Source organism: Pongo pygmaeus, chromosome X, assembly GCF_028885625.2.
Source record: "Pongo pygmaeus isolate AG05252 chromosome X, NHGRI_mPonPyg2-v2.0_pri, whole genome shotgun sequence".
In the NCBI taxonomy this organism is placed as follows: Eukaryota; Metazoa; Chordata; class Mammalia; order Primates; family Hominidae; genus Pongo; species Pongo pygmaeus.
In genome coordinates this window covers 2482497-2770854 of record NC_072396.2, presented here as the reverse complement: position 1 = coordinate 2770854, position 288358 = coordinate 2482497, and the positions used below count along the sequence as shown (strand labels likewise).

Sequence of the window (288358 nt, the reverse complement as noted above, 5' to 3'; positions counted from 1 at the left end):
AAGGAATTCCAAGCCAGATTTGAGGTTTCACAGGGTGGCTTTCAGCAGCCAGGGGTGTGGAGTAGCTGGTAGCTCAGGCCATGTTACTCTTAGGATGGACATGAGACTGTATGCATTCAATCCTCTCTGTACAAAGAGCATCCCTAAGAGAAGGACCAGAGCTTGAAGAGTGAAGATTTATTAGATTACCTGTTGAAAAACAGTGATTGGGAATTTGAACTATTTTTTCTTTGAGACAGAGTCTCATTCTGGCTCCCAGGCTGGAGTGCAGTGGCACGATCTCCGCTCACTGCAACCTTCGCCTCCGGGGTTCAAGTGATTCTTCTGCCTCAGCCTCCTGAGTAGCCGGGATTACAGGCACGAGCCACCACACCTGACTAATTTTTTTTTTTTTTTTTTTTTTTTTTGAGATGGAGTCTTGCTCTGTCACCCAGGCTGGAGTGTAGTGGCGCGTGGTGCCATCTCGGCTCACTACAACCTCCGCCTCCCGGGTTCACGCCATTCTCCTGCCTCAGCCTCCCTAGTAGCTGGGACTACAGGTGCCTGCCACCACACTCAGCTAATTTTTTTGTATTTTTAGTAGAGACAGGGTTTCACTATGTTGGCCAGGCTGGTCTCGAAGTCCTGACCTCAGATGATCTGCTTGCCTCGGCCTCCCAAAGTGCTGAGATTACAGGAGTGAGCCACCGCATCTGGCCCTGGGAATTTAAACTTTGTCTACATGTATGTGTGTTATTTACCAATATTAAAGTGAAGTGTTTTTCCAAATGAAATAATAGTTGAAAAAGACCTCCACTAAGCTGAATTTCTTTTTTTTTTCTTTTTGTTTTTAGAGACAGGGTCTCACTCTGTCCCCTAAGCAGGAGTGCAGTGGTGTGATCACAGCTCAATGCAGCCTCAATCTCCCAGGCTTGGGAGCAATCCTCCTGCCTCAGCCTCCTGAGTAGCTGAGACTACAGGTGAGTGTCACCATGCCTAGTTAACTGTTTAATATTTAATTTTTCATAGAGATGAGGTCTCAGTTTGTTGCCCAGGCTAGTTACAAACTTCTGGCCTCAAGCAATCCCCCGACCCTGGCCTCCCAGAATACTAGGACCACAGGCATGAGTCACTGCACCCAGCCTGACTTTCTTATAAACACTATTTTGTTATCTTTCATTACCTTTTCTTTTTTAGGCACTCTCCATTCTTTTATACATCTCTGTAGTGAAATAAATATTGGCATAGACATCTTAACATCTGCTCTGCTAAGAATCCTCCTCAAAACTAATGTAAGTAATAAACAGATAATTGTATTTATGAGTATTTTCTTAAATGTCAACTTTGTTCCAGGGTGTATGTCCAAATGTAAAGTCAGCTTAGGAATATGGAATGATGCTTTGCTTTGTCTCGTAAGTTAAATCTCCAGGATTCTTCTGAACTCCAAAGATTATTATGTTGGCCAGCTGGGCATGATGGCTCATGCCTGTAATCCCATCACTTTGGGAGGCCAAGGCAGGTGGATCACTTGAGGCCAGGAGTTTGACACCAGCTTGGCCAACATGGGAAAACCCCATCTCTACTAAAAATACAAAAATTAGTCGGATGTGGTGGCACATGCCTGTGGTCCTAGCTACCCAGGGGGCTGAGGCAGGACAATTGCTTGAACCCAGGAGTTTGAGGCTGCAATGAACTATCATTACACCACTGCACTCTATCCTGGGCCACAGAACGAGACCCTGTCTCAAAAAACAAAACAAACAAACACCAAAGACTATGTTGCAAGTACTGACAGGTGAAAGAGATTCATGCCCATCTCTGATGCCTATCCTCCAAGAGCCTTTCTTGGTGCCAAACTTCTCCCACCATCCCACCTGGGCCCTTTACTGTTTCCTGAGACCCCCATTCCTGCCACGTGGTTGTGCACTGCTTCCCGCAGAGCTGAGAAAAATAGCTCTTCTCCAGGCTTAGGCCTGGACCGTGTCTGTTCTTCGACATTATCTTCAAAACTTGAAGTTCACGTGATTCTTTTTTGATTTAAAGAAAACATATATCCTGGCCGGGTGCAGTGGCTCAGGCATGTAATCTCAGCGTTTTGGGAAGCTGAGGCAGGTGGATCACTTGAGGTCAGGACTTTGAGACCAGCCTGGCCAATATGGTGAAATCCCATATCTACTAAAAATACAAAATTAGCTGGACATGGTGGTGCACACCTGTAATCCCAGGTACTTGGGAGGCTGAGGCAGGAGGATTGCTTGAACCTGGTAGGTGGAGGTTTCAGTGAGCCGAGATCACACCACTGCACCCCAGGCTGGCCAATAGACTGAGACTCCATCTGAAAAAAAAAAAAAAAAAAAAAAAAAAGACATTATATTCAGAGAGAGAGAAAAAAAAAAAAACTCAGTGTCTTCCTCCAAATTCAATCCTGTCCACCAGTTTAAAGCAGAACTGTGCACTTCAATTCAGCTCACGAAAATGGACTACGTACAGTAGGGGGTTGTGGAATTGTTAGAGGGGTAGGAGCATTTGCATGGTGAGACTCCAGGAGCAGTTCAGATGTGTTCCTGTTTTGTTTTGTTTTTTTTACCACCTACACCTCATGGCTAGCCTAGACAATGCATTTCCAGTATTAGAGGCAGGAATGCCTAGACATTGATAGAGGAACCGCCAGAACCACTAATGAGAATGTGTTACACTGATTTGGGAGATGCCCAGAAAAGCAACAGTGGAACATGTATGATTTGACCTCAGTAAGGAAAAGAAACTTTTCTTTTTTTTTTAAACAAGGTGTCTCTCTGTCACACAGGCTAGAGTGCAGTGGTACGATCACAGCTCACTGCAGCCTCGATCTCCTGGGCTCAAGGATCCTCCTGCCTCAGCCTCACAAATACTCACTACCATGCCTGGCTAATTATTTTAGTTTTTGCAGAGATGGGGTCTTGCTATGTTGCCCAGGCTGGTTTTGAACTCCTGGGCTCGAGTAATCCTCCTGTCTTTTCTTCCCAAGTAGCTAGGACCACAGGCATGTGCACCACCACGCTCAGTTAACTATTTTATTTATTATTTTTTTTTGCAGAGATGGTGTCTCCCTATGTTGCCCAGGCTGGTGGTCTTGAATTCCTGGACTCAAGCCATCCTCCCTCCTTAGCCTCCCAAAGTGTTAGAATTACAGATATGAGCTACTGTGTGCGACCAGAAGGAAACATTTCTAAAATAGGAAAGACTTGCTCACATAGTGCAGGCACTATGGGACATCTGACGTGGGCAGAGTGAGGCCAGAGGGTTGTGTTTTTGAGGAAGCCTGATTACTGAAAGAAACAGCTACCAGAGGCTCCCAAACGAGCTTCTACTACTCTCTACTCAGCATTTTTGCCAAGACCCCACTCTGTCAAGAAAGCTTGAGCCTGTTAATCAGCAAGTCATTCTTGAACTAGAGGCTAAAGTGGAACATTGCAAAGACCTGTTCTAATAAAACCAAGAATATGATCATCAGCACTCTTTGTCCTGTTCATAGACTGTTTCTCCTGGGCTGAGATGCCCATGTCTTAACATCTCAGTCACAGATTGCTTTTCCTGGATGGAGATGCTCATGACCCACCATTCGGTCATAGATTACTTTTCCCTGAAATCATAACATCACCACCCACCATCAGAGTCAGAGATTGTACTCTTCTTATTTATCATAAGAACATCCCTGACCTCTCCCCTTGATTTTAGATATATAGTTATGAATAAATAACCCAGTGGCCCCACAACATTGACATATTTCCATGTAGGAAAATCTTCCAAAAATCTTCAAATATGTGGTTGTCATTACTTAGAATAAGACAGAGCATTTATGTAGTTATTTGCTTTTTTTGAGACCACGGGCAGCCTACATGTATAACTTGAAAATGAGGAATTGCAAAAGGGAAAATGTAAACCAAAATATAATATATTCAGCATAGAAAGAGATAGTGATCGTTGCCTTAAGTAAAGACAGTGACTCATACAACAAATGCTGACTTGAATGGAGGTGTGAACATATCCAGATACGTGCAGTGTGTCACACAAGCATCTAATGAAATGAAACAAAGCAAATAAAAGACCCAAGTCCAAGCTGCCATACCTATTGGAGACACATAACCATGGTTAGAGGAGAAAACACCCTACTCATCTGAGAGAAGCCTATATTTCCAAGGACATGCACCTCTTTTCATAGAAATGAACTCTTTAATCCATTTGAGTCAGGAAACATTCAATTCACTTACGTTTTATGACTCTGTAAACTCAAAAATTCTCTCCCTAATTATAATGTAGCTTTGCATATATACTTCTTAATTGGAGAAGACTATTGCCTTAGGTTGATGCCTAACAGTTAAAATGTTTACTGAATTAACATTATAAATGAATTTGAATAAACATATAGCTGACATTTTGGTTGTCATTCAGAATCTTTTGCATGCAATCCAATGAATTCAGCATGAGGAAGTATCATGGAATTCAGCAAACTAAAAACATAATTTTGACCCTATTCAGTACAGGTAAATAGAATATGTACAGTTAACCTAAAATATAATTCTCTGGATTAAACAAAAACATAATCTAACAGTAAAAACATAATTTTCTGGATTAAAAAAATTTTAGGACATTTTCTCTAAGGTTCTGTATGAAGCTTATCCAGTGATAACTGATCCCATCTCACCGCTTTTCCAGGTGTTTGTAAGTCAGCTACAGGATTGGCCAGTGGTCTCATCTTCATTCATTCACCAAGGTCATGAGTTTGCCTGTAGTGGCTCAACTCAAGCTGTTGAAGATGTATAGGAGAAGATCCTATATACAAAAATGGACCTTTGTAAACTATATCTTCTCCAAAAGCCTGAAGGTATTATTGCATTGACATTCTGTGAATAACGACAACTTAGTTAAAAACAGATTTTGATTTCAGCTCCATGAAAAACTGTCCCCTAAAACAAGGGGTAGATTAGTTAAAATAAAGAAAGAAAAGAAAATCAGAACAATAACAGAGTAATTGGCAGGCATATACAATAGTCTTTTTTTCTTTCACATCTTTCCTCAATAATTACTTTGCCATGGAACAATGATCTGCTGATTAAGGTAACACAGATTGTTGTATTTCAGAGAAAAATTGTTGTATTTCAGGGGAAATACTGAGATCAGGCTACAGGGTAATTGGGGTAAAGACAAAGTCAGTGGAGTCAAAAACAATACCAGAAATGTGGAATCTGTTAGAAGATTTCTCATTCCTTCCGTTCATCACTGAGACCAGCACGATCTGAGGTCAGACCAGCGATGCAGCCATCATGCTGACTTATTTCTTTCTTTTATTGTGAGGAATTTTGGTTCTGGGAATGAGAAGCTTAAGTAACACATGTCTAAAATTCCTAATCCTTCACAGGTCAGCCTTCACTGTTCATTAAGCACTTTAGGATCTTGTGCTTTGAGTCAGTGGCTGGGAAAGTTCACTTCACTTCCCAAACTGGATTTCATAATTCCTTTAGCAGATCCCCTTGGCTGAATACAGTTACCACTGAAGGTTCCTTTCTCTCTCTCTCTCTCTTTTTAAATTCAATCATTTTTCTCTCTGGATATTCTCATTTCATGAAGTCTGGATTTCTTTTAAAACCCTCTAGCATGCCTTATTAAAGATTTACATGGAATAGGTAATATTCTGTATAAAAACACACTTTACTACTTATTCCTGACTTAAAAAGGAGCAGCAGCTCAGTCAGCTGACATTTCCCAAGAGTGAATCATTCCTTTTTTTTTAAATGCCTGAATGAAAATTCACCTTGAATGACCCGTAGAAGTCAACACCTCATTCTCAAAGATTGATTGAAAACAAAACATAAAGTTGTATTCTAAACAAAGAATAGAAAGGAAGAAAATCTCTCTATATTACAAAACAAAATAGGGGAAAATTATGTCGTTTTTTTCTCATACAGGACTCAGAGAATTTCATTAAGAACAGTCAAGATAACTCAGGTCCGACTTTTTGTTTTGAAGCTGAAAAAGCTGAAATCTAGAGATAAGGTGATCTGTTCAGAATCCTACAAAGAAGGTAATGCACCAAACTGAATGGCTTCTCATCAGAGTTTAATCTCTTTTCATCCTGCTTTGCTGTAGGTGGGAGTCTTGTGCAACTGATATGTTAAAAAATAAGAGGCCAGGCACAGTGGCTCATATCTGTAATCTCAGAGCCTTGGGAGGCCGAGGTGAAAGGATGGCTTGAGGCCAGGAGTTTGACCCAGCCTATGCAACATAATGAGACCTCCCCCCACCCAATCTCTACAAAAAATTAAAAACTTAGCTGGGCATGGTGATGCACAGCTGTAGTCCCAGCTACTGAAGAGGCTGAGGCAGGAGGATCACTCGAGCCCAGGATGTAGAGGCTGCAATGAGCTGTGATTGTACCACTGCACTCCAGCCTGGGTGGTAGACTAAGATCCTGTCTCTAAAAAAAAAAAAAAAAAAAAAAAAGAAAAGAAAAGAAAAGAGATTGAATATTGCTTAATCAGTTAATCCCTAACCTGTAATGATATACCGCTTTCGAGGTCCTCACATTTTCATTAATTTTCTCTATTTATCATACTTTTCCATCCCCCTTTTCTTTTTTCTTTTCTTTTTCTTTTTGAGAGAGAGTCTCACTCTGTCACCCAGGCTGGAGTGCAGTGGTATCATCTCAGCTCACTGCAACCTCCACCTCCCAGGTCCAAGCGATTCTCATGCATCAGCCACCGGAGCAGCTGAAATGACAGGCGTGAACCACCGCACCAGGCTAATTTTTGTATTTTTAGTAGAGACGGGGTCTCACCATGTGTGCCAGGTTAGTCTCGAACTTCTGGCCTCAAGTTATCCCCCTGCCTCGGCCTCCCAAAGTGCTGGGATTACAGGCGTGAGCCACAGCGCCCAGCTCAAATTTACTTTTACAGTATCTGCTTTTAAAATTGTGCACCAAAAATTCAGGCTGTTTCTATTTTCTTTGATATAGTAGATTCATATGTGTGTGTGTGTGTGTGTGTGTGTGTCCACGCGCGCGCGTGAGTTTGTGTGTGTGCTGTTTGGTTAGCCATTATTTTATCATCTTCTCCCTAAATTATGCATCCTAAATTCCAGCTCCCCTTTAAGCGAGGTGTGTCGGCTCTGTGTCTGTAGGGTGCATTCTATGTGCTTGTGTGAATCTGCCTGTCACTCTCACAAAAGACACCACTTCTGCAAGATCAAACACATTTCTCACGACTGCACCACTGTCCATATTTCTTTCCTGGAAGCTTTATGTCAGTGTCTTAGATTAGCTTATTTATTTCCCACCGACTCAGGCCTTCGCACCAACAATGTGCCCTTGCCATTTCTGCAATTGAAAATATGTCTTCCTCTTTGAAGTTATCCCATTAAAACCTTTCCTGAATCGCAATGAATGTGTCCTGTTATTCTCTGATATTTTCCAACGGAAGCAGGGATCTTCATCTTTGATCAAATATCTCATTCTCTTTTTCATAAATTCTTCCCAAATTTACATGTCCTTACCTATGGCCAAATAATGTAATTTTGAGTAATCAATTTTGGCTACTCTCATGTGATACTCAGTTAAAGGTCTTATAATTTCCAGGCAATAGTATCCACTATGTTTTTTAAATATTATTATTATTTTAATTATGTAATTATGTATTACTGAGGCAGGGTCTGAAATGCAGTGGTGAAGTCACAGCTCACTGCAGCCTTCACTTCCTGGGCTCAGGTGATTCTCCTACCTCAGCCTCCCAAATAGCTGGGTCTACAGGCACGTGCCACTACACCCAGCTAATTTTTGTATTTTTTTGTAGAGATGCGGTTTCTCCATGTTGCTCAGACTGGTCTCAAACTCCTGGTTTAAGCAGTCCTCCCACCTCAGCCTCCCAGTGTGTTGGGATTACCGGAGTGAGACACCGTGCCCAGCCCAAATATTATTTTTTTTATTGCTCAAAATGGTAAAATTACAGATATAATTAAAGAATATAGTATGACATATAGTATCCATGATCTCACAACGCAGAAAGTCAACGTTAACATTTTGGAAAATTCTTTAAAGAAATAGTGGTTTGGGGCTGAGTGCAGTGGCTCATGCCTGTATTCCCAACACTTTGGGAGATCAAGGTGGGAAAATCACCTGAACTCAGGAGTTTGAGACCAGCCCAGGCAACATGGCAAAACCCTATCTCTACCAAAAATACAAAAGTTAGCTGGGCATCACGGTGTGCGCCTGTAGTCCCAGGTACTTGGGAGGCTGAGATGGGAGAATCACTTGAGCCTGGGAGTTTGAGACAAGCCTGGACAACATAGTGAGACCCCCTCTCTACAAAAAAAAAAATACAAAAATTAGTTGGGTGGTGATGTGCACCTGTGGTCCCAGCTACTGGGGAGGCTGAGGCAGGAGAACTGCTTGAGCCTGGAAGGTAGAGGTTGCAGTGAGCTGAAATCGCACCACTACACTCCAGCCTGGGTGACAGAGTGAGACTCCATCTAAAAAAAATATATATATGTATATAGCTTTTGTAAAAGAGTGAATCAATCCTACTTTATTAAAGTCTATAAATGGCTGTTTTAAAAACAGGGAAATGATATTTTACACAATCCTATTTATCTTTTTTTTTTTTTTGAGATGGAATCTCTGTCTGTCACCCAGGCTGGAGTGCAGTGGCACAATCTCAGCTCACTGCAACCTCCACCTCCCGGGTTCAAGGAATTCTCCTGCCTCAGCCTCCCAAGTAATTGGGATTACAGGTACGTGCCACCACGCCTGGCTACTTTTTGTATTTTTAGTAGAGACAGGGTTTCACCATGTTGGCCAGGCTGGTCTTGAACTCCTGACCTCAGGTGATCCGCCTGCCTCAGCCTCCCAAAGTGCTGGGGTTACAGGCGTGAGCCCAGCCCCTATTTATCTTTTAAATGATCACTGTGGTTCCCTCCTAGTGACACAAGTGACTGAGCAAATGCACTCACGCTTGCTCTTACCATTGACACATGGAAATGCAGGTTAAAAAACAAAGTCACTTAAAAAATGCAACCTCAAAGTCCTAGACCTGAAGACAGAAACTGCAGCCAGAGTAATAAATGCGAACTAATTCCCTAGCAACTGCTTGACATCGCAGAAGACGGAGGGTTCACACAGGCTAGAAATGAAACCTCCCCAACAGAGAGACAAAAAAGCCAAAAAGCTGAAAATTAGTTCCCTCAAGAAGCCCAGGGTAACTGCTCAAAGGGTTCACCTTGCCTGCTACCTAGACAGAGTGGATTTATCAAGATAGGGGAATTGCAATAGAGAAACAGTAATTCACGCAGAGCAGGCTGTGCGGGAGGCTGGAGTTTTATTATTGCTCAAATTAGTCTCCCTGAGCATTCCGGGATCTGAGTTTTTAAGGACAACTTGGTGGGTCTGGGGAAGCCAGTGAGCCGGGAGTGCTGATTGATCAGGGATGAAATCATAGGTAATTGAAGCTGTCCTCTTGCTGAATCGGTTCCTGGATGGGGGCCAGTTTATTGATCTGAGTGGTGCCAGCTGATCCATCAAGTGCAGGGTCTGCAAAATCTCTCAAGCACTGATCTTAAGAGCAGTTTAGGGAGGGCCAGAATCTTGTAGCCTCCAGCTGCATGACTCCTAAACCACAATTTCTAATCTTGCACTAATGTTAGTCCTAAAAAGGCAGTCTAGTCCCCAGGCAAGAAGAAGGTCTGCTTTGGAAAGGGCCGTTATCATCTTTGTTTTAAACTATAAACTAAGTTTCTCCCAAAGTTAGTTCAGCCTACACCCAGGAATGAAAAAGGACAGCTTAGAGGTTAGAAGCAAGATGGACTTGGTTAGGTTAAACCTCTTTCACTGTCTCAGTCACAATTTTACAAAGGCGGTTTCACCAGGACGTCAACAAAACAGTTGCTTTATCGTGTTTGTGCAAACAAGGCAAGGCCTAGAGAAAATCCTGGGAAGCCTAAAATTTCTTAAAATAGAGATTAAACCCTTTCCTTTGCTTAACTGGTCAAACACTACTCTATGCAGTGAGAATTTGTGGTATCCTCTTTCTCCATCACCCCACAGGTAAAGTCCATTCTCAAAGCTGGGAAACAAAGTTTGTCAATTTGGAATTGCCTCTCATGGAAGTCAAAAATAGAGCTGCAGTCATAATTTGGTATTTTTTTTTTTAAAAAAAAAAAAAGCTTTTTTTCCTCCCTGAAGTTCGGTTTGCTCCATGACAATCCTCCAGCTTTTGGTGTTGCAGAACGATCTTGTCTTTGTTTTCTTAAACTGCATTATGCTCCCACGTATATTACAAACGTTTGGTGCTTATCAATGTATGTTCTTAATAGATGGCACACTCCCAGTAGGGACAGCATTTTTTCTTATTGCCTTCGTGTCTCTGACATTGCTTCCTTTACAGTGAGTGATACAGCTTGGATCTGTGTCCCTGCCCAAATCTCAAGTTTAATTGTAATCCCCAATGCTGGAGGTGGGGCCTGGCACGAGGTGATTGGATCATGGTGGCAGTTTCTAATGGTTTAGCGCTATCCTCCTAGTACTGCTCTCCTGATAGAGTTCTCGGGAAATCTGGATGTTTAAAAGTGTGTGGCACCTCTTCTTTCTCTGTCTTGCTCCTACTCTGGCTGTGTAAGACTCCTGCTTCTCCTTCACCTTCTGCCATGATTGTAAGTTTCCTGAGGCCTCCCCAGACATGCTTCCTGTACAGCCTGCAGAAACATGAGCCAATTAAACCTCTTTTCTTTATAAATTACCCAGTCTCAGGTAGTTCTTTATAGCAGTGTGAGAACGGACTAATACAGTGAGCAACAAGAAACCTTCAATTCTTTGTATTTTATTAGAACAGATAGATTTATTTCTTAATTGATGCAGAGCAATTGAATTGGGGGTTTAAAAAATACATAGTGGCCCAGCAAGGTGGCTCACACCTGTAATACCAGCACTTTGGGAGGCCGAGGCGGGCAGATCACCTGAGGTCAGGAGTTCAAGATCAGCCTGGGCAACATGGCAAAATCCTATCTCTACTAAAAATACAAAAGTTAGCCGAGGGTGGTGGTGCACACCTGTAGTCCCAGCTACTCAGGAGGCTGAGGCAAGAGAATCACTTGAATCTGGGAGGCGAAGGTGGCAGTGAGCCAATATTGCACCACTGCACTCCAGCCTGGGTGACAGAGCAAGACTCCATCTTAAAAAAAACCAACCAAACAAAAGCATACTATCACACAGTCTGGAATTCTAAATCAATTCTGCATAGATTCTCTGGATCACCTTACATCTGCAATGGTGTTATAATGATATAGTAACATATATGCACTTGTCAAAACCCAGAGAGTATACAATGAAAGTGGTAAACCTGATAGAAACCATGGACTTTAGTTAAAAAATAATGTAATATGAAAGGAAAATACATCTCATGATCCCAAAATTACTAACCCAAAGGGAAAAGTCAAGCTGGGAACTGTGTCGGGCAAACCTGCCTCCCATTCTGAGACTTGAAGCCGGTTGGGCTTCTGGGTGGGGTGGGGACTTGGAGAACTTTTCTGTCTAGCTAAAGGATTGTAAATGCACCAATCAGCACTCTGTGTCTAGCTAAAGGTTTGTAAACGCACCAATCAGCACTCTGTGTCTAGCTAATCGGGTGGGGACTTGGAGAACTTTTGTGTCTACCTAAAGGATTGTAAACGCACCAATAAGCACTCTGTGAAACAGACCAATTAGCACTCTGTAAAACAGACCAATCAGCACTCTGTAAAATGGACCAATCAGCAGGATGTGGGTATGGTCAAATAAGGGAATAAAAGCAGGTCACCCAAGCCAGCAGCGGCAACCTGCTTGGGTCCCCCTTCCATGGTGTGGAAGCTTTGTTCTTGCTCTTCACAATAAATCTTGTTGCTGCTCACTCTTTGGGTCTGCACCACCACACTCACCACAAACGTCTGCAGCTTCACTCCTGAAGCCTGCGAGATCACGAACCCACCGGGAGGGACAAACAACCCCGGAGGGGAGGAACGAACAACTCTGGATGCGCCACCTTTATGAACTGTAACACTCACTGTGAAGGTCTGCAGCTTCACTCCTGAGGCCATGGAGACCACGAACCCACCGGGAGGAGGGAACAACTCCAGATGCACCGCCTTTAGGAGGGTCCGCGGCTTCATTCTTGAAGTCAGCGAGACCAAGAACCCACCAATCCAGACACAATTCTATTCCTAAATAAGATAACTGTAAAGATAACAAAGATACATCCCTTCCTCACAATTTGCCCACACGGAAATTCCTTGTGGACAAAGGGCAGAAGGAACTCAAAGTCATCCCTTGGCTCCTGCGAGACCAATGTATATCAGATGGCTTCGTCTGCCCTATTGTTTCACTAAGCCAGACTGAGGCACAAGTGACTAATTCCTGTAAATTTTGCATTCAGTGAAAGGCTAATCAGAAACTCAAAAGAATGTAGCCATTTTTTCTGTTATCTACCTATGATCTGCAAGTCTGCTCCCCCTTAGAGTTGTCCCGCCTTTCCAGTTTAAACCAATGTACGTACATCTTACGTATATTGATTGATGTCTCATGTCTCCCTAAAATGTATAAAACCAAGTTCTGCCCTGACCACCTTGGACAAAAATCATCAGGACTTCTTGAGGTTGTGTCACCAGTGTGTGCTTAACCTTGGCAAAATAAACTTTCTAAATTGACTGAGACCTCTCTTAGATATTTTGGTTCAAAGTGTCAACATTGCTTTATCAATTGTGACAAACGTATTACACTAATTTGAGACTGGAAAATGGATAGAATGAGAGGGTGTAAATGAAAAATAAAATTCTAAGCGTCCTAGCCAGGCACAATGTCTCACACCTGTAATCCCAACATTTTGGAAGGCCGAGGCAGTGGATCACTTGAGGTCAGGAGGTCAAGACCAGCCTGGCCAACACGGGGAAAACCCGTATCTACCAAAAATAAAAAAAATTAGCCAGGTGTGGTGGTGCACACCTGTAATCCCAGCTACTCGGGAGGCTGAGGCAGGAGAATCGCTTGAACCTGGGAGGCAGAGGTTGCACTGAGCTGAGATCACGCCACTGCACTCCAGCCCAGGTGACAGAGCGAGAGACTGTCTCAAAAAAAAAAAAAAGAAAAAAGAAAAGAAAACATTCTAAGCCTCCCACCCCCAATCATCTGAATGGACCCCTCCTCTTGGACAAGGGCTTTCTAAGTTAACCTGAAAAACTGGTTCAGGCGATGGCGGGAAGGGAAGGTCAGACAAGCTTCATTATACCCTCCTCCTTTTTGGAATTCAGGAAAAACTGCCTAGCATTAACATCACCACACGCCTTAAGTTTGGTAAGAAATATTTACAATCTATTCTCTCTGAAGCCTGCCACCTGGAGGCTTCATCTACATGATATTAATAAAACCTTGGTGTTCACAACCTTTTATCATCATAATCCAGACATTCCTTTCTATTGATAACTCTTTCAATCAATTGCCAATCAGAAAATTTTTAAATCTACCTATGACCTGGAAGCCCCCCCAGCTTGGAGTTGCCCTGCCTTTCTGAATTGAACAAATGTACATCTTACATGTATTTGATTAATATCTCATATCTCCCTAAAATATAAAATTAGCCTGTGCCCCAGCCACCTTGGATGCATGTCCTCAGGATCTCCTGAAGGTTGTGTTATCAGAGGTGTTTGTACCGGAGCAACTCCATCTTGAACAGGGGCTGGGTAAAATAAGGTTGAGACCTACCGGGCTGCATTCCCAGGAAGTTAAGGTATTCTAAGTCACAGGAAGAGACAGGAGGTCGGCACAAGATATAGGTCACAAAGACCTTGCTGATAAAACAGCATACTGTAAAGAAGCCAGCCAAATCCCACCAAAACCAAGACGGCAATGAGAGTGACATCTGGTTGTCTTCAGTGCTCATTATACACTAATTATAACGCATTAGTGGCTAAAAGACACTCTCACCAGCACCCTGACAGCTTACACATGCCATGGCAACATCGGGAAGCTACCGTATATGGTCCCAAAAGGGGAGGAACCCAGGTCTGGGAAATGCCCACCCCTTTCCCAGAAAACTCATGAATAACTCACCCCTTGTTTAGCATATAACCAAGAAGTCTTAATAACAAGAAGTATAAGCAGTTAAGCAGCCCACACCGCTGCTCTGCCTATGCAGTAGCCATTCTTTTATTCCTTTAGTTTCTTAATAAACTTGCTTTCACCTTACTCTATGAACTCACCCTGAATTCTTTCTTGTATGAGGTCTAAAAACCTTCTCTTGGGGTCTGGATCAGGACCCCTTTTCTGTAACAGTGTCACGGGCCATTAATCACTCATATTTGACTCAGCATAAATTTCTTCAAATATTTTACAGAGTTTGCCTTTTTTTCATCAACAAGGCTATATAAGACCTCTCTGTATTTTCTGGTTATTTTTCTGTAAACCTAAAAATGCCCTAAAAATAAAGTCTATTATCTTAAAGCAAACCAAAACAAGAAAAACGAATGCCCTTTATTTGTGTACTTGTATTTTTACTAGAAAACTTAGCTTACAAATGAAGATACTGAGTTACTCTCACTCTTCATCTCTGGTACATGTAGATTCTCTGCAGCGAAACAGTTTAATGGTGCTCATGCCTCCCCATGTGCAAATAATAGCCCTCCTTCCCCAGCCCTTGCACTGATGTAGGATTTCATGCGTGATTAAGCCCCGTGGTTCTCTTCCTGCTCACCGTGGGGGCTGCCTGAAAAGTCCACGGGAGGTCAGCACACAAAAAAAGACCAGAATTCTGAAGTAACCCAACCCAAGGATTCAATACCTTTATGTGGCTTCATTTTCATCCTTAGGTGATAATCTACTTCAGTTAGGAACACTGCTTTCTAACTGAAGCTTGTTGACTCAGAGAGACGCTTGCAAACAATTTTTTTGCTCCCTACAAAGTGATGTGATGTGTCTCCTCTTTGCCTTATGAATATTCCTTATTCATAAAAGCAGACCGACTAAAATTTGACATCCAGTCCAGTCACCTTTCTTTCTGGGTCTGTATAACAAAAAGGAAACTATTCATTAAAAAAGAAAACAGAGAGTTTCGATGTATAAACAGAACCGTCTTTCTTCTAAGAGACTGTGACTAATCAGGAGGCTACATGAAAATGTAATCCATTTCCAGCTTGCAGACAAAACATTTGGCCATGCTGGGGCCACTTGTTCCCCTCTGTAAGCCTTCACCTTTTTACTGGCAAAATTAATTTGCGAATGAGGATACTAGTAATCACCAAGAATAATGATGAAGACCTTAACGAGCATCGGGTCATATTTGTAGCAGTATTTTTTGTAAAAGGGATGGCGTCCTGATTAACGGCTGGTAAACTTTCATTATTGATAGTAATTACTTTATCAAAATAATGTTCACCAGACAAAGCTTCTCTGCCTCCATCCAAATTCTTCCTTGTGTATGCTTGCTCTCACCTGTCCAACCTTTCCAGGGATCAGGAAGCCAAAAAGTAAAGGGCATTCTATCCCTGTTTCTCCTTTACACAGCCACTTCTTCCTCTAGTTGTAAGATACATAAGTTGCAAAATGTTATCATTGAATGCTATTCTCAGGAGGAAATGCTTCCTGTGTTAGCCAGAGTTCTCCAGAGAAACTACCAATAGGAACCAGGAGGAGATAGAGAGATATGTGATACAAAGTCACAAGTGTAACAAGCTATGTTAGTGCCTTTTGTTTGCCAGGGGAATGTCACAAAATCCCTGACTGAGTGACATAGCCCAGCCCTGTGGAAGAATGCCCTGAGGGTGATAAATGGTATAAATCGAGCACAGGTTCCCACATCTCTTGCCTGAATCGCTGCATTTTTAGAAAAGATGGTTTCAGTGCTCCTAGTCCCTGCCCCTTCCCACACATAGTGTCCGACAGGATTAATGACTATGCCTCTGTAATCTATAACCAGTTGTTCCCTGGCACCCAAACCTTGATGAGAACTGGCTCTAATGTAACATCTGAGCACATCTGAGGTGACTTCTGAGAACATGTGTTGTGACTTCTATGACTTCTGAGCACATTTGTTGTAACTTCCGAGCACCTGCAGAACCTCTACCACCTGTGTATAAGCTATGGGCTGAAACACTGTTTTGGAGCGGTCTAATAGAAACTCTGAAAGATTCCAGGATTGCAATCTTCAGTAAGATACTGAATAAAACTAATTATTTAAAAGCCTGATTTTTCCTTTTGTTAAGGTTTTTTTTTTAATTTTTTAAATAGAGACAGGGTCTCACCATCTTGCCCACACTGATCTTGAACATTTGGGCTCAAGCAATCCCCCTGCCTTGGCTTCCAAAAGTCCTGGGATTACAGGTATGAGTCTCCATGCCTAGTCCTGATTTTTTTGTTTAGTAGTTAGATACATAGATAGACGATTGATAGATAGGTACATAGATAGATAAGATACATAGATGATAGACCCAGGGCATATATATTATCATATATATGGTAGACTCCCCTTTCACCTGGAGGAATAGACCCAGGGCATATTTTACCTGATATATGGTAGACTCCTCTTCTACTTGGAAGAATAGACCCAGGGCATATTTTATCATATATATGGTAGACTCTCCTTCCACCTGGAGGACTGGAGCCAGGGCATATATTATCTTATATATGGTAAACTCTTCTTCCACCAGAAGGACTGAACCTATTGAGTGTCCTTGGGATGTATTGGTTAATTTTATATGTCACCTTCAGTGGGCTATGGTATCCAATTGTTTACTCAAACCAGCCTTGGTGTTGCTGTGAAGTTATTTTGTAGATGTGATTAATGTCTACAATCAGTTGACTTTAAATAAAGGACATGACTCTCCATCATGTAGAACCTCATCCAACCAGTTAAAAGCCTTAAGAATAAAGACTGGGGTCCAACCTGGGCAACATAGCAAAACTCCGTCTCTACTTAAAATACAAAAATTAGCCAGGCTTGATGGCCCACGCCTTTAATCCCAGGTACCGGGGAGGCTGAGGCATGAGAATTGCTTGAACCCGGGAAGCAGAGGTTGCAGTGAGCTGATATCACACCACTGTACTCCAGCCTGGGCAACAGAGTGAGACTCGGTCTCAACAACAACAAAATAAAACTGGGGTTTTCCAAAGACGAACAAATTCTGCCTCAAGACTAAGGTATAGAAATTATGCCTGAGTTTCCGGCCCAATGCCCTGCAGAATTAGGAGTCGAGGTTGCAACATCAATCTTACCTGAATCTCCAGCCTACCACCATGTCTTGAAGATTTTAGACTTTCCAGTTCCCACAGTCGTGTGCCAATTCCATAAAATAAATCCCTACGTACTTCTATATCCTATTGTTTCTGTTTCTCTGGAGAACCCTGACTACCACTGCAAAACAAAAACGACCGACCCATCATCTCAAATGCGGTAGCACTGGCAGTGTCCAAGGAAGAGGTAAGCTGTGCAGGCAAGGCATTCAAAACATGGTCCAAGGAAGTGCCTGAAAAGGAGGACACATTAAGAATTATGGAATTCTAGATGAGGAGCGGAGGGTCCATTTTTATATGAATCTATTTCACAACTTGAGAGTTTTCCAAGTCAGTGGGCTTTAGCATGGGAGGACATCCAGTAGATTTGGAGGTTATGGGGACTTTGCTGACCAAATCCTCATGCAGTCAACACTACAATAGAAAACCTCACTGGGTGGATTTAATGGTGTCACTGTGGACATGAGTCTACAGCTGTATGTAAGGTAATATATGTCCTGGCTGCAGGAGGGGAGTCTATCATGTATATAATAATATATGTCCTGGCTCTAGTCCTCCAGGTGAAAGGGGAGTCTACCACATATATGACAATATATGCCCTGGGTATATTAGGGTTCTCTAGAGGGACAGAACTAATGGAATATATATATATATATATATATATATATATATATATATATACACACATATATATGGAAGTTTATTAAGTATTAACTCACACGATCACAAAGTCCCACAATAGGCCGTCTGCAGGCTGAGGAGCAAGGACAGCCAGTCCCAGTCCCAAAACTGAAGAACTTGGAGTCCAATGTTCAAGGGCAGGAAGCATCCAGCACAGGAGAAAGATGTAGGCTGGGAGGCTAGGCCAATCTCTCTTTTCACATTTTTCTCCCTGCTTATATTCTAGCTGAGCTGGCAGCTGATTAGATTGTGCCCACCCAAATTAAGGGGAGGCCTGCTTTTCCCAGCCCACTGACTCAAATGTTAATCTCCTTTGGTAACATCCTCACAGACACACCAAGGATCAATACTTTGTATCCTTCAATCCAATCAAGTTGACATTCAGTATTACCCATCACACTGGGTCCTCCTGGTGGAAGGGGAGTCTACCATATATATGATAATATATACCCTGGCTTCAGTTCTTCTGGTGGAAGAGAAGTCTAACATATATAGATAATATATACCGTGGCCAGGCGCAGTGGCTCACAACTGTAATCCCAGCAGTTTGGGAGGCAGAGGCGGGTGGATCACAAGGTCAGGAGATGGAAACCATCCTGGCTAACACAGTGAAACCCCATCTCTACTAAAAATACAAACATTTAGCCAGGCGTGGTGGGGGGCACCTGTAGTCCCAGCTACTCGGGAGGCTGAGGCAGGAGAATGGCGTGAACCCGGGAAGCGGAGCTTGCAGTGAGCCAAGATCATGCCACTGCACTCTAGCCTGGGCTACAGAGTGAGACTCCTTCTCAAAAAAATATATATATAAAATATATATTTTAAAAAAATAAATCTACCACATAGATGATAATATAAACCCCCTGCCATCCTCCAGTTGGAATTGGAATTTACCATATATATAGTAGTATATGTACTGGGTCCAATACTTCGGGTGAAAATGAGGCCTACTGTGTATATGCTAGTATATGCCCTGGCTCCAGTCCTTCAGGTGAAAGTGAATTTTTTTTTTTTTTGAGACAGAGGCTCACTCTGTCACCAGGCTGGAGTGCAGTGGCACCATCTCAGCTCACTGCAACCTCCGCCTCCCAGGTTCAAACGATTCTCCTGCCTCAGCCTCTGAGTAGCTGGGACTACAAGGGTGCACCACCACGTCCGGCTAATTTTTTGTATTTTTAGTAGAGACGGGGTTTCACCATGTTGGCCAGGATGGTCTCAATCTCTTTACCTCATGATCCGCCCACCTCAGCCTCCCAAAGTGCTGGGATTACAGGCATGAGTTACCACACCCGGCCGAAAGTGGATTTTATTTTATATATAATAGTATATGTCCTGGTTACACTCCTCCAGGTGGACATGAAATCTACCATATGTATGATAATACCTGTCCCCTTTCCAGGCCTCCAAGTGGAAGTGCAGCCTACCGTATGTATGATAGTATATGTCCTGGGGCCAGTGGCCCAGGTGGACATAGAGTCTACCATATATATGATAGGTAGTTCCATCATTCCAGTTTTCCTGGACATGGTCATCATGTATACATGCAAAAAGAGGTGAGGTTTGGTAATTATCTGGTCAATTTGATCAATTCAAATTGCCAAAGCCATTATTCAGCCCTGAAAGCACTCTTCCTGTTCTTTTTCTAAGATATATCACCTTTGAGAATGTTAATATTTAAATAACACCAGCACATCTTTACAACGGAATAACATTTTGCAATTTTTTTCTGAATAATGCACATTCCCCAAATCTCAGTCAAATTTTATTTTCTTAAATCATTGATCTTCCTAATTCACTTTTTTTTTTTTCAGACAGAGCCTTACTCTGTTGACCAGGCTGGAGTACAGTGGTATGACCATGGTTCACTTCAGCCTCAACCTCCAGGGTTCAAGTGAATCTCACATCTCAGCCTCCCAAGTAGCTAAGATTACAGGCACATGCCTTCATGGTCAGCTAATTTTTGTATTTTTTTTTTTTTTTGTAGAGATGGGGTTTTGCCATGTTGCCCTCTCGAGCTCCTGGGCTCAAGTGAGCCTTTCGCCTCCCAAAGTGCTGGGGTTACAGATGTAAGACACAGCACCCAGCCCTAATTCACTTTTGAAAGACAAACGTTTCCCCCAGGTTAAAATGTTAAGTGTATTTTTAGAGCTCCAAGTATTTTTGGCTTTGATGTAGACATTGCAGCTTCTTTAACAAATTCCTTTTTCTTTTTGCTTTCCATTTAGTCGAAAAACAATTCTGGGAAAACCAAACATGATCTCATTATGTGTTGGAGTTTCCTGTTCTTCAAAAATTTTAGTTAGTCATGATTTGCTTGGTCTCACAGTGTCTGGCATTTTTTCTAGTGCAGGCAAGAAGTGGATGAGTTTCTAATTCATCAGATCTGATAATATGAATTGTAGAACTTAGGCATCCCCTATGGTAAAGAAGACATGAAATCATCATCAATTTCACTAATTAAGACCACTTTTCCTTGCTTATTCATCTTCATGGCCATCAATGCTTCTTGCTCACGATCCTATAAATCAATGGTGTTGAGAAAATCTGTAAAAATTGCAGAAAGAAGATATTAATAACTTGTGTGTGCATAGTAGTCTATGGTTTTCTTCTCATTTAATTCCTTGTGAAGAAGATATAGTTACTGTGGAGATGTGTTACAAAGGAGTATGCTCGTGTGTGGTGAGGGCATAGATCTACTTTCAGGACTCTACTTTTATTTTCTACCCTATTCTAAAATACCTCTACTGGTTTTTTTTCCCCAGAAAACAATATAACTGCCAAGCTTAAGGAGAAGTAAGTTATATATCCTCCCTAACACAAGCCACTCTTTATTCAAATCGAACTATATTTTGAACTAATATTATTTTTGAGGACCAATAATTCTTGATCACCAATTACACACACACACTCTTAAAATCAAGCATAGCCCCTAAATCCCTATTGCCAATGCTCTAATATCACCTCACATGTGTTCATTTGTAAATTGTTTTTCTCCTTTTTCTAGGTCTGACTTCTACCTGAACTGGTCATATAATTGTCATATGTTGGCCAGCTCCAGACAAATTTATACACTAAGTAAATTTCTATCCCCATCTCCAACTTCTGCTGCCTCTAAATTCAACCACTTTATGCTTTAAAATTCACCCTTGCCTCTCCCCTGCTCACAATGCAGGTCTTTGTTCTGTCACTCATGAAAGAAGTAACCTGAGATGCCAGTTCACAATGAGGTATTAAGGGCTTTGAGGCGTATAGAAAGCCTCCCAAAACACCCAGAGTTCCAAGCCTGTGGAAGAATAAAAACACATGCAATCATGACACATGTTTTTCATCTAAAGGACTAAAATAATTCAAAGGAGGTCAGCATTTTAAAAATTAATTAGCGCTTTGCCTTTTGGTGAAAACCAAGGATTCGTCTGTTTTGCAGAAAACTGAGGTCATGATTTCTTTTTACTTCTTTCTTTTTCTTGTTCTTTTTCTTTTTCATTGAAGCAGATGGTTTGCATTAAAAAATGATCTTTGCTAAGGGAATTCCAGTCTTTGGGGAGAGTCCTCAAATTGAAGTTTCGGGAGGTGCCAAGCCAATCTCAGCCAATTTGCAGAAAATAACCCTACACAGCAAGACACAAAGGCAGCTCACATTTCTGTCCTGCAAAATACTAGGAGGCAACGAGTCTCAAGGTCACCAAGAGGGGCAGCTTCTGTCTCTAGCCAGATCCTGGTAATTCCCCAGGAGCTTACTGGGGAACTTGGACATGCAGTCTCTTTCTGGAGCCAGAATGGCCATCACGGATTCAGCTGATTCGCTCCATTTCCAGAGCCCAGAAAGCCTGCTGAGGTACAAAGAGTGCAAATCTTGGTTAGCCTTGTGCTTCCCCAAAAACGCATACTCTCTGGGAGCAGTTCTCTAGATAAGCCATGCACCCAGTGACCTCATCACTTGCCTCTGATAGTCTATGCCCCTAGTCCCACCCACAATCACCAAGTCCGTTCTGCTCTGTCTGTCTCTGCCTCTGAGGCAATTCTTCAGAGGGCGTTCCATTCTTCGGGTCTCCTCCGTAGTCTTGTTGCACGGTTTATAAACTCCCTAACTCCTACACACTGTAGGAGAGAAAAAGTAAGATCTTTTCCTCACCCATCGCAAGGTTAATGGCTGAGACCCTGATAAGAAAAGAAAGATTAGCCAGATACAAGAAAGCATACATATTTATGTAGTATAAATTGTATGTGATACAGGAGCTTTTAGGATAAAAACCTGAAGACCCAGGGAAAACTATACAGAGAGAGATAGTGTCTGGCTCTGTCTCCCAGGTTGGAGTACAGTGGTGCAATCTCAGCTCACTGCAACCTCTGCCTCCAGGGATCAAATCATCCTCCCACCTCAGCCTCCCAAATAGTGGAGACTACAGGCATGCACCACCTCACCCGGCTAATTTATATATATATATTTTGTAGAGACAGGGTTTCACCATGTTGCCCAGGCTGGTCTCGAACTCCTGAACTCAGGCAATCCACCCTGCCTCAGCCTCCCAAGGTGTTGGGATTAGAGGCGTGAGCCACCATGACCAGCCAGAAAACTATATTTTTGTGGGTGATCACACAGAAGTGTGATTGAGGGACAACAGGGCTTGATCTAATGGAAATAAACTGGGGTGGAGGGAACTTAGCAAGGGCTGCATGTTAAGATTCTTCTCTGTGTCTGTGTCTTCAGAAATAAAGATGTTCTTTCTCTCTGGAGATAGAGAGGGCACTTCTTGAATGAAGGTCCTAGGACCTGCTTCAGGGAAAGATTAGAGAACTCTTCCCAGGTTTCTTGACTTGATTCAGGGAGCAGAGTGATCAGAGGAGGCTTCCTGATGCCTGTGCATCTGCTGAACTCTTGCTGATGAGTGGCAGGTGGAAAGGCTACCGTGAGCAAAAGAAGAAGGGAGTAGAGGTTCCTAGCAGGAAGGTGGGGTTCGAGACCAGCCTGGGCAACATGTTTCAGGGGAAAAGGGTGAGGGAAAGGTGAGAGTAGGTTTTCTCCTTCTGCTGTTGTTGTTTTTTTTTTTTTTTTTTTCAAATGCCAAAATGCTGTATTTTGGGGTAGTGTGTGCTGAACCCCATCAGAGTCTCCCCTTCTGCGTGCATAACGTGTTGGACACACTGGCCTCCCAGTTCCATGATTAACCTCCCCAGCCATCCCGATTCCATAAGGCACTTCCAGAACCACTATTTGCCTGTCCTCACTCAAAACGCGCAACACAAGTGGCTCTTCCTGCAATTCCAGCTCTCAGTGATCACCACAGGACCTGCCATCTGAACTCATGGAAATGCCAGTCATTGACTCTCCCACTTCCTCTCTGTGAATACACCCTCTTCAACTTTCGATTTAATTATTTTCTAAGTTGGAAAATTGTGTTTCTTGTTCAACAAGGCTATCTGACCATATGTGGAATTTGCATCTCCTCTGCACCTCTGTTATTTATTTTGCTTTATTCTTTCTTTCTTTCTTTCTTTTTTTTTGAGTCAGAATCTCACTCTGTCATCCAGGCTGGATTGAGGTGATGTGATCTCAGTTCACTGCAACCTTGAACTTCTGGATTCAAGCCATCCTTCCACCTCAGCTAAAAATAATTCTCACACCAAAGTGGCATATTTGGAGATGACATACTCTGACACCTTTCAGAGTATTTAGGGAGATATAACACACACACATACTTTATACAATTTTATTTAAAAAATTATGCGTTTGTATTTGTCATTATATTCACTGATTCAGGGACACATCTGTTGAGACTTAACTAAGTAACCTAGAAAAGAAGTCATAAAATTTTGTCCCAAAAGCCAAATCTGGCCCACAGCCTGTTTGTGTAAATAAAGTTTTATTTAAACACAGCCACACCTATACATTTATATATTGTGCATGACTGCTTTTGCAGTATAATGATAGAGTTGTGTAGTTAAAACAGAGACTGAATGGCTCACCAAGCCAAAAACATTTACTATTTGGCCCTTTGCTGAAAGCGTTTGCCAATCCCTGAACTAGAAGATTAAATGGAAGAAATATCTGAAACTCAGAGTAACAATACAGAAATAAAAACCATGGAGGGAAAGGCAAAAAACTTGAATGACATATTTGGGAGAGCAGCAATGCGATACTCACACATCACAGTGTGCAAAAAAATGGAACAGATGCAGGAGAAAGAATGACGAAACAAGTAATAGAATAAAAATTCCCTGAGGTCAAAACACTTAAATAACTATTGTTCCTAGCACATGTTCTCAAATCCTTATCATTTAGAGAAGTAATATACAAATGGACGGTGACTAGACTATATATAAAGACAGAGGTCTAGCCTATAAACTGTAGTAACTCATCCAGGAAGCCAATAGGAAGCCCTATAGCAACCAGCCCAAAATGTCCAGAACTTGATCAATAACTATGAGCTTCCCTAATTTTTCCCCTACTTCCAACTCAGGACCAAACAGAGAAACCCAAATTTTTCCCCTAACCAGTCACAAAGGATGCCTCACTTCTAGTGAACCACCAACTGCTTCCAATCAGAACACACCTAAGTTTTCCCTTTTTCTCCACTATAAAGATTCCCCATGGCTCTGCCGGCCTTTGAATCTCGGCCAGACGTGAGTGATGATGGCTGATTCCTTTGCTACAGCAAGCTCTGAATAAACACCTTGTTTGTTTTCATGTGGGTGGCCTTCACTTATTTCCACACCTTCATCTGTAAATTCATCATTACCTGACCACTGTTGCCTGCCTCTTCAGTACCTGCTGCACACCAGCCAATGCTAACCAATTTTAGTTCCCCAATATCTGCTATTTTTTCCCTATGAGCCAAGGCACTGGGGCATCTTTCTGCTAGAAACCCCAAGCAGGAACCCCACCTTCCTGCTAGGAACCCCTACTCCCTTCTTCTTTTGCTCAAGGTAGCCTTTCCACTTGTCATTCATCGGCAAGGGCTCAGAAGGTGCACAGGCATCAGGAAGCCTCCTCCGATCACTCCATTCCCACCTTAAGATTACATCTAGGTCATCTATCCCCATGCAACCTGTACCAGGGGCAGCCAATGCCCACTAACTTCTCAGCCCTTTCTTCTAGTATGTAGCTCATGAAAGTTCATGAATCCATCCTGCTCTTCACTGGATGGACAATGACAAGCACAATGCCAAGAATATCTTGATTTGTCAGAATGCACCTATAGATGAATTACTGTACAAATTGCAAGGTTCCTTTTGGTTACCAAAGTGATGATTCTGCCATGAATCTGTCTAAAGTGGAGTTTCACAAAGGGGTTTGCATAAACAGGAGAGGTTACCTATGATCTGCACACTTTCTGTTTATCCCTGTACAGACAGGAGCTTTGCTTATGTCAGTTGGATCTTTGTTTCTGGGTTGAAAATCTTTGATTTATGGGTTGGGATGATGTAGTCATCTTTGTCCATTTGTTTGTGTCTATTAAGGACAGAGGAGCAAGCTCACTTTGCTTGAAGCCAAAGTTTTTTTTCTTGTCCATTGAGTCTGCTATAACAAAATACCTAAGACTGGATGGCTTATAAGTAACACACTGATCCTGCACAGCTCTGGAGGCTGGAGACCCATGATCAAGGCATGGCAGATTCTATGTCTGGTAAGGACTCATTTCCTAGTTCATAGACAGCGCCTTCTCACTGTGTCCTCCCATGGTGGAAGGGGTGAGGGAACCCTCTGGGGTCTCTTTTATAAGGGCAATCTTCCCATTCATTAGGCTCCATCCTCATGACCTCATCACCTCCCAAAGGCCCCAGCTCATAACACCATCACTTTGAAGGGAGGATTTCAACACATGCATTTTGTGAAGACACAGACATTCAGTCTGTAACACAACACCTTGAGGAAGTTTTTTTTCCTTTTACATCTCAAAGAGGAATTGAATAGCTATCTGCTGTAAACTGATATACAAAGCATACAAACACACACACAGTTATTTCATCATTTAAAAAATGGTCTTATAGCAGATATATGTCTGATTGCCTGAAAACTATGTGTACACTTCTGGTTCTTAAGGTTTTTTATAAAATAGCAACAGACAGGACAGAAGTGACAGATGCTGTTCCCCAGTATTCCAAATATTATGTTTCTCTGTTTTCTTTTCTCACTATGTTTTAGATAAATGTGTTAAAAATGTTTATTATTTAAAAAATAGCTACGTGCAGTGGTGCACCTCTGTAATTCCAGCTACTCCGGAAGCTGAGGCTGGAGGATTGCTTGAGCCCAGGTGTTTGAATCCAGCTTGGGCAACATAGCAAGACTCGGTCTCTACATAGATAGGTAGATAGATAGATGGATAGATAGATAGATAGATAGATAGATAGATAGATAGATAGATAAAAATACAGACTGCATGAAAGGGTAAGAACAAACATAAGCCTTTCCATCTCTTTACATTCCTGTAACTTCAGTTATAGCAACATATACCGTTTCACTGGGAAAAGGTTTAGTGCATCTATTAACATGTAATTTTAACATAAAAGACATTAAATTACAGATACTCTTTGGAACTACTTTGCTACTCAGTTCTCTATCATCTTTTCATTTGACAATGTAAATAAATACCTTGTCCTTTTTCACAGCTATATAATATGCTGTTGCATATATTTATTCTAGGTGATTTGTCCAATCTCTCATTGACATATATTCACATTGTTTTTCTTTACTATAACGTTATCAACATTACAATAAATATAATTGCATCCACAACTGAAAGTATTTGCTTAGATTACATTCCTAAATGTGCAATGGGCTTAGTCCAAAGTTGCACATTCAGAATGCTGGCCTCAGTGTTGCCTGCAAGAGAACCCAATTTATACTATAGTGAGTGCCTGAAACTGCCTTAATTTTCATGTTCACATCAACATTGGCCATTGGGAAAACAAGGTGGAGAGGCTTTGTGGAATTCTTGGACTAGGTGATTCTTAGCCCTGCATGACATTGTACTTTCCCTCCTCCCCATGTGTGTCTGAAATACACAGATACATGGCTATAAATTAAATGAGCCCTACATTTTACAACTTAAGGTCTTCTGTTCATTTTAAGGTTGACCTTCCTAAGACATTGAGTTTGAGACTGCCTTTAAAATTTGTTTTTGAGCTGTAAAAACTTCTAAATAGACACCCAAAGTCTAGTATTTTATGAGTGGATATATCAGTGACTTCCCTAGGCATGAAAAAGAAGATGTAATTGCATATAATTGTGCCTCTCCATGGGGGAGGATGACGTCTGGCTTCTCACTGACTTCTGACACACTATTAACTTCCCCTTCTTGAGCAACTACTATTGAGTCCTATACAGCAGACTTCCCATTGAATAAGGATATCTGACACTTTATAAATGACTCCGTAGGTAAAGCCATGTTAAAAAAAAAAAAAAAACCTGTAAGTGAAACAAAATTATTATTCAAACAAAACATAAGCATGAATAAGAAAGAATAATGATTTGTTTTTCCAAGTGTCTCATCCACTGAGATCCTACCTTCCGGGTGGTTAGAATAGCAAGGGGCTCCATAAGCAATCTCTATAAAGTGTGTAAATTGATAGGGTTCTTCAGTTTTTTCCCACACAGTGAACCAGTGTTCAACTCACAGCTTTAAAATAAGGTCTATAATGAGAAAATTAGAAAAAAAAAAAAAGCAAAATAAATTTCTTTGATTCACACAGGGGGTAACTGCAGCATGATTTTTTCTCTGAGACCTCCCCTGCCCAAGGCCTTGGGAGCCCACCCCTTGCACTGGGGTGCCCTGGATGGGAGACATGGAGTCAAAAGAGATTATTTTGGAGTTTTAAGATTTGATGACTGCCCTACTGAGTTTCAGACTTGCGTGGGACCGGTAGCTCCTTTTCTGTTGGCAGATTTCTCCCTCTTGAAGTGGGAGTATTTACCCAATGCCTATATTCCCATTGTATCTTGGAAGTAACTAACTTGTTTTTTATTTTACAAACTCATAGGCAGAAGGAACTTGCCTTCTTTCATATGAGACAATGGACTGGACTTTTCAGTTAACGCTGGAATGAATTAAGACTTTGGGGGGTACTATTGGGAATACGTAATTGTATTTTGCAGTGTGAGAAGAACATGATATTTGGAGAGGCCAGGGGTGGAATTATATGGTTTGAATCTGTGTCCCCACACAAATCTTAAGTTGAATCTTAACCCTCAATTTTGGAAGTGAGGCCTGGTGGGAGGTGATTGAATCATGGGGACGGTTTCTAACGGTTTAGCACCATCCTTCTAGTGCTGTTCTCATGATAGAGTGCTCATGAAATCTGATTGTTTAAAAGTGTGTGGCATCTCCCTGCCTCTCTCTCCCTCTTGCTCCAGCCATGTAAGGCACCGGCTTCCCCTTCTGCCATGACTGTAAGTTTTCTGAGGCCTCCCCAGAAGCAAAAGCTGCCATGCATCCTGTACACCCTGCAGGACCATAAGCCAATTAAACCTCTTTTTTTAATAAGTTACCCAGTCTCAGATATTTCTTTATAACAGTGTGAGAATGGACTAATACATTCCGCTTGGATAAAACCTCCAGGGATAAGGCAGAAATACTTGGTTGCCTTCACTTTCAGGACAGTATAAATTGGCTGGTTAATTTTGTTTTTCTTAGTTGGGTCCCCAGTCTTTTTATTTTACAGTACAGTTAGAATAAATTAATTTTCTAAGGTAGAACCTTCCAATGTAAAGTATTGATTCAAGAGTTTAGACAGCAACGTACAAAATGAAAGATTTTATTATGCTGCACTTTGACAACCATTCATTTTATGTTTCAATTGTCCTCCCTATAATATTCAAGGACAAAACTATCTTCTGGAGAAAGTGACAGAAAAAGCCCCTGTCAAACGTGTCTTGCCTGAAGATTGTGCTTTTCGGGTTGTTTCATTCAGAAGTTGTTTTTCTGCAAAAACACTAGTAGGGAAATCATGTAATAGATGAGCATATTTGTGATCCTATGGACCATTTAATATGTATCAAAATGTCTTCTTTTATTTTTCCTTTTTAAAGAATATGGAATATTTCTTCATATTTTTTTAACTCCCAACTTTCATTTTAAGTTCAGGGGTACCTGTGCAGGATGTGCAGGTTTGTTACATAAGTAAACATGTGCCATGGTGGTTTGCTGCACAGATCATCCCATCACCCAAGTATTAGGCCCAGCATCTATTAGCTATTCTTCCTGATGTTCTCCCTCCTTCCATCCCCCACCCTCTGACAGGCCCCAGTGTGTATTGTTCACCCCTCCATGTGTCAATGTGTTCTCATCATTTACCTCCCGCTTATAGATGAGAACATGCAGTATTTGGTTTTCTGTTCCTGTGTTAGTCTGCTAAGGATAATGGACTCTAGCTACATCCATGTCCCTGCAAAGGACATCATCGCATTCCTTTTAATGACTGAATAGTATTCCATGGTGTATATGGATCACATTTTCTTTATCCAATCTGTCATTGATGGGCATTTAAGTTGATTTTATGTCTTTGTTATTGTGAATAGTGCTGCAATGAACATAAGAGAGCATGTGTCTTTATAATAGAATGATTTCTATTCCTTTGGGTATATACTTATAACAAGAAAGAGCAGAGAGGAATTATTTTTTCATTTTTCTTATAGACGTGAAATTCACATAAGAAAAACTAACCATGATAAGGAGAACAATTCAGTGACATTTCGCACATTCACAATGATATGCAACCATTACCTCTATCTAGTTCCAGAACATTTTCATCACCACAAAAGAAATCCCGTACCCATTAAAGAGACATTTCCATTCTTTCCTCCCCCAGCCCCTGAATGGTATTCTGCTGCCTGGATGGCCCACATTCTGTTTATCCATGGAACCACTGATGGAATTTGGGGTGATTTCCACCTTCCGTGTCTTGGGCACAGAACTGCTTTCAATATGCGCACACCAAGTTTTTGCTTCAGTGCTTGTTTTCAGTTCTCCTTAATATATACCTAGGAAATGGAGTGATTGGGTCATGTGGTTAAAGATGGTTTTAAAGACAAATTTTGGCGAGGCATGGTGGCTCATACTTGTAATCCCAGCACTTTGAGAGGCCAAGTGGGAGGATTGCTTGAGCCCAGGAGTTTGAGACTAGCCTGGCCAACATAGTGAACCCTGTCTCTACAAAAATTCAAATGTTAGCCAGGTATGGTGACACACGCCTGTGGTCCCAGCTATTCGGGAGGCTGAGGTGGGAGCATTGCTTGAGCCCAGGAGGTTGAGGCTACAGTGAGCCAGGATCACACCATTGCATTCCAGCCTGGATGACAGAGTGAGACCCTGTCTCAAAAAAAGAAAATGTTTGTTCTTCTAAGGTTTCTTGACTTGCTGAAGTCATCCTCAGACTGAATACTTCACAGATTGTGCTAGGAAATATTGTTGCTCATACCAATACCACTAAATGAGGATGTTGATAATCCTTTGAAAGGAGAGAGAAAAACACAACCATATTTGCAAAGGTAGACTCTCGAATTCATTGACTCTTTTGCCTAATCCTTCACTACTGCCGCTTCCTCCATTTTGCTATCCACCCAACTTAAATTCCATGGTCCAATACCTGAAGAATTCTCCACAATGTTTAATTATTTGCCCCATTGTCTATGCAAACATTTACCTAGAAAACTACCATAGTGATGGTAGTTCACTCAAAGGAGTGAGCCCAAATGCCAGAGATCCCCTTCCTACCCAGGGGCTCATCTCCACCAAAAATGCTGGTGCCATGGCACAGCTGGGTCCCTAATTCCAACCAGGTCTCCAAACTGCCTTGTCATCCTACTCTTTGCCATTGACAAAATCAATGTTTAACTCTCTGCTATCTTCTAACATTAGACCCTTCCACTGCCAATCCCACCAACCTCCCATCTCCCCAACACACAAACACACTCTTAATAGGTAACTGTAAAAGGGGGAAAAATAAAACCTTAGTTTTCTTATTTAGTTACTGGGAACAGCAAATTAAACTGACAAAAGGCAAATTTACAAAAGAAATGGTTTATTTTGTATGCACGTGGAGAGACACATGGAAAAGAAGTGAGAACCCCAAAGAGGTGCTTGGGCCTAGGGGATTATATACCATCTTAACACAGGGTGATAAAGTTTAGATAAGGAACTAGACAAAGGCAAATGGAATTTAAGCTTCTAGGATAGGGGTAAGTTTGTAGAAGGTGACTAGAAAATGCCTGGTAAGTATAGATTATTATATAGACTCAAGTCATCTCAGGTGATAGTCTCTATCTCTGGAATCATCCATGAGAGAACACCTTTATAAATGAAATTTTTCTTTACAAATGAATTTTCTTTTCAAATGGAAAACATATGCCCTGCTTTTAAGCAGAAAGTGGGAGGGTAGAAAGCTTGTCCTGTGCCTGCTTTTACTCAGTAGCCTTTAGCTCAAAATAATGCTTGCACCAAAGTGTCATATTTTGGGGTGGCATATTCTGATCCCCTTCATAATCTTACCACATACTTCCTGGAAATGGAAAAGTCACCCATAGGGAATTCACTCCATTTCTCAGTCTCAGCCCTTCCAATCTTTTTGAGTCGCTTTCCCTCCTCTGGTCACGGAAGATTACAGAAGGCGTATTCTTGCACTTTTGCAGGTTGTAGTGAGCTAAGTAGTATTCTCCACTGATAATTCATAATTCATGCCATCTGGAACTTCACAATGTGTCCTTATCTGGAAGTAGAATCTTTGCAGATTAAGTAGGCCTTAAATTTAATGACTGGCACCCTTATAAGTAGAGGAGAGGAGGACTGGGTGTGGTGGCTCATGCCTATAATCCAAGCACTTTGGGAGGCTGAGGCAGCTGGATAGCTTGAGCCCAGGAGTTTGAAACCAGTCTGGGCAACATGGTGAAACATCTTCTGTACAAAAAATACAGAATACAAAAATTAGCCAGTCTCATAACCGGGTCTTGAAAAAATAAATAAATAGAAGAGGAGAGGACACAGAGAGATATAAAGAAAAAGACCACGTGAAGATGGAGATGGAGATTGGAGTGATGCATCTACAAGTCAAGGAATGTCAACAATGACTGGCAACCACCAGAAGCAGGAGTGTCATAAACAGAGTGTTTCCTAGAGCATCCAGAAGGAATCCATCCTGCTGATCCCTTGATTTCAGATGCTTCTGGCCTCCAGAAGGCTGAGAGAATAAATCTCCATTAGTTTAAGCCATGCAGTGTGTGGTAATTTGTGATGGCAGCCTTCCAGGAAACCAATGCACACGCCTTGCTGGGGTGAATTCATTCACACGCACCTTCTCCATCATGGGTCCTGCTGTCTCTTTGGGTAGACCAAGTCTTATTAATCATTCCATTTCTTGCAGCTTTGACTGCTTACTGTTCATGTAGCCTTCCCTCAGCAACGCCATGAACTGGTATTTCTCATCGTAGAAACAAAACAAAACAAACAATAACAACAACGAATTTTTTTTTTACCTCAAGTAAAAGAGAGAATTTTTTTCTACTGATGGGAAGTAAAATACAATGGGTTGGTGCAAAGTATATGTAGAAGCTTTTTTTTATTTGTATAAATTTAAGGGATAGAAGTGCAGTTACATGGATATATTGCATAGTGGTAAAGTTTGGGCTTTTAGTGTATCTATCACCTGAATAGTGTACATTGTACCCATTAAATAATTTCTCATTCCTCACCCCCTCAGCCTCCTGCCCTTCTGAGTCTCCAATGTCTATTATTCCACACTGGATGTCCATGTGGACACACTATTTATCTCTCACTTATTAGTGAAAGCATGCAGTATTTGACTTTCTGTTCATGAGTTATTTCACTTAAGATAATGGCCTCCCGTTCTAGCCATGTTGCTGGAAAATACATGATTTTATTTTGTATGGCTGTGTAGTGTTCCATTGTGTATATATACCACATTCGCTTTATCCAATCATCCATTGATGGACACTGAGGTTGATTTCATATCTTTGCTCTTGTGAATGGTGCTGTGATAAACACATGTGTGCAGGGATCTTTTTTATATAATGATTTCTTTTCCTTTGGGCAAACACCTAGTAGTGAGGTTGCTGGATCATGTGATAATAGAGCTTTATGTACTATTTTGGTTCCCTGTTCCAAGGTGAAACATTGATACCTGCAAGACAGCCATAAAAACAGAATAGTTCACAAAGGTAAAAATATGTGGAAAGTATTTCCCTCTCCCCTTCTAGATATGGTCAAATGGGAGGTCATAGAAATCCCTTTTGCCTTTTCAGTTTTTAATTTTGTTTTGTTTTGTTTTGTTTTTGAGATGGAGTTTCACTCTTGTTACCCAGGCTGGAGTGCAATGGCGCAACCTTGGCTCACCACAACCTCCGTCTCCCAGGTTCAAGTGATTCTCCTGCCTCAGCCTCCTGAGTAGTTGGGATTACAGGCACCCACCACCACGCCCGGCTAATTTTTTTGTATTTTTAATAGAGACAGGGTTTCACCATGTTGGCCAGGCTGGTCTCGAACTCCTGACCTCAGGTGATCTGCCCACCTCAGCCTCCCAAAGTGCTGGGATTACAGGCGTGAGCCGCTGTACCCAGGCAGTTTTAAATTCTTGAATGATACTCTCTGAAATTTTACACAAGATAACCGTATTTATATGCCAATCTATTTTAAGCAGGATGTTTTGACTTCCAAAATCTGAAATATAAGAAATTCATTTCCCATTCATCTCCCTCTTCATCTTTCTTCTCCAAATAGTTGTTAATTGTGTATCTTGTTTTAAATTCTTCTAGTCACATCTACTGATTTTGAAAAAGGTACTTACGCTTATTTTTCATGTTCCACAAATTTTTACTGTTTTCAGCAGAACACCACTGAGTAGAATGGAAAATTTAAATAAATTTCAATCAAAGTGGAGTCTTCAGATGCCAATAATAATTTCATCAGCATAGTCTCTCACCTGGCCAACAAATGTTTCATATTATGTATTTTTCCTCTACTGGGTCTCATTTTTAATTTTATTTTGTGAAGCACCTAAATAATCTTAGCGTTTTAATGTCAAATGTCTTCAATTAGACTTCAAAGCTGGTTCCATTCAATCAGACCTGCTAATCACACCAAACATCTGTTCTCTTCCTGATTTATTAAATCTCTAACCCCACAAAACACTCACAGAAACTTCACCCTTCCCAGAAAAAAACTATTTCCTTTAACTCTTTTCAGGAAAATAAAATAATAAAATAAAAACCTACACCCTAACATCACAGGTTTTGATGAAAACTTTAGTTCTTCAACTTTTATTTTATACCCTTCTACATCCACTTTGGAAGATTGAAAGAAAAAGAAATGAATCAAATTTGCACCGTTCTCTATGCTTTGTTTTTGTTTTTTCAAGTGTTAACCTTATGGCTTTGAAGCCACTATTTCTGGTGGGAAAATAGAAGTAAAATAAAAAACAAGCAATAAAAAGAATAATAAAACAGAAAAGTGTCTCTTGCAGAAAAAAACATTATTTGTGGTATGTGTGTGACTGTGTGTGTGTATGTTTGTATGTGTGACTGTGTGTGTGAGAGAGTCTACGTGTGTGTGTTTACCAGGATCCGAAGGTCTGTAACCCCCGTGAGAGATGAAAACCAAATTTCGCCCACATCCTAATCCAGATGACAGTCTCCCAAGTTGCATTGGAAAGAGTAAAAAGTCCAGTGTCCTTGCAAACTCACAGACTTGTCTGTTCTTTTTTTATACCACAGTGACAAAAATATTAAATTATGTTTTGATACTGCAAGGCTCCAACGGAGAAGGGAGCAGTGAATTATGGAGTACATTTTTGGAAAATAAAATGGAGCTTTCAGAATGGAGCAGTAAGGGATGAAGACAGGTGCTCTTATTCTCCCTACAATCACTTCAGTCAACGCTGGCAACTATAGAGACTCACGAGGCTGTGACTCACCTTGTTCATGCTTCATGGAAGTTTTTACAATTTGTGAACACTCATCCTTAAAAAGAAGAAAAGGCAGTTTCAAAAACTAGTAGGGAAAAGGAGACATTCCTCCTACCTCACCACCCCACAGAAACGTGAAAAGGTGTAGCAACAAAACTAAAATCCTGAGACTAGCAAATTTTTTCTTACTTGGAAATCCCATTAGAGCTTACACCATGAAAAGTCCTAACATGCATATTCCCATATGGTTGGGAGAAAACAGCCTCACCCCTCACAAGGTGGAAACAATTAGTGCTAAGGACAGAAACATAAGTCGTGGGAAAAGGGACCTGTGGCAATTTGTGCCAGAGAACAAAAGAGATTTCTTCTTAGAGCTTGTCCACAGGCTCTTAGAATTCTAGACATCCTTGCCAGGTGTGCTGGCTCATGCCTGTAATCCCAGCACTTCGGGAGGCTGAGGCAGGAGGATCACTTAAGGCCAAGAGTTCAAGAACAGCCTGGGCAACATAGCAAGGTCTTATCTACACAAAAAAATAAAAAAATTAGCTGGGCGTAGTGGCATATACCTGTAGTCCCAGCTACTTGGGAGGCTGAGGTGGGAGGATTGCCTGAGCCCAGAAGGTTGAAGCTTCAGTGAGCTATGATTGTCCAGCCTGGGTGACAGAGTGAGACCCGGTCTTAAGAAGAAGAAGGATGAGGAAGAGGAGGAGAGAGAGGAGGAGGAGGAGAAGGGAGGAGAAGAAGAAGAAGAAGAAGAAGAAGAAGAAGGAGAAGGAGAAGGAGAAGGAGAAGGAGAAGGAGAAGGAGAAGGAGAAGGAGAAGGAGAAGAAAAATGAAGAGGGAGGAGGAGGAGAGAGGAAAAGGAGAGGGAGGAGAAGAGAAGAAGAAATGTGAACATTCTCATGCATGGTTACCAAAGGCAGAAGAATCCTTGTCTTTTTTTCTTTCTTTCTTTTTCTTTTGTGGAAAAACAAATGTAATTCAGGAGACAGCAGAGGGAAAAGGCACAGAAGTGAAGTGAAGCCAACAATTTCTGCTTAGAACTGTTTTCCACTGTCCCCTCTTCAAAGACTCAACACTCTCTGCTCCCTTTCTCCCCCATGAATGCTCATGACACCTGGGGCTGGGGTTGAGAGTCTTTGTTTTCCTTCCCTCCTGCTGGCCTCAGACTATCATAGATGCTGGGAAACTTTGATCTGCTGAATCCTGTTCCTCCTAGGAAGCCACACTGGGGTCTGCATAAACACCCCTATGACCTCCGAAGCTCCTGTCCCACTGAGCTGTCCATGAGTCGTCCAGGGGGTCAGTGGGTCAGCTCCCTTGTGTGCATGGCATGGGGGAGGGGGAACCAGAGGTCCCCTTCAACCTCCTTTAGCTCTTAGTGAGCTCTGTAGCTGCAACTAGAAACCAAGTTGATGCTAGGCAGATTAACAAAGGAAAACATACAGATTTTGTTAATTTTCCATGGACCATGGGGATCTTCCTAAGCTTGATGTCCAAAGAGGTGACCAAACCAAGATGCTTTTATACTTTTTAAACGAAGAATGACAAATTTGAGAAGAAATGAAAAACAAAGGGGATCTGGCTAGGGGCAGTGAATTTCTGGGAAAGTCACAAGGAGATATATAGGAGGGGTTAAACTAGTGGGAAGTGCATTTGTTGAGGTCCACTGCAGGTCCCAAAGCCCAGTCTCTGGTGATGAGAGCTATTTTCTCACCCTGGTATGGGGAGGAGTCCCCTCCCAAAGGAATCTTTATGGCTTGCTGCCTGCAGGAAGAAACAGGCTAGCACTTTCTGAAACTACAATTTCTCTAGTGTTTTCAACTCAAAATATGCAAGATACCAATCCAGCATATTTTGGGAAGGCATATCCTTCACTCCTTCAACAGCCCAAATAGGTAATCACACCCTAGGGTATATATGAGCCACCCTGGTGATGTCTAGAAATCCCAATGGCTAGAAGAAATGGAAACTCTTTGCAGACTTTAATGGAAAAGGAGAGGTGGGCGGGAGAGAGGAAGACAGAGAGAGACAGAGAGAGAATAAGAAAAATGAGAGACAGAGAGAAGAGAGAGGGAAAAGAAGAGAAGGAGAGAGGAAGAGAAGAGAGAAAAAGAAAAGGAGGAGAAAGAGAAGAAGAAAGAAGGAGAAGAAATGAGGAAGAGGAGGAGATGGGGAAGAAAAGGAGAAGGAGAGAGGGGAAAGAAAGAGTGAGGAAGTCAGAAAGGAGAGAAAAAGTGGAGAGAGAGAGAAGAGAATATGAGAAACAAAGTTAGAGACAGAGACAGAAGAGAGAGGATAGGAAGAAGAGAGGGAGAGAGAGAGAGAGAGACCAGGAAGAAAAGAGAAGCAGAGAGAGAGAAGAAAGAAAGTAAAGAGAGACAAGGGAGGAAGACAGGTAGAGAAAAGAGAGGAAAAAAGGAAGTGGGGAAGGAAAAGCGGGGAATGTGTATGAGAGAGAGAGAAAGAAAAGGAGAGAGAGAGAGAGAGCATGCACAAATACCTGGGGTAGCTACACTTAAAAAGCCAACGGGCCCAGGACGAGAGAGAAAACAAATCCTTGTGTTCCATCAGATACAGGTTTTTTCTCTCTTCCCAAAAACGTCATTATTTTTCTCACCCCTGACTCATAGGAACGTCAATGAAAAGAGTCAAAGTCTGTAAAATATTTGAAGAGATTTATTTTGAACAAATATTGTTACAGGAAAGGGGTCCAGGAAACAGACCCCAAGAGAGGGTTATTGGATCTGGCGCAAGAAAGAATTCAGGGTGAGTCTATAGAGTAAAGTGAAAGCAAGTTTATTAGGAAAGTAAAGGAACAAAAGAACGGCTACTCCATAGACAGAGTAGCCCTGAGGGCTGCTGGTTGCCCATTTTTATGGTTATTTCTTGATGATATGCTAAACAAGGGGTGGATTATTCCTGCCTCCTCTTTTTCCACATATAGGGTAACTACCTGACGTTGCCATGGCATTTGTAAACTGTCATGGCGCTGGTAGGAGTGTAGCAGTGAGGACGATCAGACATCACTCTACTCGCCATCTTGAGTATCTCAGTCCCACTCTGACCCAAGGCACGGTAGAAATTAGAAACCCTCCTCCTCAAGGCGAGTCCTAGAAACAAGACCCCCTTTTCCCCAAAGCCAAGCATAAAACCTAAAAATATAACTCTAATTCCCTCCACCTGCCTTTCCAAGTAAAAACTGGCCATAAAGAAATGATCTGAGGGTCAGGAATAGTGGCTTATGCCTGTAATTCCTGCACTTTGGGAGGCCAAGGCAGGAGGATCCCTTGAGTCAGGAGTTCGAGACCAACATGGGCCACTACCTTTTTCTCTCCTGTAAGGGACAAACTTTCTGTTCCTCCCCAGTGCAGGACACACTTCCTGTGTTTCCCCTGTGAAGGACACACTTCCTGTCATTCACCTAAGAGAGACACACTTCCTATTCCTCCCCTGTGCAGGACACACTTCCTGTGTCCCCCTGTGAAGGACACATTTTCTGTTCCTCCCCTGTGCAGAATGCACTTTCTGTTTCTCTTCTGTAAAAAACAAATTTCCTCTTTCTCCCCTGTGTGGCATACACTTCCTGTTTCTTTTCTGTGCAGCACACACTTCTTGTGACTCCCATGTGCAGGAGAAACTTCTTGTTTATCCTCTGTGCAAGACACACTTCCTGTTCCTGCCCTGTGCAGGACACACGTTCTGTGTCTCCCCTTGCAGGACACACTTCCTGTTCCTCCCCTGTGGAACATACACTTTCCGTTCCTTCCCTCTGCAGGACAGACTTCTTGTTACTCTCCTGAGACAGACACACTTTCTGTTCCTTCCCTCTGCAGGACAGACTTCTTGTTACTCTCCTGAGACAGACACACTTCCTGTACCTCCCCTGTGCAAGACACACTTCCTGTGTCTTTCCTGTGAAGGACTCACTTCCTGTTACTTTCCTGAGAGAGACACATTTCTTGGTCCCGCTCTGTGCAGGACACACTTCCTGTATCTCCCCTGTGAAGGATACACTTTCTGTTCCTCCTCTGTGCAAGACACACTTCCTGTGTCTCCCTTGTGAAGGACACACTTGCTTGTCTCCCCTGTGCGGGACACACTTCCTGTTACTCTCATGAGACTCACTCTTCCTGTTTCTCCCCTGTGTAGGATGCACTTTTTGTGTCTCTCCTGTGCGTGACAAATTTCCCGTTCCTCCCCTGTGCAGGACACACCTCCTGCACTTCCTTTTTGCAGGACACACTTCTTACTCCTAACAGTGAAGCACACACTTTCTGTTCCTCTCCTGTACAGGACACACTTTCTGTTCATCCTTTGTGCAGGACATACTTCCTGTACCTCCCCTTTTCAGGAAACACTTCCTGTGTCTCCCCTGCACCGGACACATTTCCTGTGTCGCCCTTGTGCAGGACACACTTCCTATTTCTCCCCTGTGCAGCACGCACTTTCTGTTTTTCTCTTGTTCAGGATACACCTCCTGTTGCTCCCCCGTGCAGCACACACTTTCTGTTCCTCTCTTGTGCAGGATACACTTCTTGTTTCTCCCTGTACAGAACACACTTCCTGTTCCTCCTCTTTGTGAGACATGCTTCCTGTGTCTCTTCTTTGCAGGACACACTTCCTGTTCCTACCCTGTGCAGCACACAATTTCTATTCTTGTCCTGTGCAGGACACACTTCCTGTTACTCTCCTGAGGAAGACACACTTCCTTTTTCACCCTTGTCTTTCTTTTTCTTTCTTTTCTCTGTCTGTCCTCTTTCCTTCTATTTTTTCTTTTTTCCTTTCTTTCTTTCTTTTCTTTCTTTCTTTTTCTTTCTTTCTCTCCTTTCTTTGTCTTTTTCCCTCCTTCCTCTTCCTCCTCCACCTCCTCCTCCTTCTTCTTTCTTCTCCTTTCTTCTTCTTTCTTCTTTCTTTCTTTGTCTCTCCTTTCTTTGTTTATTTTTGCTTGTTTCTTTCTTTCCTTTCTTTGTTTCTTTCCTTTCTTTTTTTTTTCTTTTTTTTTTTTTTTTTTTTTTGTAGAGACAGGGTCTCACTATATTGCCCTGGCTGATCTTGAACTCCTGGGCTCAAGTAATCCTCCTGCCTTGGCTTCCCAAAGTGCTGGGACTGTAGGTGTGAGCCACCGTGCCTGTCCCATGTTTGTTATCGATCTTTGTAGCCACAGATAATTATTTCAAAACAATTAAGTAATACTTCTCTTACAAAAAATCTTTGTCTTCCTTCCGCCACCAAATATGCACATAGTTTCCTATGGTATGCGAATTTCCACTGCAATGCTACATTCCCAAATAAATATCTTTTCTTTTACAGAGGCTTTCTCTGTTATTTAGGGTGACACCAGTTTATTTCAGCACACTTAAATATTAAAACTTTAGGCATTTTTTTTAATTGATGGCCTGATTCAAATCAGCATAACCTGTTTGTCAAGAAATCCTGGTTAACAACTCTAAAAATTGATAAAGATGGTGTTCAAAGTTATTAATAAAGTTAAGAAAATATCCAAGAATGATAGACTTTTGTACACTTTGGAAAAAGAGAACTCTGCAGAAAAAATAAGTTTTAAGACATTTTGTTCCCTATTTGACATGTGTGTCTCAACATTGGTTCATTTGCATAACAAAGTTTAATTCTTAACTAATAACAGTGGAGGGAATTATCGTGGGATTTATCAACATACTTACACTAGTTATAAAAATTGTGCTGGGATTTTTTTCTGTCTTTACAGCATTTAGATGAGGAGAGGCTCAAAGAAACTGACAAAAATAAATGTCTTTCTTTTGGAAGTGATTTAAAAAAACTACACCCACCATGATGATATGATTCAATGCATTTGGAATCTACAATTCATACTGGATAATTAATCTACTCGCAATGAATATGAACAATGTCATATGTTTTTATAGGATGAGCTTAATGAGCTGGAAAAGAAATGACTTTGAGGCACAGTACAATTCAATCAATCTAATTAGAAAAGTTTTGGAACAAGTCAACTTTTATTTCTAGTCTATGGAGACTAGCAGGATGACTTGCACGGATTTTCTGGCTAAATTTTTGGCAGTGCAGGAGATCTGGACAGCAGGGATGATGGAATCCAAAAGCACATTAGTTAACAGTCTTTACTAATGAAAACCCCAGTCTGTGTTGAGAATCCAAAACGGTAATCGTGTGCATTTTAGCACTGTTGTTTTCTACCCTCACTCTCAGCAATGCCTGGAGGTTACCCTCATGTCTTTGGATAGTTTCTTATTGCCATTTTTATTTTTCCCACCCACCCTTCATCTCCTATTGCCTATGGAAGCATTTGGTGACCAAGGTCTTGTTCAACATTAGACACCAGAAGTGGGGAATTGCAAAACAGGTAATGTAGTTGTTTTTTGTTGACCTTCACATCCACATTTCCATTATCATCACACAGCAACTTACCTTGATTGTCTGCATATTATAAGGACCACCCCCAAGCTAACAACTTTCTCTGCTTTATTTTAACCTGTCTTCACCATCTGTAATTTTTTTGGCATACTATGGCTATTTCAATTAAGTAGATGCTCCTTTTTGCTATCCTATACAAATATTTTTCTTCTGCATTTTTTCGTTTTGTTTTTTGTTTTGTTGAGAGTCTCCCTCTGTCACCCAGGCTGGAGAGCAGTGGTGCAATCTTGGCTCACTGCAGCATCAACTTCCCAAGCTCAGAAGATCCTCCCACCTCAGCCTCACAACTATCCAGGACCACAGGTATGTGTCACCATGCCCAGCTAATTTTTTTGCATTTTTTGTAGAGACAGTGCTTCACCATGTTGCCCAGGCTGGTCTCAAACTCCTGGGCTCAAGCAATCTTCTCGCCTTGGCCTCCCAAAGTGCTGGGATTACAGGCACGAGCCACCGTGCCAGGTCTGCATTTTTTCATTCTAGTCCTTGCTTTTATTGAAGTGTCCACCCTACTCCTGTTGTGTTTGTGTGAATGTATGTGTGTGTGTGTGTGTGTGTGTGTGTGTGTGTTGTACTTCCTGCATAAATGTCTTCTGTCTGAACTCCTCCTCCCTTCCTGTCTTTGGTACCTCATTCTCCCCCAAGAAACTAGAATTTCTCCATAGCAGTTAAATTTTCCACATAGAAACTAGAGTCTCTTTTTTTTCAAGGTGGATCATAGAATCCAGAACCTCTTTTCTTCATGCCAGCTGTAAAAACTAAAAATGTTACTGTAGCTCCCCCTGCCTTTCTGGGTAAAAACTGGCTCATCTCTGTGTTTCTTTTAAACCCAAATGAACTCAGTAGAAGTTGACTCAAGTACATAGTTACTGTAATATTAATTTGGTAAAATTACGCCTAAGCATTTTCATAGAAACACATCTATGAAATTTACATCTATGAAAATTACAGCAGCAATTATCCACCTTTCACTCTCTTTAATTACGGCTAGATGTTGCATTTCCATCTTTGTGTATTTGCATGCAAGGAGGTTATATGGATTCCAAATATAAGTGCAGGCTAGGAAGAGGTGTCACCAGTCATTGATTCTGAGAAAGGTCCCTACAGAGCCTGCCTGAAAAGCATTTCAACAAAAAGGATGCTGTATCTGGAATTCCAGTGTGAATTCATGCATGTAACACAATCCAAGGAAAGAGAGACCCAGTGAGCCCCTCGGAGCTTCTCGGTGGTATCTCAATACTTTCTGCTTTATGTTAAGTAGAGTTTCACAAGACCCACAACCTCTTATGGTTTTACTTTGATTTTCCCAATAAGAAAATTGCAATAAAATTCACATTAAGATGTCAAAGGGAAAGGAAAGAATTATTTACCAGTATTCTACCAAGTGAAAAACCAAAACTTCTCTAATATATCTAGGTAACCCAGGTAGACTTTCATTTCTAAATAAGGTCCTCTCTCTCGTTTGATTTCTCTAACTACTAACTCTGTCTACACGAGGCATTTCTCCAAAATTCTTTTGGTCTTCTTCTTCATTTGCCCATCAAATATGCAATAAAACAGAAGACCAGTGATAATAAAACATGAATTGTTTATAGGAATGGCCTTTCCCTTGTTCCTCAAAGAGATGATCACTCACAAGAACATTTATTTATTTATTTATTTATTTATTTATTTATTTATTTATTGAGACAGGGGCTCACTCTGTCACCCAGGCTGGAGTGCAGTGGTGCAATCTCGGCTCACTGCAACTTCCGCCTCCAGGGTTCAAGCAATTCTCTTGCTTCAGCCTCTCGAGTAGCTGGGATTACAGGTGCATGCCACCACGCCCAGCTAATTTTTGTACTTTCAGTAGAGACAGGGTTTTGCTATGTTGGCTAGGCTGGTCTTGAACTCCTGACCTCAAGTTATCTGCCCGCCTCGGCCTCCCAAAGTGCTGGGATTACAGGCGTGAGCCACCGTGCCCAGCCTGCTCATAAGAACATTTTGTGTGTAGGAAATCTCAACTTCGTGGTGGCTTCAACCTGTTTAACGGTACCTGGATAGAAATAAATGAAGCCTAAGGTCAAAGTCAAGATCAAGGTATTCTGATGGCCAATGGCAGACCTGGAGTTTCCAAAAACAAATGTAGAGTCAACAGCAAAGAGCTCAAAAGCAAAGAAGCTCACATGCATACCCTGCCTGAATTTGGGTTCTCTGAGCTGTAGTGTAAAATGAGGATGTGAACACTTTATTCACAAAGACGTTAACAACTAAATTAGGTAAGGTATATACAATGTCTGACACAGAGTAATTATTTAAACTTCATCTTGACTAAAAAATAATGTTTTCTTTCCAAAAGAAATAATTCAGAATGTTATTTTTTAAAGTTAACTCTCTGCTGCATGCTTTCAATTATATGACATTCTGGAAAAAACAAAACTACGGAGACAATAAAAAGATCGGTTGTTGATACAGGTTGGAGGAGGAGGGATATAAATAGGTGGAGCACAGAGGATTTTAGGAAAAGTGAAACTATGCTGTGTGATAGTATAGCGTGGGATGCATGTCATTATGGATTTGTCAAAACCCTCAGAATGCACAACACCAACCGTGAACTTAAACTATGGACTTTGGGTCATGATGATGTGTCAATATAGGCCCATGGATTGTAGCAAATGCGCCACTCTAGTGGGGGATGTTGACAGTGGAGGAGGCTGTGCGTGTCTGGGGGCACAGAGTATGTGGATAGTCTCTGTACTTTCCACTCGATTTTGCTGTAAACCTAAAACTGCTCTAAAAATAAAGGTCTATTAAAAATAATAATGTGGTGGCTCATGCCTGTAATCCCAGCACTTTAGGAGGCCAAGGTGGGCAGATCACCTGAGGTCAGGAGTTCAAGACCAGCCTGGCCAACACGGCGAAACCCTGTCTCTACTAAAAATACAAAAAATTAGTCAGGCGTGGTGATGCACGCCTGTAGTCCCAGCCACTTGAGAAGCTGAGGCACGAGAATCCCCTGAACCCAGGAGGCGGAGGTTGCAGTGAACTGAGATTGTGCCATTGCACTCCAGCCTGGGTGACAGAGTGAGACTCCGTCTCAAGATAGTAATAATAATAATAATAATAAGGCGGAAGGATTGCTTGAGGCTCATAGTTCAAGACCAGCCTTGGCAAGATGATGAGACCCTATCTCTACATAAAATAGAAAAATTTGCTGGGCATGGTGACGTGCACCTGTACTCCCAGCTACTCAGGAGGCTGAGGTGGATGGATTGCTTGACCCCAGGAGGTCAAGATTTCGGTGACCCATGATCACAACACTACACTCCATTCTGGGCAACAAAGCAAGATCTTGAAAAATAAATTACTACTACTACTACCAATAATAATAATAATAAACAACTTTATGATCTATGGACACTTTGATGTATATTAAAAACTCTTGGCCAGGTATGGTGGCTCACGCCTGTAATCCTAGCACTTTAGGAGGCTCAGGCAGACAGATTGCTTGAGCCCAGAAGTTCAAGACCAGCCTTGGCAACATGGCAAAACCCCATCTCTACCCAAAAAAACTACAAAAAACATTAGTGGGTTGTGGTGATGGCATGTGCCTGGAGTCCCAGCTACTCGGGAGGCTGAGGTGGGAGGATCACTTGAGCCTGGGAGGTGGAGGTTGCAGTGATCCAAGATCACGCCACTGCCCTCCAGCCTGGGCGACAGAGCCAGACCCTGTCTCAAGAAAAAAAAAAAAAAAATCTGTGTCTTATATCACATGGCAAACAACACCAGGTATTAACATCATTAATTTTAGATTCTTTGTTGACTCACTCAACAAATTCTTGATGTCTACTGTGTGATAAACCAACTCTAAGTGTAAAGAATACAAGAGAAAAAAAAAAACCTCAATATTTTCATCTGAAAAACAAAACTGTAAAGTAAGTCAACACCTTATTTAAAAAATCACTTAATTTTTGAAGTAAATTGCTATTTGTGTAAATTGAGCTCTGTCGGAGGCTTAATCCTGGCTCACTCAAAGTGATGTCTGTGTGAAACAAAGCCTTCCTGTATTTGAATGTGTGCACTGCAGTCTTACTGACATGCAAATGATGTTGCAAAGAACAACGCCCATCGTGTAACAGGATATCTCAGAGGTGCAGGGAGGTGGGAAGATCATATCTTGACTGAGCTTTAAAGCTAAGATTAAAATGCAGGTCTAACTGGCTTGCAAGTCCTGTTCTTTGTGCTGTCTCAGACATCATTAAACTGTTCTTTTCTCAAGGTTGGGTCAAGGTTGGACAGAGGCAAGCAGAAGCTTTAATCCTCTCTCGCCATCCCTGCATGCTCTTGTGAGCCAAAAAAGAACTGTGCAGAGCCCACAGGCAAGGGCTGCCTTGAGTAGGACTGAAGTCACACAGAGCATTGATGGAGCCAGCGGACTTGCAATGGTGGCTGTCACCTGCTCTCCCGCCTCATCCCATTCCACAGTGTTGACAGCTTTCACGTTCTTTCTTTAAGGTTGAGTGCTAACTTGCAGATGTCTCTTGCATTAGGAGCTGGGACAGTGACTCCTAGCGCTAAACAGAGTACCTCACTGCTGAGAACAAGGAGGTATCAGTGTGAGGAACAAGGGAATGAAAATCAAGGGACCCTCTCTTGTATCTGAGAAGGGCTTTGGCTAGCACTGTTTCAGACGCATATGGAGAATTTAGGTTCAATAAATTCTGTTATTTATCTTGCTGTCCAGACCGTTTATTCTTTCTATTTCTATCTATATATCTATGTATGTATTTATCTAACATCTATCATCTGTATGTATGTATGAATTAATGTTTCTATCTATCTATCTATCTATCTATGCATCTATCTGCATTAGTCTGTTTTCAGGCTGCTGATAAAGACATACCCAAGACTGGGTAATTTATATGGGAAAAGGAGCTTATTGGACTTACAGTTCCACGTGGCTGAGGAAGCCTCACAATCACGGTGGAAGGGGAGGAGGAGCAAATCACGTCTTACATGGATGGCAGCAGGCAAAGAGAAAGAGCTTGTGCAGGAAAACTCCCCTTTTTAAAACCATCAGATCTGGTGAGACTCATTCACTATCATGAGAACAGTGCAGGAAAGACCTGCCCCTGTAATTCAGTCACCTCCCACTAGGTTCATCCCACAACACATGGCAATTGTGGGAGTTATAATTCAAGATGAGATTTGGGTGGGGACACAGCCAAACTATATCACTATCCAGCTAGCTACCTAACTACTTAGCTACCTACCTATCCATCCATCCATCCATCCATCAATTTCATCTATGTATTCCATCCATCTAAATATTCACCCATATATTCTGTCTGTTTATCTATCATCTATTTATCTACATACCTAGCTACCACCTATCTATCCATCCATGTATTCTTTCTTTCCTTTCTCTTTCTTTCTTTCTTTTTCTTTTTTTCTTCCTTTCTTTCTTCTTTCTTTCTCCTTTCTTTCCTTTTTCTTTCTACCTAGCTACCTACCTATTTTATCTATCATCTATCTATCTATCTGTCTATCTCATCTATTATATTTATCTCATCTATTAATTATCCATCTCATCTGTCACCTATCTATCTTTGTCTAATTATCTATCTTATCTATCTAGTCTGTCACTTATTCCTCTATCTATGTCTATCACCTGTCTATCTATCTCTATTTGTCTATCTAATTAGGTATCTCAGCTATTTGTCATCTCTATCTATCTCATCTATCTGTCTAATGTATCCTCTCTGTCTCTCTCTCCCTGTCTGTCTGTCTGTAAAGTTTCACCACTTTTCTAAGCTACTGTGTGGAGGTGACCATGTGAAACCAAGTATCCACTACATTTTCAACAGAAGGCATTGTGTAGGTTGCATTTGCAATGAATCCCCCTCTCTCTCACTCCAGGAAGTGATCAGAGCCATTTGGCATTTAATTCAGCTAAACTGTGATTCCATTTGGACTTACTCAACATTTCCATGTAACTCTGCAAAAACAACAAGTGGGTCTAGATTTCATCCACAGTGTCAGAAAATCTGGGATATGCATTAACTAGAGGTGATGATTAACTTAACATTTGCATGGTATAAATAAAACTTGCCATAGGTCATTTTGTGTGTGTTTACTTGTGTGTATTCCAACTATAGTTGCATCATCAATTTTTAAAATGACTTTCTCATGCATTTGGGGAGGATCATTGATTCCATATGGTTATGTGGTAGCCATCTGTTCAAAATTTTTTCAACATTTAAGCAATTTCCCTTAATATTTTAACTCTACAACTGAAGATCAGAGAGCTAGAGAATTTTGATTCTGATTTGATTCAATTGTTTCAAAAGCACCCATTGGACTTATGCTATTTTAAGTGGAAGTATGTTTTTTCATATGAGTGGAATTTCCACATGCTTTGAAAAAATAAGCAGTGATTCATGAGTTTCCCCATAATATACTTCCCCACAATTGAAACTGGGTGTATACCAAGTATTTGCAAATCCAGGAAGACATGATAACCAATAATCTTCATTTAATTTTACAAATAACCAAAATCAGTATAGGTAGACATATTTCTTCGTACACCAAATCCTGCATAACATGAGTAAAAGCATGAGTCCCTATGCTCACATTAAATGCATGTAAATAAATCAGATTAACAAAGCATATGAAAGAGGGAGTTCCAAAGAATAATTTCAAAATCCCTTTCCACTTAGGTTACCTTCTATTTTCAGCTATTCGTTTACTGCTCATATCAATGTTTCACTTCAAATCTTAGAATTTTTACCTTTACAAAAAAAAGTGCTTCACTTTCTTTTATCTCTGAACCAGCAAGTTTTGTTTTTTAATGAAAAGAAATCTTGAAAATCACTCTCTATTCATTTTCCTAGTGTTTTCCACCCAGCTATTTTTTCCATTGGCATAGATGTGGACATGGAACGCTCCGCCTTCAAAAATTATATTTCGTGGCTGCTCCTGAAGCATTAAAGGTGTCTGGTGAGCTGGCAGGAGGTAGTAAGGTTTTAACAACTTTTAAGTTTTTCCCTTAATTCATCCAAGTCTCAAATCACACTCATGATACTTAATTCCCTGCTACTTATTGTAAAGATTCATTAAGCAAATCTGGGGAACTTTTATTTTGCTAAAATACCAAGGGTATTTCAGGAATGATAATTATTCCTTCCTTTTCAGCTCTTAAAACACACAGAAATCCAGTTTACATCACTGGATGCTGGGCAAATATGTCCCATGGAAGCTGTAGTAGGTTGAATGGGGACGTTTAAAATATGAGTTCACATCTTAACCACAGAACCTGGGAATAGGACCTTATCTGGAAATAAGGTCTTTGCAGATGGAATCAAGTTAAGGATCTCAAGATGGGATCATCTTGGATTATCTGGGTGGGCCCTAAATCCAATGACCAGTGTCTTTCTAAGAGGTGTCCTCTTTAGGTCATATGCAAAGCAGACCCCTTGTTCTTGGTGAACACAGCACACTTTTTTTTCTCCATCTTTTGGCTTCTTCTTGGGAGTATAACTTTTATAGCCAAGCATCAAAGTGCCCCACTGGGGGTCAGGCATGCTGGCTCATAACTGTAATCCCACCACTTTGAGATGCCAATGTGGGAGGATCACTTGAGGCCAGAAGTTCGAGACCAGACTGGACAACATAGCAAGACCCCATCTCTATTGTTTTAAAAAGTGCTCCACTGGGAAAATTCTCCTCTTTCACTTGCTACCACCATCTCCCTTTCAATGTCACCCCTACTGCTGAAGCAATGCTGTCAGACCTTTGCCATTCTCAGAGACAGACACAGAGGAGAAGGGCCATGTGGAGATGGGAACAGAGACTGGAGTGATGTGGCCACAAGCCCAGGGATGCCAGGAGCCCCCAGGAGCTGGAAGAGGCAGTAAGGATCCTCCCCTAGAGCCTCCGGAAGGAAGTGAATACAAATGTAGTGGACTAAACAGTGGCCCCCAGAAAGATCTGTCCATATCCTAAAGCCTAGAATCTGGAATGAGACCTTATTTGGAAATAGGGTCTTTGCAGATGTAATTAGTTAAGGATCTTGACATGAAATCATACTGGATTACAGTGATTTCTAAATCAAATGAGAGGTGTCCCTATAAGAGACAGAAGAGCAATGGATGATGTGATGCAGAAAATACATAAATAAATACAATAAAATAAGAGATAGAAGAGGTAACACAGACACAGACACAGAGGAGCAGGCCATGTGGAGATGGAGGCAGAGACTGGATTGGTGTGGCCACAAGCCCAGGGATGCCTGGAGCCCCCAGGAGCTGGGAGAGGCAGGACGGAGCCTCCCCTAGAGCCTCTGGAGAATCGTGGCCCTGAGATGCTTTGATCTCAGGCTGGGGTGTTCTGAACTGGGGGAGAATAAAGTCTTGTTATTTTTAGCCACCCAACATATGTTAATTTGTTAGGGGCCTCAGGACATTCCTCCAGAAGTTTTCCTGGAAGCTGCCAATTTTGCCTTTTTAGCAATACCCGTTTCCTTGGTCCCATAAGGCAGGAACCGTTCAGGGCAAAGAGAACGGCTAGGGTGCAGCATGCCTTCTTCAAAGTGTTTTCTGCTGGTCATGGGCTTCATCTCTATCTGGATCCTGCCTGTCCAAGATGGTCATTGGCATCAAACTCTGTCTTGATTTCATGGCATAATAAAATTGTCCCATGAAATTCCTCCCCTCTGCTTTACAGCTTGCCTGCCTTGTCCTCTTTTGCTCTGGGGAAAGCTATAAAATTACACACTGAAAAAAACAGATTTGGCACCCCAGTCTCCCAATTCCACGTGTCAGAGAGGCTGCATGTAAAAAATTAAACAGACAGGATAGATTGTCTTCCCTTTATCAGAAAGTAGGAAAAGTAGACACTTGTAGAGAAAGGGGTTTCTGTTTAGAAGGAGGAAGCATCACTTTTTTAGCATAAGAGTTTTGCAAAATGAGCATGGCTTTTGTGAACGTACAGATCTGAATCAAAATGAAAAAACTGGCTTTCAATTCGGGAGCAAATCAAACTTTGAAATCATGAATGCTGGTGTGTTCTTTTACTCTTGTGTCTTTACTCTTGAAGGACTTGGAACTTTCTGCAAATTCTTCTCCAAATATTTAGGAGGGGCCCCCAGGTGATCTCTCTTGGGGTTATATACAAAGCAGACACCTTGTTTTTGGTAAACACAACACACATTTTTTTCTTGGGAATATAACTTTTATAGCCAAGCACCAAGGTGCTCCACTGTGGGTCAGGCATGATGACTCATACCTGTAATCCCACCATTTTGAGAGGCCAATGTGGGAGGATCACTTGAGGCCGGAAGTTCAAGACCCGACTGAACAGCATAGCAAGACCCCTTCTCTATTAAAAAAAAAAAAAAAAAAAGTGCTCCACTGGGAAAATTCTCCTTTTTCACTTCCTACGACCATCTCCCTCTCAATGTCACCACTACTGCTGAAGCAATGCTGTCATATCTTTGCCACTCTCGGCAGCATGGAATATAAGCATGCCTCTCTCTCTCTTGCTGTTTCTCTCTGAGAAAACCCCAGAAACTTAGCTCACACCCAAAGCCTCACATAGATTGCAATGAAAGATCTCTTTCCTCTCCTCTTATACCTTCTTATTACTTCCTAAAAGGACTACAGATGTTGATCCAAACATTTACTAATAGTATAACCCCATTCATGGAATATCTTTACAATGTGGTTTTTTGTTTTGTTTTGTTTTGTTTTGTTTGTGTTTTGAGACGGAGTCTCACTCTGTCACCCAAGCTGGAGTACAATGGTGTGATCTCGGCTCACTGCAACCTCCGCCTCCCAGTTTCAAGCCATTCTCGTGCCTCAGCCTCCCAAGTAGCTGGAATTACAGGCGTGTGCCACCACGTCCAGCTAATTTTTGAATTTTTAGTAGAGACAGATTTTCCTCATGTTGGCCAGGCTGGTCTTGAACTCCTTACCTCAAGTGATCCTCCTGCCTTGGCCTCCCAAAGTGCTAGGATTACAGGCATGAGCCACTGTGCCTGGCCTGGAAGTTACAATTATTAACAAGACAAAATAACATATAGGTCAGAGGTACGAAAATCAAGATAGAACTCTTTTAGCATCCTCAGGTAGACATGTATTCAACTTTTGGTCAAGTGTAGATGCCTATTTTTAAAAAAATATTTGGTTGGAGAGGACATAGAGAAGGTAAAGGAGTTGGTGAATGCAAATGGGAAGAAAGAATGCCTAATGCAGCTTGAGAAAAGTAGAGGCAAGCCCTGCGATCTAGTCAAAAGTTTTATAAAAGCATCATTAAAAGATGGCATGAGAATCCTTATTCTCTGTCTCCATGATGTTCAAAGCTGAGAAGAGAAGAAGCTGTGCTGTCTTATTAAAATGGAGTCAACTACAGAGGCACGTGAGTGATTTCTTCTATCAAAACCAATCAGCAGTGGGATCTGTAGAGACCTGTCCAAGCTCCCTTCCAACCATATATTTCCATGAACATGACCCAGGTTATGAAATCAGTTCCAGGACCAGAGTTCACAGTCCCTCCGAGCCCACTTAGACTTGCATTACAGAAAACGGCAGGGGTCCTCAACTCTGTATTTGAAAAATAAATATGGTCCTAATTATACTAACTACCTTTCCAAGCCAGAAGTTTTATCCATTTCACCTTAAGGTCATGTATTTGGGAAAGGATAGCCTCACATGTGGAAGCCATTTCTCTACAATTTACTAGGTGATCACAGGCTTCATTTCATCAAACCATTTTTCTACAGTAGCCTCATAAAATTCCCAGAAATACCAAGGTGAGGAGTGGCCATTTGCTGCTATGTTCTTTCCTTGGTTGGTTCCATTATAGCCCTTCAAGGATAGAGCACAGGAGTGATAGCCCACACCTGTAATCTCAGCGTTGTGGGAGGCGGAGGTGGGTGGAGCACTTGAAGCCAGAAGTTTGAGACCAGCCTGGCCAACATGGCAAAACTCCATCTCTACGAAAAATACAAAAATTACCTGGGCGTGGTGGTGCACACCTGTAATACCAGCTACTCAGGAGGCCGAGACAGGAGAATTGCTTGAAACTGGGAGGTGGAAGTTGCAGCGAGCCAAGATCATGTCACTGCACTCCAGCCTGGGTGACAGTGAGACTTTGTCCCCACCCCCTGAAAAAGGAAAGAGCAAAAGATCAAAGAAGACTTCTCACAATAATCCTACTTCTTTCTCAGAGATGGTGGTCTGGAACAAGAAAACAAGGATGAATAATAATGAAGTCGATTTATTGGAGGCTGCGAATATCATTTAATCATGAATCATTTAATCTTCCTGTCCTGTGGCTTGACCCTAAATAGCTCCTGGACCAGCCCACATCGTGCCAGCTCTCATAATGCCAGGAGCCAGGTGGAAGATTTCATCATCTCTTCCTTTCTTGATTGCAACATCCCGCTAACTGGTACCACCTCAATTCCCAGCCTTCTTCTTCTCTAGTCCAAAACCCTCTTGACACAGTAGAAGATGAGATTATAGACCTGACCGTGCTGTGTTCTGTGTAGACCCATTTCATGGTTTTCCACTGTTCCTGGGATAAAGAAGAAGCTCCTCATCTTGGACCACGAGGTCTGAATTATCTGTACTTGTTGCTTCTTTCCTGCTACCTCTCCATCCTCAATGTTTGCCATCGTTTACCTCATTCTGTGTCTCCCAGCCACACTGTGGTTCTTACTACTCTTCAGGGTTGCATCACCCATTTTGTTACTGAGCAATGGGCTTGCTGCTTGACATATATATAAGCCAATACTAGGGCATTGCTTTGGGGGTTTTGTTGTTATTGTTTAAGACAGGGTCTCACTCTGTTGCCCGGGCTGGAGTGCAGTGGCACGATCTTGGCTCAGCGCAGCTTCTGCCTCCTAGGCTCAAGTAATCCTCCCATCTCAGCCTCCCGAGTAGCTGTGACCACAGGCACACGTCACCATGCCTAGTTAACTTTTGTATTTTGGGATAGAGACAGGGTTTTGCTGTTTCCCACGCTGGTCTCCAACTCCTGAGCAGAAGCAATCCACCTGCCTCAGCCTCCAAAGTGCTTGGATTACAAGTGTGAGACACCACGCCCTGCTGTAGGGTACTGTTTTTTTTTTTCTTTTTTCTTTCTTTTTAAGACTTTATTGTGAGGTCAACTGGCAAGGAGAGAGGAGGCAGGGCTCAAATCTGTCTCCCTGATCTGGGGAATTAGCTCAAATGTTTATGGGTTAAGAAGTATGTGGCTGGGCACAGTGGCTCATGCCTATAATGATGGCACTTTGAGAGGCCGAGGCAGGAGGATTGCTGGAGGACAGGAGTTCAAGACCAGTCTGGGCAACATAGCGAAAGCATATTTCTACAAAAAATACAAAAACTAGCCAGGTGTGATGGTGCATGCCTGTGGTCCCAGCTACCCACCCAGGAGGTTGATGTGGGAGGATCAGTTAAGCCCAGGAGGTCGAGGCTGCAGTGCACCATGATCACGCCACTGTACTCCAGCCTGGGTGAAAGAGCAAGACCCTGTCAAAAAAAAAAAAAAAAGAAAAGAAAAGAAAAAGAAGTATATGGAAGTGCTGGTGCGGCAAGTTTTAATCAAAGGGCTTTAACCTTGGCTATTTATAATAAGGTATGGAATAGTGGATTTCAGCACAATGTCTTCTGGGAGAGTAGACCTTTTCCTTCTGAATGGGTTTCTGCATCCTGGTTCCGGTCATGTCCAGCTGTTTTTGGTTCCATAGGGAAGCATCATCAGTTTCCGGTGTGATTGGAGGTCAAAGCTTTTTCCCTTTGCCTGTGCCCAGGCTACACAACATGCAATGTTGGTTCTGTTGCAACTGTATAACAGCTTAAACGATGGTTAAACAATTGAGTTGGACTGGTTCGACCTGATCTCACGGTTACAGTTTCCCTACTCCATTCCTTGCTAAACTCTACCGGAAAGGACCCAATGCTCCATATTACCACCCCTTACCCTACTCACCCATCAGATTTTCCTTCAAACATCACTTTCTCGGGGAATCCTTCCTTCCTTTCCAAACTTGGGGAATTTCCTCTAACGTTCCTTTATTTCTACTGCCAAACACTCCTCCTGGTACTAATGAAGTAGGAACTAGTACTGTTATTTCTTTCTCCACTAAAACATAAGAGAAAGACAAATATGGTATCCACATTGCTAGCATGTTCCCTTGGGATATCCTCCACTCATTACATGCTTTTTGAATATGTAATATGTAAATTTGCCGATATGTAAATATTCAATATGTAAATATGCCGATATATGAATATTCAATATGTAAATATTCAATATGAAACATATTGAAATCTACTTCAAAGTTCATGGGTTTTTTGGAGTTTTCTTTGTTTTTTTAATTGATGCGTAATGGATCTACGTAGTTTGGGGATGCATGTAATAATTGAATAGATTCATATAATTTGTAAAAATCCAATGAGTACTTGGGATCTTCATCACTGTAGATATTTGTCTTTTCCTTATACTAGAACCATTTGAATTCTTTTCTTCCAGCAATTTTGAATATGTAATAGGTTACTGTAAACTGTAGTCACCCTACTGACCTATCTAACATTAGGACTGTTTTCCTTCATGGAACTTTATATTTGTACCATTGAATCAACAAAACTGATGTTGATTCATGAGATTAAACATCTGAAGAGATATCATCAATTCTCACTTTGCTGGGGACACACTTCATCCCCTTGTGGGTAATAATTGTATCTACACTGATGACATGTGACTCTGAGGTACTCTGTTTTTTTAATTTTTATTTTTTAATATAAATAGAAATGGAGTCTCACTATGGTGTCCAGGCAGATCTCAAATTCCTGGGCTCAAGTGATTCTCCCACCTTTGCCTCCTAACATGCTGGGATTACAGGCTGAGCCACCAAACCTGGCTTACTCTGTTTTTGTTTGTTTTGTTTGTTTGCTTGTTGTTGTTGTTTTGTTTGTTTTCTCAAGACAGAGTCTTTCTCTGTCACCCAGTCTGGAGTGCAATGGCGCGATCTCGGCTCACTGCAACCTCCACATCCCAGGTTCAAGCGATTCTCCTGCCTCAGCCTCCCAAGTTGCTGGTATTACAGGCATGCGCCACCAGTCCCGGCTAATTTTTTGTATTTTTAGTAGAGATGAGGTTTCACCATGTTGGACAGGCTGGCCTCAAACTCCTGACCTTGTGATCCGCCTGTCTAGGCCTCCCAAAGTGCTGGGATTACAGGTGTGAGCCACCACGCTCAGCCTGTTTTTTGTTTTGTTTTTTTTTTTTTGAGATAGGGTCTCAGTCTGTTACCCAGCTTGGAGTGCTGTGGCACGATCTCAACTGACTGCAATCTCCACCTCCCAGGCTCAAGCTATTCTCCCACCTCAGCCTCTTGAGTAGCTGAGACAGCATGCACTACCACCATGCCCAGCTGATTTTTGTGTTTTTTGTAAAGACAAGGTTTCTGGACGGGCGCAGTACCTCACACAGGTAATCCCAACACTTTGGGAGGCCCAGGTGGGCAGAACACTTGAGGCCAGGAGTTCGAGACAGGATTTTGCCATGTTGCCCAGGCTGGTCTCTAACTCTTGGGCTCAAGCAATCCTCCTACCTTGGCCTCCCAAAGTGCTAGGATTATAGGCATGAGCCACCATGCCCATCCATTGAAAGTGTTTTCTATTCCGTTTTAAGAGAATGTTCTTTAATTGAAACGCACTATCTTGTTTACTTTTTTCTTTTCTTTTGAGATAGGGTCTCACTCTATCGCCCAGGCTGGAGTACAGTCGTGCGTTCATAGCTCACTGCAGCCTCGAACTCCCGGGCTCAAGCCATCTTCCTGCCTCAGCTTCCTGAGTGCCTGGGCCCACGGGCATGAGCCAGGGCACCTTAAAAGAAGTATACATTGGAGCTTTTGTAGCATCAGAGGAGTAAAACAAAAAACAACAACAAAAGAAACATGTTGGGACTGTGCCCCTAGAAGGCCAGATATGACTTGAAATAGTATGAGACATAAATTTAAAGAAAACAACCCAGTGTGGCTGAAACCAGGATCCCCTAGTACCTCTGTGTTACTTGCAGACCAACAGTCTCCTGTCATCCAGCCCTTCCACTCCTTCCTGGGCATTTCCGCTGAGGAGTCTCAGTGGCATCTCCAACCCAGGGTTTGCAATGCATAGGTTCTTCCATCAGATCTGCCGGTGGCACCAGGATTCCTTTAGCAGCTAAAGCCAAGAAAAAAAAAAAAATCGGCTTACACCTATGGTCCCAGCTACTCGGGTGGCTGAGGCAGGTGGGGGGCATCTGCAGTCTTAGCTATTTGGGAGGCTGAGGCGGGAGGCTGCAGTGAGCTATGATGCTGCCACTGCACTCCAGTTTGGGTGACAGAGTGAGAACCTGTCTCTAAAAAAAAAAATAAAAATAACAATATATAAGTAAAATAAATTTAACAGAGTTTAATTGAGCAGAGAACGATTCACAAATTGGATAGCCCATGGAACCAGAGTAGGTTCAGAGAGACCCCAGCAGTGTCTTATGTTGAGAGAAGATTTATGGACAGAAAAAGGAAAGTGATGTGCAGAAAACAGAAGTGAGGTACAGAAATAGCCAAATTCGTTCCAGCTCACCATTGGCCTTATTTGAGCATGGTTTGGACAGTTGACTTCCTTCGGACAAAACTTTGTGATTGGCACAAAAGTAGGTTTCAGCCTGTTTACACATCCAATTAGGTTTCAGTGCACTGCGTATGGAGAAACCTTTAGGCAAACCTTAAAATATGTTAGGGGGCAGCTTCAGGCTAAACTGAATTCAACACATCTTTTGGCGCTCAGCTTAAATATAGCTCTTTCCTTAAACATGAACAGTCTAAGAAGAGGGCCGTGCCTGTCTAGTGAGACCTGAAATTTCGGCTGGGTTTTGGAAAACCAGTGACACTTGCCCTAAGTTACCGTGAAGGCTCCAGGTGTGGTCTGGGTGATATCACCCATGTTCAGGGTGAACTTCATGATGAAGGACCTCCACTGTTGCACAAGGCCCTGTCATCAGAGAGACCAAAATAAATGCCCCTTTAGCAACTAAAACAGACCCTGAGGTTAAGGAAAGAAAAGTTCGCTACAAGCTGAGTTCACAGAGAGGCTAGTGTGGCAACTTCCTAAATTCCTACGGCTATAAGAAAAACCACACTCCTGCTAAACTCCCTAAGAAGACGAGCTACCAGGCAAATTATCAGACCCTTCCAACCTTTTTTTTTAAACAAGGTCTCACTGTGCAGCCCAAGCTGGAGTGCAGTGGTATGATCATGGCTCACTGCAGCCTTGACCTCCTGGGCTCAAGCAATCCTCTCACTTCAGCCTCCTAAGTAGCTGGGACCACAGGTTCATGCCACCATGCTCAGCTAATTTCTGTGTGTGTATTTTTTGTAGAGATGGAGTTTCACCATGTTGCCCAGGCTGTTCTCAAACTCCTGAGTACAAGCAATTTGCCTGCATCTGCTTCCCAAAGTGCTGGGATTACAGGCATGATCCACTGTGCCCAGCCCCTTCTAAGTCTTGACAACCCAGACTACTATTCAGACAGAGGAGCAGCTTTACACACATTCTTTTCTGATAAGCAACTGCAGACCTTACTCCAGTTTCACCAGCTCATAGAGGCTTCACACAAACTGTCTTTGTGTCCTATAGTTCACCTCTTCATATGAAGAGCCAAATCCCAACTCATTTTTTTTTTTTTTTTTGGATACACAGTCCCACTTTGTCACCCAGGCTGGAGTGCAGTGGTACAGTCATGGCTTACTGCAGCCTCAGTCTCCTGGGCTCAATCGATTCTCCCAACTCAGCCTCCCAAATAGTTGGGACCACAGGTGTGTGTCACCATGCCTGGCTCTTTTATTTTTATTTTTTGTAGAGATATGGTTTCACCCTGTTGCACAGGCTGAGCTCAAGTGATCCTCCTGCCTTGGCCTCCCAAAGTGCTAGGATTACAGGCATGAGCCACCACGCCCCACCTCATTTTAATGCTAAAACATAGCCCCAAAGTGAACATGGAACATATGTTACATATATGTTTACCATTGGGCATGCACTCAGCTCCCCTCATAAATATGCATAGCTTCTCCCCCAAATCTGCTGAATATGCATGACTCTATTGTGTAATATGATCCCTATGAGGCATGAGACCCAATCTCTTTTCCCTCTTCAGAGAGCACCTTCTGTTTATGCCAGGGACACTCACTCCCCAGTTTGCAAACTGACATCACCAATAAAACTCTACTTTCTATTACGCTATTTGGCCACTCGGGTGGTCTTCTGCAAGACAGCTCTAAACTTTGCTTAAGGCTCTTGTAGGAGAGAAGGATAGGTCACCCCAAAAGATATCACTTTGGCATAAGGGTTATTTTGAGCTGAAGACAAATGAGAGGCAAGAGCTGCTAAAAGAAAACAGAATAAACCTCTCATGGGGGTTTGTTATACAGATTAGTTCATCACCCAGGCATTAAGCTTAGAACCTGTGAAAGGATAATATATCTTGAGGTCTCCAAGTCACTAAGCTGGGAAAAGTCAAGCTGGGAACTGCTTAGGGCCTCTGCCTCCCATTCTAGTCAAAGTCCTCCCTCTGCTCGCTGAGAGATGCGTATCTGCTCGCCTCCTTTGGAAAGGCTCATCAGAAACTCAAAACAATGCAACTGTTTGTGTCTCACCTATCTGTGCCCTGGAAACCCCCTCCCTGCTTCCAGTCTTCCTGCCTTTGCTTCAAGCTGTCCAGCCTTTCTAGACCGAATCAATGTGCTTCTTACATATATTGATTGATGTCTCATGTCTCCCTGAATGTATAAAACGAAGCTGTGCCCCAACCACCTTGGGCACGTGTCGTCAGGACTTCCTGAGGCTGTGTCACGGCACGTCCTCAACCTTGGCAAAAGAAACTTTCTCAGTTAACTGAGACCTGTCTCAGACTTTCTGGGTTCACATATCCATTGGTTATTTTTCCTGATCCTCTCCCTCCTCCCACGCTCCACCTTCCAAAAGGCCCCAATGTGTGTTGTTCCCCTCTTTGTGTCCGTGTGTTGTTCCCCTCTTTGTGTCCGTGTGTTCTCATCATTCAGCTCCTATTTATAAGTGAGAACATGCGGTATTTGGTTTTCTGGTCCTGTGCTAGTTTGCTAAGGATAATGGCCTCCAGCTCCATCTGTGTTCCTGCAAAGGACATGATCTCGTTCTTTTTTCACTCAAACAATAAAAGCAAGTCAGCTAAGGGAGTGGAAAACAAACAAAAAAAAACCCTCTGCACTCTCCTATTTGCCTGAAAGTGGGCTTAGACTGTTAATTATCAGAGACACAGGCCTAGAGGAATCTACGTAACAAACCTTACTCAATTTGCCTTTATCTTCCATTTGTTTCCTCCTGTATTTGTCTTCCCAAAGTTTGTAGCTCCTAGGAGCTTAAAAGGCCTTTTTCCTTTGCCTTTTTCCTTCTTGACAAATGTATTGTTCTTGGCTGATTTGTTGTATGCGCCCCAAGTTCTAACCATGTTTTTGAGTTATTCATCACTGAGTTTCACCACATGTGGATATGCACTGCATGTCTTAATAAATTCTGCTTTTCTTTTGTTCTTTTGACAGTTTAATTTCCAGAGCGGTAGCTGGAGAACTGAGGAGGACAGAGGAAAAAGTTGTTATTGTCGTTGTTGTTTTTCCTTCTGCTCTGGGGGCACCCTATCAAAATTCTTAAACATTTTGGAACAGGGAGCTCTTAAAAGAAAACTTCAGATAAGTGAAATTTGATGGAGTTTAATTGAGCAAAGAAAAGATTTGATTGGATCAGGCAGCCTCCAGAATCACAGCAGATTCAGACAGACTGCAGGGGTGCCTCGTGGTCGGAACAAATTTATAGACAAAAAAAGTAAAGTGGGCCGGGCACAGTGGCTCACACCTGTAATCCCAGCACTTTGGGAGGCCGAGGCGGGCGGATCATGAGGTCAGGAGATCGAGACCATCCTGGCTAACACAGTGAAACCCCGTCTCTACTAAAAATACAAAAAAAAAAAAAAAAAATTACCCTGGCGTGATGGCTGGGGACTGTAGTCCCAGCTACTCAGGAGGCTGAGGCAGGAGAATGGCTTGAACCCGGGAGGCTGAGCTTGCGGTGAGCCAAGATCGCACCACTGCACTCCAGCCTGGGCGACAGAGTGAGACTCCATCTCAAAAATAATAACAATAATAAAAAAAAAAATGTAAAGAGAGGTACAGGAATCGGAAGTGCGGTACGGAAACATTGAAATGGATTACTGCTCGGCGTTTGCCTGATTTGAACGCAGTTTGAACACTCAGCAGTCTATGAGTGGTTGAAGTATGGCCGCTGAGATTGGCCAACACTCAGCTATTGTTACAGATGCATGCTATTAAGTTAGGTTTTCAATTTTGTTTGCCTATTAAGCTAGGATACCCTTCATCCACAAGGACTCAAATATGGAAGTACAGGGTACTTCTCGGGCCATGTTTAGTTTGCTTTAACAAACATAACCATTTTATTTTTACTTTTACCTGTTTCCCCAAGAGCTGAGCGTTTTCATTTTGCACTCGGCCTTGCAAACTATATACCTGGTTCTATCCACAAGGGAATGATGCCAAGAACTGAGGTTGCTTAAGTCGTTATTACTCATACTGATAGCAAGAGTGGGTTTCTTCAAAAGTTTGCTCTTAAATGTGCATATTTCCTAAGTCTATACCATTGATAGCATTTCTCTGGCAAGGACCTAAATTCAGCTCTTGGGGTTAAAGTTAGGGAATCTGGATTGCTGATCAAAATTCCGCTTAGAAGAAACAAAAATAGGCTGGGCATGGTGGCTCATGCCTGTAATTCCAGCACTTTGGGAGGCCAAGGAAGGCGGATGGCTTGAGCCCAGGAATTTGAGACCAGCCTGGGCAACATAGTGAGACCCATCTCTACAAAGTATACAAAAATTAGGAGGGAGTGGTGGCTCGTACCTGTGGTCCCAACTACTTGGGAGGCTGATGCAGGAGGACACTTGAGCCTGGGAGGTCGAGGCTGCAGTGAATGATGATTGCGGCACTACACTGCAGCCCAGGTGACAGAGCAAGACCCTGTCTCAGAGAAAAAAAAAGAAGGAAGGAAGGAAGGAAGTCTTTACTGTTTAAAGAATGGATACAGGCTGGAGATGTGGGTGGATATTTGGCATTTTCCAAGTGGGAGTTTCACTTGCACGTCATCTAAATGCAATGGAAAATCAAACAAGGCATACTTGAAGAGGCAGGATTTTTCTGAACCTGAATCCAAGCTTTCTATTCTGCAGAATCTGACTGTCATCCTGCCATCCGCAGCTGGAAAATGTCCATTGCTCAATTACCCTCACCAAGAGGTGGCTGGGCAACTAATCATCACCTCATAACATCACCCCAAGGTATCCACCCATACAAACTGTGCTTCCATGCAATGTGTACTTCCTGTATCTCCCGCTTTTTTTTACAACACTGCTAAGGAAACCCACTCCAGCCAGAGGCAGGGCTTCTGAGGCCATTTGCAGATCTGAATAAGGAAAACCCTATAACCCTAACCCTAGGAGTCTTTACCATTTGTGGGTCCATCCAATTTGGGATTTGCTCTTGAATCCCTGTACCACCCACGTCAAATTTCATAAAAGATTTGGATTTGAAAAAATCATTGCAAGTAGGCGCCTAAATACACTGCTTCCTTAGCTAAATTATATCCAAGATCTGAGGTGCGGGTGCTGCTTTCAGCCAAGCCTTTTGAGATTATTTATTGTTGGCCCATCTCAACTCTAATTCACGTTGCTTTACTCATCCTCCGAACACGGTCTTGAGACAGAAGAAACTACATATCTTTTCTCCAACTTTAGACCAGTGCCTGGATTATTCTAGGTTCTCCATTTATGTTCACCCTCTGGGGGATGAATGAGTAGCACGGATCGCATATACTAGTTGGGTAAATAAAATATATGTGCTTAGAAAAATCCAGATGACAAATGATGCACTTTGATACTTCCCTCTCTCTCTCTCCCCCGCTACCCTTCTGTCTCTTTCTTTCTCTAATTTTTGCTTTCTGTTATTCCTGTCTGAAACTTTAGGCAATGCATTCCATTCCTTCAAAGCTATTAAGGGTTTGAGGAGCTTATGTAAAATACTGACCACCTCAGATGGATAAAGTAGGTGGAGGTGAATTTATGGATGCAATCAAACAATATGGGTTGAAAAAGGTGTCTTTCCTTTTCAAATTCCTCTTCCGAGAATAAAGTTAAAATGTATGCTATCTTTACAAAAATGAAATAAATGTACACATTTATCGTATTAGGAATTTGGAGCTAGCTGTGCAGGCAGCTATATTAGCATGCCACCTAGTGTTTAAATTCATCTAATGATTAAAAACACGCAGTGCTCAATCAGGCTTGTATCCCTCGATGCGAAGGAAAGAATATAAATTATTTAAAGGGTAATTCAGAATGAGGAAATAATAGACATCCCTTAAGTAACTATATTTGTAGACTGAATTGTATAATTTATCTTTCTATTTAGGGAAAAAGGTTAATTAAGGGCTTAAGGGGCATATGGAAAATATTGACCACCTCGGATAGACAAGGCAGGTGAAGGTAATTTTCTCGATGCAATGGGTCATGATAGGTTAATTAAGCATTGAATTTGGAGTGTTTAGACCAATGGCAAAGGTTTGTATCATTTTGATAGATGACATTCTTTCAATTTTAATCTTAAGGTATTTTCAAAATAACCACTAGAAAAGGAAATATAATATTTATTAAGAGCTACCTATGGGCCTATGGGCTGTGTGCAAAGTCTTTTACAGATATTATCTCCATTAATCTTGTAAGTCCCGTAATATACTTTTTAGTTGCATTTCACAGATGGAACAATTGAAGTATAGATAGGTTAGGGAATATGCCCAAAGATATTTAGCTGGCAAGAAGAACAATTCCCATTCACCCCATTGTGTCAAACCCTAGAGAATATTCTTTCCACCTCTGAACAACACTGTGTGGAAAAGAACGTGTCCCCTTGGTTGTACATAGCTTGCTTTTATCTACTACCTTCTCCTTGCCGTGTGGTTAAAGAAAATGGAAGGACTGGAGCCAGGCAGGGAGAAGGACCTTGCATTTGGAGTTGACAACCTTGGGTCCAGACCTCATGGTCCTGCTCCCTTTACAGTGTAGACTCATCAAAGCCTCTTCATGTCTTCACACTCTGTGTTCTTCATCTGCAAAAATAAGAGCATTTGAGAAGATGATTTCAGAAGTTATTTCTCAGGCTAAAATCCTAAGATTCTGTTCTAGGGTATTCTAAATTCAAAATGAACCTCCTCCTAAGAGTGATGAGAAAACAAAGATGCTTTAGAGATCTTAGAATAAACAGTGGCAGAGAAATGCTCAGCCTTTGTAAGGAATTCTTTTGTGGACAAATAAGGTCTAATATGGTTGCCCCAAATCACTTAAGAAAAAGATATCCTTGTTTAGTAGTTAATATTAAGACAGTTATTTGTATTTCACTTGACACATTCATATTACATATTACATATTAGTAAAGACAAGGCAACAGTATCGGCCCATTGAAATAAGTCAAACACACATAATTTTCTAATTTTTTTTTATTTCCATAGGTTTTGGGGGAACGGGTGGTGTTTGGTTTCATGACTAAGTTCTTCAGTGGTGATATGTGAGATTTTGGTGCACCCATCACTGAGCAATATACACTGCACTCAATTTGTAGTCTTTTATCCCTCACCCCCTTCCCACCCTTTCCCCCAGTGTCCCCAGAGTTCACTGTGTCACTCTTAGGCCTTTGCATCCTCATAGCTTAGCTCCCACTTATGAGTGAGAACATACGATGTTTGGTTTTCCGTTTCTGAGTGACTTCGCTTAGTCTCCAAACCCATCCAGGTTGCTGCGAATGCCATTAATTCATTCATTTTCATGGCTGAGTAATATTCCATTGCACATATATATACCATAGTTTATCTACTCGTTGATTGATGGACACTTGGGCTGGTTCCACATTTTTGCAATTGCAAATTGGCGAACACACATGATTATGTTACTCCTGGGGTTGCACCTTTGAGAGACACTCCTGGAGGACAGGTGAGTCTCAAAGTGGGGCTTAGCCCACAAGTGTTCTTGGCTTAGCTCGGGAAAGAATTTAGGGGCAAACCAGAGGTAGAAGAAAACTGCTTTTTAAAGTGACAGTGTTACAGCTCCATGACTGCTCTTGCAGAACAGGGCTACCCTGCAGGCAGAGAGTAGCAGCTCAGGGCACATTTTTTTTTGAAGTCATATTTATACCCATTTATTTTTATTTGTATTTTTTTCCTTGTTGGAGACCGTGCCTCACTCTGTCTCCCAGGCTGGAGCACAGTGGCACGATCTTGGCTCACTGCAACCTCTGCCTCCCTGGTTCAAGCAATTCTCCTGCCTCAGCCTCCTGAGTAGCTGAGACTACAAGCATGCTCCACCACACCCAGCTAATTTTTTTTGTATTTGTAGTAGAGACAGGGTTTCACCATGTTGGTCAGGCTGGTCTCAAACTCCTGACTTCAAATGATCTGCCCGCCTCAACCTCCCAAAATATATACCCATTTTTAATTGCATGCAGATTAAGGTGCGGGTTATGCAGAAATTTCTAGGGAAAGGGTAGTAATCATTGAGTTATTGGGTCATTGCCATGGAAAGAGGTGGTAACTCCCGGCTGTTGCCATGGCAATGGTAAATTGACATGGCACACTGATGGGCGTGTCTGACTGAAAGCTGCTTTGGTCTGCCCTGTTTTAGCTAGCCCTCAATCCGGTCTGGTGTCCAACCTCCACCTCTGGAGTCAAGTCCCGCCTCCTACTTCAACACCATAGGGTTGATGTACATGGAGATTTGGGATTGGCATGGCTAGGGTGCCAGTCTCAGCCCAGTAACACCTAAGCTGTGTTCTCCTGAGCAAGTTACAGAGCATTTCCAAGTCCCAGGTACTCTTCTTGGTATATAAGGGTGCAAAGGGTTAAATTATGACCTCCTCAAAGGTTACATTAAAGTCCTAAACCCTGGTACCTGTGCATGAGACTTTATTTGGAAATAGGGTCTTTAAAGATGCCATCAAGAGAAAGTGAGGCCATACTAGATGAAGGTGGGTTCTAAATTCTGTATGACTATAATCTCTCTATATAATCTCTCTGTATATAATCTCTCTATATAAGGAGACAGAGATTTCAAGACACAGAGCGCAGACATTCATGTAATGAGAAAGGCAGAGATTGGAGTGATATGTCCACAAGCCAAGGAATTTCAAGGATTGGCAAGGACGGATTCTACCCGGGGCCTCGGAGGAAGCACCTTGATTTTTGAACTTCTAGCCTCCAGAATTGTGGAAGAATGAATGTCTGTTTTCTTAAACCACCAAGTTTATGGTGACTTTTATGGCAGCTCTGGGCAATCTCACACAAGTGTTTATACCTAAATCATGAGGCCGAATTAAGAAGGAAATAAGATACTTCATTAATGCTCTGGCACATTCTGGAGGCATCAAAGCAGTGCTCCTCCCAGGTTGTTGATGCCTACGTCTCTTTGCTTTCTAGAACATGGCTGCTCACCACGCTGTCTTATCAACTGTTGCTGAAATTTCCAGACTGCCAGGAGACCAATTGCTATGTCACACTCAGTGCTAGCATGTGTGAAGAAAAAATATCCTGGGCCCCCAAAATGACTCAGGAAAACTCAAGCTGGAAACTGCTCAGGGCAAACCTGCCTCCCATTCTATTCAAAGTCACCCCTCTGCTCACTGAGATAGATGTATATCTGATTGCCTCTTTTGGAAAGGCTAATCAGAAAGTCAAAAGAATGCAACTGTCTGTGTCTCACCGTCTGTGACCTGAAAGCCCCCTCCCACTTCAAGTCTTCCAGCCCTTGCTTCAAGTGGTCCCGCCTTTCCAAAGCGAACCAATGTACTTCTTACATATGTTGATTGATGTCTCATGTCTCCCTAAAATGTACAAAACGAAGCTGTGCCCCAGCCACCTAGGGCACATGTCGTCAGGACTTCCTGAGGCTGTGTCACAGGCGCGTCCTCGACCTTGGCAAAATAAACTTTCTAAGTTATCTGAGACCTGTCTCAGACTTTGTGGATTCACACACGTTTTACTGAATTATTGCACCACTCTTGATTCAATTTCTATCTATTGTTGACCAACATAAACCCTTTTGGTTGGTTAGTGGCCACGTTTAGACTTGTTCCTCTTAGTGCACTGTTTAAATGCCTCGTATGTTGCCTCCTGATGACACAGGGCCTTATATTTAGAGCAAAGCAACTGAGCAGATGGCACAAGTGTCTGTAGGTGCTTGTTTTCTGGCACGGAAAGACATGTTTAGAAAGTGGAAATTAGGCTTGATGCAGTGGCTCATGCCTATAATTCCAGCATTTTGGGATGGTGAGGCAGGAGAATCACTTGGGGACAGGAGTTTGAGATTGGCCTGGGCAACATAGCAAGACCCATTCTCTACAAAAGAATAAAAAGAGCTGGGTGTGGTGGTATGTGTCTGCAGTGCCACCTACTCCAGAGGCTGAACTGGGAGGATTGCTGTGGAGTCCAGGAGTTCAAGTCTGCAGTGAGTTATGACTGCCCCAGTGTACTCAGCTGTCAACATGAATGACATAGTAACTACCTACACAGGAAGGTCATGAGCTACTGACTTCTTCAGAGGCAACAAATGGTCATCGATGTCCTTCACCCCAGGAAGGCAACAGTACCTAAGACAGAAATTCAGGAAAAACTAGCCAAAATGGACAAGACCACAGAGGACGTCCTGGTTTTTTGGTTGTTTTTGAAATGGAGTCTTGCAATGTTGTCCAGGCTGGAGTGCAGTGGCGCAATCTTGGCTCACTACAACATCCGCCTCCCAGGTTCAAGCAATTATCCTGCCTCAGCCTCCCAAGTAGCTGGGATTACAGGCATGTGTCACCACGCCTGGCTAATTTTTGTATTTTTAGTAGAGACGGGGTTTCATGATGTTGGCCAGGCTGGTCTCAAACTCCTGGCCTCAAGTGATCCACCCACCCCAACCTCCCAAAGTGCTGGGATTATAGGAGTGAGCCCCCGTGCCCAGCCAGGATATCCTCTTTGTATTCATATTCAGAATTCGTTTTGGTGGTGGCAAGACAACTGGTTTTGGCACGATTTACAAATCTTCAGATTCTGCAAAGATAAATGAACCCAGAGATAGACTTGCAAGACACAGCCCATGTGAGAAGAAAAAGACCTCAAGGAAACAGCAAGTGGAATGAAAGAACAGAACAAAGAAAGTCAGGAAGACTGCAAAGGCCAGTGTTGGTGCTGGCAATAGGCAAGGTGGAGACTGAGTGAAAAACAGAAGAAGTAGCAATTCTGCAGTGACATTATCAGCAGCCATTGTGTGGATTTTTTACAAGAGAATTAGTAAATTATAAGCTTTCAGGAAATAAAACAAATTTCAATCAACATTTATCCACAGGAATCCAAAAAAAAAAGCAGCAAGTGGAATAACTAGTGGGCCTTTAATAATCTGGAATGGTAGATGAATTTATTGGCTATTAAATGCACTCCTTGCCAACTTGAAAGCACCAAAGTTAGTGGCTTTGGTAGCCTGATTGTAATTATCTCTTCTCATTAGGACCCTGAGGCTGAGAGAGTTCCTCTTCCTTGTCACACAGACAAAATGGGAACACCCCACAGCAAGGCTTCAGCCACGTCCTGCCCTGGTTCAGTTCTGAGAGTTGGTAGGTCACGGGCACGATGGTTTCCTGGTGTTCCTTCAGGGCATCAGCCACCTTTTTAATCACAAAATCATGGAGGGGCTCTGTGGCAGGTGTCAAGGGTGTGGACTCTGAGGGGTCCCTGGAGAGATCAAAGAGCAGAGGGGGGTTGTGGTAGGTAACCTGTTCTCCGAAACATCTGCAGAATGAGGTGACATAGCAGCCACCAGAAGCTGGTGGCTGGAATACCGGGGTCACGTAGTGAGCCTTCCAAACTGACCCACCTGGAGGAGAAAAGAGAGACTTGTCAAATGATGTGCACTTCAGTCAGATCAAAGGAAGAAGTCCTAGTGTTCTATAGCAGGGGTCCCCAGTCCCCAGGCCACAAACTGGTACCTGTTTGTGGCCTGTTAAGAACCTGGTCACACACACAGGAGGTGAGTGGTGGGGCGAGAGAGAGAAGCTTTATCTCTGTATTTACAGCCATTCCCTATCGTTGGCATTATTGCCTGAGCTCTGCCTCCTGTCAGATCAGTGGCTGCATTAGATTCTCATAAGAGCACGAACCCTGTTGTGAACTGCCCATGCGAGGGATCTAGGTTGCATGCTACTTATGAGAATCTAATGCCTGATGATCTGTCACTGTCTCCCATCACCCCCAGATGGGACCATCTAGTTGCAGGAAAGCAAGCTCAGGGCTCCCACTGACTCCACATGATGATGAGCTGTATAATTATTTCATTATATAATACAATGTAATAATGATAGAAATAAAGTGCACAATAAATGTCATGCACTTGAATCATCCCAAAACCATCCCCCACCCCAGTCTGCAGAAAAATTATCTTTTACAAAACCGGTCCCAGGTGCCAAAAAATTGGGGACCCCTGTTCTAAACACTGTAGAATAACTCCAGTTAACAATAATACGTTACATAGTTACAAATAGCTAGAAGGAGGATATTCAATGTCCCCAACACAAAGAAATTATGCATGTTTGAGATGATGGATGTGCCAATTAGTCTAATCTGATCACTATGCATTGCCTATCTCAAAATATCGCTAGATACCCCCAATTTTCATGTGCAATGTGTGCATATTATTATGTGTGTGTCACTTCCTAAAAATTTTAAAAACTTCCAATTTCTGGGTCATAAACTCATTTTCTTCTAACACTTTCAATCTTACATTTTATCTTTAGTCTGCCTAGAATTGATTTTTATAAATGAAAGTTTAGCCATGACCACTTATGCCTACAAAATAACCTGCCCATAGAAGATATTCAATAAATATTTTTTTATCTCCAAAAAAAAAAAAAAAGAAAGAAAGAAAGAAAGCATATCAGAGGCATGCACCCAAGGTGCTGGCTTCTCTTGTCTTCTTCCATCTTCTCAAGGCTGGTTCTTGGGCTTCTTTTTGCCCACAGGTCAATGCTAAATATTACGCAATCCTTACAACAAAACGAGAACATTAGAGTCTGCTGGTGAAATGACATGCACATTTTCCAGCAGATATCAGTCCTGTTTCTAAAAATGTATATATATTTTTTGGTTTTATTTTTGTTTGAGATGGAGTCTCACTCTGTCTTCCAGGCTGGAGTGCAATGGTGTGATCTCAGCTCACTGCAACCTCTGCCTCCTGGGTTCAAGTGATTCTCCCGCCTCAGCCTCCCGAGTAGCTGGGACTACAGGCGTGCACCCCCATGCCTGGCTAATTTTTGTATCTTTTAGTAGAGACAGGGTTTCGCCATGTTTGCCAGGCTGGTCTCAAATTCCTGACCTCAAGTGATCTGCCCACCTCGGCCTCCCAAAGTTCTGGGATTACAGGCGTGATCCACCACGCCTGGCTAAAAATGTATGTTTCGTAAAAGTGTCCCCCTGACTTTATAGGCAAATCTTATGTTCATACATCTATTTTCTTTATTAAAGTGTAATTGATAAGTCAAAATTGCATAGATTTTCCATGCACAATGTGATGTTTTAATGTATGTGCAACTGCTGAGATAATTAAGTGAAGCCAATTAGCATCTCCATTATCCCCGCCTGCCTTTCTGCAAAAGAGAAATTCTGAGAAACTTCTCCAAAAACATGTGTTCAGTGAGACCTGGAATGAAAGGACCGGTCTAGAGAGTAAAGGAAGAATGTGTTCAGGATACACCTGAGTGACCCTGCTCCTGGCAGGGAACAGGAAGCAACGGGTTGAGCACTCACTGTCGTCCTTGGGGATCCACCGCACGGCGTGCAGGTAGGAGCCACAGTAGTGGAACAGAAATTCATGCTCCGAGTGCCTGACGTTGCCCTGCAGCAAGGGCATGAGGTCTCGGCCGTCAATGACCCTGCAGAGACACAGACAGTGCAGATAAGGAGAATGGGGAGAAGGGACGTTGGGTCCCAAGCTACCTGAAGGGTACTTGCTGAAGACTGCGTCATGCCTCAGGGCCAGAGGACAGCGTACTGAGTCTTTAGGAAAACTCATGCATGCTCTCTGGGAGATTACACTCCAGTGGGCAAGAGAAGAAAGCTAAGTTCTGATCCTGAAATGATGAGGCCGAGGAATGTGACAATGCATGCCCCAAAGGTGAAAAGATCAGACAGCCTTGGCTGCGCCACAGAGCTCTCCACAGCTCAGCAATTTGTGGCAATTTCATAAATCTGAACTTCATTTGCAATTATATTGCTACCCTTTGAAAAAATTTTATGTAATCACTAAAAAGTCATATACTTCTAATTTTATATGAGAAATGGAGTAAATGAACGCACAAACAGAAAACCAATCACCATGTTCTCACTCACAAATGGGAGCTAAACTTTGGGTACACATGAACATAAAGATGGGAACATCAGACACTGGGGGGGCTCCAAAAAGCGGGAGGGAGGGAGGAGGGAAGGGTTGAAAAACTACCTGCTGGGTATTATGTTCACTACTTGGGTGACGAATTGTACAGAAACCTCAGCATCACATAATATATCCAAATAACAAACCTGCACATGGGCCCCTGAATCTAAACTAAAATGAATTTTTAAAATTTCTATTAGAAAATATATCTTATGCCTTATATTAGAAAGCAATAATAATAAAACCTGCTTTGTAATGGGACACATAATAATACATCCCAGATAAGGATTTTTCTCTTTTTTTTTTGAGATGGAGTTTCACCCTTGTTGCCCAGGCTGGGGGCAGTGGCGTGATCTCTGCTCATCGCAACCTCTGCTTCCCAGGTTCAAGGGATTCTCCTGTCTCAGCCTTCCGAGTAGCTGGGATTACAGGCATGCGCCATCACACCCAGCTAATTTTGTATTTTTAGTAGAGATGGGGTTTCTCCATGTTAGTCAGGCTGGTCTTGAACTCCCAACCTCAGGGGATCCACCCACCTTGGCCTCCCAAAGTGCTGGGATTATAAGCATGAGCCACCGCGCCCAGCCAGGATTCTTTTTCTTTCTTGGAGACAGAGTTTTGCTCTTGTTGCCCAGGCTGGAGTGCGATGGCACGATCTTGGCTCAATGCAACCTCCATCTCCCAGGTTCAAGCAATTCTCCTGCCTCAGCCTCCTGAGTAGCTGTGATTACAGGCATGTGCCACCACGCCTGGCTAATTTTGTATTTTCAGTAGAGACGGGGTTTCACCATGTTGGTCAGGCCGGTCTCAAACTCCTGACCTCAGGTGACCCATCTGCCTTGGCCTCCCAAAGTGCTGGGAATACAGGTGTGAGCCACCGTGCCATGCCTAAAAAGGATCTTAAAAGAAATAAAACTATATTTACTATCAGATACAATGATTTCCTATGTTAATTATCACTGAAAAACCTGCCGGAAATAATGAGTAAGATTAGCAAGATCACACAATACAACACCAACTTTTAAAAATGTCTATATCTTTGCAATGAATGGCTGGGAATGACATTATTTTTAAAGTATCATGTACTATAACATGACAAAGCATGAAGTATTTAGGGATAGCATTTTTATGTGAAAAATTTGTATGAGAAAAGCCACAAAGCACCAAATAAGAGAAATAAATGGAGAAATGAACTATATTTATTGATTGGAAAATTCAAAGTTTTTTAAGACATCAATTTTCTGCAAATTGATCTATAGATTTAAAGCAATCTCAATCACAATTTCAGAAAGGTTTATGTTGAAATGAAGAAACTTATTCTAAAATTTACATGGGAAAATGAAGATCCTAGAATGGTTTAAAATTTTTTGAAGAAGAAAATAGTTTGAAGACTCACTACATAACTCCCAGATTTACTATAAAGCTAGACTAATTGAGACAGTGTAGTGTTGAAATAAGGGTTTCAATGGATCAATGAAATAGGAGAGTCCAGGAATTGACCGATATGTATACTGCTTTTCAACAAATGCTCAAAATACTTCAGTAGAGATAGGACTGTCTTTCAATAAATGACAGTAGACAAATGGGATATCCAAATGCAAGGAAAATAAATCTCAGCCTATACCTCAAGCCACATTAAAAAATTAACTCAATATGGACCATAAGTCTAAATGTAAACCCAAAACTATAAAACTTCTAAGTGAAAACATAGGAGAAAATCACTGTGATTTTTTGATAAGAAATTTTTTTTAAGTTTTATCACAAAAATCACAAGTTATAAAAGAAAAAAAGATAAATTAGCCATTATCAAACTGTAAAACTTCTGCTTTTCAAATGGCAATGTCAAGAAAATAAACATGTGACCTCACTCCATTAGTGGGGAAAAAGAAGAAAAGAAAAAAATTAAAATATTAAATATTAATTTTAAAAACTTTAGAGCATTAGAACACCATCTTCATTACTCTTTTAAACTTGATTACTCAAGCTTTATAGTAAATTTTGGAATTATGTAGTGAGTCTTCAAATGATTTTCTTCTTCAAAAATTTTAGGCTATTCTAGATTCTTTATTCTAGAAAATCCTGCGAAATACTTTTGATCTGCAGTTGATTGAATTCACAGATGCAGAACCTCTGAGTTCAGAGGGATGACTATTTGCTTCTACTCCACGGCTTGTCTTTTTCTTTTCTTTTAAACTTTCTTTTAAGTTCGTATTTAATACTTTAATTTTTTCTTTCTTTTCTTTTTTTCTCCACTAATGGACTGAGGTCACATGTTTATTTACTTGATATTGACATTTGAAAAGCAGAAATTTTAAATTTTGATAATGACTAATCTATCACTTTTTTATTTTATAGCTTACGACTTTTTTGATAAATCTAAAAAAATTATTTTCTTATCTGAATATTACAATGATTTTCTCCTATGTTTTTATTTAGAAGTGTTATAATTTTGGGTTTACATTTAGGCTTATGGTCCTTTTAGGGATGGTCTTGTCTGTACTGAATATGTACAGACTTTTTCTCATCATCATTCCCTAAAGGATACAATATAACAACTATTTTACGTGGCATTTACATACATTGTATTAGGTATTATGAGTAATCTAGAGATGATTTAATATATACAAGAGGATGTGTGTAGGTAATATGTAAATATTACAGTATTTTATATCAGGGACGTGAGCATCTGGGTATTTTGGTATCCATGTGAGGTCTTGAGACCAGCCTCCATGGATACCGAGGGACAGCTGTATTGGTAAACCACATACCTGATAAGTCATTTTTTCCCAACACTTTGATAAACCATTGCATCCTCAGATTCCCGTGTTTCTACACATTAATGGTGTCCTCTGTTTTATCTTTACTCTTCTTTTTTGTTTATTCTACTTTCTTGTTCAGGATCTCTGGTTATAAATCTGTCCATCTCTATTTTTGGTTGTAATTTGCTTTATCTGTTTTGTGTGGTGAGGTGGTGAAACAAATTGTGTTAATTCTAAAAATAAATTACTATTTGGCTTTTACAGTATTAGCAGCCTTCATTTCTGTACAGGTGAGAGCCACTTTTGAGTTCTTCTTGTTGATTTCATTGTGTTGGGGATTGAAGGAGACAGAAGAGAGGTATCCACAGGCCCTCATGATGCTGGTGTCATAGACAGTGAGCCTGATACTGTGAATTTGCTGTTTGTTCCCTTCTACATAGTAGAGCTATTCTCTATTAGCAAGGACATATTTAACTGGTCAATGCACATGCCAAAGAAGTCATGAATTCAAATAAAGAGGCTTGGGAGAACCAAACATAGGAATAACCAAAAAATCAACCTGATGAGTAGTACCCAGCACGCCAACCTGTACATGAAGCTGAGGTTAGGTCTCCCACCACAATGCCTTAGTCATCTTCGTGATTTTCTTCCACTTCCCATTTAACTACAAAGATGGTGCATCCTCTGAGGACTTAGCCTATGGCTATTGGAGTCATGGTTGCAGGCAGGAAAGGACAGCTGTACTATACATCTTACGAAGGACACCAAACTCATAACCCTAAACCCCTGACCAAATGAGCATGTAATCTCATGGCACCTAATGCACTGGAGTGATGAGTGACTCCAATCAACTCGTTCTTCTTTTTAACGTGAGGACAACGGCTGGAACTTGGCAGCAATTGCCTTCCACCCTCATGCAACGTAACAATATTGTGCCTGGACATTTGCCTTCTCCTTAACAGGCTGTTGGGCTATGTGGAACGACAGACTTCTTAAAAGAACTATTTCTAAATGGTAGAACAGGGAAGCTGGGCTTCTCCATCGTTTTTTTGATAGGTTCTTTTTGCAATAACTTCACAGTGGTTTTTAAAATATTTTTTCTGGGCTGGACACGATGGCTCACACCAGTAAATCCCAACACTTTGGGAGGCTGAGGAGGGAGGATCACTTGAGGTCAGGAGTTCAAGACCAGCCTGGCCAACATGGCGAAAACCCATCTCTACAAGACATACAAAAATTACCCAGGCGTGGTCGTGGGTGCCTGTAGTCCCAGCTGCTCAAGAGGCTGAGGCATGAGAATTACTTGAACCCGGGAGGCAGAGGTTGCAGCGAGCTGAGATCGTGCCACTGCACTCCAGCCTAGGCAACAGAGCGAAACTCTGTCTCAAAAACAAAATAAATAAAAATAAAAAATAAAATATTTTTTCTTTCCTTTGTTAGCATCATCAATGCCTAACTTCTTTTCAGGCAGAAAATAAAAACGTCTTCATCTAAAGTTCATTCCAGAAATTATAAAATAAATTCCAGCCTTAGTGTGTTGATACAGATATCTGCTAGCATCAAACATATATTTTTAAATATTAGAAAGGCAAACTTGGGGGTGTGTGTTGATTAGTTCTTGATAGTTTGTTTTTCAGTAAGTTAACCATGACTTCTAAAATATTTTTCTTTTCTGTATTAGTGCCAACAGAACCTATTTCTTCAGAAATAGATTAGCTTTGTTACGTGAAGAAAGAAATATTACAAGAACTCTGTGGGCTTGGAGGAGAGACATAGTTGTGGTTCTAACCTATCTGGATTCCCTTGCAGAGCTGTGATCAATGAACTGTCAATCAATCAGCAGCAAACCTACCTAGGTTGGTTGCTGCCGGGGAATAGAGCAATGTAGTATGAACGATCTCCTCTTGAAGAAATTCAAAGTATTCATGATAGAGTTCAAAGCATCCTCAAACATCTTACCTTCTTCTCAGTCTTCCAGATCTTTCACACCAGAGACTAGGATTATTTTTCCCTTTCTTATAGAGATGAGTGAGTTTTACCTACCATGTCTTCATCTCCAAAGCTTCCTGTCTCCATCTTTCTCTCAATTGAAAATGTTAAAGTATCTAAGATGGTCCTCATTAGATTAGTATCTAAGACGGATCTCTGATATTTGTTCAGGACCTCTGGTTATAAATCTGTCCATCTCTATTTTTGGTTGTAATTTGCTTTATCTGTTTTGTGTGGTGAGGTGTTCCTCAGAAAACCAAAAATAGAGCTACCTTGTGATCCAGAAATCCAACTACTTGGTATATATCCAAAAGAAAAGAAATCAACAGATCAAAGGAATATCTGCATTTCCATGTTTACCGCAGCACTCTTCACAATAGCCAAGCTATGTAATCAACCTAACTGCCTATCGGCAGACAAATTAATTTTTTAAAAAGTGTTATATATGCACAAGGGAATACTATTCACCCCTTAAAAAGAAGGAATTCCTGTCATTTGCAGCAACATGAATGGAACTGGTGGCCATTATGTTAAGTGAAATAAGCCAAGCCCAGAGAAAGGCAAACATCACATCTTCTCACTCAGTGTGGGAGCTAAAAATAAATAATAGTGATTCTTAGGCAGATAGAAAGTAGAATAGTGATGACCAGAGGGGAGAGATGAGAGGAAAATGAAGGGGAAAAAAAGAAAATAAATATGTTTATTACCACTGAACTGTATACTGAAAAATGGTAAAGATGGTAAATTATATATGTATATTTTACCTCAATAGAAAAAAAGAAAAGACTGGTCTCTTCTGAAGAATGCTGAATAGACACAGTCATATAGGAAGGTAAAACTGTGTAGATACTAGGGAAAAAGTGGGTCTGCCAGGATAGAGTCAGTCTCCTTGTTCTGAATCTTCTGAGAAGGAAGAAGGGTGAAAATAAGCTCTTGTTAACAGTTTATATGACATCACCTGTCCTGAGGGAGACTTCCTCCTGACACTGATGTGACAGTTGGTAAAATATCCATTAAACTTGTAGGTTCCTTAATCAACCGTCCAGCTGGTACCTTTCCAGGCCATCGGACAATTCCTGGGACACGGATTCCACCTTCCCAGCCTCCCATGCCTTTTCCACCTATGAGACAATGCAATTAAGTTCAATTATTGTGCCTAGTTAAAATAGTCACTGTATTCAATGTATTTAAAAGGTAAGCTAGTATCAAAAGAGATCACATTTGTATAATGTCTACTCTATGTAGAGTCCTAGTGGGGTAAGTAGTGCACGTCTACAGAATTATATTTTCCCGTGCTGCTGGTAGGTTTTTGATTAAATAACTAAACATATGTAATATTGGACATTTACATTCTATTTGCATGGCTATTTTCTCTACTTAAAGTGTTCCTATCTCAAATATACACCTACTTCATTTCTAATCTCCCTCATACCTTTGCTCAAAGTAACTTCCTATATTTTTTTAAATTAATGTTTTTCTTGTATCCAGCCCCCAAGGTTATGGAACTCACAGTAACCTCAATGAGGCGTGCCTGAACATTTTATTTGAAATGGCAGTCCCACCCCAGAATTCTTTATTCTCGTGTTTTTTCATATTTACAGCCACCTTCTAATATGTCATATTATTTATTTATTTTATTTTATTTTCTGCTGTGCCTCCCTCCAGTAGGATATAAACTCCATGAAGATGAGGATTTCTGCCTATTTTGCTCACTGTTCATTCATGCACCCTGAAAACAAATGGAATACTATGGACATATGGTAACTTATTGTCCACATCAAGGTATTATTGAGAATAAAAGCAGAAAGTTGTCTTAATTATACCAAGATGACAGGTATACACCAGGATTTCCAGGAGGAAATTAGGAGAAGTGGCCACTTTCCTGTGTTAATTGACTCTTATTTTATTAAGTTAATCAGCGTAAAGTTTACATTATGTCATGGTATGCTGAAAAGTTAATTTTTTTTTTTTTTTTTTTGAGATGGAGTCTCGCTCTGTTGCCAGGCTGGAGTGCAGTTGGCGCTATCTTGGCTGACTGCAACCTCCGCCTCCCGGGTTCAAGCGATTCTCCTGCCTCAGCCTCCTGAGTAGCTGGGACTACAGGTGCCCGCCACTATGCCCAGCTAATTTTTGTATTTTTAGTAGAGATGGAGTTTCACCATGTTGGCCAGATGGTCTCGATCTCTTGACCTTGTGATCCACCTGCCTTGGACTCCCAAAGTGTTGGGATTACAGGCGTGAGCCAAAAATTTTTAAAAACAGTTCTCATAAGCAAACATACAATGGCTAACATGCACACGCATGCTTATAGCAGTGCAATTCTCAATTGCAAAGATATGGAACCAGCCTAAGTACCCATCAACCAACAGGTGGATAAAGAAAATGTGGTGTACATACACCATGGAATTCTACTCAGCCGTAAAAATAAATGAAATAATATCTTTTGCAGTAACTTGGATGGAGCTGGAGGCCATTATTCTAAGTGAAGTAACTCAGGAATGGAAAACCAAACAGCCTATGTTTTCACTTATAAGTGGGAGCTAAGCTACAAGAATGCAAAGGCATAAGAATCATATAATGGGCTCTGGTGACTTTGGGGAATGATTGGGAGTGGGCTGAGGAAAAAAATACTACATATTGGGAACAGAGTACATGCTCAGATGATGGTGCACTAAAATCTCAGAAATCACCACTAAAGAACTTATCTGTGTAACCAAAAACCACTTGTAGCCCCAAAACTACCGAATTTTTTTTTAAATAGAATGTCTATAATAACAATTTCCACTAAGGATTTGTTTTGGGTCCTAAATGCACACTTTAGTGCTACATGCTCTAAAGAGTACACATTCATACCCTCTGCAAGATGGAGGCAGAGCCTTTACCTCATTCATACAGAAATTATAATTTCCTACCGAATCCAAGACTGTAGAATCTGTAGTTGCATGAATAACAACGTATTTTCCTCTAGAAAATACTTTAAAATCTCTCTCAAGACATATGATAAAATATACTCGACATTTTCCAGATAATTATCTTTTTTTTTCTTTTTCTTTTTCTTTTGTTAATCCTCATTTCACAAATGAAGATAATATTCTACTAACATCAGGTTACACATTATAGACCTGGCCAATGTAGTAGCTTATGGACCTATTTTGTTGACTAAATGTTACAGCAGGACAGAAAATCAGTATATGTGAATTTAATCATGAAACCCAAGACAGGCTTGGCTACTTTCTATGCTATACTATATCCTTGGAAGAGAGCATCAAAGACTTCCTAATGATGAAGGATCCCTGGTTTCTGACCTCTGTTCTCTCACGTTCCCCCTCATTTAATCTCTCAATAATCTCATAAATGGAATGAATGAGTAGATATTTCTTTAAAGACCCCATAAAAGCATCTGCTCGTGATAACTCCCCATAATTTGATAGGGTTGTCAGAAAGGCATATTTCTAGATGCTCCCTGTACATACATGGCTTCCTTCCACAGAAATGTTAACAAATATAAGACCAATTTTCTGACCTTGGTCCGATACTTCATTTTACTAAGACTCAAATTAAACAAACTTGGTCAGTTTTTCAGGTCTCATTCCTTTGTGTCATGGGCTTTAATTATAAGAACCACAAAAAAGCTTATTCACCACCAGATCACTTGCGTGAGTTCCTCTCCTCACCTTTGTATATCCCATTCCATCCACCAAGTTGGGCATGCCCTCGCCTAGCTTCCAAATGCCCTCCGTGGTCTGATGTAAAGTAGACAAGGGTGTTGTTCCTTAGGCCAAAATCATCGATAGCATCAAGAATCTTGCCTAAAATAATATACAAGAGACAAGTAAAAATAATGACATTATGAGATATTTCACCCCTAAGTCAAATGGGCACGAGCTATCTAAAGGAAAACAAGGATGGTGTGACCCTTACTATGTCAAAAGCCACAAAAGAAAAGAAATGTGCATTAACAGTTTAAATTGACAAACCATTGAAAGAGAAAAAAACTGAGAGTCAGGCTGGACGCGGTGGCTCGTGCCTGTAATCTCAGCACTTTGGGAGGCTGAAGTGGGTGGATCACAAGGTCAGGAGTTCAAGACCAGCCTGGCCAAGATGATGAAACCCTGTCTCTACTAAAAATACAAAAATTAGCCGGGCATGGTGGCACAGGCCTGTAATCCCAGCTACTCGGGTGGCTGAGGCAGAGAATTGCTTACACCCGGGAGGCAGAGGTTGCAGAGAGCTCAGATGGTGCCACTGCACTCCAGCCTGGGCAACAGAGCGAGACTCATCTCAAAAAAACAAAAAACAAAAAAACAAAGAAACCGAGAGTCCAAAATTTTTAAGAAATAAAAGATGACCTGCTTTAAGAAAAAAATATTATGGCAATACAAATGAACATCAGTTGCTACTGATATCATTTAAAAGGGCAAATTCTCCTTGATAATTTCCTTCATGCAGAATGAAAACATTAAACAGAGAAATACAGTTTTTCCCACTGGATATGAAAAGAAGGACTGTGGTGGTATTCTGACTGATGTTGCACAGAATGGCAGTCACGGCTTACGCAACCTCTCTGCTCACGGAAGGCAGACATTGTTACAGAATTTGAGGAGACAGAGGCAAGAATAAGACACTCCCACTGTTGGGTTCACATAATTTACTTGATATATTCTTGCAGATGATTTAGATAAGTAATTCTTTAACCATTTTCCCTTCCCTTCTTATTTGATATTTTAAATGGAGAATAGGATGACTAGGTGGGGAGAATTAGACTCAATGGGCAAGTTAAAAGAGGAAGAATGTATTCAAAATAAACTACATTTCCAATCATTTTTATAGGAAAATAGCTAAATTCCTAGAGTTCCCAAACCCAGTCTTTATTATGCATAATTATGAAAAAACTTATTAGTCTCAAATGTGTCTAATTCTATGTGTTCTACTGTCGCTTATCTCAGATAACATTACACTAACATTCCTAAAGTACTATACCTTAGAAATTTTCTTCTAGAGCCAAGGCACACAAGTAAGGGCAAGTTAAGAAAGAATTTATATTTTAAAATACTTTTAAAAATTTACCACAATACTTTTAGCAAAAATCGCACTGAAAATTGATCCAAGAGAAAATGATCAATGGATGCTAAACCTGGCATTGAATGTTTGATAAGAACCAAAATATTGGCTTCATCTCAAAGTATCTCCCATAAAATAGTTAATAATTTCAAATTATTGAGTAATGACAAAATAAGTAACTTTACAGTGGAGAAAACTGGAAGACACCATTTAATCAAGTGATGAAGAATTTTATAACCATTGTTGGGGCTAATTGACTTCCTTGTCTACTGGGCTGAGAACACACCATCACTTCCACTTCCATTGAAGGAAATGTCAAACCAACCCAATTCAAGGAACATTCTAGATGATACCTGGTCTTTATTCTCAAAAAATGTCAAGGTCTTTGAATTCAAGAAAGAATAGAGATTGCTCAGTCTTTGTCCACATCAGAGGAGTTTAAACAGATACAACAAGAAAATCCATGGACCAGAAGAGAAAGAGGATAGAGGAAGTAGGGGTTTTGTTGGTTGGTTTTCGTTTGTCCATTGGTTTTGCTTGCTGTGTATAAATTTTCGTATGAGGACAGCTGGAGAAGTTTGGCTGGGATTTGTGAATTAAATCCTAAGAATCCACCCATGTTAATTTCCCGATTTTGGTGATTCGCAGTGATGATGTAGGAGAATGTCTTTGTTTTAGAAAATACACACTGAAGTTTCTAAATTTAATGAACATCCTATCTGCATCTTATTCCCAAATATTCAGAAGCATAGGAAACATGTGGAGGTGGAAGAGAGAAAGAGAGAGAGAGGAAGAAAGAGGACGATCAGGAGAAAGGAAGAGGGAGAGAGAAGATATATTTGATAAATTGCTAACAATTGGGAAAGATGGGTGAAGGGGACGTGGGAGTTGTTTTTACTCTTCTTGCTACTTTTCAGTAAATAGTGAAAAGTAGCAAGAAAAAACAACAAGGCTAATATTTTTCTGATTATAAAAATACAAAATAGCCTGGGAAATACAAAAAAATAAAGAAAATTATAAGGAGGAAAATAAAGACCACCAATTTCCTGCCCCATTGCCATTTGACTATTTAAAAAAAAATTGTTACATACCATATTAGTCTGTTTTCACGATGCTAATAAAGACATACCTGAGACTGGGTAACTTATAAAGAAAAAGAGGTTTAATGGAATCACAGTTCTACGTGGCTGGGGAGGACACACAATCATGATGGAAGGTGAAAGGCACATCTTACACGGTGACAGACAAGAGAGAATGAGAGCCAAGCAAAAGGAGTTTCCCCTTATAAAACCATCAGATCTCATGAGACTTATTCACTACCATGAGAACAATATAGGGGAAACTGCCCCCATGATTCAATTATCTCCCACCAGGTCCCCCCCCACAACATGTGGGAATTATGGGAGCTACAATTCAAGATGAGATTTGGGTGGGGACACAGCCAAACCATATCACATACTCTTTTAGATGCACCTCTCTCTCTCTCTTTGGGTTGATATTGTATGCACAGTTTTCAACTTGCTTTTTTCATCCAATATTATTTCTTGTAAAATCTTCATGTTAAAAAATTATTCAAGGCTGGGCATCATGGCTCACACCTGTAATCCCAGCAATTTGGGAGGGCAAGGAAGGAGGATCCCTTGAGCTCAGGTATTTGGGACCGCCCTTGTCAACACAGTGAGACCCTGTCTCAATTAAAAAAATAAATTAAAAAAATTACTTTTACAACTTAATGGCTGGAAAAGTGTCCATTGTGTGTGTGTGTGTGTGTGTGTGTGTGTGTGTGTGTGTATTTTTTTTTTTTGAGATGGAGTTTTGCATATGTTACCCAGGCTGGAGTGCAATGGCACGATCTCGGCTCACTGCAACCTCCGCCTCCCAGGTTCAAGCATTTCTCCTGCCTCAGCTACAGGCATGCGCCACCACACCCAGCTAATTTTGTATTTTTAGTAGAGACGGGATTTCTCCATGTTGGTCAGGCTGGTCTCGAACTCCTGACCTCAGGTGATCTGCCTGCCTCAGCATCCCAAAGTGCTGAGATTATAGGCGTGAGCCACCACACCCGGCCTAAACAATTTATGATACTTTAAGTACCATAAATTATTTAACCAATGTACTGTTTCACTATTCTGGTTAATTTGCATACTTTGCCATAATTTAAAATGCCATAATGAACAACTTTTGACATTAATAATAGTTCATTTTCTCAATTCCTCATCAGTATCTAATGTTTGATAGGTGATTATGGTACATTATGAATGATCATGGATTTCCTCCTGTGTCCTCTCTAATATTTATACTTTTAATCTGTAAAAGATATTTAAAATTTTGCTGATTTTTTGGAAGGAATTATGTGTTTCCATTATTGATTTATAAGAACTCTTTATTTGTTAAGGAGTTAAAACAGTGTCATGTTGTTGCTAATATTTCCTCAGTTTGCATAGGGCCTTTAGTCATGCTACTTATCAGATAACCTTTTGCTATTACTAACACTATACCTCATCCAGATGTAAATTTACCGTTTAACTATAGCTTCTTCCAATTTTTGTTTTGTTTCACTCAATGTCCTTAATGTGTATGGAAAAGCATGCTAATTGAATTGGTAATGGTTTTTCCTAAACTAACTCTGTGAATTTCCTTGGGCTGCTGAAACAAATTAGTACAAATGAGGTGGCTTAAAACAACAAACATTTATTCTTTCACAGTTCTGGGGGCCAGATGTTCAAAATCAATGTGTTGGCAGAGTCACTCTCTCTCTCTGAAGTTTCTAGGGGAGGACCTTTCCTTACCTCTTCCTCACTTCAGACAGTTGGCATCAGTCCTTAGCCTTCCTTGGCATGTAGCAGCCTCATCCTAATTCACCATATCGGATTAGGACCCACCCCCAATGACCTCATCTTAACTTGATTCCACCTGCAATGATCCTATTTCCAAATAAGATCCCATTCTCACATATCTTGGATTACGACTTGAACATATCTTTTTGGGGGGATGTAAGTCAACTCATAATATAAACTTTCCCCAACACCTTTCACCCCTGCCACCTTGATTTAAAAACTGTATTGTACCGAATGTAATGTCCTTCTCTTTCCCAGACCTGCTCTAAGGCTATTATTTTCTGCTTCATTGATCTAAAAGTCAAATCTTATATTTCTGTGTTTTAATTTTTGTAGTTATCTTTTTGATAGCATTTCTTATGATCACAGAAGTGTTTCTTGATGTTTTCTACCAAAGACTTTCTCATCAGATGTTTCTGGAAAATTTATTTCCTATCAGTTTGTTCAGTATGTATTTCATCATCACCTCTATAATGACCACTCCCCAGAGAATAGTAATTAATGCTCTAATCAGAGCTACCTTAGCCTTCAATATTAACTTTGAAATAACTAATACATTTATACAATCCACTCTTCCTTTCCATGTATTCAAGTTTTCTTTCATGAGTCAGCTTCAAGATACTCATTTACTGCTTGAAAAATTATTTCTAAATATTTTAGTTATTGACATTGGAGCTATAATGAATAGTAGCTGCTGATCCATTGTATCTTGAAATGCATTATTTTTAACAAAAAGAAAAGGTCTTAATTTTGGTGCATATACCCAACAGAGAAACACTGTAGACTTCATATATATGTATAACTAATATATTTTTATGTATAGCTAATATATTTATGTATAGCTAATATATAAATGTAACTAATTATACTATTGGACTAATACTATACTAACATATACTACACAAAAACAAATGTATTTATTATATTATATATCAATCTTTAGAACATATATACTACATAACATGTAGTATATATGTATTTATGTATATAATAAAAATGTTTTATAAGTTATATTGTTAAATATATATAAAATATAGATAATATTAACAGCATGATATATAACATGTATATAGTTAACTATATATAAATGTATATAGTTAGGTAATACTAGAAAGCATGCAAGAATTTTCCTGGCTACTATCTAATTAACGCATATCTTATAAGTCTGTCAAAATATTAAGAATTAAAATATTCAAAGCATCGGTCAACATTATGCTTAAAAGTAAAAATTGAAACTACTTCATTAATACCAGAAAAATAAGAATATTTTTGTCATTATGTAACTTATTTCTGTACATAACCTGACTAATACAATTAACATTAAAGTTAAATACATACTTTAACACATAAAATACAAACTTAACATTAAATGTAGTGAACATAACTATGTTGGAAACCCCAGAAAGCTTAATAAAACCTCTATGGTACTGATGTATACATGTACATAATACATAATATGCATAGCATAATTGTGATATATATATAAGATAGAACCATATAATATATTAAAATCTAATAAATGTATATTAATGATATGTTTATATTATATATGAATATATTATTATAGCAATATATATAAGTAATATAACTATAATATAAATTATATGTAATATAATTTTGTTATAATATCATATGTCATCTATGTGCTAATATGTGTTTTATTAAACTCTAGGGTTTTTAACATAGGCAATTCTGTTCTTTACAAATAATATTAAATTACTTTGAGTTGTTTGTATTCTTAATATTATTCAATTATATTCAATTATTCTATTTATATCTTAAAATTTAGAGAGATTACATAGTGGCCATGGAAATGATTATTTCTGAGACAGGATTTTGCTCTGTCACCCAGGCTAGAGTGCAGTGGTGCAATCATGGCTCACTGCAGCCTCAAACTCCTGGGCTTAAATGATCCTCCCACATCAGCCTCCTAAGTAGCCAGGATTACAACCATGGAAATGATTCTTACCTTTCTAACATCAACTGAAATAAATAAATAAATATAGAAATTATATGCTACAGAAATACATAATATATATTCATTATATATAAAACTTTCAAATAATTAATACTAATATGTATAACAAATAATATAAATATATATAATATAAAGGGTTAAGTTATATTTTATATATGTATCTCATATATTGCATATAAATTATATATATATATGACATAGAAATACATGTTTACAGCCTCCTTTGCAGTTCTGCCCTGTCCGGGGTTGCTGCCTAAGCTGTGTTGCTGTCCACAGACATGCCTGCCCTGGGATGCTGCCCAAGCTGTGTCACTGTCCACAGACATGCCTGCCCTGTCCGAGGTTCTGCCCAAGCTGTGTTGTTGTCCACAGAAAGGCCGGCCCTGGGATTCCACCACTCACAACTGTCTGTACAAGAGGCTCAGCCAAGACCCTCATCCTTGTCTCATCTCCTGCTGATGAGGCCATTTCTCCTACTCATTGTTGCACGTTTTACTTTCTTATCTGCATTCTTGAGAAACCTGCTCTTCAGATCCAAGCTGATGGACTCTTGCCCATGCAGAAATGCATGACTCATTCGGCATCAGAGATTTTCCCCCTGGGTGGGCCAAGGGTGGTACCTGCATTGAAAGCCTCTTACTGGGCTCGAAGGAAGCAGGAAGCCAGGTTGGGGGAAGTTTTCGGAGTTTTTCTGACTCCTGTGAAATGAGTCTGTAGGAGTCTAATGGGGCTACAGGAGGCTTCAGAGAAGAATCTAGCTCTCCTTCTTCATGCTTCAACATTACTTCTTTGCCCTGCATAAGAGGCAGCTGAGCTAGGGAGTAAGAGCTTTGGAGCCCAACCCTGGTTTATCTCCAGGAGCAGCCACCAAAGGCCACACACTTTTGCCTCCTTCTCCGTGAATGGGGATAAACATGATGATGAAGACGATACTCGTCTCCAGGGATGTTGTGGGGATTCATCCAGAATACACTGGTAACGGTGCATGGCCCATAGGAAGTATCACTTTTAAAAGTGTTTATTATACCAGCTGGAAAGGCTACTATTAGGTTGGTGCAAAAGTAATTGAGGTCTTTGTCATTACTTTCAATGTATCCATCTATAATCTATCAATCTATCATTACTTTCAATGACAAAGACCTCAGTTACTTTTGCATGAACCTAATAAGTCAAAAAAATAAAAGAGGAACAGATACTGGTGAGGCTGCAGAGAAGATGCAACACTTATATACTATTGTTGGGAATATAAATTGGCTCAGCCACTGTGGAAAGTAGTTTGGATATTTCTCAAATAACTTAAAACAGAACTACCCTCTGACCCAGGAATCCCATTACTGGGTATCCACCCAAAGGAAAATAAATCATTCTACCAAATAGACACAGGCACTTGAGTGATTATCACATTATTCACAATAGCAAAGACATAGAACCAATCTACATGGATAAAGAAAATGTGGTACAGATGCACCATGGAATACTATGCAGCCATAAAAAAGAACAAAATCACATGCTTTGCAGCAACATGGATACAGCTGGAGGCTATTGGCCTAAGCAAATCAACACAGAAAAAGAAAACCAACTACCACATGTTCTCACTTATAAGTGGGAGTTAAACATTGGGTACTCATGGACATAAAGATGGGAAAAATAGACACTGGGGACTCCAAAAGGGGAGAAGGAAGGTGGGGGACAAGGGCTGAAAATCTATCTATTGGGTGCCATGCTCACTGCCTGGGTGACAGAAACTATTGTACTTCAAACCTTGGCATCATGCAATATACCTAGGTAACAAACCTGCATGTGTACTCCCTGAATCTAAAATAAAAGGTGGAAATTATTAAAAATGAAAATAAGTGTTTATTCTATCAGTAGACTCCATTATTCCAGGGCACTGCTGTGGGAAACCCATGATAACTTTTTTTTTTTTTTTGAAACGGAGTCTCACTCTGTCGCCCAGGCTGGAGTGCAGGGACGCGATCTCCGCCACTGCAAGCTCTGCCTCCCAGGTTCACGCCATTCTCCTGCCTCAGCCTCCCGAGTAGCTGGGACTACAGGTGCCCGCCACCACGGATGTGTTTGTATTTTTAGTAGAGACGGGGTTTCACAGTGTTAACCAGAATGGTTTTGATTGCCTGAACTCGTTATCCGCCTGCCTTGGCCTCCCAAAGTGCTGGGATTACAGGCGTGAGCCACCGCGCCCAGCCACCTATGATAATTATAAAAGGCAGGAAGGTGATATCTCTACCAGGAATGGCCACAAATAAACTTTTCTAATAAGAAAAGCAACAATTCTTAGGACTTGGGGTATTGTTACAGCTTCTGGGATAAATAATTTCAGGGTAAATGTATGTTTGCTTGAGAATTGCTAAAATTATATATTAAAGCAAATGTTTATTCTTCCTGAAGGCTTGATTCTGGCTGTGTGGACAAAACATTAAAAAACTCTGGGCACCAGTATCATGTACATCTCAGTTGCACTTTTTCAAAATATAATTTTCAGATATCACAGCTTGTCCAACCAGATTCAACATACCCATCCATTTGTGTAATATTATCTGAATGTCACCAGAAAAATCCCATCGAAATTAAAGTCACACCCAAAGTGCCTTGTTTGAACACTATGACACATCATCAGTTTTATTAAATTAGATACTTTGGGAGCTTTGTTAATTTAAATTTTTAAAGCAAATAGTAATGTCTTTTAGTTATCACAGCCTGAGTTTGAATGACCTATTTCATTGATTTTCAAAGATCAAATCAAAAATAAGATCGCCACGATTTTTGAGATTGAGTGCAATATTAAGAATGTAAACTTTAAGGACTAGTGCTGGTGGAGGCAGAAAGTAAGAGGGGTATGCATAGCTATCTATCTATCTATGTATCTATGTATCTATCTATCTATCTATCTATCAACTATCTACCTACCGATCATCTACGTATCTGTCAATCTATCCTATCATCTATCTATCTTATCTATCAATCACCTATCTTATCTGTCATCTATCATCTTTCATATGTATCATGTACTTATCTATATATCTATCCATCTGTCTATCATCTATATATCTGTTTATTCATCTATCTATTCATGTATCCATCTATAATCTATCAATCTATCATCTGTCTCTCTGTCATCTATCATCTGTTTATCTATGTATCTATCTCTCAATCATCTATCTTTCTATCATCTATCATCTATTTATCATCTATCATCCATCTATCATCTATCTACCTATCATCTATCAACTATCTATCAGTCCATCATCTATCTATCCATCCATCATCTATTTACCTATCATCTATCTATCCATCATCTATCTCTGTCAATCATCTGTTTCTATACATATGTACACAAACACTACAGACACAGACACACACACTTATACCTACATAAACATCTATTCATGTGCATGTATTTGGTTTGAGTATTATTTATATTTTTAAATACTTTATATTTTTTATGTGTTTAAGACTATGCAAATTGGCTTTGCTTTTTCCAGGCTTAATTTTCCAAAGTGTCTTTCTATTTAGTGACATATATTTCACAATATCTGTGTCTGGAAAATATTATACTTTAAATTTGTGTCCTGCACATATGTGAGTTTCACTCATGGTTTTCTTTCATTAATGTTGGAAAATTGAAGCCATTTTGCTAATCAATATATTTACCATATAAGTCCAGTACATCCCATTTACATTGTTCTCTCTACAGGATGAGTTCTTGAGGGTACTGGATTCTGACTTACCAGTTAATTCCCAATCCCCAACTAAGATCTTGGTTCTCAACAGACCTGAAATAAAGGTTGGCTATGTCACTAAAGAGTCTGAAAATATGATTTCTCTTTCTATCAAAAAGATATGTGGGCTGGGTGCGGTGACTCACGCCTGTCATCTCAGCACTTTGAGAGGCTGAGGCAGGCATATTACCTGAGCTTGGGAGTTCAAGAGCAGCCTGGGCAACATGGAAAAACCTTGCCTCTACAAAAAATACAAAAATTAGCCGGGCGCAGTAGCATGTGCCTATAGCCCCAGCTACTCAGGAGGCTGAGGCAGGAGAATCGCATTACCTCAGGAGGCAGAGATTTCAGTGAGCTGAGATCACGTCATTGCACTTCAGCCTGAGTGACAGAGTGAGATCTTGTCTCAAAAAAAAAAAGACATGTGCACTCATATGTTCATCACAGCACTATTCACAAGAGCAAAGACATAAATCAACCTAGGCACCCATCAATGGTGGATTGGATAAAGAAAATGTGGTACATATATACCATGGGATACTACACAGCCATAAAAAAGAATAAGATCATGTCCTTTGCAGCAACATAGATGCAGGTGGTGGACATTATCCTATGCAAATTAATGCAGACGTAGAAAACCAAATACTGCATGTTCTCACTTATAAGTGGGAGCTACTATCACCCAGACTGGTGTGCATGGAGTGCAGTGGTGCGATCATGGCTCACTACAGCCTCAATTTATGGGCTCAAGCAATCCTCCCGCTTCAGTCTCCTAAGTAGCTGGGACTACAGGCGCATGCCACCACACTCAGCTAATTTTTGTATTTTTGTAGAGACAGGGTCTCACTATGTTGTCCAGGCTGGTCTCAAACTCCTAGGCTCAAGTGATCCTCCTGCCTCAGCCTCCCAAAGTGCTGGGATTACAGATGGGAGCCACTGTGCTCAGCTGGATTTTTGTTAAATAGATTTTAGCTGATCTTGTCGCAAAAAAGTAACAGTGTGAGATGATAGATACATTTGCTTACTACATTACTATTACTTAATATTACTATATTATGTTACTTAATGATTACTATTTGCTTCACTATAGTAATCATTTTACTATCTATACGTATCTTTTAACATCACGTTGTGAATCTTAAAATACACAATAAAATTTATTTTTAAAAACAAAACCAAATAAGTGGGAGCATAACATCAAGTATACGTGGACACACAGATCAGAACAATAGATACTAGGGACTACTAGAGGAGTGAAGGAAGAGTGGGGGAAGGGTTGAAAACTAACTATTGGGTGCTATGCTTAGTGTCTGGGTGGAGGGTTTGATCATATCCTAAACCTCAGCATCACGTAATTCACCCAGGTAACAAACCTGCACATGTACTCCCTGAATCTAAAACAAGAGTTGAAATTTTGTAAAAGAAGACTTGATTTGTTATCTGGCCAGCACTGGAGATGCAGTCAAGTAGACAAAGACCCCAGTTGATAAGTGGACAGCATGCAAAGAAAGGAGAGGAAATGCATATAGTTTTTTTGCTGACTTTCTCAGTTGCTAGCAACTATTACCTCATTTATGTCTCAGACCACTCTGTCCCATAGGCATAATTATCTTCACTCTACAGGTTGACCAAGAGCAGTTTTCAGGTGTCCTGTCCTATCAGAACACATTAGTTTCTGTAAACTTAGGTCCTGTGACTTACCCACCATGGAGTCCATCTCTTCCACATTATCCCCATACAAGCCGTGCTTGCTGGTGCCAATGAAATCGTCCGTGGTGGGGAGAGGTATGTGCACGTGAAGAAAGGAGAAAAAGAGAAGGAAAGGTTCCTTATGGTGCCTGAGAAGACATCAATGAAACTACTTGTGAGTTTTCAATATCTATGAATGTGAAAAATATTGTCTTGGCTTCTCATAGACATGACCTGCTTCCTTCTTCTCCAAGCTGCAGAAGATAGAGTGGGTCCACCCAAGGGCCCCATCCTGCATAGAATGGACTCTATGATCCTGCAGCACCTCAACTGCTCCCTAATCCCTTTGGTGATGCTACTGAAACCATCTCTATAAACTTCATAAAATCAATCAGAGAGGAAGGGAGGGGGAGAAGCAAAATGAACTAAGCTTGCAGCATACTCAGCTTTGATCCTGAGTTCAGCTTGCCCTCTAATCTATGTCTTCCTACTTGTTTGGTACCTATTTGTCCTAGAATCACATAGACCCTGTTACAGGATGATAACATAACATCATGAAATGTTAAGTTTTCCATTTGCAATAATCTTTCAGGTTGTGCATACCAGGTAAACTGCTGATGTCCGCTTCTCTGAAGGACCCTATGAGAAGCTGACTTACCAAAGCATACCTTTCCATATTCTGATGATTTCATTCTCTATTACCCCAACCCATCAATGACCCCAAGACTCTCCATGATTCCCCTAAAAAATTCAGCCCAGAACTCCTTGGAAGGATGGGTTTGAGGACAGGCACAGTGGCTCACGCCTATAATCACACCACTTTGGGAGGCTGAAGATGGTGAATCACCTGAGGTTAGGAGTTTGAGACCAGCCTGGCCAACAGGGTGAAATCCTGTCTCTACTAAAAATACAAAAATTAGCCAGACATGATGGGCTCCTGTAATCCCAGCTACTGGGGAAGCTGAGCTGGGAGAATCGCTGAACCCAGGAGGCAGAAGTTGCAGTGAGCTGAGATTGCACCACTGCACTCCAGCCTGGGCAACAGAGTGATACTCTGTCTCAAAAAAAAAAAAAAAAAAAAAAAAAAAAAGATGGATTTGAGGTCTCCTCTCATGTTCGCACTAATTGCCCTGCAATTATTAAACCTTTCTCTGCCATAAACACCGCTGCCTCAGTGTATTGGTATGTTACTGTGCAGCAGGCATATGAACCTGGTAGTCCTGTGACACCATCACAGTTCCTTTGATTCTCAAATGCCAGGACAACTGTAGAATATACTGCAAGCCAACACGGACCTCCCATATCATGCGAGTGCAAAAAGTCAAATCCAGCTCTGTTTGGTGGGTGTTCTCACTGCTCATGAAGCCTCAAACTAGAGTCACACCCTGAGATGCATCAAGAGACAGTGGTATGGAAGTCATTTCTTAGCCAGATCAAGAGTTTCACGAGCCATAAGCCAGTACAAACAGGAATGTCTTGGCGAGCCATTTGCACCCTGTGGGTTCTCACATGAGAATACAGGGAACTAGGCTGACCCACTTTTAATTTTGATAATCCATCTGCATGAATGATAAGTCCTCAGCTACCCAGGGAAACACACAGCACAAATGCCATTCGTTGGGAAATGTCTGCTCTGATGAGATATCAAAATATAAAGAAATAAAAATAAATGAATTTTAAAAACAAGACTTATGTCATGGTGTCTTGAACAGTGACCCCTCAAAATTCATGTTCACTTGAAACCTCAGAATGGGATCTTATTTGGAAATGGGGCCTCTGGAGATTTAATTACTTAAGGTGTGATCATTCTGGATTAGGATGAGTCCCAAATCCAATAACATTGTCCCTATAGGAGAAGAGGAGACACAAGCACAGAAGAAGAGGCCCTGTGGAAATGGAGTAATGCAACCACCAGCCAAGGGGTATCTGGAGCCACCAGGAGCTAGAGGAGGCAGAAGAGATCCTCCCCTAGAGCCTCCGGAAGAAACTGGATACAATTGTAGTAGATTGAATAGTAGCCCCCAGAAATATACGTCCATATATCTTAAAGCCCAGAACCTGGAATGAGACTTTATTTGGATATCAAGACCTTTGCAGAGGTAATTAGTTAAGGATCTGAAGATGAGCTCATCCTGGAATTAGAATGGGCACTAAATCCAATGACTATTGTCGTTATAAGAGACAGAAGATGAGACACAAATACAGAGGGGAAGGCCATATGCAGATGAAGCAGAGACGAGTGATGCGGCCACAAGCCCAGGGATGCCTGAAGCCACCAGGAGTGGGGAAGGGCAGGAAGAATCCCCACCTAGAGCCTACAAAGGAAGCACAGCTCTGAACATTAAATATTTAAAATTAAATAGTTTGCATCCCAAACTAAGCTGCCAAAATAAAGAGTCATGTCAAAGTGATCAGCTGAATAATGCCCCATTCCAAAGATATCCACATCCTAATTCTCAAAACCTGTGAACATGTGATATTACACGGTAAAATGTTTTCGCAGATGGGAATGAATTAAGGATCGTGAGAGGAAGTGATTATCCTGAGTTATCTGGGTAGGTCCAGTGGAATCAGAAATGTCCTTTTATAAGAGAGATGCAGAAGGGTCTGAGTCAGAAAACAAAACCCTACAAGCTAAAGAATGCAGGCAGCTTCAAGAAACTAGAAGAAAGAGAAAACAGATTCTCCCCTAGAACCCCTAGAAGTAAATAGCCCCGCCAGCATCTTGATTTTAGCCCACAAGTTTAATTTTGGATTTCTGACCTCAAGAACAGCAGAATAATAACTTTGTGTTGCATTAGGCCACTACATTTGTGGTAATTTTTTTTATTTTTTGAGACAGGGCCTCACTCTGTTGCGCAGACTGGAGTGCAGTGGTGCAATCAGGGCTCACTGCAGCCTCAACCTCCCAGGCTCAACCAATCCTCCCACCTCAGCCTCCTGAGTAGCTGTGACTACAGATGCATGACATCATATCCAGCAAATTTTTTTGTATTTTTTGTAGAAATATGGCCTCCATGTGTTGCCTTGGCTGGTCTCAATCTCCAGAACTTAAGTGATCACTTACCTCAGCCTCCCAAAGTGCTGGAATTACAGGCATGAGCCATTGGACTCAGCCTTATAGTGATTTGTTATAGCAACTGTAGGAGAGTCATACACTGAGAATCCAGATAAAAATAGTTTTGAGCATTCATGAACCTAAGCCATGAGCTTACTGTCACGACATCCAAGTCTTTATATTTCCTCTTCACCATTGTTTTTTCCATTCAATATTGTGTTATTGTGGATCATATGGAGCTTTTGAAACTCGACAGAGGTTTTGGTAAACAATGTACATCTCAACAATAGGATCTGTTCTTCAAGTACTAATGTAAATTCCTAAGGAGAACTGTGTGGGAATGTTTGAAGATGAACTGGCAGACAGAAGATAATAGGATTGCTTATCATATACTTTCAGAGTGGTTGGTGCTAATTTGCACATATTGATGCTCTTTCTGTAAAAATTCATAGAACTCTGCACATTTGGAAAGGTACCAGGGAACAGAAGGATTTGCTCTAAGTGACACCAAGCATTCAGTTGCATCTACAGAGCAAATATGGCTTTATTACTCTCAGACAACATTTTTTTTTAAGACAGAGTCTCCCTCTGTTGCTCAGGCTGGAGTGCAATGGCGTGATCTCAGCTCACTGCAACCTCCGCCTCCCGGATTCAAGCGATTCTCCTGCCTCAGCCTCCCAGCTAATACATGTATTTTTAGTAGAGATGGTGTTTCACCATGTTGGTCAGGCTGGTCTCAGATGATCCACCCGCCTCGGCCTCCCAGAGTGCTGGGATTACAGGCATGAGCCACCTTGCCCAGCCCCAGACTACGTATTTATCACCTTCACTTGGGCTACAGAGTAAGGACAAAGCTATGTATCAGAGTACACAAGACACCTTACATCCTGAAAATCCAGATCCTAGAATGGCTATTGATAAAGATTAAGCCTCAATCAATATGGAAAAAGCAAATGAAAAATGTGTTCACAGACTTTTTTTAAAGAAAGAAGGTCCAACAACAAGAGGATAGATACCCTTGAAAATTTCCAGTCATTGTGTTCCGGATGCATAAAGTTTTTATAACAATCACCTTTGACCATTTACCTCATCCAGTTCATGAAATAGCCCTTACATATCACATGCTCAAAGAGAAGCCTTCAGATTTTAATTTCCCCAAGTAGCTTTTTTTTGTTTTTTAACAACAGGGACATAATGCAATGGAAAACTTAATTTTTTCATCTGATTTCCTGATATATATATATTTATCTATATCTATATCTATATGTATCAGGGAACCAGACAAAATATTATAAAATATATTATGTATATACATATATACTGTATATGTATACGTGTATATACATATATACTGTATATGTATACGTGTATATACATATATACTGTATATGTATATGTGTATATACATATATACTGTATATGTATATGTGTATATACATATATACTGTATATGTATATGTGTATATACATATATACTGTTATGTATGTGTATATACATATATACTGTATATGTATATGTGTATATACATATATACTGTATATGTATATGTGTATATACATATATACTGTATATGTATATGTGTATATACATATATACTGTATATGTATATGTATATGTGTATATACATATATACTGTATATGTATATGTGTATATACATATATACTGTATATGTATATGTGTATATACATATATACTGTATATGTATATGTGTATATACATATATACTGTATATGTATATGTGTATATACATATATACTGTATATGTATATGTGTATATACATATATACTGTATATGTATATGTGTATATACATATATACTGTATATGTATATATTTCCTCTTGTAAGTTAACATGATGACAAGATGCATTGTAAATTAACGTAAACAATTTGTGAGTTTGAGTTACTAGGGTCTCCCTCCATGGTCTGACCACATATAAACTTCAGAGCCAATAGAGAGACCATGATTTTAACAACAGGAGCCCAAACAAGGTACCACCTCTTTAGGTACCAACCGAAGAGTCCAACTCATCTTCAATACACTTCACATTACCTTTCTAAAAAGGAAATCGCCTCCTTCACCATAATGGATCCAGCTCGTTCAGCCTTCATGGGCTGCTCCGTGATTTCGTGCCCCCGCATAAGGAGGCAGTCCCAGTATAAATCGGACGTGTAGCTGGAGAACCAAGCATAGCCCAAGAGGAAAATAAACAGAATCATGGAGAAGATCAGGAGCCAGGGAACGGAGATCCAGCCACTCAGCTTCCCAAAGGTTAGGGTGAGGACGGCAATGGCAACTAGCTGCACACAGAGCCAGAGCTGACTCTCAAAGGCTAATTCCGTGTTACGAGAGGGGTCCGGCCAGCAGCTATCAACAAGAGTGAACGGCATGCCATAGTAGTAGTCAAACCCATAATTATATGGATGGTGGCAATGGTCACTTCGGGAGTCGCAGTTCAAGCCTTGGTGCCATTTGCCTAAAACCAAACACACAAACACATCTATGCATCAATATGTCAACATATGCCAGCAATTTGCAAAGACCATGTGAGCATTCTTCAAGTGAAACAATCAGCTAATACACAAAAATAAAGTAGCAGAGATATTCTCCTTCCTGTAAAAAATCCGAGTGCCACTTAGCCACATTTTTTTTGTTCTTCTTTAGTTTACAGAGGAAGTTTGTATTCAGATCCAGTTGTGAGCAACAGGATAGGATAAAAAATAAGGGAGAAAAATAGAATTGTGAGTTTCTGTCAAGGATGTGAACTAGAAATTTTCTCATTGACTGAGAAGACAAAGTCATAGCCAAAAAGATAGATACACCACAGAGGCAAGGCAGGTTACAGATGATGGAAGAATAGATACATCACAGAGACAAGGCAGGTTACAGATGATGGAAGAATAGATACATCACAGAGACAAGGCAGGTTACAGTTGATGGAAGAATAGATGTATACATAGAGCTAGCTAGCTAGCTAGAGATGATAGGTAGGTAGATATATAGATAGATAATATGTAGACAGAAAGATAGGTAGATAGATAGATGAATGGATGCATATGTAGATATAGCTAGCTAGATAAATAGAGATGATAGAAAGAAAGATAGATGATAGATAATATGTAGACAGAAAGATAGGCAGATAGATGATAGAGATAGAGTCAGTGGTTGGATGGATGGATGGATAGATAGATAGATAGATAGATAGATAGATAGATAGATAGATAGAATAGAGGAGAGGAGAGGAGAGGACAGATTCAAATAAATGATGGAGGATAAATGGAGCATGTATAGATGTGTGTGTAGGTGGATGGATGGATCGATAGATGACTGGGTAATTAGATAGATGCACAAACAGATCTGTGTTGTGGGTGGATGAATAGACAGATGGGATATGATGGATAAAAATAAATTATGGTGTATACATCTATGTATACATATGTGTATGTATATATCAATAGAGAGATAGGTGTGATAAATATGATAGATACAAATAAATGATGGATGGATAGATGGGGCATGTAGGTAGTGTAAGTGGATGCATGGATAGATAGGTGGGTGGCTGAGCAGGTGAGTAGATAGATAGGTGGATGGAGATATATGGGTGGATAGACAGATGGATAGATAGATAGCATGGATAGATGAATGGATAGATAGATATGATGGATAGATGGATTGATAGGTAAATAGATGATAGATGAATGGATAGATAGATAGATAAATAGATGATAGAGATAGAGTGAGTAGTTGGATAGATGGATAGATAGATAAATAGATAAGATAGGATAGGACAAATTCAGATAAATGATGGAGGATAAATGGAGCATGTATATATGTGTGTGTAGGTGGATGGATGGATACATGGATGAGTGGGTGATTAGATAGAGAGATGCATGAATAGATCTGTGTTGTGGGTGGATGAATAGACAGATAAGATATGGACAAAAACAAATTATGGAGTATGCATCTATGTGTACATATGTGTATGTATATATCAATAGAGACATAGATGTAATAAATATGATACATACAAATAAATGATGGAGGACAGATGGAGCATATTTGTATGTATAGGTGGATGAAAGGATAGATGGGTGAGTAGATAGATAAATAGACAGGGATAGAGATATATGGGTGGATGGGTGAAAGGATAGAGAGATGTCTAAATAGACGAATGAATGGCTAGATAAATAGATTTAGATGATAGATGGATAGATAGATACATGATAGATGAATGAGTGGATGAATAGATTATAGATGATAGATGATGGGTAGATAGATTCATAGATGATAGATAAATGATAGATGATAGATCGATCAATAGACAAACAGGTGGATAGATAGGTAGATGGATGGATAGATGCATAGAGATATATGGGTTGATGGATGGATGGAGAAAGAGAGAGAGATGACTGATGATAGCTATAGATAAATCATGAAGGATGGACCCAGTGTGGATGGATGAATAGCTGGCTGGCTGCAAATCCTAGGGGCTCTCATTAAAACTGATTGAAGTAAGGGACTTATTCAGTAAAACGTACCACACCTTGAATGATCACCAAAGGATGCCTGTGAGTCCTGCTAGCATGTGGATGATCAGCAAACCTCCAGAGGCTGCAATAATGTATATCTACCAGGAATATTAACAGCTTCCTGTATGTGGTGAGGGCCCCATCAAGAATGCCTGTGCTTCCATCAACCTCTGAGTGCCTGTGGGGGTAGGTAGAGGAGAGGCAATGCTACTGGCTTAGGCTTCCTGTCCTGCAACCCCACGGAGATTGCCTTCTCTTATCAACAGCAGATGTATTACAAAAATTGAAGGGATTTAAAATAGCATGTTATTCTCACGCCAGCTGAAACCCAGGCTTCCCAAACAGGAATAGTAGTTGGAGTTCCAACTACTGGGTGGTTGAGGACTTCTATCATCCTTGGCAGTGAGAAGAAAATATGTGTGGTCCAGTTTTAGTGAAATAAAGAGGCAGGTGACAGGATACATGGTGAGAGGCTATGCAGGCAGGCAGAGCCAGAAAAATTTTATGTTCTTGTAATATATTCATTTTAAAATATCTCCTATCACTGAGCTGTGTGAAGAATCAGACTGGGTGTCGTGGCTCACACCCATAGTCCCAGCACTTTGGGAGGCCAAGGCAGGAGGATCACTGGAGGCCAGGAGTTGAAGACCAGCCTGGCCAACATGATGAAACCCCATCTCTACTAAAAATACAAAAATTAGCTGGTCGTGGTGGCACGCGCCTGTAGTCCCAGCTACTCGGGAGGCTGAGGCACGAGAATCCCTTGAACCCAGGAGGTGGAGGTTGCAGTGAGCCGATATCGTGCCCCTGCGCTCCAGCCTGGGCGACACAGTGAGACTCTGTCTTAAAAATAATAATAAAAAAAAGAAGTCCTGGCACAAGTAATCCTCCCACTTCAGCCTCTGGAGTAGCTGGGACCATAGGCACATGCCACAATGCCCAGCTAATTTTATATTTTTAGAAACAGGGTCTTTCTATGTTGCCCAGGCTGGTCTGAAACTCCTGGCTTCCAGCGATCCTCCCACCTTGGCCTCCCAAAGTACTGGGATTGTAGGCATGGGCCACTGCACCTTTACATAAGACATCGTAAAATACAGTGTTTCCAAGAAAGTCAGCAATCAAGGGTAGAACAAAGGACATGGTTACCTTATGATCAATGACTAACACCAGTTCTTGTGTCTTACCTATAAGCCCCGTGCTGTATCCTTGCTTCTTTAGCAAGGCTGCAAATGTTGTCTCATTAAGAGGGAGGCCTGCGGGGACTGCAAGATTTTTGATGACGCGTCTATTACCACTAGAAACCATACCTAGAAGTGGTGTGGAAAAAAGTACTATGAGTAGGTGTTGCTATGGAGGGAATATTTTTCTCACTCCAAAATTTGCACATAGAAACCCTCATCCGCAAGGTAATGTTTAGGAGGTAGGGCTTTTAGGAGGGGATGAGGTCAGGAGGGTGCAGCCTCAAGAATGGAATCAGTGCCCTTACAAGGGACCCTAGAGAGCTCTCTCACCCTTTCCACCATGTGAGGACATAGCAAGAGGGCGTTGTCTATGAACCAGGAAGCAGGTCCCCAGCAGACACTGAATCTGGCATGCCTTGATCTTGGACTTCCAGCCTCCAGAACTGTGAGCAGTAAATGTCTGTTGTAGATAAGCCTCCCAGTCTATGGTATTTTTGTCATAGCAGCCCAAACAGACTAAGAAAAGATCTTTTTTTTTTTTTTTGAGATGAAGTCTCGCTTTGTCACCAGGCTGGAGTGCAATGGTGCCATCTCAGCTCACTGCAACCTCCACCTCCCAGGTTCAAGTGATTCTCCTGCCTCAGCCTCCCAAGTAGCTGGGACTACAAGTGCACGCCACCACACCCAGCTAATTTTTGTATTTTTAGTACAGACGGAGTTTCATCATGTTGGCCAGGATGGTCTGCATCTCCGGACCTCATGATCTGCCCGCCTTGGCCTCCCAAAGTGCTGGGATTACAGGCATGAGCCACTGCACTCAGCCAAAAAAGACCTTTTCTTTCTTCTCGTCCAAAGTCAGTGTCAGCAGACTGGCAGTAGGGTTGATACATGCGATTTTATTCTGCCTCCAAGAACCGCTATCTGGAATCCACATAATTTGGCATTAAAGTGCGGCATCTGTACCCACAAGCGAAGACCACTTCCCTCAGCTTTTTTTTTCTTTTTTTCTCTCTCTCTCTCTCTTTTTTTTTTTTTTTTGTTGTTGTTGTTGTTGACATGAAGTCTCACTGTGCTGCCCAGGCTAGAGTGCAGTGGCGTGATCTGAGCTCACTGCAACCTCTGCCTCCTGGGTTCAAGCAATTCTCCTGTCTCAGCCTCCCAAGTAGGTGGGATTACAGGTATGTACCACCATGCCCAGCTAATTTTGTATTTTTAATAGAGACAGGGTTTCACCATGTCGGCCAGGCTGTTCTTGAATTCCTGACCTCAACTGATCTGCCCTCCTCAGCTTCCCAAAGTGCTGGGATTATAGGTGTGAGCCACTGTGCCCCCAGCCCACTTCCCTCACCTTTAAAAATAAAACCATATGACTGGATGTGGTGACTCACACCTGTAATCCCAGCACTTTGGGAGGACAAGGCAGCGGGATCACCTGAAGTCAGGAGTTTGAGACCAGCCTGACCAATATGGGGAGACCCCGTCTCTACTAAAAATACAAAATTAGCTGGGTGTGGTGGTGCATGCCTGTAATCCCAGCTACTCAGGAGGCTGAGGCAGGAGAATCGCTTGAACCCAGGGCAGAGGTTGCGGTGAGCCGAGATTGCGCCATTGCACTCCAGCCTGGGCAACAAGAGTGGAACTCCATCTCAAAAAAAAAAAAAAAAAAAAAAATAGAACCATGGAACCCAACAATTTCACTCCTGGGGAATGTCAAAAGAATTGAGGTTCCTGAGGAATCCAAAAGGATTGAAAACTGGTATTCAAAGAAAAACTTGTACATGTATGTTCATAGCTGTATTCCTCACAGTCACTAAACAGTAGAAACATCTTGACTGTCCGTCAATTGATGAGTGGATGGAGAAACTGTAGTGAATCCATGCGAGGGAATAGTATTCAACATAAAAATAAATGAAGCTCTGACCCAGGCTACCATAAAACATTATGCTTGGTGACAGAAGCCAGTCACAGACTGTCACATACTGTATGATTCCTTTTATGTGAAATGTCCAGGACAGACATGTTTGTAGAGACGGAAAGTGGATTCTTGGTGACCAGGTGCTGGGAGAAGGGGGAATGGGGAGTGATTGCTTCATGGGGACAAGATCTCCTTTGTGGGTGATGGAAATGTTCTAGAATTCAATAAAGGTGATGGTTGTACCATATTGGGAAAGAGCTACATGCTACTGAATTGCACATTTAAAAATAGCTAATTTTGGCCAGGCACGGTAGCTCATGCCTAAAATTCCAGCACTTTGGGAGGCCGAGGTAGGCCGATCACTTGAGCTCAGGAATTCGAGAGCAGCCTGGTTAACATGGTGAGACCCCATCTCTACCAAAATACAAAAATTAGCTGGGCATGGTGGCGGATGCCTGTAATCTCAGCTACTCAGGAGGCTGAGGAGGGAGAATCACTTGAGCCCTGGAGTTTGAGGCTGTGATGAGCTGAGATTGTGACACTGCATTTCAGCCTGGGCAACAAATGGAGAGCCTATCTCAAAAGCAAAAAACCAAACAAACAAAAAAAGTCACCAGGTTGGGTGCAGTTGCTCATGCCTGTACTCCCAGCACTTTTGGAGGCCAAAGAGGGAAGATGGCTTGAGTTCAAGAGTTTGAGACCAGCCTGGGAAACACAGCAAGACCCTAAGTAATTAAAAAATTAGCCAGGCATAGTGGTGCACACTTGTGGTTCCAGTTACTTAGGAAGCTGAGGTGGGAGGATCACCTGAGCCTGAAAGGTTGAGGTTGCAGTGAGCTGTGATCATACCACTGCACTCCATCCTGGGCAACAGAGCAAGAACCTTGTCTCAAAATAATAGTAATAGATTAAAAAGTAATGAGAACATGACAACTAGAGCTTACGATCATTTCCTTCTTCTCATTTCATTTTTGTTTTATCTAAAATTGATATATGTCCGGGTGCAGTGGCTCACACCTGTAATCCCAGCACTCTGGGAGACCGAGGTGGGTGGATCACCTAAGGTCAGGAGTTTGAGACCAGCCTGGCCAACATGGCGAAACTCCATCTCTACTAAAAATACAAAAATTAGACAGGGCTGGTGGCACGTGCCTATAATCCCAGTTACCCAGGAGGCTGAGGCAGGAGAATCACTTGAACCCAGGAGGCAGAGGTTGCAGTGAGCCGAGATTGCACCACTGCACTCCAGCCTGGGTAACAGAGTGAGACTCCATTTCAAAAATAATAATAATAATAATAATAATAAATAAAATAAAGTTGATATAAATTGAGCAAGGGGATAATACTACTGTCTCCATGGGTAAAATGCTGTGATGAAAGTTGTCCAAAAATCTGATAGCAATTTTTTGGTTTATGACTTTGTGGGTTTTTGGTTGTTGTTGTTGTTCGTTTGTTTTGAGACAGAGTCTCGCTCTGTCACCCAGGCTGGAATGCAGTGGCACAATCTTGGCTCACTGCAACCTCTGCCTCCCGGGTTCAAGCGATTCTCCTGCCTCAGCCTCCTGAGTAGCTGGGACTACAGGCGCATGCCACCATGTCCGGCTAATTTTTGCATTTTCAGCAGAGACGGGCTTTCACCATGTTGGCTAGGCTGGGCTGGAACTCCTGACCTCAAGTGATCCACCCGCCTTGGCCTCCCAAAGTGCTGGGATTACAGGCATGAGCCACCGCGCCCGGCCATGACTTTGTGGTTTGAAAGGAAAAAAAAGATATTTTTTGGTGACAGACTGAATGTGTAAACACATGTTGTATTAATTACTTCATTCCAAGAGATCTTATCTTTGTTGACCTGGGAAACTCAAATGTACACCTTGTTGGAATTCAGATAAAAAGCTGTCATTGCATCAAAAGACAACTGAACCACACAGGGTGATCTTGCATCTCTTAGAAGCGCAGCGATTTTGATGTGGCCGGTGGTAGCTGTGTGTGCCAGTGCATCTATGCACATGTGTGCTTTTTCTTTTCTTTCCTTTGTATCTTTTTTTTTCTTTCTAAGACATGCTCTATCAACGAAGCTAGAGTGTAATGCTGTGATCACGCTCACTGCAGCCTCAAACTCCTGTGCTCAAGCGATCCTCCCACTTCAGCCTCCCAAGTAGCTGGGACCACAGACACATGCCACCATGCTGAACTTATTTTAAAAACATTTTGTGGAGATGGGGTCTTGCTCTGTTGCCCAGGCTGGTTTGAAACTCCTGGGCTCAAGCAATCCTCCCACCTTGGCCTCCCGAAGTTCTGGGATTACAGGCGTGAGCCCTTTTTTACTTGTTAATGTAGTCAAGCCACATTTTTATTTCCTCACATCCTAACATGAGGCCAGAGTCCAGCAGAGCCCGCCAGTTTGCGCACCTGATCGGATGGGGTATCTTCCCGTCAAGAACGCGGCCCGGCTTGGGCTGCAGACAGAGGCGGCAGCGACGTGCTGAGTCAGTCGCACGCCTTCCCTGGCAAGGCGGTCAATGTGAGGCGTCCTGAAGGGGGAGAGGGAAGGTGTATTGGAGAGAAGGAAAAGGTGGGGGGCGGAGGAAGCAGAGAGGAAGAGCAAGAGAAAGACAGAGAAGGACAAACAGAAAGGCACAGGTGGAAAGAGAGAGGAGAGACAGACAGGGAGAGAGGGAGAGACCCAGAAAGCAAGGCAGAGAGACAGACAGACAGAAAGAAAGGATGAAAGAGAGAGAGACAGACGAGAAAGAGAGCAACAGAAAAGGATAGAAAGAGACAAACAGAAAGAGAGAGATGAAAAGAGAGAGAAAGAGACAAAAGGTAAGACACATGGAGAGAAACAGAGAGAGATGGAAAGAGAGAGACAAACAGAAAAAAGGAGAGAGAAAGAGAGAGAAAGACAGAAAGAGGGAGACAGAGAAAGACAGAGAGGGACAAACAGAGAGAGAAGACAAGAGAGAGAGAAAGACAGAGAGAGAAACAGAAAGAGAGAGATGGAAAGAGACATGTAGAGATTAAGAGACAGAAAGAAATGGAAAGAGAGATAAACAGAGGGAGGGAGACAGAGAGAAACAGAAAGAGAGGTGGAAAAAGAGAGACAGACGGAGGGAGACAGAAAGAAAAACAGAGAGAGACAAACATAAAAAGAGAGATGAAAAGAGAGAAAGAGACACAGAGAGAGATACAGAGAGAGAGATGGAGAGAGAGAAGAAGAGAGGAAGAGAGAGACAGAGAGAGATGGAAAGAGACAGACAGAGGGAGAGAGAAGGAAAGACAGAAAGACATAGAAAGAAATGGATAGAGTGAGATAGACAAAGAGAGAGATGGAGACAGAGACAGACAATCAGAGAGACATAGAAAGAGAGACAAGCAGACAGAGAAAGGGGGGAGACAGAGACAGACATAGAAAGACATGGAGAGACAGAGATGGAAACAGAAGGACAGAGAGAGGGAGAGAGAGAGGCAGAAAGAGATAGAAAGAAATGGATAGAATGAGATAGACAAAGAGAGGGAGACAGAGAGAGGCAATCAGAGAGAGAGACAGAGAGACAAGCAGACAGAGAGGGGTGACAGAGACAGGCACAGGCATAGAAAGAGATGTAGAGACAGAAAGAGGAGAGAGAGAGACCGAGAGAGAGAGAGAGGGAGATCTGAAGATAAACAACATCTCTGTTTATTATGATTTCCAGGTGCCCAGAGCAGGTAACTGCACACGGAATTCATTTTTCTTTTTTGCCCGTGTCAAGGTGAAGTATGACTGAGATTCCAGGCAGCTGTTGTTCTGCAGGGTTCGTATACATGGGTGCCGCTATATGGTGTCCATTCACTGTACTACAGCCTTACAAAATATAATGCTTAAGGGATTGGGGTCTGATTTATCGAGGCTAATTGCTTACAGACCTTACTTCTGCCTAACTACTCACAGACCACCCACTCACTGGTTTGATAGATACATTTCCCTGCAGTCTACATAGGTTGCAACACTGTCATATGATTAAATATTCAAAAGAAGGAAATCCCATCATTTTCGACAACACAGATGAACTGGAAGGGTATTAGATTAAATGAAACAAGCCAAGCACAGAGAGACAAATACCGCATGATCTCACTTATGTGTGGAATCTAAAATAGCAAACTCAGAAGTAGACAGTAGAATGGTGGGTATCGGGGCTGGGGCGAGGGTCGAGAACAGGTAGGTTAAAGGATACAACATTTCACGGAGCCAAACATGAATAAATCCTCTATTTGATTTATTCCTCACATAGAGGAATAAATTTAAGAGATCTGTTGCAGATTGTGGTGACTATAGTTAATAACAATGTATTCTATTCTTGAAATTGCTATAATTTTAACCATTTTCACCACATATAAATAATAAGTATGTGTGGTTGTGCATGTTAATTAGCTTGATTTAGCTATTCCACAATGGATCCATGAATCAGAACATCACGATGTACACCAGAAATACACAAAACTATAATTCGTCAATTAAAAAATAATTTAACAAGAGATTTCTGGAGGCTGGAGAGACTTCTGGAAAAAGAATCAGTCTCCTCTTGGATGAAAATAAAATATAATGAGTTCTACATTTATTCGTGAGGTAAATTATGACAGGTAACTGGTGCAAGGAGAATTTCCAGATTTACCAAGGTGTGCATCTGATTTTTTTTTTTTTTTGGATATGGAAGTCACCTACCAACTTTTAAAACATTATTTATTTTGCAAAGAAAAAAATTGTAAACTGCATTCCTGGGGCACATGTGCCTGGTTTCAGATTTCACATTATAATCTCACTTCTCAAATTGCTAGTATTTTCAGCAAAACACCGATACCCTATGCTAACATACTCTCTGTAAATGTCTGCTATTTATGAACACCGTGTTTCTGTGCTTTTGGGTGAGTCCTCTCTTCTTTTCTCATAAGCAATGGTTAATTTTCGGCGACTACTTTTTCGTGACTCCTAGCTCTGTTGTCGAAAACTGGGATGACTACCTTCGGCATCTATTAGTCACACAACGCAATGATCTTAAAAGTGTATGATGTATGTCTTATAACGATGTACTCCTAAGTTCAGTATAAGAACGGCTAATACAGATAGCTCCTATTATCCACCACAAAGCTCTGAGTTTGTTTCATATCTGTTTTTCTTCTTTCAGAATGCCCATTGTTAAAAATACAAGCTCATCACCTTAAAGAATCTATTGGCTCGCCAAATTAGGAAACAGAATGAATTCTGCTGAATATACATATTCACATTTATATATTTATGAATGTATATAATTGAATATATAAATATATATTCATAAATTCATACATATTTATTAATATATTTATATATTAGAAATATATATTTATAATGTATACTTTATATATTTATATATAAATAATATATACTTTATATATATAAATATATACTTCATATATAACTATATATACTTTATATATTTATATATATACTTTATATATTTATATATATACTTTATATATGTACTTTATATATTTATATATAAATATATATTTTTTATATATATAAATATATATTTTTTATATATATAAATATATATACTTTATATATTTATATATACTTTATATATTTATATATACTTTATATATTTATATATCAATACATATACTTTATATATTTATATATATACTTTATATATTTATATATAAATATATAAACTATATATATAAATATATATACTTTATATATTTATATATATACTTTATATATTTATATATAAATATATAAACTATATATATAAATATATATACTTTATATATTTATATATATATATACTTTATATATTTATATATAAATATATATACTTTATATATTTATATATAAATATATATACTTTATATATTTATATATAAATATATATACTTTATATATTTATATATATACTTTATATATATATACTTTATATATTTATATATACTTTATATATTTATATATAAATATATATACTTTATATATTTATATATACTTTATATATTTATATATAAATATATATACTTTATATATTTATATATAAATATATATACTTTATATATTTATATATAAATATATATACTTTATATATTTATATATAAATATATATACTTTATATAAACTCAGGGATATAAAGCCTTCTCTGCATTAGACAAATAAGAAAACTAAGGCCCAGAGAGGTTCAGCGACTTCTCCAAGACTTCAAAGCTAGCAAATGCAGAGCCAGGACTCGGGTCCAGATAGCCGTGCTCTTACAATGGCCATCCTGGTTAATGCTAGAGGCGCTGGATGTGCTGATTACCCTCATCTGATCTCTATACTTTGTATGTATCCAAACCTCACTATGTACACTGTGAAGATGGACAATTATTATTTCTTAAGTTTAAAAACTGAAAGATTCAAATTAAAATTATTAAAAATGTAATTGTAAAACTATTAAATAATCTAAATAATTTAAAACTATCAAAAAGTTTAAAGTAACTAAAAAAAAAAATCCCAACAAATACATTTGGTTTTGCATATAGATGCAGTCGTACAATCAGCCTGCCGAACCTGAATGACTGATGAACATGTGGCTGGCCATGAAACCGCCTTACCTGATGGTGTCATTGCCGTAGCAGCCCAGATCTCCAATACCCAGGTCATCAACCATGATCAGGACAATATTAGGCTTGTCGTCATGCACCCTGCATGCCTGGCATGTGTTCAAGAGTACACACACCAAAGACATGAAGACCAAGGGTCTCCTGGAAAGCAAGCAGGGATTTTATTGGTATCAGGCTTCTCTGGGTGGATTCAGGATTCACCTCCCAACACAACACAACAGGGATCTTTGGAGATGACGTGGATCTCCAAGACGTCTACCCAAGCTCAAGAGTGTCTCTCTCCAAGCACCGAGCACTGCTGCTGAATGGTAGCAGAAGTGCCCAACGTAATGCGCTCTTGGCTTCTCACTTTGCATAAAATAAAGGCTAAAACAACAGATGTTAACATGGATGCAGTGAAAAGGGAATCCTTTTATACTGTTAGTGGGAATGTACAAGCGCTGTGGAAAACAGTATGGAGATTCCTTAAAGAACTAAAAGTAGATCTACCATTTGATCCAGCAATCCCACTCCTGGGTATCTACCCAGAGGAAAAGAAGGCATTATATATAAAAGACACTTGCAGCCGGGTGTGGTGGCTCACACCTGTAATCTCAGCACTTTGGGAGGCCGAGGCAGGTGGATCACCTGAGGTCAGGAGTTCGAGACCAGCCTGGCCAACATGGTGAAACTCTGTGTCTACTAACAGTACAAAAATTAGCCGAGTATAGTGGCACACTCCTGTAATCCCAGCTACTAGGGAGGCTGAGGCAGGAGAATCACTTGAACCCAGGAGGCGGAGGTTGCAGTGAGCCAAGATTGTGCCACTGCACTCCAGCCTGGGTGACAGACTGAGGCTCCATCAAAAACAACAACAACAACAACAACAACAAAAGACACTTGCACATGCATGTTTATAGCAGCACAATTTGCAGTTGCAAAAATATGGAACCAGCCCAAATACCCGTCAATCAATGAGTGGATTAAGAAAATGTGATATATAGAGATAGATAGCTATAGATTGTATACAAAGTGAGAAGCCAAGAGAGCATTTCTTTGGGCACTTCTGCTGCCATTCAGCAGCAGTGCTTGGTGCTTGGAGCGAGACACTCTTGATATCTATAGATCTATAGATATCTATATATATCACATTTTCTTTATCTGTATAGATCTGTAGGTATCTATCTATCCATATCACATTTTCATATTCATACACACACACACCATGGAATACTACTCAGCCATAAAAAGGAACAAAATAATGTCATTTGCAGCAACCTGGATGGAGTTGGAGACAATTATTCTAAGTGAAGTAACTCAGGAATGGAAAACCAAACACTCTATGTTCTCACTCATAAGTGGGAGCTAAGCTATGAGGCTGCAAAGGCATAAGAATGACGCAATGGACTTTGGGGACTCAGGGAAAGGGTGGGAGGGGAGTGAGGGATCAAAGACCAGACATTGGGTGCAGTGTACACTGCTCACGGGATGGGTGCATCAAAATCTCACAAATCACCACTAAAGAACTTATCCATGTAATCAAACATCACCTGCTCCCCAAAAACTATTGAAATTTTTTTAAAAGGCTAAAGTAGATGCCCTTCCAGGAGGGAAGTCTGAAAACATGTACTCAGAGGCAAATCATTGCAGAGGATGGAGATGATAAGACTCCTGAGGTTAACTCCCTCTTCCAGGGACTTAACCTCATTTAAGGGACTTAAATGAGTCTCTACGGGTAAGAGATTTAACCTTAACTTAATCCTAAAATTAGAATTTTTATTCTAATTTAAGGGCGTGTGGGTGTGTGTGATCCTTACAGTACTATTCACAGTGGCCAAACTGTGAAATCAACCTCAGTGTCCATCATTGGATGAATGGATAAAGAAAATGTGGTACATATACACCGTGGAATACTATACAGCCTTAAAAAAGAATGAAATTCTGTCATTTACAACAACGTGGATGAACCTGGAGGTCATTATGCTAAGGAAAATAAGCCTGGCACAGAAACACCAGTACCACATGATCTCACTTCTATGTGAAATCTCAAAAGGTTGATCTCATAGAAGGAAAGGATAGAATGACGCCTGCTAGGAGCTGGGGGGCCAGTGGAGGGGTTGCGGAGATGTTGGTCGAAGGATACAAAATTTCAATTTGACAGGAGAAATAAGTTCAAAGAATCTATTGTACTTGTGGTGACTATAGTTAATAAGAATGTATTTTAGAGTTGAAAATTACTGATAAAATCTACTCAAAGTGTTCTCATCACAAATAGGTAAGTGGATGAGGTAACATGCATTAGCATAATTGAGCTATTCCAAAATGCTCAAAACATCAAGTTGTACACCATAAATCTATGCAATGTTTATATGTCAGTTTTTTTGACTCAAGGGACAATAAAAAAAGAAAAAGAAATTTAAAAAGGAAAAAAATTAAAAAGAAAAATGAATTTAAAAAAGAAAAAATAAAAATAAAATATTCATAATATAAAAAGAATAAATACATGCAATTTATCATTACTCCAAATTTTTAAAAAGTCAGGTTGCAGTGGCTTACACCTGTAATCCCAGCTCTTTGGGAGGCTGAGGCAGGAGAATCAGTTCGTCACCAGCCTGGGCAACATAGTGAGACCCCATCCCTACAAAAAATATAAAAATGAGCTGGGTGTGGTGGTGCATGCCTGTAGTCCCAGCTACTCTGGAGGCTGAGGTGGGAGGATCGCTTGAGCTCAGGAGTTCAAGGCTGCAGTGAGCTGAGATTGCGCCACTGCACTCTAGCCTGGGCTACAGGACGAGACCCTCAAAAGAAAAAAAAAATGTGAGAATAGCAGCTTTGGTTGGAGAAAAGAAAAACAAGCAAAAAAATAAACAAATAAAATAAAATAAGGAATTACCAAGTAAAGGAAAAGTGGAAGTTGGGGAAAGAACTGAATTGAGGAAAAGAAAGAAACGTGGAATCTGAGGACCACCTGAGTCCACTTCATAGTTTTGCTCAGTCCTGGCTGAGGTCATATTTTCTTAAGGAAACACATGACGCTCTTCTCAGCATATCCCTACTCAGTTATCAGGTAATGAATATTGGACATGTGGATTATTGATTCAATTCCTGTCTCATCTCTATACATATTTCAAAACCCACTTCAAATATCTCCTCTGAGAGGAAAAATACAAACAGGAGTTCATCCCTATTGGCTCTCAGAGTCCTTTGTAAATACTCTGAAACAATGATACCCACAGAAGATTACAATTTTTTTGCTGTATGCAAACATCTCCTTGAAGATTGAGAATGTCTTGCAGGCAAAAGCTACATGCTCAGGACTGTGGGCCAAATCCCCGAAGTGACAGAAATGCTTTTCATCTATGCAAAGTTAGTTGAATTTTTTTATCACCTCCTGTTTTTACAATACTTTAAAATCATGTATACGGCTGGGTACAATAGTGGCTCACACCTGTAATCCCAGCACTTTGAGAGGCTGAGGCGGGAGGATTCCTTGAGCCCAGGAGTTCAAGACCAACCTGGGCAACAAAATGAGAACCTGTCTCTACAAAAAATAAAAATAAAAAATTAGCTGGGCATGGTGATAAGCACCTGAGGTCCCAGCTGCTCTGGAGGCTGAGGCTGGAGGATCTCTTGAGCCCAGGAGTTGGAGGTTGCAGTGAGCTATGACTGCACCACTGTCATCTACCCTGGGTGACAGAGCAAAGCCCTGTGAAACCCTGTCTCTAAAATAAATAAAAATAAACATAAACTCATATGTATCTGTTGGAAATTTACAGTTTACATCTCTATCAATTGCCTAACTCCTACCTTTTTAAAAAACTTACACACTTACTAAGTCGAGAGAATGAACTTAGACATCTTATGGCCAGCCATATAAAGACAGCATGTTGACTCATAGTAGGTTACAAGAAAAGAAAAAGAAAAAAGAAAAAAAGGCAGATGATATTAAATGCCTCTACCTATAAGGCTGGATTCACAAATACACAGAATTATACATTAGATTCAATGTGCTCACAATGCAGTATGCGGCTTTACCTACCTGGGTCTCATTGTGCAGCTCGGAATACCTTCTTGTTGTCTTTGGCAGAAGACACAGACAAGATTAAAAAGACCAAAAAAAAAAAAAAAGTATCATTCATGTGTCAATTAAATTAGTTCCCAGCATGAAATTCTCACTAGATTTGGGAGCCATATCCCTAATTCCGACGTTTTTAAATCGATTTTCCAAGGCCACTACTGCACAAATCCTGGACTTTCCATGAGTTCATTCTTTTGATCTTTTTTTTTTTTTTTTTTGAGCCAGAGTCTCGCTGTCACCCAGGCTGGAGTGCAGTGGCGCCATCTCAGCTCACTGCAACCTCTGCCTCCCAGGTTGAAGCCATTCTCCTGGGGCTCTTGGATGAATTGTCTCAGTGGCAAAACCTGCCCTGAAACATGCTGGCCCCAGAGAATTGTCTCAATGTCCTGCCAAGCCTAAAAGTTTAAACTCAGAAAGCTTCTGTGTCCTGAATAAGGAAAGAGGCAATTAATCAAAATGAGCTGCCTCTTTTTTGACTGCAAAATGCAGAAACCACTGAATGACTAATGGTTATATTTAATTGGCAGTGGCAGAGGGGTTAGGACTAAGGGATATGACAGCCAAATGCATTACAATGAAAGAAAAGCCCATCTGTAGTCTGCAAGTTATTACCCATATTTGTACCTTAAAATAACACTAAGGACAAAATACAAACGCATTCCTCCTTAAATTCATTTTGCTCCAAAGCATGGATGCTCTGGTCACATACTACACACACTACACAGACACACACGCACGCACACTCACACACACACACACGTTCTTGGTTAAGAAAGAAAAAGGAAGAGAGGGAGGGAGGGAAGAAAGAAGAAAGGGTATGAGAGTAACAGAAAGGAGAGAAACTTACTCACGCTAAAATTGGTTTGGAATCAATTTCTCAGTGCCTAACCTGATCCATTGAGTTTCAGAATACAATAGGTCAATGGATCTTTGGACTCTGCCCATTTCAATCAGAGGTTAAAAAAAAAAAAAAAAAAGCTGAGAAAACGTATCCAAACAAGCCTTCCCCAACTCACCTATCAGCCGTATTATCTCTCTAATGTCTAGAAACAGAACAGACAGGCTGTTCTGCAAAGGCTTTGCCTCTTCTGGCAGCTGCCTCGAATCATTACGAAAGCATTAGCTGCTCCATCTCACCTCTCTCTCCCACGGGAGGGCTGGTCCATGCTAGGCTCACCCAGATGGTTCCTGTTGCTAATGTGCAAATGAGGCAATCTGCACCCCGCATTTGCAACTCCTACATGCACCCCGCATGTGCAACTCCTACATGCACCCCGCATGTGCAACTACACATCCAGGAAAAGAAAAAAAACAACAGCACACCAACAACAAAACATTACATTCAGCCAAATACCTACAGCCTTTCTTGCTGACGCTGAATGTTCTTATCTGTGACGACCACCAAAGCCATTCATCGCACCAGAATTAAGACTGGCTGTTTTGAGCCAGAGCAATCCTGTTTGATGTCCCTTGCCTTGCGGTGACCTCATGGTCTATAGCAGTGCCTCAGGGACATCTGTGCTCCCAATTAAAGGTGGTGGGTAGGTGGGAGGGAAATGGAAGGTCTTCCCTGTCTTTATATCTTAATAATATTCAACAAGACAAAGTGTGGGGTATAATTTGGAAGATGGCAGGTGTGCTGTTCATCAACACCCACCCCAAATGGATGGCTATTATATTAAACACTGATGCAAAGCCAGATAGCAACTCTCCCAGCATTTTAAATAAAGATTTGAGAATATCAGAGGGCATACATAACCCTCTCTAAACCGAACACCATCTTGTGAGATGGAACACTCCATTAAACATGCTATTGTATGATTCTATAAACTCTAGAAACCAGATTTTGTTTTGTTTTGTTTTTGAGACTGGTTGTCTCTCTATTACCCAGGCTGGAGTAAAATTATGGTGATCACAGCTCACTGCAGCCTCGACTTCCAGGCTCGAGTGATCCTCCTGCTTTAGCCTCCTGAATAGCTGGGACTACAGGCACCCACTAGTCCATGGATAATTTTTGTATTTTTACATAATCTCACTCTGTTGCCCAGGCTGGTCTCAAACTCCTGGGCTCAAGCAATCCTCCCATCTTGGCCTCCCAAAGTGCTGGGATTACAGGCGAGAGCCACTGCGCCCAGCCTGGAAACCAGATCTTGCATCAGACCAGAGATGCAGATTTCTTCAGGTAAATGTACCTGGAGAGGAATTTTGAACTGGAATTGTCTAAAAACACCAAAATAATATACGTTAAGAAGATGTGAACTTATTCCCTAAAATGAAAATTTACATATAAAGAGCATGTGCATTTTTTTTTTTTGAGATAGAGTCTCACTCTGTTGCCCAAGCTGGAGTGTAGCAGCACGATCTCAGCTCACTAAAATCTCTGCCTCCTGGTCTTAAACGATTTTCCTGCCTCAGCCTCCTGAGTAGCTGGAATTACAGGCACCTGCCACCATGCCTGGCCAATTTTTTTTTCTCCTGATTTTATTTTATTTATTTATTTATTTATTTTTCTTATACTTTAAGTTCTAGGGTACATGTGCACAACGTGCAGGCTCGTTACATAGGTATACATGTGCCATGCTGGCCTGCCACATCCATCAACCCGTCATTTACATTAGGTATCTCTCCCAATGCTATCCCTCCCCCTACCCCACCACAGGCCCAGTGTATGATGTCCCCCACCCTGTGTCCAAGTGTTCTCATTGTTCAATTACCACCTATGAGTGAGAACATGCAGTGTTTGGTTTTCTGTCCTTGTGATAGTTTGCTCAGAATGATGGTTTCCAGCTTCATCCATGTCCCTGCAAAAGACATGAACTCATCCTTTTTAATGGCTGCATAGTATTCCATGGTGTATATGTGCCATGTTTTCTTAATCCAGTCTATCATTGATGGACATTTGGGTTGGTTCCAAGTCTTTGCTATTGTGAATACTGTGCATGTGTCTTTACAGTAGCATGATTTATAATGCTTTGGGTATATACCCAGTAATGGGATTACTGGGTCAAATGGTATTGCTAGCTCTAGATCCTTGAGGAATTGCCACACTGTCTTCCACAATGGTTGAACTAGTTTACACTCCCACCAACAGTGTAAAAGTGTTCCTATTTCTCCACATCCTCTCCAGGATCTGTTGTTTCCTGACTTTTTAATGATCCCCATTCTAACTGGTGTGAGATGGTATCTCATTGTGGTTTTGATTTGCATTTCTCTGATGACTAGTGATGATGAGCATTTTTTCATGTGTCTGTTGGCTGCATAAACGTCTTCATTTGAGAAGTGTCTGTTCATATCCTTTGCCCACTTTTTGATGGGGTTTTTTGTTTTTTTCTTGTAAATTTGTTTATGTTCTTTGTAGATTTTGGATATTAGCCCTTTGTCAGATGGGTAGACTGCAAAAATGTTCTCCCATTCTGTAGGTTGCCTGTTCACTCTGATGGTAGTTTCTTTTGCTGTGCAGAAGCTCTTTAGTTTAATTAGATCCCATTTGTCTATTTTGGCTTTTGTTGCCATTGCTTTTGGTGTTTTAGACATGAAGTCCTTGCCCATGCCTATGTCCTGAATGGTATTGCCTAGGTTTTCTTCTAGGGTTTGTATGGTTTAGGTCTAACATTTAAGTCTTTAATCCATCTTGAATTAATTTTGTATAAAGTGTAAGGAAGGGATCCAGTTTCAACTTTCTACATATGACTAGCCAGTTTTCCCAGCACCATTTATTAAATAGGGAATCTTTCCCCCATTTCTGGTTTTTGTCAGGTTTGTCAAAGATCAGATGGTGGTAGATGTGTGGTGTTATTTCTGAGGCTTCTGTTCTGTTCCATTGGTCTATATCTCTGTTTTGGTATGAGTACCATGCTGTTTTGGTTACTGTAGCCTTGTAGTATAGTTTGAAGTCAGGTAGCATGGTGCCTCCGGCTTTGTTCTTTTTGCTTAGGATTGACCTGGCAATGTGGGCTCTTTTTTGGTTCCATATGAACTTTAAAGTCGTTTTTCCCAATTCTGTGAAGAAAGTCATTGGTAGCTTGATGGAGATGACATTGAATCTATAAATTACCTTGGGCAGTATGGCCATTTTCATGATATTGATTCTTCCTAACCATGAGCATGGAATGTTCTTCCATTTGTTTGTGTCCTTTCATTTCGTTGAGCAGTGGTTTGTAGTTCTCCTTGAAGAGGTCCTTCACATCCCTTGTAAGTTGGATTCCTAGGTATTTTATTCTCTTTGTAGCAATTGTGAATGGGAGTTCACTCATGATTTGGCTCTCTGTTTGTCTGTTATTGTTGTACAGGAATGCTTGTGATTTTTGCACATTGATTTTGTATCCTGAGACTTTGCTGAAGTTGCTTATCAGCTTAAGGAGATTTTGGGCTGAGACGATGGGGTTTTCTAAATATACAATCATGTCGTCTGCAAACAGGGACAATTTGACTTTCTCGTTTCCTAATTGAATACCCTTTATTTCTTTCTCTTGCCTGATTGCCCTGACCAGAACTTCCAACACTATGTTGAATAGGAGTGGTGAGAGAGAGCATCCCTGTCTTGTGCCAGTTTTCAAAGGGAATGCTTCCAGTTTTTGCCCATTCAGTATGATATTGGCTGTGAGTTTGTCATAAATAGCTCTTATTATTCTGAGATACGTCCCATCAATACCTAGTTTATTGAGAGTTTTTAGCATGAAGGACTGCTGAATTTTGTCAAAGGCCTTTTCTGCATCTATTGAGATAATCATGTGGTTTTTGTTGATGGTTCTGTTTATGTGATGGATTACGTTTACTGATTTGCGTATGTTGAACCAGCCTTGCATCCCAGGGATGAAGCCAACTTGACTGTGGTGGATAAGCTTTTTGATGTGCTGCTGGATTTGGTTTGCCAGTATTTTATTGAGGATTTTTGCACTGATGTTCATCAGGGATATTGATCTAAAATTCTCTTTTTTTGTTGTGTCTCTGCCAGGCTTTGGTATCAGGATGATGTTGGCCTCATAAAATGAGTTAGGGAGGATTCCCTCCTTTTCTATTGATTGGAATAGTTTCAGAAGTAATGGTACCAGCTCCTCTTTGTACCTCTGGTAGAATTTGGCTGTGAATCCATCTGGTCCTGGACTTTTTTTGGTTGGTAGGCTATTAATTATTGCCTCAATTTCAGAGCCTGTTATTGGTCTATTCAGAGATTCAATTTCTTCCTGGTTTAGTCTTGGGAGGGTGTATGTGTCGAGGAATTTATCCATTTCTTCTAGATTTTCTAGTTCATTTGCGTAGAGTATTCTCTGATGGTAGTCTGTATTTCTGTGGGATTGGTGGTGATATCCCCTTTATCATTTTTTATTGCGTCTATTTGATTCTTCTCTCTTTTCTTCTTTATTAGTGTTGTTAGCAGTCTATCAATTTTGTTGATCTTTTCGAAAAACCAGCTCCTGGATTCATTGATTTTTTTTGAAAGGTTTTCGTGTCTCTATCTCCTTCAGCTCTGCCCTGATCTTAGTTATTTCTTGCCTTCTGCTAGCTTTTGAATTTATTTGCTCTTGCTTCTCTAGTTCTTTTCATTGTGATGTTAGGGTGTCAATTTTGGATCTTTCCTGCTTTCTTTTGTGGGCATTTAGTGCTATAAATTTCCCTCTACACACTGCTTTAAATGTGTCCCAGAGATTCTGGTATGTTGTGTCTTTGTTCTCATTGGTTTCAAAGAACATCTTTATTTCTGCCTTCATTTCATTATGTACCCAGTAGTCATTCAGGAGCAGGTTGTTCAGTTTCCATGTAGTTGAGCAGTTTTGAGTGAGTTTCTTAATCCTGAGTTCTAATTTGATTGCACTGTGGTCTGAGAGACAGTTTGTTGTGATTTCTGTTCTTTTACATTTGCTGAGGAGTGCTTTACTTCCAACTATGTGGTCAGTTTTGGAATAAGTGCGATGTGGTGCTGAGAAGAATTTGGGGTGGAGAGTTCTGTAGATGTCTATTAGGTCCACTTGGTGCAGAGCTGAATTCAAGTCCTGGATATCCTTGTTAACCTTCTGTCTCTTTGATCTGTCTGTCTAATATTGACAGTGGAGTGTTAAAGTCTTCCATTATTATTGTGTGGAAGTCTAAGTCTCTTTGTAGGTTACTCAGGACTTGCTTTATGAATCTGGGTGTTCCTGTATTGGGTGCATATATATTTAGGATAGTTAGCTCTTCTTGTTGAATTGATCCCTTTACCATTATGTAATGTCCTTCTTTGTCTCTTTTGATCTTTGTTGGTTTAAAGTCTGTTTTATCAGAGACTAGGATTGTAACCTCTGCTTTTTTTTGCTTTCCATTTGCTTGGTAGATCTTCCTCCATCCCTTTATTTTGAGCCTACATGTGTCTCTGCACATGAGATGGGTCTCCTGAATACAACACACTGTTGGGTCTTGACTCTTTATCCAATTTGCCAGTCTGTGTCTTTTAATCAGGGCAGTTAGCCCATTTACATTTAAGGTTAATATTGTTATGTGTTAATTTGATCCTGTCATTATGATGTTAGCTGGTTATTTTGCTCGTTAGTTGATGCAGTTTCTTCCTAGCATCGATGGCCTTTACAATTTGGCATGTTTTTGCAGTGGCTGGTACTGGTTGTTCCTTTCCATGTTTAGTGCTTCCTTCAGGAGGTCTTGTAGGGCAGGCCTGGTGGTGACAAAATCTCTCAGCATTTGCTTGTCTGTAAAGGATTTTATTTCTCCTTCACTTGTGAAGCTTAGTTTGGCTGGATATGAAATTCTGGATTGAAAATTCTTTTCTTTAAGAATGTTGAATATTGGCTGCCACTCTCTTCTGACTTGTAGAGTTTCTGCTGAGAGATCCGCTGTTAGTCTGATGGGCTTCCCTTTGTGGGTAACCCGACCTTTCTCTCTGGCTGCCCTTAACATTTTTTCCTTCATTTCAACTTTGGTGAATCTGACAATTATGTGTCTTCTCGAGGAGTATCTTTGTGGCGTTCTCTGTATTTCCTGAATTTGAATGTTGGCCTGCCTTGCTAGGTTGGGGAAGTTCTCCTGGATAATATCCTGATGAGTGTTTTCCAACTTGGTTCCATTCTCCCTGTCACTTTCAGGTACACCAATCAGATGTAGATTTGTTCTTTTCACATAGTCCCATATTTCTTGGAGGCTTTGTTCTTTTCTTTTTACTCTTTTTTCTCTAAACTTCTCTTATCACTTTATTTCATTAATTTGATCTTCAATCACTGACACCCTTTCTTCCACTTGATCGAATCGGCTATTGAAGCTTGTGCATGCATCACATAGCTCTTGTGCCATGGTTTTCAGCTCCATCAGGTCATTTAAGGTCTTCTCTACACTATTTATTCTAGTTAGCTATTCGTCTAATCTTTTTTCAAGGTTTTTAGCTTCCTTATGATGGGTTCGATCATTTCCTTTAGCTCGGAGAAGTTTGTTATTACCGACTTTCTGAAGCCTACTTCTGTCAGCTCGTCAAAGTCATTCTCCATCCAGCTTTGTTCCGTTGCTGGTGAGGAGCTGCAATCCTTTGGAGGAGAAGAGGCACTCTGGTTTTTAGAATTTTCAGCTTTTCTGCTCTGGTTTCTCTCCATCTTTGTGGTTTTATCTACCTTTTGTCTTTGATGTTGGTGACCTACAGATGGAATTTTGGTGTGGATGTCCTTTTTGTTGATGTTGATGCTATTCCTTTCTGTTCGTTAGTTTTCCTTCTGACAGTCAGGTCCCTCAGCTGCAGGTCTGTTGGAGTTTGCTGGAGGTCCACTCCAGACCCTGTTTGCCTGGATATCACCAGTGGAGGCTGCAGAACAGCAAATATTGCAGAACAGCAAATATTGCTGCCTGATCCTTCCTCTGGAAGCTTTGTCCCAGAGGGGCACCACCTGTATGAGGTGTCAGTTGGCCCCTACTGGGAGGTGTCTCCCAGTTAGGCTACAACGGGGTCAGGGACCCACTTGAGGAGGCAGTCTGTCCATTCTCAGAGCTCAAACACCATGCTGGGAGAACCACTGCTCTCTTCAGAGCTGTCAGACAGGGATGTTTAAGTCTGCAGAAGTTTCTGCTGCCTTTTGTTCAGCTATACCCTGCCCCCAGAGGTGGAATCTACAGAGGCAATAGGCCTTGCTGAGCTGCAGTGGGCTCTGCCCAGTTCGAGCTTCCCTGGCCGCTTTGTTTACCTACTCAAGCCTCAGCAATGTTTGATGCCCCCCCGCCCCAGCCAGGCTGCCGCCTCACAGTTCGATCTCAGACTGCTGTGCTAGCAGTGAGCAAGGCTCTGTGGGCGTGGGACCTGCCAAGCCAGGTGCAAGATATAATCTCCTGGTGTGCTCTTTGCTAAGACCATTGGGAAAGTGCAGTATGTGGGCAAGAGTGTCCCAATTTTCCAGGTACAGTCTGTCCCGGCTTCCTTGGCTAAGAAAGGGAAATCCCCTGACACTTCCCAGGTGAGGCAATGCCCTGCCCTGTTTCGGCTTGCCCTCTGTGGGCTGCACCCACTGTCCAACCAGTCCCAATTAGATGAACCAGATACCTCAGTTGGAAATGCAGAAATCACCCGTTTTCTGTGTTGATCACGCTGGGAGCTGTAGACCAGAGCTGTTTCTATTTGGCCATCTTGGAATGGAATCCCAATTTTTGTATTTTTAGTAGAGACGGGGTTTCTCCATGTTGGTCAGGCTGGTCTCAAACTCCTGATCTCAGGTGATCCACCCACCCCAGCCTCCCAAAGTGCTGGGATTACAAGCATGAACCACCGTGCCTGGCTGCATTTTTAACACAAACAATAAAATACAAAGAATAAAAGTGTCTGTAATTCAGATTCCCATGGCAGGTCCATGACCATCGGTTTGCAGTCTCATTGGTGAATTAGTTAAGTGACTCTGCTTTCTACAGATTCCTCTCCTCCCAGCTTCCAGGACTCAGACCTACTTTAGGCATTCCGACCTATGCCCTGTCTAACTTGTTCTCTATGCTGCGGGGAGATTCTGATCTCCACAACCCTAGGACTTTGACCCCTGAGGCTTTACTAGAACTGGAATTTGTAGAGGAAAGAATCCAGACCGCCCAGTTATCTAGAGTACAGTCATTTCAGCCTCTTCAGCCTCTGGTTTTTGCTTCATTACACTCCCCTACTGGACTAACAGTTCAACATAATGATTTAGTGGAGTGGTGTTTTCTTCCTCATTCTGTGTCGAAAACTTTGTCTGTTTATCTAGACCAAATAGCCATATTCATTGGACAGGCTCGGTGCACAATACTTCAAATTTCTGGATTTGATCCAAATGTAATTGTAGTTCCTTTAAATTGGCTCGAAGTTCAAGCTGCCTTTCAACATTCTGTACTGTGGCAGATTCACTTGGCTGATTTTATTGGCGTTATTGACAATCATTATCCAAAAAACAAATTTTTTCATTTTATAAAAATGATGTCTTGGGCGGTTCCTCGATTAACCAAAAATCAACCCATTCCTGAGGCTGTTACAGTGTTCATTGATGGCTCCAGTAATGGCAATGCTGGCTATATAGGTCCTACAGACAAACTTATTTCTACCTCTTATACTTCTGCTCAAAAGGCAGAGTTAACTGCTGTCATTACTGCCTTACAGGATTTCCCCAAACCTTTAAATATTGTCTCTTATTCTACATAAGGTGGGGAAGAGGATATGCTTGTGTTTCACCAGGAGATCATCAATCCCCTGTCTGGGTATCCACCAGAAAACTCAAACTTCAGGTGAATACTGACAATCAAAACCACAGTGAAGAGACGTCTGTGTCAGAGACTGCCTTCAGACGTGGTGAGATCTGTGCCGACTCCTCAGAAACAGGCACACCAAATCACAATGGGTGTAAATCAATCCTCCCTGATGGCAATGGAGACCCATCTAACTAATCACACTTCTCCTGATTACCTTTCTTTTTCTCCTTACAAACCTAAAGATATCGGCGGACCTGCCCCGATAATCACGTAGGTTCTTTTCTATTTTCCTAAGCATCAGCTGGCTTGAGAAATAAAGGGACAGAGTACAAAAGAGAGAAATTTTAAAGCTGGGTGTCCGGGGGAGATATCACAAGTTGGTAGGATCCGTGATGCCCCACAAGCCACAAAAACCAGCAAGTTTTTATTAGGGAGTTTCAAAAGGGGAGGGAGTATACGAATAGGCGTGGGTGACAGACATCAAGTACTTAACAGGGTAATGGAATATCACAAGGCAAGTGGAGGCAGGGCGAGATCACAGGACCACAGGACCGAGGTGAAATTAAAATTGCTAATGAAGTTTCGGGCACCATTGTCATTGATAACATCTTATCAGGAGACAGGTTTTGAGATCAACCGGTCTGACCAAAATTTTTTAGGTGGGAATTTCCTCTTCCTAATAAGCCTGGGAGCGCTATGGGAGACTGGAGTTTATTTCACCCCTGCAGTCTCAACCATAAGAGACAGGTACGCCCCGGGGGGACCAGTTCAGAGACCTGCCCCTAGGTGCGCATTCTCTTTCTCAGGGATATCCCATGCTGAGAAAAAGAATTCAGTGATATTTCTCCCATTTGCTTTTGAAAGAAGAGAAATATGGCTCTGTTCTGCCCAGCTCACTGGCGGTCAGAGTTTAAGGTTATCTCTCTTATTCCCTGAACAATTGCTGTTATCCTGTTCTTTTTTCAGGGTGCCCACATTTCATATTGCTCAAACACACATGCTGTACAATTTTTGTAGTTAACGCAATTATTACAGGGTCCTGGAACGATATACATCCTCCTCAACTGACAGGATTAAGAGATTAAAGTAAAGACAGGCATAGGAAATCACAAGGGTATTGACTGGGGAAGTGATAAGTGTCCATGAAATCTTTACAATTTATGTTTAGAGATTGCAGTAAAGACAGGCATAAGAAATTACAAAAGTATTAATTTGGGGAACTAATAAATGTCCATAAAATCTTCATAATCCACTTTCTTCTGTCATGGCTTCAGCCGGTCCTTCCGTTTGGGGTCCTTGACTTCCCGCAACATGTTTCTCCATGGAATAAGTATTCACTTTGAGGACTTCTTTCAGAATCCCTACTTATAATCACAGAAAGGTTTTCCACCTTCGTGCAACTGCTTATGGTAAAATCTTGATTTCTAAAGAATTTACTAATCTCTTTTTTTCTTTTTCTTTTAGAGACAGGGTCTCATTCTGTCACCCAAGCTGGAGTGCACTGGTGTGATAAGAGCTCACTGCAGCCTCAGCCTCCTAAGCTTGAAAGATCCTCCAGTCTCAGCCTCTGGAGTGGCTGGAACTACAGGCATGCACCACTGCACCTGGGTAATTTCCTTATTTTCTATTTTTTTTGTAGAGACAACGTCTCTCTATATTGCTCAGGCTGGTTTTGAACTCCTGGCCTCAAAGAATCCTCCTGCTTTGGCCTCATGAAGCACCGTGATTATAGGTGTGAGCCATCATGCCCAGCCTAGATTTACTGATCTTGATATGTTCTGCCTTTTCTGACTCCCTTTTATGTTGACAAAAACAGCAAGTAGCCTGCCTGTGGTCCCAGCTACTCAGGAGACTTAGGTGGGGGATTGCTTGGGCCCAGAAGTTCTGGGCTATGGTGCACTAGGCTGATCAAGTGTCTGCACTAAGTTCAGCACCAACATGGTGACGTTCCAGGAGCAGAAGACCACCAGGCTGCCTAAGGCCTGGTGAACCACCCTAAGTCACAAATGCAGCAGGTCAAAACTCCCGTGCTGATCAGTGGTGGAATCACATGTCTGAATAGCCACTGTACTCCAGCCTGGGCAACACAGCAAGACCCTATCTCCTAAAAAAAGAAAAAGAAAAAACAAACAGTAGCATAGCCACACTTAGCCAAATTCTAAACTATGGTTCATGCTACCTAATCAGTCATGTCTGTTTAATGCAATAATGCCATTGAACACAACTGTCATAAGGGCAGGAAAAGAAAACACTAGAACACACAATGAGAAGGGACAAACCTTTGACCAAACCAAGTGTTGTTTCCTGAGCTGTGTAAGTCAAAGGCGGTCCTATTACAGGTCATGATTTGCAATGTTCTGGTGTCCACTGAGTGGTTGTCAGGGTAAGGTGCATGTGTCTGACTTTACCCAAATTGTTCAGAAATGGCACTTGCCTGCCATCTTTGAAAGACATAGATGAATCTTAATACAGTCCTTGTACATAGCTTTTCTATGTATTTTTTTCCAGTAGGACAAGAAATACATGGAAGACTTTATTGTCATGCTGGGTATAGTGACCCAGTGAAGATAAAGCTCCCTAAGTAAATTGATAGCATGTCTGTTTTATCAAAGTTTGCATTTCTTTCAAAGGGTAGCATCTGGCCAGGAAATATAATGTTCCCTCTTCTAGGAAATAGAGTGAAATTGTAATAAATGCAATGTTTATCATCGACACGTCTACATTCCTGAAATTATTGGAGTTCACTTTTCTCATGGGTGAAATCAAGATTGGCGTGTTACCTGTGCATAGCCTTTGATGTAAAGGTAACTACACTCCCTAGCCACATTCCCTAGACAATTTCAGCTGCCCCCTAATAAGACATTCTGACTGTTACTCTTCAGAATTATGGGATGAAGAGGGCTCCATAAACCATCTTACTGAAATAGAATCAGAACCACCCACTCTTCCAGGAGCTGAAGGGAGCTTTTAAGCAGATCACAGATGACTAATTGTCCTAGTAATGTCAGAGTTTCTGGGGAAAAAAACGCTAATAAAGAACAAAAGTGCTCCCTGCATTTCTGATGCAACAGATAATTCTTGCTGAAGCAAAGCAAAACAAACAAACTTTTTTTTGCTTCTCATTAATATAAATTTTGCTTAACAATATTCAGCTCCAGAGAAGATATGACACATGTCATTTTGCAATAAGCAACCTGCTAGGGTGTTTTTTATGAAAAAATATCCAAGGATCTATCAAATGATGGGCAACCGACTCTTTTACCCCAAAGCCAAAGTACATTTGTTCATGGAATATTTATAAAATCCCACCTGAGCATCTGACTTCCAGGGTCGACTTTGGAGTCACAATGAATGGAATCAGAATAGCTCCTCTCTCAGGAGAGAGGATCAGTGTCAGTCGTGGCTATTAAAAAGTTCAATAAAGTGTCACAGACAACAAGCTTAATGTATCCTGGGTTGAAATAGACACAGGTTAGAAAGTGAAAGGAATTCTACCTAGGGTGATCGGAAGAGAATCATAGAAAAAGGTCAATGTTCTCCCGTTTTCTAATAAAGCAGTCGGCCTGTCTACAAGAAAATTGAGTGAAGCAGATTTTGTTTAAGATTTGAGATGAAGTCAGCACTGCCTCCACCTATTTCAGGTTGGGTGGAGAGGGTCATTCTCTTCAACAAGATGTTGTTTTGATACGATCCAATGTGTTCAATTGTTTTAAATGTCTAGACTAGACATTGAAATTAAGAATGATGCTTCGTCCAGGAGTGGTGGCTCACGCCTGTAATCTCAGCACTTTGGGAGTTGAGGCAAGCAGATGGCTTGAGCCCAGGAGTTCGAGACCAGCCTGGCCAACAGGGCGAAACCCTGTCTCTACTAAAAATATAAAAATTAGCCGGGTGTGGTGGCACATGACTGTAATCCCAACTACTCAGGAGGCTGAGACAGGATAATCACTTGAACCCAGGAGGCAGAGGTTGCAGTGAGCCTAGGTAGTGCCACTGTGCTCCAGCCTGGGTGACAGAGGGAAACTTCATTTCCAAAAAAAAAAAAATGATGGTGCGACCCGGTGCAGTGGCTCACGCCTGTAATCCCAACACCTTGGGAGGTTGAGAAAGGCAGATTGATTGAGCCTGGGAGTTTGAGACCAGCCTGGGCAACTAGTGAGACCCTGTCTCTACAAAAAATATTTTACAAAAATTAGCCAGGCATGGTGGTACACACCTGTGGTCCCAGTTACTCAGGAGGCTGAGGTGGAAGGATTGCTTCAGCCAAAGGGTTTGAGGCTGCAATGAGCCGTAATTCCACCACTATTCTACAGCCTGGGCAACAGAGCAAGATCCCATCTCAAAAAAAAATTTTTCAATTAAAAATTTAAGACAAAAAGAATGATGCTGCATTTTTTTTTCAAACCTTAAATCCAAGTAGGTTATTAGGGAGGTAATTGAGGGAGCATTGATCAGGGAAAGAGGAAGAGAGACAGGGAAAGGCAGGAAGCCAGTAGAAGTTGTACTTATGAAGCAGCTTGCCACTGGGCTATTGAAGCTGAGTCCTGTGCAGAAACACTGAGATTCAACAACAGACCTTCAGAATTATCCAACCCAGCGACAATGAAGATGAGATATCTATCCTAGGATTCCTTTTCATCCTTCTGTCCCAGCACCTTTATTTGGTCTTCCATGCAGGGGCTGACAGCAGAGTCAATAGGACAACTTTGCCATGTGCTATGATGGCTAGTACCATGGGGCCATAAGCTGTGTGCAGACAGCATTCACCATATATACGTATTTCTGTATTAACTTGGAGGTTTCCTTGATCATTCTTTATATTTCCTGACTGGTTGACTTGAACAAGAGGGATAAGGGGAAGCAGAAACCAGGCAATCTTGTCCAGCAATAGTTTGAAATAGGCATAGTTTACTCCCAAAAGTAGGAATTGGGGACAATATTAGATTTTTTTTTTTTTTTTTTTTTTTTTTGAAACGCTGTTTTGCTTTTGTTGCCCAGGCTGGAGTGCAGTGGCGTGATCAGGGCTCACTGCAACCTCCGCCTCCCAGGTTCAAGTGATACTCTTGCCTCAGCCTTCCGAGTAGCTGGGATTACAGGCATGTGCCACCATGCTCGGCTAATTATGTATTTTTAGTAGAGACGAGTTTTCTCCATGTTGATCAGGCTGGTCTCAAACTCCCGACCTCAGGTGATCCGCCCGTCTTGGCCTCTCAAAGTGCTGGGATTACAGGCATGTGTCACTGCGCCCGGCCAAAGATTGGATTTTAAGTGCAGTTTTGGCTGGGTGTGGTGGCTCATGCCTGTAATCCCAGCACTTTTGGGAGGCTGAAGTGGGTAGATCGCCTGAGGTCAGGAGTTCAAGACTAGCCCGACCAACATGGTGAAACCCTGTCTCTACTAAATACAAAAAAAAAAATTAACCAGGCGTAGTGGCACATGCCTGTAATCCCAGCTACTCAGGAGGCTGAGGCAGGAGAATCGCTTGAACCTGGGAGGCGGAGAGTGCAGTGAGCCGAGATCCTGCCATTGCACTCCAGCCTGGGCAACAACAGCAAAACTCTATCAAAAAAAAAAAAAAAAAGAGAGCAGTTTCATGCGTTGATCCTAAAGGCTGGGTTTATTTCCAACTTATCTAAACTTTCATGAATACTAAGCGATTTGAATTCCATAGAGAAAAGTAGACAGCCCTAAAAGACTTCATGGGTTTTAAGAAGACACTTAGGTGCGGGGGCTCACACCTGTCATCCCAGTACTGTGGGAGGTCAAGGCAAGAGGATGGTTTGAGACAAGGAGTCTGAAACCAGTCTGGACCACATAGTGAGACTCTCCCCCTATTTCAAGTAATGATAATAACAATTAATAATAATAATAGAGGAGGCTGATTGTAGGCTGCAAATTTTTTAATAAAAAAAGTCACTGTGGAGCCACATTCCTGAGTAAAGGCATTTGTAAGAAGCTTGTGAGGAGACACCCTGAGAACCAGGGGTGATGTCCCTTCAGGAAGAAAAGAACAGATCATCAATGCTGGGACCTTAGAGGTAGTAACAGAGAATTTGGATTTTATCTGACAGTGAAGGAGATCTGCCCCATGATTTATGACCAAGGTCCATCCACTCTGGCTTGTGTTTCAATATCAATACACTTGACCAAGTACAGCACACACTGTAAAGTGAGTGTGCAGCTGGGACCAGGAACAGGCATTCTTTCTTGAGAAACTACAGTGTGTCTCAGAAAAAAAGTCCAGTAGGTAGGCTGGGTGCAGTGGCTCACGCCTGTAATCCCAGCACTTTGGAAGGTCGAGGCAGGCGGATCACCTGAGGTCAGGAGTTCGAGACCAGCCTGGCCAACATGGTGAAACCCTGTCTCTACTAAAAATACAAAAATTAGCTGGGTGTGGTGGTGGGCACCTGTAATCCCAGCTACTTGGGAGGCTGAGGCAGGAAAATCGCTTGAACCTGGGAGGTGGAGGTTGCAGTGAGCCAAGGTCGCACCATTGCACTCTAGCCTGAATGACAAGAACGAAACTCCATCTCAAAAAAAAAAAAAAAAAAAAATTACCCAGGCGTGGTGGCATGCACCTGTGGTCCGGAAGGCTGAGGCAAGAGAATCGCTTGAACTCAGGAGGTGGAGGCTGCAGTGAGCCGCGATCATGCCACTGCACCCCAGCCTGGGCAACAAGAATGAAACTGTCTCAAAAAATAAATAAATAAAATAAAAATACATTACAAGTAGTGACAAGCTTAGGGCTAAGGATGCTGCAGGGTAATAGCTTGATAGTTTTGTAAATCTGCCCAAATTTAAAAATTAAGTTGTAATTAGCCAGGCATGGTGGCACATGCCTGTAATCCCAGCTACTTGGGAGGCTGAGGCACTAGAATTGCTTGAATTCGGGAGGCAGAGGTTGCAGTGAGCTGAAATCACACCACTGTACTTCACCCTGGGCAACAGAGTGAGACTGTCTCAAAAAAAAAAAGTTGTGGATACAGCATTCACACCTGCTGAACATTTATTTTGACCAAGAAATGATCTCTCAATGTACAACTGCAAATCAAGGAAGTTCAAATTATCGGAGGACATGTCAGAAATTCTCCCTAAATAAAATGTCTGAAAAAGTGTATTTCCAAATGAGGTCCATCTCACCTACAGTGCCCTCCCCTGGAATTTAATATGCAACTCATTATGAATGTTGGGAGCTTTCTCACAATGTCAGGCTAGTTCCTGGGCATAGTTCCCAGGAAACCAATTTTCTGCAATTGCCTCACCCCATGCCAGAACTTGCTAATTTTCAGCCTGTTCACTACCTCCTGATTTGCATCTGCTAATTCTGGGGTAGCGACCTCACCCAGTCTTTCTCAGCAATAATAATCAAGAAAATAATTTCCTTGATAGACAAGTTAGATAAGCAGGATGAACTTCAGAGAGACACGTTCTTTAAAACATTCCTAGATGCCTTCTGTGTGCAATAACAATAATTATAAAACATTTTTAGTGTGTGATAGGTGTAAAAGGATTGCAGGCGTATGCATAAAAAAAGGTAGCTGCAATCAGGGAGATAGGTTTTATACTGTTTTATTTTGACTTCTTTGAATGTATCTTTTTTTTTCTTTTTGAGACAGGGTCTCACTGTCACCCATGCTAGAGTGCAGTGGTGTGATCACGGCTCACTGCAGCCTCAACTCCTGGACTCAAGTGATCCTCCTGCCTCAGCCTCCCAACATGTTGTGATTACAGATGTGACTGACCGTGCCCAGGCTGAATGTATCATTTTTACAGTAGAATATAATTTGAGCTGTTTCTTTTTAATCAGTGATTTCAAAAACTATAAAAGAACCTCTGTTGGTAATAGAAGAAAATTACACCCATGCTTAAGATAGGATATTTAGGCCTATACTTAAAGAATCAAAGCTTTTTGGCCAAAGTGGACTAGCAAAGCCAAAATATGAAGGACATGCAGAAAAAATAAATGAAGTATTGCAAGTGTTTGAATTTGACAAAATGTAGGTGAAAGTACTACATTGCTGAAAACTAAAATGAATGCTTAAATACAGCGAGGCATAGACCCTGTCATGGGATATAGGTTATACAGAGTTATGCATTTGTTTTTTCTTAGCAGAAGCTTGGTGTTATAACAAGTGCAGTTGACAAGGAAGCTTCATTTTATAAGGACGCCACTGGAATAGAAAATCTCAGAGGTGACTCAACAATAAGTGATTAAAATAAAACTAGTTAAAAATAATGTGATGGGTGACAACAGAATACAAGCTTTTTTGCTTTTTGTTGTTCTTGTTGTTGTTGTTGTTGTTGTTGTTGTTTTGAGACAGCATCTCGCTTGGTTGCCCAGGCTGGAGTGTAGTGGTATAATCTTGGCTCACTGCAACCTCCAGCTCCTGAGCTCAAGCAATCCTCCCACCTCAGCCCCCCAAGTAGATGTGATTACAGGTGTTCACCACCACACCCAGCTAATTTTTTTATTTTTTTGTAGAGACAAGGTCTCGCTATGCTGCCCAGGCTGGTCTTGAACTTCTCGGCTCAAGCTCTCCTTGGCCTTGGGCTCTCAAAATGCCATGATTACAGGAGTGAGCCACCATCCCTGGACAATTTTTTAACCTCAATCAAGCAATAAAGGAAAGTGTACACCGTCTCCAACTTTGCCACTTTTTTCCTAAGAGATAAAAATGAACACACTAATAACTTTGGAAGGCAAAAATCTTCTCTTCTTTGTGATCAGTGCTTAGAGGGAAACCTTCATGACCATCTCCTAGTGTTGTGGGAAGTCAGGGACCCCGAAGCCACGGCAGAAGAACATAAATTGTGAAGATTTCATGGACATTTATTAGTTCCCCAAATTAATACTTTTATAATTTCTTACGCCTGTCTTTACTGCAATCTCTGAACATAAATTGTGAAGATTTCATGGACATTTATCACTTCCCTAATCAATACTCTTGTGATTTCCTATGCCTGTCTTTAATCTCTTAATCCCATCATCTTTGTAAGCTGAGGATGTATGCCGCCTCAGGACCCTGTGATGATTGTGCTAACTGCACAAATTGTTTAAACAACATGAAATCTGGGTACCTTGGAAAAAGAACAGGATAACAGCAATATTCAGGGAACAAGGGAGATAACCATTAGGTCTGGCTGCCTGAGAGCCGGGTGGAACAGAGCCATATTTCTCTTCTTTCAAAAGCAAATAGGAGAAATATTGCTGAATTCTTTTTCTCAGCAAGGAACAGCCCTGAGAAAGAGAATGCGTTCCTAGGGAGAGGTCTCTGAAATGGCCACTCTGAGAATGTCTGTCTTTTACGGTTGTAGATAAGGGATGAAATAAGCCCCGGTCTCCCGTAGCACGCCCAGGTTTATTAGGACAAGGAAATTCCCACCTAATAAATTTTGGTCAGACCAGTTGTCTGCTCTCAAACCCCGTCTCCTGATAAGATGTTATCAATGACAATGCGTGCCTGAAACTTCATTAGCAATTTTAATTTCGCCTGGGTCCTGTGATCTTGCCCTGCCTCCATTTGCCTTGTAACATTTTATTACCTTGTGAAGCACGTGACCTCTGTGACCCACACCCTATTCGTACACTCCCTCCCCTTTGAAAATCACTAATCAAAACTTGCTTGTTTTGCAGCTTGGGGGGCATCACGGAACCTGCCAACATGTGATGTCTCCCCGGGTACCCAGCTTTAAAATTTCTCTCTTTTTTACTCTTTCCCTTTATTTCTCAGACCGGCTGACACTTAGGGAAGTAGAAAAGAACCTACGTGAAATAACGTTGAATTATTGGGGGCGGGTTCCCCTGATATCCCAGGCTGTCCCAACTCCTTGTTCAGTAAAAGTCATCAGGAAGGGTGACATGTGGAAATGGCTTCGAAAGACCACACCTGTTCCATTAGCCTTGAAGTTAGATCATCTATTTCTGCCTCTGCCAAAAATGTAACTCTATCTTTGGACAAGCTCCTTCCTGTCTCTTAGTCTCTGTTGCTACATATGCAAGACACAAGGAATGTTCTCCCCATCTAACTGGTGTATGTGCCTGCGTGAAAAGAAATAGAACGTGGAGCACAGTAGATGCTACACCTTAAAGATCAGTTTCTCCCTCAATCTCCTTGGCAACTACATCTTCCTCACAATCAAAACCCTGTAAATACTACATATGTTTTTCTCACTTTTAGAGTTGAAAGGTATAAAGTTAGGAAACCCAGCAGAAATTGCAGTGAGCTGAGATTGTGCCATTGCACTCCAGCCTGGGCCACACAGTGAGACTCTGTCTCAAAAAAAAGAAAAAAGAAATATATATACACATATATATGTGTATATATATATGTGTATATATATATATGTTTACACCTACAATATATATACTATATATAGCCAACATATACAAAATACATGTGCACCATATGTCTATACACCTCTGCACACTATATGTGTACATTTTACATATCCCATATACATAAGTCTATACCATATATACATACCATATATATGTATATACTCACACCATATATACACATACCATATATACACACCCTATATTTATATACGCACACACACCATAACCATCCATATATATCCATATAGTATATATGGGGTGTGTGTGTGTATGTTTCTGTGTATACATAATATACACTGCATATAAAATACTGGTCCACCATATACATCTATACATACTACATATACCACATAAATATATATTCCCTCTCTCTATAGATACATACCCACCATGTACACATATATCCAACATATATGTACATGACATATGTATACACACATATATACACACACCAATCTATACACCATGTTTTTACACCAGATAGATATATATGCACCATTTATACACCATATATGTACTCCATATATAATACACATCATATATATACATACACACATTATATATATCTACACTCCATATATAATATATACTCTCCATATATTATGTATAATACATAATTATATGTATAATAATGTATTTGAAGAGGTTTATCTAAGGAACATTACTCAAGAGGCTTCTTCCATAAATAAAACTGATTCAACTAATGAGATTCTGCTCGCTAACCTGATGCTATAATGGGACGAGACTTTTGGGGGCTTTGGAATGAGGTAACAATATTTTGCATGTGACAAGGGTATGAAGATTTGTGGCCAGATATCAGACTCTGGCACTTGAAGGGGTATGTCTACAAATTTCTGATAGGCAGCAATGGATAACTTTTTTTTTAGGCAACCATAAATAACTAATACAATGAGCAGACACACATTTGTAAAAAAAAAAATAATAATAGTAATGATTATTTTAATAAAAAGAATAATGAAAATATATGGCAGGAATTTAACAGTGTTATTTCTGGGTGATGGGAATATAGAGTCTTGTTACTTTCTTCTTACTATTTTTTCTGTATTCTTATTTATTTTATTTTATTTTTTGGAGACAAGGTATTACTCTGTCACCCAGGCTGGAGTGCAATGGCATAATCATGGCTCACTGTGTCCTGGACCTCTTGTACTAAAGTTGGGAGTACAGGCACATACCACCACACTCAACTAATTTTTTATATTTTTTGTAGAGTTGGGGTTTTGCCATGTTGCCCAGGCTGGCCTTGAACTCCTGGACTGAAGCAATCCACCTGCCTTGGCCTCCCAAAGTGCTGGGACCACAGACATGAGCCATTGCACCTGGTACTATGTTTCCATATCTTTGTATTTTCCGTTTTTCAAATTTAAACCATAAAAAGTAGGATGAACAAAGTTTGTCCAGAAATCTTTCTACAAATGTTTGCCTCATTTTGTCTACTAGCAACTAGGGGTCAGTTTGAGCTCTTGGTGCTATCAGAGCTCCTACCTCTCACTTACATGCAAACCTGGGCATGTCTCACTGCTTATTAGCCTCCTGTACTCCGATCTGCACATTTCAACATAAATGACCATTAAAGTTTAATTTTGTTCCATAGCATTGCCAGGGTGGCATGACTACCTGCTCCTGGTCCATCCTGCCCCTCAATGGAATTCCCTATGGCCAAGGTGAGAGAGTAGGAAGGAAGAAACTAGCCAGGCAGGCAGTTAGGGTGGGTCCTCAGTTGAATCCTTTCAAACAAAAGAACAGCCTGCAGGAACTGCAGATAAGGGAACTTGCACAGGGGGTTGCCTAAGACATGCCCACAGCTGTACAGATAAGAAAGGGTGCACAGGTGACTTGCCCAGACATGCCTGCAATGGAAAATTCTGTGCCCTGACACATGGGCAGTAAGCAGAATAAAACAGTATAGAGTAACTCAAGCTAAGGGCCCGTGTATGCACTAGGAGGATGTTGTGGAGCTACCAGGAATTTGCACCATGTGCAAATAAGATGCCCAGCCCTCATAGGTTTCTTACAAAAGCCTTTGCATTCAACTGTGAAACAGCAACCCTCTTCTAGGCCCCGTTTCCGTGGTGGACAGCTTTCTTCTTTTGCTTATTAAACTCTGGCTGCAACCTCACCCTTTGTGTCCATGCTCCTTAATTCTCTTGGTTGTGAGACAAAGAACTCCAGATGATACCTTACAAGAGACTGCTACATTGTGGTGCATTGGTGAGAGAATAACAAAGGGGCTTAGAGCCCAAAGACTTACAGCCAACTTAAATGTCCTAGGACAGATGGGAATGAAGGTGGACAGACATTCATCAACCTTTAAAATTCTTTAAGCAATATGAAAGCCAAAAAAACAAAAGCCATAAGTGAGGTTACAAAATTAACTTCTCTTTACCTTCTATGCATCAAGCTACTGTGTTCTCGGTTTTAGTTATAGACATGTCGTTATTAGCTACTCAAAATATAAGCATGGTTAAAACCTTTTACACTACGGAATTTAGAGAATTTTTAAGGAATTTAGAGAATTTTGTTGTGCCGTAATGCTTTTTATAGACTTTTTAGTAATTTGTCTTAAGTCAGCTAAAAAAATATATTTTATATATATATAATATAGGTATATTATATATATAATACAGGTATATTATATATAATATATACATATATAATATACATATACGTATATTATATGTATTATATATACTATATATATAATATATACGTGTGTGTGTGTGTGTATATATATATATACACACATAAATCTCATACCTTGGAGTATTATATCAGGGAGGCTTTGTCATGAGGTACCTTTATCCTCTCAGTAATTTTCTTTTAATTCTATGGGTAGCAGGAAATTTGTTATGGTTTGGATGGATGTAAAGGGTTGGGTAATAACCCAGGAGGCAAAAACAGCTTGTTTTACCTGCTGTTTAGTCATCTGTGTATCCATCCTTGATTTGGAGGGTCTGAACTAATTCTGTCTCTCAAAATTGGCTGCTACAATCTCACGCTCCCATCTCTTCCATGATAGTCCCTGGGTCTAGAGTGAGGGTGCTTGTATAGTTTTAGCAGCAGGGCACTGGCAATGAAAAAATAGTTTTAGCCCAATGGGATGCCAAATAAGGGAGATTTACAGGCTTTGTCAAATTATCTCTGATCATCAGAATACCATGATTCCCGTTTTCTCAGAAGCAAAACAACAAGAGATAAATACATTCATAATTTTGACTATCAAGAGAATTTGTGTATCACAACAGAAAAAAGAACTTTTTCTATTAGGTTGCCAACTAAAAGCATCACGAATAAAATTATAACCTGTTTCATCTTCAGAGAATTCTTGTAGCCAAGAAATAATTCATGATTCCATCTGCATTTAAAAACGAAGGTCACAGCCAAGCACCGTGGCTAACGCCTGTAATTCCAGTACTTTGGGAGGCCGAGGCAGGCAAATCGCTTGAGACCAGGAGTTTGAAACCAGCCTGGGCAACATAGCAAAACCCCATCTCTACTAAAAACCCAAAAATTAACAGGGCATGGTGGCACGTACCTGTAGTCCCAGCTACTTGGGAGGCTGAAATAGGAAGATCACTTTAACCCAGGAGGTAGAAGTTGCAGTGAGATGAGATCGCGCCACTGCACTCCAGCCTGGGAAAGAGGGAAACACCCAGTCTCAAACAAATAAATAAGTAAACAATAAAAACAAAGGTCAGAGCTGGAATCTAGTAAGAGGTGTGTTATAGTTGAAACAACTTTCTGTCTCTCTAGCCCTCCTTTTCTACTGAAGAAAAAGTATAGGAAGACCAATACGTCTGCAAAATAAGTTTTAGGCTTATTATACTTGAGTATTTGCATAAAGCACAGCAAGAATTGATTGGTCATATGGGCTCTTCTCAGGCTGGCTTTGTTGGAACTTTACCTAAAAGCACATTATTTTAGTCAAAGCCTTGGTCGTATAACCAGTGTCCACAATTGTGTCCTATTTCAAAAGAAAACAGTCTTACTAAAGTCATGCAAACGACTATATATTGACAAAAAATGAGAATAGTCAGAAATAGTTTCCAAATTGTGGAGAACTCAGGCAGAGAGAAAAGTAAATTTTGCTCACAATAACATATGCTATCCAATCACTCTAAACTATAAATATCTCAAAAGAAAAAAAAAGTCCTGAATGCTTCTTTAACCAGAGCAACAGCCTTCCAAACAAGATGTTGTTGTTTACCTTGGAACTGCAATTCACATGTAAAGAGCTATTTATCAGGCACTGTAAAATCCAGCAGCTCCTTACATAGTTACAGAGTCAGTCTGAAGAGGAAAAAGAGGCTCCCTCCTTGTATATTATCTTTGCATTCCCCAGGTAGCAGGTCCTATATGAACCATTTATGTTTCATCACGGAACTCTTTTGGACACCATTATTTCCATTAGCTTCAGTTAACATCCCATAGCAAGAGTGTATGCCTCTGCTGATGAAAAGGGTCAAACTCTGTAAACTATTCTAAGATATTTATTCTGAGCCAAATATGAGTGACTACTGGCCCGTAGCACAGCCCTCAGGAGATCCTGAGAACACGTGCTCAGGGTTATTGAGTTACAGATTGGCTTTATGCATTTTAGGGAGACATAAGACACCCCTCAATACATGTAAGATGGACATTGGTTCAGCCAGGAAAGGTGACACACTTCAAAGTGGGGGCTTGCAGGTCATAGATAGACGCATAGATTTTCTCATTGGAAATTGGTAGAAAGAGTTCAGTTATTGTTACAGTAGGTAGGTAGTCAGGCATGAGCAGGGCAGGAAAGGCTCTCCCCAGCCCCACCAGGAATGTCAGGTGAGCATCAGGTGGTTATTAAACTGTCTCTCTAAAATAATAATTGGTCACAGTCAGCACCAGGGAAAGGTCGTCTCCCAATAAATAGAAAACACCTAAAACTGGTGGTCAGCAGCTTCCCAATACGATCTCAGGAGGTGAGTGAGTGGGCTCAAGCATGCACACTGAGAAGCAAAACGGTGGAGTTTAACTGGTCTATAACTTTCTAGGAACATTCAGCTGGTAAGGGAAGAATGCCTCAAGTGAGCATGCGTCCAACTCCAGTAAACACACTGCGCATGCTCCCCTCCCAAGTGCTGGCAGGCCACTGTGCATGTGGACAGCCCACCCCAAGGGAAGACTCAGCGGAGAAGGGACACAAGACTCCAGAAGCATGCCAACCTATAAAACCCCAAGTCTAAAGGTCAACCATACACTTGATCTCTTATGTCAGCTACTTGGCCGTCTTCCAAGTGTACTTTCCTTCTTTTCATTCCTGCTCTAAAACCTTTTTTTTTTTTTTTTTGAGACAGAGTTTCGCTCTTGTTGCCCAGGCTGGAGTGCAATGGCATGATCTCTGCTCACTGCAACCTCTGCCTCCTGGGTTCAAGCGATTCTCCTGCCTCAGCCTCCTGAGTAGATGGGATTACAGGTGCATGCCACCACGCCCAGCAAATTTTTTTGTATTTTTAGTAGAGACGGGGTTTCACCATGTTGGTCAGGCTGGTCTCGAACTCCTAACCTCAGATGATCCGCCTGCCTTGGCCTCCCAAAGTTCTGGGATTACAGGCGTGAGCCACCATGCCCAGCCTCAATTTTTCTTAAACTTCTCCAATCTGAGGCAAATGAAGAAAACTGGCATGGGGCCCCTTAATGTTGGGGGACCAGTCGGGGCTCCCTGTGGCCCACCCAACCTTTGATCATGTTGTAAAGTCTTTTGTTTTAACTCCATCAATTTTCCTTTTCTTTGTTTCATTTCTTAATAATTATCTAAAGATTCCAGCCTGGCCAACATTGTGAAACTTCATCTCTACTAAAAATACAAAAAAATTAGCTGGGCGTGGTGGCAGGTGCCTGTAATCCCAGCTACTCGGGAGGTTGAGGCAGGAGAATCACTTGAACCTGGGAGGCGGGGTTGCAGTGAGCCTAGATGGCACCATTGCATGTCAGCCTGGGTAACAAGAGCACAACTCCATCTCAAAAAAAAAAAAAAAAATTAATAATAATAACAAAATCATTGTCTAAAGATTTCCACCCTTCTGGCATGAGCCCTTTGACTCACTTTTCCCTTCCCTGTTTTTGTTTGTTAATTTATTAATTTTGTTTGTTAATTAGTGAAAGGAAACCAAAATCCCCAAACCAAGGGGGAAAAGGCAAGCTGGGAACTGCATCAGAAAAACCTGCCTCCCATTTTCTCCTAAATAAGACAGCTATGAAGACAAAAACAAACAAACAAACAAACAAAAAAAAAAAAACAAAAAGCTACATACCTCTTTCATAATTTGCCCACAAAGAAATTTTTTGTGGACCTCAAGATCTTTACCCTAAAACAGTTCTGTTCAATTTCACCTTGGCATATCTTCAGAAATGTGAAACAAAGGAGAGACAGAAGTGAAAGTCAGCCCTCTCTGCTCACCTGAGACAAATGCATATCTGATAGATTCCCCTGCCCTATTGTATGCAAACATGCAGATTCACTGAACAGGCATCAGTCACTATTCCTCTACCCACCACCCCCACCCCCCAACCCCCATCACATGTAAATTGTGTATTCTGATCAAAGACCAAAAAGAATGCAACCTTTTGTGTCTTGTCCATCCATGAGCTGGAATCCCCCACTTTGAGTTATCTCACCTTTTTTTGGACGGAAACAATGTACATCTTACAGGTATTGATCGATGTCTCATGTCTCCGTAAAATGTAGAAAACCAAGCTGTACGCAGACCACATTGGGCACATGTTCTCTGGATCTCCTGAAGTCTGTGTCATGGGCGGCCATGGTCACTCATATTTGGCTCAGAATAAACCTCTTAAAAAAATTTACAGTTTGTCTCTTCTCGTTGACACCCTAGTCTTTTAGTAGCATCTGTAAGACCCATGAGGGAAAGCTACAACTGCAAATTTGATAAGGTTTCCAAAACCATTGTTTGATTCTGCAAGAGTAATGTCACCTGGGGTGCTCTTGTAGAAGGGGACCCTTGAACCACAACATTTATAGAAATAAAGCTTTCCTTTCCAAATGTATGAACTTCACAGTTCTTCAGCTAACATCATTAATACACTGAGAGTCTACTGTGAACCCAAAATATCTGAGACAGGTCTCGGTCAATTTAGAAAGTTTCTTTTGCCAAGGTTGAGAACGTGTGCCTGTGACACGCCTCAGGAAGTCCTGATGACACGTGCCCAAGGTGTTCAGGGCACAGCTTGCTTTTATATATTTTAGGGAGACGAGACATCAATCAGTATGTGTAAGACATACATGGGCTCAGTTCAGTAATTCAGGACAACTTGAAGTGGGGGCTTTCAGATTAGAAGTAGATACGAGACAAAAGGTTACATTCTTTTGAGTCCTTAATCAGCTTTCCACTGAATACACAATTTAGGCTGGCTCCGTGAATCTGTACTTTTACATAAGCAATGGGGCAGAGGAAGTTATCAGATAAGCATTTGTCTCAGGGGAGCCTTGGAAGGATGACTTTGAGTTCCGTCTGTCCTTTGTGCACAAAGAATTTCCTTAAGCACAAATTGTGAGGGGGGTATGTAGCTTCTTCTCTTTGTAGCTGTCTTATTTAAGAATCAAATGGGAGGCAGGCTTGCCTGACGCAGTTCCCAGCTTGACTTTTCCCTTGGCTTAGTGATTTTGGGGTCCTGAGATTTATTTTCCTTTCACACTATGACCTGGGTAATATAGTTTGGCTGTGTCCCCACCCAAAGCTCATCTTGAATTGTATCTCCTATAATTCCCATTGTTGTGGGAGGGACCTGGTGGGAGATAATTGAATTATGGTGGCAGTTTCCTCCATATTGTTCTTGTGGTAGTGAATAAGTCTCATGAGATCTGATGGTTTTATAAGGAGAAACCCCTTTCACTTGGCTCTCTCTCTTTGCCTGCCACCATCCATGTAAGATGTGACTTGTTCCTCCCTGCCCTCCACCATGATCGTGAGGCTTCCCCAGCCACATGGAACTGTAAGTCTAATTACCCCTTTTTCTTTTGTAAATTGCCCAGTCTCGGGTATGTCTTTATCAGCAGCATGAAAACAGACTAATACATTGGGTAATGGGCATATTCAGCTGGTGAATATCCCAGTCATCATAAAGCCAATCCCACATGACTTGCATATGAAGCACATCAGCTGCTTTATCTGGGGTGCTCCACTTGGCATTTTATAGGGAGGGCTGGGCAGTCCCCTTTTCAGGATAAACAGACCTTGTAGTGGTGTTTACCCAGTCCACCAGGCTGGCCATTTCCTCAGGAAAAACTTCCTGTGCATCTGGGTCCCATACACTCATCAGCAAGTATTTAATAGTGAGTGAGCTGCGGGCCCTGCACCAACCCAAACATGCTCTTTCTTTCTGTGGCATTTAAAAATTAAACATATCGGCTGGGCAGAGTGGATCACGCCTATAATCCCAGCACTTTGGGAGGCCAAGGTGGGCAGATCACCTGAGGTCAGGAATTCAAGAGCAGTCTGGCCAACATGGTGAAATTCCATTTCCACCAAAAAATAGAAAAATTAGCCGGGCATGGTGGCGTGTGCCTGTAATCCCAGCTTCTCAGGAGGCTGAGGTGGGAGAATTACTTGAACCCAGGAGGTGGAGGTTGCGATGAGCTGAGATCATGCCACTGCACTCCAGTCTGGGTGACAGAATGAGACCCTTTCTCAAAACAAAACAAAAAAAATTAAAGATACTGTTCTTAAAGTAGTCATTCTTACAACCCATTTTAGAAAAGGGAACTCAGGAAGCTGACGATACCAATCTAGAAGATGGACCAATTCCTTTTCAAACTTGTCCAATCCACGGCCCGCGGGCTGCACGTGGCTCAGGACAGCTTTGAATGTGGCCCAACACAAATTTGTAAACTTTCTGAAAACGTTATGACGTTTTCTTGCCTTTATTTTTTTTCTCATCAGCTATCATTAGTGTTTGTGTATTTTATGCATGACCCAAGACAATTTTTCTTCCGATGTGGCCCAGGGAAGCCAAAAGATTGAACAGCCCTGTAAATACCCTCTGGGTTTAATAGTTACTTATTTTTGCCCTTCCTCCACATGTCTATCTTCTTGGTAATCACAGGTCTCAGAGGTAACTTTTGGTTGACCTGGCTTAATTTTTCCTTGTGTAGGAAGCTTTGAGGTCACTGGCCTGATCTGAGACAGACCCACATCTGAGCTTGGTGCTGCCTTCACGCCCAAGCCAGCACTCTTTTACTTTCATTTTAGCAACTACAGAGGCAGTAAGCAAGGGACTGAATAGTTCACTTTTTCCTTATTAATTTGCATTTCCTATACATCCAGTGAACTAAATTCCCTGGGACTATGAGTAGGATCCATCTCTAAATTCCTCTGGTGGCTTTGACCTTTAGTGACTGAAGACAAGCCAGCTGCATCTCCTTACTGATAGAGGAACTAGAAAGAAATTATTCAGGCAGATAGTGGGGGTAAAAGAGTCCTTGGCAGAATTTCCCTTTTTAAAAAGGAGCCCCCAAATCATTTCTTTTTAACAAAGAGCAGCCTGGAAAATAGAGCTGCAGGCATAGATAAGCAAGCTGGAAGCTTGCATGGGTAAATGCTGGCAGCTGTGCCAATGGAAAAGGGCTACCTAGAAGCCAGGTATGTTCAACATGGAGGCTCCATCTTCCCTTTTCTTTGTCACCACGTGTACAGTAAAAAACCAGAGGCCAGGCGCAGTGGCTCACGCCTGTAATCTCAGCACTCTGGGAGGCTGAGGCGGGCGGATCATCTGAGGTTAGGAGTTCGAGACCAGCCTGGCCAACATGGTGAAACCCCGTCTCTACTTAAAAAAATACAAAAATTAGCCAGGTGTGGTGGCACATGCCTGTAATCCCAGCTACTCAGGAGGCTGAGGCAGGAGAATTGCTTGAACTCGGGAGGCAGAGGTTGCATTAGGCCGAGATCACGCCACTGCGTCCCAGCCTGGGCAAAATGAGTGAAACTCCGTCTCAAAAACCAAAACAAAACAAAACAAAACAAACAAACAAAAAACCAGGCAACATGGCACTAGCCAGGTAAAGAATCCATCTGCAAAATAAAAGATTAGGCACCGAGGTGGGCAGATCACCTGAGGTCAGGAGTTTGAGACCAGCCTGACCAACATGGAGAAACCCCATCTGTACTAAAAATACGAAATCAGCCGGGTGTGGCGGCAGGCACCTGTAATCCCAGCTCCTCAGGAGGCTGAGGCAGGAGAATCGCTTGAACCCGGGAGGCAGAGGTTGCAGTGAGCCGAGATGGCGCCATTGCACTCCAGCCTGGGCAACAAGGGCAAAATTCTATCTCAAAAAAAAAAAAAGATTAGGCCAGCTTTTCATGCCTTATGCAAATGACACATCTAGTCCTAACCAGTTTTACGTGCCCTATGCAAATGGTACACCTGGTCCAACCAATTTTTTGCGTCCTATGTAAATCATACACTGCCTCCTCAAGCTCATCTATAAAACTTGCTGCATTTCAGCAAAGAAGCAGCAACCCACTTCTCCAGGACCCCGCTCTGCTGCAGAGAGCTCTTCTCTTTCTTTTGCCTATTAAACTTCTGCTCTCAACCTCATTCTGTGTGTCCAAGTCCTCATTTTCTGTGGCCATGAGACAATGAATCTCGGGTATTTACCCCAGACAATGATGCCACTTCATTACCATGTGTGACCACGTGGCCACCCAAAAGTCAAAGGTTTCTCATTCCCCACCTCTTTATTTTTCTCTTTCTCCAATGAGTTTTATCTACATAATTTTCCATTTATTTTAAAGTGACCTTTAAATAGCCTCTAAACATTACATTTTCTTTGGCAAAAACCACATCTTTGTGGTTTTATAAACCTCACCAAAAATACGTCTTACTCTCCTACTATTCCAACTCCCAGTAACCCTAATTTCCAGTGCAAAACCTAGGATTACCTAATTTAATCTAACATTGATACGGGATGGCTGGGCTCCCGGCTAAACTACAACCTCAAGTCTGGAAGCTCAGCCCTACGTGAAAGCAGCTGACCTCGTTTTTCTGCCCAAATGATTGCCTTTTTGGCCTGCCCTGCCCCCTATCCTGTGCCCATAAAGACCAGACCAGCCGGCAGGAAGAAAAAAGAAAAAGAAAAAGAAAAAAGCAACACAAGCAGCTGACTGGCAGGGATACAAGCTACTGAGTGAGCAGAGAAGTAACTGAGCATTGGAGACTACAGATAAACATGACTAACTTCAGACGGTGTGGTTTTGGAGGGGAGCCCAGCCAGAGAAGGCTAGGCTTCAGAGAAACATCACCTTCTTCACACACCATCCCCTTTCCAGCTCCTCTTCCACCAAGAGCCACTTCCACTGCTCAATAAAGTCCTCCACATTCATCATCTTTCAAACAGTTTGTGTGACCTGATGATTCTTGGACACCAAACAAGAACTCGGTGTCAAAAAGGACAGGTGCATAAGGCTGTCACCTTGACCCTTCACTGAGCTGTTAACACATAGCTGTCCATAAACTGCAGGCTGAGTAACATGAGCCACTCCAGTTCCTGCCCACGAAGGGGGTCAAGGTCAAGGGAACAGTCCCATCTAACGTGACTCTAAGATTTTAAACCACTGGACCGGATTTTGAAATTAAATTTACCAAATTAGTCTTACCAAAGATTACTAAAGGAATGTCAATTAAAAGCATCTGAGCTAGCTTCTGGTTGTCTGATAAGCACTTACTTTTCTTTAAGCCATTTGATTAGAGCTCTTTCATATAATTTGGTACTGAAATATTACTTCCTCATGACATATAGAAACTTACAGACAAGGCCAGGCATGGTGCCGCATGCCCGTAATCCTAGCACTTTAGGAGGCCAAGACGGGTGGATCACTTGAGCTCAGGACTGAGACCAGCCTGGCCAACATGGCAAAAACCCCATCTCTACATAAAAAATACAAAAAATTAGCTGGGCGAGATAGTATGCACCTGTGGTTCCAGCTACTTGGGTGGCTGAGGTGAGGCAGGAGGATCCCTTGAGCCCAGTGTTCAAGGGAACAGTGAACCAAGATCACACCACTGCACTCCAGCCTGGGTTACAGAGTGAGACCCTGTCTCAAAAATAAACAAATCAATCAAACAAATAAACAATAAATAAACATATAGACAGACACACAGATAGAGGCACATCCTATAAAATTTTTCATTTGCCTGTTTTCAAAAATTCTCTCTCTTCCTTTATACTGTTAATTTTTAAAAAATTACAGGAGCCAGCAAAAGTTGAAGGAGAGAGTTACCATCCCAGGCCTTTTCAAAAGAGGGAAAGCTCTGAGGCAAGCAGGATACAGCAGAAGTTGAACCCCTAAGATGTCAATCTGAAGAATTTCAAGAAGAGATTATGGAATTCAAAAATAAAAAACTTCTTGCAATTTCACTGAGTACATCAGTATTTTAAGAAAATCTTGTTCTAACCAATTATCTCCTTTTGCATTACTGTATTTTTATTATTGAAGTCCAATATCTAGAATGATTATAATTTCCTTTTAGTTATAGCAAACTTAATTACATAAAATTTTTTTTGAATTCCTTTTTTACAGACTGTATTATGACTTGCACAGACCATATACAACCTGCTTGGATTTTCTGTTCTGTCCTAAACATATCTCTTAAACAACCTGTTATTTTATGTGAAAAGAAAAATTAAACGTACAAGATTCTTTGTCATACAAAATTATTTTTGTTTTAACATTTCTTACCAAAAATACCTCCTTGTAACTTTCTTCTTCTTTTTTTTTTTTGAGATGGAGTAGTCTCACTCTGTCACCCAGCCTGGAGTACAGTGGCACGATCTTGGCTCACTGCAACCTCTGCCTCCCGGGTTCAAGCAATTCTCCTGCCTCAGCCTCCTGAGTAGCTGGAATTACAGGCACGTGCCACTATGCCTGACTAATTTTTATATTTTTAGTAGAGGTGGGGTTTCACCGTGTTGGTCAGGCTGGTCTCAAACTCCTGACCTTATGATCCACCTGCCTCAGCCTCCCAAAGTGCTGGGATTACAGGTGTGACCCAATGCACCCAGCCTACTTTCTTTACATCTCTTGTTTCTTGGTTCCTTTTACCATATTTCATAAATGACCCTTAAATAAACCTAGAATCTGGCCGGGTGTGGTGGCTCACACCTGTTATCCCAGCACTTTGGGAGGCTTAGGTGGGTGGATCGCCTGAGGTTAGGAGTTCAAGACCAGCCTGGCCAACATGGCAAGACCCCTATCTCTACTAAGATTACAAAAATTAGCCAGGCGTGGTGGTGGGCACCTGTAATCCCAGCTACAAGGGAGGCTGAGGCAGGAGAATCGCTTGAACCTGGGAGGCAGAGGATGCAGTGAGCTGAGATTGCACCACTGCACTCCAGCCTGGGAGACAGAGAGAGGCTCCATCTCAAAAAATATAAATAAATATACATGGAATTAGATGAAAATAACTTAGCTTTGAATAAGAACATATTTTTTAGAAAAGTTTTTCTATAATATAATTTTTTTAAATTGAAAATGGCCCAGATATTTAATGAATGTCTATTATTTAACTTTAGATTCTAAATTATGTTTATTTACAGGCATTTGTTTCATTACATTTACCTAATTAATTTTATAAAATCTTTTACCTAGATTATCTGTGAAAACTGTGATAGTCATCATTTAATTTCCCTGTTAACCATTTTTATAGTCTATGAATTTTCTGTTTGCCTAAGCAAAAATTTTAAATATATAGATATTTTACTGATAACTTGCGATTTAGCTATTTTTATTACACTAATAACATTAAACGTCTTATTTCTCAAAAAGTACACAAACAAAGATTATTGTGTTTCATGCTGGGTTGCTGGGATTATAGTTTTGTAAGCCTTATGCCAAATTTTGACACCTTATAATATCTGTCAGAGGTAAATATGAAACTGCTTGATCAGTAAATGCAAACAAACATGTATGCTGACAATTTTTAAGATATTTCTAATACTATTGTACCAATAATTTTAAAGCCAGCTTATTTATTAAAGATTTATGCAAGTCATGTGAACTTGAAAAGCGTTTTGCCTTATTTAATTTATGAGTACTCTTTGACTTGAAGCCAATTTGACACTTCATGGCTAAAGCACATAAAAAATATATGTATGTACACGCATATGTGCATGCACACAAAGACATCTAAACACGCATACACACTCATACAAAGATCCTACAGCTTTTACTTCAGAACTCTAGCCAAGAGATATCAACACAAACTCACCAGTTTATACAAACAAAAAGGTTGGATCCCAACAGTGACTTCTATCTCAACAGCAGTGGAAAAGTAACAGAAGGGCCAGGAGTAGTGTGGTTCACGCCTGTAATCCCAGCACTTTGGGAGGCCGAGGCCGGCGGATCACTTGAGGTCAGGAGTTCAAGACCAGCCTGGTCAACATGAGAGCCTGTCTCCACTAAAAATACAAAAATTAATTAGACGTGGTGGCACACGTCTGTAATCCCAGCTACTGGGGAAGCTGAGGCAGGAGAATTGCTTGAACCTGGAAGGCAGAGGCTGCAGTAGATCACGCCATTGCACTGCAGCCTGGGTGACAGAGCAAGACTCTGTCTCAAAAAAAAAAAAAAGAAAAGAAAAGAACAAAAAGTAAACAGAAGATTTAAAGTAGGCAGAAAAGAAAACAGCGAAATAGAGGACTTAGGAACTGAATGGTTGCAGGTTGACCTTTGGGCTGGAATTTTCTCTGATGTAATGTGTGCAGCAGTTTAAAGTGTGAACAAGCACAGACATAATATGTAACAGGAAGCTTCTTGTTTGACCTGGCATGCCCTCAAGTTTTCCCACTTACACAAATACTTGCTAGTAGAGGAACCAGAGAACCAAAAGTGGTGCCCAAATGGAGGTCGCTCTCTCCGCCTTTCCTCATTCTTACATGCTGTGTCTCCCACTTTTTTAAAAAATGAGGAACTAAACTGTGGCCTGGGTTTTAGTAGGGTGGATTGAAGTGTGCTGGCTGTGAGAGGGACTATACTGTGTGTCACCACTGAGTCATTCTGCCCTTTTACATGTCTCAGTTTCTCTCTCCAGAGGACTAGACCTCTGACAGGGCGCAACACAACAAGTGATCAGCTCTTACACCTGTCTCCTGGATGAGCCTCTTAAAATTAACTTTGTTGTGTGGTTCCCTGTAGGGTCACTGCACATCATGGCAGGAGTCAATCCCCCAGACACTCCCACTCAACCCCTACCACCCAGGGGTGTTTTTTGGCTAGGAGGAGCAAAACTCCCTTTCTTTTACAAGCTGAGGAGGTCAGCCTCTCATTTGGCAATTCAAAATTGTGCCACAAAAGTGGCAGTTCAGTCTCTCACGCAAATGTACTCACAGGCCAATCGAGATTAATTTGGGGGGAAAAGGGCAGTGGAGAAGACCATTTAGAATGCACCACCAAACCTAAAGTAGGATGCTATACAACAACTTCCTAGGAGAAAAATAAAAAGGAGATAGAAAAACAGTTCAGAATGAACCAAGGACCATCAACCAAATGGAAGGTCCAGAGCTGCAGAGGACTCACCGGTTCCACTGGAGGAGAAACCCAAAGCCAGGGAGGGCTTCCAACGGCCCCGCTGGCACCTTAGCTCCGGGTTCGGGCAACTGCGTCAAGGATTCTGAGTTTTTTCTGAGGCTCCATGTGTAGGGCACCAATTATTATCCATGAAAAGAGTCAAACTCTGTAAAATATTTGAAAAGAGTTATTCATTTAACCAATGGCTCACGACACAGCCCCAAGGAGGTCCTGAGAACAAGTGTCCAAGGTGGTTGGGTGACAGCTTGGCTTTGTACAATTTACGGGGACAGGAGACATCAATCAACACATGTCAGATGTACATTGGCTTAGTCCAGAAAGGTAGGATTCCATTCAAAGCGGGCGACTTCCAGGTCGTAGGTGGATTCCAAGATTTTCTGATTAAAGACCTGTAATCAATAGAAAGGAAATGTCTGGGTGAGGATAAGGGGTTGTGGAGACCAAAGTTTTTATTATGCACTTGTAGCCCGCAGGTAGCAGGCTTCAGAGAAATCAGATAGTAAATGTTTCTTATTAGACTTAAAATGGTGCCAGACTCTCGCTTAACCTTTCCTGGACCAGAAAAAATAGTAATTTTACAGTGGAGAATTCCAACAGACACCACTTAATCCAGGTGATCAAATTTAACATCACCAGGACAGGACATAAAGACATCATGCACTCCATAACATGACACACTGAAAACTTACATCAATTCTGATGATTTTTTTGCCAAAAATGCATAACCTCAGTCTAATCATGAGAAAACACTGGACAAAACCAAACTGAAGGCTGGGCACAGTGGTTCATGCCTGTAATCCCAGCACTTTGGGAGGCTGAGGCGGGTGGATCACCTGACGTCAGGAGTTTGAGACCAGTCTGGCCAACAAGGTGAAACCCCGTCTCTACTAAAAATACAAAAACTAGCCAGGTGCAACGGCGGGCGCCTCTACTCCCAGCAATTGTGGAGGCTGAGGCATGAGAATTACTTGAACCTGGGAGGCAGAGGTTGCAGTGAGCCAAGATCGCGCCACTGCACTCCAGCCTGGGGGGTAGAGGGAGACTCTGTCTCAAAAAAAAAAACAAAACTGAAGAACAATCTATAAAATAATTACTTAGACTGGATAGTGGAACAGAATGATATCAAATGCATCCATTTATTTTCAACATTTTGTTTGTTTGTTTTTAATTAAGCTACCTCCTACACTACTGTATGTCCGGATTTTATGTTTATTTTCCCATTCAGAAAGCCTATCTTTTTTTAAAGAAATTTTAATCCATCCATGTTTATTATGATCATGATTATATTTGGATTGAGTCCTGCAGTTTCACTTTATATTATTTTCCCTTTTTTATATATATCAGATTTTCTACTTCTTCAGTGTAATTCTTTCCCACCCACCTCTGATTGCATGAATCAGGTTTTCTTCAATCCACGCATTTCCCATTAAGGCTCTGAAACTTGTACAAATCTTTTCTAGTTTTCTGGTGGTAACCACCTTTCAACTGTCAGCACACGTATTTAAGCTTATATTTTCTATCAAATATAAAGATAGTCATTATCTATGTCTTCTTCCCAGACGAAACAAAAACATGAACATATGCTCATTCTCTCTTTCTTCTCTGCTCTTTCAATTACCTCCCATGTGAAATGTTAATTCCAGATTATTTTCACAACTGTGCACTAACACATTCAGACTTTGTTTTATACATTTATTTATTCAGCACTGCTTCCTGTGTACTCTCTTCTTTTTATTATTATTATTATTAGTAGTAGTAGTAGTATTTTGAGACAGGGTCTTGCTCTGTCACCTAGGCTGGAGTGCAGTAGGGTAATCATATCTCACTGCAGCTTCAATGTCCTGGGCTCAAGTGATCCTCCCGCCTCAGCCTTCTGAGTAGCTGGGACTACAAGCATGTGCCACTCAGCAATTTTAAACAAATTTTTAGTAAAGATGAGATTTCACTATGTTGTCCAGGCAGGTCTTGAACTCCTGGACCCAAGCGATCCTCCCACCTCAGCCTCCCAAAGTGCTGTGGTTACAGGCATGAACCACTGTGCTTGGCTACTCTTGCCTTTCTTGGATTACATTCCATTTTGCTGGAGTCAATCAACTAACTTTTTCCTCAAAGGTCTTTGAGGGATAACATTTTTGAGCATTTGCAAATTTGAAACACTCTGTAAAGATCAAAAATGGCACATTCATTTTCTTCAGTCTCTCCATACCTAAGGTGATATGGCTTGGCTGTGTCCCCACCCAAAGCTCATCTTCAATTGTAGCTCCCATAATTGCCACGTGTTGCAGGAGGAACCCAGTGAAAGATAATTGAATCATGGGGGTGGTTTCCACTGTTCTCATGGTAGTGAGTAAGTCTCATGAGATCTGATGGTTTTATAAGAGGTTTCCCCTTTCACTTGGCTCTTTTTTCTCTCTTGCCTGCCACCATGTGAGACATGCCTTTTGCCTTCCGCCATGATTGTGAGGCCTCCCCAGCGATGTGGAACTGTGAGTCCATTAAACCTCTTTCCTTTATAAATTACCCAGCCTTAGGTATGTCTTTATCAGCAGCACGAGACTAATACCTGAGGAATATGTTCCTTCTGGCAAACATGCAGGGCAGCAAACACAAAGGCACCCTGGGGCTATTTCTTACATTTCCCTCCTACCACCTTAACAATTCTCCAAAATATTGCCGTGAGTTTTGGAAAATATAATAATGAAGGAAGGGTTTGCTCCCATCACCTCGTTGCCAGCTCTCTGGCAAAACCACAAATCCCAGAAAATCTCTTCTCGGACACCTTCCAGAACTCACGTCTTTAAGGTTCATGGTACGAGGCTTCCTGTGTGGGAACGTTCCTGATGAAGACTCTGTCTGTCCTTCACTCTCTCTCAATTCCCCCAGTCCTCTGAATATGTGGCTTTTCATGTCCCAGCATGGGATGATAGACAGATCAGGGCAGATGGTTGGAGTAAGACTCCTACTTCAGCTACCTCGTGTTTCTTATACATTCATTTAACACCTCTTATTTTGTCAGCATTTTATTTTTATTTTTAATTGATAAATTTTATATATATATATATATGGTGTACCATGGAATGCTTTGATATATGTTCACAATGTGGAACGATTACATCAGGCAAGTTAATAAATCTATCCCCTCCCAGGAGCAATAAGCTTAGTGATCTATTGCACAGAATGGTGACCGTAATGAGTAATAATGCATGGTATATTTTAATGACCACTTCTTCCTAATCTAAGTTCTGGGTTAAGAAAATTCAACCTCAGTCTTTCTTGTAATAAAATAAAATTACTGTCATCTTAAAGTGCTCGTTCCAGCCTCTTGTGTTTTAGCATATTTATCTATTTAATCTTTGCAACAACTCTGTGAAGAGTTTGCTATTGTAGTCATTTTAAATTTGAGATATTGCACTACAGAAAAGTTGTGACACTTATTTTTCCCTAGCCAATAAATAGAAAGAACCTGAAAAGCAGACATTCAGTTTTAGAGTCTGCATGTTTCGCCACCATTTTTTATTTCTCTAAAAATGCTAAATTGTGGAGGACAGATTGGCTACTTTGACTGTCTGAAATGGACATGTACATATCTACTATCATATCCCCTGGATTAACATAAAACAAACCGAGTCTTTTCCTCATGGCCATTTCCTTCTAATGGCTCAAGAAAACATCAATGACAAGTCTCTAGCAAGAACACCTGTGGCATGCTTGAACGCATTGACCGAGTAGTTGAGAAATGTTTTTCTAGCGCCTCCTAGTGGCACATTAGTGAAGTGGGGGCATAATTAATTGGTTCATTTAGGTCAAAGTCTGCAGTGTGGCTGCAATGTAAAGAGGGATAAGAAATAGCAGAATGGGGGCAGGTGCGGTGGCTCACGACTGTAATCCCAGCACTTTGGGAGGCCGAGGCGGGTGGATCGCCTAGAGGTCCGGAGTTCGAGACCAGCCTGGCCAACATAGCGAAACACTGTCTCTACTGAAGAATACAAAAAATTAGCTGGGTGTGGTGGCGGGTGCCAGTAATCCCAGCTACACGGGGGGCTGAGGCAGGAGAATCGCTTGAACCCAGGAGGCGGAGGTTGCAGTGAGCCAAGATCATGCCATTGCACTCCAGCCTGGGCAACAAGAATGAAACTCCATCTCCAAAAAAAAAAAGAAAAGAAAAGAAAAGAAATAGCAAAATTGGGCGGGCACTGCAGCTCACCCCTGTAATCCCAGCACTTTGGGAGGCCGAGGCAGGCAGATCATGTGATGTCAGGAGTTCAGGACCAGCCTGGCCAACATGGTGAAACCCCGAAACCCCATCTCTACTAAAAATACAAAAATTACCCAGGCATAGTGGCACACACCTGTAATCCCAGCTACTGGGGAGGCTGAGGCAGGAGAATCACTTGAACCCGGGAGGCAGAGGTTTCCGTGAGCTGAGATCGCACCACTGCACTCCAGCCTGGCTGACAGAGTGAGACTCTATCTCAAAATATAAAGTATAATAAAATAAAGAACATTCATTGTTGGCCACATGTGGTGGCTCACACCTGTAATCTCAGCACTTTGGGAGGCCAAGGCAGGAGGATTGCTTGAGCCCAGGAATGGTAAGAAGAAGAAGCAGAAGCAGACAGAGGACCAAATTGAGGACTAGCTAAAACATGGAAGCAGCATTCCATAAGACATGCCTAACAGCATGCCATGTCAGTTTACCATTGCCATGGCAACTTCTGGGAGTTACTGGCCTCTTCTATGGCAATGACCTGAGCACTCAGAAGTTACCACCCTTTTCCTAGAAATTTCTGCATAAACTGCCCATTAATCTGCATGCAATTAAAAGTGGGTATAAATATGGCTGCAGCAGTGCCCTGAGCTCCTGTTCTCTGCAGGAGCAGTCACAGAACTGTGACACTACCTTCTCCATAAAGCTGTTGCTTCCACCACTGGCTTACTCTTGAATTATTTCCTGAGGGAAGCCAAGAACCCTCCTGGGCTAAGCCCCAATTTGGGGCTCACATGCCCTGCATCCATCTGTAGATCTTTTCTTTGTGTTTTGTAGTCTGCAGTCACAAATGCTTCAAATTTTGGATTTATGTTTGTTTATCCTGCTTTGAATTACTTCCTATGTGTATTGCCAAATGCCTTTCTTCAATTAAATAATTGTTTTAGCCATGTTTCTTTATTTTTTCTTAAATGTTGACTCTTTGCCATTTTTCTTATTTTGTGTTTAAGGAATCATAATTAACTGCAATTGATGATGCTTACAACAACATTTGTAATAATAATATTTATTGACTGCTTATTCTACACAAGGCGATTTCACATTAATTAATGCATGTAATCCTCATAGCTACTCTGTGAAGTAGACACTTGTTTTCCTCATTTTACACATGAAGAAACCAAATCACAGAGACATTTCCACGATGATATAGCTATGAGGAAGCAAAGTCAAGTACTTCAGCCCAGCATTTTTTCTCATAACCAGATGTGTATTGGACAGGAAGAGAAAAGAAGGAAAGAGAGAAAATCAAGAAGTCAAACTGACTATAATAGTACTACTTCAAGTTTTATGTGACCCTCTGCTTCATGAAAAAATTAAGTACTTATCATGATTTATTAGAAAGCTAGCATGCCTGGGTATAGAATCTGCAAGCAGAAGTTTCTAACTTATGACATTGGACCTGATGCTTCCATGAATTCTAGGAACAAAAGCTCTACAAGAATCTGCTGAAGTCACTTTGATTTGCTCTTTTCCTTGGGCAATGGCACAATTATATACTAGAAAAAAATTATACAACAAATGTTCCCCTCCGGGTTCACTGTTATATGGACCCACTTTAATTTCACCGAGCTCTTGAAAGAACTGATTTCTGAGGATAAAACAATGAGTTGGGCCATCAGTTTTTATCCCAAATGGAATGAATCAGTCAGGTGAGCTCTGCTCCTATGACCATTGTAACAGTAAGTTTGTGGTGGGTAACACGTGGTCCCCATGGTCTCAGGGAGCCATGGGAAGGATGTCATCTTCCTTGTCACACCCACAGAAGGGGAAGGTCCCACAGCATGGTTGCAGCCATGGTTTCCAAATTGTGTTGAACACAGAGAACTGCTGTGGGACAGGTGTTAGTGTCCTACGATGCTCTTTTATGGCTGCCTCCATCTTCTTGATCACGGAGTCAAATAATGGCTCATTGTCAGGGTTCAGTGGAAGGGCTTCCGAAGGGTCTCTTGAGATGTCAAAGAGGAGTGGTGGGTCGTGGTAGGTTACATCCCCCGAACATGAACATATTCCACTCCCATAGCAGGCACCTGTTCCTTCAGGGTAGAATTTAGGAGTCACATAATGAGCTTTCCACACAGTTGCACCTAAAAAACAAGTTGCATTATGTATGATACCATCTTTGTGGTGATTTTAGGACTCTTTTCGTTAAAGATGTTTTTCTCAAATGCTTTTTCTAGCGATTGATAATACTCTTCTGCACAGAATTATACAGCAACAGTAGCATTTCTTCAACTCTAAGAACAATGCACAATTTTACTGCAAACTTGCAGACATTTTTAGAAATCTTGTCATGAGAACATTTGGAGATAATGATGACCCAGGTGGGAATAGGGTAATTCTGGGAATACCAAATTAAAATTCTACCTCAGTCTGATTAGGTACAAACAAAATTAAAAATGATCCAAGGCTAAATACCACTTTCACATCTGAAATTGACAAAAGTAATTTGGCAAAATTAATCATTCTTTATCCTTTTCTCCCTCCCTCTTCTGTCTCTCCCTCCCTCCTCTTCCCTTCCTCCCTCCCTCTTTCTCGCTCTCTTCTTTCCTTCCTTTTTTCCTCCATTTCTGTTTTCTTCCTTCTTTTCTTTCTTTCCCTCCTTCCTTCTCTCCGTCCCTCACTCCCTCCTTTCCTCCTTCCTTTCCTTCCTCCCTCCCTCCCTCCCTTCTTTTCTTCTTTCTTCTGATACGAAATGGTTACCAAATCTATTTTCAGAGATCAATTTTATTTTTCATTTTTTATTATTTACTTATTTGTTTATTTTGAGGCAGGGTCTTACTCTGTCGCCCAGTCTGGAGTGCAGTGGCAACATCTCAGCTCACTGCAACGTCTGTCTCCTGGGTTCAAGTGATTCTCCCACCTCAGCCTCCCGAGTAGCTGGGATTACAGGCACATGCCACCATGCCTGGCTGCAGAGATCAATTTTAGATAGAAAACATAAGCATTCCCCAGCCTCTGGTCAATGAGGATTATACCGAAGTCTACTGGTGGGATCTTACAGAGAAGCTGTGCTTTCCTACTAAAATAGGATCAAATCATCTAACTGGATTCTTTACCGCCTTTGGTTTTTTCCCTCCTTACTGCATGGAGAGCAGGTGTGATGCTTGGAGGAACTGCAGCCACTTTGCAACCATGGGGTGAGATGCACAAGAATGAAAGCTAGCATGTCAGAGGTGGCCAAGTGGAAAAAAAGAACCCTGGTCCCATGACCGTGGCACTGAGCACTGTGTCAGCCCCATGCTCCCAACTTCTGAAATTATGATGACAAAAAATAATAACAAAAAATTCTACTGTATAATCCTCTATAGTTAAATTTGGGAGGCTTATGCTGTTTACGGGGCTGTTTTATTTATCATTGATCATGTCCTGCACTCATATAGAATCTTAAAAACATGGTTTTTATTTACTTATTTTTGCTTTTGTAATTGTTTTATGTGGGACTGTCCACATCAAAATGAAGATACATCACACCACAAGTGACTGATCCCATCAGAGAAAATTCCTCCTGCAAATAAAGTTAAATCCAACCAAGTAAGAATTCTGGAATTTCATGCAATGACTCCAAAAGACCTTTCTTTACAGGTGTAAGGCAAACAATACTATTTGTTAATTTATATTTGTTTGCATGACTCCCATGGCGTGAATGTGGGACAGAAACAATCACTAGGATGTTAGAAAGGAAGGAAGGTGGAGATAAGCAACCACCCTGCAGATAACATTGAAGAATTTACTCCTCATTGCTAGAATAATTACTTCAGTCATCCCTAAGCTGTGGGTATTCATAGTCTCTCTTTCTCTCTTGTTCTCTCTCTCATGTATACATTCACACAAGCTAATGCATACTCACACACACACATTAATCATGTTGTCTTAATTTTCTGTATCCTATAACGTTTTGACTTTTTTTTTTTTTTGAGACAGGGTCTCACTTTGTTGCCCAGGCTGGAGTACAGTGGCACGATCATTGCTAGCTGCAGCCTCAAACTTCCCACTCAGCCTCCTGAGTAGCTGGACTACAGTTGTATGCCACCATACCTGGCTAATTCTTGTTTTTTTCTTTGTAGGGACAGGGTCTTGCAATGTTGCCCAGGCTGATATCAAACTCCTGGGCTCAAATAATCCTCCTACCTTGGCTTCCTAAAGTGCTGAGATTACAACTGTGAGCCCCTGTGCCAGGCTAGTATTTTGACAGCTTGAGGGGCCTTATAGACTTGGGGAAAGACTGCTCCTCCCAGGGCTAGCTGATTCCTAAAAATAGTGATATGGTTTGGCTCTGTCCCCACCCTAATCTCACGTTGAGTTGTAATAATCCCCATATGGCAAGGGCAGAGCCAAGTGGAGATAATTGAATATGGGGGCAGTTTCTGCCGTACTGTTCCCATGGTAAGGAATAAGTCTCACGAGACCTGCTGGTTTTATAAGGCATTTCCCTTTTCGCTTGGCTCTCATTCTCTCTTGCTTTCCACCGTGTAAGATGTGCCTTCCACCATGATTGTGAGGCCTCCCCAGCCATGTGGAACTGTGAGTCCATTAAACCACTTTTTCCTTTATAAATTACCCAGTCTTGAGTATGTCTTTATTAGCAACGTGAGAATGGACTAATACAAATAGTAACAACTCATTTAGGAACACACGCTTCCTATGCAAGCATCCACCTCCTTTATCTAACTCTCACACAGTAAGGTGATATTTTCTCTGCCCTAAATCAACCCAGCACCAGGTACCAGGCAACTAGGGACACTCTCTGTTGCTCCAAACTTACTGTAATTACTCAAACTACCAGTGTGAAGCTTTTCACCCTGCCCTGCCTGATCTTTCCCTTGGAAAGCCTAATAATAAAGGCTATTGCCTGGGCTCCTCATTCCCTCCTGCCTCTGCTTCCGAGCCAAGCCCTGGCGCTTCCCACCGTGAACCTGTGTGGTAGGGCATATCCCCTTCTCTCTGGAAATCTAAGTCATGAAAATATTGCAACGGCATTGGTCTGTCTGTGTCAACACTCACCTCCCGAAGCTAAAATGCTTTGAGTGGATCGGCTGTGGGAGGCCAAGAAGAGAGGATCACTTGAGCTCAGGAGTTCAAGACCAGCCTGGGCCACATAGTAAAATCTCGTCTCTATTTTATAAATATTTTAAAAATTTAAAATAAAACCCTTTGGGCACAAATCTCTCTCACAAACACATCTCTCTAAAATCCTACTGCAGGCCAGGCACCGTGGCTCACACCTGTAATCCCAGCACTTTGGGAGGCCGAAGTGGGCAGATCACCTGAGGTCAGGAATTTGAGACCAGCCTGGCCAACATGGTGAAACGCCGTCTCTACTAAAAATACAAAAATTAACTGGTCATGGTGGCAGGTGCCTGTAGTCCCAGTTACTCAGGAGGCTGAGGCAGGAGAATCACTTGAACCCGGGAGGCGGAGGTTGTGGTGAGCCGAGATTGCACTACTGCACTCCAACCTGGGTGACAGAGTGAGACCCTATCTCAAAATAAAATAAAATAAAATCCTACTGCAGTGCACTGTTTATGTGGCTTTCCCAGCGAAAAAGAACCATCATGGCTGGGCAATATCTGCACATGGTGCAGCTTCCTCCAGGAGACAAAGGAGACAGGAACCGGGCCCTTATCGTCTTTCCACGGGTCCACAGCCTTCGTACTTACAGTCCTTCTGATGCCACCTGATCGTGTGCAGATAGACCCCACAGTAGTGGAAGAGGAATTCGTGGTCGGAGTGGGACGCCCTTCCTTCCAGCAGGGGCATTAGGTTCTGGCCGTCAATCACTCTTGGGAGAGAAGGGGGTGTGTAGAAGGTGATGAGAGAGGCATGGTTCAGTCACGCATTTTATAGCAGAAGAAAGAGGAGGAGGAGGAGGAAAAGGAAGGGGAGGAAGAGAAAGAGGTGAAAGAGAAAGAGGAAGAATTTATTTATTTATTTATTTATTTATTTTTGAAACAGAGTCTTGCTCTGTCACCCAGGCTGGAGTGCAATGGTGCGATCTCTGCTCACTGCAACCTCCGCCTCCCGGGTTCAAGCAATTGTCCTGCCTCAGCTTCCCAAGTAGCTGGAATTACAGGCACATGCCACCATGCCCTGCTAATTTTTGTATTTTTAGTACAGACGGGGTTTCACACATTGGCCAGGCTGGTCTCGAACTCCTGACCTCATGATCTGCCCGCCTCGGCCTCCCAAAGTGCTAGGATTACAGGCGTGAGCCAAGGCGCCCGGCAGAAGAAGGAATTCTTAAAACTTTCTCCTTTTCCCTCATTTTATAACAAAAAGAAAGAGAAACAAAACATTCATTTTCTGAGGTCATGGAAGACGAGAACAGCTAGAACTATTATCCTGATACCTTGCAAGACAATATGAGTTACTGTTATGGATTGGAAAAATTAAGCTATTTACGCTCTTTTGATTCCAATAAAAGTTCACATTTAATGAATAGATATCACCCCACACACATGGAATTAAATCGTTAAAGCACAGGATGTATTTGTTCATTTTAAAGCTCATAGACAAGGCCAGGCCCGGTGGCTCGTGCCTGTAATCCCAGCACTTTGGGAGGCCGAGGTGGGTGGATCACGAGGTCAAGAGATCGAGACCATCCTGGCCAACATGCTGAAACCCCATCTCTACTAAAAATACAAAAATTAGCTGGGCATGGTGGCGCCCGCCTGTAGTCCCAGCTACTCAGGAGGCTGAGGCAGAAGAATCACTTGAACCCGGGATGCAGAGATTGCACTGAGCCGAGATCACACCACTGCATTCCAGCCTGGGTGACAGGACGAGACTCTGTCTCAAAAAAAATAAATAAATAAAATAAAAAATAAGCTCATAGACAAAGTGCAAACCAGAAAGAATAATATCATCTAGCACACATGCAATTACACATATGTGTTTTGTTTTCGTCTTTGTTTTTGTTTGAAACAGGGCATCACCCTGTCACCCAGGCTGGAGTGCAGTGACGAGATCTCGGCTCACTGCACTCTCTACCTCCCAGGTTCAAGCAATCCTCCCACCTCAGCCTCCCAGGTAGCTGGGATTACAGGAACGTGCCACCACACGACTAATTTTTGTATTTTTAGTAGAGTTGGGGATTTCACCATGTTGGCCAGGCTGGTCTCGAACTCCTGACTTCAAGTGATCCACCAGCCTCGACCTCCCAAAGTGCTAGGATTACAGGCATGAGCCACCGCACCTGCTCTATGCATACATGTTTTTATTCAGTAATCATTTAACACTTAATTGCGTAATGGTCTAGAAGCTATGAGAGATGTGATGATGTATGAGAATCAGATCCCATCCATGAGAACAGTCAAACACACACAGGCATAAGTGTAATATGACAAAGGTTATTAAGGTATACTCTAAGAAGAAAACAAAATATTCCACCATGCACCAAGGGGAGAAAGACATCTGGCCCTATGGGCACAATATTGATAATTAAGTAATATACTACGTACATACACACACACATAGAATTATCAAGTATATCCACTTATGTTCAAATATATCACCCTAGGTTAGGAGCAAACACTGTTTCCATACCTGTCCTGGGGCAAGATCCCTCCGCCTATATAAGACAGCGTCGGATAGATGTCCATTAGGCTGGTGGGCTCATTGATCACTCTCCCAGCCTCCAAGACTGACGGCCACCGGAATATCCCTGGCACACGGATACCTCCTTCCCATCCTCCCATTCCTTTGCCACCTAAAACCAAAGATTACAACACAACCAAAGATGAGTTAAAACCCAACCATATTGGCCGGGCATGGTGGCTCACGCCTGTAATCCCAGCACTTTGGGGGGCCGAGGTGGGTGGATCACTTGAGGTCAGGAGTTCAAGACCAGCCTGGTCAACATGGTGAAACCCCGTCTCTGCTAAAAATACAAAACCATTAGCTGGGCATGGTGGTGGGCGCCTGTAATCCAAGCTACTTGGGAGGCTGAGGCAGGAGAATCACTTAAACCCAGGAGGCGAAGCTTGTAGTGAGCCAAGATCGCGCCACTGCACTCCATGGCGGTGCATGACTGTAGTCCCACCTACTCGGGAGGCTGAAGTCGGGGGATCAGAGACGAGGAAGTGGAGATTGCAGTGAGCTGAGATTGTGCCACTGCACTCCAGCCTCGGTGACAGGGTGAGACTCTGTCTCCAAAAAATAAAAAAGAAAAAGAAAAGAAAAAGACAGGTTTTATCCACGTTATAATGATCCTTGAGGAACAAGCTAAAAAATTTTACCCTGTGATTTCCCATATAGAGGAAGAAAGAGAGGAGTGTGAGTAGAAAAATGGCCAGAGGCAGAGTTGAGAATCACTTCTTAGACAAAAGTCCCCTTGGGTGTTTCTGAGCACAAAACAAATAATGAAGCCCTTGCCCTAAGATCAATCATGAGATTGAGGCGGTTGTTACAGAATAGAAAAATGGCCCTATGCCAAATGCCAGTGTCAAGACCATATGTCCAGACTCTTTAAGAAAAAATAGGAACCTCTCTGGAGGAAAAGGTCTCTTCCTACGTGAAATGTTTATTGAGTGTCTTCTACGTGCACACCTGTCTGACAGGCAGCATTACAAAGAAACAGAAAACCGGAAGCCTCTAGCAGAAAATGAGGTAAAATTCACTGCAGACACATTCACTGATCTAACCAGTCTAACCAGTGTTGAAAGGCAGCTCAGCTTCTTGGCACCATTCTTTTTTTTTTTTTTTTTTTTTTTTAATTAAGACACTGACTCCTTCTGTCGCCCAGACTGGAGTGCAGTGGCGCAATCATAGCTCACTGCAGCCTCCAACTCCTGGGCTCAAGTGAGCCTCCCTCCTGATCCTCCCAAGTAGCACCATTCTTTATTATAAGAAAAACTCGACAAGCTCACTGAACCAAATCTATGTGTTTTTAACATACAATCATAAAGCCATCCTGATGTTTTCTTCATCTGTATCTTTGTGGGGCAGAGCTGCGGGGTGTAACTAGACTAGAACAAAACCCATTGCTTACCCAGGAGATCTAAATCTCTCTATCCATTGAATTCATCGCTTCACAGGAAGCACCCTGAGAAACAGGCATCCTGTCCCAAAGCCTGAGAAATGCTCACAACAATTTTGCCAGTCCTATTCCAGGGTTATCTGTGCTTTTTAAGGACAGGGGCTTTACACTCACACATACTCATGCAGTTATAACAATTATTATAATATATAATATGTACAGTTTTTAGAATCATCGTGACTGTAATAATCACACTTCATTAGATGGCATATATATGGTGACTCAAATCTGTTCCTCACTTTTTCTACTAGGCTTAGTACCAATTTAGTCTTTGCTAATTAACAGTTATGACTACAGCAAGTCCACATGACAAGCCAGAGGAGGTGAATGCTTTCAGGAGCTCACTTCTATTAATTTACAATATATAATCCAGTATATACAATCCTATGTATATACAATGAATATAGTGAATATATATATAGGATTATGTGTAATATATAATGAATATAGTGAGTACATATAGTGAATATGTGTAGGGTTATGTATACTCTATACAGTGGATATATAGAATTCTATATACTATATATAATTAATAGAGTGACTATAGACATAGTAAATATATATAGTATTATATATTATATCATATATACTGAATATATAAAATTATATATAATGATCTATACAATAAATATAGTAAATATATAGAATTATGTGTGTATATATAATGAATATAATGACTATATATACATAATGAATGTGTACAGGATTATGTATATTATATGTAGTAAATACATAAAATTACATGTATTATATTATATATAATGAATATAGCGAATATATATAGTATTATATGTGTTATGTGTAATGAATATAGTAACTATATATACATAGTGACTATATATAGGATTATATATCACATATGATGAATATATATGATTATATATTACATACAATTAATATGATGAATATATATACATAGTGATTATACATCTAGGAAAATATATATATAAGACACACATACACAGAACTTTTTAATGAAATACAAGGAAGTTCAAACATTCTGATTTTATAATGATGACAATTTTGATACCCTTTTAGTTTTTTCGTTTTACTTGGAAGGTTAGGGGGTAGGGGGAAAATAGCAAATACAGAATTCTTTTTTAAATTATTCTTTCTGTTGGCATGCCTTTGGTGATGCCTAAGAGTGGGTGCCATGGAGTTCTTGAACAACCCGGCATGAAGTCTATCAAAGTGAGCTGGAAGAATCTGCTGGCCATAAGGAGATAGGCACCCCAGTCAAATGAAAAACTCTTTTTTCTGATCCACATAACACTAGTTAAAGCTTAATGAATAGCATCATTGATGTGATTGAATTAAAAAGCTGCATCTGAGAATCCAAGCGAGGCTTAATCTAAAGGAGCACTTCTCACTTAGAAATGACCTTGCCCCCAGGGGACACTGGGCAATGTCAGGAGACATTTCTGGTTGTCGCTGCTGTGGGGTGGGTGCTACTGACATTTGTGGGTGGAGCCCACGGACGCTGTTCAACACCTACAATGGCACAGGATGTCCCCAGCCAGAGAATCCTCCAGCCTCAAATGTCAATCGTGCGGAGGCTGGGAAATCTGCCATACATGGTCATTGAGATCCTATGCTGTCTCTCATGGGGTTGGCATTGCTTCAAACATTTTACTTTGAAGCTCTTGGAAACTGCCCCAAAATTTGCAGCTTTTTTTTTTTTTTTTTTTTTGGTCTAGCTTAATAAGAGTCTAACTCACATCAAAATATCTGAACATCACGGCAAATGAATTCAAGCAAACGCAAAGCCAATAGAGACTACTGATTTTAAATGGACAGGCATTGGTTCTCTACACACAATCACCTTTGTAGATCCCGTTCCAGCCGCCCAGCTGAACAGCCCCGTCCAGGGGCTCCAGGTGGCCCCCGTTGTCAGAGGTGAAGTACACCAAGGTGTGGTTGGCCAGGTGCTCCTGGTCCAGGGCATCCAGGATTTTACCTGGAGAGGGTCAGAGACACAAAGACGTTGATCTCTTGATGCAGATCACCACTGCTTTATTACATATCCGCTACCATGCATTTATTACACATAGCGTTTAAATGTTATTCTGCACTACACAATATTGTATAATTAATCATATAATATTGTAATATATACTATTTTAAACTGTATGTAATACAGTGTATATAATATATATTATATCCAGCAGTTAAAATATTTAATATATAATGTAATAATGTACAATATGTTATATTTAATATAATATATACTTTCACACATTTTAATTACTAATTATTTATTTATTATATATTGTATGATATATAGTACATATTTCTTACAAATACATATTAATATATAAGATGATGTATTAGAAATGCATAAAGAATTGTAATATATTAAAATATAATCAATTATGGAATATAACAAATATATTGTAATATGTGTAATCAATACATATTATGTATTATTATACCATATGACTTTACAATACTAGAAACATATCATTATATAATAGTTTATAATGATTATTAATACACTATATCATTGTGTAAAAATTGTTATGTAATTATATAATAACATGTAACTATTATTTTATTGTATAGTATTTTGTATATCAATGCAATATGTAAAAATATATGTTTATTTATTGACATATAGGAAAATATATTAACTATAAGATAAAATATGAGTATATGTAATAAATGTATAATATATAATGAACATATTAAATTTTATGATACATATCTAATAATATATTACATTTTATCATAAATTTATATCATTTATATAAATATATACTATATTATTTTATATAATTGAATGATATTATGTGTCACATATTATTACTTTAATTAATTTTATTATATTTATGTAATTATATAAATTATATTAAATATACTAAATACATTAATTATATTAATTTAAAATGTAGAATAGTTCATATATAGTACATAAAGTATTGGTTTATTATATAATTTTATTGCATAATGTGTTCATTATTTTATTATTTAATATATAATACAATCTATTTTATTATACAAATCGTGTAATAATATATAATGTCATCATTGCCCCAAACAATTCAAATAGACAGTGCCAATAAGGCCCAGCAGTTAAATAAACCGATGAACATTAATTTAAAAAAATACAGTTTGCAAAATGACACCTCCAGGAACACATGAGCAAAGCCATCCCCGTACTGCAGGGCACAGCACCGCCTCCCTTAGAGACTTTGCTGTCCTGGCTGCTATCTGAAGTCTACATGGAAATTGCAGGTTATTCTTCCTGTTTGGGTTATGGTTAAGATCTAATGACAATTAATGCTGCGCTAGACTCAGCAGACACTGTCTTTAATGTGTTGACAATCCCTCAGGAGGACAGTTTTTTAAAATAATAAGTAGAAAGCTGTTCTAGCAAAATTCCAAACAACATTCGTCTCCTTTCTGATGTCTGTTGAGCATTTGCTAATCAACAGATAACATCGTCCTGGGCCTGAGGTCACACTGCATTTCTAGTTTACACTAGATCATCTTTGTGCTATGCTCTTGTCCCATTCAAAGATAAAAGAAAATGTAACTAGCTGCACAGAAAACTGTTTATACGTAAACTCAGTGATTTGTTTTAGAAGTGACATATACTATTTTTTAGAAATGCTATAATTAGAAATTAAGATATTTTAAAGCCCAGGGTTTGTAAGATGAAAGATTGTAAAGGCTTTCTGGGAACAGAATAATTATATGTAAATTATCAATTCACATTAGATCTGGCTATAGTATAAAAAAATCATAAAAGTGATTTGTAATTTATACTGTGCAAATATAGTAGCTGCAAATTCTTTTTCTGTTCCAAAACAAATATATATGCAAATAATTGTCTGTATAGTGTCTAAAGTGAAAACACACAGATGCATATGAATATATAAATACTAATGGTAATAGGTCACTTATAAGACCTCCTACCAAAGACACCTGGAAAGAAACCAATAATGAAAAGTGATTAAGGTTGGGCCTGGTGGCTCACACATGTAATCCCAGGACTTTGGGAGGCCGAGGTGGGAGGTTTGCTTGAGCCCAAGAGTTCGAGACCAGCCTGGGCAAGATGGCAAAACTCTTTCACTACAAAACACACAGAGACACACACACACACACACACACACACACAAATTGGCCAGACACGGTGGTGCACACTTTTAGTCCCAGCTACTCACGAGGCTGAGGTGGGAGGATCACCTGAGCCCAGGAGGGCAAGTGTGTAGTGAGCTGTGATCGCACCACTGCATTCCAGCCAGACTGGGCAAAAGAGTGAGACCCTGTGTCTTTAAAAAAAAAAAAAAAAGGACTAAAAGTGTTTTTTCATAGGCACAAGTTTCTTCATTGGAAAGTTTAAAATGTTACTGAATTCCTGAAGATTCATTAAGTTCATTTTGCACGTTGTATTGGCATTTGCATGAGTATAGCATTGTTATGGCTTATTTTTGAGTAAAGTTAATAAGTTACTAAACCTTTGAGTTTTATACTCGTATTGTTAAATAGTAAAATAATACCCACAGAGATACCTGTCTGACTTTCAATATGTCTTTATTTTGGTAGAATTTTTATAAGAAATGACGGAGAAAACTCAGAATATTTGGGAGATGTTATGCAGAAAAATAGCTACTCAACATTTCTCCTGAGTCAAATAATATTAGCCATTTAATAATGCAATTGCTAGCTTTTGTAACACGTCTTCATCATGGATTTACATATACTGTAAAACAAACATAATTATTTCTTAGTGATAAATACTCAGATACAGACTTTAACAGAAAATCCCTTTACAGGAAATTGTCCTTTGACTAAGTAGAACTATAGTAAGCGATTTCAAAAGAAGCAGAGAAAAAAAAATCCCAATTATATAATTCCATAAAGGCTACAATGTTATAGCTATTTTTAACTGTAACACGTTTCAATGTTTGTATTTCGTTACCAAGGAATTAAACTATATATAATAAATGTGTATATATGCAACATACAGTACTATGTGTGTATATGTATAAAACATAACATGTGTATACATGTAAACCATATGGTGTGTGTGTATATATATGTATATAACATGGTGTGTGTGTGTATATAGCTTAATTCATATTAAATCTGGCTATAGTATTATGCATTAAAGTGATTTGTAATTTATACCGTGCAAATAAAATAACTGGAGCTGGGTGTGTGTATATATACACACACATACACATCCCACAGCAAAGATTAAATTAAGAAATACAGAGCTTAGCTTTAGTTCAACAAGCTTAAAAAGAGTTTGGATGTCAGTGTTAGTTCCCTTTAACTAAGCCCGTAAATTTTTCCCTTTAACACATTCCTTTTTTCTCCCCATTTCTGCTTAAATGCCTTACTGGCAACCTGGCAGCACTGACTTTCCTTGTATTCTTTTTTTTTTTGAGACGGAGTCTCACTCTGTCGCCCAGGCTGGCGTGCAGTAGCACAATCTCAGCTCACTGTAAGCTCCGCCTCCTGGATTCACGCCATTCTCCTGCCTCAGCCTCCCGAGTAACTGGGACTACAGGCACCCGCCACCACACCTGGCTAATTTTTTTGTATTTTTAGTAGAGACAGGGTTTCACCGTGTTAGCCAGGATGGTCTCGATCTCCTGACTTTGTGATCCGCCCGCCTCGGCCTCCCAAAGAGCTGGGATTACAGGTGTGAGCCACTACACCCGGCCTCTTTTTTTTTTTTTTTTTTTTTTTGAGATGGGGTCTTGGAGTACAGTGGCACAATCTCGGCTCACTGTTACCTCCACCTGCCAGGTTCAAGTGATCCTCCCACCTCAGCCTCTTAGGTAGCTGGAACTACAAGGCACGCGTGTGACACCATGCCTGGCTAATGTTTGTATTTTTTTGTAGAGATGGAGCCTTGGTATGTTGCCCAGGCTGGTCTCAAACTCCTGGTATCAAGCGATCCTCCCACCTGAACCTCCAAAAGTGCTGGGACTACAGGCATGAGCCACCACGCCCAGCCCCTCTCTGTATTCTATCTCCTCTTTGGGATTAAATATAGACAGTAAATGTTACAATGGTACCTATAATTAGAGGTAAACACACATAGTGGAAATATACAAGAGAAATTTATCCCATGACAAGATTCCCCTCTTTGTCCTATCCGACACCACTAGTTCTTCAGTAATTTTAACTAGTATTTTATAGCTCACTTAGATTGTGGTTTTCAGAGAAAAGAAAGTTATTTGTAATAAAATGTGATTGATTAACATCCCTTAAATGCATTTAAATTAAAATAGCTCTGTTTCTTTCAAAGGCACTCCATATAAGTCAACAACAGAGGCGGCTGATAACTGGGAGATTGTTAGTTTCAATGGTTTGGCAGAGCACCGTTTTCAGAAGTTTGCACTCAGAAGAAGAAGAAAAGTACTGTATTCCAAAATGAAACACCATTGCTGAGAGGAAGGACAACTCTGTCACGTACATAGAGGCGGGGGTGGGCAAATGCAATTCAACTAGCACAGCTATTTATTATTCTGGAATGCATACAGTAACTCTTCCCACCTGCTCGTTTATTATCCTTAGCATTTCTTTATAGTGAACACTATGCCTTTGAAATAAATTGCTTTAGTTGTGTTAAATCCCCATCCCAATTTTCTATGTATTTCCTGTAGAACTGACTAATCAGAATAACGTTACCTTTTATATCCATCAAAATAATTGGGAATTGAAATTACAATATTCTTTTTTTTTTTTTTTGAAACAGAATCTCGCTGTGTCACTCAGGCTGGAGTGCAGTGGTCTCATCTTGGCTGACTGCAACCTCTGCATCCTGGATCCAAGTGATTCTCCTGCCTCATCCTCCCGAGCAGCTGGGACTACAGGCCCGCATAACCATGCCTGGCTAATTTTTGTATTTTCAGCAGAGATGGGGTTTCACCATGTTGGCCAGGCTGGTCTAGAACTCCTGACCTCAAGTGATCTGCCAGCCTTGGCCTTTCAAAGTGCTGGGATTACAGGTGTGAGCCACTGCGTGCCCGGCCAGGAATTACAATATTCTTTACAGTGCAGCTTTCTTTATCTTGCCAATGAGTTTTTCAGAAAAGTGGCTGTCTTTATTTTAAAGATGGGAAAACTTGTATTTACAAACTGTGACTTATCTTGGGGAATATATTTCACTGGTATTGCTGAACAATTAAAAGCCAGCTTTTAATCCAATTCAGGGATGAAACAAATACTTATCAGGTGTCTATGCTATGCAAGGGGCTGGACATAATTTGAGACAGTTAGTACAGATTTGTTTTTCTGTAGCCCGTACTTCAGATATTTACAGTTCTGTTACTGAATACTTACCCACCATCCAATCCATTTCTTCTACATTGTCTCCATACCTGCCATATTTACTGTGCCCAACAAACTTCTTTTTGGAGATGAGTGGAGTATGTACGTGCAGGAAGGAAAAAAAGAGGAGAAAAGGTTCCCTTTTGTACCTAAGGGGTAGAAAGTTACCAAAATTACCTTCACAAACAAAGTCATTTCCATCATTTAAATGCAATTCTGCATTGATAAAAAGATCTCATAATAGTTGGTGGAGGTTTTCTATGTAGTTTACATGACAATACCACTCCTGTGAGTCGTAAATACCACAAGATTTATGTTGAAAGGATATGAGGAGGAATGAAGGATAACAGAACATTTGTGTTCCCAGTAAAATGTTTCATGTAGCCAGGCACAGTGGCTCATGCCTATATTCTTTGCACTTTGGGAGGCTGAGGCAGGAGGATTGCATAAGCCCAGGAGTTTGAGACCAGCCCAGGCAACATGGCAAGACCTTGTCTCTACAGAAAATACAAAAATATAGCTGTGCTTAATGGCACACCTGTGATCCCAGCTACTCAGGAGGTTGAGGCAAGGGGTTCACTTGAGCCTGGGAGGTGGAGGCTGCCGTGAGCTATTATCACACCACTGCACTCCAGCCTGGGCAACACAGTGAGACCCTGCCTTAACAACAACAACAAAAATGTTTAACCCAGTTCATTTTATACTGTCTTGTGTCCAGTTTAGCATCTGACATAAAGTAGCAGCTTAATAAATCTTTTAATCTTTGTTGAATGGGTTAAAAAGTATGAATTCTCCTCATCTATTGTTTCAAAGTGTTCTTTTAGGTATGAGTTCAGAAGAATCATATCTTAAGGACAGACTCAGATGTGCCACAGTAAGGATTTGATGCTCCTTACTCTCCATTTTCCCTTCTTTCTTTCTTCTACCTCCTTCATGGTTCCTGGAACATAAGTCTGATGGCTGGAGCTTTGGCATCCACCTTGGGCCATGAGGCTGCTCACAAAGGATGGCAGAGAACAAGATAAAAGCTGAGGTGTGAATAACCTCACTGTATCTGTAGCCTGCCTACCCCAAGAGAGAAATAAATTCCCCTTATTTACATCTTGCTTTTTGTGTTCTGCTTTTTATGTATTTATTTGTTTTGAGACAAGGTCTCACTCTGTTGCCCAGGCTGGAGTGCTGTGGTGCAATCATGGCTCAACCTCCTGGGCTCAAGTGATTCTTCCACCTCATCCTTCCAAGGAGCTGAGACCACAGGTACACGCCACCAAGCCTGGCTAATTTTGTACATTTTTTGTAGAGATGGGAGCTCACTATATTGCCCAGTCTGGTCTCAAACTCCTGGGCTGAAGCAATCCTCCTGCCTCAGCCTCCCAAAGTGCTGGGATTACTGACATGAGCCACCACACCTGATCTTGTGTTTTGCATTTTAATGTCACATGCAGTCATTCTAAAGCTACTCCTTTACACATTTTTCACAACCAGCAGAGAAAGAAGGGAAGGAGATGGAGATTGAATATATTCCCAAAAAGATAGCCCAAGCAAATGGGTTGAGATGGGAAGGGCAGGTAAGATGAATGGAGAGCTGAGTGGGTGGCTGTATCACTGTTCTCACGGTTGTGTTGGAATAAATAATGAATCTGATGGCCACAGGGGCATATGAGTGAATGATATTCCACTGCATACCCTTCAGCCTGGTGGAGGAACAATATATCCTCCCCTCTCCACTCCCTGTCAACCCCACTAAGGAAGGTGACAAACAGTGTCAATGAGAATCCACACCAACAATTTTGATGTGCCTCTAATTTGTAATCTAGGCTGGGCACAATGGCTCACACCTGTAATCCCAGCATTTTGGGAGGGCAAGGCAGGAGGGTCGCTTGAACCCAGGAGTTCCAGACCAGCCTGGGCAACATAGCAAGACCTTGTCTCTATGGAAAAATAATTTTATAAAATTAACTGGGTGTGGTCATGTGCGCCTGTAGTCCCAGCTACTCAGGAGGCCAAGGTGAGAGGATCACTGGTGCCCAGGAGTTTGAGGCTTCAGTGAACTATGATTGTACCACTGCACTCCAGCCTAAGTGACAGAGTGAGACCCTGTCTCCAAATAATAATAATAATAATTTGTAATGTAGAAGTGAGCTGGTATGGGATGATGAGAGCTCATTATAGTTATGCCTGCATAGCTTATGTTGAACACAGAAAACTTAAAACTAGGTATCTATAAATACAGAGCCACTTCCCAATAGTTCATGGACAGAGAGCTCTTCTGGCTGTGTCTGAGACAGAGAAAAAAAATTTTACCCCCCAGGTTTAATCAATTTACATAACAATCCACACTGAAGCAATATAGATTAAAATATGGCAACTCCAGTTTTCATTTTTAAAAAAGGGGTAAGTGGCCAGGCATAGTGTATTCCCAGTACTTTGGGAGGCCAAGGTGGGTGAATCACTTGAGCCCAGCAGCTTGAGACCAGCCTGGGCAATATGACAAAACCCCATTTCTAAAAAAAATGCGAAACTTAGCCAGGCATCCTGTACATGCCTGTAGTCTCAGCTACTCTGGAGGCTGAGGTGGGAGGATCACTTGAGCTTGGGAAGTCGAGGCTGCTGTGAGCCATGATTGCACCACTGCACTCTAGCCTGGGTGGCAGAGTGAGATCCTGTCCCAAAAAGTAAAAAAAAAAAAAAAAAAAAAAAAAATTAAAACATTAAAAATTGGGAAGTGAGCAAAATATGTTTTTATGGGTTTTTTTTTGTTTTTTGTTTTTTGTTTTGCCTTTTGAGCATTCAAAATTTGCAGGAAATTTAACTATTTTATTCTACCTAAGAGGAGATTCAAGTCTATCACAATGTCACCTAAAATTTTTTTTCCTCAGCTTTTATTTTCGATACAGGGTCTCCATGTACCGGTTTGTTACACGGGTCTATTGCACTCAGGGGGTAAGCAGAGCACCCAATAGGTAGTCTTGCAGCCATGTGCCCCTGGTCCCCCTGTCTCCCTCCTCTAGAAGTTTGCAGTCTATTGTTTCCATGTTTATGTCCATGGAGGCTCCATGTTTAGCTCCCATTATATCCCACGAAATACTACACAGCCATGAAAAAGAATGAGATCATGTCTTTTGCAGCAACATGGATGCAGCTGGAGGCCATTATTCTAAGCAAATTAATGCAGGAACAGAAAGCCAAATGCCGCACATTGTCTCCAAAAGATTTTTAAAGGCCATGTTATCAAGGTGTGATGACCTGCTGTGAAATAAAAATAAAATTTCCATGCAGGAAATCAGGCAAGAAATGGCTAAATACCTTTCAATGAAAGCGAGCGCCTCCTTCAGCATGAGGGAAGCTACTTTCTCCTCTTTCATTGGCTGCTGGATAATTTCATGGTTCCTCATAAGTATGCAATTCCAACGCCGAGTAAATCCATAACTAGAGTACCAGGAAGTGAAAAACAGAAAGGCGAGGAAAGCAAAGACAAAGATGACCTTCCATGGCACCGAGAACCAACGGGCAAACTTGGGAATGAGAAGCAGAAAAGGAACCAGGGCAAGGGCTGCCGTGGAGATCCACAGTTTGATCCTGAGCCAGCGGTGCAGTTCTGGTGTCTTGGATGCCTGGCAGTCGCTTAAAAGTCCGAAAGGCACCCCGTAAAAGTAGTGAAAACCATGGTTGAGCGGGTGGTAGCAGTGATCATTCCGAGAGGCACAGCTCAAACCCAGGTGCCATTTTCCTAAAAGTAAAACAAAATCGTACCATGGCAGCATGGCAGCATTCAATGCTGGTCTGTTTCTAGAATGTGGGCTTCCCTTTGGAAAAGTCAAATATAACTTTCATTCTGTTGTCATCATGGTTTTTTCTGGGTATCCCCAAATACCTCCCTGGTATAGACATGCTACCAACAGCCTTCTCCCTACAATATGCCTCTTTCAGACAAAAGCCATGCAGCAGGAGCCTCTTTGCTTGCGACAAGGAGAGGAGCCTAGTGTTCATTCAGAAGAAACGTTTTGCTTGGTACCAAACAACCTCATGAACAATGAGAAACTTTCCAGGTATCTGGAGCTTGCTAGGCAGCCAGAATCGATGTCTTGGTTGTTTGGTGGGGACAATACCAAGGACTTTCGGTGCACCTCGCACATTCATGCTTTCATCTAGCAGTGCCTTCCGACCCTCTTATTCCGTCTCACTGAAAGGTAACCGAGGTTTTATTTATAGATGGAACACCTCTTCTAGGTCCCCAAGCTAGGGATGACAAAGTAGCCAAAGAATTTCATTAAGAACCAAATGATTCTGATAATGCAAGTAATTCCTTTTATCAAGCACATACTCTAGGGGGCCAGGTCATGTTCTGATTTGTCTGCACACATTATTGTATTCAACACTTCCCAGACCCTTTATTATGAATAAAAAACACATTGTCTAGATTATCTTTTTAAGAGACAGAGTCTTGCTCTGTTGCCCAGGCTGGAGCGCAGTGGCATGATTATACCTCACTGTAGCCTCGAACTCCTCGGCTCAAGCAATCCTCCTGCCTCAGCCTCCTGAGTAGCTGGGACTATAGGTGCGTGCCACCATGCCCAGCTAATTTTAACATTTTATTTTTGTAGACCCAGGGTCTTGCTATGGTGGCCTAGGCTGGTCTTGAACTCCTGGCCTCAAGAAATTCTTCTGCCTCAGCCTCCCAAAGTGCTGGGATTACAGGTCTGAGCCACTGTGCCCAGCTATCTAGATTTATTCAGAAGCCTGAGTCACATTAATGAATAGTAGCAGAGTCAGATCTGAATCCCGTGCTCTAATGATGTAAGAACGCTGCTCAAAGCTAATCTAGAGAATTCCCACTCACAGGACGCTGCTGGGAGTTGCATGGGAATACATGCCCTACTGATGGAAAATTTCTTAACCTTTTTTTTAACTGAGGATATCTCGGAGCTGTGGCTTACAAGTCACATTAGGAATCCTCAAAAATAGTGGACCATACAATGCTTTTGAGTAGCATTTCCCAAAAGGATTTGATCACACAAGGTATTCTTAGAGGACTATCTTCTAGGACTGGAATTCTACAAACTTATTTTTCAGTGAAAGGCTCCCTCACAAGCTCATGTCCCCCCGCCCCAAACCCCCACCCCCGCCAAAAGGGCATAGAATATTACGTGATCTAAATCGACCAGCAATTGCCTCCATTTGACAACTCTTAATGCTGTAAGTTTTCAATTTCAACAGTACTTCTCTACAAATTCACTAGTTTTTCTGCTATTAATGGTGTCACGAACATCGTATCCCTCCAACACAACATTCCATTTTAGTGGCAACTTTGGATACACTTGTTTGCTTTCTGTTCTCATTGCTTTTCCAATATTATGCCCTTGATTCTACACATGCTCAATCAATGTGTGATCAATTCCTTCTCCAACTGTCTTATCTCAAAGATAAGTCGGTCAAACTGGCGCGCACAAAGCCAACATCCCCGGAAACACCTTAGACACGATGACAGAGAGACTGCAGCATCACGTTTCCAAGGTCAGAGTTCCGGCGCCATACCTATGAGTCCCGTGCGGTAGCCACGGTGCTGCAGCAGCTTGGCAAAAGTCGTTTCATTGGTGGGAAGACCACCTGACCCACCAAGCCACGTGAGGGCACGGTTCAGGTTGTAGGGAGACACCATCCCTAAATTCACAGAAGTCAATAAGTTAGCACCATAGTCTTTGCTAATACCGAATTTATCCCGACACGCTTAAAGTCCTCTCCTCCCGCACCTCCTCAAAGCCATTCTTCCCCAAGTTTTCTGTTGCTTTCTGGCTGTACGTCCTTGACTCTCCTTTTTTCACTTGCTAAATGCAAACATTCCCTTGGAATTAGGGCTGCCAGAATAAATACGGGACACTTAGTTATATTCATTTGAATTTCAGACTAACAACAAATAAACTTCGTTAGTTTTTCATATACAGGCTGCTAACCTTCAATGTTTCAATAGTATCTGAGGACACTACTGCATTTTAGCTGGGTATAAATACTCGAGTATTTAGCTGGCTATAAATACATTTTTAAAAGTATCCTTGAGAATCTGAAATGAAGAAGTGTAGGAATAACAATTTCTTTTTCATATGTATGTGTGTGTGTGTATATATACATATATATTATATATATATATATATTTTTTTTGAGTTGGAGTTTCACTCTGTCACCCAGGCTGGAGTGCAGTGTCAACATCTCGGCTCACTGCAACCTCCGCCTCCCAGGTTCAAGCAATTCTCGTGCCTCCACCTCCCTAGCTGGAATTACAGATGTGTGCCACCACACCTAGCTTTTTTTTTTTTTTTTTTTTTTGTATTTTTAGTAGAGACGAGGTTTCACCCTGTTGGCCAGGCTGGTCTCTAACTCCTGACCTCAAGTGATCCACCCACCTCAGCCTCTCAAAGTGTTGGGATTAAAGATGTGAGCCACCGTGCCTGGCCTCCATATTATTTTATGTAGATTTATACTGGTGGACAATATTATACACCTATAGTTTAAAAGGAATTCACAAGAAAACCACAAGTGAAGATCAGCACGAAATAAATAAATGATAATTTCAGGCCGGGCTCAGTGGCTTACACCTGTAATCCCAGTGTTTTGGGAGGCCGAGGTGGTTGGATCACCTGAGATCAGGAGACCAGCCTGGCCAACATGGTGAAACCCCGTCTCTACTAAAAATACAAAAATTAGCTGGGCTTGGTGGCAGGCACCTGTAATCCCAGCTACTCAGGAGGCTGAGGCAGGAGAATCACTTGAACCTGGGAGGCAGAGGTTGCAATGAGCTGAGATCATGCCATTGCACTCCAGCCTGGGTGACAAGAAGGAAACTCCATCTCAAAAGAAAAAAATATATTTCAAGGATCCTACCTTGGAAGAAGAAGAAAGTAGACTCTAGATAGTGCCATTGATAGGAAAGAGAAACAGTTTTATTAAGGGAAGCATTAGACCATTAACTTGCTGTTGAACTGTTTTGCTGAAATTTTTGATAAGTAGAATGAATTAAACTGAACCGTTTGTGTCAAATGATTAAAAATATACACATGGCAATGACTTGAAATCTCTCCACCAATCACCTAATTTTTTTCTTAATTTTTTAAAATAAATTTTATTTCACCATAATCAATACTTAAAATTCCCTGAAATTAGGCGGAGCATGGTGGCTCACTCCTATAATCCCAACACTTTGAGTGGCCAAGGCAGGTGGATCACACATGAGGCTAGGAATTCAAGACCAGCCTAGCCAACATGGTGAAATCCCATCTCTACTAAAAATACAAAAATTAGCCGGGTGTGGTGGTGCATGCCTGTAATCCCAGCTATTCAGGAACTGAGGCAGGAGAATCACTTGAACCAGGGAGGTGGAGATTGCAGTGAGCTGAGATCACACCATTGCACTCCAGCCTGGATGACAGAGCGAGAGTCTGTCTCAAAAAAAAAAAAAAAAGAAAGAAAGAAAGAAAAAATCCTGAAATCCCGAAATTATAAGTGTGGTTTTTTTTGGAAACTCATACAAATTCATATCTTTATCCCTCTTCATACATGGTACTGTGTTATATAGAGACTGCTTATCTAGAAACCAAACTATTTTGAACAAAATGGAGAACCTTGAATTATGACAGAAGGTCATTAGGCAACAAAAAAGATAATAAGAAATCAATATTTATGGGACAAAAACTTTCAATGTTTACTCTTAATTTTAGTATAATTCTCATTAACCTAATTAATTCATTCTTTGAATGTATTGGATGAGAATCTACTACTTAGAAGGAAGAAAATTCATACAGAAAAATTTTTCACTGAAAAATTAAACTGTGAAGACAGGTATACTAAAATTATGACCAGCAAATACTAGAATTAAACAAAATGCAGCAGCATGACACAATATTTCACATAGAGTCTGATAACCATGAACACTTCAATAGTGTCTAAGGGCACCACTATATTTTAGCTGGGTATAAAAATTGTTCATAATATTGATCTTGAGTGGATGTTTGTAGGTATTGATCCTAAGCTAAGAAGCAAAGGAAAACATTTAATTGTCATTATATCAACTTGGTAAGTCTAAATCTTGAAATGATGGGGTCAAGTAAGGGAGTATGTAAAAGTTTCATTTCCTTTTTGTTTTCTCAGTTATACCTTTTTTCCCAACTGTGTCTAGTTTTCCAATCTCATCTGCAGAGATGGATTTGATCTACTTATCTCAGAACCACTGCATGGTCTCTGCTAGCTTAAAGACATCAGGGGTCTCTTGAGAAATCTTAGCACAAGTACCTGAAAATGGGAGTGTTGACCATAAGTTGGCAAATTGCCCCCGGGAGGCCTAAACCTTGTCACTATATGCACAGAGATGGGCAGGTGCAGTGGTACTTGGTGAGAGGCACACATATTTAAGTTGCCCAGGGATAACAACCACCTTTGAATTTAGATCCCTAACACTCTGAGTGACCTTTTGAGAATTCTTATAAAGATTTGCAAAAACTAATCATTAGAATGCATTCTGGTGAGACTGAAATGTTGCTGCCTTTTTATTGCCTCACCTGATCTGATGGGGTACCGGCCAGTCAGGAAGGCAGCCCGACTTGGGGTGCACATGGAAGCAGCTGCGAGATGCTGGGTGAGCCTCACTCCCTCACTTGCCAGGCGGTCAATATTAGGTGTGCTGCAGACCAAAGAATTCAGCAGGTGAGTTTCTAAAAATTCTCAATACAGTGATCAAGGATCAAAGCTATTCTATTCTGGGTCAAGTTGACTCTATTTCTGGTAAACCTAAAATCCAACTTTTTAAAACTTTAATCTGTCTATTTCCTTATATGCATTGATGGTTAGAAGCAAATGGAAATGTAAGTTTAAAATATATGTTTAGTCAAAACTATTACAAATGAATACAGGTCACTCGGTATACAGTTTTATGAGTCTGAGAAAAAAATGTATTTCAATGGAAAAATTAGCCAATTTCTTCTTATCAAGGACCTAAAATTAATGGGTAATTTAAGTAAAATTTTAATGTGTTTCATATTTTTTTAAGAGACAGTCTCTTGCTCTGTTGCCCAGGGTGGAGTGTAGTGGTACAGTTATAGCTGACTGCAACCTTGAATTCCCTGGGCTCAAGTGGTCCTCTCACCTCAGCCTCTCAGGTAGCTAGGTCCACAGGTGTGCGCTACCATGCCCTATTAATTTATTTAAATTTGTATTTAATTTAATTTTTTTTCTGAGACATGGTCTCACTCTATTACCCAGGCTGGAGTACAGTGGCGCGATCCCGGCTCACTGCAACCTCTGCCTCCCAAGTTCAAGTGATCCTCCTGCCTCAGCCTCCTGACTAGCTGGGATTACAGACATGAGCCACCACGCCCAGTGGTATATTTTTAGTAGAGATGAGGTGTCACCATGTTGGCCAAGCTAGTCTTGAACTCCTGACCTCAAGTGATCCACTTTCCCCAGCCTCCCAAACTGCTGGGATTGCAGGTGTGATCCACCACACCTGGCCTTAAAATTTTATGCAGAGATACATGTCTTGCTATTTTGCCCAGGCTGGTCTCAAACTCCTGGCTTCAAATGATCCTCCCACTTCAGCCTCCCATTAATATATATCTTACGGTAAAATTGACCGATTTTATGACCAAATTGTGACATTTTTGAGTTTAATTTATTTCCCATTTTGTTTGTCTAATATATTGCAAAAATTTTGTAAAACTTATAGGTTAAAAAAAAGACGTGCCTGTTCTCCTCAAAGCTAAACCATATCCAATCTTGATCCCATGGGTACAACATTTTTTTTCCATAATCCCACAGAAAGATGATAATGGAGGCTGAATGTGATGGCTCACGCCTGTAACCCCAGCACTTTGGGAGGCCAAGAGGGGCTGAACACTTGAGCTCAGACCAGGGTGGGCAATATGGCAAAACACCACCTCTACAAAAACAAAAAACAAAAAAAACAAAACAAAAGAAAAACCACAAAAATTAGGCGGGTGTGGGGGCTCATGCCTATAGTCCCAGCTACTCAGGAGGCTGAGGAGGGAGGATCACTTGAGCCTGGGAGGTCAAGGCTGCAATGAGCCAAGATCATGCCACTGCACTCCAGTCTGTATGACAGAGTGAGATCCTGTCTTAAAAATAAAAGGAAAAAAAAAAAGAGATAGAGGAAAGAAAGAAAAAGAAAAAGGGAAGAAAAAAGAAAGAAAGAAAGAAAATAATAAGAAGAAGACCAATGCCTTTCAATCAACAAATATATGCTTAAAATATAGGACTAGACTGTGATCTGCATTCCAAGAAGAAACAATGTTATTTAAATCCACACTAAAAGATGCTATGTATTTTTACAAGAGCCAGATTGGCCTATCAATAGAGAGTAGAGAAATAAAGAGCCCCGGGTACCACAGACTTTAGAAGTAATTCAAGGAAGATATTTTTAAAACTGTAGAGTAATGTGGTATGTCTATATAATGAAAAATTATTCAGCCATGGAAAGGAATGAAGTACTGACACATGCTACAATATGAATGAACCTTGAAAACATTACGCTAAGTGAAAGAAGCCAGTCACTAAACACCACATACCATATGTTATGAGCTAAATTGTGTCCCTCCCAAATTCCTATGCTGAAGTCCTAACCCCCAGGACCTCAGAATGTGACTGTATTTGAAGATGGAGTCTTTAAAGAGGTGATTAAGGTAGCATGAGGTCATTAAAGTGGACCTTTATCCAATAGGACTGGGGTCCTTATAAGAAGAGGAGATGAGGACACAGACACACACAGAGGGATGACCCTGTGAGGACACAGGGAGAAGATGGCGTCTCCAAGCCCAGGAGAGAGGCCTCAGGAGGAACCAGCCCTGCAGACACCTTGATCTCAGACTTCCAGCCTCCAAGACTGTGAGAGAATCAATGTCTGTTGTTTCTAAGCCACCCAGTCTATGGTATTCTTTTATAGCAGTCTGAAACAGACTAAGACATCTCATAAGAAGAGGAGAGAAGGACACAGACCCACACAGAGGGACGACCCTGTAAGGACACAGGGAGAAAACGGCATCTACAAGGACAGGAGAAAGGCCTCAGGAGGAACCAGCCCTGCCCACACCCGGATCTTGAACTTCCAGCCTCCAGGACTGTGAGAGAATAAGCTGATGTTATCTAAGCCAACCAGTCTGTGGACCTTTGTCACGGCAGCCTGAGAAAATAAATACTTATATGATTACTTGTACATGAAATTCTAAGAAGAGACACATCCATAGAGACAGAGGGTACATTTGTGGTTAACAGGGCATGGGGATAGGATGGGAAATGGGGGTCTTCTTTGGGGGGGTGAAAAATTCTGCAACTACACAGAGGTGATGGTTGTCCAACACTGTGAATGTGCTAAATGCCACCGAATTGTTCACTTTAAAATGGTTAAAAGGTGATTTTTTTTTTTTAAACAGAGTCTCCCTCTGTCACCCAGGCTGGAGTGCAGTGGTGGGATCATAGCTCACTGCAGCCTCAATCTCCCTTGCTCAGGCAATCCTCCTGCCCCAGCCTCCTGAGTAGCTGAGACCACAGACGCACGCCACCATGTCCCAGTAGATTTTTTTTAATTATTTTTGTAGAGACAGGGTCTCCCTATGTTGCCCAGGCTAATCGCAAACTCCTGGGCTCAAGCAATCCTCCCGCCTTGGCCTTCGAAAGTGCTGGGATTATAGGCTTAAGCCACCACGCCTGACCAAAAAAGGCCAATTTTTAAATGTAAATTTTGCCCAACAATGAAAATGCCACCACCAACAGCTAGAAACTAAAGAAACTGGGATGTTAAGTGGTCTCCTGACATTTTGCAATTTTCTCCAGTGACCTCTGCTATTCCTGCTGATAACATCAGACAATGACTTCTCTCCAGAAACCCTTCTCTGCAACGGCAAATACGTGAACACTGTGGCATGGGAGACTCCCACATACAGGGAGGGGGTCAGAGTCCATCTTTACCTCACTGAGTTATTACCGTAGCAGCACAAATCCCCCACTCCAAGGTCATCTGCCATCAGCAGGACAATGTTGGGTCTGGTGTTTCTTGTCATAAATGTGCCATCAACACCGCAAAACAAACAGCACAGGGACACTGACAGCCAGCAGCTCCTGAAAGTATTTTTAGAAATAAGCAAACAAACAAGCAAGCAAAAAAACCAGGCACTATCAATTAACATTTGCATTTTAGATAACTTAACATATGAAACAGTGATATTCGTTATCAGTTCTCACTGTACAATGTACCTGTGTTGTCTTACTCAGAAACTAGATTAAACAACAACAACAACAACAAAAACTAATGTTCTATACCAGGGTCCCCAGTCCCCCGGCCATGGACCAGTACTGGTCCGTAGCCTGTTAGGAACCAGGTCACACAGCAGGAGCTGAGTGGTGGGCAAATGAGTGAAGCTTCATCTGTATTGACAGCCGCTCCCCGTTGCTTGCATCACTGCCTGAGCTCCACCTCCTGTCAGATCAGTAGCAGCATTAGATTCTCATAAGAGCGAGAACTCTATTGTGAACTGTGCATGCAAAGGATCTAGGTTGTGTGCTCTTTATGAGAATCTAATGCCTGATGATCTCTCTCTGTCTTCCATCACCCCCAGATGGGATCATCTAGTCTCAGGAAAACAAGCTCAGGGCACCCACTGATCATACACTACAATGAGTTGTATAATTATTTCATTATATATTATCGTGTAATAATAACAAAAATAAAGTGCACAATAAATGCAATGTGCTTGAATCATCCTGAAACCATCCTGCACCCCCTTCCTGTCTGTGGAAAAACTGTCTTCCACAAAACCGGTCCCTGGTGCCAAAAATGTTGGAGACCATTGTTCTATACGAATATGGCATCATATTTTACCAATTCATTTTGCAAGCATGATGAGGTTTAACTCTTATAACATCTTTTGATATTGTTTTAGTGACATCAGAGGCTTAAAATTTATAACAGTGGTTACAGTTGAGGGTAAGGTCTAAAAATTTAATTTTGCTGGGTGCTGTGGCTCATGCCTGTAATCCCAGCATTTTGGAAGGCCAATGCGGGTGGATCATTTGAGCCCAGAAGTTTGAGACTGGCCTGGGCAGCATGGTGAAACCCCATCTCTACAAACAATACAAAAATAGCTGGGCATAGTGATGCATTCCTATAGTCCCAGCTACTCAGGAGGCTGAGATTAGAGGAATGCTTGAGCCTGAGAGGTCAGGATTGCAGTGAGCTGTGATTGCACCACTGCACTCCAGCTTAGACAATAGAGCAAGACCCTGTCTCAAAAAAAACTTTTTTGTTTATTTTATTGCATAAAAATGTAACCAAGGCCGGGCACAGTGACTCATGCCTGTAATCCCAGTGCTTTGAGAGGCCGAGGCAGGTGGAATACCTGAGGTCAGGAGTTTGAGACCAGCCTGACCAACATGGTGAAACCCCATCTCTACTAAAAATACAAAATTAACCGGGCATGGTGACACGCGCCTGTGGTCCCAGCTACTTGAGAGGCTGAGGCAGGAGAATCACTTGAACCCAGGAGGCAGAGGTTGCAGTGAGCTGAAATCGCACCACTGCACTCCAGCCTGGGTAGCAAGAGTGAGACTCCGTCTCAAAAAAAAGAAAAGTAAACAAAATGGAAAATCAGAGACTAAGAGTGAGTCAGTTTTGATTTTTCAAGTGTTCAGTTGTACTTTTTAATACATTTTATAACCTCAAAGGTTTTCTCTAAGCCACATGGAGCGGGGTGGGGGCAATGATAACAGAAGCTCTAGTAACTTATTAGATCTAAGCCCGGAACTAGATGCTGAAACACTGATATTTTGGGATGGAACACATGTGTGTATAGAAACTGTTTTCTCCTTTGGTTCTTCAAGAACATATGTCCATAGAAGAAATCAGGTGGAAAAAATTCCACTTCAAAAACAATCTAGAAATTAAAATCTATGAAAGAAAATTTAACATTTTTGAGATTCTGCTAAATTTTTTTAAATTTGTCAATTAGTTCAATGAAAGGCAGATTTTACTAAATTTTATTTTATTCTTTAATGGGTCAATGTTGGAATAGATCTACTAAGTTTTATTTATTTATTTATTTATTTATTTATTGAGACGGAGTCTCGCTTTGTCACCTAGGCTGGAGTGCAATGGCGCAATCTTGGCTCACCGCACCCTCTGCCTCCCAGGTTCAAGCGATCCTCCCACCTCAGCCTCCTGAGTAGCTGGGACTACAGGTGTGCACCACCATGCCTGGCTAATTTTTGTATTTTTAGTAGAGATGGGGTTCGCCATGTTGGCCAAGCTGGTCTCAAACTCCTGACCTCAGGTGATCCACCTGCCTTGGCCTCCCAAAGTGCTGGGATTACAGGTGTGAGCTGCCACGCCCGGCCTAAATTTTAGATTGTAAAAGAACCCTCTTGTAACAGCTGAATTGTACAATATCCTGAAACATTCACAACAGCCGTTGATCAAAAATGATCACTATGAATTGAAGACCAATATCCCCTCAGTCAGGTTCCCCAACTCCAAATTCCATTCAATCAATTCCAAGTCTTCCTAATTCAGCCTCAAATATTGTATCATAAATCCTTTTGTATCCATCCATCTTCCCTTCTATTTCATGTTTATATTTTTATTTAAAAAACTTTTTAAATTGAGATGAGGGGTCTCACTATGTTGGCCAGGTTGGTCTTGAACTCCTGAGCTCAAGCAATCCTCCTGCCTCAGCCTCCCAAAGTGCTGGGATTACAGGTGTGAGGCACAGTGTCTGGCCTATTTCTTTTTTAAATATTAATAGTAGTAATTTTATTAAATCTCGAGCCTATGTTTTTTTTTAAAATAGACTTATTTTTTAGAGCAGTTTTAGGTTCACAGAAAAATTGAGCATAAGTACAGAGAGTTCCCACATACCCCCTGCCCCTACATATGTAATAGCTTCCTCCATTATCAACACCCAGCAACAAGATGGTACATTATCTGATAGAATCAATGAACCTACATTGAGAAATCATTATCTCCCAAAGTCCATAGTTTAATTTAAGGGTCACTCTTGCTGTTGTACATTCTATGTTTTGGATAAAAAGTCCCAGCTTACCATTAAGAGGGTTTAAGGATGAGGATAGGGAGATGATACGTTGAAAGATATCTTGGCTAAGAATTTTTCAGGATTGAAGACAGACATAAGTTTTCAGACTGAACCCAGTTAAAAAAATTAAAAATCTCCAGTTAGACCTAGCTCAGTAAAGGGCAATGATGGAGACAGAGGCACTTGGTTTAAACACAACCACAGATAACCTAAAATGGGAGGATAACTGGAATGTCAAGAGACTTCCCAACAGCCACAGTGGATGCCTGATGACCAGGGACCACTGCTTCCAGAGTGCTGAGACAAAAGTCACTCTGAACTCAGAGTTCCAAACCCTTCTAATACGTCATTGAAGAATGAGTAAGGATTACAGGCATTTGGGTTGTACATGAACCCAAAAACTCTTGATGAAAAAACTAGTAAGGAATATTTTCAGCAAAAGGCAAACTTATCTTAGAAAGAAAGAGTAGACAGGCCAAGGGCAGTGGCTCATGCCTGTAATTCCAACACTTTGGGAGGCTGAGGCAGGTGGATCACTTGAGGTTGGATGTTTGAGACCAGCCTGGCCAACATAGTGAAACCCCGTGTCTACTAAAAATACAAACATTAGCCAGGCATGGTGGCATGTGCCTGTAATCCCAGCTACTAGAGAGGCTGAAGCAAGAGAATCGCTTGAACCAGGGAGGCAGAGGAGGTTGCAGTGAGCTGAGATCACACAACTGTACTCCAGCCTGGGTGACAGAGCAAGACTCCATCTCAAAAATAAATAAATAAAAATAAAAGGGTAGACATAAGAAAAGATGTTGAAAAGAGATAAAACATGTTGATAACATTAAATACGTATTGACAGAAACTATTATTAATTATTATTATTTTGGAAAGGAGTAAATAATTCACTAAGCAATAATTACATGGAGGAAGGGGAGGTAGGACTGTGGCATTCAAACATTCTCCAGTCTTTCCTTTCTTCAAAAGGAATCATATTTTGGTAAGTTAATAATGATGTTAATATGAGTAAGGGAAACATGAGGTATAGTTACCAGGCCTCTTGAGGGGAGAAGGATGGGCCAGTGTATTAGTCTGCTCTCACGCTGCTAATAAAGACATACCTGAGACTGGGTAATTTTTTTTTTTTTTTTTTTTTTTTTTTTGAGACAGAGTCTCTCTCTGTTGCCCAGGCTGGACTGCAGTGGCGTGATCTCGGCTCACTGCAAGCTCCACCTCCCAGGTTCACACCATTCTCCTGCCTCAGCTTCCCGAGTAGCTGGGACTACAGGTGCCCACCACTATGCCCGGCTAATTTTTTGTATTTTTAGTAGAGATGGGGTTTCACCGTGTTAGCCAGGATGGTCTCGATCTCCTAACCTTGTGATCCGCCTGCCTTGGCCTCCCAAAGTGCTGGGATTACAGGCATGAGGGAAAGAGGTTTAATAGACTCACAGTTCCACATGGCTGGGGAGGCCTCACAATCATGGTGGAAAGCAAAGGAGAAGCAAAGGCACGTCTTACATGGAGGCAGACTAGAGAGCTTGTGCAGGGGAACTCCCATTTATAAAACCATCAGATCTCATGAGACTCATTCACTATCATGAGAACAGCGTGGGGGAAACCACTGCCATGATTCAATTATCTCCACTGGGCTCCCCCCTTGACACGTGGGGATTATTACAATTCAAGCTGAGATTTGGGTGGAGTCACAGCCAAACCATATCAGCCAGGAAATAGAGAACCCTTAATGCAGCCCGTAAAAAGCAAGAGGGGAAAAAAGAAAACCACAGGAGAATCTTGAAAATATAAAATAGCATGTAAGATGACAGAAATAAGATCAACTATCTTAATATTTATAACAAACGTGGGTGGGTTTACCTGCCTATTAAAGAATCCCATACTAATTTTTAAAAATCTGTCCTATGTTTTTCTTAAAGGACACACCTAAAACCTAATGACAAATAAAACTTGAAACTAAAAAGATGTAAACATCTAAGTAGGCCAGCCAAGTAGTAATCAAAAGAAACTTGTAGCAATAATAACATCAGCCAGAAGAAAATTACAATTGCAAAATCATTAATATAGAATGGCAAGACTATTATAGAATAATAAAAATACAAATCCACAAAGATGATATGAACATCATAAACCAGTATGAATTTAGTTATGGCTTGAAAATATAGAAAGTAGGCTGGGCATAGCAGCTCATGCTTCTAATTCCAGCACTTAGGGAGGCCGAGATGGGAGGATCCCTTGAGTCCAGGAGTTTGAGACCAGCCTGCGCAACATAGTGAGACCCAATCTCTATAAAAAAGAAAAAAATTACATAAATAAATAAAAGACAAAATATAGAAAGCACAGCTTGAATAAAATATGAGGAATAATTGATAATCCACCATCATAAAGAACATTTTAAGCACATATTTAACCCAAGTCCTCCAGGATAGAGAAAACCTTGACAAAGAATCCTTCTCTCTAGAAATGGAGAGTGATGAATGTTCATGAATTTGCCAGCTCACCAGTCATACAGCAATTGTTTCATGGCTTCTTCTTAGATTATCTAAGGAAGAGAAGAATAAAATAAGAGCATCTGCAAAGCAAATGTTTTCCTCATAGCTAGGCAGATAATGGTCCAAAGGCTTAACTAGATTGTTTTGTGGTGTCCCAGTAAACCCAGTACATTCTTTTTTTTTTTTTTTTTTTTTTGAGACAGAGTCTTGTTCTATCGCCCAGGGTGTAGTGCAGTGACTCAACTCACTGCAACCTCCACCTCCCAGATTCTAGCAATTCTCATGCTTCAGCCACCCAAATAGCTGGGACCACAGGTGTGCACCACCATGCCCGGCTAATTTTTTGTATTTTTAGTAGAGACAGGGTTTCACTATGTTGGCCAAGCTGGTCTTGAACCCCTGTCCTCAAGTGATCCACACACCTCGGCCTCACAAAGTGCTATGATTACAGGTGTGAGCCACTGTGCCTGGCCAGCCCAGTACATTCTTTAAACCTATTTGCAAATAAGTGATATTTGCTCACAAAGAATAAGGCAAAATTATATGCATGGTCTATGCAGCTCAGGATAATTCTAATGGCAAAGTTACAAGAAATTATGTTGGTATAGCAACAAAAACCTACTATTCTGGTGTCAGTAAAGTAAATCAGTAATCAATGAATGCGCATATATTCAATAACTGCTTTGTATCAGATCTAATTTATGTGTGGTACTGTTCTGGAAAGCACTTTGTTTTTATACATACTGGATCAACTGTGGTGTCTACCTTAAAATGCACAACAAGAAACACCATAGATCTGTGACAGTCATGGCGGCCAGAGTTGTTTGGTGGAGGAAGACATGTTTAGCAGCTGTAATTAAGATCTTTTTACAAGAATGCAACGAGTGGTACAATCTGGTGTTTCCCTGCCTAGAATCCTCAAGTGATTCCAAGTTGGTGAGGCTTTATAGGCTGAGGAACTGCCCCACAAGACAAATAATATATAATAAAGATTAATAGCACCGCCATACTGTTAGCAGAGCTTTATAATTCCCCAGGCATTTCCACACACTTGTTACCATTTGATCCTCAAAATATCTCACCCCGCTTGCCTCAAAGGGTTAATGATGACTCTTCCGTTTTCTAGGAGAAGCAATTGGGTTTCATATTGCTTAAAAGACTTTCACAAGGCTGGTAAATTGAAGAGCTGGGATTCAAAATGAGGACTGATTCTCAGGAGTGTGTGTGTGTGTGTGTGTGTGTGTGTGTAAATTAGCCAATTCCCCAGGCCATCTTCTCAACTTCAGCCCTCCAATATGGCTCTCAAATGTAATATCCTTAGAGACTAACTATCTTATGGCATTTGGTGAAGCCCGCGTTCTAACCATTGAGTAGTGGTCCATTTTCTCTACCCCACAACTTCCAACTAATACCTCTATATTAGACTTGCGCACATGTGACATTTAAAAAATATCACATTCTGGTTCTCATGTCTGTAACTCCACTGCCTAATATACTATTTAGTATTCCCATAAAGTTCACACTGAGAAAATCCAGAGTTTCCCAATAGTTAGGTGAGACAGAGACAGAAACATGGATGAATTGAGAATATTGTCTTTTTATTCACCATATTTAGCCATTTCCACCCTCCTTTAATAAGTATCTCTCCAGGACAAGATTAGTAAGAATCACCGTGAATGGTCCTAGCAACCAGTGCAATGTTCTCTCCAACTAGCAAGGAATAAAGGTTATTTTTATTTATTTATTTATTCATTTAGAGACAGGGTCTCACTCTGCTGCCCAGGCTGGAGTGCAGTGGTGCAATCATGGCTCACCGTAGCCATGACTGTAATGTGAGATTAAAATAGCAAAGATGTGGAATCAACCCAAATGTCCATCAATGATAGACTGGATTAAAAAGTGTGTACTTATACACCATGGAATACTATGCAGCCATAAAAAGGAAAGAGATCATGTCCTTTGCAGGGACACGGATAGAACTGGAAGCCATTATCTTCAGCAAACTAACACAAGAACAGAAAACCAAACACCCCATGTTCTCACTTATAAGTGGGAGCTGAACAATGAGAACACATGGACACAGGGAGGGGAACACCACACACTGGGGCCTGTTGGAGGGTAAGAGTAGGGGGAGGGAGAGCATTAGGATAAATAGCTAATGTATGCTGGGCTTAATACCTAGGAAGTGGGTTGACAGGTGCAGCAAACCACCATGGCACACGTTTACCCATGTAACAAACCTGCACATCCTGCACATGTACTCCAGAACTTAAAATAAAAATTAAAAGTTAAAAGAAAATCAGAGATTATACACACACACACATATTTATATATGTAAGAAATCTGAGATACATATATCTATATCTGGCCATTCTGTGTGTTTTTAAATAAATGTGAGATATATATATATCTATGTATATCCAATTTATATAATACACTCACACATGCACTCAGCCAGAAAAAATGGATAAAATCAAGTGTTTAGCAGCAACATGGATGGAGCTGGAGGGCATTATCTTAAGTGAAATAACTCAGACACAGAAAGTCAAATACTGCATGTTCACTTATAAGTGGGAGCTAAACAGAGTGTCCACCTGGACATAGAGAGTGGAATAATAGACACTGGAGACTCAGAAGGGTGGGAAGGTGATGAGGAATGAGAAATTACTCAGTGAGTACAATGTACACTATTCGTGATGTATTCACTGAAAACCTGGTCTTCCCCACTGTGCAATCTATCCATGCAACATAGCTGCACTTGTAGCCCTTTACTTTATACTAAAATAAAATAAAATAAATGGTCACTGAGCACTGTCTACACATCATCAACTTGATTGAGACTCTAAAGTGGAAAAAAAACCAGAAGGAAACACTATAGTGGGAAAAGGGAGAAGAAGAAATATCAAAGATCACAAAACCAAATTCTGGGTTCCATTTCAGAATGGTGGACTTTGAACACGGCTGGGCCAAAGTCATAGAATTAGACAAAGATTGCAAGAGCACAGTCATGCTTTAAAAACAAGAAAGATATGGTTTTTTGTTTTTGTTTTTGTTTTGTTTTGTTTTTTTGAAGTCATGCTCTAGAAAAGAAGGAAGACAGATGGGAACCCACAGTAGCTAGCAATGTCAATGCTGGAAGCATCTGAGGGTGCCAGAGAAACACCTATAAGACTGGAGTGAGATGTCACCAGCCAGGACACAGGGAATTTGATGATGGTTAATGATGGCCTATTATGGAGTCACCACACAGTTGGGGTCAGCCAACAGCAATGAATGAGGGAAATTATTTGTGCACAAGTCCAGTGAATTAACAGATGACTCAGCAGCTGGGCATGGTGGCTTACACCTGTAATCACAGCACTTTGGGAGACCAAGGCAGGAGGACTGCTTGAGCCCACAAGTTCAAGACCAGCCTGGCCAACATGGTGAAACCCCGTCTCTACTCAAAAAAAAAAAAAAAAAAAGAGCTGGATGTGGTGGCACATGCCTGTAATCCCAGCTACTCGGGAGGCTGAGGCAGGAGAATTGCTTGAGCCCACAAGATGGAGGTTGCAGTAAGCCAAGATCCTACCACTGCACTCCAGCCTGGGTGACAGACTGAGATCCTGTGACAAAAAAGAAAGAAAGGAAGGAAGGAAGGAAAGAAGAAAGGAGGGAAGGAGGGAAGGAAGGGAGGGAGGGAGGGAGGGAGGAAGGAAGGAAGGAGAGAGAGAGAGAAAGGAAGAAATAAATAAATAAATAAAGAAAGAAAGAAAGGAAGGAAGGAAGGAAGGAAGAAAGAAAGAAAGAAAGAAAATCTTATCCTGAGTCATCTGTTTTTTGTTGTTGTTGTGTTTTGTGCTTTTTTTTTTTTTTCTTGAGACAGTCTGGCTCTGTCTCCCAAGCTGGAGTTCAGTGGATTCTTTTTCTTTCTTTCTTTCTTTCTTTCTTTCTCTTTCTTTCTTTCTTTTTTTCTTTCTTTCTTTCCTCTTTTTCTCTCTCCTCTCTCTCTCGTCTCCCTCCCTTCCTTCCTGTCTTCCTGCCTTTCTTTTTTTTCTTTTTTTGTCACAGGGTCTCACTCTGTCACCCAGGCTGGAGAGTGAAGTGATGGGATCTTGGCTTACTGCAACCTCTGCCTCCTGGGCTCAAGCCGTCCTCCTGCCTCAGCTTCCCGAGTTGCTGGAACCACTGGCACAAGCCACCACACTAGGCTAATTTTTGTATTTTTTGTAGAGATGGGGTCTTACCATGTAGCCCAGGCTGATCTAGAACTCCTGAACCCAAGCCATCTGCCTGCCTCAGCCTCCCAAAGTGATGGGATTACAGGTGTGAGCTACTGTGCCCGGCCAGGATAGGACTTTAAAGTAGCTATCTTTAAATTCCTCTGATTAAATAAGGAGTGGAATCTCTTATAGGCTGAATTGTGTCTGCCAAAAAGTTGTATGTTGAAATCCTAGCTCCTAGTCCCCCAAGATGTGACTGTATTTAAAGACAGGGCCTTTAAACAGATAATTAAGGTAAAATGAGATCACCAGGGCTGGCCCTAATCCAATCTGACTGGTGTCCTTATAAAGGGAGAAGATGAGGACACAGACACACACAGGGACAGCCATGTGAGGACACAGGGAGAAGACAGCATCTCCAAGCCAAGGAGAGAGGCCTCAGGAGGAACCAGCCCTCCCCACACCTGGATCTCAGCCTTCTGGTCTCCAGTACCAGGAGAGAATAACTGTCATTTTAAGTCACCCAGTTTGCGGTATTTTGTTACAGCAGCCACAAGAAACTAATATAAATAACTGAAAACAGTTTTATAGACCATCAACAAAGCAAAAAGGAGTTACAGGGAAGGAAAAAATATCTGTAACATTTCCTTTTTTTTTTTTTGAGACAGAGTCTTGCTCTGTCACCTAGGCTGGAGCACAGTGAACTATAGGCTGAAGCAATTTTTCTGCCTCAGCCTCGTGAGTAGCCGGGACTAGAAGTGTGCACCATGCCTGGCAAATTTGTTATTATTTGTAGAGATAGGGTCTCGCTATGTTTTGCAGGCTGGTTTTAAACTCCTTAAGGCCTTAAGTGATCCTCCCACCTCGACCTCTCAAAGTGTGGCAGGCCAGGTCTCACTAACGCAGGCCTCCATGACATCTGTTTCGGCACTGACTGAGTGGTGAAGTTAAATATTTAAAGCTGAGAGAGCCAGTGTCGTTATACAAAAGCTGGAATGTCACAAAAGCCCACCAAGAGTTCTGACCAGTCCTCTCCTGGGCCTTGAAGCATGACAAGACAATGAAAGCATTCTTAACAGGACCCGTTTAGGATTGAAAAAGTTTTATTGGGGGTCTGAAGAAACTCCCCAGACCTCCACAAACAAGTTTATAGGGGGGTCTAAAAGAACTCCTCAAACCTCCATGATTTAGCGAGAGACAAGATAAGGGTAATCACCCCAGCACCTGGACCCATTTAGATTAAATGAATTTACTGAGGCTCCAGAGGAAGGTCTCCAGGACTGAGACCTTAGTTGTAGTTATAGATTAGAAGAAGTTAATCACTTATGTCTTTATACGAATGCACACTTACTGATAGAAACATTGCTTAGAAGGTATATAAGCTCTAGAAAACTTTGTAACTTTGAGTTGGTCTTACAATAATTTCTAGGCCTTCTCCCTGTACCTGGTTACAGAAATAAAAACTCCCTTTTCTCCCAGTTCATCTGCATCTCATTATTGGGCCGCAAGAAATAGCAGCCAGACCCTCGGTTTGGTCCAGGAACAGAAGAACTAGGATTACAGGCATGAGCCACTCCACCTGGTCATATTTTCTATAAATAAATTAGAAATAGGCCCCCAAAATTACAAATTATCAATAGGCACATAAAATATTTTTAACTTTTCCACCAACTAGAAAAAGTAAATTTTAAGGATAATGAGACAGAATGGCTCACTATCAAAACACCAAAAACTTTTAAAGTGTGAAAATATATGTTCTAAGAAGAATTCACAGAAAGTTACCTTCATAGTCCCACTGAAAGTATTGGTGTTCCTCAGTTGCCGCTAAATATCAAGACTTAAAAGTGAGCCTAAAGTTTAGCAAAGCCCTTGTGCTTCTAGCCCCACACTCAGTCCAGGGAGCCGGGATGGAGGAAGGATGTTTAATCCAGCATTGTGTTTAAGTAGAGTCATATTGAAACCAACTGAAATCTCCACTCTTTGAAGTAGATTGGCTAAATACATTGGTATATATTCCTACTATGAGATTCCATGTATCAGATCAAGAGTAAGATAGTTCTATGTCTAGTAATAGCAGTAGATTTCCAAGATACATAGTACAGTATTTTTTAATTTAAATAAGTTTTCTGAAAATATATACAGTATGATACCTTTTATTTAACGCATTCACACATCAAGATTTCCCTTTTCATGAATGTTTATAAAAGTGGGGCAGATATCTGGAAGGAAAAGACTCATAGGAATTGTAACCCCCAGGTAAAGTCAGGAGCCACAGGGATGAAGACAGGTTTTGGCCAAGTTGAGCTTTACCTATAATAGTAGTTTAAAATTTAACTTAAAAAAAAACCAGAGATGATGCCTATTTCACATTAATTCACTATGTGGCTTTTGCAAGTCTTCGTACTGAATCTGGAATGCTGTTTCCTTTAAAATAGGGAGACTGGGGCCAGGTGTGGTGGTTCACGCTTGTAATCCTAGCACTTAGGGAGGCCGAGGTGGGAGGTTCTCTTGAGCTCAGGAGTTCAGGACCAGCCTGGACAACTTAGTGAGACCTTCTCTCTATTTATTTTATTAAACTAAAAATAGGCCAGGCATGGTGGCTAACACCTATAATCCCAGCACTTTGGGAGGCCAAGGTGGGAGGATCACTTGAGCTCAGGAGTTCAGGACCAGCCTAGGCAACATAGTGAAACCTTGTCTGTATTTTATTAAAACAAAAATATGCCAGGCATGGTGGCTAACGTCTATAATCCCAGTCTTTTGGGAGGCCGAGGTGGGAGGATAGCTTGAGCTCAGCAGTTTGAGACCAGCCTGGGCAACATGGTGAAACCCCATTTCTATTATGAAAAAACAATAATAATAAATTACTAAATAAAATAAAAATAAAAAATAAAATAGGGAGATTAGATAATTTACTGCGTATTTCAAAATAGCTAGAAGAAAGAATTGTAATGTTTCCAATACAAAGAAAAGATAAATGAGGTGATAAATATCCTGATTTCTCTGACTGGATTATTACACATTGTATACAGGTATAAAAATATCACATGTACCCCAAAAATATGTATAAATATGATTTATCAATTAAGATGTAATTTTTTTGGGGGGGGATGGCGTCTCACTCTTTCACTCAGGCTGGAGTACAGTGGCGCGATCTCGACTCACTGCAGCCTCTGCCTCCCAGGTTCAAGCGATTCTCCTGCCTCAGCCTTCCAAGTAGCTGGGACTACAGGCGTGCACCATCATGCCCAGATAATTTTTGTATTTTTGGTAGAGATGGGTTTGCACCATGTTGGCCAGGCTGGTCTAGAACTCCTGACCTCAGGTGATCCACCTGCCTCTGCCTCCCAAAGTGCTGGGATTACAGGCATGAGCCATCACATCTGGCCTAAGATGTAAAATTTTTAAAATTAAAATAACAAGAGAGATGCCCTCAGTCACTTCGGTTTCCTGGGCCACTTTGATGGTAGAACTGTATAATTCTACAAGGCATTTCCCAACCGCAGGTGAAACCAAAACAATAATTACTTTTATGAGACCTTTCATCTCAGGAAACAGCAACACTACCCGGACATCACCTTCTTAACCTTTCTGTTCTCAATGACGAAGGATGGTAATAACATCAGTACTCCCAAGTCTATGTAGGTAAATTGGGCTGCATGAGCAAAGTGCTGTTTAAAGTCAACTAATAAAATCCAGAGCAGCCTCTGCATTCATTAAAACACTCCATTAATATTCGTTAACAAAAATATTATAGGCACTGAAGCTACTCTTGAAAGTGCATGTGTTCTCCAGATAAAAAAAATAAGCTCTTTTCTTCCATTCTCTATACACCTGCAAAATGTGCTGTCCTGAATGAAACCTGCAGTGAATTTTCACCAAGTCATCTTGATGATAGTAGAGTTTAGACAAGAAAGTCTAAGACATAATCAAAACCCAGGCAAAATTCATCAGGTTTCAGCAGTTGGTACTTTAACGTGGAGAAATGTAATCTATCACACTTTTCATTGGAATTTCTTCTTCCTTTCTTGGCTCAGAACACAAACCTAGAGAGAGTCTGTAAAGGCAGCAAGAGCAGAGGCGATTCCTGAGGATCTATACAGAAGTAAAGCTCCACATGGAGGGGGGAGACACAAGGGTGAGAGGGGCTTTGAAGAGCTGGGTAAAATGCACTGGACCAGGCTTTTTCCACCTTGGTCCAGCTGACATTTGGAGCTGGATGACTTGGTGGCCACGTGCCTGGTGAAAATTCACTGTGGGTTCCGTGTAGGACTGCGTGTTTTTCAGGGGTATAGGGAATGGAAGAAAAGAGCTAATTTTTTTTTTCTGGAGGACACAGGCAGTCCTGGGCACTTTAGGGTGTTCAGCAGCGTCCCTGGGCTTCATTCACCAGGTTCCAGGACCACCCACGCCCCACCAATGTGACAACAAAAATGTCCCCAGACATGGCCAAGGGTTTCCAAGGGGACAGAATGACCGCCTCTTCACAGTGAAACAAAGCTAAAGTAATGGGAATTTATAAACTAGAACTAGTTATGGTAAAACTAGAATAAGAGGGCCAGCATGGTGGCTCACACCTGTATTCTCAGCACTTTGGAAGGCCTAGGCAGGATTGCTTGAGCCCAGGAGCTTGAGACCTGCCTAAGCAACATAGGGAGACCTTGTCTCTACTAAAAAAGAAAACAAAATGAAATAAAAATAGCCAGGCATGGTGGTATGCACCTGTAGTCTCAGCTACTTGGGAGGCTGAGGCAGGAGGATAATTTGAGCCCCAGAGGTCGAGGCTACAGAAAGCTACAGTCACACTGGTGCACTCCAGGCTGGACGACAGAGTGAGACCCTCTCTCAAAGAAAAGAATAAAGACACCAAACAGTACTTGCAACTAGAATGGGGGAACTTATGAAAAGTATCTTCTTGGATGACACCAAATGCTGCATTGTATATTAATGAATCAAAATTCTGGCTTTCTCATTCAAAGAGTTATTTATTTGGAATATAAGCTATGCTATCCTTAGCTGATAGTATCTTTTTTTTAATTAAAATAGTTTAATAATTAAAACTTAGCAGTGCCTTATGTATTTTATTTTACTCATTCACTGCTGGAAGAAACTTGTTACTAGATTTCTGCTTTCTTATGCGGTTTCTCACCTACATATAGAAGTAATTTTTAAAGATTGCTAAAGAAATTTACACACATTCCCAAACTTCCCACAAATGGTCTGATATTCAATAATTCTTGGAATGTTATTATTATAAAGTAGAAAGAAAAATACTCAGCAGTATAGAAAAACTATAAGCAAGTAACTAAAAACCTTTCTTTTTCTTTTCTAACCATTAGGTTCTTACATTGAATGAGATACATCTTACCAACTCATTATTTGTTTTTTACTCAGAAAGACACTACCAATAAAAAATAAAGTAAAATAAAATATACCCAGTATGAAAGTAAATGCAACATAAGAAAGTCTGCTCTATAAAGTGGCAAAAATTTTCATATTATACAATGTAAGTCAACATTGGATTTTTTAAAAAGTGAAGAAAATACAATATTCATTTATTCATTGCAATGCTATGAGATGCATAATCCCCTTCAGATATTATAACAAACACCCTCTTAGAGAATTAAAAATAAAATACAAGCCTTTGGGTATTCACACTTACTTGTGTAGACTTCCTAATTCAACCACAAAACAATCTACCTCTGTGGTCTTGGATATGTCTATTTGGTTCTTTTCTCTTTCTGAAATTAGCATCACTAGTCTTAAATAGGAATGCCACCGATGGCTAGGAAATCCGCTACAGAAAATATGATTTGACACCCAAAGTGTTCATCCACTCCCAGGTGAGTGGAAAATCCACTCTGGGACAGCCAGTATCCAATGGAAGTCAACTCGACAATAACTAGGAATCAACTATTGATATAGGTAAAATAGAGAAGCCACAGAGAACAGTATGTATTGTATTAGCCCATTTAGATAAAAATCTAGAAACATGCTGGGAAAAAAAAAAAAACTAGATAAAACAACTACTCAACTCTTCACTCTCAACCCCATTGCTTACCTAAAATTTTAAGTATGCCCAACTACAATTACAGGAAACTTAACGTATTTTACATACTTACAACAAGTTGATTCCCCAGCTCCTGCATTTGCAGACACTGATTCTACAATTCCAAGATCCTGCTGTAGTCCTTAGTTGCTCTTGTCACTATTATAATTAAATATCTATTAAGTGCCGAGGCTGGCCACTGCTCTAGTCTACCAATTATTTTTATATTAAATATAACCTACTATGACAGCTATTACATAGTTATTTAAGAAAGGAATAATTTATCTCAGCCTTTCAACTGACACTCATACATATGGAATGAAGGGAATTCTATAAAATTGAATACGCTTTCCATCAAGATAATTTTTTTAGAAAAGTTAACTAAGAGCTACAGTTGGGCTTAAAAGGAAGTGAAGAGGGAAGAGAATTATAACAGGGTGAATTTCAGCATTTGAAATATGACTGCAGACTTTACAGTACAGCTTCCACCGTTGGGTCTAAATGCATCTTACAAGCAGTATATCATAAAGCCTCAACCTCAACACTCTCCTCTGAGGTGGGTGAACATTATTACCTGCATTTATATGTGGAAGTATCGAGACGTGCTTCATGCGAGATTAGCTTAGACATTCCTCATGAAGCACTTTTCTCACAGGACATTTTCTCATTTGTTTTCACCATTGATTAGTCTTTTTTTTTTTTTTTTTTGAGACGGAGTCTTACTCTGTCGCCCAGGCTGGAGTGCAGTGGCGTGATCTCAGCTCACTGCAATCTCCGCCTCTCGGGTTCAAGCAATTCTCCTGCCTCAGCCTCCCAAGTAGCTGGAACTACAGGTGTGTGCCACCAAACCTGGCTAATTTTTTGTATTTTTAGTAGAGAGAGGGTTTCACCATGTTAGCCAAGCTGGTCTCAATCTTCTGACCTCGTGATCCACCCGCCTCGGCCTCCAAAAGTGCTGGGATTACAGGCGTGAGCCACTGCACCCAGCCTGGTTAAAGTCTTATTATGTGTGTGGTAACTGTGGTTGGGGGACAGTGGGGTTGTTTTGGGTAAGAGTAGTACAACAAGATGCATATGTGAGAAATTTAGTGAAAAAGAACTCCAGTTAAAAGTTACAAAAAAATGAGCATCTTTTTAGGACACTGTTAGACTTATATATACTTGCATGTGCCTTTTCAATAAATAACATGCAAACTATGCAGACTGCAGACATAAGAATAATTCTTTTTTTTTTCTTCTTTTTTTTTTGAGTTGGAGTTTCGCTCTTGTTGCCCAGGCTGGAGTGCAATGGAGCAATCTCAGCTTGCCGCAACCTCCGCCTCCCAGGTTCAAGCGATTCTCCTGCCTTAGCCTCCCGAGTAGCTGGAATTACAGGCATGTGCTACCACGCCTGGCTAATATATATATATATTTTTTTTTTTGGAGATGGGGTTTCTCCATGTTGGCCAGGCTGGTTTCGAACTCCCGACCTCAGGTGATCCACCCACCTTGACCTCCCAAAGTGCTGGGATTACAGGTGTGAGCCACTGCACCCGGCCAAGAATAATCCTTAATGATTATATTACCAACAACATAACAATATTCTCAATGACATTTTAGACCATAAATAGGAGCTTAGAGGAATTCAACTAGTTTTCTTGTTTCTTACAATAAATAATTTTAGTGAAAAGTGCCTATATGAGTATTCTAGTTCAGTTAAAGAGCTGATTCCAGCTTTAGAGGAAGCCAGAAATATTTACTCTTTCTTTAAGACAAAAGAGCCAGAGTGGAAGCCAGACGTGGTGGCTCATGACTGTAATTCCAACACCTTGAGAAACAGGCAGGAGGATCACTTGTGCCCAAGAGTTCAAGACCAGTCTGTCTCTGTGAAAGATAGGGCAACATACTGAGACCCTGTATCTACAGAAACAAAAGCAACAAACAAACAAAACAAAGGGCCATCTCATGTCAATCAGAACCACTCATATTAAAAAGACAGAAATCAACAGGTGTCGACGAGGTTGTGAAGAAAAAGGAACACTTCTACACTGTTGATAGGTGTGTAAATTAGTTCAACCATTGTGGAAGGCAGTGTGGCAATTCCTCAAAAACCTCAAGGCAGAAATAACATTTGACCAAGCAATCTCATTACTGGGTATATACCCAAAGGAATATAAATCATTTTATTATAAACATACACACCCACATATGTTCATTGCAGCACTATTCACAATAGCAAAGACGTGGAATCAACCTAAATGTCATCAATGATAGATTGGATAAAGAAAATGTGGTACATATACACCATGGAATACTATGCAGCCATAAAAAGGAATGAAATCATGTCTGTGCAGGGACACGAATGAAGTTGGAAGCCATTATCCTTAGGAAAGTAATGCAGGAACAGAAAACCAAAGACCACGTGTTCTCACTTATAAGTGGGAGCTGATGGATGAGAACAATGAACAAGTCAGGGGGAACAACACACACTAGGGCCTGTTGGAAGTGGGGATGGGAGGATGGAGAGCATCAGGAAGAATACCTAATGGATACTGGGCTTAATACCTAGCTGATGGAATGATCCGTGCAGTAAATCACCATGGCACACGTTTACCTATGTAACAAACCTGCACATCCTGCACACGTACCCCAGAACTGAAAATAAAAGTTGAAGGAGGCTGAGCGCCGTGCCTCACACCTGTAATCTCAACAATTTGGGAGGCAGAGGTGGGTGGATTACTTGAGGTCAGGAGTTTGAGAGTAGGTTGGTCAACATGGCAATATCCCATCTCTGCTAAAAATACAAAAAAATTAGCCAGGTGTGGTGGCAGGTGCCTGTAATCCCAGCAACTCAGGAGGCTGAGGCAGGAGAATTGCTTGAACCTGGGAGGCGAAGGTTGCAGTGAGCCAAGATCGCACCACTGCGCTCCAAGCCTGGGCGACAGAGTGAGACTCCGTCTCAAAAATAAATAAATAAATAAGTAAATAGTTGAAGGAAATAAAAACAAATAAACAAAAAAATCCATGAAGGACTAAGATAGATGACTACTTCCAGGCCTTCAGTGGACATGTAGGTTACTGTGACATTGTCCTTAGGGACATGGATGAAACTGGAAACCATCATTCTCAGCAAACTATCGCAAGGACAAAAAACCAAACACCACGTGTTCTCACTCATAGGTGGGAATTGAACAATGAGAACACATGGACACAGGAAGGGGAACATCACACACCGGGGACTGTTGTGGGGTGGGGGGAGGGGGGAGGGATAGCATTAGGAGATATACCTAATGCTAAATGACGAGTTAATGGGTACAGCACACCAACATGGCACATGTACACATATGTAACAAACCTGCACGTTGTGCACATGTACCCTAAAACTTAAAGTATAATAATAATAAAATTTAAAAAAAAAACATAAAATATAAAATAGTAAAATAAAGTTCTAAAGCCCATCAATGTATTGGGAAGGTCAGATACCATTCCCGGACTGGAAGATCCAGTGGAAGCCCTGAGGGGGAAAATAGAGTCCAAAGCAGAGCTTATTCTGGAAAGAATTTCTGGAAAGTTACATAGACACACACTTACATGTTACCTTGGAGTCCAAAATGACTCAAAGGCAAAACACACCATGATCTGATTTCAGTGCAGCAGAAAAAGTCTTTGTTGTGAGACACTTAATCCAGGGAATACTCAAGGAGTGACAGGGAGGGGCTGGATCATGAGCTACCAAGAATAACCATCAGTCCTCAGTGTTTCTGTGTGTCCAGCTCACCTTATTCAAAAGGTGTTAGGTGTAGTCCCCACGGTGATCTCACCAGTGGGCACTCCAATACCATCCTGCCCAGGAGGAAATCGAGAAACAGAGAGGTTGACGGCACACCTGTAATCCTAGCACTTTGGGAGGTCAAGGTGGGTGGATCACATGAGATCAGGAGTTTGAGACCAGTCTGGCCAACATGGTGAAACCCTGTCTCTACTAAAAATACAAAATTTATCTGGGCATGATGGAGGACGACTGTAATCCCAGCTACTCAGGAGGCTGAGGCAGGAGAATTGCTTGAACCTGGGAGGGGGTGGTTGTAGTGAGCTGAGATCGCACCACTGCACTGCAGCCTGGGTAACAAACCAAGACCCTATCTCAAAACATTTAAAAAAAAAAAAAAGAAGAAGAAGAAAAACAGAGAGACAGAGAAGTTCTTAAATTTGAAAAGAAGGAGAAGGAGAAGAAAAGAAGAAGAAGAACAACAACAACAACAACAGATTGAGTAACCTATCCGAGGTCACACAGCTGGGAAGCGCCCTAGCTGGGCACTGATTCTCTAAGTTCTGCCATTGTCACTCTAACTCCATAGCCTCTGCAGTTTGGGATCCCATACTGGAGGAAGTGAGACAAAGAATGATACCAGAATGAGGTCTGGTTGTAGTGGCTCACATCTGTCATCCCAGCACTTTGGGAGGCTGAAGTGGGAGGATCACTTTGGGCCAGGAGCTCAAGACCAGCCGTGGCCACATACTGAGACCCCCATCTCTACAAAAAAACAAACACAGGCTGGGTGTGGTGGCTCACGACTGTAATCCCAGCACTTTGGGAAGCTGAGGCAGGTGGATCATCTGAGGTCACGAGTTCAAGAGCAGTCTGGCCAACATGGCGAAACCCCGTCTCTCCTAAAAATACAAAAATTAGCCAGGTGTGGTGGCATATGCGGGTAATCCCAGCTACTTGGGAGGCTGGGGCAGAAGAATCGCTTGAACCTGGGAGGCGGAGGTGGCAGTGAGCTTCACACCATTGCACTCCAGCCTGGGCGACAGAGCCAGACTCTGTCTCAAAAAAAAAAAAAAAATTGTTGGGCATGGTGGACCCAGCTACTTAGGAGACTGAGGCAGGAGAATCCCTTGAGACCAGGAGGTGAAGGCTGCAGTGACCTATAACCACTCCACTGCACCCCAGCTGGGATAACAGAGCAAGGCTGGTCTCTAGAAAACACCCCAAAAAAAACCCCAAAAGTCATGACTTAGATTAATGTACTGGTCCTTCCAGTACCAAAAAAAATTGAGTAATTAGACTTTACCAAAATCTATCACTCTATGTATCTCTCTTGTATCCATCTATCTATGTATCTATCAATCTATCCATCCATCTATCCACCCTCCATCTAGCTATCACTCTATCTATCCCTCCATATATCTATCCATCTGTTATCTATCTATCTATCTATCTATCTATCTATCTATCTATCTATCCTTCCTATTGGTTCTGTTTCTCTGGAAAGGGCTTTCCAGATAGATATCCAGATAGATAGGTCTTAGATTTGGCAATAATTTCTCAATGTGACACCTAAAGTATAAGCAATAAAAGAAAAAATACAGAGTAATTGGACTTCACCAATATTAAAAATTCTTTGCATCAAAGTACACTATCAAAAGAGTGAAGATAATCCACAGCATGGAAGAAAATAACCACAGAGCTCCAGGTGTCAACGCTTCTGAATTTGAGATGCGTCTTGCACTCCCTCCCAGCCAAGGGACAGCGCAACCTCACTCTGCTGGCATCTCCTGGCAAGATCAGGACAGTGCTGGCCAAGAAGCATCAGTGTTACACAGGAGCACCTCACTGTGTCCACCATCATTATTTCCATTTGGGTTTTGTTCTGCTAAGTTGAATCAAAAGTTTACCACTGCGTCATAGTATAAGTAATTTCCATCTGTAGCTTTCTCTCCTTGCTTCACCAGTTTGTGGGTGCAGTGGAATCCTATTGATAAGACACACCTAAGTTATCTCCTCTCCTGCTTCCAAATGCCTCCTCGTTAAACTGGGGGAGTCTTTTGGGGACAACTAAACTGTTTGCAAATAGGTCTGGCTGATAGCCAAAAGGCCTCTGCGTCTACCAGGTGTCACCATGGCTGCTGTTGGTTCTACATTTGCCCTTCTGAGCAGGCAGGATTTACAGGAACCCATCCCCTAAAATGGGAATTGCATCATTTCTGCTTCTACCTACACAAAGCCTCTGCTTTATCCATCTGGTGTGGGTTGAAGTGTGTCCCCCGACAAAAGACACATTAAAGTCCTAACCCTCATGTATACGTGAGTGTGATTTCATTTGGGAATAGGCTCTTGAGCTAAAGGGGTACTGCAGTAGGGTGGGCCCTAAAGGCAATGACTGGTGTCCTTCTAGGAAGGAGAGAAACATTCATGCATAGTTTCAATATAAATAAACAAATAAGGAAAAAGAAAAGGAGAAACACAGGCACGTGCAGAGGGAAACCATTTATGAGAAAATGGAAAGGGCGATTGCAGTGATGCGTCTACACACCAAGGAATGCCAAGTATTGCCAGCAAGCACCAGAAGCTGAAATAGGCAAGGAAGCCTCTTCCCCTAGAGTCTCCAGAGGGAATGTGGCCCTGCCGAACTGGGAGGGAATGCACTCCAAGCTGGGTGCAGTGGCTCACGCCTGTGATCCCAACACTTTTGGAGGCCAAGGCAGGCAGATCGCTTGACAGCAGTTTGAGACCAGCCTGGGCAACATGATGAAACTGCCTCTCTGGAAAAAATACACACACACAAAATTAGCCAGGCATGGTGATGCATGCCTGTAGTTCCAGCTGCTCAGGAGGCTGAGGTGGGAGGATCGCTGGAGCCCAGGAGGTTGAGGCTGCAGTGAGCCATGATTGTACCACTGCACTCCAGCCTGGGCAATAGAGCAAGATCCTGTCTCAAAAAAATTAAAAAGTGAAGATAATGCCTGAAAATCTGTGTTTCTAATTAATCAGAGCACTACACTTCAAAATGTTCAGCTCACTGTAAAGATCAGCTCTCAAATACAACATTGAGGCTGAGATGGGAGGATCACCTGCACCCAGAGAGGTCGAGACTGCAGTGAGCTATGATCGTGCCACTGCACTCCAGCCTGGGTGACAGAATGAGACCCTGTCTCTAATAATAATAACAATAAAGGAAACAAAAGAAAACACAGCATTGATGATGTGAATTAAAGATTGTATTGTTGTGTGACAAGACCACTTCTTAGTTTTCGTCTCCACATACCTTACTCATGGGATCCACACACATTACTCATGGGATCCACACTTTATGCCTGGCCAGGGGTTCTCAAAATTTAATTTTCATCAGAATTAACTGAGAGGCTTCTCAGGACTGAAGGTTTCTGGAACATTTCCTGCAGAATGTCAGATTCAGTAGGTCTGGAATAAAGCCCAGATAGGAAACTATCAAATTACAAAAGGAGTTTTCTTTTCCCCTTTAAAATATTTTTTCCTTTTCATAGAGTTGGGGGTCTTACTATGTTGCCCAGGCTGGTCCTGAACTCCCAGGCTCAAGTGATCCTCTTGCTTCGACCTCCCAAAGTGCTGAGATTACAGGCATGAGCCACTATGTCTAGCCTGAAAAGGGTTTTCGAAATATTTGGGGAAGCATGATGAAAGCTGTTCACTATAGACTACAACTGATCATACTGGACACTTTGAACCAGAATACGTTTATTTTAAAAAATTGTCATACTATAAGTTCAAATTTGAATAAAAGTGGGAAGAGAACAGTACCCAGGCCTCCCATATGCACTTTACATAGATTTCCCCGATTGCTAACATTTCTAAGCCCTTTGAGAATAACTTGCAAAGAAGATTATAGTGTAATTGTGCAGGGTGTATTTACTACTATATTAGTCTGTTCTCATGCTGCTAATAAAGACACACCTGAGAATTTCTAAAGGAAAGAGGTTTAATGGACTCACCGTTCCACATGGCTGGTGAGGCCTCACAGACATGGTGGAAGGTGAATGAGGAGGAAAGTCACATCTTACATGGTGTCATGAAAGAGGGCTTGCGCAGCAGAACTCCCCTTAATAAAACCATCAGATCTCGTGAGACATATTCACTACCATGAGAACAGCATAGGACATACTGCCTCCATGATTCAGTTATCTCCACATGGCCTCGTCCTTGACACATGGGAATTATTAAAATTCAAAATGAGATTTGGGTGGGGACACAGCCAAACCATATCATTCCTCCTCTGACACCTCCCAAATCTCATGTCCTCACATTTCAAAACCCATCATGCCTTCCCAACAGTCCCCCAAAGTCTTAACTCATTTCAGCATTAACTCAAAAGTTCACAGTCCAAAGTCTCATCTGAGACAAGGCAAGTCCTTTCCACCTATGAGCCTGTAAAATCAAAAGCAAGTTAGTTACTTCCTAGTTACACTGAGGATACAGGCATTGGGTAAATACACCCATTCCAAATGGGAGAAATTGGCCAAAATGAAGGGGCTACAGCCCCCATGCAGGTTTGTAATCCAGAGGGGTGGTCAAATCTGAAAGCTCCAAAATGATCTCCTTTGACTCCATGTCTCACATCCAGGGTGCGCTGATGCAAGAGGGGGGTTCCCATGGTCTTAGGCAGCTCCACTCCTGTGGCTTTGCATGGTACAGCCTCCCTCCCAGTGGCTTTCATAGGCTGGCATTGAATGTCTGTGGCTTTTCCAGGCACATAGTGCAAGCAGTTGGTGGATCTACCATTCTTGGGCCTGGAGGATGGCAGACCCCTTCTCACAGCTACACTAGACAGTGCTCCAGTGTGGACTCTGTGTGGGGGCTCCAACCACACATTTCCCTTCCACACTGCCCTAGCAGAGGTTCTCTATGAGGGCCCTGCCCCTGCAACAAATTTCTGCCCGGACATCCAGGCATTTCCATACATCTTCTGAAATCTAGGCAGAGGTTCCCAAACCTCAATTCTTGACTTCTGTGCACCTGCAGGCTCAATACCACATGGAACCTGCCAAGGCTTGGGGCTTCCACCCTCTGAAGCAATGGCCTGAGCTGTGCCTTGGTCCCTTTTAGCCATGGCTGGAGGGGCTGGGACGAAGGGCACCAAGTTCCAAGGCTGCACACAGCAGGGGTGCCCTGGACCTGGCCCAGGAAACCGCTTTTTCCTCCTAGGCCTCAGGGCCTGTGATGGGAGGGGCTGCTGTTAAAGTCTCTGAAATGTCCTGGAGACATTTTCCTTATTGTCTTGGTGATTAACAATTGGCTCCTCATTACTTATGCAAATTTCTGCAGCCAGCTTGAATTTCTCCCCAGAAAATGGAGCTGTCTTTTCTTGTTGGGCTGCAAATTTTACAAATTTTTATGCTCTGCTTCCTCTTGAATGCTTTGCCGCTTAGAAATTTCTTCTACCAGATACTCTAAATCACGTCTCTCAAGTTCAAAGTTCCACAGATTTCTGGACAAAATGCTACCAGTTTCTTTACTAAAACATAGCAAGAGTCACCTTTATTCCAGTTCCCAAACCGTTTCCCATCTCCTTCTGAGACCATGTCAACCTGGACTTCATTGTTCTTATCACTATCAGAATTTTGGTCAAAGCCATTCAACACGTCTCTAGGAAGTTCCAAACTTTCCCACATTCTGCTGTCTTCTTCTGAGCCCTCCAAACTGTTCCAACCTCTGCCTGTTATCCAGTTCCAAAGTTGCTTCCACATTTTTGGGTATCTTTACAGAAGTGCCCCACTATCCGGTACCAATTTACTGTATTAATCAATTTTCATGCCTCTGATAAAGACATACCCAAGACTGGGTAATTAATAAAGGAAAGAGATTTAATGGACTCACAGTTCCACATGGCTGGGGAGGCTTCACTATCATGGTGGAAGGTGAATGAGGAAGAAAGTCACATCTTACATGGTGGCAGGCAGCAGAGCTTGTGCGGGGGAACTCCCATTTATAAAACCATCAGATCTCATGAGATTTATTCACTACCACAAGAACAGTATGGGGGAAACCACCCCCATGATTCAATATCTCCACCTGGCCCCAACCTTCACACATGGGGATTATTACAATTCAAGGTGAGATTTGGGTGGGGACACAGCCAAACACTATCAACTACAGATTAGGATATTCAATGTACATAAACACAGAACAATCACCAAAACCAACAAATTAACAGTCTCCCAGGCCAGGCACAGTGGCTGACATCTATAATCCCAGCACTTTGGGAGGCTGAGGCAGGTAGATCACTTAAGCCCAGGAGTTTGAGACCAGCCTGGGTAACAGAGTGAGACACCATCTCTACAAAAACTAAAAAGAAAACAAAAAAATGATCACCCAAAATTACTGTCTAATCCACAGACTTCATTCAAGTTTCATTGATGTCCTCAAAAATGTCCTTGAAAGGTCCAGAATCTAATCAAAGAACCTATGTCACATTTAGTTATGTCTCTCTAGCATCCTTCAGTCTTTTCTGGACCGTTTTTTGTTTTGGTTGGATTTTCTTTATTGTGGTAAAATATACATAGCTTAATATTTATCATGTTGACCATGATCAATGTCAATTTATTCTGAAGGAACACTGAGGTTTACAAATCAGTGGCATTAAACACATTCACAAGGTTGTGTAGCCACCACCACTTTCTGTACTCAAAACTGGACGTGGTGGTGTGCACCTGTAGTCCCAGCTACTTGGGAGGTTGAGACAGGAGAAGCGCATGAACCCGGGAGGTGGAGGTTGCAGTGAGCCGAGATTGTGGCACTGCACTCCAGCCTGGGCGACAGAGCAAAACTCTGTCTCAAAAAAAAAAAAAGAAAAACATAAGAAAGAAAACGTAAGATTCCATAAACACATGTGAAAAGAAGGGGGAAAAAAGATTCCAAACAAGTATGGTCTCGGATTAGCACAGTTACGGGTCAATGGAGCAGAAAGGAGAATTCAAGAATGACACGCTCATTTATGAATTTTTCCACATTGTCGCCAAGGTAAGCAAAAAGGCAGAAAATGGTTTTCCCAACAAATAAAGTGCCAGAACAACTGATGTGAAATTTGACCTTTCTCTCATGCTATTAAAAAAAAAAAAAAAAAAAAAAGACTCGAAATGTATTATAGACTTAAATGTAAATGTAAATCTTTACAATTTTTAGAAGAAAACTTAGGAGTTTCAGCCTTAGGGGCAGGCAAAGATTACCTAAAAGGACATCAAAAGCACACACTATTTTTTTTAAATGGTATATTGAACTTCATTGAAATTAAAAACTCCTGCTCGTTGAACAATTGTGTTAAGGAAATGAAAAGGAAAGCAACAAATTGTTACAATATATTATCAGTTCATATTCGTGCCAAACATACATCTGATTTCTGGACTATATAAAGAATTCTTACAATTCAATAATAAGAAAACGAACAACTCAGTTATTTATTTATTTATTTATTTTGAAACAGAGTCTTCCTCTGTTGCCCAGGCTGGAGTCCAGTGGCATGATCTCAGCTCAACTGCAGCCTCCACCTCCTGGGTTCCAGTGTTTCTCATGCCTCAGTCTTCCAAGTAGCTGGAATTACAGGCGTGCACCACCACGCCCAGCTAATTTTTGTACTTTTAGTAGAGACGTGGTCTCGCTACGTTGCCCAGGCTGCTCTTGAACCCCTGACCTCAAGTGATCTGCCTGCCTCAACCTCCCAAATTGCTGGGATTACAGGCATGAGCCACCATGCCCAGCTATTAAATAGGCCAGATGTGGTGGCTCACACCTGTGGTCTCAGCACTTTGGGAGGCTGAGGCAGGAGGATCACTTGAAGCCAGGAGTTTGAGATCAGCCTGGCCAACATGGTGAAACCCTATCTCTACTAAAAACACAAAAAATCAGCCGGGTGTGGTGGTGCACGCCTGTAATCTCAGCTACTCGGGAGGCTGAGTCATGAGAATCACTTGCACCCAAGAGGCGGAAGTTGCAGTGAGCCGAGATCACACCACTGCACTTTAGCCTGGGTGACAGAGTGAGATGACCTGTCTCCAAAAAACAAAAACAAAAAAGTTAAACGTACAACTCTCCATGTGACTCAAAAACTTCACCCTTAGGTACTTATCCAAGAGAACTGGAAAATATGTCCATACACGCAAAAACTGTTTATAGCAGTGTTATTTATAATTGCCCCCAAACTGGAAACAATACAAGTTTCTATCAGTTGGAGAAGAACTGATGGATTGATATCTATACAATCTGCTAGTACTTAGCTATAAAAAGGAACACACTGATAAGGTATGCAACAGGATGAATGAATCCTAAAAATAGTTTGGTGACTGAAAGAAGCCAGATGTAAAACAAATATTTTATATACTTAGTGTGACTCCATGTATGTGAACTTCTAGGACAGGTATACCTACAGTTGACCCTTGAAAAACTCAGGGGTTAGGGGTGCAGTCAGCACATAGCTTTTGACTCCCCCATAACTTAACGTCTAATAGCCTACAGTTGACCAGAAGCCTCACTAACAGCATAAACAGTCAATTACCGCATATTTTGTATGTTCTGTGTATTATATACTGTATTCTTACAGTAGAGTAAGCTAGAGGGAAAAAATGCTATGAAGAAAATCATGGCCGGGGGCAGTGGCTCGCGCCTGTCATCCCAACACTTTGGGAGGCCAGGGTGGGAGGATTGTTTGAGGCCAGGAGGTTGAGACCAGCCTGGGCAACACAGTGAGACCCTGTCTCTACAAAAAATAGAAAAATTAGCCAGGCATAGTGGCATGTGCCTGTAGTCCCACCTACTCTGGAGGTTGAGGTGAGAGGATTGCTTGAGTCCAGGAGGTTGAGGATGCAGTGAGCCATGATTGCACCACTGCACTCCAGCCTGGATGACAGAGCAAGACCTTGAAAAAAAAAAAAAAGAAAGAAAGAGAAAAGAAAGAAGGAGAAAGAAAGAAAGAAAGAAGGAAAGAAAGAAAGAAAGAAGGAAAGAAAGAAAGAAAGAAGGAAAGAAAGAAAGAAAGAAAGAAAGAAAGAAAGAAAGAAAGAAAGAAAGAAAGAAAGAAAGAAAGAAAAGGAAAGAAAGAGGAAGGAAGAAGGAAGGAAATCATAAGGAAGAGAAAATATATTTACTGTTCACTAAGTGGAAGTAGATCATCATAAAGGTTTTCATCCTTGTCTTCAAGTTGAGGAGGCTGAGGAGGAGGAAAAGGAGGGCTTGGTCTTGCTGTCTCAGAGATGGCAGAGTGGAAGAAAATCCTTGTATAAGTGGGCACATGCAGTTCAGACCTGTTTTTCAAGGGTCAACTGTAATCTATAATGATGAAAAAATGATCAGTGGCTGCCAGAAAGTGAGGGATTGGGAGATGGGGTGAAATCGTTTTGACTGCCAAGGAGCATGAAGGAACACTTTGGGGTGGCAAAAATGTTCTACACCTCATTTGTGGCGGTAGTGACTTGGGTGTATACATTAGTTGAACCTTATTGAACTGTGTGCTTAAAACTGATACTTTTATTGTATGTGAAGTATTGATCAATAAAGTTGATTGTTTTTAAACAAAAACTAAATTAAAAATAAGACTCCAGGCAACTCTAAATATTTTTTGGAGGCCGTCCAGTGCTGCTAGCTAAATTAAGTCTCTCTAACTGCATTTCTCAAGCCTACTGAAGAATATGTGTTTATATGTGTATATAAATGTGTATGTGTATATCACATTTATATGTGTACATGTCTATGTGTATGTCAATATGCATGTGTGTATATTTATGTATATGGCATATACACATGCATGCATATGTATACATGCATGTTTGTATAGGTATATGTGTGTGATATGTGCATATACATTCATTATGTGTATATGTATATGCATGCACATACATATATGTGAGTGCATGTGTATATGTATATGTGTATGGTGTGTGTACATATGTACATGTGTGTTACTTGTATATATACGCATATATATGCATGTGTCTATGTGTGTATAGTATATATATGTTTATATGTATGTATATGGTACTTGTATGTGCATATATGTATGTGTGTGCCTCTTAATAGGTACATGTTTAGATATATGTGTATGGTATAGGTTTTTATATATGTATATGTGTGTACACATGATGTATGTATATGTGTGTATGTATATATATGCATATGTGTGTATATGTGTGTATGACATATATGTGTGTATATATGTGTGTGACATATATGTGTGTGTATATGTGTATGACATATATGTGTATATCTATGTGCTTGTGTGAATGTGTCTGTTTTTGCATATGCGTATAGCATGTGCATTATATATGAGTAAGGGGACTGAGTGCAGTGGCTGACACCTGTAATCCCAGCACTTTAAGGAAGGCCTAGGCAAGAGGATCATTTAAGGACAGGAGTTCAAGTACAGCCTTGGCACCATATCAAGACTCCATCTCTACAAAAAAATTTTAAAATATACATATAAATTAGTATGGGTATATGTATGGTGTATGTATACAGGTATATATGTGTACATATATGTATATGCATATATGTGCATTATGTGTGTATATATGCATATATGTGTATATGTTGGGTATGTATATGTGTAAATGTACATATATGGTGTGTATATGTGTATATGTGCATAGTATGTGGATGTATATATGTATACATATGGTGTTTATATGTGTATGTATATCTATGTGCATAGTATGTGGATGTATATATGTATACATATGGTGTTTATATGTATATGTATATCTATGTGTATATATGTGTGTATCACATATAAATATATGTATATCTATGTGTTTGTGTATGAATGTGTAAATATTTATGCATATGTGTATGGTATATGCATGCATATATGTGTATGTGAGTGCATGTATATACATATGTATAACTGTACAGTGTGTGTATGTATACATATGTGTATATGTGTGTATGCATATGTATGTGTGTGTGCATGTGTATATATGTATGTGTATATGTGTGTATGGTATATATAAGTGTATCTTTATAAATGTGTGCAAATGTGTATATATTTATGCATGTGTGTATGGTATGTGTATGTATATATGTTTGTATATGTATATGTGTGTGCATTTGCATATGTACAAATATGTGTATAATTCTGAGAAAAGTGCTCTTTTGCAGAATTATACATATATTTATACATATTTAGCAAGAAAAAGCTAAATTAGAGCTGAATGCTGTGACGCATTCACAGTTGCGGTTGGGCGCATTCAACTAGAAAGATTTTTAAAAAAACAATACTGCATGGAGTCCAAACCTAAATGCCATGGTTCAGACAAGCTGGGAAGGAGGATTGAAACCCACAATTTGAAAAACTGTCTGAGGCAATTCTGGTACAGAGCCAACCTGTAGAAATTCTGACTCACAGGTTTTTTGGATGTTTTTCTTTTTTTCTTTCTTTCTTTCTTTTTTCTTTCTTTTTTTTTTTTTTTTTTTTTGACAGTATCTCATTCTCTCACCCAGGCTGGAGTGCAGTGGCACAATCTTGTCTCACTGCAGCATCAAACTCCCGGGCTCTGAGATTCTCCCGTCTCAGCCTCCTGCATAGCTGGGATTACAGGTGTGAGCCACCACACCTGGCTAATTTTTGTATTTTTAGTAGAGACCAGGTTTCCTCATGTTGTCCAGGCTGGTCTCCAACTCCTGGACTTAAGCAACCCTCCCACCTCAGCCTCCCAAAGTGCTGGGATTATACTAACTCTCTCCACGAGAGTTTTTTCTTTCTTGTTTCTCACAAACATGCCTTAGGAGATGCCCCACTTTGATAAAATAAAGACCGGATAGGCTAGAGATGAGATAAAAAGCACAGACCAAGGAAGAAGATTTCACTTTTTATCTTACCATTTATGTCTCCTCTTCTATTCTTTGTGGACCTGCGCTGGTATAAATTCAGTGTTGGACCTTAGAAGCAGCATTTAGTCACGCTGATTTGTGGGTTCCTTCCTTATTGTCCTAATGGGACCCTTTACTCGGTTTCTTGAAGTTGCCACTCATAGAGTTTAGGCACTTTTCTCTCTCTCTCAGTTTGTTTAACCTTTTTCTACTTTATTTTATGTCTATTTGGTACAGAATGGCTGGGCTCCTGGCTAAACTCCACCCTCAAGCCTGGAACCTCGGACCTAAGTGAAAACAACTGACCTCGTTTTTCCACCCAAATAGTTGCCATTTTGGCCTGGCCCACCTGCTATCCTGTGTCCATAAAAACCAGACTTCAGCTGGCAGAGCAACACAAGTGGTTGGGGATACAAGCTGCTGAAGGCTGGGATACAAGTGGCTGAGCATCGGAGACTACAGATAGACATGGCTAACTTCAGACAGTGCAGCTTCTGAGAGGAGCCCGGCCAGAGACAGCTGGACTTCAGGGAAAGATCACCATCTTCCCACACCATCCCCTTTCCAACCCCCTATTCCTCTGGCAGCCACATCCATTGCCCAATAAAATCTTCCATGTACACTACCTTTCAATCTGCTCATGTGACCAGATTTTTCCTGGATGCTGAACGAGAATGCAGGTGTCAAGAAGGGCAGGTGCAGGAGGCTGTCACCCTGACCCTTCACTGGGCTATTAACACTTGGCTGTCCAGGAATGGCAGGCTGAGTGAAACAAGCCACTCCAGTTCCTGCCCACAAAGGCGGTCAAGGGAACAATCCCATCTCATCTGGAGGCTCGTCTGGGATACAACAAAGGGTGGGTTAAAATGCGGAATTGTTGGATCTGTCTCTTTTCTGAGACCCTGCTACCTCTGTCTTTTCTTCAGGTAAAAGGAATGTTGGCTCTGTTTCCCTTCATGAAAGTCTAGCTGTCTGAACCGGGGGAGGGATACAGTGATTAAAGGAACCCATTTCCACAGAGCAAGAGGCTCTTTCCCCAGGTTCCCCCGCCACCATGCACTTTAAGTTGTTTTTCTTCTTTTCCAAGTAAGAGAGTTCTCTTTCTACGTCAGCACTCTGCTTATGATAGGGAAACCACAGAGGGGCATTGTCTGCAGGCTGTTAGCTATAAATTTGGCAAGGCCTGTTTGGGACTTAATCTAAATAAATTTATGCAGCCCCTGAAATACTTTTTTTTTTTTTTTTTTTTTTTTGGTCTCAAACTCGATTCCAAGCTTCAGGTCGAGGCACTAGAAAGGAAAACCAGATCTGAGCCAGGCAACAGGCACAGTGTAAATAGGCAGGACAAATTCCCGTCAATTAAACCCCCACTTTACGGAAGGAGGCCATACTCTATGGCATAAATTAGGCCCAGGAAACTCAAACGTTGTTGACAGTAGGGGAGGTAGAGGCATAGGTGAGTGCAGATAATTCCCATTCTCTAGGTCTTCCCTGCTTCACAGGTGGAAGCTGCATTGATAGCCATGGGTGGCACCTGCCAAGGAACTCAAAGGTTGTCAACAGTAGGGGAGGTAGAGGCATAGGTGAGTGTGAATCATTCCTATTCTCTAGGCTCCCCCTGCTTCATGGGTGCAAGCCACATTGGCACCCATGGGTGGCACCTGTCAAGGTTGCTGGGACTTGGGGAGGAAAAGATAGAAGAGGAAAGGAGGATGCCCGCTTCCTCTCTCCCTCATACCCCAGGTTATCACTGAAAGAAGAAAGAGAATTGAGGGAAGTCTAATTCCCTGTCTTTCAGAATGGGCAACCAACACACTTTTCCCCCTCCAGTTTATACTCAGAAATAGACCCTGGGACCAGATAGTACTTTAGAGGACATCCTGAAAACGACCACCTTGGTCTTTTAGACATAAGAAAGAGGCAGAAACTTTACTGCCCACTGGCAAGCCCATAAACCTCACAATTCCTAAGATTCACCTGTTAACTCCTACAGATGTGGCAAGAGCACTTATCTGTCTCATAAAGTTTAACTGCTCCCATACGAGGTTTAATTTCTTTCACCAGGGTGAGGCAGCTTGGGGTACAATGTTGTTAGCAAGTTTTATTTCTTGTTTCTGAGATGTTTTGCAATGCATTCTTTCTTCATATAATACACATGTTTGATCCATGCCTACTTAACCTTGTAAAGCTTGTTTATTCTTTCACCTAGAGGCCATCAAGGCTCCAAATGGGCAGGCAGCCGGAGCCTCGGATGATGGCTCGCCTTTGCCGGGGACTCTTGGGAGACCTCTGGGAGGAATCTAACTGCCATTTTCCCCAAACAATGCCCTCTTTCAGCAGGAAGTAGCTCAGACTGGTCATCATCTATTTTCTAAGGGCAGTTAGATGTGCCTCTCCAGAGGGGGGAAATGGTACAGAACAACTGGGCTCCTGGCTAAACTTCATCCCCAAGCCTGGAACCTTAGTCCTAAGTGAAAACAGCTGAACCCATTTTTCAACCCCAGTGATTGCCCTTTTGGCCTGCCCTGCCCCCTGTCCTGTGCCCATAAAAACCAGACTTCCGCTGGTAGAGCAATACAAGCAGCTGATGCAAGCAGTCAGGGATGCAAGCTGCTGAACATTGGGTATACAAGTGGCTGAGCAAGGGAGACTACAAATAGAAGCTAACTTCAGATGGTGCAGCTTCAGATGGGAGCCCAGTCAGAGATGGCTGGGCTTCAGGGAAAGATCACCTTCTTCCCACACCATCCCCTTTCCAACTCCCCATTCTGCTGAGAGCACATCCATCTGAGAGCCACATCCATCACCCAGTAAAATCCTCTGCATACACTACCCTTCAATCCATTCCTGTGACCACCTGGATGCCAAACAAGAACTCGGGTGTCAAAAAGGGCAGGTGCAGAAGGCTGTCACCCTGACCCTTTGCTGGGCTGTTAACACTTAGTCATCCATGGACTGCAGGCTGAGTGAAATGAGCCACTCCAGTTCCTGCCCATGAAGGGGGTCAAGGGAAAAATCCCATCTCGTTTCTTAAAATTAATATATCATCATTGTACATTTTTTTCATGAGAAAGGGCCTCACTCTTTTGTCCAGGCTAAAGTGCAGTGGCACAATCACAGCTCACTGTGGCCTCGACCTTTTAGTCTTAAGCGATCCTCCTGCCTCAGCCTCATGGGCAGCTGGGACTACAGGTGTGCACCACCATGCCTGGCTGTGTATATATTTGGGGGGTATAGGTAATCTTTTGAAACATTCAAACAATGTGTCATGATCCAATCAGGGAATTTGGGGTATCCATCACATCAAACATTCATACTTTCTTGGTGTTTGGAGCATTACAATTCTTTTCTAGCTATTTTGAAACATAAAACAAATCATTATTTTGTTTTGTTTTCATTTTAATTTTTGAGACACGGTCATAGGCTGGACAAATCATTGTTCACTATAATTTCCCTACTGTACTATCAAATACTAGAACTTATCCCTTCTATCCAATGGTATTTTTGTAGCTCTCCACCGACTTCTCTTGATTTATGACATGCAATATAAGTGCAACGTAAGAAATGTATAGTTATTTAAAATTAGATGCATGCTGACATGCACATCTTCAGAATGGGTGAGGGATTAGGAGTCCAAAGAGATTAGAAAGGATTTCATACTTATAAGACAAAATAGTAAGAGCAACATTTTTATTAAAAAGAAATTATTAGAGACCAGGTCTCACTATGTTCCAAGGCTGGTATCGAACTCCTAGGCTCAAGCAATCTTCTCACATCAGCCTCCCAAAGTTCTGGGATTACAGGCACGAGCCACTGCACCCACCCAACTTTTTGTTAAGTCAGGTTCTGTTCAAAGTAGATGATGATAGTTGAGATAAAAATAGCTTTTCATAGATTTTCTTAAAAATACATCACCTTATATAAGACATTTTCTCATGTGGAGAAATTTCTCATTTTACCCCCATGGGTGTTTCTTTTTCTTCATAATGTCAAAGCTGAAGCAACTAGTTTAGAAACATGGATTTCAAGATTGTCTTCTTATATGCAACCCATATGAAAATTTTAAGTTATGTCTGAATATTTTCAAGTATTACCTATGCAAGGAATATGGAAAATGGTGGCCAGGTAGAGAAGGAATTTGAGGTAGAGAAGGAATTCTGCCCAAAAGGAGTGGCTCCTTATGTCACCCTTTACAGTGACACTTTAAACCATAGCCCAGGATAAATAAATTCCAGCTAGAGTGGAATATGAAGTGGTTGTTTGGGAAAGATGGATGAAACCACCTTTACAGAGTTATAAATAATGAGAGAAATCGAACATGACTGATTCCATCTTGCTTCCACCCTCACAGGCTACATTTTTGTTGTTGTTGTCTTGTATTTGTTTTGCTTATTCTAGCATGGTGCCCAAGATAACAATGAGACCAATTTAGTTCGTAGTTAAACTTGGAGTCAAGGGAAAGCGAACGTCCGCCTTGTTCCGAGATGAAAGCTGCATGCAGAAGACAAAGTTAGGATTATGGTAGGGATCTGAACTTTGCTAAAGAATATATATTGTTAGGCTGGGCACAGTGGCTCATACCTGTAATCCCAGCATTCTGGGAGGCTGAAGCAGGAGGATTGCTTGAGGCCAGGAGTTAGCGATTATGGGGGGCAACATAGCAAGACCCCATTTAAAAAAAAAAAAAAAAGCTATCCACATGTGGTGGCGTGTGCTTGTGGTCCCAGCTATTCAGGGGGCTGAGGTGGGAGGATCATTTGAGTCAGGAGGTCGAGGCTGCAGTGACAGTGATTGTGCCACTGCACTGCAGTCTGGGTAACAGAGCGAACCCCTGTCTCAAAAAAACAACAAAAAAAGAGTAAATGAGTTTACTTGATGCTAAGAAAGTATTTCTTTTGGGATGCTAGTATTGTAAATGCAGCTGACAAGTACTGTTGTATAACGTTCGTGCTAAGAGTTTCAGGTGTGGAGCTTGATTCTGCTACCAGCTCTGAAGGATGTGGGAGTATGAGAAACAAATTGAAATTGCTCACCCAGCATGATTGTAATTAAGTGTTCTCCAGTCATCTGCAAAGTACGTCCTTAACACCAGTGTTTTCAACCAGAGTGATTCTGCACCCCCAGGAGACATTGTGCCATGGCTGGAGATATTTCTGGTTGTCACAACTGGGGAGGAGGTGGTGATCACTACCTGCTTCTAGGGAGTGGAGCCCAGGGATTCTTTTCAACATTGTACAAGGTACAGGACGGCCCCTACAATAAAGAATCATCCTCCTCAAAGGTCAATAGTAGGGTAGTGGCGTAACCATGCCTCGTCCCAGAACATAGAAAGTCAGGCTGAAGTTCAGCCAACCTGGGAGTTCCAATTTGGATCCTGGTTTTATCTCCTTGATGTTCAACTTGTGCAAAAAATAACTGCATGAGTGTTGACAGCCTTCCCTCAAGAGCAACGTAACCTAGTAGACTTGGCCTAGAGTGGTAGGTGTTCCTCAGCCCATCAAGCCTATGCTTTGTTCTTTCTGATGTGTTAAACTCATAAAGAATGTACGCAGCTGCAGATTTATAAGAGGGCTTATTTGGCAAGCGGGAGTCTCAAATCGAAGCTCTGCAATGTTCAGGCTATAGAGACTATAAATGCATTAGGATGAATATTTTTGTGATTCAACACGTAGAAGTGTGCAGACAGCTCTTATTTGAAAAAAAAAAGTCCTTGAAGTGATTCATTTTACATCTAACATTGCCTGCAATGTATGCTCTGCTTCAATATGAAAAAAGAAATGCGCTCCCTGGCAAATAGATGAGAAAACACATTGGTGCACAGAGCTAAACGGAAGTGATAGTGACAGAGTCACATAGGTAAGCAGCTATATACATATGGTAATAGTTGTGGCTATGTACACACGGTCATAGTTGCAACTGTAACCTGAATTGTTTTCTGTCTTCTTTTTATGTTTGAGGCAAATAGCAAAAGGAAAGAAAAAGGCATGAAATTTAAGGGCTGTGGAGTGATTATTCAAGATGAGTTTTAAGAGAACCACTTTTCCATTTTGGAAAATGCACTCTGTCTACATCAAAAGCCAGAAGGGATTCCGCCTTCCTGCCATTGAAAAACTCCGTGCTCAGCACCAGATGTCTCGTCTCCTTCCGTGAGAGTGAGGTTCTGCAAATAGAACAGAAGGTCTATTGTGGACGCCTGAAAGACCCAGCAGTACATTCCTTGGGGACTTGCCTGATCTGTTTCTGGGACAACCTAACTTGGTTTCTGCGGAATTCCTGTTTTTGCTTTTCAGAGTGAGTCAGCTACGCACATGCGTGAGCCAGCCGTTCAGTGCTGCCGAGACAGCCAGTGCGTGTCTGTTTTGGCAAGCAGAAGACGTTTCTTCCAAGGAGCAGCCTCCCTGCTAAATCCAGCCAGTGTCGCCCTTACACAACTGCATTTCAGGTAACTGGCCTTCCTTGGGCTTCTTCTTACAGGCCGGCTTTTGCATGTGCAGAGACGCTCCAGGGGATATTCTTTTATGCCAAACTGCGTCTTTTCAAACAAGTCCCTGTCAATGTTTTAAAAGTAATTTTCTTTCAAAAAATAATAATAATAATCAGTGAAAATATCAAGTACAGATTTTACATGGGAGATTTCTAAACGTAAATGCGTAAAACAAAGCAACGAGGGAAGATGTACCAAGTGGAAGACATTGCATCCACACTGGATTCTTATCTTAGAGACGCTGAAGGCACATGCAGTGAATATTGAGGAGACACTGGAGGTGAAAAGCGAAATTGGCTTTGGGAACAGGGCCCAGGCAAAGCGTTGAACACAGGCTCGCAGCCCGGGGCTTGAAGATCAGGGCGGGAAAGGAGGGTTGCGATTCCTTCTCCCTGGAAGAGAATCAAAGTCTACATTGTCAGTCTCGCATGGGTGTTTCCTCGTCTTTTTCTTTTATCTTTATTTGTATTGTATTGTATTATATTTTATTGTATTCTATATTTTATTATTTTGTTTTATTTTAAATTCAGACAGGAGCTTGCCATGTTGTCCAGGCTGGTCTCGAACTCCTGGCCTCAAGTGATCTTCCCATCTCGGCCTCCCAAAGGCCAGAGTGTGCCAGCTGGGATTACAAGTGTGAGCCACCGCGCCCAGCCTCTTGTCTCTTTCTAAAGATAGCTTGTATCTTTAGAATAAAAAAGTAGAAAGTTTTATTCAGTAGTAAAAATTAAATCTGGACCAAAATGTTTAACATTTCAAGGGTTAAAGTGCAGAGTTCTTTGGAAAAGAAAAATCTGCTTTTATTGTGTCACTAAATACATAAATACATCAGTTGAGAGGCAGGCCACAGACTTGATGTATAACCGTATGTCATATGACTGTTCAACCATGATTGAGGGTCCTATATTTAGACACCAATATAACCAGCCAGATAAAACAAACACAACCAGTCATGTCCCCCAGGCAAGTCAGAAGCAGCCCATAATATGCTTTTTCCTTGAAAAATAATGTACATATATATGTTATATGCATATATGTACTTGTTTTATATGTATATATGTACTATACATACACACATAAACATTTTTACTTTAAAAAGTACATATATTAATGTTACATGCCTATATGTACATGTTTTATAGGTATATATGTTATGTATACATATATGTATGTGTGTATACATGCATGTACATGTATACATATAAGCACACATATATGAACACATAAACATGTGTGTAGATGTCTATGTGTACATGTTTATATATGTTATATGTTTATATTTATATGTGCATATTATAACGTATTTATATGTAGATGTGTATATATGTATATGTTTTATGTATCTATACATATGTACATAGATATTTTAAAGTATATATTATTTTTGTAAAGAAAAGCATGCATATTTTAATAAAGAAAAAGTATGCTTTATTATATATTTATATATTATATTTATATATTTTATTGTATTATTATTATTGTTTTTTTTTCTAGAGATAGGCTCTCACTTTGTTGCTCAGACTGATCTTGAACTCCTGGGCTCAAGCAGTCCTCCCACCTCGGCCTCCCAAAGTGCTGGGATTATAGGCATGAGCCACCACACCCAGCCTTATTTACACATTTTATGTGATACATTTATAGTATGTATGATGTACAAAAGTTGTACTATATTATATATAATAATTATGAATATATAAATTAAAATATAGGTGAAAATATTCCTTTAGGCCCCCTATGAGGAAATGACTTAAGATTTGTTGCCAAAAATCACAAAGTAAAAGCAATTACCATTAGGGCACACACCTGTGGCAGGAAAAGAAAACATTTCTGACACCCCTCCTGATACTCATTTTGAGACATGCCATCAAAACTGTCCACTTGTAAAAATGAGTGAGGCTGGAGTGTGCCAGCGTTTCAGTGCCTCATCCCAGAAGGAGGGTGGTTTCCACACCCACATAAGGAGGAAGAGGGATCAGGTAGGTTATGTGACTTTTCACAGACCCAGCATGTGACTGCATGTGAAGTTGTGAAGAGACAGCAGGTGGAACTCTATGAAACCCCGTCCTTGTAGGTCAAGGATGGTTAAATAATAGGGACCATTGCGTAGGGTTCCATTCCACAGAGTAACTTCCCAACAATGATCACGCAGTGCCTCAGAAACTGCTTCCTGCCCTCTTGGTCTTGTATTTTCTTTTCTTTCCTTTTTTGAGACGGAGTCTCACTCTGTCGCCCAGGCTGAAGTGCAGCGGCACAATCTCGGCTCACTGCAAGCTCCGTCTCCCGGGTTCAAGCGATTCTCCTATCTCAGCCTCCCAAGTAGCTGGGATTACAGGTGCACGCCACCACACCCAGCTAATTTTTGTATTTTTAGTACAGACGGGGTTTTGCCATGTTGGCCAGGCTAGTCTCAAACACCTGACCTCAGGTGATCAGCCCGCCTCAGCCTTCCAAAGCGCCGGGATTACAGGCGTGAGCCACCGTGCCCAGCCCGTCTTTTCTATGTTTTTAAACCAAGCATTGCTTGAAAATAATCCCTTTTTTACTTTTTTTTTTTTTGCTTATTTAATTTTTTTCTTTTTATCTTATGTTTATTATTATTATTATAATTTTTGAGACAGAGTCTCTCTCCGTTGCCCAGGCTGGAGTGCAATGCTGCGATCTTGCCTCACTGTAACCTCCAACTCCCAGATTCAAGCAATTATCTTGCCTCAGCCTCCCGAGTAGCTGGGATTACAGGCATGTGACACCATGCCTGGCTAATTTTTGTATTTTTAGTAGAGACAGGGTTTCACCATGTTGGCCAGGCTAGTCTCGAGCTCTTGGGCTCAAGTGATCGGCCCACCTCGTCTTCCCAAAGTGCTGGAATTACAGGCATGAGTCACTGCGCCTGGCCTTTTTACTTCTTTTGTTTACTTTAAAAAATGTTTTCTTTTTTATTTTTATCTTATCTTTATTTTTTCTTATTTACTTCATTTACCACTCAACAAATAACTTCTTTAAAACAATTTTTTTTTGAGGCAGAGTCTTGCTCTGTCACTCAGGCTGGAGTGAAACTGCAGCTTCAACCTCCCAGGCTCAAACAATCTTTCCACCTCAGCCTCCTGAGTGGCTGGGAGTAGAGACACATGCCACCATGCCTGGCTAATTGTTTTATTATTTATAGAGACAGGGTCTTGCTATGATGCCCGGGCTGGTCTCGAAGTCCTGGGCTCAAGCCATCTTCCTGCCTCAACCTCCCCAAGTGCTAGGATTACGGGCATGAGCCACAATGCCCAGCCTAATTTTTTTATTTTTGAGGAGACAGCATCTCACTTTGCTGCCCAGGCTGCTCTGAAACTCCTGGCCTCAAGCAATCTTCCTTTCTCGTCCTCCCAAAGAACTGGGATTACAGGCATGAGCCACCATGCCAGGCTGGATATGATCATATTATAGCCAGCACCCTGTGTAACAGCACCCGCAATCACTTAAAAACCTAAGGACACTGGCAGAATACGGTGGCTCACGCCTGTAATCCCAGCACTTCGGGAGGCCAAGGAGGGCAGATCACTGGAGCTCAGGACTTTGAGACCAGCCTGGGCCACATGGCAAAACCCCGTCTCTACAAAAAATAAAACAAAATAAAAACCTAAGGAAACTGACCACTGGTTTGGTAGACTTGGGCGTGGCTTTGAGATTCCCCCATGCTGCGATGTGGGAGGTGTCTGGTCTGTCTGTCCTAACTCTCTCTGATCTTCTGACATGGGAAAAACAAACTCGAAGTCAATCATTCCCAGCTCAAAGCCTTGTGCGAGTGCTCTCTGCCTTCACGCTTGCTTCCTTTGGGAGAGAACCTTCCTCTTCTTGATCGGGGATTCAGGAGGGAACCCAGGAGCAGAGGTGAGTCCTGTGAATGTTCATTTGTGCTGGATTTGGGCTCCGTGACCAGGCATGAAGTAGTGTGGTCAACAAAGAGCTCCCCGTTCCCTTTTCTGTCTCTGAATAATTGCCCAGTTTGTTTTTATAAAGCAGAAATGTACCCGTGACTTACAGGCCTAGGAATGTAGCTCTTTCCCGGAGAAGGGGGATTTGTTTTCTAATCTGCAGGAGAGGCCTTGGGCAGGCCTCATGCTCTAGGTCACCTCAATGTCACAGTTTCCAAAATTAAACTCATTCAAGGCTTTTATCACCATCTCTTTATTTATTTAACGTTTTTCTCCAAGAAAAAATATTCATATTTTTACTTATAAATACATAACACTGTGGGAGAAAGAAAAATTAGGTCGGGCACGGTGGCTTACATCTGTAATCCCAGCACTTTGGGAGGTTGAGGCGGGTGGATTGCTTGAGCCCAGGAGTTTGAGACCAGCCTGAGCAAAAGAGGAAACCCCACCTCTACTTAAAAAAAAAAAAAAAAAATCAATAGCCAGGCATAGTGGCATGTGCCCGTAGTTTCAACTACCTGGGAGGCTGAGGTAGGAAGATCGCTTGAGCCCAAGAATTTGAGGCTGCAGTGAACTATGATCGCACCACTGCTCTCCAGCCTAGGTGAAACAGCCAGACCCTATCTCAAAAAAAAAAAAAAAAAAAAAAAAGGAAAAGAAAAGAAAAATTAGAAAAAGAACACTTTTCCTAAATCTCCACACCCAGAGATAAACTACTGCTGGGGAGATTGCTGCAAAAACCATCTTCCCCTACTTTGTGGTGGTTTGGGGTTTTCTCATTACATTTGTACAGTATTTTGCTTTTATTCAGTTTTCTGACCATTGGCAGCATGTCATTGTAGGTCAGAAAGCAAAGCTGAGGGTATTAAAATGCTCATTTTGGTTTTCTCTCCATGTACAATTTCAAATCAATCTCTTTCCCAGTGAAGATGCTATTAGGTTGGTGAAAAGTAATTGCGTCTTTTGCTATTACTTTTAGAATATGAGAATTGTATGTGCTCTCTAGGGTAAAACAAACGAACAAATAAACAAAAAAACCTCACGAGCAGGGCGTACACCTTATCCCTTCCTTTTGTGTTCTAAACAAAGCACAAATGATATCTAAGGTCTTTTTCTCTTCAACAGACAAAAAATTATTGGAGATGTAGCAATGCAGTGTTAGACATCCATCAATAATGTAAGAAGTACATTGGTTCGGTCTGGAAAGGCGGGACAACTTGAAGCAAACGCAGGAAGACCGTAAGCAGGGAGGGGGCTTCCAGGTCACAGATAGGTGAGAGAGGAACAGTTGCCTTCTTTGAGTTTCTGATGAGCCTTTCCAAAGGAGGCAATCAGATACGCATCTATCTCAGTGAGCAGAGTGGGGACTTTGACTAGAATGGGAGGCAGAGGCTCTAAGCAGTTCCCTGCTTGACTTTTCCCTTTAGCTTAGTGACTTGCGGGCCTCAAGATTTATTTTCCTTTCACAAAGCTCATTGTCTTTCTCAGAAGACTGATTTTGTCCCTGAATCCTGCTAGGAGCAAACACCCCTCTCAGCATCCCCGAAAAGGCGATGAGGGGAAATCCCTCAACCAATCGCTTCTCTCCCACTCACACCCTGGGGTTTTGCAGCCCTGCGGACCTTGGCCACCCCTCCTCTCTGCCCTCCCCGCTCCCACACCAGCTGTGTCTATCCTTGGTCAGGTTTCACCTGGACAGCCACCACGGCCACTTCTAGGCTCTCAGTGCCTGCTGGCTCCAGTGTGTCCTCACTCACTGGCCGCTCGGCCCTTCTAAAAGTGGCCAGGTCACTCCCCTGGTTACTCAGAGGCAGAAACCCAACACATCTGCACGCTCCTGTCTCTTTATCTTCTATGCATGCCACGTCCTGTCAACGAAAAGAAGCGAATTCTGTAGAATATTTGAAGAGATTTATTCTGAGCCAAATAGGAGTGACCATGGCCCATGACACAGCCCTCAGGAGGTCCCAAGAACGTGTGCACAAGGTGGTCGGGGTGCAGCTTGTTTTATACATTTTAGGGAGGCATGAGGCGTCAATCAGATACATTTGAGATACACATTGGTTTGGTCCAGGAAGGTGGAACAACTCAAAGTCGGGGGCTTTCAGCTTATACATAGATTTAAACATTTCCTGGTTGACAATTGGTTGAGTTCATCTAAAGACCTGGGATCCTAGGAGGCTGAGGCAGGAGAATCACTTGAACCCAGGAGGTGGAGCTTGCAGTGAGCCAAGATCGCGCCATTGCACTCCAGCCTGGGCAACAGAGCAAGACTCCGTCTCAAAAAAAAAAAACAAACAAACAAACAAAAAAAACACCTGGGATCCCTAGAAAAGAAATGTTCAGGTTAAGAGAAAAGATTGTGGAGACCAAGGTTCTTTTGAAGTCTTGTAGTGGCTGCCCTTAGAGACAATAGATGACAATTGTTTCCTATTCAGACCTTTAAAAGGTGCTGAAGTCTTAGTCAATCTTTTCAGGATTGGAAGGGTCTGGAAGAAAAAGATGTGAATCTCTATGTGAATAGAGATTCTTTACATCTTTACAGATGCAAATTTTTCCCCACAAAGGACAGCTTTGCAGGGCCATTTCAAGATATGGCAAAGAAACATGCTTTTGGGTAAAATATTTTGATTTTCTTATTTGTCCCATGTTATGCCAGAGTCAGATTGGAAAGTAAGTCACGATATATAGTTAAATGAAACCCTTCGGATGAGAATTTATGGTTTGTAGGGCATGACTCTCCAGACCCCTTAGATAGGAATTTGGGCAAGATAAAAAGAAAAATCAGAGCTTCGTCCTCAGTCCCATGAACAAGCCACATGGGGTCAGACCACTGCAGTACCCTGAAGGTGACCTCTTGCTGCCTGCAACTCTAATTGTTATCTTCCATCTCATTCCTTTCCTGCTCTACACCCTGGGCTCTCCCTCACTTCTTGGCGAGACTGAGGGGCCACCCCTCTGTGCTTTGGGGGTCGCCCATTTCCCTCTGTGGACAGAACATTTCCAAGTGTGGGTAATGGTCGCCCCCTCTCCCTGCAGCACCTACCCCTAGCGACGAAGGCAAATGCGTCTCTCCTTCATGCAGCACTCAGTGCCTGCAGAGTCCTCTAGGCCTTTTTCCTTCACACTGACACTCCCAGTTCTGTTTTCAAGTCTGGGCCTCCTGGGCTCAAGCAATCCTCCCACTTCCGCCTCCCAAAGTGCTGGGATTACAGGCATGAGCCACCACGCGCAGCCTCTCATTGTATTTCTGATCTTCATACCCTCTACTCAGATTCTTTTGTGTGTCATCCAAGCTTTGATCTTTCCCCGCTTCCCCCTTCCAAATCAGGACTCTCTCTGCATTTCTGGACACTAGGAATCACCCCTGCCCTGGGCTGAGGAAGCAGAAGACAAAATAATCTGCTTCCGGACACTGGGATTCTCTCATCACTTTGTGATCACTCATGGGCTATGAAAGCTGGTAAAGGGGATGGAGACCCTATGACCACTTTCTTCCTCTTTCTCTGAAGACTCCATCTGGCTGTGTATTGAAACATGTTTTACATTCTTAACATAGTATTAAACACTTTTGAAGCCTTTTTACTCGGGAAGAGCATTCCTTTATGAGATTTTGGTCATTGTTTTAAGATATTTTTGCTATTGTTATCATCAGTGGGAATCAAAGTTCCCCTTTCTAGTTACTTACTTACTGTTTTATTTATAATCAGTTCAATTTCTGCTGTCAATGTGATTGTGGACATCTTTATGTCTTACAGGAAGTAGAGAGAGAGACAACATGTTACATCTGCACCATTCTTGGTAAGATACAATTATATGCACTCATTAGTAGTCTCCTTTCTTTCTTTCTTTCTCTTCCTTCCTTCCCTTCTTTCTTTTCTTTCTTTCTTCTTTCTTTCTTTCTTTCTCTCTCTCTCTCTTTCTTCTTCTTCCTTCCTTCCCTTCTTTATTTTTTTTCCTTTCTTATATAGAGACAGGGTCTCACCATGTTGCTCAAGCTGGTCTTGAACACCTGGGCTCAGGCGATGCTCCCGCCTTGGCCTCCCAACGTGCTCAGACAATGGGCATGAGCCACCATGCCTGATTGCTTCTGGATCTCTTGATGGTGCTTTCTCAGAATGCACTGATAGTGATTTATCCTGCATCTGGAGAATGAAGCATGGGACCCATGATTAATAGATGTGCTCCATGCTCCCTTGATTTGATGTTGCCCCAGGCAGCCTCAGAAGGAATTGTATTTCATTCTTTGCAAATCAGGTGGGCATCAACCTCTACCATCGGCCAGGTGTCTGGTTTTCCAGGGAAAATCAGGGTTTCCCCTACTGCAAACCTTCTTGGAGACTCAGATTACATCTTTACTGCATCCCACTGGGGATTGGGACACTATGGCCCTGCTGTCCATGTGCATTCCCAGGGTGGCATCGATGAAAGAGGCAGCAATGATAGTGGCAGGCTGTATGTCACCAACCCCTGCGGAAATGCTCCCTCATGGTACGCAACTACCAGGGCTTTCTGCTCCAGGCTGGAACCTCCTTCACCTCCAAACCCACTTCTCGTCAGATACCAGTGGGCTAAAGAAGTCAGTCCTGGGTATTTTCATCTGCGTGCTACAATGAACAGAGGGTTTTCATAGACTCAGAAGTAGCAGCTCACTGTGGTCTCACCTTGCCCCAAGCTTGTGTCTCTTCCTTGCTCTGCTGGGTGGTCCAAACCCTAACCCCAGCCTCCATTCCCTATGTTCAACACAGTTTGCTTAAGGAAGAACAATGAAGAAAAGGGAATGGAGAAGGGGCAATAGCTGTTCTGGGGACCCGATCCATCCAAGAAACCATGACTAAGGCAGGCTTTCTGTCTGTTTTTGCTTTTTATTGTTGCTGTTGTTGTAGTTTTGAGACAGCCTTGCTCTGTTGCCCTGCAGTGGTGCGATCTCAGCTCGCTGCAGCCTCAACCTCCCAGGCTCAAGCGATCCTCCCACCTCAGCCTTCCCAGTAGTTGGGACTACAGGCACGTGCCACCACGCCCAGCTAAGTTTTGTATTTCTTGTAGAGATGAGTTTTCACCATGTTGCGCAGGCTGGTCTTGAACTCCTGGGGTAAAGCAATCCACCCGCTGCGGCCTCACAAAATACTGAGATTACAGGAGTGAGCCACTGCACCCCACCAAGGCTTTCTGTTAATCATGAGTTTAATCACTTAACAACAGACTTTACAGCATCAAAAAAAAAAAAACTTAAAGGCCAAATAAAGCCATCAACGGTATCAGTTAATTGTAACCAGAGAAAAACAATCAAATGCCTAAGAGATGTCCTCAAAGCTATTCTGAAATGTGATTATAATATCAATACCTCTTAAAATAGTGATGCCAACTTCCCCCATACACAAGTTCTGCAAATGAGATGGACAGGAGCGTGACACAGTCTCTGACAGTTTGTGTTTCAGGAGCTGGCTGGCAGCGATGCTTGCTGTGCTGCTAAGTTTGGTGCCATCAGCTTCCAGCGACATTTCCGCCTCCCAACCGAACATCCTTCTTCTGATGGCGGACGACCTTGGCATTGGGGACATTGGCTGCTATGGCAACAACACCATGAGGCAAGGGACAGAGAATTACTCACCTGGTGCCCCCATGCAGACACCAGAAGAAAGAGAAGCCATTGAAAATGCATATAACCCTTGATCTTGGCAGTTCACACTTCAAGAGTTCTGCACTTCTGCGTTTTCTAACTCTCCCTAATGTTACTTTCTTCCCATGCCAGCACTAACCTCACCTCAATCCATCCTACATATGACTGCTCATTTCATTTTTATTTTTATTTTTTTTATTTTTATTTTTTATTTTTCTCTGAGACAAAGTCTTGTTCTGTGGTCCAGGCTGGATTGCACTGGTACAATCACAGCTCACTGCAGCCTCAACCTCCCGGGTTCAAGTGATCCTCCTGCCTCAGCCTCCTGAGTAATTCTGGGACTGCAGGTGCCCACCATCACGCTTGGGTAATTTGTAAGTTTCTTGTAGAGGTGGGGTTTTGCCATGTTGCCAGCCTGGTCTCGAACTTCTGGGCTCAAGTGATCCACACGCCTCAGCCTCCCAAAGTGCTGGTATTGCAGATGTAAGCCACCATACCTGGCCTCATTTCTTTTCTTTTTTTTTTTTGAGACAGAGTCTCACTGTGTTGCCCAGGCTGGAGTGCAGTGGCGTGATCTCGGCTCACTGCAACCTCCGCCTCCGGGATTCCAGTGATTCTCCTGCCTCACACTCCAGGGTAGCTGGGATTACAGGCGCCCGCCACCATGCCTGGATAATTTTTGTATTTTTAGTAGAGACAGGGTTTTGCTATATTGGCCAGGCTGGTCTCGAACTCCTGGCCTCAAGTGATCCACCTGCTTCAGCCTCCCAAAGTGCTGGGACTACAGGTGTGAGCCACTGTGCCTGGCCTCATTTCATTTTTTAAATATGATTTTTATCCACCCAGTACATAATGGACAATGCTTTAGAAATGCTGTCAGCCAGGCATGACTGTAATCCCAGCCCTTTGGGAGGCTGAGGCAGGAGAATCACTTAAGTCCAGGAGTTCAAGACCAGCCTGGGAAACATAGTGAAATCCTGTCTCTACAAAATATAAACATTAATTTTTTTTTTTTTTTTTTTTTTGAGACAGAGTCTCGCTCTGTCACCCGGGCTGGAGTGCAGTGGCATGATCTTGGCTCACTGCCAGCTCCGTCTCCCAGCTCCATGCCATTCTCCTGCCTCAGCCTCCCGAGTAGCTGGGACTACAGGCGCCCACCACCACGCCCCGCTAATTTTTTGTATTTTTAGTAGAGACGGGGTTTCACCATGTTAGCCAGGATGGTCTCGATCTCCTGACCTCATGATACGCCCGCCTCAGCCTCCCAAAGTGCTGAGATTACAGGCATGAGCCACCACGCCTGGCACATTAATTTTTAAATTAAAAAAAAAATTAGCCAGGCATGATGGCATGCACCTGTAATCCTAGTTATTCAAGAGGGTGAGGTGTGGGAGGATCACTTGAGCCCAGGAATTTGAGATTGCAGTGAGCTGTGATCAGACCACTGCACTCTGGGCGACAGAGTGAGACCCTGTTTCAAAAAGTAGGCTAGCCATGGTGGCTCACGCCTGTAATCCCAGCACTTTGGGAGGCCAAGGCAGGCTGATCACTTGGAGGTCAGGAGTTCGAGACCAGCCTGGCCAACATGGTGAAACCCCCGTCTCTACTAAAAATACAAAAATTAGCTGGGCATGGTGGCAGGCACCTGTAATCCCAGCTACTTGGGAGGCTGAGGCAGGAGAATCACTTGAACCCGGGAGGGGGAGGTTGTAGTGAGCCTCAAATAGTGCCACTGCACTCCAGCCTGGGTGACAGAGTGAGACTCAGTCTCAAAATACAAACAAATAAACAAACATACAGGAGAAATCAGTGTCATTGCCCGTAAGCGGAAGACAAATATTGATCTCTGTCTCACTCCCAACCCTATCCATCTAGCCAAGCCCAGCACTTATGCGGGATTTCAATCCTCCCCTGCCGAAAAGCTCTGCTTCAGACAGACAAGTCCACACCCTCCTAATGCCAAAATATGGCGTGTCTATCTGTCATGAGCTAGAGCTAGTCCGTCCTCCTGTCCGAATTCCAGCCTTCCACCTTCCTGTAGTACTTACAGTGTGTTGGCATCCATGAAGTCAAACCTTCCCATGAACACTGTGAGCTCCAGAGAAGGTGCCCTGGGCTCTCAGTTCTGCATTCCCTCTGAGGTTGGTCTCTCAGTACCAACAGTGCCTTGTGGAAACTTAGTCACTCTGTCTACTCATTCATTTATTTATTTTAGAGACAGGTTGTCTCTCTTGTCACCCAGGGTAAAGTGCAGTGTTGCAATCACAGCTCGCTGCAGCTTCAAACTCCTGAGCTCAAGCAATCCTCCTTCCTCAGCCTCCCAAGTAGCTGGTTCTACAGACATGCACCACCATTCCTGGCTAATTTTTCTATTTTTGTAGGTTTTTTTGTAGAGACAGGGTCTCACCATGTTGGCCCGGCTGGTGTTGAACTCCTGGCCCTAAACGATCCTCCCGCCGTGGCTTTCCAAAGTGCTAGGATTACAGGCGTGAGCCACCGCGTCCAGCCACTCACTCCTATTTAAATGAGTTGATGTTTCCTTGAAGGCTCAGAAGACATTAGAAATCTTTGACATTACCTTTGGGTCATTCCTGAGAACATCTTGAAGCACTCAGCGATGACCAGCAGACCTTCTATTCAGTAGCATGTAGCTATGCTTATGAAAAGCCTGTCTAATTTTAACAAGTAAAGCTGTTAATTTGTCCCTCCATAGGACTCCAAATATTGACCGCCTTGCAGAGGATGGCGTGAAGCTGACCCAACACATCTCTGCCGCATCTTTGTGCACCCCAAGCAGAGCCGCCTTCCTCACGGGCAGATATCCTGTGCGATCAGGTCAGTCTCTCTTTACAACTGCACTAGGGTGCAGCCTGGTGTATTCATCACAGTTTCTAGTTTTTACATTTTGGTTTTTTATTAATTTTTTTTTAATTTAAATAGAGATTGGGGGGTGCTCTCTCTATCTTGCCCATGCTGGTCTTGAAATGCTGGGCTCAAAAGATCCCCACTCCTTGACCTCCCAGAGTGCTGGGATTACAGGCGTGAGCCACCGTGCCCAGGCAGCTTTTATATTCTGGTGCTTTGACATCTTAGGGCTTTGCTGACCTTGGCAGGACTGGCCCTCCCAGGGCTAGCCAATTCTTAGAGATAGCAAACAAGTCATCTGGGAGTGCACCTTTCAAGGATAAACCAATCAATCCAGAGCCCACACCCCCAACCATCACCTTTATGAGATTTTCATATATGAGGCCACTCTCTCTTTGCCCTAATCCCCCCAGAATCAGGTACCAGCTTTCTAGGGACAGCCCTTGCAGATGAAAGCCCACGGAAATTGTACGAACTAGCCAGTCTTAAGCCAGCTTACCCTACCTTGCCCATTACTTTCCAAAAAAGAAAAACAGTAAATAAGAAAGGCTTTTTCCATGCTTTCTCCTCACTCCCTCTGGCTCCTGACCAACCCTGGAGCTTCCCCATATAGTCACACAGCATGGCTCACCCCTGCGTCCTCTTGAACTGTGAGTAATAAACTATGAGAAACTGTGAGTAATAAACTATGTCTCCAATGACAGATATCATCTCCTGATCTGTTGGCCTTGCCATAGCTGAATGATAAAACCTTAATAATAATAATACATAACACCTACATTTTAAAGCACTTGGGTAGAGGCTGGGCGTGGTGGCTCATGCCTATAATTCCAGCACTTTGGGAGGCCGAGGCAGGCAGATCACCTGAGGTCAGGAGTTCGAGACCAGCCTGGCCAACATGGGGAAACCCCGTCTCTACTGAAAATACAAAAATTAGCTGGGCGTGATGATGAGTGCCTGTAATCCCAGCTACTTGGGAGGCTGAGGCAGTAGAATTGCTTGAACCCGGGAGGCGGAGGTTGCAGTGAGCCGAGATCACGCCACTGCAGTCCAGCCCGGGTGACAGAGCAAGACTCCGTCCCAAAACAAACAAACAAACAAACAAACCAACCCTTGGGCAGAGATTTGAAATATCTGGAGAGCAGAATAAAATTTTATCAGTGGCTACCAACCTTGTCAGTACGTTAGAATCATCCAGAGGATATTCCTACCATCCCAAAGCCCAAGTTCCACCCAAGACCAATAAAAATTAGCACCCCTGGGATGATAACCAGGCGTCAGAATATTGTGAAGCTCCGCACACGATTCCAATGGGCAGACAGCTTTGAGAACCTTTCGATTATATCAAGAGTTTGATGAAATTATAAAATCATTTTTAGTTCAGGCACAATGGCTCATGTCTCTAATCCCAACACTTTAGGAGGCTGAGGTGGGAGGATTTACTTGAGTCTAGGAGTTCAAGACCAGCCTGGGCAACATAGTGAGACCCCGTCTCTGCAAAAAAATTAAAAATATTAGCTAGGCATGGTGATGTGCCCTTATAGTCCCAGCTACTTGAGAGACTGAAGTGGGAGGATCAGTTGAGCCCAGGAGTTCAAGGCTGCAGTGATCTATAGTCATGCCACTGCACTCAAGCCTGGGTGACAGAGTGAGATCCTGTCTCTGCAAAAAATTTAAAAATTAGCCAGGTGTGGTGGTGTGCACCTGTAGTCCCAGCTACTCAGGTAGCTGAGGTAGGAGGATCGTTTGCGCCCAGGTGGTCGAGACTGCAGTGGGCATTGATTACACCACTGCATTCCAGCCTGGACGACAGAACAAGACCCCATCTTTAAATAAATTAATTAACAAACAAAAAACCATTTAAATTTTTAATCCTTTTTCACTGAATTATATTGCTTATAACCTGCACATAACTGGAAAGTCCATCTTCTCACTAACGTTTTCAATAAATTAATCATTTACTTTGCTGCCAAAAATGCAATCCACTAGGCAAAGTCATATAGGAGGTCCATTTTCAATTTAATTTTAAGTAAGAGAGATTTTTACCAAGTGTTCTATTTTTAAAGAAATAATAAATAACAAACAGAAAAGAAAATGTGTAACAGTAATTCTCTTTCTTAATAATTGCTCAAAGGGATGGTTTCCAGCATTGGTTACCGTGTTCTTCAGTGGACCGGAGCATCTGGAGGTCTTCCAACAAATGAGACAACTTTTGCAAAAATACTGAAAGAGAAAGGCTATGCCACTGGACTCATTGGTATGTACGTTTTTAAAAGTGGTAAGCACATGACTTTTATATGGAAGGGACATTCAGCTAAAAAGTTTGGAAAGGAAAATGGGTGAGCTGCTGTGGGATTTCCCACTAGACAGAAAGCTGCATATATCTAGGAACCATGTTACTTTCCAGGTTGTTTTCTGCAAAGTAGATACTCAAGAAATACCAGATCAGGCAAGGTGGCTCATGCCTATAATCACAGTACTTTGAGAGGCCGAGGCAGAGGGATTGCTTGAGCCCAGGAGTTTGAAACCCGCCTGGGCAACATAGCAAGACCCCACTTCTACAAAAAAAATTATAAAAATAAATTTAAAAATAAATAAAATGTGCTCATGCCTATAGCGTATGCTCCAAGCTCCATTGCACAACACATAATTGCTTCTTTGTTCTGTGGGATCCTCTCCCACCCTTCGCATGGACTTTCTGTCTTAGACATTAATGTCTTAGACTGAACACCTTCAGCTCTTTTATGGTTGGTTTATGGATCAACTTGGCTAGTTTAGTGCTGCCATCTAAATGTTTGTGTCCCCTTAAAATTCCTATGTTGAAACTCTTACCCCCCAGGTGAGGGTGTCAGGAGGTGAAGGCTTTGGGAAGTGATGAGGTTGTGAAGGTAGAGCCTCATGTGTGGGATTAGTCCCCTTACACAAGTGACTCTGGTCAGGCGCGGTGGCTCATGCCTGTAATCCCAGCACTTTGGGAGGCCAAGGTGGGTGGATCGCTTGAGGCCGGGAGTTTGAGACCAGCCTGGGCAGCATGGCGAAACCCTGTCTCTACAAAAAAAGAAAAAGAAAGAAAGAAAAGGAACATCAACTTAATGAAATATTTGGCATCTCACACAATGTTCTCGTAGACCATGATAAAAAAAAATAAGAAAAAATATATTCTTGTATCAAAAATTTCTGTAATGCTACCTATTTTTCCCTTTGGTGTGTATGAAAATGTCTTTACTAGATTTAGTACCTCCCTGTCAGCTTCCATAACTAACATGGTTATTTTTCTACAAGTCATCAAAGCATGTCATGTATTAGATGAAAAATAAAATTAATGACAATAGTTCCTTGAGAGGAGACCAAGTTTCCATTATCATTATTGTGTTATAGTCATGATTTTTATCAACAGTTCCATTTATTGATAACAAACAACATGACTAGTGGATACACTGAGTATAAAATTCAATAAATTATATATTTCTAAAAATTAAAAATTATAAAATGTTCTTTGTTTAATTTTTTACCAAAAAAAAAAAAATCTGGGGAGATTCAGTCATTGCTGTCAAACAAAGGTACATTTTTTCCAATAGACTTTTTTTTTTTTTTTAAACAGGGTACTCACTCTGTTACTCAGGCTAGAGGGCAATGGTGCAGTCACAGCTCACTGCAGTCTCGACCTCCCAGACTCAAGTGATCTCCCACCTTAGTCTCCCAAGCAGCTAGTACTACAGGCTTGCACTACCATGCCCGGTTAATTTTTTCTTTTTTTTTTTTTTTTTTTTGTAGAGACGGGGTCTTCCCATGCTACCCAGGCTGGTCTCAAGCAATCCTGGGCACAAGGAATCCTCTCACCTCGGCCTCCCAAAGTGCTGGGATTATAGTTGTGAACCACCATGCCCGGCCAACTATAATTTTTCTAAGACAGAAGAATCTATCCTTATGGGATATTCATTGGGAAATCATGAGGTTTTCCAGATGGCAGACAGCATTGGGGTGGTTGACATCTCTTTGTCAACACCATAGTAGTGGCTACACGGAAGCAAAGACTATATTCCTTTGACTGAATTTGAAAGGTGTGCCTTGCAAAACCCACCACCCACTTCAACCATGGCCACTATGATAGTGGTTTCTCAAAGAGAGAACAATTCCAAAGTCCAGAAGTCTTTTGCCCATGCTGATGATATCACATGGTGCTTTCTGGCCTTCATCATTGCACTGCAAAACAAGGTGCAATAGACTAAATAATGGTCCCCAGAGATGTCAGGCCCTAACCTCTGAATCTAGCAAATATTAGCTTATATGCAAAAAGAGTCTTTGTAAATGTGATTAAGTGAACAACCTTGAGGTGAGAAGATGATCCTGAATTATCCAGCTGGGCCCACTGTGCAAGGACAAGGCTTCGTTTAACATGGAGGTAGAGGAAGATTGGGCCACAGAGAGGAGAAAGCAGTGTGATTAAAGTGATGCGACCACAAGCCAAGGGATAGCTGGAGCCACCAGGAGCTGGGAGAGGCAGGAAGGATCCTCCCCTAGAGCCTCTGGAGAGAGTATGTGTGTGTCTGTGTCCTAATATCCTCTTCTTATAGGACACAAGTTCTACCAGATTAGGGCCTGTATTAGTCTGTTTTCACACTGCTAATAAAGACATACCCAAGAATGGGCAATTTATAAAGAAAAGAGGTTTAATGGACCCACAGTTCCACATGGCTGGAGAGGCCTCACAATCATGGTGGAAGGCAAAGGAGAAGCAAAGGCATGTCTTTCTTTCATGGCAGCAGGCAAGAGGGCATGCACAGGGGAACTCCCATTTATGAAACCAGCAGATCTTGTGAGACTCATTCACTACCATGAGAACAGTATAGGGGAAACCACCTCCATGATTCAAGTATCTCCACCTGGCCCCACCCTTGACACATAGGGATTATTACAATTCAAGGTGAGATTTGCATGAGGACACAGCCAAACCATATCAGTGCCCAAACTAATGACCTCATTTTACATTAATTATCCTTTGAACACCCTGTCTCCAAACACAGTCACATTCTGAGGTCCTGGGTGTTAGGGCTTCAACTCATGAATTTGAGGCAGGCCAGGATCCAGCTCAAAATAGAGTCATTGCAGATACACTCAAGTAAAGATGAGGTCTCTACAGTGGGCCCTACTGCAATGACTGCTGTCCTTATAAGACAAGAGATTAAGTCGCAGACACACACACAGGACAATGCCATGGAAACATGGAGACGGAGACTGGAGTGATGCGGCCACAAGCCCAGGGAGGCCTGGAGCCCCCAGGAGCTGGGAGAGGCAGGAAGGATCCTCCCCTAGAGCCTCCAATTTGAGTGTGGCCTGGAGACACTTTGATCTCAGACTCCTGGTCTCTAGGACTGGGAGAGGATAAATTTCTGTTGTATTAAGCGAGCAGTTTTACAGTAATTTGTTCCACCTGTCATAGGTAACTAATATTTTGGTTAAAGCTGACACATGGGGTCCTCATTCCCCTGAAACGATGAGGCCAGATTGTGGTGCAAATAACAGCTAATGCTGCCCACACTTCTTTGCAATCTCCCGGCCCCCCAGTGTCTAACAGAGTATCAGGAATGTGACAAACAGTCAATATCGACATGTCCAGTTATGCTCAGATGCTTGTCACATCAACATCCTTTTTGCCTCTCAGGAAAATGGCATCTGGGTCTCAACTGTGAGTCAGCCAGCGATCATTGCCACCACCCTCTCCACCACGGCTTTGACCATTTCTACGGAATGCCTTTCTCCTTGATGGGTGATTGCGCCCGCTGGGAACTCTCAGAGAAGCGTGTCAACCTGGAACAAAAACTCAACTTCCTCTTCCAAGTCCTGGCCTTGGTTGCCCTCACACTGGTAGCAGGGAAGCTCACACACCTGATACCCGTCTCGTGGAAGCCGGTCATCTGGTCAGCCCTTTCAGCCATCCTCCTCCTCACAAGCTCCTATTTTGTGGGTGCTCTGATTGTCCATGCCGATTGCTTTCTGATGAGAAACCACACCATCACGGAGCAGCCCATGTGCTTCCAAAGAACGACGCCCCTTATTCTGCAGGAGGTTGCGTCCTTTCTCAAAAGGTCAGCAGAAAAGGGTCAGCTTCCTCCAAGCACTCAGCTTTGGAATGAAAACGCATCCTAAATAGTCTTCTTCAGTCAGGCATGGTGGCTCATTCCTGTAATCCCAGTGCTTTTGGAGGCCGAGGTGGGAGGATCACCTGAGGTCAGGAGTTCGAGACCAGCCTGGCCAACATGGTGAAACCCCGTCTCTACTAAAAATACAAAAATTAGCCCAATGTGGTGGTGCTCGCCTGTAATCCCAGCTACTCGGGAGGCTGAGGTGGGAGAATCACTTGAACCTGGGAGGTGGAGGTTGCAGTGAGTTGAGGTCACATCACTGCCCTCCAGCCTGGGTGACACAGGGAGAACCTGTCTCAAAAAAAAAAAAAAAAAAAAGTCTTCTTCTGTAATTGACGTTTGAAGAATGGGATAGCCATGACCTAGAAGGACAATTTTTTGGTAAGAATGGGGCATAGATGAGGGTCAGTGGAGCCCTGTGACTTGCCTTGTGTCCATTAAAACATTGTTACAGCTGAGCTGGGCATAGTGGTACACACTTGTTATCCCAGCTACTCGGGAGACTGAGGCAAGAGGATAATTTGAGGCCAGGAGTTAGAGACCAGCCTGGACAACACAGCAAGACCCCATTTCTACAAAAATTTTAAAAATTAGCTGGGTGTGGTGGCATGGACTTGTAGACCCAGCTACTTGGGAGGCTGAGGCAGGAGGATCATTGAGCCCAGAAGGTTGAGGCTATGTAGTGAGGCTATGAAGGTAGCCTGGGTGACAGAGCAAGGCCTTGTCTCAAAAAGAAATTGTTAACAGGTCAGCTGGAATTTGCTGCTACTCTGGGGTCAGTCTTATTCCATTAGCATCCTCAGATCACCACGGACACTATTTAAGTAAACTGCATCACCTGAAGGGCTTTATAATAAATTATAAACTTCAAAAAAAGTCTCTCATCAGAAGTCAGATGTCTTTTGGCAGAATTCAGCCTGCAGTCAATTTTACGGCAAGGAAACTTCCTGTGTGGGACCAGGAGAAATGGGATGAAAATAGTTCTCAATACTACACAGCTATTTTCATGCTCCCCAAGGGCATTCTAGTAAAGATGGTGACACCATCAAAAGTCACCTTACCTGGTGACAATGAGGTTGTCATCATCTCCTACAACATTCTTAGAGAATTTTTTTTTTTTTGAGACAGAGTCTCGAGCTATGGCCCAGGCTGGACTGCAGTGGTGCAATCTTGGCTCACTGCAACTTCCGCTCCTGAGTTCAAGCAATTCCTGTACCTCAGCCTCCCAAGTAGCTGGGATTACAGGCATGCACCACCATGCCCAGATAACTTTTATATTTTTAGTAGAGACGGGTTTTGCCATGTTGGCCAGGCTGGTCTTGAACTCCTGACCTCAAGTGATCTACCCACCTCGGCTTCCCAAAGTGCTGGGATTACAGGCGTGAGCCACTGCATCCAGCCTCTTAGAGAGTTCTTCATGGCAATACCTAATGTATGACAGAAAGGACATTGACAATTAGCTTGCAAATTAAAGCAGGTAAGACTGTTGTGCTCTTTTTTGATTTTAAATGTGACAGGATCTGGCTATGTTGCCCAGGCTGGTCTCGAACTCCTGGGCTCAAGTGATCCTCCTGCCTCAGCCTCCCAAAGTGCTGAGATTACAGGCATGAGACACCATGCCCAGCCTGACGTGTTCTAATTAAGGCTAACACCTTCACCATTGCTCTTATGCTTCAAGGATCTAGATTAGACCATGAAGGCCGGGTGAAGGGAGGGAGAAGCTAAAACACTGCTTTCAAGGAGGACAATGGAAATAATATGAACAACCCAATATGCCTCATTTGTAAAGTGTGTTTTTTATAACTATTTTATGTCCTAATCCTCACTACGTGACAGCAATTATAAAGAAAATGGAATGTGCGGCACCACTTATTCTATAAGCTAAAGCTTGAGGTTAAAAATAGATATTGAAATAATTGAACAAAATAAAAGTCATGTCAGTAACCTACAGTTCTTTTAACTTTGCATTAAGTAGTAGAGTTAGAATATCATAATATTTGGGGGGAAAAAGATGCATTAGATCAGTATGGGTTTTTATTTATTTATTTATTTTGAGGCAGGATTTCAATCCCGTTGTCCAGGCTGAAGTGCAGTGGCGCAATCTCAGCTCACTGCAACCTCCTCCTCCCAGGGTCAAGCAATCCTCCCACCCCACCCTCCTGAGCAGTTGGGAGTACAGTTGCATATCACCACACCCCGCTAATTTTTGTCTTTTTAGTAGAGATGGGGTCTTGCTGTGTTTCCCATGCTGGTCTTGAACTCCTAGGCTGAAGTAATGCTCCTGCCTCAGCCTCCCAAAATGCTGGGATTGCAGGTGTGAGCCACCACGCCTGGCCCAGTGTGGATTTTTAAATAGATTTCAGAAAGGAAGGGAAAAGTCATGATGTTAAAGAGTCTTAAACAAGATGGGTGTTGTGGCGCATGCCTGTGATCCCAGCTACTTGGGAGGCTGAGGCAGGAGAATTGCTTGAACCTGGGAGGCAGAGGTTGCAGTGAGCTGAGATCATGCCACTGCACCCCCGCCTGGGCAACAGAGCCAGAATCCGTCTCAAAAAAAAAAGAGAGAGAGGTAACAGACCGGAAAGGCATGGTGGCTCATGCCTGTAATCCCAGCACTTTGAAAGGCCGAGATGGGCAGGGGCAGGTCACTTGAGCCGAGGAGTTCAAGACCAGCCTAGTAAACATAGTGAGACCCTGTCTCTACCAAAAAAAAAAAAAAAAAAAGTTAGCTGGGCCTGTTAGCACATGCCTGTGGCCCCAGCTACTTGGGAGGCTGAGGTGGGAGGATCACTTGAGCCTGGGAGATTGAGGCTGAAGTGAGCTGAGATCATGTCACTGCACTCCAGACTGGGTAACAGAGCAAGGCCCTATCTTTAAAATAGCCAAAAAAAAAAAAAAAAAAAAGAAGATTGTTACATATAAGAATTATTTTTCTGTTGAAGAAGAGTTTTGAGTGTTTCTTTTTGGTGAGCAGAGTTGAGAAGACATTTGAGTAATGATGTGACAAGTGAGATCCGTATTTAGTATATACAGGACTTCAATCTCTGTTTTACCAAAAAAGTAACCTTAATTGCTTTGTATTTATTTTTAGGAATAAGCATGGGCCTTTCCTCCTCTTTGTTTCCTTTTTGCACGTTCACATCCCTCTTATCACTATGGAGAACTTCCTCGGGAAGAGTCTCCACGGGCTGTATGGGGACAACGTAGAGGAGATGGACTGGATGGTAGGTAAGTGCACTTCCAGGGAAAACGGGCTGCTTCCCCTCCAGCAACAGAAGCAGGAAAGGAAACCAAGAATGAGAAGGTTAAAGACAGAAGATGCAGAATAGCGATTGCAGTGCGATTGGATTTTAAGAGTCCAAAATATTATAGCACAGACCTTCACTGCATTAGCAGACGGTGAATTCCATAACACGTGCATGGGAGGCAATGCGATTCGGCCAAAGATGACCACATCTTAATCCCATGTGGCAGAAAGGATGACATCCCCAAAGCTGTCCACTCCCTAGACAGAATAATGGCTGCAAAGACATCCACGTCCTAATCTTGATGTGGTAGACATAAAAATGGCCCCAAAGATAGCCACTTTCTAATCCCCTTGTGGGAGACAGAATAATGGCCCCAAAGATGTCCACGTCCTAATTCCCATGTGCTAGAGAGAATAATGACCTCAGAGATTTCCACATCTTAATTCCCAAGTGGCATACAGAATTTTGGCCCCAAAGATGTCTACATCCTATTGCCGTGTGGTAGATAAATGAAAGAAAGAGCAGATAAAATTCCTCTCCGCTGTAGAGTGGCTAGTGGCTCCACTGCGCTGAAAATAGGACTAAATTTCCTCCTATCACCTACAAAAGCCCCATGACCTGCTGCTGCCCAGATCCTAGTCTGACCTCTACCCAATCCCCTTGTCCTCCCCACCTGTTGCATTCTGGCCTCGTGGACGCCACACAGTATCTTTCACATTTGTCCCCTGTCAGGGCTTCCACAGCTGCTGTTCCCTCCTGGAATGCTTCCTCAGGCTTCACTGGCTCCTCTTCAGAGCCTGCCCTGACGCACCCCTAAAGTAGCTCCTCCCCAATCATCTTCTCCCCCATTCTCCTGTGATCCTTTTTTGTTTTGCCTTTGTTTTCCTCCTCCTCTTCCTCCTTTCTCCTCCTCCCCGTCTTCTTCTTCTTCTTCTTCTTATTCTTCTTCATATTCCTCCTCCTCCTCCTTCTTCTTCCTCTTCCACTTCTTCCTCTTCTTCTTTCTTCTTTCTGTCTTCTTTCTCCTTTTTTTCCTAACATAGCATCACCATTGCTTCTCTTCAAGACCATGTGTTAGGTAGGTTGATTTTCCATTTCCCCCAGGGGAATATAAGCTCCTGTGGGGCCGGATTGTCTTGCCTCATTCACTCATTATATTTCCTGGGTTTAGAACAGGATGAAAGGGGAATATTGCTTGAGTGAGTCAGGGCTGGGTGAGTACCTGTATATGGGCACAGCACATCCCTGCCTCCCAAAAAAGAACTTAGGAACCGCAGGGTTTAGGCGGTGGTGGGCTGCGAATCCCAGGATCCTCAGAATAATTGCCATCAGAGATTTGGGTGAATGACGTATTTAAAAAAAAAAATTGTTTCCTCAACAAGCTAGGCATGGAAGGAGAAAAAGTTAAGTGTGTGTGTGTGTGTGACAGGGTCTCACTTTTTTTTTTTTTTTTTTTTGAGACCGAGTCTCATTCTGTTGCCCAGGCTGAAGTGCAATGGCACGGTCTCGGCTCACTGCAGCCTCCGCCTCCCGGGTTCAAGCAATTCTCCTGCCTCAGCCTCCGGAGTAGCTGGGATTACAGGCACCCACCACCATGCCTGGCTAATTTTTGTATTTTTAGTAGAGATGGGGTTTCATCATGTTGGCCAGGCTTGTCTCGAACTGCTGACCTTGTGATCCGCCCACCTCGGCCTCCCAAAGTGCTGGGATTACAGGCTTGAGCCACTGCGCCTGGCCGACAGGGTCTCACTCTTACTCAGGCTGGAGTGCAGTGGTGCAACCGTGGCTCACTGCACCCTACCTTCCCAGACTCAAGCAATCCTCCCACCTCAGCCTCCCAAGTACCTGGGACCACAGCTGTGCACTACCACACCCGGCTAATTTTTTTTATTATTTGTAGAGACGAGTTCTTGCTGTGTTGTTCAGGCTGGTCTCAAACTCATAGGCTCGAAGAGCCTCCCACCTCAGCCTCCCAAATTGCTGAGATTTCAGGCATGAGCCACTGTGCCCGGCCAACTGTGAGTGACATTAATGACATGAGTTCCCTTGTGTGTGGCTGCAAGAAGCTCAGCGTCACTTTTGAGGACTGGTCTGCATTTTCAGCCTATGCTTTCTTCTCGGGAATATTTACATGCCTCACTTTTTTTTTTTTTTTTTTGAGACCGAATCTCACTCTGTCACCCAGGCTGGAGCGCAGTGGCGTGATCTCAGCTCATGGCAATCTCCACTTCCCGGGTTCAGGCTATTCTCCTGCCTCAGCCTCCCAAATAGCTGGTACTACAAGCATGTGCCACCACGCCCGGCTAATTTTTGTATTTTTAGTAGAGATGTAGTTTCATCATGTTGGCCAGGCTGGTCTCCAACTCCTGACCCCAAATGATCCTCCTGCCTCGGCCTCCTAAAGTGCTGGGATTACAGGTGTGAGCCACTGCGCCCAGCCTGCATGCTGCACTTTTAAGTTTTTTGATATTTTGTCCTTGTAGGTTGCCCAAAATTCTGACCAAAGGATGGGTTGCATATAAAGTCATACATCAATCTCCAACAAAGGATATCAAAATTATACAACAACTGACTTCCATTATGTGTTAAAACTAAGGATTCATTCTTGTGGATGGCCCCCAAATGCTAAAGCATACACTTCAGAGCTGCATTTCTGATATTTTTCCATTTCGACGGCCTCAAAAACATCTGTTCTTTGCAGGACAGATCCTTGACACTTTGGACATGGAAGGTTTGACCAACAGCACCCTCATTTATTTTACATCAGATCATGGTGGTTCCCTAGAGAATCAACTTGGAAACACCCAGTATGGTGGCTGGAATGGAATTTATAAAGGTAAGACTGAGATGCTCCCAGATCCTCATCTTGCAAGTTTATCTCTTCCCTGCAATTCCCAACAGGGCAATCTATTCCAGGAGGGCCAATATTATTGCTCAGGGACACTGATTTTTCCTATCCAGGGCAAAAGTGGTAATTTGACATACTCCAGTTTTAATTTTTGTTCCTGGACCAAACTGAGGGTCAGGCTGCTTATTCTGGTGGTTCAAAAATGAGATGCAGATGAACTGGGAGAGGAGGAAGTTTATTTCTGTAACCGGTTACAGGGAGAAGGTCTGGAAATTGTTGCCAGACCAACTCAAAATTACAAAGTTTTCCAGAGCTTCTATACCTTCTAAGCTGTATGTCTGCGTGTAAGTGTGCATTCATCTAAAGACATTAGTGATTAACTTCTAATCTAGAACTAAGGTCTGAGTCCTGGAGACCCTCCTCTGGAGACTAAGTAAATTGACTTAATCTAAATGGGTCCAGGTGGCCGGGCATGGTGGTTCATGCCTGTAATCCCAGCACTTTGGGAAGCCAAGGTGCGTAGATCACCTGAAGTCAGGAATTTGAGACCAACCTGGCCAACATGGTGAAACCTCGTCTCTACTAAAAATACAAAAATTAGCTGAGCATGGTGGCACGTGCCTGTAATCCCAGCTACTCGGGAGGCTGAGGCAGGAGAATCGCTTGAACCTGGGAGGCGGAGGTTGCAGTGAGCTGAGATCGCGCCACTGCACTCCAGCCTAAGCAATAGAGAGAGTCTCCATCTCAACAACAAAAATAATAAAATAAATAAATAAACAAATAAATAAATGGGTCCAGGTGCCAGGGCTGATTACCCTTACCTTGTCTCCTGCTAAATCATGGAGGTCTGGGGAGTTTTTTCAGATGTCTAATACAACTTGTTTAATCCTAAACGGGTCCTGCTAAGAATTCCTTCGTTATCTTGTCACGCTTCAAGGCCCAGGAGAGGCCTGGGCAAAACTCCTGGGGTGCTTTTGTTACATCCCAGCCTTTGTATACAGGCACTGGTTGTTTCAGCTTTTACTGTTTAACTTCACCACTCAGTCAGTGCTGAAACAGTTGTTACGGAGGCCTGTGTTAGTGAGACGTGGCCTGCCACGTTTTTGTGGACAATTAAGGAGTTTTGAGTAGATTATCAGAGTTGTGTAACCATCAGCATGTCGAAGAAAAGAGCTAAACTCTGTAAAACATTTGAAGAGGTTTATTCTGAGCCAAATAGGAGTGACCATGGCCTGTGACACAGCCCTCAGGAGGTCCCGAGAACGTGTGCCCAAGATGGTCAGGGCGCAGCTTGGTTTTATACATTTCAGGGAGGCATGAGACAGCAATCAAATACAGTTAAGAGACACATTGGTTTGGTCCAGAAAGGTGGGGCAACTCAAAGCTGGGGGGCTTCCAGCCTACAGGTAGATTTAAACATTTCCTGGTTGACAATTCGTCGAGTTTCTCTAAAGACCTGGGATCAACAGAAAGGAATGTCTGGGTTAAGATAAAGGATTGTGGAGGCCAGGCACAGTGGCTCACACCTGTAATCCCAATGCTTTGGGAGGCCAAGGCAGGTGGATCACTTGAGGTTAGGAGTTCGAGACCAGCCTGGCCAACATGGTGAAACTCTGTCTCTACTAAAAATACAAAAATTAGCTGGGTATGGTGGTGCGTGCCTGTAATCCCAGCTACTTGGGAGGCTGAGGCAGGAGAATCCGTTGAACCCGGGAGGCGGAGGTTGCAGTGAGCCGAGATTGTGCCCCTGTACTCCAGCCTGGGCGACAAAGAGAAACTCCATCTCAAAAAAAAAAAAAAAATTGTGGAGACCCAAGTTCTTATTTGCAGAGGAAGCCTTCAGGTACTAGGCTTCAGAGACAAGAGGTTGTGACATGCTTCTTATCAGGCCTAAAGGCTGTGTGGATGTTAATGCCAGAGAGGAATCATGAGGCATATTCGACCCCCGCTTCCTGTCACGGCCTGAAACAGTCTCTCAGGTTAAGTTTTTAAAGAGCTCTGGGTGAGGAGGAAGTCCATTCAGATGGTTGGGGGTCCTTAGAATTTTATTTTTGTTTCACAATCACTATTTTCATTCGTAAAATTTATTGTTATTATTTTTATTTATTTTTATTGAGACAGAGTCTGGCTCTATCTCCCAGGCTGGAGTGCAGTGGTATGATCTTGGCTCACTGCAACCTTTGCCTCCTGGGCTCAAGTGATCCTCCTGTCTCAGCGATCATAAGTAGCTGGGACTACAGGTGCATGCAACCACTCCTGGCTAATTTTTGTATTTTTGTAGAGATGGGGTTTTGCCATGTTGCCCAGGCTGATCTCAAACTCCTCACCTCAAGTGATCCTCCCACGTTGGCATCCCAAGGTGCTGGGATGACAGGCATAAGCCACCACATGTGGTCCACCACTGTTTATTTTCAGAACATTTCATCACCTCACAAAAAAATCCTGTACTCACAGCAGTCACTCCCTTTTCCCCCGTGCTAACATCCATCACCCAAAAACTTATTTTTGATTTATTATGTAATTTTTAAAATTATTTTTGGTAAAGATAGGGCCTTGTTATGTTGCCCAGGCTGGTCTCAAACTCCTGAACTCAAGCAGTCCTCCCAGCTGGGCCTCCCAATGTGCTGGGATTCCGGGCGTAAGCCACCATGCCTGGCCACAAAATTATTTTGTATCATTGTATATTTTCCTACTCTAGACATTTATGTAAATGAAATCATGCAATATGTGGAGTTTTTTTGTGAATGGTTTATTTTACTTAGCATGATGCCTCTGAGGTTCATCTGTGTTGTGGAAATGTTTCATTCCTCTCCATGGCTGAATATATTCCATTGTGTGGACTCAGGTTTGAATTTTACCTTCAGACAATGCATCCAAGAAGGATAAGGCCAGGCGCAGTGGCTATCACCTGTAATCCCAGCACTTTGGGAGACCAAGGCAGGCAGATCACTTGAGGTCAGGAGTTTGAGACCAGCCTGGCCAACATGGTGAAACCTCATCTCTACTAAAAATACAAAAATTAGCCAGGTGTGGTGGCGCATGCCTGTAATCCCAGCTGAGGAGGCTGAGGCAGGAGAATTGCTTGAACCTGGGAGGTGAAGGTTGCAGTGAGCTGAGATTGTGCCACTGCACTCTTGCCTGGGTGACAGAGTAAGACTCTGTCTCCAAAAAAAAAAAAAAAAAGAAAAGGAAGAAGGGTAGTCACCTAGCTGGCCACATTATATTCAAACCTGTATTCCATTGTTTCCAAACACGCCATTATTTCGTGTCCTACAAAAATTCTAAAATGTGCTGCCCCGTGTACATGACTTCACACTATTGTGCTTACACATTTTGTCTTCTCCCTGCTTAGAGAGCTTTATTTTTCAGTCCTTGAAAGAGCCTTTTTAGGCTAATATTGGCAAATATACCTATGATGTATATTTTCTTTGAAGTAGATGGATCCGTCAGTCTAGTACCTATGTAAAACGGGATATACAAATGCCAACTACATCCACTAATGCCTTCCCAAAACAACTTCACATTGAAGGCCTGACTCCTCAGAAACCTTCTTTATCTCATTGCCATTGATATTAATGTATCCTCTACCCCATCTGGTTCTCTGTGCCATCAAGAATGTCAGTATTACAAACTGGGGGAGCTTTAAACAACAGGAATTTATCCTGTCCCGGCCCTGGAGACCAGGAGTTTGAGATCAACGTGTCTCAGGGAAATGTTCCCGCCAGAAGCTCTAGGGTAGGCTCCTCCCTGCCTCTGCCAGCTCCTGGGGGCCCCAGGTGTCCCTGAGCTTGTGGCCACATCACTCCAGTCTCTGCCTCCGTCTCTATGTGGCCTTCTCCTCTGTGTCTGTGTCTCCTCTTCTGTCTCTTAGAACACTGTCATTGGACTTAGAGTCCACCCTTCTCCACGATGATCTTGAGATACTTAATTGCATCTACAAGGACCCCTTTTTAAAATAAAGTCCCATTCACAGAATCTGGGGATCAGGGTGTGGATATATCTTTCAGGAGGACTAAAGTGCAATCCACTGCAATTGAATCCTCTTCTTTCTGGATGCTCTAGGAGGTTCCTTCCTGTCTCTCCCAGTTACCGGGGGCTCCAGGCATCCCTGGGCTTGTGGCCGCATCACTCCAGTCTCTGCCTCCGTCTCCACGTGACCTTCTTCTCTGTGTCCGTGTCTCCTCTTCTGTCTCTTAGAAGGACATCTGTCATTGCATTTAGGGCCACCCTAATCCAGGATTATCTCAAGGCCCTTAACTTGATTATGTCTGCAAACCCCCTATTTCCAAATAAAGTCTCATTTATAGGCTCTGGCAGATATGACATGAACATGTTTTGGGGTCACCATTCAATACATTACAGTTGTATCCACTTTCTTCTTGAGGTTTTAGGGGAGGATCCTTCCTGCTGCTCCCAGCACCTGGGGGCTCCAGGCGTCCCTGGGCTTGTGGCCACATCATTCCAGTCTCTGCCTCCATCTCCACATGGCCTTCTCCTCTATGGAATGAGGACTCTTATAAGAACAAGAGTCATTTGCAGTGAAGGACCTAACTTAATCCAATGCACACTAACCAATAACAAGGTTAATAAAAAATACAAAATCAAACCTCTACAGGGGAACTACATGAGACTGAATGTTTTAATGTCACTAAAACAGAGAGAGAGAGAGAGAGAGAGAGAGAAATTGAGAGACTCAGGGAGAGAGAAACTTAAAACAAGTGAAACAAGCAGAAAGGTTAAATCAGCCAGGCTGAGCATCTAGTTCTGGTTTTTAACCACTTTCTTTTGTTTCTGTTCAAACACAGGTGGGAAAGGCATGGGAGGATGGGAAGGTGGGATCCGCGTGCCTGGGATCTTCCGCTGGCCCGGGGTGCTCCCGGCCGGCCGAGTGATTGGCGAGCCCACGAGTCTGATGGACGTGTACCCCACCGTGGTCCAGCTGGCGGGCGGCGAGGTGCCCCAGGACAGGTACAGAACAACCCAAAGAAACAATTCAGCTTTGCACAGACACAGCAACACTTATGGCAAATAAAAATGTCACTTTGGCTTTGCAGTAAGGCGTCCATGAAATTGTTCCCGGACCAAACCGAGGGTCGGGATGCTTATTCTCATGGCCCAATAACGAGATGCAAATGAACGAGGAAAGAAAGGAGTTTTATTTCTGTAACCAGATACGGGGAGAAGGGCTGGAAATTATCACTAGACCAACTCCAAATTACAAAGTTTTCCAGAGCTTCTATATACACATGTAAGTGTGTATTCATCTAAAGACATAAGTGATTCAACTTCCTTTAATCTATAACTAAGGTCTAAGTCCTGAGGACCTTCCTCTGGAGCCTCAATAAATTGACTTAATCTAGATGGTTCCAGGTGCTGGGGTGATTACCCTTATCTTGTCTCCTGCTAAATCATGGAGGTTTGGGGAGTTCCTTTAGACTCTCAATAAAACTTCATTGTGGAGGTCTGGGGAGTATCTTCAGACCCCCAATAAAATGTGTTAATCCTAAATGGGTCCTGTTAAGAATTCCTTCATTATTTTGTCACGCTTCAAGGTCCAGGAAAGGCCTGGGCAGAACTCTTAGTGGGCTTTTATTACATTCCAGCCTTTGGGTGATGGCTCTTTCAGCTTTTTTCTCTTCTTTTTTTTTTTTTTTTTTTTCTTTTTTTTTTTGCAACTGAGTCTCACTCAGTTGCCCAGGCTGGAGTGCAGTGGTGCGATCTAGGCTCACTGCAACCTCCGCCTCCTGGGTTCAAGCGATCCTCCTGCCTCAGCCTTCCGAGTAGCTGGGATTACAGGCACACACCAGCACACCTGGCTAATTTTTGTGTTTTTAGTTGAGACGGGGTTTCACCATGTTGGCCAGGCTGATCTCAAATTCCTGACCTCAGGTGATCCACCCGCCTCGACCTCCCAAAGTGCTGGGATTACAGGCGTGAGCCACTGTGCCCGGCCAATTAATTACTTTTTAGCCAAAGGTGACGTTTGGTGGTGACTAACGTAGGCAGCTGCTGCATGCTTCTTCTAAGCGTGCTAACGCACACACATGCCTTCCATCCATCTGCGTTCACACCAGACTTTCCCTTCACTGATACAACATAAGGAGAGCGTAGCACCTGGGGCTGGGACTGGTGGATGCTGGAGGGACAAATGTCCAAAGTCCCTGTTCCAACCCTGAGCCGTGCCATGTTCCTTCCTGCAGAGTGATTGACGGCCAAGACCTTCTGCCCTTGCTCCTAGGGACAGCCCAGCACTCAGACCACGAGTTCCTGATGCATTATTGTGAGAGGTTTCTGCACGCAGCCAGGTGGCATCAACGGGACAGTGAGTAGGGGAGCCCCTTCCTAACACCCTTCGGGAAAGAGTCCCTCTGTGCAGGAAAGCACCATGCCCTAGAACAGGCTGGGGATGGAGCTGCATTCCAGAGTCCATCTCCATGTCTCTGCGCTTCCGTTTTTCTCCACGAGCTTTTTAAACTTAGTTTTTGTCAATATGTGTCCCTCTCATTCCAGCGACATGCCTTCTAAGATCACCTGCCAATCATCTTAAAACGATGGGGAGTTGTTACCTATAGTTTAAGCACCATGTATGGGCTATATTTCATTCTTTCTTCCCTGCACTATATGAAGTGCAACTTTTATCATCATCACACACACGTATGTGCATGCATACACACATGCACGCACACATGCTTGCACACACATGTGTTCAAGACTTTTCTAGTCTCCTTTTTTTCTTATTTTTTTGTAATTATTTTTTTGAGACTAGTCTTTGTCGCTCAGGCTGCAGTGGCACGATCTCGGCTCACTGCAACTGCAGTCTCCCGGGTTCAAGTGATTCTCCTGCCTCAGCCTCCTGAGTAGCTGGGATTACAGGTGCCCACCACTATACCTGGCTAATTTCTTATATTTTTAGTAGAGAGGGGGTTTCACCATGTTGGGCAAGCTGGTCTTGAACTCCTGGCCTCAAGTGATCCACCCTTCTCGGCCTCCCAAAGTGCTGGGATGACAGGCATGAGCCACCACGCCTGGTCTCCAATTTTTCTTTATTTATTAAATTGAAACAAGGTGTCAGTATGTTGCCCAGGCAACTCCTGGGCTCAAGCAATCCACCCATCTTGGCCTCCCAAAATGCTGAAATTACAGGTGTGAGCCACCACGCCCAGCCTTTTGTAGTCTATTTTATGCATCCAGATGTGCTTCCAAATGTTTTAATCACCTGACCTTAACATGATTTCATCTTCTTTGTGAACAATTACAAGCGCACTCCTGTAATCTCAGCTACTTGTGCGGCTGAGGCAGGAGAATCACTTGAACCCAGGAGGCAGAGGTTGCACCACTGCACTCTAGCCTGGGTGACAGAGCAAGACTCTGTCTCAAAAAAAAAAAAAAAACAAACAAAAGAAAAGAAAAGAAAAAACTGACTGAGTGCAATTCACAGGCACTTCGTGCTTTCACAATGTTGTGCAACCTCCACGTCTATGTAGCTCCAGAACATTTTCATCACGCCAAAAGCAGACACTGTTCCTATCAGCAGTCACTCCCCATTTCACACCCTGCAGACCCTGGAAACCACTACTCTACTTTCTGTCTTTATGTGTTTCCCTATCTTTGACATTCAATATGAATGGAATCATGCAATGCGTGCTCTTTCGTAACTTCTTTCTCTGAGCATAGTATTTTGAAGGTTTGTTGATGTTGCAGCCTGTATTAGTGTGTCATTCCTTCTCATAGCTGCACAGTATGCCATGTACGATGTACCATGTTTTATTTGTCCATCCATCGATGGACGCTTAGGTTATGCCTACCTTTTAGCCCTATGAAGATGCCATTCTCCAGCAATGCACCCTATTTCTCTATGCCAACTCTGTAATTATTGTCTTTCCACCAGGAGGAACAATGTGGAAAGTCCACTTTGTGACCCCGGTGTTCCAGCCAGAGGGAGCCGGTGCCTGCTATGGAAGAAAGGTCTGCCCGTGCTTTGGGGAAAAAGTAATCCACCACGATCCACCTTTGCTCTTTGACCTCTCAAGAGACCCTTCTGAGACCCACATCCTCACACCAGCCTCAGAGCCCGTGTTCTATCAGGTGATGGAACGAGTCCAGCAGGCAGTGCGAGAACACCAGCAGACACTCAGCCCAGTTCCTCTGCAGCTGGACAGGCTGGGCAACATCTGGAGACCGTGGCTGCAGCCCTGCTGTGGCCCGTTCCCCCTCTGCTGGTGCCTTAGGGAAGATGACCCACAATAAATGTCTGCAGTGAAAAGCTGGAGCCCCGATTCCTAAGTTTTGTCACTCAAATTGAAACAAACCAGCTGGCCATGGTGGCTGTCATCCCAGCACTTTAGGAGGCCACCACAGGAGGATCACTCCCGTGATCAAAACCAACCTGGGCAACATGATGAAACTCTAGCTCTACAAAACAAAAATTAAAAAAAATTAGCTTGCATGGTGGCACACGCCTGTAGTTCTAGCTTCTCAGGAGGCTAAGGCAGGAGGATCATTTGAGCACAGGAGTTGGAGGCTGCACTGAGCTATGATTGTACCACTGCACCCCAGCCTGGGCAACAGAGCAAGACCCTGTCTCAAAAAAGAAAGAAAACAAAAAAATGAAACAAACTTCAGTGTCATGTTAAGATATCTATTTGCATAAAGATGAATAGTTTTCCCCTGTGAAAAACAAAGGAAAAGGCAAGAAAAAGTAGAAATGAAGAATAAACATTGGCCAGGCGCAGTGGCTCACGCCTGTAATCCCAGCACTTTGGGAGACAGAGGCAGGCAGATCACTTGAGGTCAGGAGTTCAATAACAGCCTGACCCACATGGTGAAACCCTGTCTCTATCAAAAAAAAAAAAAAAAAGAAGAAGAAGCCAGGCGTGGTGGCATATGCCTGTAATGCCAACTACTCAGGAGGCTGAGGCAGAAGAATTGCTTGAAGCCGGGAGGCAGAGGTTGCAGTGAGCTGAGATTGTACCACTGCACCCCAGCCTGGGTGACAGAGCAAGACTGTCTCATCAAAAATAAATAAATAAACAAACATTAATAATGCACCGTTGAATGATCACTCAGACACCAAACTGGAGAGGCAAAGTATCTCCTGGAGTCGGGGAGGAATCTGTCAATGGACCCCAGCTCGGTCTGGAAGAGGCTGCCCTGTAGCCCAAAACAGCACAAGTCCCAGCAAAGGTGTCTCTGTGACCTACAGGTTTGCACATGAACAGGAGATAGGCCCCAAAGATAAAAACTGGCACTGATGTGGCTTTGTCTGTGGTGCCCATTTATAGTGTTTATCGTTTAAAACCACAAGGATGAACTGTGCTTCCCGTTGGAACTGTTTTCAAGTGGTTTTCCTTTGTCCCCAATGCCCCGGGTGATTTGGGCAAACTCTGGCTGTGGAAGCCGCGCTGTACAGGCAATGTTCGCCCCAGCTCTGAGCTGCAAGGTCATTGCATAATCAGGCTGTGCCTTAATTGTCTGGGCTGCTAGAATGAAAATACCATAAACTGGGTATCATCAAGAATATTTATTTCTTGCAGTTCTAGAGGCTGGATGTCCAAGACCACAGCGTGACAGAATCTGGGGAGAACCTGTTTCTCAGTTCACAGCTGCTGCCTTCTTCCCATGTCTTCATACGGTCATCCCTCTGTGCCTGTCTGTGTCTTATCTGTGATTCTTGTTTTTGTTTTTTTTTTTTTGGTTTTTTGGTTTTTGTTTTTTTTTGAGATGGGGTCTTGCTCTGTTGCCCAGGCTGGAGTGCACTGGCGTGATCTTGGCTCACTGCAACCTCTGCCTCAGGTTCAAGTGATTCCTCTGTCTCAGCCTCCCGAGTAGGTGGGATGACAGGCGTGCACCACCACGCCCGGCTAATTTTTGTATTATTTAGTAGAGGCGGGTTTTCACCATGTTGCCCAGGCTGGTCTAGAACTCCCAACGTCAAGTGATCCACCCGCCTTGGCCTCCCAAAGTGCTGGGATTACAGGCATGAGTCACTGCACCCGGCCCTAATCTCCTCTTCTTATAAGGACCCCACTCCTATTAGAGTAGGGCCCACTCTTGTGACCTCCTTTTAAAGGATGAATAAAAACCCTATTCCTGTGAATTTGAGGGCAACACAAGTCAGTCCCCAACATATTCTCTCCTGGGAGTAAGGAGGTCTTTCCAATAGTTCTTTCTGTCTCCAGATTCAAGCAACAGGTCCCTCCTCCCACTCTTCCAAGCCTAGGTATGTGACGAGCAATGCCCCACCTTGTCACCGCCTCAAGAACGTGTCCTCAAATTATCCAATCCACATCAGCCTCCAAGAATTCAGGCTGTGCACAGAGAGCAACAAAGTCAAATCCATCTCCAGCCAATTCTCCTGGGTCAAGAAAGAAATAGTAGGCCAGGTGGGATGGTACACATCTGTAGTCCCAGCACTTTAGGACACTAAGAAGGTTTGAGGCCAGGAGTTTCAGACCAGCTGGGGTGACATAGCAAGACCCTGTGTCCACATAAAATTTAAATAATTACGTGTGGTGACACGTGCCTGTAGTCCCACCTACTTGGGAGGCTGAGGTGGGAGGATCACTTGAGCCTTTGGCCTCCCAAAGTGTTCAAGGCTACACTGAGCTGTGATCGTGCCACTACACTCTAGCCTGGGCGACAGGGCGAGACCTCATCTCTAAAAAGAAAGGAAGAAAAAAATGGCAGGAAGGAAGGAAAAAGAAAGGAAGGAAAGGAAAGAAGCAAAAAGAAAAAGGAAGAAAGGGAGGGAGGGATGGCAGGAAGAATCAGTTAACCCCTATGGCTTTCCCCATAGCCATGGCTTATGGAACAAGACTAGCACTTTGGGTCAGCTGTGCCCGATGTTCCCGGCCCATAGAGTCACCTTTAAGTTCTTCAGCATCCACTGAGGAGAGTCACCTCTGTCTCCACACTTGTTCACACTCTTGACCTTGATGGCTTTGAAGCCAAAGTCCCCATGGAGGCTCCATGTGCTGAAAGTCATGTGACACCCTCAGGGTCAGGGCTTACCCACCCTTTCCATCCCCACAACCTCCCGCAAATATGACTTCTGGAGCACCAGCTCCTACTGCCCCCAGGCCCCATTTCCAAATCCTGGGCACCCAAGACAGCTCAGTGTGTTCACATAATTTACCTAAGGGCACCCAAAGCTCTTTTCTCTCTAGTTCTCAGGAATCTCAACTCCCAGCAGCATAGGATTTCTTCCAAGGATCAAATCTCCGCTCCACCCCTGCTAAACCTCCTTACAGAACTGCTTCTGGGCTGTCTCCTGCCCCCCTCCTTCCAGGCCTCGGCCTGACCTTCTCCATCTGCATGACAGAGGCTCAGCAAGGAATCCCAGTTGGGAAGCCCTCAAAGATAAAAAAAGTTGTTTTTTAAATTTTTTTTAGAGACAGGGTCTTGCTCTGTCACCCAGTCTGGAGCACAATGGTGCAATCAGCTCACTGCAACCTCAAATTCCTGCACTCAGATGACTCTCCCACCTCAGCCTCCCAAGTAGCTGGGACTACAGGCACACCACCATGCCCGGCTAACTTTAAAAAAATTTTTTTTTTGTAGAGACAGGGTCTCTCTGTGTTTCGCAGGCTGTTCTCAAACTCCTGGTTTCAAGCAATCCTTCCCCCTCAGCCTCCCAAAGCACTGGGATTACAGGTGTGAGCCACCAAGCCTGTCTGATAAAAGCTCTTTTAGAGTAACAGGGCAAAGAGAGAAGCAATAAACAGTGCTCAAGAACTAGCTCCAGACAGATGGCCAGCGTAATAAATGTAAATGAACTAAATTTGCCAATTAAAAGTGAATGGTCTTTTTTCTAAATAGAATTCCCAGCACCATTTTAGGAGACTCCAATTCAATAAATTTAAGGAGTAGGGCTCCTGACTGTATTGTCTTGAACAAGCACCCCCATCATCCCATCCCAGGGGAGTGTGGGGCAGCTCCCTCATTTATGAAAATCCTAACTCAGTGAATTTAAGGAGGGGCTTCTGAATCTATGTTTTCAACTCAAACTTCCACCCCACCTCCCCTACCTTACTGATTCCATTTGGTAAGCATAGAGAACTGAGTTGCAAAGGAAAAAAAATGGCATAAATGTTGGAGGCAGAATAATGGTGAGGAGGACCTGGATATGCTTCCCACCTATACACCCAACATAGAGTCTTGTGGCTGGTCAGGCACAGTGGCTCACCTGTAATCCCAGTACTTTGGGAGGCCAAAGCAGGAGGACTGCTTGAGGCAAGAGTTTGAGACCAGCTTAGGCAACATAGTGGGACCTAGTCTCTACCAAAAAAATAAATTAACAAAAATGTGTCAGGGGTGGTGGTGCACACGTGTAGTTCCACTTCCTTGGGAGGCGGTGACAGCCTCACCCTTGACAGCCTCAGCCTTGGAAAAAGAAAGTACTGTTATCTTGAAGACTACAGAATCATTTTGTCCCTGACCAGTGGAAGAGGACCTAAGCAACCCCCTTTGAGTGAAAGTGGGTCACCCGGGCTGGAGGTAGGGATGTGAGATATTGTTTTGTAAGCTAGCATTTCCTACAAAATATGAATTTATACTTTGACCAGATCTTGCATTGTGAGGGGATGTGAGGGGATGAGGTAAGACATGAAGGGGCTTGAGAGAATCAGTGACTAGAGGTCAAGAGAGTTAGACAAAAACAAAGGCTCACTGCAGCCTCAACTCTCAGCCTTGATCTTTCTAGAGGTCAAAAGAGTTAAAAATAAAACAAAACAAACAAACAACAAAGGGAGAGCCAAAGATACAAAAAAAGAATTACGTGAGAGGGTAATGAGCAAAACAGCATCATTCAAAAACAAAAGGATGAGTCACAGAAAAGATGGGGAGGGATCCAGGGCACAGTGATTAATCAAAAGGAGTAATTTCAACAGCTGTCCGATGAAAGAAACAAAGATAAAAATAGCAATTGTAATTAGCCGGGCGTCGTGACGCTCGCCTGTAGTCCCAGCTACTCGGGAGGCTGAGGCAGGAGAATCGCTTGAACCCAGGAGGCAGAGGTCGCACTGAGCCGAGATCGCACCATTGCACTCCAGCCTGGGCGACAGAGTGAGTCCCTATCTCAAAATAATAATAATAATAGTAATAAAAGAAAAAAAAGGGCCCATCTAGCATTCTCCGTCCCAGACTTAGAGTACAAGTCCAGCATCCGGAACAGACATTTCAAACACCAAGCTTTGAGAAACTGAAATCGCAACTTGATTGCTCTGGGCAGGTCCTAAGACCCTTCCCGACGAAAAGAAAAGGAGCTCCCTGTGCTCAAGCCTAACTGGGTTTATTTTTTATTTTTATTTATTTATTTTTTGAGACGGAGTGTCACTCTGTCGCCCAGGCTGGAGTTGCAGTGGCCGTGATCTCAGCTCACTGCAACCTCCACCTCCCGGGTTCAAGCAACTCTCCTGCTTCAGCCTCCCGAATAGCTGGGACTACAGACGTGAGCTACCACACCCAGCTAATTTTTGTATTTTTACTAGAGACGGGGTTTCACCATGTTGGCCAGGCTGGTCTCGAACTCCTGACCTCAGGTGACCCACTCGTCTCGGCCTCCCAAACTGCTGGGATTCCAGGCGGGAGCCACCGCGCCCGGTCAATCAGCTCCTCCTTAGCCCAGGCCTCCCCGTGTGACGACCTGGGAAAACCTGTTTCCACGCGCAGGTCCCGGAGGTCCCGAGAGCCAGGAGATGACGCGGCGAAGGAGGGGCGGGCGCCCGGCCCAGATCCCGCAGCTGAGAGGGCGGAAGCCTTGGCACTAGCGGAGCCCGGGCGCGGAGTGCGCTCTGGGCCAGCGCTCGGCCATGCGATCCGCCGCGCGGAGGGGACTCGCCGCGCCCGCCGCCAGGTGCCAGGGACCCCGGGACGCGGCCCACACTAAGGCCTGGGGTGGGGGCCTGGGGAGGGGGTCGCGAGCACGGCGAGGGGCGCTCCGGACGAGCCTGGGCCCCTGTAAAGGGCGTGGTTGTGTCCGGCGCCTTGTAGTCCCCAAAATGTAGCTGGAGGCGCGTTCTGTGCCCGGGAAAGACGCCAGACAGCAGAGCCCAGGGATAGGGGGCGACTGAGGGGACGAGGGGGGTGGAGGAGACCTAACTGAAGGGAAGGCGGAAGGGCAGGGAAAGAGAACAAAGGCGGAAGGGAAGGGAAGGCGGAGGAAGGCTGGCCGGGACTCGCAGGGAGCGGAAACTGGGCCGGTCACGCCCTGCTGGGTCCTCCGCCTTCCAAGCCCAGCTACACCGCTGCCCGGATTTGGCCTTCAAAGGCTCCCTAAGACCCGCCCCGAACCGCGCCCCCCGCTCCGCCCCACTAAGACGCGCCCCGTCCCGCCCCAAGGCTCCATCCCCCGAAGCGTAGCCGTGCCCGCCCCACTTCCTAAGAGGCACCCCGTCCCGCCCCCAACCTCCAGCTCGATGCCCTCCAGCACGGCCGTGTCCCCCGGGTCCACTAAGACGTTCCCTGTCCCTCCCCAACGCCCCGTCCTCCCGAGCACAGCTGTGGCCCCCTCCCGATTTCTAAGAACGCCCCTTCCCGCCCCCCGCCTCTTCGGCCCCACCATGACATGCTCCATCCCGCCCCCCGGCCCTTTGCCTTCCCAGCACGGCTGTGCCTCCCCATCATCCCACTAAGACGCGCCCCGTCCTTCCCCCAGACCCCATCCTCCCAAGCATGACTGTGACTCCCCTCGACACGGTCGGTAAGACACGCCCCTTTCCCCCCGTGGGCTTCACTGGGCGCACTCCCCCCAGCACCGCCGTGCCTACCCCGGTCACCTCCCAAGACTTCTCTGTCCCGTCCCCATCTCCACCACAAGCGCGGCCGTCACTTCCCTCTGGCCATGCCCCGGCCCCTTGGCCTTGTGCCACTCCATGTCCGCACCCTCTAGCACCGCCATGCCCCGCTGCACTTCCTAAGGTGCGCCGGGTCCTGCATTCCTGGCTTCATTTGCGCCCCAGTGCCACCGGTAGAGGGTCGTGACTGCAAGTTGTCCAGGTTCTTGGCGTTTTGAACAAAGAATTGGACAAAACGCCCAGCAAAGAAAGAATGAAGCAGCAAAAGAAGGAAAGCAGGGATTTATTGAAAACAAAAGGACACGTCACAGTGTGTGAGCCGACCAAGCAGCGGCTCAAGGGCCCGGGTACATAATCTTCTTGGGTCCAAATACCCCCTAAAAGTTTCCCATTGGCCACTTCATGCTCACATGTAACTGAAGTGGTGGCCCGCGATCAGTCTGATTGGTTGAAGACAGCAGCCAACCAGAGGCTGAAGTTACAAAGGTCACACTCCTGTGCAAACATCTGATTGGTTGCAAAACCCAACTAATCAGGGCCTAGGGTAAAGTCACAAAGTTGCAAACGAAGACTAGACCCGAAATCAGTCCGACTGGTTGCAGACAGCCAGTCTACTATCTACCCAATAGAAAAGGTCAAAGGGAAGCGTTGGGTCCTTTTGTTACTTAGGCATGGAAAAGTAGGATTTTCCCTCCAGGCGAGGTGGCTCATGCCTGTCATCCCAGCACTTTGGGAGGCCAAGGCGGGTGGATCACCTGAGGTCAGGAGTTTGAGACCAGCATGGCCAATATGGTGAAACCCCGTCTCTACTAAAAATACAAAAATTAGGCCGGGCCTCTATTAAAATTACAAAAAAATTAGCCGGGCGTGCTGGCGGGCACCTGTGATCCCAGCTACTCAGGAGGCTGAGACAGGAGAATCCCTTGAACCCTGGAGGTGGAGGTTGCAGTGAGCCCGGATCATGCCATTGAACTGCAGCCTGGGCAACAAGAGTGAAAGTCCATCTCAAATAATGATAATAATAATAATTAAAATTTTTTTTAAAAAAAGGAAAGTTAGGATTTTCCTTTCAATTTAGTTCTAGGAAGCCGGCATGAAAAGCCTTAGGTTCCCTGCCTCCAGACCCTATTCTCCTGCCTCAGCAGCGCTGCCGTGCCTCTCGCCACCCTCCAAGACACGCCCCGTCCTGTCCCCTTCCGCAGCCATTGCCCTGCTGGCCACACCGGATCCCTCCCCATGGCCTTATTCCTCCCCTGCCCCCCAGCACAGCCGTGTCCCCCCACACCCTGAGATACACCCCTCGTTCACGTCCTCCCCGGAAAGCACGGCCATGATCCCCCAACACTAAGACACCACCTATCCACTGCAGTTCAAGGACTGCTTGAATCAATCCTCCCACCTCAGAATCAGGCAGAGGTTGCTGTAAGCCACCATCATGCCACTACACTCCAGCCTGGGCAACACAGCAAGACCCCATCTCAAAAAAAGAAAACAAAGAATAATAAAGCAGATTGGTTGTTTCAAAGTTACTTTTCTTACAGGGTTAAAGCATGGGAGACTTTCTTAGCTCAGGTGAACTACACATCTTCTTGCTTACTCAAATCTTCTGTTTTTTGGAAAACTGGCCTGTTTCCCTGTTCAGCTTGATGATGTGGCAGTTAGCACAAGTGACTCCATTCCAGTTTGTTCTGACCTGTATGGTCTAGTGTAGCAGGCCAGGTCTCACTGATGCAGGCCTCCATAACAACTGTTTCAGCACTGACTGAGTGGTGAAGTTACATACTAAAAGCTGAAACAACCAGTGCCTTTATGCAAAGGCTGGGATGTAACAAAAGCACACAAAGAGTTTTGCCCAGGCCTCTCCTGGGCCTTTGAAGCATGACGACACAACGAAGGAATTCTTAACGGGGCCCATTTAGGATTAAACAAGTTTTATTGTGGGTCTGAAGAAACTCCCCAGACCTCCACAAACAAGCTTTGTTGGGGACTAAAGGAACTCCCCAAAACTCTATGATTTAGCAGGAGACAAGATAAGGGTAATCACCCCAGCACCTGGACTCATCTAGATTAAGTAAATTCACTGAGGCTCCAGAGGAAGGTCTTCAGGACTCAGATCTTAATTACAGATTAGAAGAAGTTAATCACTTATGTCTTTAGATAAATGCACACTTACACTTAGACATATAGCTTTGAAGGTATATAAGCTCTGGAAAGCTTTGTAATTTTGAGTTGGTTGGGAAAGAATTTCCAGGCCTTCCTCCTGTAACTGGTTACAGAATTAAAAACTCTCTTCTTTCCCAGTTCATCTGCATCTCTCTATTGGGTCATGAGAAATAGCAGTCTGACCCTCGGTTTGGTCCAGGGACACTAGTGCAGGAATTCAGGCCAAGACAATAACCTCCCGTAAAGCTGAACGTCTTAATTTAGTGGTAAGACCTTCGCCTTCCCAGCGAGCTGCCTTGAAATGCCTGCTTCCCTTGCCAAATTGTAGATAGTCATTTCTGTGTTTTGCTTTTCTCTCCAGGGACTCTTTGCCGGTGCTACTGTTTTTATGCTTGCTTCTGAAGACGTGTGAACCTAAAACTGCAAATGCCTTTAAACCAAATATCCTACTGATCATGGCGGATGATCTAGGCATTGGGGATCTCAGTTGCTATGGGAACAATACACTGAGGTACAGTTGGTTGTTGCTATTGGTGATGATGTTATGTGAGTTTGACTGAATGGTGCATTTAAAATCTGCCTGGAGAAATTAGGAACCTCCTTAGTTCCTCAGAAGTCAACAAAAAACTACCAACAGGTAAAAAGTCCCTTTTAAACGATGTGGAACTGCGGTGAGTGGGTGAATGTATTACTACCACAAAATGGGTAGCTTAAAACAACGGAAATTTGTTCTCCCAGGTCTGGAGACCAGAAATCTTAAATCCAGGTGTGGGCAGGGCCGGGCTCCCTCTGGGGGCCCTATGGGAGGATCCTTCCTGACTTTCCCAGCTCCTGGGGGCTCCAGGTGTCCCTGAGCTTGTGGCCGCCTCACTCCAGTCTCTGCCTCCGTCTCCACGGGGCCTTCTCTGTGTCTGTGTCCTAATCTCCTCATCCTATAAGGATACCGGCCATTGTAGCAAGGCCTGCCCACTGTAAAGATCTCATCTTCTGTTGATTACGTTTGCAAACAACGTCTGTTGTGGGCTGAATTCTGGCCTGCTCCAAATTTGTAGGTTGAAGCCCTAACCACCAGTACTTCAGCGTGTGACCATATTCAGAGATGGGGTCTTTGAAGAGGTAATTAAGTTAAACTGAGGTCCTTAGGGTGAGCCCTAATCTGATATGGATTACTAAAAGAGGAGATTAAGACACCAACAGAGCTCCCTGAGAGGCTGTAGGGGAGGACCCTTCCTGCCTCTCCTAGCTCCTGGGGGCTCCAGGCATCTCTGGGTTTGTGGTGACATCACTCCAGTTTGTGCCTCCGTCCCCACGTGGCCTTCTCCTCTGTGTCTGTGTCTCCTCCTCTGTCTCTCAGAAGGACACTGGTCATTGCATCTAGGGCCCTCTCTAAACCAGGATGATCTCATCTCGGGATACCTAACTAATAACATCTCCAAAGACAGTTTTTCTAAGCAAGGTCTCACGCACAGGTTTGGGGGGTCAGCACGTGGACAGATTGGTTCGCAGACCCCCATTCAGCCCACTGCAGTGGCATGTGCAAACACAGAGTAGTAGCCTCTATGCCAACCTTACCAGCAGAGCGCTTGAGTGGTGCTCACGTGCTTTCTGCAACAGGAGAAAAGGTGAGAAAGCTCCTTATTCCATTTGGTGGGCTTTTCTCCTAGAAGGACCACCCCAGAATGCAGGCTTCATGTGCTTTTCAATAGCTGCCAACCTCAGGAGCGGTCCCCGCAGAGCAGGGCCTCCCTTCTTTGCAGTGGACATTGCAGCACCTGCAGCTGTCTGCCCAGTGTGGGCCGGGCACGGTGGCTCCCGCCTGTCATCCCAGCATTTTGGGAGGCCAAGGAAGGTGGATCACTTGAGCCCAGGAGTTTGAGACCAGCTTGGGCAACATGGCAAAACCCTGTCTCTATGAAACATACAAAAAATTAGCCAGGTGTGGTGGCGCACGCCTGTAGTCCCAGCTACTCAGGAAGCTGAGAGTGGAGGATGGCTTGAGCCCGGGAGGTGGAGGTTATGGTGAGCTGAGATTGTGCCACTGCATTCTAGCCTGGTCCACAGAGCAAGACCCTGTCTCTAAATCAATCAGTCAATCAATCAATCAGTCTGCCCCCTGTCCAGGGATCCCCTTTCGAACACCCTGAGCAGGCCTGGTTGTAATTCACAGAACATGCGGTTCATCTGTTTACAGTGTACAGTTCAGGGACTTTTAGTCTATTCACAGAGCTGTCCATCTGTCACCACAAACCATGTTAAAGCATTTACATACCCCCAAAGAAACTCTGCATCCCCTTAGCCATCACCTCCAGCTAGGAGCGAATCTGTGTCCCCTAAACGCCTATGTTGAAGTCCTAACCCCCAGGACCTCAGACTGTGACTCTATTTGGAGACTGAGTCTTTAGAGAGGTGATTCAGGTAAAATGAGGTCACTAGGGTGGGCCCTGATCCAATAGGACTAGGGTCCTCATAAGAAGAGGAGATAAGGACACAGACACACATAGAGCAATGACCACCTGAGGACACAGGGAGAGGATGGTGTCTACGAGCCCAGGAGGGTGGCCTCAGGAGGAACCAGCCCTGCCCATGCTTGATCTCAGACTTCCATCTCCCAGAATGTGAGAGAATAAATGTCTACTGGGTTTGTTTTTCTGTTTTATTTTGTTTTGTTTTTTGAGACAGGATCTCACTCTGTTGCCCAGGCTGGAATGCAGTGGCGTGATCACAGCTCACTGCAACCTCCATCTCCTAGGCTCTCACCTCAGCCTCCTGAGTAGCTGAGACTACAGGCACATGCCACCATGCCCAGCTAATTTTTGTTTGTTTTGTAGAGACAGGTTTTCACTATGTTGCCAAGGCTTGTCTCGAACTCCTGGCCTCAAGTGATCCACCCACCTTAGCCCCCCAAAGTGCTGGGATGACAGGCGTGAGCCCCTGTGCCCAACCAATATCTGGTGTTGAAGCGGCCAGGTGTGTAGGACTTTGTTATGGCAGCCCCAGCTAACGCTCCTCCAACTGTCTCAGCACCCTAACCCTCAGCCTCTGGCAGCCACTAATATACTTTCCATCTCTATAGACTCCCCTGTTAGGGACATTTCATACAGATGGAATTATATAACCTGTGGTCTTTTATGTCAGGATACTTTCACAGAACACAGTGTTTTCAGGGTTCCTCCCTGTGGCAGCAAGTGTCAGTACTGTGCCTCAGGCCTTGCAGTGGCTGAGTCATATTCCATAGATTCCATTCTATGTGGATACCTCTTTTGGCTCCTTTTCTCTCTCTTTCTTTCTTTTCTTTTCTTTCTTTCGTTCTTTTTTTTTTTTTTTTTTTTTTTTTTTTTTGAGACAGGGTCTCACTCTGTTCTTTCACCCAGGCTGGAGTGCAGTGGTGCAATCTCGGCTCACTGCAACCTCCGCCTCCTGGGCTCAAGCTATTCTCCTGTCTCAGCCTCCCGAGTAGCTGGGATTACAGGCGTGCACCACCTTGCCTGACTAATTTTTGTATTTTTTTTAGTAGAGACGGGGTTTTACCATGTTGGCTAGGCTGGTCTTGAACTCCTGACCTCAAGTGATCTGCCCGCCTAGGCCTCCCAAAGAGTTGAGATTACGGGCATAAGCCACCGCACCTGGCCCTCAGTTTTTTGATATCTGATGCTGAACGCTTTTAGGCCTCTTGTCTCTGTGCTCCACATCTGGATGAGCAGATAAGAAAGCACAGGGACTGTCTCCTTTGGTGCTGATGGCAGATTCAGACCATAAACGCCCCCACCCTTGCATGGGAACCCTCATCCCAGCCCCACACCCTCACCACAATTAAAAACATAAATCTCCTTTCTTTGCTTCCTTATTTCACATGAGCTTGGAAGGCCTGCCCTGCTCTCCCCGGAAAGCCTCGTTATATGAGTCATAAATTGTCTCATATACTTTGTGTGTGTGTGTGTGTGTGTGTGTGTGTGAGATGTCATCCATCTCAACATCAACACCAAACTTAGGATAGGGGTCGATCTACTGCTACAGGAGACCATAATGCAACTAATTCTGAAATCCGGTGAAGTCTTTGCAGTCTATTCCTGTGCCTTTCAGAGCAGGGATCTGCTTAAGCCAAATGCATGTCTCCCTTCCAACAATGACATTTGTGTGCTTTGCTCAGAACGCCGAATATTGACCAGCTTGCAGAGGAAGGTGTGAGGCTCACTCAGCACCTGGCGGCTGCCCCGCTCTGCACCCCAAGCCGAGCTGCATTCCTCACAGGGAGACATTCCTTCAGATCAGGTTGGTGTCATGGAGATGATGGAGAAATGGGCACATCTGTGTGCACTCATTCTGTCATCTGTAACAGTTGAGTACTGATGGTGAAGATATAGGGGCAATGGTACAAAGATCATCTGCAATTCATCATCTTCCTTGTATTTATGTAAAGAATATCGTATTGTGTGCATACACATAAAAGTTGTGATCATTAGGATGTGAACAGAAAAACCAAGGTCTGTGGAATATTTTAAAGAGGTTTATTCTGAGCCAGTGTGACTGATCACAAGACCAAGTGTCTCTTAGAGAGAGCAAAGTTTCCCCAAGTTGAGAATCACTGTGATATAGATAGATGATAGATAGATAGATAGATAGATAGATAGATGATAGATAATTGATAGCTAGATACATGCTAGATGGATGATAATGATAGATAATGGATGATTGATAGCTAGATATCTAGATGATGATGATACATAATGTTAGATGATTGATAATGATGTGATAGATGATTGATAGCTAGATAGCTAGATAAGAGATTATTGATAGATAATGATAGATGATAGAAAGATAAGTGATAGATAGATGATAGATAATGATAGCTGATTGATAGCTAGATGATTAATGATAATGATAGATAATAGATACATACATAGATGGATAGATATAGATGATAGATGATGGATACATATTGAGATAGACAGGTGACAGGTGATAGCTAGGTAAACAGATAGATAGACATATGATAGATCACATAGAGTCTGTCATCCTAAGGTAGGGTGTCTCTGTTTTGGCATGATGGGCATTTGGGGCTAGATGATTCTCTGTGGTGGGGCTGTTCTGTGCACTGTATGTAGGGTCTTGAGCAGCATCCCTGGGCTCCACGCACCCAATACGAGTAGCACCACACCCCACCCTTTCTGAGTTGTGACACCACAAACATCTCCAGACATTGGCCATGCTTATTATTTCGAGAATAGCATGATAGATAAGTAGGTAGGTAGGTAGATAGATAGATGACAGATGATAGATGGGTAGATAATTGATAGCTCCATACATGATAGATGGATGATAGATAATAGCAGCTTGGCTTCGGTGCACAAATCCAGATCTCAGACACCAAATCCCTCTGGTTGAGAAGTGCTCCTCTAGAGAAGGGAAAGTAAATTCTTCCTGTCTTCCCTGCCCCACAGGCATGGACGCCAGCAATGGATACCGGGCCCTTCAGTGGAACGCAGGCTCAGGTGGACTCCCTGAGAACGAAACCACTTTTGCAAGAATCTTGCAGCAGCACGGCTATGCAACTGGCCTCATAGGTGTGGATATGTGGGAGCCTCACATTATACGGTGGTTGGCAAGATTCATGATAAAAAAGATCCCAGGCCAGGCACGGTGGCGCACGCCTGTAATCCCAGCTACTTAGGAGGCTGAGGCAGGAGAATCGCTTGAACCCGGGAGGCGGAGGTTGCAGGGAGCCGAGATCGTGCCACTGCACTCCGGTCTGGGTGACAGAGCAAGACTCTGTCTCAAAGAATAAAAAAAAAAATCCCCTTTTCCTGCAAAGGAAAACAATCCTGTGTCCTCTGAATCGGAAGTTGGTGCCTGGTCCATCTCATGCCTATTGGATTGTCCCCAGTTTTTCATGAGTTTTTTTTCTTTTTAAATTCAAAATCCTAGGAGATTGCCCTCTTTTCTTCTCTGGACCTATCAGTCTTCAGCTTGTCCCCATTTATCACGACCTTCTTCAGACATTAGCCTTCTCTACATGGCCACTCACCATCTCAAAACCCCCAGAGTTAACAAACACTGCCTTTCTTTAGACAATAAACTCTGGCAGGGGCAGAACACCCTCTTTATAACAGATAGCATGTCAGGGGTCTCCAAGACCACCCAGTATAAGAGACAGCATGTCAGGGGTCTCCAAGACCACCCAGTATAAGAGACAGCGTGTCAGGGGTCTCCAAGACCACCCAGTATAAGAGACAGCATGTCAGGGGTCTCCAAGACCACCCTTAAGTTCGGAAAGTTGCTAGGAGGACTTGGCATGCAGTTGTGCTCATGGGTGATTTATGACAGTCAAAGGAGGTGAGGCAGAATCAGTGAAGGGAATTACACGGAATGAAGCCCAGGGCAGACCAGACACAAGCTCCCAAGAATCCTCCCGCAGTGGGATCACACAGGATGCACCATATTCCTCCAGAAATGAGTTTCAACAACATGCATGGAATGCTGTCTATTAGGGAAGCTCCCGGGAGAATCAGCGCCCAGGGGTTTCTGTTGGGGGCTGGTCCTGCAGGCACTCACTGCCTGGCACCTACCTGAATTCCAGACTCCCAGAACCAAAGGAGGTGTTTAGCATGAACCACGTTGCTTTTGCATATAGTTTAGGCACAGTCAGCTTATTATTTTAATAGTGTGAGTTCTCCATTGGAAATCCAGATCTCAAACACCAGCCACGGGGAATCTTACAAGACAGCCTTTGTAAGGGGCACTAGCTCAGGCCTGCCCCTTAAACTCCTTTCTGCACGGAGAGGAAAGGAGGGAGATGTTGGTTTATGCCGCCAAGCACCAGGCAGTCTGCTGGTTACCTCCTTCATTCCTTACCCAGCCTGTGGGTTTAGAGGTGCTGTCCCTGTCATACACATGAGAACATGGGAGCTCACTGGTGAGGTCACCCGCCCCGACCTGGTGGTGGAATCTCTGTGCAGGGTCCCCAGTTCCTCTCTGTGCTTTTCTCACACTCAAAGCCACTGTCCCATTCACAGGAGCTGCAACACCCCAACTTGTTCAAAGCTGTGGTTTTCTAAAGGAGGACAACCATTGTTCCTCCTTTTCAAGTTTCCTGCCACTTTATTTTTATTTTAAAATTTTTTTTAAGTTTTTTCTTCTTTTATTTATTATTTATTTTTATTTTTTTGAGATGGAGTCTTGCTCTGTCCCCTAGACTGGAGTGCAGTGGCACGATTGCAACTCACTGCAGCCTCCGCCTCCTGGGTTCAAGCGATTCTCCTGCTTCAGCCTCCTGAGTAGCTGGGACCACAGACATGTGCCACCATGCTCGGCTAATTTTTTTTGCATTTTTAGTAGAGCCACGGTTTCAGCATGTTGGCCAGGCTGGTCTCGAACTCCTGACCTCAAGTGATCCACCTACCTCGGCCTCCCAAAGTGCTGGGATTACAGGGCCAGTGCTTTAGACTGTGAAAGTCTGTGTATCTCCTACTCTGAGGGTGGATTTATTCTTTCTTTCTCTTTCTTTCTCTCTTTTTTTTATTTTTACCTTTATTTTCATTTTTATTTTTTGAGACGGAGTCTCGCTCTGTCGCCCAGGCTGGAGTGCAGTGGCGCGATCTAGGCTCACTGCAACCTCCACCTCCCGGGTTCACGCCATTCTCCTGCCTCAGCCTCCCGAGTAGCTGGGACTACAGGCGCCCGCCACCTATATTGTATTTTTTTAGTAGAGATGGGGCTTCACCGTGTTAGCCAGGATGGTCTCGATTTCCTGACTCGTGATCCGCCCGCCTCGGCCTTCCAAAGGGCTGGGATTACAGGCGTGAGCCACTGCGCCCGGCCGAAAGTCTTAAACCTTTAATCACTTGTCAAGGGTTCTGACATGGATACATTCATTAGTCTTCACGGATCAGAATGCGTTCATTTAAACACAGGTATCCAATCCATTCATTGCCTTTCCATTTCCAGTTTTGCTCTTTGCAGACTTTTCTTTTCCTGCCGACGCGGAATGATTCCGAGGTTCTTTGCAGCAGACAGGGCTGCTTCAAAGCGGGTCTGTGTTGAACGTTTACGTTTCTTTTAGGAAAATGGCACCAGGGTGTGAATTGTGCATCCCGCGGGGATCACTGCCACCACCCCCTGAACCACGGATTTGACTATTTCTACGGCATGCCCTTCACGCTCACAAACGACTGTGACCCAGGCAGGCCCCCCGAAGTGGACGCCGCCCTGAGGGCGCAGCTCTGGGGTTACACCCAGTTCCTGGCGCTGGGGATTCTCTCCGTGGCTGCCGGCCAGACCTGCGGTTTCATCTCTGTCTCCGCGAGAGCAGTCACCGGCATGGCCGGCGTGGGCTTCCTGTTTTTCATCTCTTGGTACTCCTCCTTCGGGTTTGTGCGACGCTGGAACTGTATCCTGATGAGAAACCATGACGTCACGGAGCAACCCATGGTTCTGGAGAAAACAGCGAGTCTTATGCTAAAGGAAGCTGTTTCCTATATTGAAAGGTGAGCAACCATCGCATCTTAAAGAGGAGATGGGGCCGGACGCGATGGCTCATGCCTGTCATCCCAGCACTTTGGGAGGCCAAGATGGGACGATCTTTTAGCCCAGGTGCTTTAGACTAACTTGGGCAACATAGGAAGGCAGGTTCTACAATAAATGAAATCATTAGCCAGACATGGTGGTGTGTACCTGCAATGCCAGCTACTCAGGAGGCTAAGGTGGGAGGTTCACTTCAGCCTCGGATGTCGAGGCTGCAGTAAGCAATGATCACACCACTGTACTTCAGCCTGGGTGACAAGAGTGAGACCCTGTCGCTAAAAAAAATAAAAATAAAGTTTAATTGAAAAAAAGAGGCGGTAACTGCTCAGAGCATCTGAGAGTCTCCTTATAATCTTTGGGATCTCAGACACCAACCCTCGGAGGAGATGGCTTTGCAGAAGCCAACCTTTTCATGTGGCTGCGTTTCCCGTATGAGAGTCTCGAAGTGGGTGTCATGTGATGGCTCGAATAGCATTGACATACACGCCATTGGGTTCTGTACATTTTTATTGACAGTTTTTTAAACTTTTCTTTTTGCATTCTTTGTAGAGATGGGGTCTCACTATGTTGCCCAGGCTGGTCTCAAACTCCTGGGCTCAAAGAATCCTCCCATCTTGGCCTCCCAAAGGGCTAAGATTACAGAAGTGAGCCACTGTGCCTGGCCTTTTTCTAATGTCTTTTTTTTTTTTTTTTTTTTTTTTTTGAGACAATGTCTCACTATATGGCCCAAGCTGGTCTTGAATTCCTGGGCTCACGCCATCCTCCCACCTCTGCCTTCCGAAGTGCTGGGATTATAAGCATGAGCCACCGTGCCTGGCCCTTACTTTTTAATTTGTACAAATGTATGGGGTATGTGTGAAATTTCGTTACGTGTATACACTGAATAACGATCAAACAGCATACTTAGGGTGTCCATCTCCTGAGTACAATACATTTTGTTAGCTTTGGTCACGCTACTCTGCTATCAGACATTGAACGTACTCCTTTAACCTTACTGTATGTTTGTACTCTTTAAACCACTTCTCTTTGTCCTTCACCCTTCCCAGCCTCTGGTCTCTATCATTCTATTCTCTATCTTCATGTGATCAATTTTTTTTTAGCTCTCACATATGAGTGACAACATGCAGTATTGGTCATTCTGTGCCTGGCTTATTTTAGTTAACACAGTGACCTCCTGTTTCATCTGTATTGCTGCAAATGACAGGATTTCATTCTTTTTGATGGCTGAATAGTATTGCATCATGTTCATACACCAGATATTCCCTTTTTTTCTGAGACAGGGTTGGTTCTGTCACCCATGCTGGAGAGCAGTGGTGTGATCATGGCTCACTGCAACCTCTGTCTCCGAGGCTCAAGCAATTCTTGTGCCTCAGCCTCTTGAGTGGCTGGGATTATAGGCACCTGCCACCACACCCTGTTAATTTTTTTATTTTTAGTAGAGACGGGGTTTCACCATTTCACCATGTTGGCCAGGCTGGTCTTGAAATCCTGACCTCAACTGAGCTGCCAGGCTCAGCCTCCCAAAGTGCTGGGATTACAGGCTTGAGCCACTGTGCCCAGCCTCCATTCTTTTTTATGGCTGAATAGTATTCCATTGTGGACATATACAATATATTCTTTTTTTTTTTTTTTTTTTTTGAGACAGGGTCTGGCTCTGTCACCCATGCTGGAGTGCAGTGGTATGATCACGGCTGACTGCAAGCTCCACCTCCCGGGCTCAAGCCATCCTCCCACCTCAGCCTCCCAAGTAGCTGGGACCACAGACTCAAGCCACCACGCCCAGCTAATTTTTCTATTTTTGGTAGAGATGGCATTTCACCGTGTTGCCCAGGCTGGTCTTGAACTCCTGGCCTCAAGTGATCCTTCCGCCTCAGCCTCCCAAAGTGTTGGGATTACAGGCATGAGCCACCACGCCTGGCCCACCATCTATTCTTTCTGTGTTCACCCACTGATGGACTCAGAAGGTGATCCCCTGCCTTGGCTCTTGTGAATAGTGCTGGAGTGAACATATGGGTGCAGGGCTCCCTTTGATGTACTGTGTATTCTGTGTATTGTCAAGGAGGTTTTCTTCTTTCAGACACAAGCATGGGCCATTTCTCCTCTTCCTTTCTTTGCTGCATGTGCACATTCCCCTTGTGACCACGAGTGCCTTCCTGGGGAAAAGTCAGCATGGCTTATACGGTGATAATGTGGAGGAGATGGACTGGCTCGTAGGTAAGTCAAGGTACCACGGAGCCTCACTACACCCTCGGCCTCAGGTTTGAACATAGGGCATAACAGACTGGCCATCTGAATATGAACCAAGTTGCAATAAAGAATAAGGGCGGTGGCTCACGCCTGTAATCCCAGCACTTTGGGACGCCAAGGCGGGTGGATCACCTGAGGTCAGGAGTTTGAGACCAGCCTGGGCAACATGGTGAAACCTTGTCTCTACTAAAAATACAAAAATTAACCCGGCGTGGTGGTGCACACCTGTAGTCCCAGCTACTTGGGAGGTTAAGGTACAAGAATCGCTTTAACACAGGAGGCAGAGGTTGCAGTGAGTTGAGATCGCACCACTGCACTCCAGCCTGGGTGAAAGATCAAGACTCCGTCTCAAAAAAAAAGAAAAGAATAAGAGTTACTCTTAGCACTTTGGGAGGCCCAGATGGACAGATCACTTGAGGTCAGGAATTCAAAACCAGCTTGCACAACATAGTGAGACCCCATCTCTACAAAAATAAATGCTTAGCCAGGCATAATGGTACATGCCTGTAGTTCCAGGTACTCAGGAGGCTAAGGCAGGAGGATTGCTTGAGTCTGGGAAGTCAAGGCTGCAGTGGGCTGAGATTGCACCACTGTACTCCAGGCTGGGCAAGAGTGAGACCCTGTCTCTTTAATAATAATAATAGTACAAAGAATGGGGGCAGAACACACTCCCATATCATTTATTTGCTCCTTCAGTATTCCCAATTACTTGGTCTAATTCTGCACAAAATCAACCTTCTACACAGCCAGTGACTTAATGTCATCATCAGAAGTTACCGAAAGTGAAGCAATAAAGTTAATGTTCAGGACAATGCGGAGACACTGTCTTCCTTCTATGGCCTTCAGGAAACCTGGAGAGGACCAGTGAGGCTGTAGATTCTTAAAAGAGCACAGACATTAAAATTCTTGCAGAATCTGAATGTGTCTCCTGAGACAAGCATAGTGATAGAGTTCACAGTCTTAAAAGTCTGCATTTTCAGGTGGGGCAAAGTGGCTCATGCCTTTAATCCCAGCATTTTGAGAGGCTGAGGCAGGGAGATGGCTTGAGGCCAGGAGTTCAAGACCAGCCTGGGCAACATAGTGAGACTCCCCCCCGCCATCTCTACAAAAAATCTAAAAAATTAGACAGCCATGGTGGTATGCACCTGTGGTCCCAGCTACTCCGGAGGCTGAGGTGGGAAGATCGTTTGAGCCCAGGAGGTTGAGGCTGCAATGAGCTATAATTATTGCACCACTGAACTCCAGCCTGGGCCACACAGCAAGACCCTGTCTCCAAAATAAAAGAAATAAAAGACGAAGAATAGGGAGAAAAACTTCTGTCATATCATTTATTTGGTCCTTCAGTATTTCCGATTACTTAGTCTAATTTTGCACAAAATCAACTGTATTAGTCCATTCTTGCAAAGAAATACCTGAGACCGGGTAATTTAGAAAGAAAAGAGGTTGGATTGGCTCACGGTTCTGCAGGCTGCATAGGAAGCATGGCGGCATCTGCTTCTGGGGAGACCTTGGGGAGATTTGCTCATAGTGGAAGGCGAAGGGGGAGCAGGCATCTCATGGCAGGAGCAGGACCAAGAGAGGAGAGGAGGAGCCTCACACTTTTAAACAACCAGATCTCAAGAGAAGCTACTCCCTCTGCAGCACCAAGGGGGGGATGGTGCTCAACCATTCATGAGAACTCTGTCCCCATCATTCAGTCACCTTCCCCCAGGCCCCACCGCCAACACTGAGGATGACAATTCCACATGAGATTTGGGCAGGGACACACATCCAAACTATATTGTCAACCTTCTACACAGCCAATGACTTAACGTCCTCATTAGAAGTTACAGAAACTAAAGCAATAAAGTTTGGGACAATGCAGAGATGTCACCTTCCTTCTATGGCCTTGAAGAAACCCTGGAGAGGACCAACGAGGCTGCAGATTCTTAAGAGAGTGTAGATATTAAAATCCTTGCAGAATCTGAACATATCTCCTGAGACAAGCATAGTGATAGGGCGGGATTGGTTCATAGTGTAAACCAAAAATAAATTCAAAGGCCCCCCACAACCATCTGAATGGATACCCTCCTTTGCCAGGGCACCCTAAAATTTAACCCGAGAGACTGGTTCATGCCATGACGGGAAGAGGAGGTTGGACTTGCCTCATTCTACGCCCCCAGCATGAACATCCACACAGACCTTAACTCTGATAAGAAACATTTACAATCGATTTTCTCTGAAGCCTGCCACCTAGAGGCTTCATCTGCATGACAAAACCTTGGTCTCCACAACTCCTTATCATAACCCAGACATTCCTTTCTATTGATAACTCAATCAATTACCAATGAGAATATGTTTAAATTCCCCACTTCCAGTTGTTCCACCTTTCCAGCTCAACCAATGTACATCTTACGTGTAGTGATGGATGTCTCATGTCTCCCTAAAGTATACAAAACCAAGCTTTGCCCCAGCCACGGTGGGCACATGTCATCAGGGCCTCCTGAGGCTGTGTCATTCTTAACCTTGGCAAAATAAACTTTCTAAATGGATTGAGACCTGCCTCAGGTACTTTTCAGTTTACAGCAGGCTTCAAAGTCTGCATTTTCAGAGCTACAGATGACCTTGTGGTTTATATCATTTTGACTTTCAGTGCTTTCAATGACCAGTGGCCTCCAGGGATAAAGCAATTGCTTGGTTCGCAGGGCGTCCTCTGCGCTGCTGAGCCATCAGCCTCCAATATGCCAATGCCCATAGATGCTAGTTACAGCCCTGCTTCCTCCTACATAGACAGGGTTCTGTCATCACTGAGTCTCACCATTTCCCTCTCCCCAGTGTCTTTATTATGTGACACACACACACGGCACTGTGTTTAAAAAAGCATGCCCATTGGCAACCTCTTGGCGTTGTGTGTTCATTCTGTGTTTTGTATTGGTGGTATCTTGGGGTCGACCGAAAGAGTCAAACTCTGTAAAATATTTGGAGAGATTTATTCTGAGCCAAATATGAGTGACAAGTGGCCCGTGACACAGCCCTCAGGAGGTCCTGAGAACATGTACCCAAGGTGGTCGGCATGCAGCTCAGCTTTATACATTTAGGGAGACATACGGCATCAATCAATATGTGTAAGACGTACCTTGGTTCGGTCCAGAAAGGCAAGACCACTGAAAGGGGGGCTTCCAGGTCAAAGGCGGATCTACAGATTTTCTGATTGGCAGGTGGTTGAAAGAGTTATTATCTGAGAATCAATAGAAGGGAATGTCTGGGTTATGATAAGGGGTTGTGGAGGCCAAGGTTTCATGATGCCAAAGAAGCCTCCAGGTAGCAGGCTTCAGAGAGAATACATGGTAAATGTTTCTTATCAGACTTAAAGAGTCTGTTCTATCAGTCTTTTTTTTTTTTTTAAACAGGGTCTCACTCTGTTGCCCAGGCTGGAGTGCATGGTGTGATCTTGACTCATTGCAGCCTTGACCTCCCAGGCTCAGGCGATCCTCCCACTTCAGCCTCCCGAGTAGCTGGGACTACATACAAGCATGTGCCACCATACCTGGCTAATTTTTGTATTTTTTGTAGAGACAGGGTTTCACCATGTTGCCCAGGCTGGTCTTGAACTCCTGAGCTCAATCGATCTTCCTGCCTCGGCCTCCCAAAGTGCTGGGATGACAGGCAGGAGCCACTGTGCCTGGCCTCCTCTCAGTCATAGGTCTCTGTTTTAATGTGAATGCTGGTCAGTTGCACCTGAATTCCAAAGGGAGGAGGGTATCATGATGCATGTCCACCACTCCCCCCGCCCCCACTACTTTCCATCATGGCCTGACCTTGTTTTTGCTTTTTGTTTCTTTTGGTTTTTTTTTTTTTTTTGAGATGGAGTCTCACCCTGTCGCCCAGGCTGGAGTGCAGTGGTGTGATCTCGGCTCACTGCAAGTTCCGCCTCCTGGGTTCACACCATTCTCCTGCCTCAGCCTCCCAAGTAGCTGGGACTACAGTCTCCTGCCACCATGCCTGGCCAATTTTTTGTGTTTTTAGTAGAGATGGGGCTTCACAGTGTTAGCCAGGATGGTCTCAATCTCCTGACCTCGTGATCCGCCTGCCTCAGCCTCCGAAAGTGTTGGGATTACAGGCGTGAGCCACCACACCTGGACCTCTTTGGGGTTTTTTTTGAAACAGTTTCACTCTGTCACCCACGCTGGAGTGCAGTGGTGCAATCTCACCTCACTGCAACCTCTGCCTCCTGGGTTCAAGCGATTCTCCTGCCTCAGCCTCCCGAGTAGCTGGGATTACAGGCGTGCACCCCCCACACCTGCCTAATTTTTGTGTTTTTGGTAGAGATGAGGTTTCACCATAATGGCCAGGCTGGTGTTGAACTCCTGGCCTCAGGTGATCCACCCACCTCAGGCTCCCAAAGTGTTGGGATTACACGTGTGAGCCGCCAGGTCCGGCCTGACCTAGTTTTTCAGGTTAACTTTGGAATGGCCTTGGCTGAAGGGAGAGTCCATCAGTCAGTTGGGGGGCTTCGAATTTTATTGTTGGTTTGCATTTTAAACAGTCCTGTGGTATCACAGTGATTAGCTATGTCTTACACTTTGGGATCACATCGTAACCATGGCCTCCGAGTAAGTGTAGTCTCTTCTTTTGACTTCCTGGCAAGAGGTGCCTCATGCAGAAAGAAAGAAGTGCATTGAACTAGTGGATGCTGCTTTGTTTTCTTGGTCCTGAAACTTTCCATTTTCTGTAAAGGTAAGGTTCTTAATGCCATCGAAGACAATGGTTTAAAGAACTCAACATTCACATATTTCACCTCTGACCATGGAGGACATTTAGAGGCAAGAGATGGACACAGCCAGTTAGGGGGATGGAACGGAATTTACAAAGGTGAGTTGTGGACATCGGGGACACATATGCATTTGACCAAATAGCTGCCACCACTGAGGGGCCCAGAACAAGTTGAACTGAAAATGAATTTGCTCATTTCAAGAAGAATGCATTGAGCACCTACTGTAGTACAAGTTCTACCTAGATGAGCAGGACAGGCGATAAAAAGTCACATCCCCTCCCTTTAAAGGGTTTACATTTTAGTAGAATACAGAGAAGTATAAATAAATAATTCAGATAAAATTAAAGTTTATTTTATTATATTCTTAATTTGTGAATATTTAATAAAATTACTATTTTAATATTTTAAATGCATCAATTAATACTGATGCATAATATTAATGCACATTTTAAAAATTATTGATAATTAACAAATATTTTTAAATTATTAAATTTAATGAATATTTTAATACATTCTTTTATTCTAAATAAAGGTAGCATAGATTGACTAGAACAATCAGCCACAGCGACCCACCGATATTCAAGAGGCCAGGGAGTAGCATGATTCTGGAAATATTGCTGTGGCTGTTTTTGGGAAGCTGAGGCTGCCTCAGTGTGCATGTGTGCGTATTCACATACCTATGCACAAATACATCCAGATGTGTGTATAGGCTGTTGGGCAGTTTCCGGCAAAATCCTAACAATGTCTTTTACTTACAGGTGGGAAGGGTATGGGAGGATGGGAAGGTGGCATCCGCGTGCCCGGGATCTTCCGCTGGCCCGGGGTGCTCCCGGCCGGCCGAGTGATTGGAGAGCCCACGAGCCTGATGGACGTGTTCCCTACTGTGGTCCAGCTGGCGGGTGGCGAGGTGCCCCAGGACAGGTATGTGGAGATAAGGCCGCCTGTTCCCTGATTTTTTGTAATTGTTTTTAGTTTTTTTTATTATTATTTCAATAGGATTTTGGGGAACAGGTGGTGTTTGGTTACATAAATAAGCTTTTTTTTTTTTTTTTTTTTTTTTGAGACAGTCTCACACACTTGCCCAGGCTGGAGTGCAATGGCACGATCTCGGCTCACTGCAGCCTCTGCCTCCTGGGTTCAAGCAATTCTCCTGTCTCAGCCTCCCGAGTAGCTGGGATTACAGGCATGCACCACCATCTCCTTTACCCACGTGACCATGTGTCTTGGGGTCTGTTATGATTAAAAGTAAGAACAGGTTGGGTGCAATGGCTCATGCCGATAATCCTAGCACTTTGGGAGGCTAGATGGGCGGATCCCCTTAGGTCAGGAATTCGAGACCAGCTGGCCAACGTGGTGAAACCCCATCTCTACAAAATATACAAAAATTGGCCGAGTGTGGTGGCTTGTGCCTATAGTCCCTGCTACTCAGGGGGCTGAGGCATGAGAATCACTTGACCAGAAGGCAGAGGTTGCAATGAGCTGAGATTGTGCCACTGCACTGCAGCCTGGGCGACAGAGCAAGACTCTGACTCATAAAAAAAAAAAGGGTAAGAAAAGCCAACCTAGGAATGTGGGCTGTCCAGCTGGTATTTGAAGGCTTTGTGTTGACATCCAAGGTGACAGTGCTGTGTGTTGGGGTGTGTGTGTGTGTGTGTGTGTGTGTGTGCATGTGCACTCTGCTTATGCAGTGCTGCATAACAAATGGCCCCAACACTTACAGACACTGTGTCTTGAAATAACCACATGTATCCTGCTCAGCAACCTGCAATCTGAACAGCGACTGGAGAGACAGCTCATCTCTGCTCCATTTGCTGGGGAGCCTTGCATTCTGGGAGAGGTGTTCCCAGGTGCAAAAGGCTGCCTGGGAACCCGTGGTCTGACTCTGCTCTGTGTTCTCTTCATGAAATCAGGGTGATCGATGGCCACAGCCTGGTGCCCTTGCTGCAGGGAGCTGAGGCACGCTCGGCACATGAGTTCCTGTTTCATTACTGTGGGCAGCATCTTCATGCAGCACGCTGGCACCAGAAGGACAGTGAGTACACTCTGCCCACAGCCGGGGTTGTCCAGAGAAACAGCCAATAGGATGTGTGGATATGTGGATGGATGGATGGATGGATGGATGGATGGATGGATGGATGGACAGATAGCTATAGAAATACAGATAGATAAACCAATGAGTAGATTATAGATAGATGATGAGGGGGGAGAGAGAGAGAGAGAGATGATAGATACGTAATGGATAGATGATGGATAGATAGATAGATGAGATGGATGATGGATAGATAGATAAGATAGATAATGGATAGATAAGATAGATGATGAATGGATAGGTAGATGATAGATAATGAATAGATAGATGATGGATAGATATTTAAGATACATGATGGATGGATAAATATACAGATATGTAAGATAGATGATAGATAAGATACATGACTGATGGATAGATAAGATAGATGATAGATAGATAAGATAGATGATGGATAGATTAGATAGATAGATAGATAGATAGATAGATAAAAAGTAGAATCAGTTCATGGATGGATGAATAGATGGATGGACAGATAGATGGATGAAAGGTAGATAGAGATATCTGGTGGGCTGTTAGAAAAAGGAAAGATAGATGGAGACATAGTTAGATAAATAGATGATAGATGGTAGATAGGTAGATGATGATAGGTATGTAGGTAGCTAGATAGATGGTAGATAGATGATAGATAGATAGATAGATAGATAGATAGATAGATAGATGATAGGTAGATAGATAAACAGATAGATGATAGGTAGGTAGATAGAGGATTGATAGATAAATAGATAATGTTAGATAGATGAGATCGATGGGTAAGATAAATGGATGGATTGATAGATAAATAGGTAGCGATAAATAGATAAGTACCCAATCATGCTGTTTAAAATATCATGGTTGTTTCTGTGTAGAAAGGTAGTAGATCGACGTTGAACAGTTTCAACATAGGGGAAAGGGTAAGAATTAAGGAACCTCTATGATTCTGATTTCTGAAAGCAGCCACAGTGAGTGCTCTGCAATGAGTCCCTTTGCCTGGGGCATGCAATGTAGAGACACAAACGGACACACACATGGGTGCACGCGCGCACACACACATGCTCTGACTTAACAAGCTGAAGGCTGTGATTGTGTGAACTGCCTCGTGTCCCCCCTCCTTTTCATTGAACAGGGAGGTTCACGCTGATTCCACAGGGCTGACACCTGCATCCTGTGTTCACACCTGCGTGTGATTTCTGCCACCCTGACTCCCTTCTTGTCTGCCTCCAGGTGGAAGTGTCTGGAAGGTTCATTACACGACCCCGCAGTTCCACCCCGAGGGAGCGGGGGCCTGCTACGGCCGAGGCATCTGCCCATGCTCCGGGGAGGGCGTGACCCATCACAGACCCCCTTTGCTGTTTGACCTCTCCAGGGACCCCTCTGAGGCACGGCCCCTGACCCCCGACTCCGAGCCCCTGTACCACGCCGTGATAGCAAGGGTAGGTGCAGCGGTGTCAGAGCATCGGCAGACCCTGAGTCCTGTGCCCCAGCAGTTTTCCACGAGCAACATCCTGTGGAAGCCGTGGCTGCAGCCCTGCTGTGGACATTTCCCATTCTGCTCATGCCATGAGGATGGGGATGGCACCCCCCAAATGCCAGGACTGTGAAAGAGGATCCAGGAGAGCCTGACTGCGTTGCAAACAAAATTCTCCAAGCTTGGTTCTATCTTCAGCTTCCCTTTTTGCAAGGAACATGCCCTGGACTGAGAGTGGGTCCCCACTTTCTTTTTTTTTTTTTTTTTTGAGACAGAGTGTCGCTCTGTCCCCCAGGCTGGAGTACAATGGCGCGATCTCTGCTCACTGCAACCTCCGCCTCCCGGGTTCAAGCGATTTTCCTGCCTCAGCCTCCTGAGTACCCAGGATTACAGGCACCAGGCACCTGCCACCATGCCTAGCTAATTTTTGTAGTTTTAGTAGAGAGAGGGTTTCACCATGTTGCCCAGGCTGGTCTCGCACTCCTGACCTCAAGTCATCCACCTGCCTCAGCCTCCCAAAGTGCTGGGATTAGAGGCATGAGCCACTGCGCCCATGTAGGGTTTCCATTTCCTGATTTGTGAAATAAGACTATCCCAGTAGGCACCCACTGATGCCTCCTCTTCCTCTTCTAAATCTCAGGGTTCGTCATTGTGCCAATGCCCGATGTTTTCACCCCTCCGTCTTAAAGCATTGTTGCAATTTCATCACCTAGATGACATAACAGCCTTACAAAAGGACAGGGAAGAGTGTCTGTTCCTACTCTCACACAGTGGAGGAAAGTTAAAGCCTCTCAGTCTCTGTTTATGAGGACTCATTGATCTCAAAGAATTGATGCGTTTTTCATACATTAGGGTCTCTGTCCATGTGTCTTCCTGATATTGTTATAGAAATGGCTTCAGGCTGCTGGTAACAGATGCTGGGGAAAAAGAATGCCTTAAACAAAGCCAGGCACGGTGACTTACACCTGTAATCCCAGCACTTTGGGAGGCTAAGGTGGGAGGATCACTTGAGCCTACCCAGCCTGAGCAGCACAGTGAGACCTCATCTCTACAAAAAACAAATAATTAGCTAGATGTCATGGCACACAGCTGTAGTCTCAGCTACTTAGGAGGCTGAGGTGGGAGGATTATTTGAGCCTGGGAGGTCAAAACTGCAGTGAGCTAAGATTGCACTACTGCACTCCAGGCTGGGGGACAGAGTAAGACCCTGCCTTAAAAAAAAAATGCCTTAAAGAAAAGAATAAGAGAAGGGTGTGTTCTCTTCCAAGTAGTGAGCTGATCAAGGGGAAGCAACCCAAGACTAGCAGGCTCTTTTCAATTCCCAGCTCTGCCACTCTTAGCATGGCAGAGAGTTGGCCTCATTACGCCAGTGTGGCTGCCACAGTGCCAGACATCACATTCCAGGCAGTGGAAAGGAGAAAGAACCAAAGGGCATCCCTTTCTCTTGAAGCAGTCCCTGTGAGGGGGGATTATCTGGAAGCCCAAACCCAATTTCTGCTTCCAACCATTATCCATAGAAACAACTGGAAGTTGAGAAGTGCCGTCTTTTAGGTGGACACCTGGCTGCCCTGTATGAAACCAGAATTAGGTTGGTCAGCAGGAAAACAAGAAAACACTTACTGTGTTGACTGAGGTTTTTGACGCATCGCTTTATTGTCAAATTAAATGACTGTATCTCATTCTGCACTGAAACACGTACTACCATTGCCTATAATTGGCAAATGATCCTCAGAGGCACAGAAGATGCCCTGATGGAAAGTTTGCCCCTTGGGCAAAGAGACAGCCGTGGGAACCTTCAGACATACAGAGAGAAGGAAGCTTTTCTTCCTACATTCCTCAAATAGCTAAGATTTGACCAATGTGTTTTCTAAGTCAATCCTAGTGTGTTTCCTCCTCACCTCTTCCCTCTGTGGCTTTGATGATGGAAGTGTAGTCCTAACCTACTGCACAGCTGGGACCCCCTGCCCCTAGATCCCAATACTGGGGATGGGAGGACCTTGCACTATTCCCCTCAGTCCATCTATCGAGGTCTTTGCAGGAAGCATACTGGGAATTGAAACGAGAGCCTAAATGACATCTAAGAAAGGTAGTGTTCAATACCAGGTATTAGATGAGCATGGGATTCTAAGGACATCAGTGGGAGGCAGGGAGCCACCTTCAGACCTCGGCATGGAAGCTTCCAAAATCCAGAGGAAGAGGCAACGGGCTGTCCACAGCAGTGAGAGTCACAGGTAGAAGAATCATCACAGCCCTGCTAACCAGGCAGCAGATGCCCCTCTCCCCTGGCTCCCTGTGTCCAAATCCTACAGGGGCATCTGTTGGCTGAACTCAACCTGAAGCCAAAGAGAAGATGAGTGGAGAGAGGCAACATTTATAGAGCTTAGGTTTCTAGGGCTGGAGAGGGATCTGGAGGGACACACAGGAGACACCTGGCATAACCAAAAAATGACAAAAAAAAAAAAAAAAAAAAAGAAACATCTATGGAGCATGGGACACGGCGGGTGGAGGCAGCTAAAAGCCATCTCATCTTTCACTGTATTCAACAAGCCCATTATAACAAGTCTTTCACGCTCAACCATTCAAACAATCCCAACAATCCCAGCCTAAGAATTTCCTGGCATTTGATGAAAATGGCTGTGGGTTTTGCTATCTTTAAGCTCCCTGGGAAGCAGGATATAAGCCCAGGGCTGGCAGGCTCTTTCTAGCTACCTGCTCTTGCACATAGAGTTTGCCTCATGGTTGCAAGAAGGCTGCCATAGCTCCAGATGGCACATAGACATTCCAGGCAGCAGGAAAAAGGAAGGAGCACTTAACTGAAGGAGGTCAGGGAGTTGGTTAGTCTCCACCTGAAGAAGACAGCCATGAACCAGCTTCAGTTGACTAACGGGCTCCTGTGAGTGCATCTTTGGACTTTTCTGTAGGTTGAAATCTAGATGTGGTATGTGTCTTAAAGCAGCCACCAACTCCTCCCATTACCTTCCAAGTGAGCCCAACTACACGATGGAGCCTCTTCCCTGCCCTTGGATCTGGGCTGAGCCTCTGACTTGCGTTGACCAACAGAATGCAGTGAAAGTGATGCCGATACTACCCTTCCTGCCCTAGACTTGGGATACCTGGCAGCTATATTCTTCCATTCCTTAGGACTTGCAAAAACGGGTCTCAACATGCCTTCCCAGAGCCATGAGATGTTTATTTGCCCATTCATTGATCTGAGACGTGAGTGTAAGGAGTTTAAATCAACCTCTTAATAAAGTTGCTGCAGTCCAGGGGGTAGGTACCTGTGGACGGCTCTGCGAATAGGACAGTCACATTTCTTGGGAATCAAGTGCATCCCTAGGCTGGCAGTGCAGCAGAAATACTGAATAAAATATGACAAATCTCCCTGGATGGTGTCATTTGTTTGTTTTTATTTCCCATCCGCAATCCTACTTTTCCACCTCCACCCCTTCACCCCCCAGCTTTGAAGGAACTCACCTGGCATTGCTATTCACTATTCATGGAGAGAGGACTGAACAATCCAAACTCCCCCATTCTGAAAAACTTAAGTCACAGTCACAAGTGTACTCCTGTGCTTTTAGGGTTATACAGGGGAGAGAGGGAGACTGGGAATAAGAATGCCTTAAACAAGAGAAAGATGTGTTCTCTCCCAGGTAATGGGAGTCACAGAGGAAGCAATCCAGGGCTGACAGGTTCTTTCCAGCTTCCTGCTCTTGCACATAGGGTTTGCCTCGTGGTCACAAGTTGGCTGCCACAGCTCCAGGCAGCATGTAGACATTCCAGGCAGCAAAAAGGAGGAGGGTGCAGTTAACTGAAGGATGTCAGGGAGCTGGTTAGTCTCCATCTAAAGGGGGCAGCCTTGAGCCAGCTTCAGTTGACTAACTTGGGCTGCTGTTGGTGTATCTTTGGACTTTTCTGTAGGTTGAAATCTAGATGTGGTACACGAATTACAGCTGCCAAGTCCTCGCATTACCTTCCAAATGAGCCCAGCTACAAGTTGGAGCCTTTTTCCTCCCCTTGGATCTGGGATGAGCCTCTGATTTGCATTGACCAACAGAATGCAGCAGAAGTCATGCTGATACTATCCTTCCTGCCCTAGACTTAGGAGACCTGGCAGCTTCTGACTTCTCTCTTATGGACTCAAGAGCCCCCATGTAAACAAAAAGTTCATCTGCCCTTCTGGAGAGAACAGATGGGGAGAAAGAGAATGAGAGAGAGAGATTGAGAGAAGAAGGAGAAGGGAAAGAGGAGGAGAAGAAAAAGAGAGAGAGAGAGGACCTGAGGTTAAAAGACCATTAAAGGAGTGTATGAGTTTGCTATTGCTGCTGTAACAAAATGTCACAAACTTATTTGCTTAAAATAACACAAATTTTCTCATAGTTCTGGTAATCAGAAGTCGAAAAGTCAAGGTGTCAGCAGGCTGGTTCCTTCTGGAGGTTCCAAAAGAAAATCCATTTCCTTGAGATTTCCCTCTTCTAGAGGCTGTGGTATTCCTTGGCTTATGGCTTCTTCCTCCATCTTCAAAGCCAGCAGCACAGTATCCTCCAGTCTCTCTCTTTCTCTGACCTCTGCTTCCCTCTTCACATCTCCTTCTCTGACTTTGACACTCCTACCTCCCTCTTATAAGGACTCTTGTGATTACTTAGAACCCATCAGGATAATCCAGGATCATCTCCTCATCTCAGGATTCTTAACTCATTATAGCCGCAAAGTCCCTTTTGCCATGTTAGCTAACATTTACAGTTTCTAATGTTTAGGACATTATGGAACTACAATTCAAGATGAGATTTGGGTGGAGACACAGCCAAACAATATCACCCATCTTGGTACCAATCATTATGGCTGAAGGACTTGGCCGTTCCTGGATTAAATGTCCACCCATGGTTGGAATGGGATATCCACCCTAGAATCCCATCCTAATCTAATCACATGGAGTTGGCATGGCTGTTCCAGAGAAAAGGACGTGTCCAACAGACCAAAGGCAATCCATGGCCACAATTAGAACCGAAGCCCTGCCAATGGCTTAATAATGATCCCTCATGCTGTTCAAGATACAGACATCGGAATCCCTGGAGCCTATGAATATGTCTGAATTAGTTTTCTGTGGCTGCTATAACAAGTTACCACAAACCAGGGGCTTAAACAACAGATACTTATCCTTACCCAGTCCTGGAGTCCAGGAGGCTGAGATCAAGGTGTCTCAGGGCTGCACTCCCTCAGGAGGCTATAGGGGAGGATCCTTCCTGCCTCTTCCAGACCCTGGCAACTCCAGGTGTCCCTGGGTTTTTGGTTGTATCACTCCAGTCTCTGCCCCATGGTTTCATGGTGTTCTCCTCTGTGTGTGTCTGTGTCCAAATTTCCTCTTTTCATAAAGACACCAGTCATGGGATTACAGCCTATCCTCCTGCAGGATGACCTCATCTAAACTAATGACATCTGTAAACACTGCATTTCCAAATAAGGTCACATTCACAGATGAGGGAGAGGGGATAGATCTTCCACATATGAATTGTGGGGGAAGAAACACCAGTCAACCCTTAACCACCTTGTATAATGTCACCTTGTATATTAGTCTATTTTCACACTGCTGATAAAGATATACCCAAGCCTGGGCAATCTGCAAAAGAAAGAAGTTTAATGGACAGTTTCACATGGCTAGGGAAGCCTCAATCATGGTGGAAGGCAAGGGGGGGCAAGTCATATCTTACAAGGATGGTGGCAGGCAAAGAGAAAAGAGCTTGTGCGAGGAAACTCTCCCTTATAAAATCATCAGATCTCGTGAGACTTATTCACTATCACGAGAACAGCATGAGAAAGACCTGCCTCCATGATTCAGTTACCTCCCACCGGGTCCCTCCCACAACATGTAGGAATTCAAGATAGATTTGGGTGGGGACACAGCCAAACCATATCACATTGCATGGCAAAACAGACTTCTCAGATTTCATGAAATTGAGTGTCTTAATATGGGGAGATGATTCTGGATTATTTGGGCAGGCCTAATGTAATCATAAAGTCATTTTTTTTTTATCTGAACAGTTGGTTCTGAGGGTTTTTTCTTTGTTTCTTTTGTTTTGTTTTGAGACAGGGTCTTTCTCTGTTGCCCAGGCTAAAGTGCAGTGGCACCATCACAGCTCATTGCAGTCTCAACTGCCTGGGCTCAAGCACTCCTCCCACCTCAGCCTCCCAACTAGGTGGGACCGCAGGCATGTGTCACCACTTCCAGCTAATTTTCTAAAATTTGTGTAGAGACTGGGTTTTGCTATGTTGCCCAGGCTGTTCTCAAATTCCTGGGCTCAAGCAATTCTCCCACCTCAGCCTCCCAAGCTCCCTTGGGACCACAAGCACACACCAACACACCCAGCTAATTTTTGTATTTTTCGTAGAGATGAGGTCTCACTATGTTGCCCTAGCTGGTCTCAAACTCCTGGCTTCAAGCAGTGCTCCCACTTGGCCTCCTAAAGTGCTAGGATTACAGGTTTGAGCCACTGTGCCAGGTAATTTTTAAAACTTTTAACTTTTATGAATATATCAGAATTGCACACATCTATGGGATTGGTGTGATATTTTTGATACAAGCATACAATGTGTAGTCATCAAATCTGGGTAACTGGGCTATCCATTACCTCAAATATTTATCATTTATTTGTGTTGGGAACATTTCTAAATATACTCTTCTAGTTATTTTGAAATATACAATTGGCCGGGCACAGTGGCTCATGCCTGTAATCCCAGCATTTTGGGAGACCAAGGTGGGTGGATCACCTGAGGCCAGGAGTTCCACAGTGGCCAATATGGTGAAACCCCGTCACTACTAAAAATACAAAAATTAGCCGAGTATGGTGGTGGGCGCCTGTAATCCCAGCTACTCAGAAGGCCGAAGCGGGAGAATTGCTTGAACCTGGGAAGTGAAGGTTGCAGTAAGCTGAGATGGCACAATTGCACTCCAGCCTGGGCGACAGAGCAAGACTCCATCTCAAAAAAAAAAAAAAAAAAAAAAAAAAAAAAACAATAAATTATTGTTAAAAAAGCAAATGTTTGACTGGGCACAGTGTCTCATGCCAGTAATCCCAGCACTTTGGGAGGCCAAAGCGGGTGGATCACTTGAGGCCAGGAGTTCAAGACCAGCCTGGCTAACATGGTGAAACCCTGTCTCTACTAAAAATACAAAAATTAGCTGGGTGTGGTGGTGCACACCAGTAGTCCCAGCTACTTGGGAGGCAGAGGCAGGAGAATCACTTGAACCAGGAGGCAGAGGTTGCAGTGAGCCGAGATCATGCCATTCCAGCCTGGGCGACAAGAGCAAGACTCTGTCTCAAAAAAACACAAAAACAAAAACAAAAAACAAACAATCTGCAAACATTTTAAAAGGAAGAAAGCCTTGAGGTTAAAGGTCATCTGCAGGCTGAATACCTCATCCTCTGTCCTTGGCCTCCACGTCACCCCATGCCACTATCATGCTATCCATTAAAAAAAAAAAAAAAAAAATCACATTCCCCTAGACCATCGTGAGAAACTGGAATAGAAGAATGACATGTTTTCTTCTTTGTTTTCAGAAAGCATAGCACATTCCCCACCCAGAGAACATGCTCAAAAGAAAAAAAAGAAGATTCAGAAGTGTTCATCTTCTTTTTTATATTTTTTTAAATTTAAAAACCTCAACTTTCTTGCATACCTGTAAGACCTATGACATGAGCAGATATGCTTTAAAAGTAGAGGTTCTGGCTGGCTTATAAGCACCCAGGATTTCGGCAGAAAACCTCACTGGGGCTTTTAAAAAATACATTCTTTAAAACTTTCTTGTATGGCTCTTTGTTTTTGTTTTTTATTTTGTTTTTGGAGACAGGGTTTCGCTCTGTTGCCCAGGCTGGGGTACTGTGGTACAATCACAGCTCACTGCAGCCTCCAACTCCCAGGCTTAAGCGATCCTCCAGCCTTAACCTCCAGAGTAGCTGAGGCAAGAGACACAAGCCACCATGCCCGACTAATTTTTCTTTTATGTATAGAGATGGGGTCTCCTATGTCGCCCAGGCTGGTCTCCAACACCTGGGCACAAGCAATCCTCCACTTTGGCCTCCCAAAGTGCTGGGATTATGGCTCCTTGAGAGTTAGGTTCCCTTTGAATCAAACTGTGGCAAGCCAGGCTTCCATTAGCAGCCAGAGCAACCAGTTTTTCCACTAATGCTTTATTATAATTCTGATGAATGCACAAGTTAAACATTAAAGAACTGGAGAAAGTGGTGCTGGGGAAGGAGGGCAAAAATGCCAAAACAAACCTATGAAGGCCTTGCGTGAGTTTCCTCAGACCCTAAAATAGGATCAAATAATAAAAGCATTCTTACACATACACCTCATACCAGGGCTCACTGAAGATTAAGAAACTTTCCAAGTGTCTAGAGAAAACTTTGCAGACCCCAGACCCTAGTTAAAGATTAGACAGGAACTGAATGAAATACTCCCGCTCATAGGTGCAATCCTACATGTGGGCATAGAGCTTAAAATGCATAGAAACCCTGGAAACAACTTGTCACTTTGAGTTGACCTGGTGAGTTAATCTGACCTTCTCCCTGTAACCCGTTGCAGAAATAAATTCCCTTCTCCCCAATCTGTCTGCACCTCATTATTGAACCCCAAGAACAAGCAGCCAGCCCTCGTTCATTCGTCCGGGAGCAAAACCTTTGTTAAAGAAAAAAACTATTCAGTGATATTAGGTTGGTAATTGCAGTTATTACTTTTGCACGAACCTCGTACTTGTGAAAGCATCACCAAAAAGATAACGAAGACATTATCCAGGCTTATCGTGTGAAGTACAGGGACCACTGCAATGGCGGTTCACAGTGCAGGAGAGAGGCTGGGCTCAACTTCCAATATGAATACAGCAAGGGCAAGTGGGAATGTATAGCCACGGGGCAGGCAAGCGGGTGTATAGATGGCAAAGCACTAAAAGGAAACATCAGAGGTGAAGCGGGTCCTGGCTAAACCAACCTGGCTTGTTAAAGCCAGCCAGGGGGGTTAAACATCAACTGGGGGTGGTGGACGATGAGGAACCTGATATCAAGAATGGTGGCTTCTTGCCAAACTGACTTAGCAGGTACTTTGCTGAGATCTAATTTTATAAGGAAACGCACAACCGGGCCTGGGAGGGGCTTCAGGAGCCTGGCTACGGTTTGGCCAGGCAGAGACTTTTTGTCACATCTCCTTCTCACCTAAAGGTGTCCGCATTGAATTCTTGCATCATTTCCTTTTCATGCATTTCCCCAGTCATGTGTTGCAAACCTAACCCTGAAAATACCAAGTATGCAGCCGGTCTGTGAGCTGAGGGAATATGCGGAGACACCTGCAGAGAAGCATCGTTGTCTGCAGATTTAAAGAGGAAGGAAGCAGGACTCTGATAAG

At 42.5% G+C, this 288358-nt stretch overlaps 4 protein-coding genes across 16 annotated transcripts; 2 read left to right on the top strand and 2 right to left on the bottom strand.

The window, feature by feature from the left end:
* Nucleotides 1–67777: 67777 nt before the first annotated feature.
* ARSF (arylsulfatase F) lies at nucleotides 67778–147826 on the bottom strand. 6 transcript variants are annotated; one of them, XM_054473105.1, is made up of 11 exons: nucleotides 147809–147826; nucleotides 112184–112222; nucleotides 108157–108306; nucleotides 103972–104093; nucleotides 99651–99773; nucleotides 95990–96413; nucleotides 90891–91027; nucleotides 79251–79385; nucleotides 76535–76697; nucleotides 70204–70328; nucleotides 67778–68278 (listed from the first exon to the last, which is right to left on the bottom strand). In XM_054473105.1, the coding sequence occupies exons 2-11, from the start codon at nucleotides 112192–112194 to the stop codon at nucleotides 67896–67898; spliced, it is 1773 nt and encodes a 590-aa protein (XP_054329080.1). In that variant the 5' UTR covers nucleotides 112195–112222; nucleotides 147809–147826; the 3' UTR covers nucleotides 67778–67895. The 6 variants fall into 6 exon arrangements, with proteins under 6 accessions (XP_054329080.1, XP_054329078.1, XP_054329077.1 ...); XM_054473103.2 differs by lacking the exon at nucleotides 147809–147826 and adding an exon at nucleotides 113239–113309; XM_054473102.1 differs by lacking the exon at nucleotides 147809–147826 and adding an exon at nucleotides 113070–113144.
* A 5251-nt stretch (nucleotides 147827–153077) lies between these two features.
* On the bottom strand, nucleotides 153078–180532 carry ARSH (arylsulfatase family member H). Its single transcript, XM_054473094.1, has 9 exons — nucleotides 180376–180532; nucleotides 176958–177079; nucleotides 173947–174072; nucleotides 171718–172141; nucleotides 168424–168560; nucleotides 162944–163078; nucleotides 159630–159792; nucleotides 157745–157866; nucleotides 153078–154171 (listed from the first exon to the last, which is right to left on the bottom strand). The coding sequence occupies exons 1-9, from the start codon at nucleotides 180465–180467 to the stop codon at nucleotides 153804–153806; spliced, it is 1689 nt and encodes a 562-aa protein (XP_054329069.1). The 5' UTR covers nucleotides 180468–180532; the 3' UTR covers nucleotides 153078–153803.
* A 37554-nt stretch (nucleotides 180533–218086) lies between these two features.
* Nucleotides 218087–251220, top strand: ARSL (arylsulfatase L). 6 transcript variants are annotated; one of them, XM_054472967.2, is made up of 12 exons: nucleotides 218139–218271; nucleotides 223359–223472; nucleotides 225992–226034; nucleotides 227660–227821; nucleotides 230567–230688; nucleotides 232853–232975; nucleotides 236381–236804; nucleotides 239953–240089; nucleotides 242811–242945; nucleotides 247763–247925; nucleotides 249158–249279; nucleotides 250846–251220. In XM_054472967.2, the coding sequence occupies exons 3-12, from the start codon at nucleotides 226012–226014 to the stop codon at nucleotides 251202–251204; spliced, it is 1770 nt and encodes a 589-aa protein (XP_054328942.1). In that variant the 5' UTR covers nucleotides 218139–218271; nucleotides 223359–223472; nucleotides 225992–226011; the 3' UTR covers nucleotides 251205–251220. The 6 variants fall into 6 exon arrangements, with proteins under 6 accessions (XP_063516137.1, XP_054328942.1, XP_063516139.1 ...); XM_063660070.1 differs by lacking the exon at nucleotides 223359–223472 and adding an exon at nucleotides 222087–222189 and having other exon boundaries at nucleotides 218169–218271; XM_063660068.1 differs by lacking the exon at nucleotides 218139–218271 and adding an exon at nucleotides 222136–222189.
* Nucleotides 251221–255931: 4711 nt separating this feature from the next.
* Nucleotides 255932–282350, top strand: ARSD (arylsulfatase D). 3 transcript variants are annotated; one of them, XM_063660071.1, is made up of 10 exons: nucleotides 255932–256019; nucleotides 260274–260423; nucleotides 264060–264181; nucleotides 265351–265473; nucleotides 267969–268392; nucleotides 270507–270643; nucleotides 275393–275527; nucleotides 276188–276350; nucleotides 277340–277461; nucleotides 278722–282350. In XM_063660071.1, the coding sequence occupies exons 2-10, from the start codon at nucleotides 260368–260370 to the stop codon at nucleotides 279096–279098; spliced, it is 1659 nt and encodes a 552-aa protein (XP_063516141.1). In that variant the 5' UTR covers nucleotides 255932–256019; nucleotides 260274–260367; the 3' UTR covers nucleotides 279099–282350. The 3 variants fall into 3 exon arrangements, with proteins under 3 accessions (XP_063516141.1, XP_054328274.1, XP_054328276.1); XM_054472299.2 differs by lacking the exon at nucleotides 255932–256019 and adding an exon at nucleotides 256667–256809; XM_054472301.2 differs by lacking the exons at nucleotides 255932–256019; nucleotides 275393–275527; nucleotides 276188–276350; nucleotides 277340–277461; nucleotides 278722–282350 and adding exons at nucleotides 256667–256809; nucleotides 271423–273792.
* The last annotated feature ends 6008 nt before the right edge of the window (nucleotides 282351–288358 follow it).

What these genes read in the sequence shown, in the direction of transcription:
- ARSF (XM_054473105.1), bottom strand. An exon ending in AGAGATGGACTCCATGGTGG is followed by an intron (nt 79,386 to 90,890) that starts GTAAGTCACAGG and finishes ATATTATTTTAG; the next exon opens with GCAAGATTCTTGATGCTATC. An exon ending in GTGGATCCCCAAGGACGACA is followed by an intron (nt 68,279 to 70,203) that starts GTGAGTGCTCAA and finishes TTTCTCCTCCAG; the next exon opens with GTGGGTCAGTTTGGAAGGCT.
- ARSL (XM_063660067.1), top strand. Translation starts at nt 218,138, where the DNA reads ATGCGTGAGCCAGCCGTTCAGTGCTGCCGAGACAGCCAGTGCGTGTCT. An exon ending in TATGGCAACAACACCATGAG is followed by an intron (nt 227,822 to 230,566) that starts GCAAGGGACAGA and finishes GTCCCTCCATAG; the next exon opens with GACTCCAAATATTGACCGCC. An exon ending in CTATGCCACTGGACTCATTG is followed by an intron (nt 232,976 to 236,380) that starts GTATGTACGTTT and finishes TTTGCCTCTCAG; the next exon opens with GAAAATGGCATCTGGGTCTC.
- ARSH (XM_054473094.1), bottom strand. Translation starts at nt 180,467, where the DNA reads ATGACAAGAAACACCAGACCCAACATTGTCCTGCTGATGGCAGATGAC. An exon ending in CCGGTACCCCATCAGATCAG is followed by an intron (nt 174,073 to 176,957) that starts GTGAGGCAATAA and finishes CTGTGAATTTAG; the next exon opens with GGATGGTGTCTCCCTACAAC. An exon ending in CTGGAACGGGATCTACAAAG is followed by an intron (nt 159,793 to 162,943) that starts GTGATTGTGTGT and finishes CTTTGGTTTTAG; the next exon opens with GTGGCAAAGGAATGGGAGGA.
- ARSD (XM_054472299.2), top strand. Translation starts at nt 256,766, where the DNA reads ATGCGATCCGCCGCGCGGAGGGGACTCGCCGCGCCCGCCGCCAG. An exon ending in CTATGCAACTGGCCTCATAG is followed by an intron (nt 265,474 to 267,968) that starts GTGTGGATATGT and finishes CGTTTCTTTTAG; the next exon opens with GAAAATGGCACCAGGGTGTG. An exon ending in GGCGAGGTGCCCCAGGACAG is followed by an intron (nt 276,351 to 277,339) that starts GTATGTGGAGAT and finishes TCATGAAATCAG; the next exon opens with GGTGATCGATGGCCACAGCC.